The 254,315-nt window shown below is 36.5% G+C and overlaps 26 protein-coding genes, 2 long non-coding RNA genes and 5 pseudogenes across 39 annotated transcripts; 19 read left to right on the top strand and 14 right to left on the bottom strand.

The window, feature by feature from the left end:
- Positions 1-2,890: 2,890 nt before the first annotated feature.
- Positions 2,891-4,447, bottom strand: LOC148930963 (uncharacterized; annotated as a pseudogene).
- Positions 4,448-8,913: 4,466 nt separating this feature from the next.
- Positions 8,914-10,447, bottom strand: LOC148930962 (uncharacterized). The gene is made up of 3 exons (XR_016136172.1): positions 10,209-10,447; positions 9,370-10,106; positions 8,914-9,235 (listed from the first exon to the last, which is right to left on the bottom strand). It is a non-coding gene; the product is annotated as an uncharacterized LOC148930962 (long non-coding RNA).
- Positions 10,448-14,796: 4,349 nt separating this feature from the next.
- On the bottom strand, positions 14,797-18,010 carry LOC125212634 (uncharacterized). 4 transcript variants are annotated; one of them, XM_048112847.2, is made up of 9 exons: positions 17,296-18,010; positions 17,184-17,216; positions 17,074-17,103; positions 16,842-16,949; positions 16,710-16,763; positions 16,513-16,542; positions 16,357-16,446; positions 16,221-16,265; positions 14,797-16,138 (listed from the first exon to the last, which is right to left on the bottom strand). In XM_048112847.2, exons 1-9 carry the CDS (start codon positions 17,972-17,974, stop codon positions 14,988-14,990), a joined length of 2,220 nt encoding a protein of 739 aa, XP_047968804.2. In that variant the 5' UTR covers positions 17,975-18,010; the 3' UTR covers positions 14,797-14,987. The 4 variants fall into 4 exon arrangements, with proteins under 4 accessions (XP_047968804.2, XP_088922965.1, XP_047968805.2 ...); XM_089066839.1 differs by having other exon boundaries at positions 16,357-16,542; XM_048112848.2 differs by lacking the exon at positions 16,513-16,542.
- A 2,474-nt stretch (positions 18,011-20,484) lies between these two features.
- Positions 20,485-24,087, bottom strand: LOC148930961 (uncharacterized). The gene is made up of 8 exons (XM_089069461.1): positions 23,421-24,087; positions 23,302-23,337; positions 23,026-23,055; positions 22,828-22,932; positions 22,424-22,471; positions 22,207-22,236; positions 22,035-22,124; positions 20,485-21,686 (listed from the first exon to the last, which is right to left on the bottom strand). The coding sequence occupies exons 1-8, from the start codon at positions 24,085-24,087 to the stop codon at positions 20,485-20,487; spliced, it is 2,208 nt and encodes a 735-aa protein (XP_088925587.1).
- A 17,783-nt stretch (positions 24,088-41,870) lies between these two features.
- On the top strand, positions 41,871-43,890 carry LOC125199150 (protein IQ-DOMAIN 6-like). The gene is made up of 5 exons (XM_048097281.2): positions 41,871-42,117; positions 42,363-42,572; positions 42,681-42,908; positions 43,002-43,115; positions 43,184-43,890. Exons 1-5 carry the CDS (start codon positions 42,052-42,054, stop codon positions 43,757-43,759), a joined length of 1,194 nt encoding a protein of 397 aa, XP_047953238.2. The 5' UTR covers positions 41,871-42,051; the 3' UTR covers positions 43,760-43,890.
- A 6,085-nt stretch (positions 43,891-49,975) lies between these two features.
- LOC125214553 (protein indeterminate-domain 12-like) lies at positions 49,976-52,564 on the top strand. The gene is made up of 4 exons (XM_048115628.2): positions 49,976-50,146; positions 50,273-50,674; positions 50,754-51,153; positions 51,627-52,564. Exons 2-4 carry the CDS (start codon positions 50,497-50,499, stop codon positions 52,372-52,374), a joined length of 1,326 nt encoding a protein of 441 aa, XP_047971585.1. The 5' UTR covers positions 49,976-50,146; positions 50,273-50,496; the 3' UTR covers positions 52,375-52,564.
- A 6,691-nt stretch (positions 52,565-59,255) lies between these two features.
- Positions 59,256-60,171, top strand: LOC148930960 (uncharacterized). Its single transcript, XM_089066666.1, has 3 exons — positions 59,256-59,271; positions 59,700-59,740; positions 59,782-60,171. The coding sequence occupies exons 1-3, from the start codon at positions 59,256-59,258 to the stop codon at positions 60,169-60,171; spliced, it is 447 nt and encodes a 148-aa protein (XP_088922792.1).
- A 2,618-nt stretch (positions 60,172-62,789) lies between these two features.
- On the top strand, positions 62,790-66,462 carry LOC148930959 (uncharacterized). Its single transcript, XM_089066665.1, has 4 exons — positions 62,790-62,871; positions 63,976-64,209; positions 65,886-66,004; positions 66,097-66,462. The coding sequence occupies exons 1-4, from the start codon at positions 62,790-62,792 to the stop codon at positions 66,460-66,462; spliced, it is 801 nt and encodes a 266-aa protein (XP_088922791.1).
- A 268-nt stretch (positions 66,463-66,730) lies between these two features.
- LOC148930958 (uncharacterized) lies at positions 66,731-68,958 on the bottom strand. Of its 2 annotated transcripts, none has more exons than XR_016136598.1 (4): positions 68,784-68,958; positions 68,428-68,522; positions 67,983-68,335; positions 66,731-67,792 (listed from the first exon to the last, which is right to left on the bottom strand). It is a non-coding gene; the product is annotated as an uncharacterized LOC148930958 (long non-coding RNA). The 2 variants fall into 2 exon arrangements; XR_016136597.1 differs by having other exon boundaries at positions 68,428-68,486; positions 68,784-68,956.
- A 201-nt stretch (positions 68,959-69,159) lies between these two features.
- On the top strand, positions 69,160-71,248 carry LOC125213941 (putative uncharacterized protein YDL057W). 2 transcript variants are annotated; one of them, XM_048114741.2, is made up of 7 exons: positions 69,160-69,357; positions 69,773-69,891; positions 69,997-70,079; positions 70,166-70,287; positions 70,539-70,703; positions 70,791-70,884; positions 70,959-71,248. In XM_048114741.2, exons 1-7 carry the CDS (start codon positions 69,321-69,323, stop codon positions 71,149-71,151), a joined length of 813 nt encoding a protein of 270 aa, XP_047970698.1. In that variant the 5' UTR covers positions 69,160-69,320; the 3' UTR covers positions 71,152-71,248. The 2 variants fall into 2 exon arrangements, with proteins under 2 accessions (XP_047970698.1, XP_047970699.1); XM_048114742.2 differs by having other exon boundaries at positions 69,161-69,361.
- SQD1 (sulfoquinovosyldiacylglycerol 1) lies at positions 71,240-73,886 on the bottom strand. The gene is made up of 3 exons (XM_048114740.2): positions 73,737-73,886; positions 72,042-73,119; positions 71,240-71,756 (listed from the first exon to the last, which is right to left on the bottom strand). Exons 2-3 carry the CDS (start codon positions 73,083-73,085, stop codon positions 71,355-71,357), a joined length of 1,446 nt encoding a protein of 481 aa, XP_047970697.1. The 5' UTR covers positions 73,086-73,119; positions 73,737-73,886; the 3' UTR covers positions 71,240-71,354.
- Positions 73,887-74,948: 1,062 nt separating this feature from the next.
- On the bottom strand, positions 74,949-76,635 carry LOC125216312 (acyl-lipid (9-3)-desaturase pseudogene; annotated as a pseudogene).
- A 5,493-nt stretch (positions 76,636-82,128) lies between these two features.
- LOC125211415 (uncharacterized) lies at positions 82,129-83,313 on the bottom strand. Its single transcript, XM_048111188.2, has one exon. It carries the CDS (start codon positions 83,138-83,140, stop codon positions 82,370-82,372), a length of 771 nt encoding a protein of 256 aa, XP_047967145.1. The 5' UTR covers positions 83,141-83,313; the 3' UTR covers positions 82,129-82,369.
- Positions 83,314-96,371: 13,058 nt separating this feature from the next.
- LOC125213028 (uncharacterized) lies at positions 96,372-98,562 on the bottom strand. Of its 2 annotated transcripts, none has more exons than XM_089067698.1 (4): positions 98,533-98,562; positions 97,805-97,897; positions 97,528-97,731; positions 96,372-97,442 (listed from the first exon to the last, which is right to left on the bottom strand). In XM_089067698.1, the coding sequence occupies exons 2-4, from the start codon at positions 97,868-97,870 to the stop codon at positions 96,513-96,515; spliced, it is 1,200 nt and encodes a 399-aa protein (XP_088923824.1). In that variant the 5' UTR covers positions 97,871-97,897; positions 98,533-98,562; the 3' UTR covers positions 96,372-96,512. The 2 variants fall into 2 exon arrangements, with proteins under 2 accessions (XP_088923824.1, XP_047969334.1); XM_048113377.2 differs by lacking the exon at positions 98,533-98,562 and adding an exon at positions 97,960-98,525 and having other exon boundaries at positions 97,805-97,885.
- A 13,456-nt stretch (positions 98,563-112,018) lies between these two features.
- On the top strand, positions 112,019-114,669 carry LOC125212037 (zinc transporter 4, chloroplastic-like). The gene is made up of 4 exons (XM_048112051.2): positions 112,019-112,290; positions 112,362-112,419; positions 113,239-113,948; positions 114,096-114,669. The coding sequence occupies exons 1-4, from the start codon at positions 112,276-112,278 to the stop codon at positions 114,549-114,551; spliced, it is 1,239 nt and encodes a 412-aa protein (XP_047968008.1). The 5' UTR covers positions 112,019-112,275; the 3' UTR covers positions 114,552-114,669.
- A 3,414-nt stretch (positions 114,670-118,083) lies between these two features.
- On the top strand, positions 118,084-124,723 carry LOC125215786 (putative serine/threonine-protein kinase SIS8). 3 transcript variants are annotated; one of them, XR_007175303.2, is made up of 14 exons: positions 118,084-118,712; positions 120,109-120,549; positions 120,796-120,899; positions 121,304-121,687; positions 121,883-122,184; positions 122,419-122,459; positions 122,799-122,867; positions 122,974-123,074; positions 123,187-123,265; positions 123,349-123,447; positions 123,543-123,611; positions 123,719-123,768; positions 123,831-124,024; positions 124,137-124,723. XR_007175303.2 is itself a non-coding variant. In XM_048117331.2 (14 exons), exons 1-14 carry the CDS (start codon positions 118,347-118,349, stop codon positions 124,240-124,242), a joined length of 2,388 nt encoding a protein of 795 aa, XP_047973288.1. In that variant the 5' UTR covers positions 118,084-118,346; the 3' UTR covers positions 124,243-124,723. The 3 variants fall into 3 exon arrangements, 2 of the variants coding, with proteins under 2 accessions (XP_047973288.1, XP_047973289.1); XM_048117331.2 differs by having other exon boundaries at positions 123,848-124,024; XM_048117332.2 differs by having other exon boundaries at positions 118,586-118,712; positions 120,180-120,549; positions 123,848-124,024.
- A 1,392-nt stretch (positions 124,724-126,115) lies between these two features.
- Positions 126,116-132,817, top strand: LOC125215787 (K(+) efflux antiporter 6-like). Of its 3 annotated transcripts, none has more exons than XM_048117333.2 (20): positions 126,116-126,485; positions 126,936-126,979; positions 127,802-127,860; positions 127,950-128,028; positions 128,227-128,288; positions 128,373-128,448; positions 128,529-128,603; positions 128,776-128,847; positions 128,934-129,017; positions 129,703-129,771; positions 129,925-130,002; positions 130,188-130,276; positions 130,851-130,947; positions 131,063-131,116; positions 131,245-131,340; positions 131,458-131,646; positions 131,733-131,810; positions 131,919-131,963; positions 132,092-132,181; positions 132,289-132,817. In XM_048117333.2, exons 1-20 carry the CDS (start codon positions 126,260-126,262, stop codon positions 132,376-132,378), a joined length of 1,752 nt encoding a protein of 583 aa, XP_047973290.1. In that variant the 5' UTR covers positions 126,116-126,259; the 3' UTR covers positions 132,379-132,817. The 3 variants fall into 3 exon arrangements, with proteins under 3 accessions (XP_047973290.1, XP_047973291.1, XP_047973292.1); XM_048117334.2 differs by having other exon boundaries at positions 130,847-130,947; positions 131,294-131,340; XM_048117335.2 differs by having other exon boundaries at positions 126,390-126,485; positions 127,802-127,864.
- Positions 132,818-139,736: 6,919 nt separating this feature from the next.
- On the top strand, positions 139,737-140,643 carry LOC125211776 (abscisic acid receptor PYL2 pseudogene; annotated as a pseudogene).
- Positions 140,644-154,384: 13,741 nt separating this feature from the next.
- Positions 154,385-156,811, top strand: LOC125216610 (homeobox protein ATH1-like). The gene is made up of 5 exons (XM_048118361.2): positions 154,385-154,658; positions 155,074-155,822; positions 155,895-156,241; positions 156,312-156,372; positions 156,451-156,811. The coding sequence occupies exons 2-5, from the start codon at positions 155,085-155,087 to the stop codon at positions 156,616-156,618; spliced, it is 1,314 nt and encodes a 437-aa protein (XP_047974318.1). The 5' UTR covers positions 154,385-154,658; positions 155,074-155,084; the 3' UTR covers positions 156,619-156,811.
- Positions 156,812-157,105: 294 nt separating this feature from the next.
- Positions 157,106-160,901, bottom strand: LOC125215393 (protein NDL2-like). The gene is made up of 11 exons (XM_048116799.2): positions 160,705-160,901; positions 159,570-159,669; positions 159,077-159,174; positions 158,865-158,953; positions 158,692-158,752; positions 158,522-158,608; positions 158,328-158,405; positions 158,180-158,236; positions 158,037-158,092; positions 157,799-157,934; positions 157,106-157,716 (listed from the first exon to the last, which is right to left on the bottom strand). The coding sequence occupies exons 1-11, from the start codon at positions 160,762-160,764 to the stop codon at positions 157,492-157,494; spliced, it is 1,047 nt and encodes a 348-aa protein (XP_047972756.1). The 5' UTR covers positions 160,765-160,901; the 3' UTR covers positions 157,106-157,491.
- A 3,916-nt stretch (positions 160,902-164,817) lies between these two features.
- On the bottom strand, positions 164,818-168,250 carry LOC125212774 (uncharacterized). Its single transcript, XM_048113028.2, has 5 exons — positions 167,313-168,250; positions 166,439-166,491; positions 166,066-166,229; positions 165,798-165,949; positions 164,818-165,445 (listed from the first exon to the last, which is right to left on the bottom strand). The coding sequence occupies exons 1-5, from the start codon at positions 168,061-168,063 to the stop codon at positions 165,021-165,023; spliced, it is 1,545 nt and encodes a 514-aa protein (XP_047968985.1). The 5' UTR covers positions 168,064-168,250; the 3' UTR covers positions 164,818-165,020.
- Positions 168,251-181,410: 13,160 nt separating this feature from the next.
- LOC148930957 (uncharacterized) lies at positions 181,411-185,064 on the top strand. Its single transcript, XM_089066664.1, has 12 exons — positions 181,411-181,976; positions 182,404-182,448; positions 182,608-182,706; positions 182,808-182,918; positions 183,013-183,096; positions 183,213-183,371; positions 183,462-183,611; positions 183,729-183,901; positions 183,976-184,156; positions 184,264-184,386; positions 184,481-184,624; positions 184,693-185,064. Exons 1-12 carry the CDS (start codon positions 181,506-181,508, stop codon positions 185,062-185,064), a joined length of 2,112 nt encoding a protein of 703 aa, XP_088922790.1. The 5' UTR covers positions 181,411-181,505.
- A 581-nt stretch (positions 185,065-185,645) lies between these two features.
- Positions 185,646-186,527, bottom strand: LOC125196250 (uncharacterized). The gene has a single exon (XM_089066663.1). It carries the CDS (start codon positions 186,525-186,527, stop codon positions 185,646-185,648), a length of 882 nt encoding a protein of 293 aa, XP_088922789.1.
- A 61-nt stretch (positions 186,528-186,588) lies between these two features.
- On the bottom strand, positions 186,589-188,637 carry LOC148930956 (protein FAR1-RELATED SEQUENCE 5-like). The gene is made up of 3 exons (XM_089066662.1): positions 188,565-188,637; positions 187,213-187,924; positions 186,589-187,081 (listed from the first exon to the last, which is right to left on the bottom strand). Exons 1-3 carry the CDS (start codon positions 188,635-188,637, stop codon positions 186,589-186,591), a joined length of 1,278 nt encoding a protein of 425 aa, XP_088922788.1.
- Positions 188,638-194,526: 5,889 nt separating this feature from the next.
- Positions 194,527-195,734, top strand: LOC148930955 (uncharacterized; annotated as a pseudogene).
- Positions 195,735-196,940: 1,206 nt separating this feature from the next.
- Positions 196,941-209,021, top strand: LOC148930954 (uncharacterized; annotated as a pseudogene).
- An 849-nt stretch (positions 209,022-209,870) lies between these two features.
- On the top strand, positions 209,871-215,143 carry LOC125211329 (uncharacterized). Its single transcript, XM_048111061.2, has 6 exons — positions 209,871-210,239; positions 210,941-211,230; positions 211,449-211,541; positions 211,612-211,683; positions 211,800-211,916; positions 213,994-215,143. The coding sequence occupies exons 1-6, from the start codon at positions 209,954-209,956 to the stop codon at positions 214,984-214,986; spliced, it is 1,851 nt and encodes a 616-aa protein (XP_047967018.1). The 5' UTR covers positions 209,871-209,953; the 3' UTR covers positions 214,987-215,143.
- A 1,872-nt stretch (positions 215,144-217,015) lies between these two features.
- Positions 217,016-220,518, bottom strand: LOC125211330 (serine hydroxymethyltransferase 3, chloroplastic-like). Its single transcript, XM_048111062.2, has 12 exons — positions 220,383-220,518; positions 219,718-219,964; positions 219,351-219,546; positions 219,077-219,251; positions 218,877-218,994; positions 218,679-218,791; positions 218,454-218,576; positions 218,194-218,298; positions 218,019-218,105; positions 217,816-217,923; positions 217,561-217,633; positions 217,016-217,464 (listed from the first exon to the last, which is right to left on the bottom strand). Exons 2-12 carry the CDS (start codon positions 219,932-219,934, stop codon positions 217,190-217,192), a joined length of 1,590 nt encoding a protein of 529 aa, XP_047967019.1. The 5' UTR covers positions 219,935-219,964; positions 220,383-220,518; the 3' UTR covers positions 217,016-217,189.
- A 1,379-nt stretch (positions 220,519-221,897) lies between these two features.
- On the top strand, positions 221,898-224,396 carry LOC125211332 (uncharacterized). The gene is made up of 3 exons (XM_048111064.2): positions 221,898-222,224; positions 223,221-223,379; positions 223,877-224,396. The coding sequence occupies exons 1-3, from the start codon at positions 221,943-221,945 to the stop codon at positions 224,231-224,233; spliced, it is 798 nt and encodes a 265-aa protein (XP_047967021.1). The 5' UTR covers positions 221,898-221,942; the 3' UTR covers positions 224,234-224,396.
- Positions 224,397-228,200: 3,804 nt separating this feature from the next.
- On the top strand, positions 228,201-232,008 carry LOC125211331 (vacuolar-processing enzyme gamma-isozyme-like). The gene is made up of 9 exons (XM_089069003.1): positions 228,201-228,438; positions 229,406-229,570; positions 229,651-229,807; positions 230,162-230,247; positions 230,340-230,539; positions 230,804-230,852; positions 230,960-231,169; positions 231,313-231,519; positions 231,620-232,008. Exons 1-9 carry the CDS (start codon positions 228,238-228,240, stop codon positions 231,800-231,802), a joined length of 1,458 nt encoding a protein of 485 aa, XP_088925129.1. The 5' UTR covers positions 228,201-228,237; the 3' UTR covers positions 231,803-232,008.
- A 1,468-nt stretch (positions 232,009-233,476) lies between these two features.
- On the top strand, positions 233,477-238,107 carry LOC125214862 (uncharacterized). 2 transcript variants are annotated; one of them, XM_089068477.1, is made up of 7 exons: positions 233,477-233,764; positions 233,848-234,069; positions 234,159-234,236; positions 234,911-235,217; positions 236,258-236,639; positions 237,612-237,731; positions 237,833-238,107. In XM_089068477.1, exons 4-7 carry the CDS (start codon positions 234,928-234,930, stop codon positions 237,881-237,883), a joined length of 843 nt encoding a protein of 280 aa, XP_088924603.1. In that variant the 5' UTR covers positions 233,477-233,764; positions 233,848-234,069; positions 234,159-234,236; positions 234,911-234,927; the 3' UTR covers positions 237,884-238,107. The 2 variants fall into 2 exon arrangements, with proteins under 2 accessions (XP_088924603.1, XP_047972010.1); XM_048116053.2 differs by having other exon boundaries at positions 233,478-233,764; positions 237,612-237,689.
- A 117-nt stretch (positions 238,108-238,224) lies between these two features.
- Positions 238,225-239,873, top strand: LOC148930953 (uncharacterized). The gene has a single exon (XM_089068475.1). It carries the CDS (start codon positions 238,852-238,854, stop codon positions 239,776-239,778), a length of 927 nt encoding a protein of 308 aa, XP_088924601.1. The 5' UTR covers positions 238,225-238,851; the 3' UTR covers positions 239,779-239,873.
- A 6,669-nt stretch (positions 239,874-246,542) lies between these two features.
- On the top strand, positions 246,543-250,685 carry LOC125214750 (protein EARLY FLOWERING 3-like). Its single transcript, XM_048115887.2, has 5 exons — positions 246,543-246,806; positions 247,009-247,296; positions 247,655-248,394; positions 249,550-249,601; positions 249,692-250,685. Exons 2-5 carry the CDS (start codon positions 247,111-247,113, stop codon positions 250,490-250,492), a joined length of 1,779 nt encoding a protein of 592 aa, XP_047971844.1. The 5' UTR covers positions 246,543-246,806; positions 247,009-247,110; the 3' UTR covers positions 250,493-250,685.
- Positions 250,686-254,315: the final 3,630 nt, after the last annotated feature.

Genomic DNA, 254,315 nt, shown 5'->3' with positions numbered 1-254,315 from the left:
ATTACTTGTAATCTTGTATCACCGTTTGTACTTGGCTTGTAATTTCTGAGACTAGCCATCTCAGAGATCAATCAATAAAGAGGTCCCGGTAATTAGCGAATCCCGAGTGATCTGATCCCTACAGCTTCGATGGAGAGAATCAAGAGGGATGAAATGATGAGGAAGATGAAGTTCTGAGATGTGATCATGGCTGGATGTGAAGTTAGAACATTTGATTGAGTCTTCTCTATATCAATATGAATATGAAGGGTAGTAGCATGCTTGTATTCAGCAATAAGAACAACTTCTAATTATTATACTCAGGTTGGATTTGGAAGTTCAGAGTTATCCAAATAAAAAATATAATAGTTTGAACGATGCAGGCCAAACAAAGTGCAAAAAATAAATGAGACAAATATAAAGATGTGAATTATGGTAATGGCTTATAAGTCCAAGAGCAAGCAAAGCACTTCAATGTTTGATCATCCAATAGTTACTTCTCAAAAACAAAAACAATAGTGTCAAAGTGATGGAGAAATTGATAGATAACTGATAAACCTGTACATCATTGTTTATTTCATCACATCTTGGCATAGTTTTCCAGCACTTTCAAACACCAACAATAATATTTTTTCAAACTCATAACATTCTAAAAATTCCTAATTGGAACCTCCCAACGGTGTCCTTCTCCCAACTGACGCGCGCAACCTTTCAGTGTTCCATTCTCATTTCGACTCCAATAAAACGTTTTGTCAGCACTTCATAAGACCTTGGGTCCTGACCAAACTTGCTAGAAGCTTCCTCAACCTTGCATTGCTTCTGTTAATTGGTTCATGACCCCAAATTATATATATACTAAACTAAAATGGCAAACCCCTTCCCACTATCTGAAGCAATAGCAGTGAATCACTTACAAAAAAACAAATGATGGTTAATTGGCAAAAAACCGTGCTTAAAATGGAGCCTATACATAAATTTTTGGCATCCCAGCAGTGAACAACATACATATCATTTCACAAAAACTCCATGTCATTGTCTTTGAATTTATGCACATTCAAGGCCTGATTCATGGTTTCTTGAGAACTCACGGCTGATTTTTGCAGCTCCTTAAACTTCCTCAAGAGTTATGGTTTTTGCAGCTCCATCTTCTCCTTCGGTTTAACTTGCCTAATTGCATCAAACAACCCCTGTTGAATCAACCTGGCTTTCACAACCATGGTGCAAATACCTGATCCCTCGAGCCACTTTAACTTTAATCTTAAACTTCGTATCCCAATCCAACGAAGAGGATTTTTCTCAATTGAAGACGTACTTGTCAAGTGAACCTTTGGCGATGATGAGGGGATAGATAACATGGAAAAACAAGACAAAATAATACATTTGTGATGTGCTAAAACAGTTTTATTCAACTTGAATTACGAAGTATAAACGAATGGAATACTCATGCAAATTTTAATATAGAGCGCACCAGTGAACACGAGTTCATTAACTTCAGAGGCGAGAAAAAAGTAAATAAAGTAGGATAGAGAAAAAGAAAAACATATGAGAGGGAGTAGAAAAAGTAAGGGAAGAAGGAGCCAAAATGAGTTAAGTATTAAAGAAAAATTTTATTTTTGAAATAAAACTATTTTTTGTGAACGAATGGAATGGAGTATAATTTAGTTTGCACCTCTAATATCCACTCAACTCATTGGCGTGATACGAGCATTATTAGATAGATAAATTAGGATTTGCATATCTTTTTCATATCTTTGTTTTCTTGTTCATTAAGTTAGTTATTAGCATTATAAATATGAGCTATTGTAATCATTTGAGAAATCAATCAATATAATATCAATATCATCATTCGTTCTATTCTCCAAGTGAGAAAACCGTCGTGCTCGACGGGAACTTGCCCGCGACAGGAATTTATCGATCGCCGATCTACGGACGCCGATCAGCCCGATAGGAAGGTTTATCCTATCAAATTGGTGCTTTCATCACGATCTCACCCTCCAAAACACCGATCGAATCACAGCTATGTCGCTGTCCGACGGGAATCCACCGCGCACAGCAACTAGCCACACCGATCGAACAATAACTACGTCGTTGCCCGACGAGAATCCACCCGCGCACAACAACTAGTTATACCTTCACACCATCTCGAACCAAAGTTGTGCTGCTGCCCGACGGAAGATGTTCTGCGCAGCACCAGATTTGGTTGCCGAGTTCCCACCTTGAGGACAAGGTGGATTTCAACCGTAGGGGAATTGATACGAGCATTATTAGTTAGATAAATTAGGATTTGCATATCTTTTTCATATCTTTGTTTTCTTATTCATTAAGTTAGTTATTAGCATTATAAATATGAGCTATTGTAATCATTTGAGAAATCAATCAATATAATATCAATATCATCGTTCATTCTTTTCTCCAAGTGAGAAAACCATCGTGCTCGACTGCACTTGCCCGCGACAGGCATTTATCGATCGCCGATCTACGGACGCCAATCAGCCCGATAGGAGGTTTATCCTATCAAATTGAGTTGTTAAGGTCTTTTCCCTTAACGGCGATCGGCGGCTGTCGCTCGGCGATCGAAATTGCTCTGGCGCCCTGGCACAAGGTCGGTAGAAATAATAGTTTCGAGTTGTGCGTGGGTTCTTTCCATCGGGCAACGCGATAACTAGGCGGCTGATAGAATACTTCGGCGTCCAATTAGGACGAATGAGGGAATCAAAATTAGGATTGGAAAACACACGTTATCTTTGGGAGAAATAATAATTCATTAATTGATTGAATGAATGAATGGATACAAGATCTCCTATTCATAATACTAGAATACTACTACCCTAACTTATTGAGCAAGAAACAAATATCTAAACAAATATGGAAAAGATATGTTAAATCAAATATAACTAAATAATATGATATCCTATGATATAGAGGATCGTATCAACTCCCCCACGGTTAAAATCCACCTTGTCCTCAAGGTGGAAACTACGGAACAACAAAGAGTCGAACGCAGAAGCTTTGGCGAGGTATCTCCTCCTGGATCAAACGTCCACAGAATAGTTGTGCGTCTCCCTTCATCATTTCCACCCAAAATCACCAATAGAAAACCGTATTGGATATAAGATATGACGGACACTTCCACCACATTGTTGTCGTGACAATTCAAAGCCAAAATGAAAAGCTCTTCCACACATCCATGAATGCTCAAACACGGTGTGTCATTTCTCAGAGGAATCAACCTTGCATCGGCATCAAGCGACGATAATCGAGGATTCATACTTGTAACATCACTGACATTCAAATCCACATAGACACAAGCAAATGCTTGCGAACCGGAGTGAGTATCCCCCGTCTTACCCAATTTTCCCACTTTTAATTTAAGTTTAACCTCAAACAACCTTCACTTCTCTTCCATTTCCTCTTGATTGTCCTATTTTTTCATATCAAATCCAGCCTTGATGTCATCAACAAGGCTCTGATTCTCTATGCTCTCTCTCTTGCTCAGCTTCTCAGTCAACACACTAAAATCTTTCTCTTTCGGCTCTAAACTTGATCGAAGGGCTTCAACCTTATTTTCTTTCTCAAGCAAAGTCTCTATATCTTCTCTCATCTCCAATTCCTTATGTGTTGGATCACTAAGATCATCAATCTTCTCCTCATATGCCCCAACGAGCAATTGCAGCAGCATATTGTCGGTCTTGACGATCTCTTACAGGGACTCGTCATTTGGTACAACAAGATTAGCACCCCCATTGTGAGCAACGCTGTCGGGAACGTCCTCAGCTAGATTATTGTCAACAATATTCTCCTCAAATACGCAATTCAACCGGGCGAGGAGGGCAACTTGCTTCAATCTATAAATACACAATTTCTCGTTGTAATCACTTACGGCAGCTAGATGGGCCAGGCAAGGCGAACGAACCTTGAGAATGGGAATATTGGGAAGATCATGTTGCTTCCCCGAATCAATAAACTTGATGGACTGTTGTGGCTGGTGCATGAAGTCAGACCGAGGCGGACAGGCAATGGAGCTGTGCCGTGACTCAACAATCGGTCGGATGCAGTGACCTGTACGTAGGCTGCTCGGCGCAGCCATTATGAAGATGTTTGTGTCGCCTCGGATACTCCTTAAAACCAGTCGCTGACGGTGGTCTCTGCGATCGTCCCACCCCCCTTGATCCCAATCGTTACCAATGGTTCGTAGATGGGGTTGGTCGTGAAAACGCCTCCGATACCCGGCGTTAGGATGTCGTGGAGTAGTTGGTCTATCTTCGAGCAGGAGCGGCAATGGGTCAGGCCATGGTTTTCTTTCACTTCGACACTCTCCACCGTTGTGAGCAAGCTCAGGTCGCGGTGGAGCATGTAATATTCCGACATGACGATCTGTGGTGTCCCACTTGTTCTCCCACGTATCAAACGCCGCAAGGAGATAATCTAGCTTGGCATGGATCTCTGTACCGCGTGGGGTCTCTGCCATTCTAGGAATCTTCCAGCGGTTGTACCTGTCCGGCTAATGCTGTGGGCGAACGTATTGCAAGGGCTCACCTCCCTTGGCATGCCAAGTTGCTAGAACACGTTTGGGTGGCTGCTGAATTTTGTGTGGCGGCGTTGTTCAGAAGTAGAACTCAGGATCGGGAAGTGGTTGTGTATGGTTATGATCGAATTGGTGATGCTGATACTTGGATGACATGATGGTAGTCTGACTAGGACGCGGCGCGCGGGAATCCTTCGCGTCGGGCGTTGCAGAAGAAAAGTTGTCCAGTTGCTGTGCGCGGAATGCTTTCCGTCGGGCAGCGGTGTAACTTCGGTTCGAGATGGTGGGAGGGTGAGATCACAGTGAAAGCACCAGTTGTTATGGTTTTTTCCCTTAACGGCGATCGGCGGCTGTCGCTCGGCGATCGAAATTGCTCCGGCGCCCATTCACAGGTTTGGCGGAAATAATAGTTTCGAGTTGTGCGTGGGTTCTTCCCGTCAGGCAATGCGATAACTAAGCGACTGATAGAATACTCCGGCGTCCAATTAGGATCGGAGGAGGGAATCCAAATTAGGATTAGAAAACACACGTTATCTTTGGGAGAAATAATAATTCATTAATTGATTGAATGAATGAATACAAGATCTCCTATTTATAATACTAGAATACTACTACACTAACTTATTGAGCAAGAAACAAATATCTAAACAAATATGGAAAAGGAAAAGATATGTTAAATCAAATATAACTAAATAATATGATATCCTATGATATAGAGGATCGTATCATAGCGCTACAGTACATACACAAGTTATCTTCACACTTGTGAGTTTGTGTCCTTGCAACACAATGGACTTGGCCGAGAGATAGAGTCGTTGGAGCTCGAGGGAGAGATCAAGAAAAGGAGCTCGGTTTGTTGAGCTGGAACTAGCCATTGTGATCGACAGATATAACTGAATTTTTGGAATAGATTTTAGTTAGTTTTCTTCTTCTCCATTTCTTGTATATAGCTCGGTAATTTCAGTTGTAAAAGCAGAGTGAAACAATACACACAATTACACACACGATTAGGAGATTTCTACTTGAGCTTGTGATTAGTCTTGAGTGGATGTATTGTTAGTGTGATTCTTGTTCTTGAGAGTGCATCATCAATAAAATTTCACTTATCTTCTCCTTGGACGTAGGCATCCTTGCCGAACCACGTTATTTCTTGTTGCATGCTTTATTTTTCTTGTCGATTATTTCTTGTGACATCGGCAATGCAACCCAACAAGTGGCGCCGTCCGTGGGAAGCGATTTGAAGCTTTCTTGATCGGTTTCTGGGTGATTTGAAGTTTAGGGTTTAGGGTTTAGGGTTTAGGGTTTAGGGTTTAGCAGGAGCTTTCTCTGTTTCTAAGCCGATCTTGGCCATTGCTCATCATATGTTCGAGAAATGTCCACAACCAAGTTTTAAGTGGAGAAATTCACCGGTAAGAATGACTTTGGCCTGTGGATGCTGAAGATGAAGACCATCTTGATGCAACAAGGGCTATGGGATATTCTAAGTCAAAAGAGGGATGGTGATGGCAGTGATGAGAAGAAGCCTGAGGTTGATGAGAAGGAGAAAGGAAGCCTGCAAGAAATGCAGTATAAGGCCTACAAGATCTTGAATCGGACAGATAGGGTGCTGAGGGAGGTCTCGAAGGAGGAGACGGCAGCAGGAGTCTAGTCAAAGTTGGAGTCATTGTACATGACAAAGTCTCTTGCTAACCGGCTGCACCTCAAGCAGAAATTGTTAACCTTCAAAATTTCTTATGCAAAGAGTATATTGGAGCAACTTCAAGAGTTTGGGAAGTTCATTGGTGATCTTGAAATGATTGATGAGGAGATCAAGGATGAAGACAAGACATTGATGTTGTTGAACTCTCTGCCTAATAGCTATGAGCATTTCAAGGATGCAAGGCTTCTTGGAAGAGAATCCAAGATTAGTTATGAGGAGGTCCATTCTGCTCTGAAATTGAAGGATACCCAGAAGTCTAATGCCAAACAAGCAGCTGAGAGCTTATATTTGAAGCATAATCAAAACAAAGGCTTCAAGAAGAAGTCCCAGAAGAAGCAAGATAAAGAGAAGGTCGAGGGGGGAAAGAAACCAGAAGCTGTCATTATTGCAAGAAACCAGGCCATTTGAAGAAACCATGTTTTGCTTGGAAGAGAAAACATGTTTTGCTTGGAAGAGAAAGCAAGAGAAAGAGAAGGCTGGCAATGCAGAGACTGCTGATTTAGCTCAGGAAGTGGAGGCCAATGAGGCTTTGAATATACACTCAGAAGCTACTATTGAAGAATCCTGGATTATGGATTCTGGCCGCACTTTCCATATTCGTTCTCACAGATCTTGGTTTCCGAAATTCTCAGATTGCCAAGGGTCAGCATCAGTGATGCTGGGAAATAATCAGACTTGTGATGTCAGGGGTAGGGGTACTGGAGATATAAAGATGAAAATGAAAGATGGGAGTACAAAGACAGATTATACCAAAAATCAAGAGAAATTTGATTTCTCTTGGAATGTTGGAGTCAAAGGGATTCAAGTTTGATTCCAGTGATGGGGTTCTCAGAGTTACTAAGGGCTCTAGAATTATTATGGAGGCCAAGAGAAGGAATAGCCTATACTCCTTGATGGCCAAGAGAAGGAATAGCTTTATGAACATAATTATAAGTTGTTAATATTCAAAATGTGAATCCTTATGTGTACGTGCTCCTATTAACTTATATAAGAGTTTCCCTGCATATATTTTCCATAATCATAACCCATTAGCATTAGCAAATTAAGATTAGAAAGTAATGAAACTCAACTAACATTCTTGCTTGGTTTCTTACTCCATATTATGACTTGTTCAATGCACGCAGAACAGAAGGAGAGTTCAAATCCATACAAGATAGATTGCTGAATTTCCTCAAATGAAACATTCTTCTTCGAGTACCCGAATCCCGGCCACGATGTCATCACTATAAGATCCAATTCACATGTTTGTGGCACCTCTGAGGCCTTGAGGCTTGTTGTATTCAGCAATAAGAATGAACACTCCAAACACTACAGCCTCTAATTATTATACTCAGGTTGGAAGTTCAGGGTGTTGAGAAAGGAAAAGATACCAAGGAATAATCCTAATTATCCTCCACAATTATACTCCAAGAATAGAATAGAATAGATTGATTGATATCTGATTGATACTGGCAGCGGAAGCGTGCTTTAATTTCAATTCAAATAAATCAGATAATCAAGATCTATTTAGTCAATTATTTAGACAAATTATATTCGCAAAATTATCACATGTATCATGCTCATAACTCAAATAAATCATGCTTTAAATTAATTAAAACCTAAAACATGCTTTTCTACAGTTTAGCTATTTTACCTTGATGATTCTCCAAAAAATCGAAGATAGTTAGCGTCTTCTCCACGTGAAGATCTTTAGTACTAAACCATAGATCTTCTGTCTAGTTCCTAGACTGTAAACTGATATCAGGGTGGGCTAATCTCACCAGTATACTAGGACTTAAATAAAGAAGACAGAAAACATTTCTCATAGAGGAGAGAAAAATCGTCCCTCTTGTATATGGAGAGGGGGATGAAAATTTGATAGAAAAGAAGTGTTTTTTCTATCTTCTTTATTCTCCAATTAGCTTTTCACTATTTAAATTGAACCCCATTTTAATATAAGCTTTTAATTGGAATATTACGAGCAGCCACTGTAGAAGTAATATTGCACCCCCCATCCAAATCCGAAATTATAAGTAATCTGAGTTTCCATTGCTTGGTATTTATTTTCCGCGCTTAAGATAGAAACATCCATTAATTAATTAATGTCTGCTATGGACTCAATTAATTAATACCTTATTAATTTCAAGAGTGGACCAACTAGTTAGGTTCTGAATAATAAAACCTTATTTCAAGCTCCTCTTGAGGATGTTATCAAACGAGAATCACCTCGCGCACGATTTAACATAATAGCAATCCTAGTACCGCTAGTTATTAATCACCACCACCCAATATGCCAGGCTTATTGGGTTGCGAAAAACTCGCACCATTTGGTAAGTCAAAGTAGTGAATAATCAATACCGTATGCTCAATGCTAACGTACATTGATTAAGAAACAATAATTTACAAGACCTCGTCTTTCAGTAGATAGCATAAAGACATGCCTCGCTGTTAGATCCAATTCAGTGCTAAACCACACCAACGTCATCTTATTTCAGTAAGGCTTAGAAATAATCTGACTGACATTGCAACATTTGGCGATAGGTAGTCTAAGCCTATCTAGCTTGTGAAATTCTTCTTTTTCTTTGTTCAGAACTGACCGTGTTACCTTAAAGTGAACGTCGCTCACAACCGATCTACTAAAACAAAGACTTAGACTTTGTTAAGTTACTTATACATTTAAACATGCAATAAACATCCATTAAATGTAAAACATAACAATGACAAAAATAATATGTTTTATTCCTTGAAAAATAATTTAAGAGTTTTAACAGTATTCAATCACTCGAAAGGTGATTTCTAGTATACAAACTCTAACAGTATTAACCATATATAAAGGGTCATCCTCTGCAGTAATAAAACATCAAACAATTATTGATCATACTACATCTACTATTACTTCTTCTTCTTTATCTTCTATTTCTTCTTCTTCTTTATCTTCTTAAGCAATGCCTGATACACCATTCAAGATGGTATCAGAGCAGGGGTGAGACTTGGAGTAGTTTGATCACTGTCTCGGACCAATCTCGAACCCTCTAACCAAAACCCGGCATATTCTGCCAAGAAAAACCAGAAAAATGTCAGACAACGAACAACCACCAAAACCCACATAAACAGAGCAATTCGCTCAAATGTTTGCCGAATTTATGCACAAGTAGTGATCGGAGAGAAACTAAACGGTGAGAACTACCCGTTGTGGGCTGTCCTCATGAAGGCATCAATTGGGAGAGGATTGATATCTCACACAAATGGAGTCTCATCCCCTCCGGCAAAGACCGACCAATCCTTCGAACGATGGCAGCAGAAAGATCACTGCGTGTTTACGTGGTTGGTTCACAACATGGAACATAAATTAGTCAACCGAATGTCCCAATACCCGATGGCCAGCCTGGAGTATGGACCAGCTTGGAGGTCACCTACGCCAGTGGAGGTGACAAAATCCAAGTGTACGACCTATACATGAAAGCAATCACGTTAAATCAGAAGGAGGAATCACTGGAGGACCTATGGAATGCCCTGAATGATATCTGGATTTCAATTGATCGGAGACATCCGAACCCAATGAAGTATGCAGAGGATGTTGATATATACAACACTGAGAAACAAGAGAAGAGATTGTTCCAACTACTAGTAGCCCTAAACAGCAAATACGAAGGCATTAAAAGAGAAATACTCTGAACTGAACCACTCCCCTCGGTGGATGTCGCATACGCCATCCTCCGGCTAGAAGATGCCAGATCTAGTGTCCTACAGTCAGGGGACTCCAATACTCAAGGAATCGGTGCTGGACTAGCTGTAACCCCCACATGGCCAAACTTGGCGGCACACCGGAACCTCACTCAACGAAGAAGCGGCAGAAATGGTGGAAATTGGAGTCAGCGACCAGCGACCACCGGAGGAGGACAAATCGAAGCTAATGTGCTCTCACTGTGGAAAGAAAAAACACACGGGTGAGACATGCTTTGAGCTCCACGGATACCTGAAATGGTGGCAAGAGAGGAAAGCTAAGAACAATCCACCATCGGATACCTCCAGCTGCAGCTGTGGCCGGAGGAGATAGAGCATCGGCTGCCACCATCGGGAACAACCAAGTGGCCGCTGTCAACCGAAGCGGAAACTCGAGAGCAGAGGGAACGGTGGTCGGAGTGGCATTAGTCGCCAGATGAGGCGGTGCTGCTTCTCCGGTTAGGGAGTCAATTAAGATAGAGGCGCCTAATTTAAGAGGAGGTAATTTAGGGTTTGAGAATTTATTCTCAAACCTAAATTCTCAAACCCCCAGCACTTTACACTGCAACATAATGAACCTCATATTTTTGGTAATACCAAATGCCACCCACTGGAAAATTGCAAAGCCCCAAAGTTTGATAAATCCCAGAAAATGCACCACACAACCGAGAATTATCAATACAGAACCTAAAATTGGTGGATATTATAAGGAAACCCCATTAATTTGTGAAAACATATTTCAAACACTCGAAAACTTGTCTACTTTGTATGCTTTGTCTATTTCCTCTGAGAGTAAAATTGATTGGTGGATTTTCGACTATGGAGCCACTAATACTATTACCTATGACCTTTCTGATATATCTGATATGCATAGGGCACCGAAAAGTCACATTCAAACGGTCAGTGGAGAATTTACCTCCGTGGAGGGAGCCGGGACTTTCAGAATTTCATCTGCTCTGACTTTATCCAACTGCTTATATGTTCTCTTTATGTCGCATAAACTTTTGTCAATTAGTCATGTGACAAAGGAATAAAATTGTACTCTTCTGATGCAACCAAGTTTTTGTCTACTGCGGGATATTAGGACAAGGGAAATTATTGGACGTGGCACTGAGCGAGATTGACTGTATTATGTGGACGAAATAGCAGAACAAGGAATCGCTTTGCTAACTCAAGGGAATGTTGATAGAGAAGCCTATGCTGATAGAGAAGCATGTCTCTGGCATCGTTGTTTAGGACATCCGTCTACGGGTTATTTGAAAATTCTTTTTCCTAAATTTAGCCAAGATTTATATTGGAAAACTTGTGTGTGTGCTAATAGCCATAGACATTCTTACAAATCCAATAATACCTTGTTGATTCCTTGTTTTCTCTTGTTCATTCTGATGTGTGGGGTCCCTCTCCAGTGATAGGGGGACAAGGGTTCAAATATTTCCTTCTCTTTATAGATTATTGTACTCGTATGACACACAAGAATGAGGTTTTTGATCATTTTACCCACTTTCATACCCTTGTTCAAACCCAATTCTAGAAAAATATAAAAATCCTTCGATCTGACAATGGGGGAGAGTTCATCAACTCAAAAATGAAAACCTTCTGCCATTCTAAGGGACTAATTCACCAAACCACTTGCCCATATACCCAGAGCAAAATGGTGTGTCTAAAAGGAAAAATCGTACTCTCTTAGAAATGGCTCGAGACATGCTCATTGAATCCAACACACCTAGACACTTCTGGCCTGAAGCTATTGCCCCATCCGTCCATCTAGCGAATCGGTTACCCTCTAGCACATTAGACCTCCAAACACCACTTGAGGTCCTTTCAACTTTAGCCCAAATTCCACAACCCTTAACCCTTAAGCCTCGAGTATTCGGATGCTCAGTTTTTGTCCATATACCAAAACACGAGCGAACCAAACTCTCACCTTGTGCCAAAAAATGTGTCTTCGTGGGGTATGGACATTCTCAAAAGGGGTCTCGGTGCTTTGACCCTAAGTCCAATCGCATGTTCACCACCATGAATTGTGATTTCCTCAAAACAGATTATTTTTTCCACCACCTTAACGGTCAGGGGGAGAGTGAAAGTGACCCACTAAGCTGGTTTCCAATGTTAAGCCCTCCAGCAGCACTGACATCACCAGAACAAGGACCAGAAATACAGCCATCACCAATCAGTGAGCCCATCCAAGAAATTCCCCTACTGGTATCCGCTATAAGTACCTCTGATACCTCTCCTGAGCATATCAATACTAGCAGTGGTGATGATGTTCCTATATTTGGTGAGACTGACCCTGAAACAGATATTAAGCCCGGAACTGAGTCGCAAGATGAAGCTGAAATTTGTGATTTATTGGAGGAACAGATAGGTGAGGGAATTGGAGGCTATAAATTGCCACCAAGGCCCAACAGAGGAGTCCTACCAAAGAGATATAGCCCAGAGATCATTGGCAGGATATCCAAGTACTCCGTGGTGAACATGGCCAAAAGGCCACCTTTCAGAAATGGCTCACGCAGTTGAGGCTGCGCTATACGAGGAAGAGGGGATTCCTTATACTGTCGAAGAAGCTTAGAGACACAAACACTGGCATGAGGCAATGTTGAAGGAGATGGGAGCTATAGAGAGAAACGGCTCTTGGGAAAAGTGCAAAATACCACATGGGAAGAAGGCAGTTGGGTGCAAGAGGGTGTTCACTATCAAACGAAGACCAGAACGGGTCGATAGAAAGATACAAGGCACGATTGGTTCCAAAAGGATACACACAAACCTACGGAGTCGACTACGATGAGACGTTCTCCCCGGTAGCAAAGATGAATACCATTCGAGCCTTGCTCTCAATTGCTACGAACCGGGACCGGCCTCTGCACCAATTTGATGTGACGAACGCATTCCTATATGGAGAACTGAAAATGGAAGTACCCCCAGGGTTCTCTTAGGGATTTAAGAAAGGGGAAGGATGTCGGTTGAAGAAGACTCTTTATGGACTCAAGCAGTCACCAAGAGTCTTGTTTGGGAGATTCAAAGAAGCCATGACCAAATATGGTTTCAAGTAGAGCAACTCGGATCATACTATATTCTTAAAAAGAAGGGACAACAAAATTACATGCCTGGTCATCTATGTAGATGGCATGATCATCACAGGAGACGATACAGAGGTAATTGAGAGGCTTAAAGGGAGCTTGTTTCAGGAGTTCGAGATGAAAGACTTGGGAAACCTCAAATATTTCTTGGGGATAGAAGTGCTGTGCTCTGATAGAGGAATTTTTTTGAGGCAAAATAAATATACCTTGGATATTTTGGCTGAAACGGGTCTGATAGACTGCAAACGTGCAAATACACCAATCCTAGTAAATCATGGTTTGCAGATCTCTGAAGAGGCATAATTAGCAAACCAAGGCCAATACTAGCGACTAGTGGGGAAGCTCATCTACCTCTCCCACACTAGACCAAATATAGCTTATGATGTGGGAATAGTGAGTCAGTTTACACTATGAAGCCGCATTGAGGATTGTGAGCTATCTGAAGGGGACGGCTGGACATGGAATAATGTTCAAAAAGAACGAGCATCGATGAGTATATGGGTTCACCGATGCTGATTGGGCAAGTAATCCAGTTGATCGAAAATCAACGGCCGGATATTTCACATTTGTTGAAGGTAATCTAGTGACTTGGAGGAGTAAGAAACAAAAGGTGGTGGCACTATCAAGCGCAGACGCTGAGTTCAAAGGGATATGAAGTGGATTTATGGAATCTTATGGCTAAGGAGGCTAATGAATGAAATAGGGCTCACTCAAGACAAGAGTCAACTATACTATGACAATAAGGCGGCAATCTGCATCTCTGAGAAAACCCAGTACAACATGGTAGAACAAAACATGTTGAAGTGGACAGACACTTCATCAAAGAAAAGCTAGAAAGTAGAGTTGTGGAACTACCGTTTGTCAGCTAGCCAATATCCTCACCAAAGCAGTCAACTCAAGAAGTCTCACAAACGTACTTGGAAAGTTGAGTTTTGGAGATCCCACCACTCAACTTGAGGGGGAGTGTTAAGAAAGGAAAAGATACCAAGGAATAATCCTAATTATCCTCCACAATTATACTCCAAGAATTGAATAGATTGATTGATATTTGATTGATATTGTTACTTATCTACACATGTATCAACCATATATAAAGGGTCAGCCTCTGCAGTAATAGAACATCAAACAATTATCGATCATACTACATCTACTATTATTTCTTCTTTATCTTCTTAAGCAATGCCTGATACACCATTCAAGACAGAGTCATCTAAATTAAAAATATAATATTTTGAATGATGCAGGCCAAACAGAGTTCACAAAATAAATGAGACAAATATAAAGATGTGAATTATGGTAATGATATATAAGTCCAAGAGCAAGCAAAGCACTTGAATGTTTGATCAACTAATAGTTTCTTCACAAATTAAACAAAACGATAGTCAAAGTGATGGAGAAATTCCCTACATTAAATTGTTTATTTCATGACAGCTTGGCATAGATTACCAGCACTTTCCAACACCAACAATAGTACTTTTTCAAATAACATTCTAAAACTTCCAAAACCTTGGACATCCTAGAATTGGAACCTCCCACAGGCGTCGTTCTCTCAACTGACGCGCGCAACCTTTCAGTGTTCCATTCTCGTTTTGTCTCCAATAAAACATTTTGTCAGCACTTCATAAGACCTTGGGTCCTGACCAATTGCTAGCAGCTTCCTCAACCTTGCATTGCTTCTGTTAATTGGTTAATACCATGACCCCAAACTATATATATATACTTAACTAAAATGGCAAACTCCTTCCCACTGTCTAAAGCAATAGCAGTGAATCACTTATAAAAAATAAAAGATGATTAATTGGCATAATTAAAACTTGCTTAAATGGAGCCTATACATAAACATAAATAGTATAAGCAGTTACATTGTTTTTAGGCCTATTTTAATCATGGCAAACTCATTAATAATTTGGTACTTCACTCATGATACATATGATTATGAACATCTCACAAATACACAATCAGTGGAACTTGTTTCTAAGTGAACATAGATGATAATACAAATATTTCAAGCATTACTAATAATCTCAATAATGTTGCTCTCATTGTTATCATGCAACAATGATATGGAAGCATTTGAATCTGTAGCCCAGCTTTTTTCCTCATTTCCTGCCACGAATGATAGATAATTGGGAATCTGTAGATGTTCAACATCACCTTCTAACATCTCCAACACCTTATTCATTGATGGACGATGGTCTGGGCTCATTTGTATACACCATAATGCAACAATAGTCATCTTCCGACCTATGTTTCTATCATCATTTTCATTAACATATCCAATGTCAATGTCCTTTCCTTGGTTCAAGTGGTCGTATATCCAGTTTGGGAAATACTTACTAGATTCATCATCGTTCCTTGTCAAATCTTTGTTTAAGTTTACCATTTCCATCAATAACATCCCAAAACTATACACATCAGCCTTGTAAGACACTGCGCCAATGCTTCTATTGATAAGTTCAGGAGCTACATACCCGATGGTTCCTCTGGCAGCCGTCAATGTCACTGCCTCCTTGTTTGCAGCACATAATTTTGCCAACCCGAAATCAGATATTTTTGGGACGAACTTATCATCAAGAAGAATATTGTGAGGTTTGATGTCAAAATGCAAGATCTGAATGTCACAACCATGGTGCAAATACCTGATCCCTCGAGCCACTTCAAGTGCAATCATAAATTTTGTATCCCAATCCAATGAAATGCCTTTTTCTCGGTTGAAAATATACTTGTCAAGGGAACCATTTGGCATGAAATCAAAAATGAGGGCTCGCTTTGATCTTTCAACACAATATCCAACAAGTTGGACAATGTTTACATGATGGATCCTTCCAATAGTTGCTATTTCATTGATGAAGTCTTGCCCATTAGCTCCGGACTTCTTAAGCAATTTGACTGCCACAAGATGGCCACTTCGAAGCTTTCCCTTGTAAACAGAACCAAATCCCCCTTGGCCTAGTTTGTCTTCAAAATTCTTAGTCATCTTCTTTACCTCTGAGTAAGAATACCTTATTGGCACGAGTTTGTTATCACTTTGTAGGAATGACTCTACTCCCTCGAAAGAAGACAAATGCCTTCTCCGATATTTGTAGATCAAAAACCAGAATACTAAAGGACAAATGATTATCCTTGGTGCCCAGATGATGACCCCAGTGATGATGGCTGGAAAATGAACACGAATGAATTTAGAAAAGCCAAAAAAAACTGATGCAAATTATAATATTAAAATGGTGATTCAACTTACATGGTAACACGAGGTCCAAAAGGTCATCCACTATATAAGTGTCCCCTATATATATGCAAAAATAAAAAAAAATAAAATAAGGATAGATAATAGATTTAGTCCTCTAATAAAAGAGAAATAAATTATAGATTCTTACATTTGTAGATGGCAATAAAGATGAGTGTGAATACAATTCCAACTCCGAAGGTTATTTTGAGAATTGGGTTTAGTGCTGCAATTAAACAAACTACAGGAGACAAAATTAACAATCTTATCTTATCCATAGTTCGACATTTATAAATTAAGAGCTCACCTATAATTGCCAAACAACCCGCGAGAATTGCTGCATATATACATAGACAGACACAATATATAATTTTAAAAAAACAGGATTAACAAAGTTGAAATTGAAAGTCATCTCAATATATGTTGAATTGGGTAGATCAGTAGATGGACTTATATAAATTGGAATTTAATATAGTAACTACAACTTAAATTTAAAGAGCGTACCAATGAATACAATGTGATTAATTGCTTCTAGCATAGTCTGATTACTATAGTAGCCTGCAAATTAAAAAAAAATTGAACATTTGAGAGATTATAAGAGAGACGAAAAAGAGAAATGAAATTGAAGATTCTTACTGAATTGTATATTTTCCAAAAGGGAAGTAGGAGTAAATGATAGTACTAATACACCTGCAATTCCGATGATGATTGTCACAAGAAGGCTTACCCCTGCAATTATGAAAACTGGAATTTCTTTGACAAGATTAGATTTATATCTCTTGTAATCTTATAGCCACTATTAATGATTCTTGATTGAAGTGATGGACTTGATAAAGAAAGAAGTAAAAAAAAGTAGTTATGTAGGCACCTAGAATGGCAAGAGGAATAAGGAAATAGCCTGCATACAAATTATAGTAAACATTAATTATGCAGTTAGAGAATAAGTATGTTGTTAGAATTCAAAGTAGAAATTCTTACGCTTAGGTCCTGATAAGTGATGTATGAGTCTCCCTGCATTTTACAGAATCAGATAGCAAAGATGAGCAGTGATGAAATTATATATTTTAATTAACAAGACTAGTTTTCTTACCCCAAATTGTGGATTTTCCATTGCAATCATCACAGAAGTTGAGTTCAAAACCATACAAGAGTGATTTTTGGATTTCTATGAGTGAAGCATTAAAAAAATCCCCGAAAACCAGCCACGATGTCAAGACTATTAGATCTATTTTACACATATGTGGTACCTCTGAGGCGTTGATGTGCCCAACATATGCATATCTAAATCTGGTATGTGATAAAGTACAGGCAGTAATATCTGTAAAGTGGGAAGAATTCGGCAGCGGGTTGGGGCAGGTAATCAAGTTAATTGGCAGTAACTTATCAGAGGGATCGAGAATATAGTATGGAGAAGAAGAACGATCGGTGAATTTGTAGAATTTGGAGGAAGTGAGAGGGAAAGAGCAATTTATTGAATCCGTGTTTATGGAAGCATCAACCAACCTAATGGTGGAGGAATCATAGTTGATGTGTTTGACATAGTATTTGATAGAGTTTAGATAGACGGAGGTGATATTGTGTTCGCATGTTAGTTCATAGTATTTGGAACGGCCGCAGTGGCTGGGATTGCCCTTGAGGCGGAAAGGGTAGCTGATATTGCGAATATCACCACACTCAGAAGGACTGCAGTTTGAATCAGAAGCAGCATGAAGTGATAGAATCAAGAGAGATGAAGTGATGAGGAAGATGAAGTTATGTGTTGTGGCCATGACTGCATATGTGTTTCACCATTTAGGCCCTTTTCCCATTTTTTTTCATACTCACTGTGGCTTGGTAGAATTATTCATTGTGGAAAGACTAAGTCAACGTTTATAGTCTTCCTTGTTTTTTAGTTGAAGTCAATGAGTCAATGTAGATAGTTGATTGCTAAGAAATGACCATATTAAAATAGATGATTGAGAGAAATGACAATATTAAAATAACCTTCTACCATACTTTGTTTTTTTCTATTAGAATCAATACACATATTTTCACAATCATGACCAAAATAGTTATAACTCGTAAACTTGTCTAAACAAATAACATTCCAATGTGTGTTAGAGTTATAATGAAGCCCAAATAACTGCGGACCATTAGTTATTTGATTGTTGGGCTTGAATAAGTTTTTTATTTTTGGATATAATGAAGCCCAAATAACTAATCTCTGCTACTTCTCCTGATTTGCCGACTTGCCGGAGAGTTGCTGTCGCAGGGGAACGGAAATCGTAGATAAATCGGTTTTCTTTCTATAAAACTAATATATGGCCCCATTTACTGAAATATTATATCCCATCTTCTATCCAAAATGAATTACAAAATAAATTCTCAAAAGCATCGATAACCGATACATGACCTTCACTAAAATAGTCAAGACCTCTACATGTAAATATAATATGCAGTATGTAAATATTCAATGACGATACATTTTTCGAAGTAAGTAAATGATAATAGTTAAGTGCAGAGAAGTCTACATACCCATACATCAAAATTTATAACTCCATGTTGAAATTTTCATCGCATTAAATTTCTTTTTGTCAATATGCCATAAAATATCAACGCAGGATCTCATATTCTAACACTCCGACTCCAATTCTACTCCAACACTCACAATATAATAAAATAATGATATAAAATTCCACCGTCACTTACATATTTATAACATTATTTTATTGTATTGTGACTTGTGCTTGTTGAGTAGGAATGGAGTGGGAGTGTTGAAATGGGAGTTCATTTCCGATAAAAATACATCTTTCATATTCTTCTATCAAAATTAATAAATGTTTTTTTTTTTCAGTTATTCACCACCAAAAATATTTACAGTTGTAAATTAATAATTTCTAACTATAATTCACCACCAAAGAGGTAATTAGCACATACTCTTAACTCTGTATATTTTGAACTTAATTGCCAAATTAAGATAATACTCCCACCTTGCTAAATTAAGAGTCACTTTTTGCCATAAAAGTCCATCCCAGTATAAGAGTTACTTTTAGAATTTTTCATATTTGGTCATACAATTTTACCCCATTCTTCATCAAAATTACATCAAAATGTCATTATCTACATTAAAATAAACCAAAACAAAAATCAAAAGTCAAAAGGACACCCTACCATCTCACAACATTTATTACACACTCCACCATCTCACTTCATTTATTACACACTTCAACTCTTTCTTAAAACCCGAGTCATAACAATAAGTGACTCCAAATGTGGGACGGATGGAGTATCACTGTAATTTGTTACAACTTAATTATATTTGTATATTTTATAAATTTAAAGTGGATAAGGTAATTGCCATGTATGGGGGTAACCTTTCACAACAGTTCTAATCTTAGTTATATATGGGATGAATAAAGAATTCTTTAATATGGAAATATATAACTAAATAATACTTCCTCCGTCTCGTTATAAGTGAGACGTATTCTTTTTTGGGCTGACACTAGAAGTGAGACATTTTTTATGGCACAAAACAATACTTTATCTCGTTATTTCAAATAACTCAGAACCCTTTCTCTAGCTCAAAAACATGCCAAAACTATTCTTGTAGCTTGGTTATGTTGGATATTTTAGTGTAATTGGATTAACTTGATTGATCAGTGTTGTTATAATGATACATCATTTAAGTATGGAGGTGCGGAGTGCACGCTTATTTGAATACATTATAATGTTAGGGGCGAAGCCCCTAAACAGATGAACGGGGTCCGGGGGCAGCGCCCCCGGGTAGCGGGGTCCAAGGGGCAGAGCCCCTGGCTGGGGTCGAGCTGGACGAAGTTGTTGTTTCAGAAATTCATCCGAAAATGTAATTTCTGAAAATCGAAGGACTAATTTGCAATTTCGAAAACCTTTTGAAAATCGGTTATTTTCAGTTGATTTCCCAACAGATGCACTGTTTCGGCAACAGCTGCATCGGTTCATCTTTTTCTTATTCTGATCAACTCTTCTGGTTCATAATCTCGAATACACATCTGAATATTCAAAACTCTCTGAATTTTATCCGATCAAATAACTTTGGTAGAACCACCGAAATTGATTTGATCTGAAAGTGTATTTGCACGCTTTCAGAAATCCGTTTTCTGTTCTCTTTGTTGTATCTCCCTAACAGGTTATAAACAAGTTATATGAGGAATTAAATAAATTGATGAATATAATTCACAAGACCATAAAAGTACATAACTAATTAATAGCATGGCAATTCACTCTGATTACGAAGCAATATACTTGTACACGAGAGGCTGATTTAAGCATTGTTAATTATCTCAATAACGCAGCTACCATTGTTATCATGCAACAATGATGTGGAATCATATGAATCTGTAGTCCACCACTCTTCCACATTTTTATCCATATACACTATTTGCGACGGATAATCGGGAATCTGCAGTTGTTCAACATCACCTTCTAACATATTCAATACCTTATTCATTGATGGACGATCATGTGGACTCATTTGTATGCACCATAATGCAACAATAGTCATCCTCCGAACAATGTTTCTATCGTCATTTGCATCAATATTTCCAACGTCAATATCCCTACCTTGGCTCAAGTGATCGTATATCCAGTTTGGAAAATACTTACTAGATTCATCATTGTTTCGTGGCAAGTGTTTGTTTAAGCTCACCATTTCCATCAGCAACATTCCAAAACTATACACATCGGCCTTATAAGACACTTTACCAATACTTCTATTGATAAGTTCAGGAGCAACATACCCTATGGTTCCTCTAGCGGCCGTCAATGTCACTGCCTCCTTATTTGTGGCGCATAATTTTGCTAGTCCAAAATCTGATATTTTTGGAACAAAATTTTCATCAAGAAGTATATTGTGAGGTTTGATGTCAAAATGCAAGATCTGGATGTCACATCCATGGTGCAAATACTTAATCCCTCGAGCCACTCCAACTGCAATCTTAAGTTTCATTTTCCAATCTATTGGAGAAGTTTTTTCTCGATTGAAGATGTGCTTGTCAAGGGAACCATTTGGCATGAAATCAAAAATGAGGGCACGCTTGGATCTTTCAGCGCAATATCCAACAAGTTCGACAACATTTACATGATGGATCCTCCCAATAGTTGCTATTTCATTGATGAAGTCTTGCCCATTTGCTGCGGATTTTCCGAGCAATTTGACTGCTACAAGATGGCCACTTCGAAGCTTTCCTTTGTAAACAGAACCGAAGCCCCCTTGGCCTAGTTTATCTTCAAAATTCTTAGTCATCTTCTTTATGTCCGAATAAGAATACCTAATTGGAGCGAGTTTATTGTCACTTTGTAGGAATGACTCTACTCCCTCATATAAGGACAAATGCCTTCTTCGGAATTTGTAAATCAAAAACCAGATTATGAAAGGACAAATAATTATTCTTGGTGCCCAGATGATGATACTAGAGATGATGGCTGGAAAAGGAAGAAGAATGCATTTAGTAACATGACAAGAAACTTATGCTAAACAGCACAATGTATAAACAAATTCCTTGATTCACTGTAAGTATTAATATTTCGAAATGAGTGGAAAAATAATGCAAATTATGAAAAAAGTTAGTAAGAATATGAATAAAAACGAATTAGTAAAATATGAAATTATCTTACCATTTAAGTTAAAATGAGAAATGCAATTTGTATCAGTAGAATGATCGAAATGACAAAATGAAACTCCTATTACCATACCTGAGAATAGAAATTGAGTTGCCATATATTTGTTCCCAACAACTGCATCAGATACACAACATCATCATTATCGTCATCGTCATTGTCATCATTAAGAGAAATGAAATTAAAGATTCTTACAGTTGTGGATGATATTATAGAGGATTAGCAATACAACTCCAGATCCGATGATGATAATCACAAGGGGATTTAGAGCTCCAGTAAAACAAACTGGAGTTATTTTTAAGTACACAAAGTTAATTAGCAACTTTATCCATTGTGTTTGTAGTGAGACATTAACAAAATTGCGCACCTATTATAGCCAGACATGTCACGACAAGCACTGCAGATATACATAACACAATATATAAGGAGCTAGGATTATAAGACACCCAATATGTTAAAATTCACTAAACTCGGTTGCATTTTATTCAGGTGATATACTAATATCTTTACTTATTTTCAATTCTTCTTTCAAGAGCTGACTTATGCAAATTAAGAGTATTACAACATAAATTTATAAAACTTACCAATGAATACAATGTAACTGGCTGATAACAGACCTTGATAGTAGAAGTCTGCCAATTAAAAATGAACATTTGAGACATCAAGATTAGAAAGAGAGATAAAAAAAAAATGTGTAATAGTTGTTAAACCAGAAGTTTGGTCAAAATCCAAGTTATCATAAGATCTGAAATCTTATAAATTAAATGACATCCATATAAAATAAAATAAAAGAAATATTTGTTTTAGTAAAACATGTTTTAAACATTATCAAAAGACACATTTTGTACAAACTAGGACAATTCAGAAAGACTGGAACTTTGTAACTTATATTTACGATTTCAAACTTTAAGAGATTGACGAATTTGAGCAAATTATATAATTTAAATAATGACAATTAACTCAGAAAAATGAATTTAAGGATTCTTACAGCTTTGTATGGCTCTCCAAAAGGAAGTGTATAAGAATAATACTAACAGACCAATAATTCCTATTACGATCGTCACAGGAAGGCTTACCCCTGCAATTATGAAGACTGAAATTTCTTTCACGAAATTAGTTCTATTGTAATCTTATGGCCATTATTAATAAATCTTGAGAAAATTGATGAATGACAAAGAAAAATAACCTAGAATGGCCAGAGGAATTAGGAGAAATCCTGCATTAATAGATAATAATCATTAAATAAGGTGTGTTATATTGCTAACTAGTATTTAAGTTTCTAACTCTGCTAATTTATCAATCGATGAGTCAACACATAATGTCAACACAATATATTAAAATGCGAATAAAATTATTTATTGACATTTTTAATACACTACGAGTTAGCAGAGATAGCAACTTAAATAATTTAGCAATTAATCATGCTCTTATCAACATAATCATTAAAAATGTGAATCCTTACGTGTATGTGGTCCTAATAACTTATATAAGAGTTTCCCTGTCCATATCAAAAGCATTAGCATTAGCAAATTAAGATAAGCAGTGATGAAACTCAACTAACATTCTTGCTTGGTTTCTTACTCCATATTATGAAATTGAAATGTTCACCGCACCATGAACAGAAGGAGCGTTCGAATCCATACAAGAGAGATTGCTGGATTTCTTCAAATGAAACATTCTTCTTCAAAAACTCAAATCCCGGCCACGATGTCATCACTATCAGATCCAATCCACATGTTTGTGGCACCTCTGAGGCCTTGAGGCGCCCGACCCTTACGTATCTAAATCCGGGATGGGACGAATACGCCGCACAGTGTGGAGTGATGTCTGTGAAGAGGGAAGAAGAATTATGCAAAGGACCAGGACAGCTAATTAAGTTAACCGACCGTTGTACAAAGGAATTGTAATTGGAGTAAGGATCCATGGAGTTGGGCGGAGGAGGAGATGAGGAATGGATGCAGAGTGTGTCATTGTTTATGGAAGCATCAATCAGCCTGATGGTGGAGTTTTGGTAGTTGATGGATTTGACATAGTATTTGTGAGAGTTTAGGTGGAGGGAGATGGTGTTGTTTTCGCAGGTGAGTTCGAATTCAGAACTCCCGCAGTCGTTGGGATCGCTCCTGAGGCGGAAAGGGTAGCTGATGTTGCGAATAGCACCGCAGGAAGAAGGAACGCAGTTTGCATCGAGGGAGAGAATCAAGAGAGATGAAGTGAAGAGAAAGATGAAGATGAAGTCATGAGATGTCATGGCTGGATGTGAAGTTTGCACATTTGATTGAGTCTTCTCCAAATCAATATGAATATGAAGGGTAATAGCAGGCTTGTATTCAGCAAAATAAGAACAACTGCTCCAAACACTACAACCTCTAATTATCATAGGTCGGAAGTTCGAGTCATCCAATCCGAATAAATGAGTAACTAATATATGTATATTGAATGATGCAGGCCGGCAAAAACTTGAGCTACTGGGATAAGGCCAACCAGAATGCAAACAATAAATCAGATAAAAAGTTTGGCATACTTTGCCAGCACTTTCAACACAAAAAATAATACTTCACACTCATCCACCAGAGTGTCTTCTACTTCTAATAGGCCATGAACTAGATCCGAATCATTCTCACCGGAGTCCATAAGAAGTGATCCCATTTTATCTTCAAAAAGGAATCAAGTATCGCAGGTTATAATTATGCAAAAAGTCATGTTTGTTATCGAATAAAAAAATAGATGGAAATAAATTACGTCCAATAAGATTTGAACCTATACCAAAGATTTGTTAGACTATGGATGCCGTTCATTCCGATATTTTTTCATATTTTTCTTGAGTTGAAAACAAAAAATCAGATAATATGTTAGAGAATTTTTGGTATTGTATATTCAACAATTCACAATATAACATTCTAAAAATTCCACCTACTTCCCTCCAAAACCTCTATCCGTCGTTCCACGGGAATTATTATCGGCAGTCAGTCACCAGCAGCAAACACACCCTCAACATTCAGCTTTAATTTGAAGTTTGATCGGTTGTCTTTGTCCACTCCAAGTTTGTCTGAGAAATGTTGTTAAAACAGAATTATTATCGATAGTGGCGGCATTATAAGACAATGCTAACCTCTTAAGGACACAGGAATCCCATTTATCAGCTTCAATAATTTCTTCAGAGCCTTCAATTTCCTTGAATTGGAACCTCCTACTGGCATCCTTCTCCCAACTGACAAGCACTGTTCCATTCTCTGTCTCCAATAAAACATTTTGTTAGTGTTTGTGAAGTATAATGGACTCTAACTGAGATTGGGCTTGATTACTTCAGCTGGGCTGATTTAATTCAGAGGCCCAAGTGTTTATCGGTGACCCATGTTGGTTTTGGCCCGATAACTTAGAAGGATACTCCGATGGCTGCCACGTGGCTATCTCACAAGGATCGTGGATGTTGGCCGTTGGATCTAGATTAGTGTTTGTTATGAGTCTTGAGACTCATCACATTCTGGATTATTCGTTCCAGACTTTTCTCTCTCTCTCCGGTGTGCTGCTCCAGCTTCTCTCTACTCTCTCTCTAGATTCCGGCGCCGTTAACCGGTTATCTTCTCCGATCTTCTGTTTCCACCTTGGATTCTCGGTTCTAGAGAGACTCCTCGGTTTGATTCTGTGTGAAGTGAGTGCTTGAGCGTTCCTTCTCAGATCTAGGGTTTGTCCAACTTCTCTGTTGGATTCGTGTGAGATTGGAGGTTCCTTGAGAGTTCTTGTGTTGCATAGCAGTGTTTGGAGGTTGTTGTGAGACCCTTGCGACTGAGATAGTCTCTGTGTTGTAGCAATTGGAGTATCCTTAGGATTAGGGTTTGGTTACTCCACGGTGCTCCCTTGAGACTTGTTGGTGAAGATTGAGGAGATCCTTGGCCCTGTGAAGTCGTGTGTGTACGACCTGAGCCATATCCTAAATCTTCTTGACCTTAGTTGTTCTTTCAGATTAGATCCGAAAGGATCACTTTCTTGTATTATTGACTTGTGTATGTGCAGATCGGTTGAAGCTTGGATTCCAGATCCGGTCGGATCTGAGTATAGCTAGGGTATCTTATTAGGGACCATACACTGTAATAGATACTTAGTCTGTCTACTTGTAATCTTGTGATAGATTATGTTGTAATTGGCTTGTAACTTCTGAGATTAGCCATCTCAGAGATCAATCAATAAAAAGAGGTCCCGGTAATTAGCGAATCCCGAGTGATCTGATCCCTACAGTGTTGAATATTGGTATTGGGATTGAAGTGTGGAATAGCATTTAAGAGGAGTCAACCTTTTATCTTGACGATGGTTTTTGGTTAAGCTAGGCTTCCTATCTTATAGTATCTTACTAAATGCTTATCAAAATGGTTGCCACACACTTAACCATGCTTAGAGAAACACAAGATCAACAAGTTAACTATTTAATTATGCCTTGAAAACACCAAATGAGAGGCTGAACTTAAAACGCTTAAACAAGAAGAAATAAAGCTCAAGAACAAGAACACTTAACCATTTGTCGGGGTCCATTATGGATCCCCGCGTGTAGCTTGTCCACAGTGTACCTTGACGCATGGCGTGTTCCAAATGAACCCCGACATGTCCACAATGGATCTCATCGTGTAATGTGTCCAGATGCATCAGGCTCTTCAGCTCCCGCAACGGCTAGTAACCCGGCGGTTTCAGTCAATGGCATAATAGCACAACCCCAATCCCCTCCCCCCGGTCCAGAACCTTTGTCCTAGCGGCAAAGAGCTTAGACATCAATGTATGATGTGCCGAGTTTGAGCCCTCTTGACGTCAATTGTAATTTCCTCTTGACTTAGGAGTTTATTTGTAATTCCTCCTTCATCATAGCACACGTTCTCTCTCTCTCTCTCTCTCTCTCTCTCTCTCTCTCTCTCTCTCTCTCTCTCAACTCTATCCTTGCCTTCATTCAGTTCATCGGAGCTCTATTGTTAGCAGTGCTGCTACTTCACAAACGAAGATGTTTTATCTTTGTGAATGACACGTAAATCCGAAAGCACCACCGGGTTATATCATTTTGTGAAAAGAGGACTCCTCAACAGTGGCGAAGCCACATGAGGAGCATGGGGGCCCATGACCCCCCCGCCAATTTCGGTGTTTACTATATTATGCATACATGTATCCTTTGATCAATAATTGATACTCCAGTACATAGCACGGGTGGTTGATTACTCCCCTTTTTACCATCAAGTCCATAGTTCGAATCCAATAAGCGTCCTAATCTTGTAGATTGCATTTTTTTAGCTTCACAAAGTTCTTTTTATTTAGTTTTATCCTTAGTTTATTTCAATAAGATTCTAATTATTTACTTTTATCCTTAGTTTATTTCAATAAGATTCTAAGAGTTCAATAAATGTATCTTATAAATATTATTAGTAAACTAAGTTTTAAAGTTATTTCACACATTTCACAAAGTTTCTTTTATTTAGTTTTATCCTTAGTTTATTTCAATAAGATTCTACTTATTTAGTTTTATCCTAGTTTATTTCAATAAGATTCTAAGAGTTCAATCAATGTATATTATAAATATTATTAGTAAAGAAATTTCGCTGATTAGTGACAGATAATTTCATCACTAAATAGCGAGTTTTTTTGTAGTGTAAAAAATGTAATAGAAAATAGGTGGACAATGTTTTGGAAGATAGGACCTACCTACATATATTAATATTATAGTGAAATATGAGTGAAATAAAGTTTGTGGAAAATGGGTTACATTATCAAAAGAACTACATTAGTAAAAAATAAATGGGACATTGATTGATGGATGAACAAAATTAGTAAAATGAGGCTATCATTAGTGGATGGATGGAGTAATAATCAAAGAGTACAATCTATATCGGCATATTTCCGCTTGTTTATGTGACCTTTCTAACGTACGCATCCGTAGTCGTAAGCTACCGTCTGGGCAAGGGCGGATCTAAATGGGAACTTTAAGGGGCAATTGCCCCTCCTCGGTATATTTTATTTAGGGATATTGGCACCTAATATCGTGGAACTTTCAAAAAAGTGGGTCTTTCCCACGAACTTTGTAATTCACACATAATATCACCAACTTTACCATTAGTTTGTTATTTCCCACCAATGAAAAAATTCCAACAAATAATTTTATTTTGCGAATTTTTTTTCGTAATTTCTCGACAACAACTTCGAGAGATTCAAGTTTTTCTATCTTTGAAGATAGCTTTTCTTGAAGCACACCGTCTAAAATTGTTCTTCAATCTATTAATATAGCCGGAATTTTTTCATTAGTGGGAAATAACAAACTCGACATAAGTTCGTGATATTATTTGTCAATTTGAAAGTTCGTGAGAAAATCTAAATTTTTGAAAGTTCCATGATATTAGGTGCCAATATCCCTTTTATTTATATTGTTATTAATTTTATAAGTTTTTAATTTCTTTTGTAAATATCCCGGCTCTAACTCTTGAAAGTTCTTTATACATATATTTTTACCCGTATTGAATTAAATTTCTAGCTTTACCCCTACATCGGTGTACTTGAAGGTCGCAAGTCCTTTTGTTGGTAGATGCTTTCTCATATTTGAGTAAATCGGCCTCATTTCACCGTCTATTTCATTGAAACTCGTTGTACATTGGCGGATCCAATTAAATACAAGGGAACACAGCCGATCTCTCAAAAGTATAAGAGCATCTCCAATGGCGGCAAGCGGGCCGGCTAGCCGATTTCCGGCGCTGGCCGGTCCGCTCGCCGAACCATTGTGGGCGGCGAGCGCCAATTCGGCGAAAAAATAGGCGATGGCCGATTATTGGTCGTTGGCCGATGCGCTAGGATGCGCATGCAGCTGTTTATGCGTATTGTTGACGCTTTGGAGCGTCAATATCTGTGTTTCCGCTTCAGGCACGATGCGGTTGGCAGACCGGCCACTCAGCTATTCAAAAGTGTACTGCGGCAATCAGGCAGTTGGCCTACGGAGGCGCGACAGACATCTGGGACGAGTACCTCCACATCGGTGTCTGGAGTATTTTTGTTAGGGCGTCGTTGAAATATTCGGTGATCAGTATCTTCGAAATCCTACCCCCGAAGACTGCCAGGATCTGATGCATCATCAGATGCACGGGGAGAAGCATGGGTTCCCGGGGATGTTAGGTAGCATAGATTGTATGCATTGGGAGTGGAAGAACTGCCCCACTGCCTGGAAGGGGTTCTACACCACCGGCTACAAGGGAAAGAATCCCACGATGATCCTCGAGGCTGTAGCTGATTACCGGCTGTGGATTTGGCATGCGTATTTTGGGGTAGCCGAGTCGAACAACGACCACAACGTCCTTAACTCGTCGCTCCTTTTCAACGAGCAATGCCAGGGTGTCAGTCCGGCCATCAGTTTTTTCGCCAACGGCAACCGGCATGATAGGGGCTACTACTTGGCGGATGGGATATACCCTAGGTGGCCCGTCTTTGTGAAGACGATCAGATGCGCAAATGAGGACAGAAAGGCCTACTTTACGGAACGGCAGGAGTCGGCGCGCAAGGACGTGGAGCGCGCATTTGGTGTGCTCTAGGCTCGATGGGCGGCAATTAAGGGTCCAACGCGTTTGTGGCATGTCGACTGCATTGCTGATATAATGTACGCCTGTATTATCATGCACAACATGATTGTCGAAGATGAAGGTGTACAACTTACTAGTTGGGCCAATGACGATAATGAAGCCGGTCCAAGCCACGGCGTGCCCGCCGCCAACGTACGATGGGGGGTACCTCACGATGAAACCGGCCGCCTCCAGGCACATGTCGACATGCGCCAAGTGGATGCTCATATTCAACTCCAAAAGGATTTAATTGAAGAGTCGTGGGCGCGGAGGACTGCACGGCGATAGTTATTTTTGTTTTATGTGTTTTTTTTAATTATGTAATTTATTTTAGGACGTATTTTTTTTAATTTAAATGAAATTATTGCATTTTCCCGTATATGTGTCGTAAATTTAATTCTGTATTTTGTGTTTAATTCCGTAAATTTGTTCTTTAATTTTGATTGTTGTGGCTAGCCTATGGCTAGCCTATTGCTTGTCCAGTTGCTTGTCCTGATGATGTGACAGAAGGAATTTTAGTGCTGATGATGTGGCAGGAGGAGTTTGTGGTTGGCCTATGGCTAGCCTATTGCTATTGCGGATGCTCCTAGTGGTTGAATACTCATTTGTTACGGTCCCTTGTCTCTTAATATAATGCCAAGTGAATTATATTTTAAATTTAAATAATTATTAAATAAAATTAAAGGGTATTAATGTAAATTTTCTCTTGTTTAAATTATTCCAAAACTTTAAAGTTATGTCACTCTCTCAATCTAAATTATTTTTTTTGCAAAAAATATACCAAATTAAAGGTAATTATATAAGGATTCTAATGATATCTGCATTGCATATGATCCAACAATGTTCGAATGATGAAATTTGATAATTTTTATTTCAGTTTTCGTATAGATTGATAAACAGATATTTTTTATCAACAAATACATCAAACAATTTCAATATAATGCATGTAAAATCTCAATAAAATTGTGTTGATATTTTGTGTACTTGTGTTGAAATTCTCAATCATTTTGTTGATATTTGTAATACACTATGTTGATATAAAAAAAAACACGAAAATTATGATATAATAACTAAATTACGATCTTACTCCTTTGTTGATATTTTATCTACTATTTATTGAAATTCGTAAAGTTTAATTTCATCAACATATTTTAAAATCTAAGTGTAGATTAAGTCTTAATTTTGGATTATGATATTAAAAACAAAATAGGAGGACCCTAATTGGGTATACTGTTTATTATTTATAGTTTCTAAGTAGGCTCGTATTGAGATTTCCTGTAAGATTTTATTTTAAATATTAAAAACTCTTTCTGAATTAAATTAAATGTTACATATATCTAAGAATGATCATTTTAAATAGTAAAAAAGTTTAAGTAATTATTTATCGCACCTCCAATTTTAAATTCACGGATCCGCCACTATTGCCATAGTTATAGACGATGTGAATTTTTTAAAAATTCATTGCTCAAATTAGTTGTTGTAATTTTAGTACCACAACTCGGGTAAAAATTACTACAATCTTCATTTTGTCTATATATTGGTATTAAAGTTATGGAAATTCCTTAAACGAAAGGCAAGAAAATTACCTTCCCAAATTCAAAGCCCACAGATGTATTACTCCATAAAGTAATTATTCCTTAGTACTACTCCATGTTTGGCAACAATTCACCGTTGGGATGATTAACAACTCAATAAAATTGAACTTCAGGTGAAATATCATCAAATAATAATTAATAAAAATTGAGTTTTTTTCTGATTTTGAGTAATCAATAATTAGTGTTATGTTTTTTAAATTTTTTGTCGATAACAATTTATGTAATGATGAAATCTAAAAAAAAAAGTGTTACCATAGATTATAGTTGAGAACTACACAATCCAACTATAATAATACAATTCAATCATTTAATATCAAAATCTAAACATAGAGATTTGTCAAATAAATAAAAATAAAAATAAAAATCATTAGCATATAAGATAACATATCATCCAACTAGATTAGCCTACACCTTCTTTGTTAAAAGTTTCGTAACCAAATCAAATAGAACACATATTCATCTTCCCTTTCCAGAGGTTCAGTCAACATCGAATAGTGGTGGCGCCAATTGTGCATCCCCCTCTTGCAATCATCTCTTTCAAGACAAGAATCGGGCTCACGTATGCGGCTGAAATCAAATCTGGGATAACCAAAAAAGCATCGAATTTGGTAGCTGGCATTGAGAAGTGAATGATAATGTAGGGGTTTATACCAACAATTTGATAGAAATCTTATGAAGATCATCGTTGGTTACAAAGACATAATTTAGAATTTCATAATGTGGATCCGTAATTATTGAGTTAATTTGGGTAGGGGTAGCTTCCATGGATTTCAATTTTCTGTTTTGGGAATGGTTTTAAATATACGTAATTTGGGGGTAATTTGGGGATTACAGTACTATTTTTTATAATTTTTTAAATATTATATTTTTCCATAAAGTTTTGTTGCATTAATGTGACATTAATCTTTAAATATGTTTTTTAATATCTAATCATCTCAAAAAAAATATTTATCTAACCACTTCAAAAAATTTAAAAAAAAGTATAATGCTTAATCAAACGGGATATCTTTGGCAATGGCGGCGTAATACACTTAGCCGTGGAAAAATCTAAGGAATTCTGAGATCAACATGATTAGTGAAATAAAGACACGAATAAAGAGAATGGAAGAGAAATAACGTTCGTGGTCGTCCATATAAAACAACGTCAATTGCGATCTATAGAGGAACTTGGAATTCAAGGGAATTCAGGTTTGGCTCATTTGACCTAGGTCATGTTGGGGACGGAACAATGAGCTCGGAATTTGAAAACTAAATAAAACTAAACTTGCGAAACTTAACATCCACGAAATATTTACAATAGGCATATATATAGACTACATATGTATTTGTTCTAAAGTTTTCATCCTATTTTTTTCTCTTCTAGAATTCTCTACTTTTTTCTTATATATTCTGTTTATTCCTAAATATTTCTATAAATAGAGTAAAGGCCAAAATTGGTCCTGAACATATGGTAATTTTACGTTTTTTGTCCTAAACATTATCTTTTAGATTTTTTGGTCCTGCACATATGGAAATTTGATCATTTTGGTTCTCCGTCAACTTTTCCGTTAAAAACTAACGGTCAACGAGTTTAATCTTAATTTTGACCAAATTATGATTTTTTACTGCCTAATTAATTTTCTAATTATTTTTATAAAAATAATTATAAGGGTTTAATTTGGGTTTACCCAATTATAAAAATAATTGGATCCGAGCAACCACCCAATTACAACAATAATTTGGGTTTACTACTATCAACAACCACCCAAATTCGCCTCTCTCTGCCGCCCCTTCCACCAGATCCGAGCGGAGATCCATTAAAAACTCAGCAACCTCCACATCCACGTTGAAAGGCCTAACGGAAAACAACTCTCCGACGCTTCTGTCGTCGGGAAATCCCTTGTTTGGATTTCTTCTTCCACGTTGTCCCTGACACGCTGCCAAAATCCGTCACCAATCGCTTGAAGCTTGTGTGGATCATAATCCGCTCAAGGCTCTCAAACTCGTTTGCAATCTCCGCGAAGTGAAAGGCACCGGAAAATCTGATTGAGAGGGTTTCTACACCACCGCGTTGTGGCTGCACCGCCACTACCCCCAAACCCTAGCCGGAAAGGCGTGTGCCATCGCCGATTACGGCTATTTCTAGGATTTGCTCGAGATCCTCTTCTGTATCCTCGAAGGAGCCAAAGCGCGAAAATCGGCCAAACGGATTGGAGAGCTCTGGAAATTTCAGATACTTAGCGAGAAGGGGGAGAGGAGAAGAGGCACCTAATTAGCAGAAGCTCTCAAAGTTTAATTGGGTAAACCCTTAGGAATATTTATAAAAATAATTAGGGAATTAATTAGGGAGTAAAAAATCATAATTAAAAGTTTAATTTGGTCAAAATTGAGATTAAACCCGTTGACCGTTAGTTTTTAACGGAAAAATTGACGGAGGACCAAAATGATCAAATTTTCATATGTGCAGGACCAAAAAATTCAAAAGATAATGTTTAGTACCAAAAGCGTAAAATGGTCATATGTTCAGGACCAATTTTGGCCTTTACTCTATGAATTATCTTCAAATTTTAATTACAAAAATCAGACTTATTATTTATTTGAACACGTTTCGTACAATAAAAATACTAAAATAAGAAGACGATGAAACATTACTCAGTTGATAAAGCATTTTTTCTCAATTCAATAGATTAGGAATTCAGATCATCACGAGAATAAATAGGAAATCTTTATTGATAATTTTTTTCGGAAAATAAATCAAAGTTGTGGATTAAGTAGGTTTAAGATGGTTTTCTCAATTTCATATTCAATTATACTTCCACAAGTTACAATTTGTATATTTAATACTCCTATCAATTTCTTTTATTAAATAGACGTATGAATAGCAATAATTAATTACAAAAATAAAATTATAATATAATAAAATTAATCACAACTAATAACTATAATTTCAATCTAGAATAATATAAGTAAAATGTTAAAACCAATTATGCAATTAGTATAATATTTAAAATTATATTAAAACAGCAAAAGCACATATATTGATTAAAACGTTTTTGGATATAAAAAGAACAATCTTATTGAAACAATACATAGTAAAATTTAATGTCTAACACCATCAATATGAAATTATTAATATATAATTTATAATGTTCAAAATATGGAAGTCATTATCATATAAAAATATAATAAATATAATCTACCTTCATATTTTATCAATTTCAAAGATCTAATTTATTGAATTATTAAACAATAAATTCATCACATTAATTCAAATTATCAAATAAATCCATAAGAATTTATTATATCATATATGTCTCATAAAAAAATAATCATATAAACTATTCATCTATATAATTGGGTCAACTAATTAAAAAATGTATTGCTTATAAACAATTTGTTAGGTATAGTAACTCATTCATATTAAAACATTACTCTCCGACTTCTCTTTGTACTCCAATACCTCTCTACCTTATCATTTTCCCAACATTTTTTATCCGCCTCCATCTAGCTCGGGTGCCCTTCTTCATCACCAGTTATCATCTCCTGAACTTTTCTTGTCCTGCACCGGCGCAATCTATTCCATAAGCCAGTTTTCACCGTCTACATGTAATAATTTAAAACAAAATCAACTACATACCCTATATTACAACTTTTACCATATCATTGACTTAGGTGCTCTTTTTGCATGAAATGTGTGGAAGTGACGAAGTTTGAGATGAATATGCAATGCATTAACTACAAAATGTTATAGATGACCAGTTTCTATGGTATATTATATTTGTAAAAAATTATTATAGCTAAGACAAAAAAAAATTAAAACAAAACTAACCAAAAATAAAACAAACCAACATTAAGAAAAAAGCTTAAATATGGACTAATATCACTTAAACATAACATGATCCTCAACCTTATTTTCCTCCCCACTCTCCAAATTGATGATTATACATGTACGCGAAAACAATGTGATATTTTATACTCTACGTCTCTTCTTTGCTTCCATTTGCCATTTCGTTGACTTTGAGTGTTTTATTTGCATGACATATGTGAAAGTAACGAAGTTCGAGATGAATATGCAATGCATTAACTTCAAAATATTATAGATAGTCAGTTTCTATGATTTATTATATTTAAAAAAAATTACAATAATAATATAAATTTTATGCTTGAAAGTTGAGACATTTACAATTATGTAAAAACGTTCATAATGATTAAATAAAATTAAATATTATTAATGAATATGCAGTGTCATCAATCAATCATAATATTAAATGTACATAAATATCATTATGAATGAATAGAATAAAACCTTTCATTTTCTATAATAATTATGACATATTTTATAAATATTAAAATTTATACTCATAACTTACATATAATTCAATATAAGGCTAAAATTAACCTTTTATATACTCCCCCCGTCACAAAAAATAGAGTAATTGGTGTATGGCATGAGTTTCAATGTAGAATTGGTAAAGTACTCTCTCCCGTTTCACTATAGTTGAGTCATTTTACCATTTCGGGAAGTTTCTTCATAGTTGAGTCATTTCCTTATATGGCGACTTTTATCTTTTTCTTACTTTACTCTCTCTTACTTTATTCTCTACTTTATTCACTTTTAACTTTATTCTCTCTACTTTTCATCTCTCTTACTTTATTATCTATTTATTTAACACACCCAACATTCATTTCTAAAACTCCGTGCCGAAAAGTTTCGCATCAACTATGGCGAAACGAAAGGAGTAAAAGAGAAGGAGAAAAAGTAAGTGAGAAGTAATGTTAGTCTTAAATGATGTAGAGTTATTATTTGTTGAAAACTTTCCATAAATGAATGTGCTCTATTTCTTGTACTGGATGAGCAAAAATGGTAAATGTGTCCTATTTTTTATAGACAACGGGAGTATATTTCTATATTAATTATGGCATATTTTATAAATATTAAAATTTATATTCATAGCTTACAAATATTTTAGTCAAAACTCGTCCTCTATATAGATATAAACATTATTAGTACTTCAGTTGGACCATTTTAAAGATCACTTCGACGAAGATGGACATCAATAATTTTATAAAATAATTACTCCACGGAATCTATTGGGATGCAGGCATTAACATTGTTTATTATTGTGACAGGAACCATTGACTGTTGCTAGTTGCTACATTCAATAACAGTAAATGTCTGTCCATTTTTGATTGAATGTCATTTAGAGCACTCCCAATGGCGGTCGGCGAAAACTCGGCGATTTTTCGCCGAAAATCGCCGAGTTTTCGCCGACCAATGTGGCGAATTCGGCGTTTTTTCGGCGTTTTTTCTCCCGATTTAACGCCAACCGGCGAAAAATCGCCGAAAAATCGCCGAATCATCGCCGCCCACTTTGGGCGCGATTCGGCGATTTTTCGGCGTATTTTTTTTTTTTTTTTTAAACGGCTAAAACCCCTAAAACCCACCACTATAAATACTTCCTCTTCCTCCTCAATTCATCACACACAATTCTCTCAATTTTTCAATCTCTTTCTCAATCTCCAATCTTCAATCTTCAAAATTATGAGCTCTAGTAGGAAAAATTCTCGAAAAAGTAAGGGTAAGGGCAAAGAGTCGAGTTCGCAACTTCCCAACACTGATGAAGCAAATGAGCAGTGGATGAGCTCGTTGTTGTCGATGGGGCCTCCTCCCGGCCAATATCCATATGCGGGTCCGTCCCCATTGCAGACTCCTACGCCACGCAGACTTTCTCCGTACTTCCAGTCTGCCATCAGCATGCCCTCTCCAGCCGACGATGTGTATCGCCCCCAGATAGTCGCATCGTTGTTCGACACCCCTGGATCAACCCCAGGCAACGAAGAATCTCAGGCCGCGACGTACACAACGGATCCGACACTCAGCACGGACGACTACGAGGTGGAAGAAACGCCCGCCGAGCCGCCTTCCAGGAGCGGGCGGGGGAAGGCGCCGGCGTCGACGGCTGCGACTGATACGGGTTCCGATGAGAGGCCGAAGCGGACAAGGACTACTTACACTCTCGACGAGTCCGAGCTGATAGCCAACTGCTGGGCGGACACGACGCAGGACGCGGTGCGCAGCAACTACCGGACGGAGATCATGTTCTGGGCGGAGGTTACGGAGAAGTACACGACCAACAAGACTGCCTCGATGAAGGACCATGGCAGGGAGGCGATCCGCCGGCATTGGGAGCGCCTCATGAGGGACTGCGCCCATTTCAACGGTATATATTCTAACTTGATGACTCACATGACGAGTGGCCAGAACGAGCACATGGTCCGAGATGAGGCCATCCGGATGTATAGTGGCCAGTTCTTGTCGAAGGGCTTCAAGTATTGGAATATCTATGATAGGTTGAAGGATCTCCCCAAATTCCGGACGGAGATGCACAGCGCGCTGCACGGGAAATCGGTGCGCACGCGACTTAGCGGTGGGGAGAGTGAGGGAAGCGCGATCCCCATCGACTTGTCTGAGGATGGTCCGCACGAGCGCCCTGTGGGAGCGAAGAAGGCGAAGGGGAGGCGGAAGGGGAAGGACGCATCGTCGGAGACCCAATCGGAATCCCCGTCCTTACAACAAGCCACGTTCTCTTCCAATGCCGCCACTCTGGCGCAGATGTACACGTTGTACTTCACCGGCGGCGGAACCCCAGAAGAGAAGCAGTCCCTCTGGTCGACCATCCAAAATATGAAGATCATGATGGGCCTCCCGCCGGACGCTCCTCCCTCTTAGTTTTTTAAATCCTTGTTTTTTATGGTTTTTTATTTGTAGTTTTTTTTTTTTTTTATCGTTGTATTATATTTTCCAATGATTAATACAACGATGAATTGTTCATTATAAATCTATTTATTAAACACATTTGTAGGGAAAATTAAATATTATTAAAAATGATGATGTAAAAATGAAATGTTGAGTTAGGGAGAAATAAGGGAGAAACCATTGGAGCAGTTGGCTAAAAGTTGGCTAAAAACTGGGGATAAATTTTGGTGCTGATGTGGCGCTGATGTGGCAGAAATAAGGGAGAAATAAGGGAGTTTATCCCCAAACCATTGGGAGTGCTCTTATACCAGTAAAAAGAAATAAATTTAGTTTATTAATCAATTAATTACACTTATCTATCTTACTAAATTTTATAGTTTATTTTTAAGATTATTTGCCTGTAAATACAGGAATTTTTAATATAATTTTTTTCCTTTAATTTTTATTTTTGAACCTAAATACTCCTACATGAATTTTCTGATTTTTCTCCGAAATAATAAATTTTCTTTAAATTGAAGCTGACGTTTATGTCAGTTATGCCAACGTGGCAAAAAGCAATGAGTATTGAAGCTGAAAAGTACACAAACTTTAGCTGTTTTCAAGAATTTTCCCCGAACTTTGATTTTTCTAAAATTTCTCCTAAACTTTAAAATTTTCTGATTTTTTTCCTAGAGGTCTATTTTCTAAATGATTCAAGTCCAGCACTTTATAACTTTATGTCTGAATATTAATTCAAAATTTATGAAGAGTGAATTTTTAAAATAATACTCCATTTCAATAACATTTTTAAAATTCATCATTTTAAAAGATTATATAATCAAAATAAATATAAATATATGCAAATTTTACATAATCATTTAAATCATAAAAATAAAGTATTAGTGTTTAAAAATAAAATCATCATCATTCTAATCCTATACAATTTGAAATGCAAAAACCAACCCTAAACCCAAAGTTGTGAATTAAGATATTCAGACAAATATCTTAATTCACAACATATCTTAAAATTTGTTAATTTTTTCATGACATTAGACAATTAAATAATTAAAATATATATTGTCTGAAATTGTTTTGATGGAAATTGATTATTGAAAAAATAAATTAGAAAATCCTATTGTTCATATATTTAAATAAAAAAAAGGAAAATTTTTGGAGAAAAATGAAAAAATATATCGAAAGTTAGTATTTACATGCTAATATCATGTTATCTTGATTTGCCGCCTTTTGCCTTATAAGTGTACTCCACATAAACTATCATTTGGCTATAATTTTTTGTTGGAGGAAAAAAATCTAAGTTTATGTATTTGCATTCAAAAATAAAAATTTTGAGGAAAAAGGAAAAAAAATATTGAAATTTCGTATATTTACAGTCAAATAACTTTTTTTTTTCCATGATGTTGATTTTCTTCGAACATTATTTTATTTTATTTTTTTGGCTACACATAAGGAGTAGTAAATTATACTCCAGGTATATTTTTATGTAATCAATGAAGCATTTTTAATCTCACTACAACAAATTAAGTTTTCAAGGATATAAAATTGAGACGTAATTACTTGCGTTAACAATAGCATGCAAAGGATAAATCAACTTAACCTTTTGTTTTTTTAGGACGTTTCCATTTGCATCCTCTAATTTTAGTCGGGATACTAATAATAAAGAAATTTTTAATGCACAGGTAGTGTATTTAAAAAACACAAATTAGCGTCCTTATTGTATTAAAATCTTTAATAATTTATTTTGTTGTAGTGTCCGAATTGTCTTATTCATGTATGTACACAAAACTTAATTATGTTTTGTAGATATTCTTGGTTTAGATACTTCACGTTTCACAATCGTAGTACTCACTCCGTTCCATAAATATATGCACTCTTTTTTTTTAGATTGTCCCATAATAATACAAATTTTCTAAATTTAGAAACTTTTTTCTCTAACGTGGACTCATTCTGCATTAACAATACGTTAATTACTTTTCTTTCTATTTATCTCTTACTTTATCAATTGTGCATTAAAACACATTATTCACTAAAAGTATATATTCTTATCGGATGCGAAGAGTATATTATATTTCACACGAGAAGAAGACATGCATTATGTTGACCAAATTAGAAGTCTGATACCCAATTAGAAGTCTGATACGCCAATCAAATTATGTTATACTAGTAGTATTAAAAAAGAAAGAAAACAGTATAGAAAAAAGAAGAGTGTCTAAAATCTAAATAATTAAATGGCAAAAGACAAAGCGACTTCAAGTTCTATGCGTCTAAATATATGTGCTTCGTGCCTTGCAATTTAATTCTCTGTTTTTCTATTGTTAAATGAGCGTAAATTTAAGGTTGTATATATATAAGGTTGTATATATATCACATAGGATTCGAATTCGCAATATTTGATTTCAAAGATTAATCACTTTATTATTAGACCAATACATGTTCATTAATTAATTCTATGTTTTGTTAGTACAACTTAATCTAAGAATGTATTATCAGAAAATGTGTTAGTATATTTTTATTAATAGGATCCTTTTTGAACGGTGAAATTAGAAAAGTGAAAATATGGATGCCCAACGTCCATTCTTATTTCTTATTTTTAATTAATTAATGAAATTAATTTTAGCCAAAGTATATGAATATCGAATTTGATTACTAGATGATCAAATTGAACTCGAAACTAATCTATCTATAATACTACTCCTACTATTTAAATTAAACTTTACCAGCATAATTTACACATAAGTGTGCAAATGCATAACTAATTAATAATTCATCGATTTCTTGAAAAATAATAAATTATTTACTATTGCCGGCGACGACATAACTATTAACGAGATCAATTATTGCCTACACATTATGTCGCTTAGATGTACTTAATTCATAGAGTTACGCAATTAGTTAAACTGAACTCAATTAAGCTGGACCCTTATTTATATTTAATATACTAATATCTCCTAGAAAGGGTACTAAATTAAATGTTAAAACTTAAAACAATGCTCTTATTAATTTTGAAAATTGAAGGCATCTTGTAAAGTTAACATCAGAGTTCAGTTTTCTGATAGTGAAATACCACAGATTTTAAATACTACACCTTTCCATTGACTGCAAAATATCGAAGTCAAAACTTTATACAAATACTCATATTTTATGTGTAGTCAGTTATAGTTATACACTTATACATCATCACTCTTTAATTTTCCCCACATAATCTATTAAAATCCAAGGCGTAAAAGAAATTTATCCTTCATACAATAATAACTTAAATAAGTGGAGTACTTACTCAATAAGTACACCATTAAAACATGAAAATTTAATTTATATAATCCCATTTCCTTTTTGTACCTTTTCATGTCCGAATCTGGGAATTCTCGTAGTAATTAATTTAAATGATTAATTATGAACAACACACTACTATAATAAGTACACCATTAAAACATGAAAATTTCAATTATATATTCCTAATGAGTAATTAATTTGGAGGACATTTTCGTCCAACACATTGGAGCGGGAAGGGGGTGGCCCCCACCTTTTGAATTTTGAAATGCCAAAAACCAACGGCTCTCTCTCACTCATTGGACACTACAACAACAAAAAAACACACTACACATAGTCGTGCCCCACCCCACTATTCAACTAACTATTTTTACTATTTTAGTTTGTGTAACTAACTAGTTTGTGAAAATTATTGAAATTCAATACTTTTCCTTTTTCTTTTTTTTTTATAATTTTGGTTCACGATGTTTCACAATTCTTTATACTCCTTTTAAAGACAATTTAGGAGGTGCCCCACTTTTCCCCTACACACTTTTCTCTCAACATTTTAGTTTATTTAAAACCCAAAATAAAAAGAATTATTTTTAGCATTAAAGAAGCAGGCAAAAACACCTCATAAATTCCGAGTTAATGGGGTCTATGCAAGTACTAGGAGTTTGAGTTTTATTTGTACTTTCACTGTAGTGAATGAAAAATAATGATGCCTCAGACGCAGCTGTCATTCTATTTTTCCACAACAGAGGAAAATATTAAAAAAAAAAAAAAAACAAATGCATTTATTTATAGATTTGGTAATTAATTTCTCCATTGGAAACAATTATAATGATTTATCTATAATGGGTTTTGTGTTCTGAAATTGCCAGTTGGAACCCCCACCACTCTCATTGTCCCTTATTTATGTTTGTATCCTTTTCAAGCAAAAAAAATTTGAAAAGTTAATAGCTCTGTTTCACTTCACCTCTGCTGCCTATCAATTGCTTCTTCACTCAGTCACCACTCTCTCACTTCTGTTTCAAAGATTATTCTTGAAGGTTTGGAGTCAGCAAGAAATGGGGGCTTCTGGAAAATGGGTCAAAGCTTTGATAGGGATTAAGAAACAAGATAAAGATGACAATGTAAGCTCCAAATTTCAGTTTATAATATTAAAAATTCGATCTTTTCACGTTTCTATATGCGTTCCCTGCTCAATTTCTGGTCCCATTTTCTCTGCTGCATTTCCAACTTTTAATAGAAAAAGATGAAACCTTTTTTTTTCACTTTGTTTAGATTTGTAACTTGTTTATTTATCTAATTGTGTGAGTGTTGCAGTTCTTTAATTTATCTAAAAAGATGAAACCTTTTGAAATCTTGAAAAAAACAGGAAAAGATTAGTGGAAAAAGCAAAAAATGGAAGATCTGGAAAGGTGTGAAAAGGCCCGATGGAATGAATGCCGGCCCGGATTTCTCCTCCGAGTCCTCATCATTCACCGCCGCCGTCGCCGCCGTGGTCAGAGCGCCGCCGAAGGACTTCCGCGCCGTGCGCCAAGAATGGGCCGCCATCAGAATCCAAACCGCTTTCAGAGGATTCCTGGTCAGCATTTTCATCAGCTTAAATTAATAATCTTCAAAAATTAATAGTGTGGATTTGCAGCAAAGAATGATTTTTGAAATGAAAAAATGGTAATGATTTGTGGTTTAGGCAAGAAGGGCTTTGAGGGCATTGAAGGGATTAGTGAGACTTCAAGCAATTGTTAGAGGGAGGCAGGTTAGGAAGCAGGCAGCAGTGACTCTGAGGTGTATGCAGGCTCTTGTTAGGGTTCAGGCCCGAGTCCGGGCCCGCCGTGTCCGGATGTCTGTGGAGGGCCAGGCCGTGCAGCGCCTCCTCGACGAGTGCCACCGCGAGAATGAGGTCTTGAAAGAGGCTGAGGTATATTGGTTTAGTTGTAGACTTGTAGTCCCTTTATTTGCATTGTTTTGAGAAGTTTTGGTTTAATCTTATGAGTGTTTGAATTGATTTTAGGATGGATGGTGTGATAGTAGAGGGACTCTTGAAGAGGTTAAGGCCAAGATTCAAATGAGGCAAGAGGGAGCTGTCAAGAGAGAGAGAGCCCTTGCTTACTCTCTTGCTCAAAAGGTATATATAATATACTTAAATGTTACTCATTTGATTGAACATTTGCTAACTCTCTCTCATCAAGCCAGAGTTGTGATTCATGCATCACTGTGCCAAAATGTCAAGGCTTGGACAAGAACACCTCTGGGTGGAGCTGGCTGGAGAGGTGGATGGTGGCGAAGCCGTGGGAGAATCGGCTCATGGAGAAGTCGAGCACAGAGGAACGTTGCTCTGATTCGACCCCGTTGATCAAAGAATGCAACAAGGGCAATGTCTCTAAGCTGTCTGAGCCAAGTATGGTGAAAGTGAGGAGGAACAACATGACCAAGAGGATATCAGCAAAGCCTCCACTCTTTGCTCATTCATCGTCAAGCCCTAGCTACGAGGAGAACTCAACCTCATCCTCGATGTTCACAGCAACTCCCATCTCGGGAAATACTATTCCGGACAGGACTGATGAGGGAGGCAGCAGCATCAGCAGGCCGAACTACATGAGCTTGACTGAGGCAACGAAGGCGAAGCAGAGGAGGCACGGGGCTCAGAGGCAGCAGTCCATGGATGAGTTTCAGTTTCTCAACAAGTCCATGGCTTTCACCCATGCTGATTCTAGTGCCTTGCCTCGACCCCTTTGCGTCCCGACACGGATGGAGAAGGGGTTTTTCTAGGGTTAGGGGAAAGAATGTGGATTGTAACTTACAACAGCTTGATTGTTTGTTATTCATTTCTGCATTGTGTATTATAGTAGTAGTAATTGTTAATGAGTTTTGCCATGAAATGAAAGACTGTTTTTTTATCATTTTAGTAAAGTTTTATTACTTCCTCCTTCCCGCCATAAGCGTTGCGCTTCTTTGGAATTAAGGAAGTTTTGCGCGTGTGAAGCAAGACATAACATACCTTTAACTTGGGATGATGTTTCTAGCAAGTAAGGGATAAAATGTTTAGAATCTTATTGCTTATCTGATGACATAATTTTTAATTAATGATCAAGAAAATACAATGTGATTAGATTGATCATCTGTGTATTATTAGTAAGAGGAGGCCGAGTCATCGTTAGCCTCCTCCATCCTGCTCTGCACGAACTCACCATGAAGAACCGGGACGAGCAAGCCAAAAAATGATTGAGAGCGAGCCGGATAGGTTCATATTGAGGTGGCTCATTGAGTAGAGGGTGGTGGTTGATGAATTCGTGGACGCGGCCATCTTCCTGGCCTAGTGACATTGGCTTGGAGAGGCCGAAATCCACACCAAATACAGTTTTCTGATCAGTGGTAAGTTTGAGGGATCGGAGAATGTCAATTAAACCATTTATTTTAGGTTACGTATAATTATATTGTGCACTTGCAGTTGATTATTAGCGCTAATAAAAATGTGTATCAAGTTTATTCCGGCTGTTGGATCTAATTTGTAATTTACTCAGATATTGTGAGACGGCCAAAGTCGACGTACATCAGTAATCCATACATATGAATGTATTCTGAAAATTGATTGTATAACATTATAGTACTCCTATTAAAGGAATGTAAATCCTAATGTATTGGTATGCATGTAAAATCTAACATTGATGGCCCTACTTGAAAATTAGGGTGACTAGAATGCCCTTCTACGAAAAATTTAATAATTAAATCTATAAAATTTATCCATAAATCTAGCTAGCCTTTTGATTAAAATATTATACGATCTAGATTTGGTATCTAGTTCTATATACTAATATTTATATATTTCAATTAAGTTGAGCTGTATTTAATTTTCTTCAAATTAAATTGAGTCGATTCTGTTTTTATCCTGTTTTTGATAAATAAAATAAAATAAAATATTTAATCACTATTGCTTTATTCTTTTAGTTTACTACTCTCTTTTATTTTTTACAAGTAATATTATAGCACTATGGAGTATTTTATACGGATTGTACTCATTAGCAACTCTCTCGTAATTTAAGTTAAAATTATTTATTTTATATTATATACTAGTATTTATTAAATTTTCAAAGTTACTGTTGATTTGGATAATTGTACAAATAACTTTAAAAAATATACATAAATAAATAAAATAATAAATTTATTTGTTGCTTTCTCAAAGAGTATCTCTGTGACTCTATGTATGTTTCGGGAAACCAAGATTTTCTACAATGGGTAAACTTTATATATCCTATATAATCCGGAAAATCTCAAAAGCATTTAATTTAGAAAGAAATAATAATCTCTTTTTCTCTGAAAAAAGTTTGTGGTACTAATTGACACAAAACTAGTCGACACCGACACGTACAGCTAATATATTGATTTCGTCAATTCATTTCCAAAATTTTATTTAAATTCGGTCTAATAAATTTTCGGATATTTTGATTAATTAATGGATTAATTCATCTACTGAATAATATTAACTGATTGATTAATTAATTCTTGTTATTATCAGTTAAATTGGTGATTCACATTGGTTGTGGTCCATGACGTTAGTGGTTCAAGCCCAAAACTGATAAGATGGATTGAGAAATATTTGGCATCTTCTATTTGAGTCATCTCAATTTCCCATCGTTTAAATCAAGACTTGTTTTCTTATAAGGTTAGGAAATTTTTGCTCCTAACAATAATGTGATAAATATATTTCCAATTTTCATCGACAATGTCGTTCAATGACTTCAAATTTATTTATTTTTCAGCTCCGACATTAGTAACTGATAGGTTCATGAAATTTCCCAGAAAGTTATGGAGTACATTTTGTAGTTGGTACTATTTCATTTTTAGACAAAACTAATTAACTTAAAAATATGATAAAATATATATTACGAAATTAAAATAGTGACGAATATTTTTAAATGGTTAAAATTGCGAGATTGACCATAACTTTATCAAATTTCAAAAAATATTTGAAAAATTAATATTAGGATATGAATGATATATCAAAACCTTTCAAAATATATGAATATATATACCCCAATTGTATTTTCAATTATTGTTGTGGAGTACAACCAAAACATTTCTGTCACCTTGTCGCTTGCTTTCACATAAATAAACAAATTAAAACGCAAAACTCACACACAAACTCATTCTTTTATTATTCTCTCAGTTCTAAAAAAAAATATGCATTCTTTCCATTTTAAACCATACTAGAAGAACATGTATTTTTTAAATTTTGAAATTTTTTTCTTTCTAATGAGATGGGATTCATTCTCTACTAACAATACTTTAATTACTTTTTTTCTACTTCTCTCTTACTTAATTACTTGTGCATTAAAACACATGTCTAACCAAAAGTGTATATTCTCGTGGAATGGAGAGAGTATAAGACAGCAAAAAATATTGAAAAACAAAAATAGACCATACTATATTCTCATAAAATATCCACTAGAGAATATCTGCAGTGATAATATATATGCAAACAGATAAACTATATATCTAATTTTAACTATTGAAATTAGCTAGACATTAGAATTTACAAATTCGGGATAAAATTAATTGTGGACCCACATACTCAAGAAATAATTAGAAAATGCGACGTATATCAAATAAAAAATTAATATGGCGTGGATTGCTGTAAGTAAAATGACAAATGAAAACTTGTAAACTATAATTTATTTAATCCTAAGAGAATATATTCATATTTTGAAGTCATTGAGAACATGATTCAACACAGACAGTATCGCTCCATAGCAAGTCACGTTCTTTTGTTTGATACTTAAATTGGCATTTTCATCAAACCCACTCCCTTAATTTTTTACTATTACATTTAATCTAATCTAATATGCCTACCTAAATAGCATACGTCAAAAGTCATTGTTTATTACACTATATGAATGTTGATTTGTTCATTTCCCCTTTTTTTCAAATTAAAAAAAAAAAATGAATACAATTATTGAACTATATTTTTATTCTATGCAATTTATAAATTCGATAAAAATAAATAAAAATAAGTATAGTTATTCGATTGTACATGTACGTGTACTCGTGTATAGAGATTGAGATCCACAAATCTATCCAAGTGCCTCTATACTCCAAATAAAAAATTACTACCAAAGAGGAATTGTTTAATAAGTATATACTACTACTATTAATTTGCTTCCAAAATTACACCACCTTATGTAATTTTATGCATGATGAAAAGAAGAAGATAAATTAAACTTCCACTATATATAATAAAATTGGGAATATAATGAACAATTTAGTTAATAAATAACGACAGGGCACTAACTCCCAATCATTAGGTCCAAAAACACAAAATTGTAAGAAAATAATCCTAAAAAAAGGGAATCATAAATTTAGGAGAATTTTTTTACCGAAACAAGAATTTGACAACATCCTGAAATGAAAGTTACCTGACGGGCTCACTTAAATAGGAATTTGCAGTACATATCTTGGTGTGTGCGTTAAGAATGATGACAGCTACACATGTAATAATATCTATCTATATATATATAGATAGATAGATGCTTATTCGAGTGTATTCGATTTTAAGTGAGCTCTCATAAAAAGTTACGTTTGGATATGTTCAAATGTCACTTAAATTAATCGAGTTTGATAACTACTCCTTTCATCTCAAGTTAATCGAGTTTGATAACTACTCCTTTCATCTCAAGTTACGTGAGTCGTATTCTATTTTGGATTGTCTCAAGTTACTTGAGTCATTTCTTTTCTTCTTTGTTTTTAAAAACAAAACATTTAATCTTACCTACTTTTATAATTATTACTTATTTCTTTTACTTTACTCTCTCTTTGTCACTACTTTATTTTTTACTCTACTTTATTTAACTCCCTAAACACAAATCTCGTGCCGAAAATAAACGCCTCAAATAACGTCGGACTGAGGGAGTACATGATTAACATACCGATGTCACGCTTATTACTCGTCACACTTGTGTGACGACGCGCGATTTTATATCTTGTTTTGTGTGTTAAGTGGAGAGAGAAAAATTAAATTTTATACTTCATTTGTCTCACTTTAAATGACACATTTTTTCTTTTCGGATATCTTATTTTAAATGACACATTTCTTAAAATAGAAACATAACTCTCTATTTAATTCACTAAACAGTACTGCATAAATCTTGTACCGAACAAGAAATGCACCATTTAAAGTGGAACGAAGGGAGTATATTAATGTGAAAAATGACTTTTAAAAAAATAAAAAGAGAATATGATATCTTTTATGGAACGAACTAAACAGATGTGACATTTACCTTTAAACAAATAAAGTACTATTACTATATTTTTACATTGTGCATGGTTCTTTAAAAAGAACAATTACGTACTAGTACAAAAATTCATCCAAACAAGCGGTTCATATTATTGACAAAGAAGCAGATAACAGAAAATCATAGAATTATCATTATTTAATAGCATGAATAATAAAGTAGAGAAGGGATATAAAGTGAAAGAAATTTGACAAAATAGCCAGCAGAAAGGCATTAGGTCCAAAAGTTCTAAAAAGTGCATGTGTAACCGTATTTTTAAATAATAGAGACAGCAAATAATACTCTCTCTGTCCTTATCTAGTAGAGACATTTTTTTTTTGGCACCAAATTTAAGAAAAATTATTTTAAATGAATTAAGTAAAAGGAGAATAAAGTAGAAAATAAATAGATAGATGAAGAGAGAGTAAAGTCCTTTTACCAAAAAAGGAAATTACTCAGCTACAGAAATACAACCCAAAAAGAAATACAACTCAACTACGGAGGAAAGGAGAGAGTATTATGCAGTAGCAAAGTTCAGAGACTAAAAATACATTTCCTCCGTTTTTCTCATATTTTACTCTTTTGTTTTAACTTAGCACCTCAATTTTCTAATTTTTGTCTCAAAAAGAGTGTGGTTCTCTATTTTTATTTTTTATTTAGCACCTTTTTCCGCTAATTACGTTTTATTTCATCTATTCCAAACTATTTTTCTGCTTGGTTAGATCCACTTGATATCTAAACAGTATGGTTTTTTGTTTTAATTTTTAAAGATATTTTAACTACTCTATTTATTCCATAAAAATATTTACGTTAAGGATTAAATGAGTTTTAATGGACAATTATTAAAATATGAGAGAGATAGAAAAAAATTATAAATTGTTAGTGAATAATGGACCTTACCTCTCCAATTTTTTTCTTTTTCGTCCGCTCGCTAATAAATATCATATTTCACTTTTACTATATTTGACAAGTGGACCCTACATTCCGCTAACTCATTTCACTCACATTTTATCATAAAACTAATAGATAGAATTAGGTCTCAGAGTCCACTAACTTTTTCTCTTCACTTTACTTTACAAAGTCAAATGATTTATTAAAATTCGGTCAGATCTGGGACATTTAATCATTGAGTACTAATGGTTTAGTGAATGGAAAAATGTATGTTTTTAAGCGAGAGAAGAAATATTTAAGATATATCTTAGAGGATCTTTTTGCACCTATATTTATTACAAATGGTTTTAAAATATTCATTTAATATGTATCACAGTATTATTCATTAGCTAATGTATAGTGTGTGTGTGTGTGTATACACATGCAGGAATTAATTTGATTTTCAGTGGTTTCATCGATAATTGAGTAGGAAAGAATATTTCTTACACCTTTCCGTGAATATATGTCCCCAGCTAGATCCTATTTGGATTAATTAATTATTTATTTAATCCTACATATAAATTCCTAATTAGTTATACCAAATCATGTGAACCAATTCCTCAATTATTACTGGAAAAAGGTACAGTCAAAAGCCTCTGAATATTCATTTTCACTGTAAAAACCAGCAACTTTTACTCAGCTCAGTAATTAATTCAACTCATATTTAGTTAATTTCATAGAAACTGCAATTATTGAATGTGGGAAAAGAAAACAAAGGAAAAGACAAAGTGAAACGTAAGAAATGCCTGTTGTCTTAATTGGCCTAGCTTTTTTTTATGAGAGATGAAGAGAGAAAAGATATATACCTTCTCATCCACATCTCTCTCTCTCTTTCTCTCTCTACTGTTTTCATATGTATGGCTTCTATCGATTCTTGTTGGTTTTCTCAGCCACAGACGATGTTTTTATTGTAAAAGCTATAGGATTTTTGGAGCTCTACCAGTGGAAACTCAATTTCATAGTACTATTTTTTATTTTTATTTTTGCCTTTTTCTATCATTTGATATTTGTATAACACACACATACATACACACACACAAACATATATATAATGTTTATTAATCAATTTTTTGTGATCTAATTTTAGGGTTTGTGAATTGAAGAAGAGGAAGAGGAGGAGACATGGATTTGCAGCGATGAAGCTTTTTGGTTGACCTTTATGTAATAGGTTCCATCATATCTTCACCTTTTTTTGTGAACCTTTTTTCCCCAATTTAGGGTTTTCTTTATTATTTTTCAAAAGAAAAGCTGAATTTTCTTGACCTTATCAAAAGATTTTAGTTATATAAAAAATACAAGAAATAGAAAATTATGTTACAAGGCATGGGAGGAGGAATTGATGATTCCTTATCGAATTTAACGTCGGCGATTTCAAATGAGGCAAGCATCAATTCTAGCTCAAATGGAGGTACAATCCCGCAGCAGCATATGTACAACCCTTCACAGCCTCCTCCTCCCAAGAAGAGAAGAAACCTACCTGGCAATCCAGGTGGAGTACAATTGATTCCCTCCTTAATTCATTTTTTTTTTCTATTTATAGAAATTAAATAAAGTGAATTGAATTACAGATCCGGAGGCGGAGGTGGTGGCGCTGTCGCCCGCGGCGCTGATGGCGACGAACCGGTTCGTGTGCGAGATCTGCAACAAGGGTTTCCAACGGGACCAGAACCTGCAGCTGCACCGGCGGGGCCACAACCTGCCGTGGAAGCTTAAGCAGAGGAGCAACAAGGAGGTGGTGAAGAAGAAGGTGTACATTTGCCCCGAGCCGAGCTGTGTCCACCACGACCCGGCTCGGGCGCTAGGGGATCTCACGGGCATCAAGAAGCACTTCTTCCGTAAGCACGGTGAGAAGAAGTGGAAGTGTGAGAAATGCTCCAAGCGCTACGCTGTCCAATCCGACTGGAAGGCCCATTCCAAGATATGCGGCACTCGTGAGTACCGATGCGATTGCGGTACCCTCTTTTCTAGGTAATCTCTTACTCTAATTTGCTTATTAATCTCAGACATTAACCACTCTACCGCTGTGATATTATATTACACGGAAATCAATTTTTTTGGGTGGGTTGGGTGGGGTAAAGGAAAACTAATCCGCAGCGACTTTTCTGATGCAAAAGCAATGTTTGTTACATCGAGAATAGTACTTTGTTTTATCTCGAGTACACTTGATTTTGAGCTAAAAAATGATGGCGGAGACACAAAGTGGTTAACTAATTTGTTACATCAGTGCGTGTTGTGTGTGGGAGAAAGCTAGAGAGAGAAAACTTGGAGCAAGAGAGCAAGTAGAGTTGTTTTATTTATGTTTTGGAGAGAAATTATAATGACTGCACAGTAACACTACTATTTAGAGAGACTGAAATTGCTACTATTCTCTCTCTTGCTCTCGTTTTGTTGCCTTTGTTGTTTAGCGCCTTGTTTGTTTGCTTTGTTTGTATTCTTCACAGGCGCGATAGTTTCATCACGCACCGAGCCTTTTGCGACGCCTTAGCCGAAGAGAGCTCCAGAGCCATCCCCCAAACGGGCCCTAACCCTAACCACCCCCAAATCCACCCCTTCCAAAACCCTAATTTCCTCAATCTTAAGCAAGAAACCCTAAATTTCACCCTCCCGCCGTGGCTCTCCCCGCCCGACCCCTTCTCTCAAAACCCTACCCCCGCCGCCTTCTCTGCTGCAGGGCCGTCGCTGATGTCAGCGACAGCCCTGCTTCAGAAGGCGGCGCAGATGGGAGTCACTATGAGCGGTCCCCAGGGCGGGAAAATGCCCTACCACGGGTCGGACCACGAGGACCAGACTATCCTCGCGGGCCAACCCAATGGACAGGGATTTTTAGCCACCTCGTCCGCGGCTTCAACAGCTGTCTTGCCCTCACGGGATGAGTTTGTGCACGGGTTGGGTGCGTACGAGAATATGGTCATGCCGTCAACGAGTGGGTTTCAAGGGTTTGAGGATAGTTTCAATGGGATGTTCAATGCCAAGAGGAATGTGGAGAGCTTTCAACAAGATGGGAATCTTATGGGGTTGAGGAAGGAGGGCGGCGGCGGCGGACGAGGCGGCGAGGATGGGAAGACAAGGGATTTTTTAGGGTTGAGGGCGTTTCCGCATAGGGATTTTAGCAATATGGCTGGGCTTGATCAAATGGGGAGTTCGTCTTCTTCGTTTGATCATCAAAACCAAGCACCATGGCAAAGTTGATCTATGATTTGGATTTCTATCTTTTTTTTGTGTCCCTAATTTTGGAGGGATTTTTGGTTGGTCTATGTTGTTGTTGTGTTAGTTTGATCGAATTTGAAGTTAATTAACTCTCAAGAAGAGCTAATTAAACATCTTTTTTATTGCACATTTTATATGTTCTTGTTTTGTTTATATGAATATTTCTTGTTTCGATCGGCTATATATATTATATTTATAGTCCTTCAAATTTATTTTTAATATAGCTAGAGTATTCGCATGTACTAGTATTCACAATAAAAAAAAAAAAAAAAAACAAGATTAATCATCATTTGATTTTTATATGATGCATAGATGATGATGATGATGATGATGATGATGATGATGATGATGATGATGATGATGATGATGATGATAATAATAATAATAATAATAATAATAATAATAATAATAATAATAATAATAATAATAATAATAATAATAATAATAATAATAATAATAATAATAATAATAATAATAATAATAATAATAATAATAATAATAATTTACTCAAGTTCATATATTATTTGAAGAGATTCATGAAAGGTTTATTTATAAACTACTATTGGCAAAATTTGAACCTTATAATAGTCGGCAAAACGCGATAGGCAGACTCATTTATTATAATGATAAGCACATTAATTTACATCATATGCATGTAAACAAAAATTATAAAATTAATTTTTTGTTTATGTAATTTTATTTTTTATAGCACGGCACAGAAGCCACATATTATCCAAAAACCATAATGATTTTATTAGGCGTGGAATAGTACATAAACCGTACGTGTATTAAAATCATGGTCACATGTGTTCTTTCGTATGATTCAATTTCACTATTCACTACACTATTCAATTAATATCCATATACTATAAAATAATATCTTGAAAATACCTATAGCCTTTCGTGTTAATGTATTGGTTAACTAATTATGTGTTATCAAATTGAACGCATCTTAATAATATACTCCATAGTATATTAATATAAATATAGCTAGTATTTCTATAAAAAAAACTCTAGAAAATGAAGTAAACTAATCGAAATGCAACACGACCTTATATGGCTTCATATATATAGGTGTGTGGGTCACCATGTGATTGTTGTACATGTTTTTAACATAGAAGGTGAAAAAGAAAAAAGAAAAAAAAATTGGGCCACCATTTCTTGATAGAAGAAACAAGATGGAGTCACGGCTATTGAGTACTTCACTTTCTGGATTTTCCTCATCTGTTATTGAGTAAGATTCTTGTAGCATTTGTACCATTTTTATAGCCTAAGGTACACATGTGTTAGTTCGACGTCACTATGAATCAAAATGCGTGAGGCGTAACTATATAATTCAATAATAACTAAAGATTTCAATAATATCAATATCTTATAAATTATTATTTTACAGAGGGAACATCTTTTTAAGTCCACGAATTTTGTCAAAGTATCATTTTAGGTCCGTAAACTTTGAAAATATCATTTTAGGTCCATCAACTATGGGTTAATATCATTTGAGGTATTTTGAATTTTTTTTGGACGAAAATGCCCTTAAGACCTTCAAAGATCAATTTGGACAATTCTTTCACCAATCATCTTGCGTCAGAGATAAATAAACTAAATAAATAAAATAAATAAACTAAATAGAATTCACTCATCACCTGGAGCAAGTTATTAAAATTCAGTTTAGATTGAAAAAATAAAAATAAAGTATTAAGTCTCAATCCACTATCATTAAATAATTAGTCATCTAATAATTGGAAAACTAACACATATTTTTTACGGCAAATTTTAATTATATTTAAATTCAAGTTGGATGGTAACCGAATTAAATAGTAGTAAAAAAATTGTTAGACTCTAGGTCTTTGACGCAAGATGAGTAGCGAAAGAATTGTCCAAATTGCTCATTGAAGGCCTTAAGGGCATTTTCGTCCAAAAAAAGTTCAAAATACCTCAAATGATATTAACTTGTAGTTCACGGACCTAAAATGATATTTTCAAAGTTTACGGACCTAAAATGATACTTTAGCAAAGTTCGTGGACCTAAAAAGATGTTCCCTCTATTTTATATCGGATTCAGTAATTTTGTACATATGGCTCATTAACTCACAATAAGAAGAAAGCTAATTAGACTCATTTCATCGCTCTCATATGGCTATATTTATATGTGTGTATAACGAACCCTTCTTATCTTGAGAATCATTGCCAATATTTCTAGTTGATGCATCTCCTCAGTGAATGAGTGGATTACAAAACAAGAAAAACTGTCATACTTTTTTAATATAATAAAATAATTAATGGTAAATACAGTAATTTTATATGTTGGGTGCAGTTTTGTAGAAGGTGTTTTATTTTAACCCATCGTAGGGGTGTGAATGTGTGATCAATTGTTAATTTAACACTTTCTTAAGTTGAGAACTCTGTTAACTCATCAACGCAGTGTATTAAAAATGTTAACACGATAATATTAAAATGTCTACACATAATTTGTTGACATTTCAATATATTATGTTGATATTATATGTTGACATTTTAGTGTTATTGTGTTGACATTTTTAATCCACTGCGTGGATGAGTTAGCAGAATTAGCAATTTAAAAAGTTAGTATTATAACACACCTCTCGTCTTATATAACTGAAAGGGATGAAATCACGTATAGATATTAGATTCTCGTCACCTATGTAGAGTAGTAGTAGAATTATATTTATACAAATGTAGACCACATATTATTACATGCGTAACACATGAAAACACAACATTAATTTTACTTGAATGCAATGACTTACACGTTTAAAGGAATATTTTGAATTTTTACGATAAAAATGAATTTTTATTTTAATTTATACTCCCTTTCTATATATAAATAGCAGAAGGGACGGATCTAATGTGTAAGCACGTCCTTCAAAATTTTCATATTTATGTATAAAACCTATTATAGAAAAAAAATTAATATTAATTTTTTCATCAAATGCCTCTCCTCTCTTCAAATACTTCAAATATCCCAACATATTTTTGCCTATTTCCTGCTTCGTCCCTGAATAGTACTACATGGGAGGATGAAATTTATTTTTTTTAAATCATCATTTTCATCAAGCATAATTGAATACATAAAATGACATATTCCTGTATTGGTATCACTAAGCAAAATATTTCCTCTTTTATGTTAACCGTTCGTAGTAAGCAAGTAGACAAATTATATCCTAATATCGACTTTCAAAGTAAAATAACGTATAATTTAGAAATATATTTTCAATTTGAAATTTAATAATTGTCAATATTTGTCAATAATGTCAAAACCCAGCAAATGTCGATACAATTGTCTCGCTTTGAAATATGAGCTCATGATTTAACAATTGGACCATAAAATCAATATCATTATGGCCCAGGCTTATTGGATTAAATCTTCAAGTGGACCATTTATTTGTCCATCAAAACAGTGTATAAATCTTTTCCGAAAAATAGCTATTTAATCTCTCACCTCCGTTTCTTAAAAATAGTTTTTTTTTTCCACTCCATTTTAGAAACACTCCATTGTGGAAGTAGTTTGTTTCTAAAAATAGAAACACTCAATTGTAGAAAATAGATCTCATAACCTACTAACATGAATTCTATTAGTTTTCCTCTTATCATTCTTATTTTATCTATTTCTCACTTTATGTCTCTAGTTTTATCAATTTTGTATTAAACTCGTGTCATTTCCAAAGTTTTTATTTTTAAGAAATGAGAGAATATTACTGAAAGGTCTCAGGTTTTCTCCCTAGGTAATTCGTATATGTATCCAACTGATCAGGAAGAGATTCTCAACCCAGCTGAGTCGTTGGTACGACAACCGGGACCTGGCTTCAAACAAGTTTCCTCAACCCACTTCTACTGATTATTATAGTGGAGGTAAGGGTCGAATCCCACAAGGATGGACACGTTTGGATAACTGCGGTGACTTTCCTGGGTGTTTTTGGTTAGCTACCACGCTTGGGTTGAGATTTTACCTAGGCAAGAAGTAAAGGTGGTACTCTACTGACTAGTAGGCGTAAAAATAACAGACATGTGGGAGTGTTCATGAAAATAGGGGACAAGGTGTCTCAGAGGCATATGAAAAGTAGACAGTTACTAAAAGAGGAAATTTAGATTACAAGGCATATCTGGTGGCTGGGCGGCTCTCTGACAGGTCTGGATAGTACGTCTGAAAAGTAGAGAACAAAAGCAAAAAGTAACTTAAAAGTAAAGTGGTCCAAACTAAAGTTGATTTGGACGTTTTCTTCTTCACCAAGCATTAACAAAAATCAAATGAACACAAACACCATAACTAAACTCAGATTCACAACCTCAAAATCAAGATCCATTGATTTAAAATGCTCAAACTTAAAATAGACGGTGAAACTGCAATTTTACTTCTACTGACTAACATGCAAGGCAGTGATCACAGCGCAAAACATAAACTTATGCACGAAATTAGACTGAAACATAACTACAACTTCAGATCGACAACTCCAGGTAAAAAAACTTAGAAATTAAAAGCAACAACTAGATCTAATTTTCCTATGCAGAATGAAGCAAACTCGAACCAAAGCGACATACGAAATAGAAACTTCATAATTTAAACGTCGGAACTTCACAAAGTACTTAAAGGCAACAACGATGAGTGTTTGCAATAAAACCAACGACGAAACAAGTAAATATTAAACTAGAAAGCGAGTAACGATTGTTTTTGCCACTCCGGGCGATTATACTGCTATATTACTACGGCAACTGGTTGGAACGATGGATCGATGACTTCTCCGGCAGACTCTTGGACGTCAAGTGACCATAGCTGTGGCGAGGAACGAGAGATTGGACAATGCTGAAGGATTGATCTTCTAGAGAGAATTCTAACTAAGTGTGTTTTTAGGACCGAGAGCTAGAACTCCTAACCGAACTCTTTCGAACCAACTCTTCTCTCTCTCTCCAAGTGGCTTCTTTTATAGGGAGGCTTGCCCTTGCTTTTAGGGTAGACTTCCTTCACGTTTTGACCTTTTTGCCCTTGTTAATGATCATCCCAGCTATCCTTCTTTTCCATCTCGAGCCTTTTCTCTGGCATGCATCCTGGTCAGTATTGCACCCTTCTAGCGCCCTTTTCACTTGCGTCACAAGAATCGTCTCCCATTGACTTGGATCCTTTAATCTTGCACACTTGAGCAACTGTTTTGCAGATAATACATGTATTTCACGACATACTGACCAATAACCAAGGCTTAGAATACGAATTATCAATTACTAATACCACTTTCATCCTATAAAGATAAACGAATAAGACATTTTCCTTTTCATTCTTCCTAAAAATAGTTCATTTCCATATAAAGTTATTCCCAACTTATTATTTATAATTAATTCGTTACAACTTATTATTATGATCAATCATTAAATATTAATAATAATATAGATCTCGTTATCTACGAAATTATTTTAACTAAATCCACTTAGGGTTCGTTTGATTGCCATGATAGGGTCCGATAAGGCCACTTATCTGAGCGTATCTCGTCTTTGATTGCCCTGACAGTCTTATACAACGACCCGGTATACAACCACCAACCCGGTTGTAATTAAGATACCACAAACGATTTTGGGTATAAGCTTAACTAGGTTTTCCCCTCCGATACGGTTGTATGCCATAGATCCCGATTGAGAAACTTTCATGATAGTTGTGTGATTGTCTAAAAAAACCCCTTATTCTCGGTAATTCAAATTGGTGGTATTTCTGCTTCGACGCAAATGAGCAACTCGTAAAGCCGAAAATTTTTATTGAAGGCGATTTGTTGCTTAATTCGACGATTGGTCAGATGTAAGCCATTTATGTCGATTGATTTTTTGATGAATTGCATAATTCCCAAATCATTTTTTTGTTTGTTTGATGGTTTTTGCTACTAAAATTTTGCAGCGACTGAGTCTTTGCGTATTACAAATTTGGGCATCTTCCATCGGCGTCGGTTATCAATGGGTAACGAAGAGGATTGCCGAAAGGTATGGCGTCCTTACAAGGGACTTAGAGTCCATCACTGTGATTTTTTCAGATTTACATAAGCAATGCACAATCGTCGTTTGTTGACTTCAATTGACAAAAAATGGGTTCGTTTGTCGCTGATATATTTGGTACTGGATGACTATGTTGTGTTCAATCTTCATGTATGTTGGGCTGCATCTATGTCGTGGCTTTGTGTGAATTCGGTGTAGGTGTTTTATCTATATTAATTTTGTAAACTGCACCATTGTTGTTGGTTTCTAGTGCAATTCGTGATGTGTTTTTTCACCACTTGGACAAGATTTTGTTTCCATCCTAGTTTTGAGTGTTGTATGAATGTTGGGGCAATTTTGCATTACTGTTTTTGAAATCATTCGGTTGAAGAATTGTTTGCTTGTACACAGAATGACTTGACCACCGTGCTACTTCTAATAGAAGAGATTATACGGAACTACCAAATTAACTAGCTACTTGTATCTTTTATGATCACATTGCTCTGCCCGCAAAAACGCAAACGTAAACGTTGGGATCGACTAGGTCAGTCTGTGGTTCTAGATTCTATCTCGGATCATGTACGTCATCTGGATAGACTAGTGCGTGTGACAGATAGGGCTTGTGTGGACAACTTAACACCTTTGGGCGTCTATGTCGTATTCTCCGTGATCGGGTAGGACTAATTGATCAAAAACGAGTTATTGTAAAAGAACAAGTAGCTATTTTCCTATGTGTGCTAGCACATCACAAGAAATCCCGCATAGTAGGATAATTTCATGCGATCATCTCAAACCGTTTCCAAATACATACACACTGTACTCCGTGGAATTCTCACGTTGCATAGCCTTTTCTTGGTGAAGCCCAACCCAATTGATGAAGCTTGCACTGACCGTAGATGGAAATGGTTCAAGGTACATTGACATTGAAAAGATTACATACATTTTGTATATCCAGTTGTTCTTTGTAATGTGGTGCCGGGGTTGCCTAGGTGATCTAGATGGTACTTACATCAATGTTCGTGTCCCAATTGGTGACTTTCCCGATACCGAAATCGAAAAGGTCACATCACCACAAATACATTGGTTGTTTGTGACCCACAACTCAGATTCATTTACCTTCTTCCTGGGTGGGAAGGCTCAGCAGCCGATTCGAGGATTTTAAGGGATGCTATCAGCATTCCCTTAGGTCTAAAAGTGCCTAAAGGTGTTGTTTACACAGTTCATTGAATTCATCATAGTTACAAATGTTGCATCGTAGTTCATTGAATTCATCACAGTTCATTGAATTCATCATTGAAGTCCCTTTACTTACTGCATCAACATGTATTGTTTTTTCTCAGGTTGCTATATCTCCGTGACAGTGCATACCCAAATGCTGAAGGTTTCTTAATACCGTACAAAGGTGTCTGATACAATCTACAGGAATGGGGCGTCGGAAGGAAAGCATCCCAAACACCGGAAGAACTGTTCAACCTTAAACACTCCAAAGCGAGGAATGTCATCGAAAGATCATTCGCGGTGCTTAAGATGCGATGGGGTATCCTCCGTTCAGCAAGCTTTTATATGATAGCTGTTCAAACCGTGTTGATAATCGCATGCTTTCTTCTACATAATTACATACGAGGTGAAATGGTAGTTGATCCCGTCGAGGCTGAGCTGGATAATGAGGCTGATATCGACGACGACACTGACAACGAACCTTTGTTGGGTGGTGATAATATCAGCAGTGTTGAGCCATCTGCATTGTGGACGAAAAAAAGGGATGATCTTGCAACTGCAATGTGGGGTTACATAAATAATAGGCAAGTTTGAGTGCCTTTGTATACCTTTGTGTCATGTATTGCTACCATAGTTTGATATTGTTTAACTTGGATGCATTTTCCTTTTGATTCAAAGTTCTGTTATGTTAATTCAAGCTACTTATGTTGGTATTTATTATTATTTAGGACAAATTTTCACTTAGGCAATCTTTATTAAGAAGTCTGGTTATTTTATCTGTAAAACTTTGTTCTACATAATGCAGTGACTTCATTTTTTTTATATAATGACTTTGTGGAGTTTATTTTAGAGGCTTTGCATAGACTTCATTATGTATCATAAAGGAGATCATTTTGTTATGCATTAAAATTGAACATGATTTCAGATGTTTTGTAATGTTGAATGTCAGAGGAAAAAAAGAGGAATGCATTTCTATTTAGTGAAGTCATGTTTGGGATTGACCCTTTCTTTGCATTTATGAATAGAACACAGTTTGCATAATGTAAAAGAAATGCAGCTAACTTCAATTGTGTATTAGGAAACATGATATACTAAATTAGTCCAGCAAGTCCATAACAACTAGCATAATCACCAGTAATCCGAATGTGATTTTCGAAGCAAAATAATCACAAAAGAGAAGCACATACACAGCCACCTAACAAGCTAATTTACTAACAAGCCGATCGATCCTGAAAATTTGTTAAAGTATAATCACTCGAACAACACCCTGCATCATACATAACACCACCTATAATTAAATTAGATAGGTACTACTACGAGGCAACCCAACGATGCCTTATGGCCGATCAAACCACGCATAGAACTGAACATCATTGCGATCAATGAGTTTGTAGGGTGCAATTTAAGTACGCAAAACAAGTTATAAATCCCTAAAAATACTACTTCTGCAAGTATACAGACGCGCAATGTAGTGTAAAAGGTGTCGAACCCACAAGGAGGAGATTAATTGCTAAAACTATTAAATCTAACTAAAAAGCAATAAATTTGTAATTTTATAGGTTTGGACAAACGACTCAAACAGAAAGATCGAGAAAGTTAACTTGAGATTAACACAATAAAGGGGAAGAACTACTCCTAATTTGGTTCGGGTTGTTTTTTTCACATGACTTCTATTTCCTAATTATTTTAACAATGCTTTTAGGGATCGTGTTGATTTTTCACTCGCTCGCAGCTGATCACTGATAGAGGAATTGTACACCTAGGATAGGCTGATCACGTCTCCTAGGCTCTACTCACTCCTACAGTCGCATAGTAAGCTCGGGATTAGCTTCTAACACAATTCAACACAAAGGATCCACACCCGGTTTATCACCTAATCGGTTCTAACTCGAATGTTCCTTGTCTTTGTTTGCTCCTTATTCTAAGTTAAAGAGACATTAGAATTTAAGGCAATTTTCAAATTAAGTTTACATGCTTAACTCAACAAGGATAAGAATAATCACCAAAGATAAGAACTAAAAAGCAAAGGAAATCATAAAAATTCAAATAAAGAAGTTCATGTTCAACAACCCTACTACGTATTAGGAGTAATCCCAAGCTGTAGCCACCCATGGTGGTCACAATAACTAGGAAACAAGCTAAAGATACCATGGGGGACAAGGCTTGGTTGGATGAAGCTTCAATCTTGCTCTTCTTCTTCAAGTGTTGCTTCCAAGCTCCAATTCTCTCTCAAAAATCGTTCCAGCCGTCAAAAGTTGCATAGGAAGTCGTGCCCTAGCTTTTTATATAGTTTGGGCAGAAAAAATAGGTCCAGTCAACTTTGCCCGGACGGGTGTTTTTTAGGGCAGACATCGCCCGGCCGGGCGTTTTTTCACTTCACTGCGCAGTTTTCGTAAAACAGTCATATCTTCTTCATCCGGACTCCGATTGAGGCGTGCTAGGTATCCACGCGAAGCTCTTTCGAAGGTGAATTCAATGGTGGAGTTATAGAAGAATTTGAAATTGATCTTCAAGGGATGATTACTGTTCAGATTCGAACCATGTTTTCTTTCTCCTTTATCTCTTATAGTTTGGTCTTTTGTCCTACAATATATCAAAATGAGTCCATTTTTCATCTTAAAAAGTGCGTAAACATAATACAATTTGATTCACATCAAATATGCCCGCTTCGACCATCGTGAATGTAAGCACATCATCGTGAACAATTTCGTTGAAGATCCTAAAGTCGGACCAGCCGATGTGGAAATGGCAACCACTCGCAATCTTCAACACACGAACTGACCACCTCCTCCTTCCTAGCGGCGTGATTAGACGGCAGTCGAAAGGGAGATCATCTCCATGAAGAGCCACAAATTCTGGTGGAATGCGCTACAAATACAACGAACAAGCAGTTTAGTCAGTGGCAAACCAGTCGACAAAACATTACCAATTCAGTCAAACTAGTATCTTTGGAAAACTTCTTCATGAATGAAGGCAGCCTGAGGTACTCCATTGCTCCGTTGTTGTCCATTGTTGAAGGAAGACAGTCTGAAGATATGGTGATATTTCGATGAGGTTGTATTATTTTGAACCGTCTATTTAACACCTCTCAACCACAGTCTTTAATGTGTATCCGAAAAGATTTGATTTTCTCAAACACTGCAATAAGGCTTCCATCTTCTTAAACGCGACAAAGGGGGGTAGATATTGGTCATGTTAATGCAGTGGCTGAGATGGCGAACACCATACGCCATACTCTGCTATTCAGCTGTTTCAGAAGGTCATTCAATCAGATTGAAGCGGTTGGTTTTGGAAGTATATGCATTCCTTTTTTATTTTGTTACGGAGATTCTCACCATTCCAGTTGTATAAATGAGTTATTATTATATATTTGACCGAATCATACTGCAACAATAACATGTATTTAAAATTAGTTATTATTATTTTTCCTTATAAATTGGTTGAGCGTTTAAGAGTTCCCTTAAAAATCGGTATTCTAATCAAACTTTAAAAAAAATATATGTATGGTATAAATCAAATTATGGATTCTCATACAAACCATGTATTTAAAATGGAAGTATTTATTTTGAAAATGGATTGATATGTTACCATAATTAAACATAGGTGAGTATTACTTTGCAAAAACTCAATATGCAAATGAAATTTAATAAGTAACAACACAACCAAATTTTGTGCATTTGTTAGTATTATGATTCGAATAAATTAAACTTGTGGCATGGATACTGATGTTAAATACATTAATATAAGCTGAAAATGCCCAATTTTAGAAATCCCCCACAACACCAAGCCACGACATACATAGATGGGTATAAGTCGTTCATTTGCTTTAATTTTTGTAAGCTATTTTATGGCCGAGTTTAATAAAGTGAATATGTTCATGTTATATCATAATTAATTAAAATTAGCATTATGCAATAGCAGTTCCGATTATAAAGTGTAATCGTGAAACATGTGCGTCAAAAAAAATTTATTACCTCTTCAATCGTCGTGTCATCTATAATTTAATTCATGGACTAATACTAAACATGATTATTCTTTCCCAAATAAATGAGGTCTGAGTATAGTTGTACGACGCGTATATTTCCACTATCAAAATGAATGCATTAGAGATACGTTCAGTTTAAATTTATTTAAAAATTAATTGTGTATGTGCCATTAAATTTTATGCAACTGACTCCATCAACTCTTATAAACCGTAATGCTTTTACGCATTGTGCAAGGCAGTCGTTCAACAAGAAAATAAGATAGACAACCTAGGATTTATTTATTGCTCAACCATAAACTTAAATGATTTCGGATGTGAAGTATGCTACACAGATTTGTGTATAAAATGAAACAACCACACCCAACCAAGTTTCCATCATCCATCGTAAATCATAAAAACCTATACATAATGAGCTTCAAAATCCATCCACAATTTGTTCTTCTACAAAGGGAAATTGACTCAAGAGATGGATGCAATGCTCCTTGCGACACTCATCACCTTGCGGAGCGGCCGTCAATGGGAGGATGCCAATTTTCCCGAAGAGGTGCTCCGCAATGTCCTTGTAGTGCTTAATCATCCCTTTGGGGTTGATCTAACAACAACTGACATAGCAGTTCGAGTGAAATTTTTGAAGTCTAGGTACAGACGTGAGGGGTAGGGATTTTGCACGCGTGTCGTTTGCACGTGTCCCTTCCTATTCAACAAGCTTTATAAGCTCCCACTTTCCAAAATACTATTACTTAGCATATGGTAAGTTAGGGTGTCGAACCCACGAGGAACGGTAGCATCCGTTATGTATTTCCACACTTAGAAAGGTTTTGGCGATGCCGCCACGCTTTAAATTGGGGGTGGGAACTGAACTACGAAATATGAATAACACTTAAGCTAAGATTGGGAACTAAACATGCAAATAAAATACAATTAGAAGAAAACATATAAACTGGAACGCAGACTGGGCAAGTTGGTAAACTGGGCAACTTAGCAGTGGCGAAAATAAGAACATTTCGGAAATGAAAAGAGAGCAGCAACTTGCATGAGCATCCTAAGTTCAGAAAGAAAAATGAACTAAGTTAAAAGACTAAGGAAAATAAACTAAGTGTTGGCTCCTAAAAAAATCTAGGAAACTAGCATAGTGACCCTTAAAAGTGGCTAGATTAATTAACTCCTAAAAGGCAAACTAAATCACATGTAAATAAAGGTTGAGTGCAGGGATTAACTAAACTAAAAGAGCTGGCAAAAGTGAAAAGGAATCATGTACTTGTTGTCTCCCAACTTCTATTACCTAAGGTGTAAAACCATTGGATAAAAGCCTACAACTAATGGTCCTTTCACTTAACTTCTAAAAGCTGATATCTCTCCTAATTCTACATCATAAGGCACGAAAATATGGAGAAGAAAGAGAGTAGATGGCTGCTTCATAATTAAAAATGCAAGAGAAACATAAAATCATCAATTAAACTACCTAAACATGCATTGGAAACACCAAATGAAAAGCTGAAAATTAAAGCACTTAAACATGATAGAAAGAAGCTTCAAGAACTCTTAAACATGGTGAAGAGAAACTGATTTTAAAAGCTTGAAAAAGGTTTTAACTAAACAAGAACTTAACCAACACTAGAACTAAACAACAAGCTAAACCGGAAATCAAACAAGAACTAAATTTTATAACACATTCAATACATAAACACTCAGAGCAATTACTACTTGAAATGAGCCTTTAAAACAAGTCCACAACAACAACAACTAAGATTTAGAAAGGAGCAAAAGTACTACAAAGTTAAAAACAAGCTAACAAGAGAAAGCAAACACTACTACTAAATTACTACTACTTCAACCGATGGTGAATTAAAGATCTTGGCAGACTTGAAGTTGAAATCTCTCTTCTTAAGGAAGAGAGAAAGTTTCCTAGAGAGAGAATAAACTAAAACTAAACTAAAGAGTGATAAAGTGTCTCTTGGTAGTTGGTCCCAAGCTAAGTTAAGTATTTTTTTACATATCTCTCATTTAACAAAAGATATTTCCATTTTCTCATGCCTTAGACGGAGGTGGACACGTGTTGCAAAAGGAAGCAGTCTTGCAATTGTGCTCAAGTGGCTTCATGCATTTTTCCATCGGGTCCAGCTTGGCCAAGCTGACAGCTTGGGCAGTTTGCCATTTTTCTGATATTCTTCAAATTCTTGCACTTTTTGCCTCCTTTTTGCATCACTCCACTACAAATGTCTTTCTACAAATGCCTCCGATTCATAAGCTCAATTCCCTGCCAAAATAGCATCTTATCATGCAAATATCCAACTAATAAGTACGAAAAGTGACCTAATCCGAGTGACGAAAACTAGCCTATCAAGACGTTTCAAAAAATTGGTCAAGACTAACGGAGTTCAGTGGAATCCTCAAGACCGGATTGTGTCTGCCGCGGACTCAACGTGGAAGGTGATTTTCCAGGTTTGTCTACGTCCAATGATGTAGTCAATAGCCACAACTTGAACTATTGTATTAGTTATAATAACACCATTTGTACTTTGGTTTCTCATCAGAGGGATGCTTCGATTGTTGCGTGCTACTACCGCGACGAGCCAGATTTCAACCTTCTTGCGAGCTTCTTTGGCTTGTACAACGTGAAGGACGAAATCCATCAAGAGGTCATTACAATATCGGATAATTCTGTGGAGGTTATATTGCTTTCGGACTCCGACGTCCCGAACGCAGCCAAACGAGTGCAGCCAAATTCTTCGCCACCCAACTCCGATGAAGTCACCTCACCGATGCCGGTGGCAACCAAAGGTGTAGGGCGCATGCTTTTTGCGGCGGAAGTTCCAAGCTTCACTGGACTTCATTCTTCATCGTCTCCTCCACGTTTTAACGCCGAGAGGAGTACTATGTTCTCTTCACCTAAAGGCTAGTCGAGTGCATCATGGAGTCCTTTGAAGTAATGTACTACGAAGTTTACAGTATGTCATTGAAGTAATGTAGTACGAACTATGTCGTTGAATTATGTCTAATGTTTGTGGTTTTGTTAGTTAAATTATTAATTTCATGTTGTTAGAGTCGATTGATATGGCGGTTTGTAGTGTTGAAATATATCCAAACATGAATACTACTATAGAATGGAATAAGAAAGGCCAAGTAGCATAGCAAAATTCATACAGAATATGCAACCACAGAATGAAATATGCAACCAAAATATGAATACAGAATATAGGATACTATGAGGGCTTTAAACAAATAAATTAAGAGCCACAATTCATACATGGGAGGGCAGAATGATAGTTACCCAAGGACTACAAATCCCTCGTACACACGGAGTTCATAAGGAGTATATAAAATTTAGTGACTACAAAAGACCATAGTTGGGTCGATGCATATACTACCTGCTTGTGTAAATGCACCGCCAACTAATTACAAAATAATATCACTGCATAGTTATCCCATTTCACACTGAATGAGGTAGTAATAAGCAAAAGGAAACACCTAATTCAATCTCCACAGTACACAAAAGACCAGCAACCATATCGTAATGCCGATTATCATGTCAGCAGTGCGTCGATTTCCAAGAGATCAAACACAAACGATGCACGAGCAGTTTCGGGCAAGCCCCGAAACAGATCAAGAAGTTCGGGTTCTTTAACAAGCTTCTTAGAAACATAGAACTGATGTTTTGTTTCAGAGATAAACCAGGAATACCTTTTAGTTGATCAAAAACCGCAGCCCTCTTGTTGCTCAGATCGAACTCATAACCAATCCTACTAGAGATCTCTTTCAAACGCTCATTTGTGTCGGTGTGTATCTGACCCATGAGAGTTAGAACTCCGTCCATCTTGTCTTCTACTTTTCGCTTCTTGGTCACTTTGTTGGTAGCTTTTTTCCCAGCCATAGAACCGGAGCCAGATGCAGCCCCTACCGCTATTCCTGTCCCCCCACTGCCCCTATACTGACACCAAAACCAGCAACTGATCCAAGCACTCCTCCCTCGGTGGCAGATTGGCTCTCATCGATCATCTCCGGCAGGACCCCTTCCGGGAAGACCACGTCTGGAAACAGATCTTCAAGAGTCATGTGGTAGGATGTCTCATCATCGGCTGGAACCTCATCGGTATTCCCATAAATTGTCCCCACAACAGCACCAACATCTACACGCCGCTCGTCATCAGCATGGTCGTTACCAAAGACTTCCTTCTAGTCTTCGTATTGAGGCCATGATTTATTACGAATATACATGGCATGTTTGTCTTTCTGGACGCAAACATTGACAACACACATAACCACAATTAGATAAGCATATGTATGTCCAGCTAACTCAGTGATGGTAATAAGAAAATTCATGCTATGACTCATTTCAGTACAAACATGTCATTATCAACTTGTATTCGGCATTTGGATAAACATCATTTTGCAACATGGTTTCTGATATCAGAATACATACCTTACAAAATAGCGCCAATTGCTCGTCATCAGCCTCAATTTGGTACGTTCCATCATAATTGAATCCTATGCCGTTGTGGCTAAGCATCATCTTAATAGATCCGTAATTCCTCTTTCAAGTGGTTATTTTGGAGTAGATATGCGGGTGTGGCATTATATCTGTCGTTGGAAATTCACTCTTTATAGCCTCCCTCGCCCGAACAAGGTAACCATTGCGAAACCCATTGTCGAACTTCCATCCCTTAGCTATCAACTCCTTCAGGGTTTCCATTAGGATCTCTTCCTCACGAACCGACCATATGCGTCTCGACCTCTCAGCTTGCGCGTTCCTGTTGGGAGCCAAATCCTTACTACCTAACACCGAAAAAGACAACATTAAACTGACTACCATATATGTTTTTTATTTCGAACTGAGTAACAACTACATAAAACAAATAGGCATTTACCCTCTGGACTTCCATCGTCATCGCTACCGTCAATGTGTTGTGAGGCCATATCAATGAAGCTATAGACGAATGCGATACTCAATGCATTAGAAATCCTATCAACCCAGGCAACAAAATTACAGTACCATAATTATTATAGATATGATAATTCCCAGCCGAACTAATTTTGTCATCCACAACTCAACTGAATTTTTGGGTATCATATTATTCCGTTTAATTAATGGAGCTACGGCTACGTCATATATGAAATTTATGTTCAAACTATTATCAAATCAGTCCATAAACACAAAAGAAAGATCGACAACAAACATCGAATAACATTCTTTGAAAGAATGGCGTTGTAAATAAGTACATACCCGACGACGGCACAGTCAGGTTTGGCGGAAGGTTTTTGCTGATTTGCCCTTGTTTTACAGCACCTTACCTTTGGTCCAGAGGTATATGGAAGTGAATGACGCAGGAATAAAATTTTGGGCGGCTCTTCTGGATATGGTAGGGACGAATTAGGTCTTCGAGGAAAATTTTGGAAATATTAAAATATGTTGAGGGCAAAGATGACAATGAGGCTTCTTATCATTAGTTCTCATATGACAAAACAAAAACAGTATAAGCTATCTTATGAAATATATCAGGGCAATCAAATGGCTGACTGAGATAAGCTATCTTATATTGTATCGACCATATCATGAAAAACCATATATAACTACTACCCGATCTCATCTCTTCCTAACATGGCAATCAAACGCGCCCTTATCATGCCTCGAACTTTATCATTTGTATATTAATTTAGGTGCTATACGAAATGTCATGTTGAAAGTTGTAAACGATCAAATGAGCATAAACATAACTATTCAACTCCTTTAAAATTAGTCGGAAAAGTAAAGCAGATTCCGATGTCGGAGAACCAGAGTCAACATCACAAATCTCCAGGTAGGTCAGTATTTTGCTTCCATACATCAGAAAACTAAACAAAATTTTATTTGAAATTACTGAATTCAGCTCAGCAATTTTATAAAATTGACTGTCATAGCGAAATTAGCATCGAGATAGTGAACAAAATCTGATGAACTCGAAGAGTGAATTTTTTATTTTAATTTCTGATTGTGATATCACTTTTTCTCTTTGCTATCGGTTGTGATTATTTAGTTTCTGTGTTAGTTTTAGTTCTAAAATCTGTATTTTTGAATTTCTAATTTACCCTAAAACTTGATGAGCAATTGGGGGAAACTGGTGATTTATACTGTAGTTTTTGTTGAAATAACACATTCTCAATTTCTAATTTAAAAAAGGGTTTCGATTTCCACTACTTATGATTGCCGTATCTCTCTCATATTGTGTGTACTAGTGGTGGAGAGAAGGAAAGTGTTTATAGAGAACAGCCATGGTGAGAAGCTAGTCGGAATGCTGCACGAGACGGGGTCGAGTGAGCTCGTAGTTATATGCCATGGATTCCGGTCCACGAAGGTGTATGATCATTTAACTATTTAGTGGATCAAATTAGAGCATAAGCATTTTCAAGTTGCCTTATTTCTATTTTTGTTTCGTGTTGTTTCTCTCTACCAACTGCAGGATCGGATTCCTATGGTGAATCTTGCTTTTGCTTTCGAGAGAGAGGGGATCAGCGCCTTCCGCTTTGATTTTGCTGGCAATGGGTAAAGGCTCGGAAACTAGGGCTTCTGTATCACCTCTTTTAGTCGTCCTGTGTCCACGTTTATCTCTGTTGTGATTTGTCGTTTAGGGAAAGTGAGGGTTCGTTCCAATATGGAAATTACCGTAGAGAGGCTGAGGATCTATATGCAGTAGTCAAGCATTTCAAGGCTGAGCAGCGTTGCATAGTGGCCGTTGTTGGGCATAGTAAAGGTATGTGATTTCTTGTGTTTTTTGGTGTGTTGTCGGCTCTAAAGCTGCAGTGCTTCGTTGATGATCTTAGATATTAGGAGTACGTTTTAGCGACTAATAATCTTACTCTAGAATCTCACAAAATATGATCTTGAGGTAATGTGAAACAGAGACTAAATCACAGAATGTTTTGAAGTATAATCTTTATCATCACACTTTTGTTTCGTTGATTGTCATAATCTAGCGATCAACGGGGTTTTGGATACTTATAGGAGGGAATGCTGTTCTGTTGTATGCCTCAAAGTACCATGACGTTCAAACAGTCGTCAACATAGCCGGACGCTTTGATCTGAGACAAGGGATTGAAGGTCGCTTGGGGAGAGACTTCCAAGAAAAGATCAAGCAATGTGGATTCATCGACGTGAAGAACAGGAAAGGTAATATGGGTTTGAATGGTTCTCTGTCGCCTGTTATTTTGTGTGTTGGGGTGATAACATAGTGGCTCTTGTACTCACGCACTGTAGGGAAAACTGAATATCGGGTGATGGAGGCGAGCTTGAAGGACCGTCTGGAGACGGACAATCGTGCTGTGTGTCAATCTATCCCTCCAGACTGCAGGTTTGGAAGCCATCAATTTGCTGTCGGGAATATAACACAATGTTTAAGAATTCTTAAATTTGATGATTTTACAGCGTGCTAACGATACACGGCACATTAGACGAAAAGGTTCCGGTGGAAGATGCATCGGAGTTTGCCAAAAACATTCAAAATCATAATCTTTGTATAGTTGAAGGAGCCGATCATGAATTCACCAAGCATCAATCTCGGCTCAACGACATCGTGTTGCGTTTCGTGCTGACACGTCTCCGATCCTCCCGGCTCTAATCTCTGCTTATATGTAACGTTACATCGTTTGATGTTTCAAACAATCTATCCATACATTGTCTTGAAATGAAAAAAGTTGATAGGTAGGTTTCCTCAATTGGGTAACATTGAATATTAAATAGCCTTTTGATATGATATTGTCTATAGTTATTGATACAACACACATTCTACGTCTAAAGGTGATACAAACAAAGAAAGCTCGATTACGCGGGGACCGTCTTCGGCTTGGCTCCGATTTTCCTCCACGAGACACTCGGCATTATCTGTTTGGAGTCGACCCGGTCCTTGTATTGGATTGCAAAATTGAGCAACGAGTCAAGGAGCGAGTCCGATAGGAGATGGGGCTCGAGTCCCAATTCTGCAAGCTTAGTGTGCTTGGCGTTGTAGTAGTGCTCCTCCGCCTCCACCCTAGGGTTAGGCACAGACACCGTCCGAACGTCGAGGCCGAGCTTCTTGCCTGCTTTTGTGACTAGGGCTGCGAGCTCGTTCACTGAGAATTGTTCTGTGAATTGGTTGAAGACCCGGAACTCGCCCCTTTGGGCAGGGTTTGCTATAGCAAGCTCGATGCATTGGACCGTGTCTCGTATATCGAGGTATCCTCGGGTCTGTTCGTTTCAAGATGGAACACGTTAGTCATTGAATCGAGACACAAAAAGATGCCACAAGCAACGAGAAAGGGTGCTGGAAGCAACACAACACATTGTTATCAAGAAACATCAAAAACCAAAGAAACGGTTTGCAACAAACATAAACTAGACCTATGCAAACGATTGTGCTAGTGAGACGAGCATTCGTGTTCACATATCCGAGTAATATGAGACGAGAACCTCAACAACTAAACAAACACAAACCAAACCAAACTCAAGAGCTATAAATGAGTTCAATTTTACCTGCCCTCCTTTGCCATAGACGGTAAGCGGGTGACCCACTGCAGCCTGAACGCAGAACCGGTTCAACGCAGTTCCAAACACCGCATCATAATCCAACCTATTGTACAGCTCCTCGTGCATGGCTGTCTCCTCAGTTTTCACTCCATAGACAACCCCCTGGTTCAGGTCCGTGGCTCTGATCCCCCATGCCTTACAAGTAAACGCAATGTTGTGAGAGTCGTGCACTTTGCTGAGATGGTAGAACGAGCTAGCCTGCTTCGGGTAAGGCAGGGTGTCGGTCCTCCCATTGTGTGTGATCGTGATGAACCCCTCCTCAATGTCTATGTTCGGGGTCCCATACTCTCCCATGGTCCCGAGCTTCACGAGATGGCAATCCTCCCCGAATTCCTTTATGGCAAAGAGAACATTTAGGGTACCTATCACGTTGTTGTGCTGTGTGTACACGGCCCTCGACCGATCAATCATGGAGTACGGAGCGGATCTCTGCTCCCCAAAGTGGACAACAGCATCGGGCTCAAACGACTTGAAGGCCTCTGACAAGAACTCAAAGTCGCATATGTCTCCAACGTAGAGCCCGATGTCTTTGCCCGTCAGGGACTTCCAACGCCTGATCCGGTTGTGGATGGACGCAATGGGAGTGAGGGAATCAAGACCTAGCTGGTGATCAAAACTCCTACGGACGAGATTGTCCACAACAGCAACCTCGTAGTTCTTGTTCGAGAGATGCAACGAAGTAGCCCAGCCACAATAGCCATCACCCCCGATCACCATGACCTTCTTTGGCTTAGAAGCCTCGTTGGAGCTGTGATCGGACCCTGATCCAGGCTGAGTCCTCGTTTCCTGCCCCATGGAGACAGCCATTGCATAGACAGTATGATATTTTCGCAACCTTTTATCGCCATTGAGATGAATCTTTCGGAATGGTGATTGAGAAACCTGCAAACTAACAAAGGCAGAGGGTTTAAGAAGGCTCGAGGGCTTGCTGCACGACCTGCTGCCCGACAAGAGGTTCAAAGAGCAAGAAACCAAAGCGGCATTCGCCATAAGATGCTACCTTCGACCAATACCGTATCTATACCTGGATATCGTATGCAACGAATTAGCATCAAACGAAGCGTGCTTAGATGTATATAGAACACAGCATAAGTGACAGCATGAATTATACTTACTCAAACAACAATTATTTACATCTAAAGATCAAGAAACTGGCCTTTCGCCTCCTACTAAGAACCACATTTTGGCATTCAAGACTCGGAGACTGCGAATTATACGAAAACTGCTACATATCTATACGGGATGAGGCAATTTGAAGCAGAATAACAACAATAACAGCCTTATATATGCAGGAGCTTAATTAGACAGGAAAAGGGGAAAAATCAATAAAAGTTGTTATTAATCAAAAATTGTGAGCCTACCTGAACTAATTATAAACCCTAAACCGTAAATTCAATTGAAATTGTTCATCACTTACTACTATGAACTGTTTCAGAAAAATTAGCCAAATAGTTAACTTTCAGCAGCTCAATCAACGCAAAAATAAGCCAAATTCAAGTAAATATCCATCTCAGAATACAAGTATATGCAGCTGATAGATTTAATCAAGACTCAATCTTGAGCTAATGAACTAAAACCCATTCAAAAAACAATGAGAAAAACATACACAAACACAAGTATAAATTGAAGGAGAGGGTCTACCTCTATATGAAGATGTTGATGGTCAAAATATTTCTCAGTATGTTGATAAATTGGATGATTGATAGCTAACTAGCTATCATATAAGTTTAGTTTCAGGAGCATAAAGAAGAAATCGATAGGGATATTCTTCATTTCTCATGATCTTTGCAGAAAAGCCCCTGTGTTATTAAACATTTCTAATATGACCCCAAATGGCATATAAATTTGGGTTCGAATTTTGTAAACCATTTATTAGTAGTGATTGGGCCACAATATTTGGGCTTAATGTTGGCCCATTAAGCTGTTTAATGTATGTGGGTCGGATTGTAGACCAATTTCATTCCATAATTATTTTTATAGGCATTCATTTTCTTGGACATAAATCTGTACTGAATTTGAGATCATTAATAATGATAAATTTTATGCTGATTCGGTTTCTCACAAATTGTAACAATAATGATGATCAATATACAATAATATCATGTGGTACACGATTTTTCTTTACAATTGATTAATGTGAGTAATTTCATGTATCTATTCGCACTCAAAAATGCCTTATAAGTGGAGTATAATTTTAATGCAATTAATTTTTTTTTTCCAAATGTAAGTGGTGTAGTACTGATACATTGTCAATGGAAATTCTATATAATTAAGCTACCAAAATTATAATAACATTCCGATTCTGTCGAATTGAATTCATTTGACGTCTTGATCAAAGTTGGTAGTAATATTAATTAATTAAGTACATTAGATATTGCATCAGAACTATGAAAGTGTTTTTTTTTTTTTTTTTGCTAAATTTGATGATTTTTTTGGTTTAAGTTTTGTTAGCACACAAGATGAGCGTGGTTGAATGATGGGAAGAGGGACAGGCTGTATGAGACGACAGATTCCCATTTCTTTGTACCAACTCATGATGCTCTGTTTTCTTGTAATCTAGTCATCTAGTGTGTGAGTGTGTAACTTTTTTGATACTACCTCTTTTTAAGTGTATAAAATGTTGTAGGAGTATCTTAAAATCACTTCATAGTTATTTCAAAATATCCAAAAATTATATGTCTTCCGTCCGCGATTACGAGTCTCGATTTGTCATTTCAGTCTGTCCACGATTGGAGTCCTGGTTTGCAATTTCAAAATGATCCAAAAATGTGTTCATTTTAATGATATGGTGCTACTTGATCAACACAACACAAGTAGCTAAAGGTTTAAATGAATCCATCACGACCACAACCATCACCAAGAACAAGATTTAGTTGATAACCAAAACATGTTAAAGCAAAAACAAAAAACAAAGATATGATTTCTCCTTGCATCCAAAGAGACACCAAACACCACAATCAAAATGATGCCTTTTAGCCTCTCAACAAGATGAATACTTCAAAACACAACCAAAGCAAAAAAATAATAACAATAAACCTAACCCTAACCAATAGAGTTCACAGCCTCCCACACCAAATTCCTCGGGGCCGGCTTGCTATAGTCCCTGGCCTGCATCGCGGCCGCCCTCAGCGTCCTCAGCGTCATCACATTCGCGCCCCAGAACGTGGCGCAGTTGTAGGGCAAGCCGTGCTTCTTGCACAGCTCCTTCACAAAGGGCGCCACCCCACGGAGCTGGCTCCGTGGCAGGCGCGGGAACAAGTGGTGCTCGATTTGGAACTGCAGGCCGCCGTGGAACCAATCCATCCACGGCGGGCAGCTGATGTTCAGCGTGCCATACGTCTGCTTCTCGAACCAATCATTCCCCTTCGGCAGTCCAACATACACATTTGCAGAGAAATGATTCAATGTGAATTGAACATGCTGAATGCTTGTAACTACAAAACTGCAAGCAACAAACATCAATTTCTCCTTCCAATTGGGGAGAAATGAGACTAGCAAAGGATACCAAATCCAGAATGTTAGTAACCCTAGAATTTCCTGCACCCGATTTGGGACATCCTTGTTGGAGGAGAGCAAGAAGAAGGATTGAGCGAAGAGATTCAATCGAGCTAAGCTCATCACCGGATAATAGGTGAAATGCTGCTTACTGATTAAGAATCTGGCGAATTTGTCGAATTCGAGTTTCCGATTGTAGTATAGAGAGGTAATTGAATTGAAGAATTTGGGGGAAACGGCGAAGAAGGGCATGTGTTGAAGATCCGGATCGTGGTCGAGGCTGTTGCAGGCAATGTGGTGCGCGTTGTGGTTGCGCTTCCACCACGCGATGCTGATTCCGGCGAGGCAGTTGCCGGAGAGGACCTGGATGAATCGATTGGAGCTTCTGTTGAGCATGATTTGGTAATGGCCGGAGTCGTGGCCGAGCCAGCCGCTCTGGATCCAGAGAAACCCCATGGCGCCGCCGCAGAGGGCGTGGAGGAGGGCGCCGTGGCAGAAGACGACGCCGTAGAGGCAGAGGGAGAAGAGCATTGCGATGGCGGTGAGGGAGAAGAGCACGTTGTGGCCCTTCTTGTCGAAGAGGCCTAATTTGGTGAATTCGTGGACGAGTTTGCGGTAGTCCTTGGAGACTTCGGAAACGACGTAGTTTTGGAGGTGGAGGTGGTTGTGGAAGGGGGCGAGGTGGGACCAGGCGTGGGCGGGGTGGTAGGCGACGAATGCGTCGGTGGCGTCGCGGCCGGCGAGGTTGAGGAGGGGGAGGTCGCCGCCGGGGTGGGATTTGATCCAATCGGAGACGTCGTAGATTTTGCCCTGGATTGAGATCCAGAGGTCGCCGGGCTTGTTGTGGCTGGCGAGCTCCTCGGCGCTGATGTATTTCTTGGTTTCCGCCATTGTTGAAAAGATTTGATTTTGGGAGGTGGGGTTTTGAAGAAGAGGAGAGTGGTGAGCTCTGCTCTTCTCTGCTATGGTTTGCTATGGAGGTTTTTATCTCTCTACTGTGTTGAGCTCCATTGGTTGAGAGAGACAGAGAGAAAGTGAGAGTGCAGTTTTGGAGGTATATATAATGGGAGGGAGATGAGTTGCTAACTGGAATCTTGCTGTAATAAATTTATTTATTTAATTAGGTGGTGGTATGGAAATATTTTTATTTTATTTTATTCAAATGTTTTGGGATCAAATATGGAGATTTGTGTTTAGGGGTGGAGCTACTCCATATCTTGTTTCCTTTATTATTGGGAGAGGATATCCAATTATTCATGACCAGTTTCTATACGTTTTCAATACAGGCTAGTAGAATATTTAAAATCTGAAAATTTGATTCAATATTAAATTGAAAACTTAAAATTCAGCTTAGATTTTTTATTTGGATTTTTCAATGTTTGGATCGGATCTGATCTGATCAGATAGATAGTTTAAAATCTAAAGTAATCCAAAATTCAAAATATATTACACGCGTATAACTTTTGTGTTGAACAATTCTAACGGTGCCATGTGGTACTTCCTCACTCCACGATTAGAAGTCGTGGTTTATCATTCCGGTCTGTCATACTATGTGTCAAATTCACTTTTATTTTAAACGGTGAGCAACCCCACATACCACTAAGTTATTTTTTACTCATGGTATTTTATTATAAAACTAGTAATATAAAAATGTGACTCATATTCCACCATTTTTTTCTGTCCACTTTTCTTTTTACTTTCTTAAAACTAGCATCTCGCTCGAAGGGTCTTCTAATTGCCGAAGGTTGTGAATTTTCAGATTTTGGCATTGAATTTTCAAACTTTTGAATTTTTTTGGTATATGAGTATATTTTTATACAATTTCAGATTTTTCGGATTGAATTCGGAGTTTCAAATTCATATTTTTGAGCAATTAGGATCATATTGAATTCTTTCGTAAAATTTCAAATCTTTTAATCAGATTGAGCAAAATTTTGATCCAAAATCCAAATACACACCCTAAGCTTTCTTTAATTTGCAATTTCCTTTTTTATAGTTCAAAAGGGAAGACTATGTGTGATAAAAAATGTTAATAGATCATTCAATAATAGTTTTTTACCTTCACAAGACGTATACAATATGTCTATATCATTGTAACAAAAAAAAATTGTGAAATAAGTCACTTAGAGCATCTCCAAATGGAGAGATAAATGGAGAGGTAAACTAATATAACTATCATATTTATTTTTTCTTCATGAAAAAACATTCTCCAAGGGAAGAGTTATTTGAGAAGGTATTATACTTTTTCCCATTTTGAAGAGGTATCTTTATCTCTCCATAAAATCATATAACCACCTTATTTACCTTCTTTTCATAAAAAATCATTCTCCAAGGGGGAAGGTATTTGAGAAGGTATTACAGTTTATGTTTTTTTAATATTTTTGTACTAATACTTTATATTTTTTAAATGATATAGCTTTCTATATACCTTTTATCATTGGAGTTAATTGATTTTTAGAAAGGTATATTGCACTTTTTAAGAATGTATAAAGATGATATACCTTTTTCATTTACTTTCTCTCCTTGGAGTTGCTTTTAGAGATACTTAATATCCACCAATGTAGCACTTAGTTTTCATTCAGAGTAATGATAAACAACCAAATTTTGTACAACCAAAATAAAGTTATATTAATAATTTGATGTATTAATTATATATTAAAATTATAAATATAGTAAGTGGATAAGTTAAAAAGACTTATTAGCCTTTAACCTCATTTTTATATTTATATTTGAATTTTCTTTCTATTATTTTTAAAATTTGAATTAAAGTAGGCACTAGTTACATATATAATTCTAAAAAAATAAAAAAAATTATAAAAAATCATAAATATATAACCACAATATTATGCACTTTGCATGTACTATATATGTATCTACTATTTTAATTAAATTCATAAATAAACCTATTTTTTTGTCAAATAAATAAGAATTTGGTTGTACAAAATTTGGTCACATAGATTTATTGTTTTATTAATTGCCAATTTTAGAATAATAGTAGAAGAACATTATTCATGTGTCCGTAGTGCTCCGTGACTTAATGATTGAGTTTTGTGAGACCAAATGTCATATCTCTAAATTTGACTGAAGTCTAGGTTTGACTTTTCATTGAATTTTCCATTATTTTAATTTGTTAGATAAATTAATAGTTAGATGCAAAATAACATAAGTTAAAATATAATTTATCATAAGATATAATAATAATTGCCATAGACTGAACTCTAAAAAAACAACTAAACATAACATAAAATTAAACATTTTATTTAATCATCAATAAACATGACAATTGAACAACCATTTAATTGATAGTGGGACTTATACGTTCAATTTAATTTTCCTAATTCTGGTTTCTAAATACGTATACTAATATTTGTGGGGAAAATGCGCTTAATTTCGCTTTTCATAACTTGATGCTAATAAAATACTCCTAGCAAACGTCAATATTTATATTCTGAAAAACTACAAAGTGAATATTTTGTTAAACTCTAAAATCAAGTATATGAATTATCTGACATAATGATTTACATAATCTTCATAACAAATATAGCCAAAACAAGGAAGTGGCAAGTGGTGTATTTGTACAGCAATTGTAATATTCCCAAAATTTAAAAAACATTTATATTAGTCCCAATAAATATAATTAATAATTTATGAAATATCAATTTTGGAAAAAGGGCCACGTGCTTAAGCATATAACCCCAAATCGCATTGGTAGGTGAGAAATAAACGAAGATAAGGGGGCAGATTTGGGATATTAATATTATACTACTATATCATATAGAATGCAAATATTCATCATTGGAAAATCTAAAATAATGTTTGATATTATATTAATAAACATATGTAAATCTGGACAATGGTCCACTTGCCCAAATCTTGTCTGGTTACAAGAATATGCACATGCATATGCTTTTTTCAGATACCACAAAATATCTATATTTTCTCTTACTGTTTTTTCTTTTCTTTTTTTCTAAACCTTTTATTTTTCCTTGTGGTCATGTAACTATTCTTTTGTAAGTATTTCTAATCCAGAAATATGTCTTTTATATGTTTTTATATACCAGACACTCTCATTATACATGATTTGTTAGAATAAAGATCTAAGTAACATAGGAGTGTAAATAAGAGTATTCAATTCTACAGAGGCATTTTAGGAGATAAAATATTTATATTTATGTATGAAACATTTATTTTCAATTAGAGATGTCAATCCGAAACCATATAATAGGATCAGGATTGAAAATTTATAACTTGAAAAAATCTAAATTGAATAATTTGGAATCTAATAGGACTGGCTCGAATCGGTAGTTCTCATTATTTAATTTCAAATTTTTTACAGTCAGTAAAATAAACTATTTTTTTATGTATGTGAAATTATATTTTAGATAGTGATTAATTAATACTATGCCCGTCCTATATTGGGCCAATAATCTTTCCGATAAATGACCAGTAATGGGCCAGGAAGCCTAATTATTTTGATCAACATGGCACATATAAATGTCATTCTGTTTTGCTAAAAGAAGTTGTAGCTAAAGCTCACAGATGATCAACATATTTTAGATTGTAATGAGGTAAATGTATGAATAAATGGACTCCGTTAGGATATACTATTAAACATTATAAAATCAATCGAAACTGATAATATTAAAATAGTTATTAAAACTTTATGTCACTAAATATAGAAAAAAAAAAACAAAATGAAGGACATGATGAAGCAAAATTGTGGTACAAATAAGGCCCAGTCCACAGCTGCTACGGCCTCATCGCAGGCACCCACCGCAGGTAATATATGAAGACAAATGGTTTTGGCCCGTTGGCGTTTCTAGAACTTAGTAGAGGTTGTATTCTAGGCATCAAGTAATTTTTAAATACTATATTACTCCTCAGTATTCACATACTATGTCACCCATAGCTCAATTTATATGTAAAAACACTTCATTTTTCTTCAATTATACTTTTCATATTTACATTTTTTTTATAGCTATATATATTACAGTTAAAATTTGTGAAGAAAACAAAATTCATAATTTCATTACTTCAACTACAAATTATATAATTTAAAAGTTATAGTATAACTTAAATTTCGAAAAAATACATAACTAATTAAATTTTAAAACAATTTAAAATTCAACTAAAATTGCATAATTAAATCATAAAAAAGTTTTACATAATTTAAAGTCTAAAAAAACAACAATCAATTCGAAAACAAAATGAAAAGGAATGCATGATTTAAAAATGAATAGTTAATCCTACCCATCCTATGCATAATTCAATTTCATTTATAGATTAGAATTTAAATTAATTAATTATAAAACAACGCTGTCACGTATTAATCGTCATTAGCCACAGTAAAAGTGTGATTCGATACATATTTGCATGAGTTGTTGCATGCCTAAGGCTGCAGCATCGAGCTCAACCCCTTAATTAAACATGCACGCACGAACACATACACACACACTTATAGTTGTCCCTAAACTCACGAATGCGCTAATTAAGTCCCTCATTGTATTTTTGACCCACCTACCACAAAAATAAAAATAAAACATTAAAAAATAATTCATTTACCCATTAAAAAAATATTTAAAATAATTAAAAAAATCGACATGTTCAATTTCCATCCTCCTTTTCAAAGCGAGATCTAGGAATCCACACATCCACGTGAACACTTATTCCATGTTTTCCCTTCTACTCCTCTCTATTATACTCCACTTTACACCAATTTGTTTGATTTTTTAATTTTCGTATTTGTGGTATCTTTTACTACTATTTTATAATGTTTATAAATACATTTTAGTTTAATACGTATGTTGTTCGAACGGTCACTTGAATCTGGACTAAAAAATGGAGTATAGACGTTGTAAATTTGCGATGAGAAATGGTCAAAGTGCCTTTTTTTTATTTAAACACAAAAATTAACGGAAGTTAGGCAAATGATTGAAGTTTACCGTTGCGCAGCCATAATTAACAGAAAGACAGAAATTTCTATGGTGATATTTAGTTAAATATAGTCCCTCACTTTCAAGATAGTTGAGTAGGAATATACATTAAGTCATTAACATTAAGATGGTTTCTTTTCTAACAAAAAACTTTATTTTCTCATTTCTTTCATAATCTATTCTTTTTTCAACTTAACTCTTACCCATCAATTTACCTTAGGAAATTTGAAGGGTTTGGTTCTAAAAAATTAAAATTAAAATACTTTATATATGATTATAATTTATATCGTAGTGTGCCATTTAATATGATACATAACTCCTCTATCTTATCTAAAATAGTTTAAAAAATAATCTAAAATGTGTATTTTTATTATATTTTGGTTTATCTATCTTATCTACCGAAATTATGAACTATTTTGATAGTAGAGTAATACAGAGTATTTTTTTGTCATAGATGGCGTGGGTACAAAGTTGCAAACTCATAGTTTATGGACCACTTATAGTCCACTCTACTGTTTGTAAAGCTCACACCATTGACAATGGTCATAAATTTGTGAAAACAAACACAATTCTAGCTGTATCTATACCCTACTAAAGCAACTAAATAATCAAATTATTAACGCAATTCACGCTAATATTAACAACAATGCCAATTATTGGAATCGTATAAATCCAGTCTCATCTATTAGTAGTAAAATAAAATGCAATAAAAAGAATTACATACAAATAGATCCCTTTACTCCCCCCTAGTAACAAAAGTAAGCCGCATTGTATTCCCAAAAAAATAGCATGTATAAAAAAACACATATAAAAATAAATAAAATGCGATTAGTTAAAATAAAAAAATCAAAATGTCCATTTCAAGATCTTGATTCTGAGATCAACCTCACATTGAGCGTCGGTGGTCTTAGCCGGAATGACGGTTTTACCCTTGGGGACGATTCCGTGAATCCCATCACACGTCACTCTAATGCCGAAGCGCTTCGTCTTGATGTTATCCATTCTGACGATTAGGGTTGTGTCGAGCAGGATCCGGATGGGCAGGCCGCCCCGCCTGAGATGGGATTTGATGGAATTGAGGGAATCGGCGTCGAGGAGCTGCGTGCGGGGCGGGGTGGAGGTGTGGATGAGGGAGATGGCGGAGGGGGAGGAGTTGAAGGCGGGGTAGGTGTTGTTGGCGAGGGTGATGGAGTCGGATTGGAGGGAGATGGAGATTGGGGCGTAGGAGAAGAGGAACTTCTTGTTGGGGTTTTTGGCGGAGAGGGTGAGGTTGAGTTTGGCGGTGAGGCGGGTGGAGTCGTCGGCGGGGGTGGTGGACAGGTTGAAGGCGGAGATTTTGAGGGAGGTGACGGAGAATGCGGGGCGGTGGGGGTGGTACAGGGCGTAGAAGGCGGCGGCGGCGATGGCGGCGGCGAGGAGGGTCAGGGTCAGGAGGAGGATGGACCAGAAGCAGACGAGGCAGCAGCAGCGGCGGCAGCTCAATTGGGGCTTGGTTTTTTTGACGGGTTGGCGGGGGGTGGGGCGGTAGGGCTGGCGGAATTTGGAAGGGGGGTTGGGGAGGGGCGGCGCGCCGGCGGTGGGCTTGGGCTTGGTTGAGGGGTACACTCTGTCACTCATGTTTGTTGGGGACACTGAAAACTAGGATTGATGTGAGAGATTTGGGGGAGAAAGGAAAGTGTGTTACTACTACTTTCTAGAGAGAGAGAATTGAAGAAGGAATGGTGGTGAGTTCTTGGAAGAACTGTGGTTGTAAATGTGGAGTGTAATTTATTTTTGTTTTGGTATGGTTTATGTGTGTGGTGAGAGAGAGAGAGAGAAGGGGGGTGACGCGTGGGAGGTGGATTCAGACAAGGGATAGTGGAGCCGAGGCTAATCCAGCCTTGAAATCCAATTTTGAAGCACACAAATATGTATTTTATGATTTGTAAATTTATTTTCTCATAGTATTGCTCAATTCATTTCGGAGGCGTGTTATTCCCTTTGTTCTATAAATAATTTCTATATGCACATGCAACTTCGGTGTGTATAATACTAATATTCTACTACTCTCCTTTAAGTTATTAAGATGTGAATCAAAATAAAATAAAATTTTAAATTAAAAATGATCAAATTAGAGCTTTAGATTAGACTGATCCTACTTGGATAGTGGATTTTTGTTGTAATTTTTTTGGTAGTTATCGGATAAGACGTACATATATTTGAATAATGTCGTTGAGTGGCGTAGATAATGAACACGTTGCATTGTTATGATGTTTTCGATTCTTTGAATATTGAGTTTTGAGTTTTACGTACTCACTCCGTCCCATAAAAATAAGCCATATCTTTTTTCATTTGTCCTATACAAGTAGTCTATATCTATTTATGAAAAAAAAATTTCTCTTTCTCTTTTACTTTATCATTTATAGGCTCCACCATCCACTACATAATATTGAAGATTTCTATTGGACGGAGGGAGTATTACTTTCAATGATAGTTGACAATCGTTTTATTTTAGGGAAATAGTCTTAAAAATTATGAACTTTTTTCAAAATTTAATATTTATCACGATCTTTAAAATGTTGAGAAATACCATAAAGCATAAACTTTGATAGATTTATGATTTAAACGTGCTTTCAAATTTGGTAATTTTTTGAATCGTTAGTCCACATGTCATCAGTTCAGTGTAATTTTTAAATGTGCCTTCAAATTTACAAAAAATTGTGATTTAATGAAGAATGTTATGTGGTTTAATGCTTAAATGTAATGTATATAATGAATTAAGTGCAATGTACATAATATACAATTGACAGTCGAATCATATCATCCCCAATATCTTATTCATGTATATATAATGAATACGGAAAAATTTATAGCTACATTATCCATTCTTGATCTATCTAATTGACTATATTTGGCCTTAGTTTTAATTTAAAATTTGGATTCACTTTAACAATAGTTAAGTTATTATATTGAAAATTTTATATTTTTGTGTGATAATATTTATATCAAATATATAAAGTTATTGTATTGACAGTAAAAATTAATGTACTAAAAAATAATGAAATTCGAAAGTTAGGAATTAGGATTGCATGCGTTTAACGTATCTTTTCACAATAAATTGATTAAAAATAAAACTAATGATGCATCGTTGTTCTAGAAGTAATTAGATATATACCCCTTGTATTCAACACTCACATGTAAATTTATCAATAGAAATTTAAATTTGAGTTTAATTTAATAAGATTTCAACATTATAATATATCCGAGAAATTTCATGATTATATTTAACAATTTTGGATTGGAACTTAAAAGAGTTTCGATATTTTCATAAATGGTAGAAGCAATAAAAGTGGAATAATAGACCAAACTTCCAGTTGGCAATGAATTATGCATTACAGCTTTAACCAAACAAGTAAAGAAATTATTCTTAACTTGGACGTCCATTTAGGCTTTACTGTTTCATCCTTTTTCATAAATATTACTCGTATTTTATATCCATAAAGAATATGTTTCCCTTGCCGAAAGGGTAAAAATCATTAAATTTATTATTATTAATTTAATTGGAGTGTGATGTTCAAATTTTAAATTTTTACTAATTAAGTGTTTGTAAGAATCTAACTGTTTGTTCGTCTTATATATATGAAGTGAGATTGCACTCAAATTATTCATTAGTAGATTTTTGAAAAATGATTGAAGCAAACAATGAAACATTATTTGCATAAAGATTTTGCACAATCCTAAGCTTTGAATTTCATCTTACTAGTAAACCGTCTTCCAAATAGAATAGAGACATAACAAAATAAAATAAAATGAAATAAAATAAAATAAAATAGAAAGAAAGAGAATAAGAATCTTCAAACACCCAAATTGGAGCCATAATTTTATTTAGTCCAAAAATGAGAATAAAAATGTGTATATATATCCTTCTTAAAATGCATGAATATGAAATTGCCTAACCAAATCCAAGTTAAGGCAAGTTTGGGCATGTGTCGAAAATTTGTCTATATTAATTATGTGTATTACCTTAGCCTAAAGTAGAAGCATTTCCATAAACCAGATATTAAAAGCATAATCATAGTCAACTTGCCAACAACTAAAGTAGTCTCCTTTTAGTAAATTAGTTATTACAAATAGTAGTAATCGTTTTGTGTAAAACAAAAGGTCATTTGGATTGTTAATCAAGCCACTAATCCACTTTGAATTTAGATTATTACTACCGTAATTATCATATTGGGCACAACCTTTCATCAAATTCGCAATTACAGTTACAATCTAAATTGACTGTGTGCATCAAAGTATAGCATTGTGGACTTCATGCTAGACACATTGAGAAGCCTATATCGTAATTCCAACATTTACAAAACTGTAATTACAATTTTAAAACTGGTGAAGTGGCTGGACTAAACGTGAAACTACCCGAAATAATATTCTCATATATACTTGCTATGGATGTCAACCAATCTGACGTGAATAACCTACTAAATTTAGAGGATTATAGTTGAAAATCCGATGAAATCATAATCCGATTAAACTATACCCTTGTAGCCTACTGATTCGAAATTCAAATGGGTTGAACCTAAGTGCCCTATTGTTGACACTTCGAACATTTATAATATAAATGCAAGATTTATCAAACTTCATTATTATCTTATTATAGATATTTGAGATTAAACATAAATCCAAAAATTATCATTATATAAGACTAATTTATTATCATTATGTATTAAATTAATCAAATGTTAATTTGTATTGCTAGTAGCTTAATTAATTAAGTCCATTAAGCTAGCCCAAACCCTAAACATTTAGAATTAAGATTGAATATTTCTAATCCTATAAAATTATAACCATATTAGCTTACACTCAATTAATCCATAACCCGAATAACATCAATCTAAATTATTGGACTGACGCGATTAATATTACTAATATTTACTAACCAGAAAAACTATCCAATAACCAGAAAACTATCCAATCGAACAATCTTCAATAACAGTCGTATAGATTAACATAAGTTTTAAATCATACACAAAATAACTAATTATTACTAGTACAGTTATATGTGGATCGATAGTCATGTGTGGTTCTGAAACACTCGATTTGATGACATTATAAAAAGAGGGTGCAACTAACATGTTATTTTCCAAGTGTAAGCGACTAATTGATCCAAAAAAAGTTAGTAATTATTACCTTAATAGAAAAGTACAAAAAGTGTAATTAGTTCATTAATCGTCTGAGCACTCATTGCTGTCTTCTGGCATTAACTTAACTCAAAAGTCAATAAACAACGTTTAAATAAATAATTTGATTTTGATAATTGAGTTTGAGATGCGTGCAGCTTAATCTATTTAATAATTTAAAACTTAGTAAGATTATTTAGTCAGGTGTTACTTAATTCTGCACTCGTGCCAGGTTCCACCGACACATGCAAGATTATATTTTACTAATTATTAATTTATTTTGTTTTCAAAATAGGGAGGTTGGGATTGAGGAAGGTATTAATTGCTCCTATCTGTCTAATTACGTTGTTTAAAGGATGTCCTCACTACAGTAGGACGATATAAAATTAATGCATAATTGATAAAATAGGAAAGATAAAGAAAAAGATAATTTAAATAGTCTTGTAATTATATCCCTTCAGAGTTCAGAATCAACTAGGGGTGTCGAAACGGGTAGCGGGTATTGGGTACCCGCACACCCGACCCAATACCCGTCGGGTATCGGATACCCGCTATCCGACGGAAACGGGTAACGGGTCGGGATCGGGTAGTCATATTTTTGGTTTTGCGGGTATCGGGTAGCTCGGGATACCCGACAATCCCGAAAATTACCCGATTATAATTTAATATTTTTTAATTTTTAATATTAATATAAATTTTAATTTATCCCAGCGAATGACTTTGATTTAAACCTATGTTTTTTTTTTTTTTTTGTCAATTTTCCTTTATTATGAGTATAGCCTGTTTTTCCGCCTACAAAGACCAATATTATGTATTCAATAACATATGTATTTTATTAATATATACTACAAGCTACACACATGCATTATACATACAGTATCATATATATACACATACTTACTAAATTGTGGATGATCAATGTCTAATGATTCGTGGGCTTGTTTATGTTTTAGGATGCATCAAAATACTAATATTATTACGGATGACGATCAACAAGTTTGAAGATAATGCAAATAATAATAATAATAAAATAGATTTTCAAAACAAAAAAAATCGGGTCGGGTCGGGTACCCGCCGTGTCGGGTGCGGGATACCCGACTCGGGTATCGGGTAATACCCGACAAAGTGCGGGTCGGGTATCGGGACAACAATTTCGGCCGAAATCGGGATCGGGTACCCGACTCGTCGGGTGCGGGTACCCGCGGGTACCCGTTTCGACACCCCTAGAACCAACTGCTCCTGCAGACAAATGAGTTATTGAAGAAGTTGTAAGAGCATCCGCAATGGTGCTTAGGCCAGCCATAGGCCAGCAATAGGCCAGCCATTCTCTCCCCTGCCATATCAGTAATACTAAAAAATCCACCTGCCATATCAGATTTAGGCCAGCCATAGGCCAGCCGCAATAAAAATAATTCAAAATATACTACATTTACGGAATTAAAATTACGATTAAAATACGAAATTAAATTTACGACACATATACGGGAAAAATAATCCATTCCATTAAAAAAAAGTACAAAGATTTTTAAAAAAAAGTACATGATTTTTTTTTTTTAAAAAAAGGGCTTCAACACACGAGCCCCGCCACTCTCTACTCCTCATCGTTGTCGTCGTCGTCCTCGCCGCCGCCGCCGCCCGTGGTATCTGAGCCCACGTCGGAACCCGCTAGCTGTGACCTCGCGATCTCCAAATCAACAAGCATGCTCTCGAGCATCTCGTGAAGAAACATCTTCTCCGTGGGGTCAGTGGCGTTCTTCCACTCTTGGAAGACCTTGTACATCTGAGTCTGCGTTTGGTTACGCGAATGGAGAGTGTACTCGAGTGGGGCGGGTGGGAGGGCGGAGGACTGGACCTCGCGGGGCGATAGGGGGGATCCGTCCCTCGCAGCCCGCTGCGCCCGCTTCTGTCCAACCGGGCGGGGGCGACCAGTAAATGAAGGAGGGGATGGAAACTCCTCAGCATCCGGGGGGAGGTCGTGGGATCCGCCGCTGCTGCCGCTGTAGTCGCCGCTATAGTTCAGTCGCTGCTTCTTCGGCCACCCAGCGTCGCACCCCGCCCGGAACTTCTCGGAGTCCTTCAACAACAAGAAGCACTCCCAGAAGGTGAACTCCTTATACTTCCCCTCCAAGGGGAACTGACTCGTGGCTATCCTCCGGGCGTCGTCCTCATTCTGCCCACTTCTGAGCTGACGGAGGGCATTGGCGTACAAATTCGCAAAACGGCCCACCGCGGCCCTGGTGCGCTCCCACCCCTTCCGGACCTCCTCATTGCTGAAGTCCTTCCCGTGCGGGCAGTGCCTCCTATAGGCATCTCTGATCTTCGACCACATGTTGACAACCCGCTGGTTGTTCGCAACCAGCGGATTGTCGCACACCACCAACCACCCCTTGGCCACCCCGGCGTACTCATCCTCCGTCCACTTCCTCCGGCCAGGGGCAGCGGGCTGCGATGACTCGCTGACCGCCTTGCCCTTCCCCTTCCCCCTCGTCTTCTTCTTCGGCGCGGCCCGCCTCGCTGGAACGGGAGTATCATCTTCCCCGAGATCGATCCCCATATCATGCAATGACAGAAGGTCATCGCCAGTGAACTGCGTCTCCACTGGGGTCGACGTGTGAGACGAAGCCGTCAAAAAATCAAGCGACGGCCGATATACCGTGTCCCCTCCCGGTGACCCCTGAACCCCCCCTGCATCCCGGGATGCATACCGTGCTGCATCCCCCCCGGCATCCCGCCCTGCCACATCATCCCCATCATCTGCTGCAGCATCATCTGCTGCTGCATCTGGGGCATACCCCCCCACCCGGGCGCTGACTGCCCGCCGCTCCCCTGCCCGCCGCCCGGCATCCCCCACGGCATACCCCCCTGGTTCCCCCCATCGCCCCCCCCCCCCCCGGCGCACCGGCCATCATCCCCATCATCTGATTCCAAGGGATGTTAAACCCCGGGCCCATCTGCCCCCATCCAGATCCCACAGGTACCGTGGGAGTCTGAGATCCACTCGTCGTTGGACTGGACTCGTTGTTGTGATCCATCGCTCGATGATGCTCTTGTACAGAAAGTTAGAGAGAGAGAGAAAACTCGTTAAAACAAGTGGTACAAATGAAAATGAAACGAAAATCGCGTTTATATAGGTTTTTTTTAAAAAAAAAAAATCAAAAATCGGCGCTGGCCGATCGGGCCGCCACAATGGCGGCTAGCCGATCGGCCAGCGCTTCGGCCAGCGACGAGTGATCGGCCAGCCCACGCCGAAGCGCTAGCCGATTTCGCGGTCGCCGACTGCAATGGTTCGGCTAGCCGATCGGCTAGCGCGACGAATCGGCTAGCCGGCCGCTAGCCGACCATTGCGGATGCTCTAACCAAGATTAAACAAAATATAGGAGTACAATACAGAGGATTCAAACTTGGCATCTAAAGGTTGAGAGTCAGGATTCCCAACCAATTGGTAGTTTAAATAGTATTAGTGGATAGTGACACTCATATTATTACTATTAGTGTTCAATGGTGGATCATAGTAGCATAAGTTGTAAATAAATTTGTTATATATGGTTAATAAGTTCAGAAGAACTTTCCATAAATATAAATAAGATATTTTTATGGGGCGTACTAAAATAAAAGTATCCTTATTTTTATGGGACGGGAGAAGTATATGATTTTTTGTTTTCATTAATTATTTTATTTTCTTATGACGGTCATGCTCAGCCGAAGATGAGTCGTTTGGCACTTTCCCTTATCCGCTTTACCTTTGTAGTTGGTTCATGGCAACAACATTAAAACTTGATATATTTTTATCAGTATTATAATTAACTATAAGTGCACTTCGTCCCATTAAATATGAAATATTTGGTTTCGGACATGAGATTTTTTGTAGTGATGTTTTTTGAGTTATTGAAAAATGAGTAAAGTAAGAGAGGAGAAAAAATAGAGATGATGTTGTTTTAATTTTAATAAATATTTCATTTTTAATGAGACATATTAAAAGGAAAAATGTGTAAAGATGATGTTTTCATTTTAATAAACGTTTCTTTTTTAACGAGACATATTAAAAGAGAAAATGTTTCATTTTTCATAAGGCAGAGAGTATAATAAAACAATAGTGAGCAAGAATTGTGATCTAAATCTACGTATTGCAACATCAAACAATTTGCACTAAAGTCCAGATAGAGGAAGAATTCCAAGACTTTGATTTCATTTACTACTTTTCATCCAACTCTAAGTTTTACTTACACGACCATTAAATTAGACTGGACTCCATCTCAAGACTCAAAAGTCTTTAGACAGTGATTCACTCAATATTAGAACTACGTACTATCAATAGTTAATCCCTATATGTAACTCTCTAACAATTTATGACCTACCTCACGCTTAGTCTCAAACATCGTGATTCTATTGTCTTTATGTGTTAATTATTTTTATCACATATTATTACTCATTTCTCGAATCTCCCAAAAACACAACAATCAACCAATGTAAATTTGTAGACCAGCTAGCGAAAGCATTGAGCTCGAACATAATTAAAGTAAATTGAGTTTTGAATATAAAATATACTCCCTCCGTCCACAAACAATAGATTTATTGTTGCTCGGCACGGGTTTTAATATAAAATTGGTAAAGTAAGAGAGATGACGAGAAAAAGTAGGTAAAGTAAGAAAGATGGAGAGAAAAAGTAGGTAAAGTAAGAGAGATGGAGAGAAAAAGTGAGTAAAGTATGAGAGAGTGAAGAAAAAGTGGAAAAAGTATGAGAGATAAACTTTCCATTTTTAGAAAGTGATCTATTTTTTATGGACGTCCCAAAATGGCAAAATTGATCTATTTTTTTTGGACGGATGGAGTATATATTATATATCCAATCATTAATTTAGTCTATCCAGAGATAAACTAACATAATTTTAAAAAATGTGATCAACCTAAATAAAACCCATTAAGTAAAATCGTTGTTTGATTGGATCCTTTGCTTGAAGACTCCTTCCTCAGTCCTCACCATATCTGATATCTCCCAATGAAGGACTAGCTAGATGAGAAAATAGATCTTAATTGATAATAACAAATAACTACGTTACCAAAATGATGAATGTATGATGCCCAAAACTCAAGTTTTTATAATTCGCGTAACCAAAAATTGCCCTACATAATCCATTCTAAATCAAGACACTAAAGTATTTGGTTAAGTTGACTTATATAGTTATGTTATCTGAATCTTACCGTTAAAATATAATAAATCAATCAAAATTGTATGAAAAATCAAGGGTCAAAATTTTTCAGAAAGTTGGACAACGGTCGCAATGTGAATTATAAACAACCCAAATACAAAGAGATTAAAATAAGAAAAAAATACAATAATAATGGAGCAGCACATGCATGTGGTCATGTGAATTCGACGGCGCATTATCAATAAAAATGCAATATTGATTTTATAAATATCGGACATAAAGTTTGCCCCGTTTAAATAATGTCGACTTCTTTTAGGGGAAAATTATGTTGAAACAAATAGAAAATCCATTTTCCTGGCTTTAAGCCTTTATTTTTATGGTGAATCATATTAATGGTACTTCATCTTTCACTTTCGCACATAAATGGTACTTAATCTCTACTTTATATCATTTTTAAAACTTATAAATCACATTTTTGGTACTTAATGCAATTTTCATTCCAAAATACCCTCTAAACAAGTTCATTTTTCCATTTGTGTCATAAAAGATATTTTGGGCATGGACAAAATTAGTACCAAAAGTGATATTATTTCTCCTCACTCTTTATACTATTATTATTAATCAATATTAATATTATTATTTTGATATTATAAATTAATAATTATTTATTTCTAATATCATTTAAATATACTTAATCATAATTATAGTTATAATTATATTTAATTATTATAATAATATTAATGTTATTATAGTAAAAACGCGTAGTAATTAATAAATAATTATTATTTTATATTAAATTAATAACTAATCAATATAGACTTACTCAAATTTAAAATTGTGAATTGTATTCATAAGGATAAAGAGTTGAATATTTTAGTTAGGTGTTTCAACCCTAAAATGAGTATAAATAATTTAATTAAAAATATTCAATTGATTTAATTATTTTAAATAATTAACTTAATTAGGTGTTTTGTTATTGATTTATATTATGAATACAATTAGATGTATGTATAAAACACTTAAAGGAAAGAAGAAAAAGAAGAGAAAAGAAAAAAGAGGAAACATAAACTAAGGAGAAAAAAGAAAGAAGAAACGAAGAGAAAATACTAAAAAGAAAGAAGAATAAACTAAAGAAGAAAAAAAGAAATAAGAAAGGAAGAAAACAAAATCACATATTTAGTTCTATTTAATTGAAATTTTCAAAAATATCCCCCATTACAAAAAAAATCACATGTTTAGTACCTAGGATTATTTTTGTCATGGGGTACCAAAAACGATATAAAATAAAAATCAGATACCATTTATGTGCGAAAGAAAATTCATGTCCATTTACGTAGTTCACTCTTATTTTTAAAGGAAATTTTAAATTATTACTAGCATTGAATGTATTTAATCTATGTTAATAATATTTTAATATTAATTATTACTAAAAAATCTCATAAATAATTTCGCGATCGTCAATCATTTGTCACATATTAAAATAATATATAGATAATTAATGGTTAAAAAAGTGAAATCTGGATAGAAAAAAGTTCATGACATGTAGAATGACCAAGAATGATAATTTTCGTTTGGAGTGAACTATATAAATGGTATCTGATCTTTTACTTTCGCACATAAATGGTATCTGATCTTTATTCTATATCGTTTTTGGTATCTATAAATTACATTTTTGGTACCTGATGCAACTTTTATCCCAAAATGCCCTCTAAACAAGTACATATTTCCATTTTTGTCATTGAGGTTATTTTAGGCATACAAAACTAAGTACCAAAAGTGATATTATAATTTCTTCTCTCATTCTTCTCACTCTATATACTATTATTATTAATTAGTATTAATATTATTTTTTTGATGTTATAAATAAATAATTAATTTATCTTTTATTATCATTCAAATATACTTAATAATAATGTAATTATTTAAATTATGAATTACACAATATTATATAATAATAATAATAATAAATTATTATAATTATTATTTTATTATTATTATTATTATTATTATTTTATATTAAATTAATAACTAATCAATCTAGTCTTAATAAAAATTTAAAATTGTGAATTGTATTCATAATGATATTAAGAGTTGAATATATAGTTAGGTGTTTCAACCCTAAAATGAGTATAAAATAATTCAATACAAAATATGTAATTGATTTAAATATTTTAAATAATTGATTTAATTAGTTGTTTTGTTCTTGATTTATATTATAAATGCAATTAGATGTATGTATAAAACACTAAAAAGAAAGAAAAAAATGAAAAAAAGGAGAAACCAAAAAAGAAAAAAAGAAATAAGAAATGAAGAAAAAAATAATCACATGTTTGGTATACAATTTAATGGAAATTTCCAAAAATATCCTCCAAAAACGATATAAATAAAGATCAGGTACCATTTGTTTGCAAAAGTGAAAGATTAAGTACTCCCTCCGTCTGCGAATAAGAGTCTCGTTTTTCCATTTTAGTCCGTCCGCGAATAAGAGTCTCGGTTCACTTTTACCATAAATGGTAATAGGGTCCCACCTTCCACTAATTCATTTCACTCACATTTCATTTAAAACTAATATATACAAGTGGGACCCCTATTCCACTCACTTTTTTCCACCCACTTTTCTTAACATTTCTTAAAACCCGTGTCATTCATGAATGGGACTCCTAATGGTGGATGGAGGGAGTACCATTTATGTAGTTTAGAGCATCTCCAATGGTCGGCTAGCGACCGGCTAGCCGAACCATTGGAGGCGGCAAGCGGCTAACCGGCGAGCCACTCGGCGTGGGCTGGCCGATTGGTGGGCGCTGGCTGATGCGCTAGCCGATCGGCTAGCCGCCATTGTGGTGGCCCGATCGGCCAGCGCCGATTTTTGTTTTTTTTTTTTTTTTTTTTACAAACCTATATAAACGCGATTTTCGTTTCATTTTCATTTGCACCACTTGTTTTAACAAGTTTTCTCTCTCTCTAACTTTCTGTACAAGAGCATCATCGCGCGATGAGTAACGCGGGTGGTAGCGGTGGTGGTAGTGGTGGTAGTGGTGGGGATGCTGAGGAGTACGAACGGAGGATGAATGAGGCTATGAATGCCTACATGAACCGCGAGATGGAGCGGTACATGCGTAAGGTGGAACAGCAGGCGATATCTCGCCCTCCACGAGTTGTCCACCACCGAGCAGTGATTGATCGGGATCACGTAGCTGCACATCAGCGGCTGTACGACGACTACTTTTCAGAGAACCCGCGGTTTCCCGCCAACATGTTCCGGCGGCGTTTTAGAATGCGCAGGGAGTAGTTTATGCGCATCGTTGGGGCATTAGAGCGTCAATATCTGTGTTTCCGCTTCAGGCACGATGCGGCTGGCAGACCCGGCCAAACCCCTATTCAAAAGTGCACGGCGGCAATCAGGCAGTTGGCCTACGGAGGCGCGGCAGACATGTGGGATGAGTACCTCCACATCGGTGAGTCGACAGCCCTGAAATGTCTGAAGGATTTCTGTGGGGGCGTGATAAGCGTTTTCGGTGAGCAGTACCTTCGAAGCCCTACTCCCGAAGATTGTCAGAATTTGATGCAGATGCACGGGGAGAAGCATGGGTTCCCCGGGATGTTAGGCAGCATAGATTGTATGCATTGGGAGTGGAAGAACTGTCCGACTGGCTGGAAGGGGGCCTACACGACCGGCTACAAGTCAAAGAATCCCACGATAATCCTCGAGGCCGTAGCTGATTACCGGCTGTGGATCTGGCATGCGTATTTTGGGGTAGCCGGGTCGAACAACGACCTCAACGTCCTGAACTCGTCTCCCCTCTTCAACGAGAAGTGCCAGGGCGTCGGTCCAGCCGTCTCATTTGTGGCCAACGGCAACCGACATGATATGGGCTACTACTTGGCGGATGGGATATACCCTCGGTGGCCGGTCTTTGTGAAGACGATCAGACAAACAAGTGATGAAAAGAAGGCCTACTTTGCGGAACGACAGGAGTCGGCGCGCAAGGACGTGGAGCGCGCATTTGGTGTGCTCCAGTCTCGATGGGCGGCAATTAAGGGTCCAACGCGTTTGTGGGATGTCGGATGCGTTTCCCAGATAATGTACGCCTGCATTATCCTGCACAACATGATCGTCGAAGACGAAGGCGTACAACTGACTAGTTGGGTCAATGACGATGAAGCCGGTCCAAGCCACGGAACGGCCACCCCTAGTGTACGACAGGGGGTACCTCTCAATGAAGCTGGCCGCCTCAAGGAATTTGCCAACATGCGCCAAGTGGATGCTCATATTCAACTCCAAAAGGATATAATTGAAGAGTTGTGGGCATGGAGGATTGCACGGCGATAGTTTTTTTTCTTTATTATGTACCTTTTTTAATGTAATTTTTTTTATCTATGTACCTTTTTTAAATGCAATTAATGAATTTTCCCGTATATGTCTCGTAAATTTAATTCCGTAATTTAATCGTAATTTTAATTCCGTAAATGTAGTATATTTTGAATTATTTTTATTGCGGCTGGCCTATGGCTGACCTAAATCTGATGTGGCAGGTGGATTTTTCCTAACTATCTTATCTTACATACTTATTTAAATTATGATATTTTTCCTAAAATAACATAATTTAAATAACAAAACATTAGTAATTCAAATGCAGGAAATAACATAATTTAAACTCCTAAAATTCCTTCATTCAAAATAAAAATTTACACCAATCCAAGTTTGCACGCAAGTAACTTGACTGCAGCTTCATGCTGTTGCCTTTTGGTATCGCTCATCCTCGACGTGTCTTTTTCAAGTGCTTTTAAATACGACTTGATCATAATTGCTTCTCCGACCAAACCCATTTTTTCGGACAAGACGAGAAACTTCTCCTCAATCACGGCCCCACTGCTCGCCTTTTCCTTCGTCTTCCTCTTAGCCGCCCTGTGACTCATGGGACGACTCCCACACGGTGCCAATTCTACGTGCAAACTCTCCCCTGTCCTCCTCGAATCCAAATCGATGGGATCAGCACAAGTCTTACCGCTTGTTGAGTATTTGCCAGAGGTAGAGAGCTTCTTTCTTTTTGGATCAGATGAAGCATCTCCGAATAACTTGAGGTCTCTCTGAACAATTTTCCACACGTCCTCGTACTTGAAATGCTTTTTCGTATCTTTATAAAAAGCCCTTAAAGCCCTCTTTCGAACATCATCCCAGCTTGTGCCACTCGGCCGTGCCTTCTGCAGATTGGTGACGTGGTCCGTGAACTTAGAGAGGTCTTTCTGCACCCGGCCCCAGTGACGGCAGAGACCTTTGCCATCTCGCTCGAGTGCCCATTCTGGTTTCATAGCGTTGTACTTTTCCGCGATCTTCCCCCAAGAAACCCCCCTCCTTGACATGCTTCCAACCGACGGGTCTCCAGAGATGTTGGCGTGGATGCGTGCCAATAACTCCGTCTCCACCAGCGAATAGTTCTTCTTGCCTTCACACGGAGAGTCAGAAACACCCCCGCCTTCAGGCGAAGGGGGTGGATCTTCCTCCACTCGAACATGGTAGAATTCTTTTATCGTGTCATCCCTGAGCTTCGAAAGTCTTTCCAAAGCCGGACCTATAGCTTCGAGCTGTTCTTTGATCGTTCCCGAAGTGATCTCAGGCTGTGAAAGAACAACTTAGTAAGAAACAGTTAAAAGCACACCCAAACTCATTTACTATAACATGATGATCAAAAGAACTGCTTACGATCCCAACGCAGGTCTCCTCTCCAAGGAGCGATAGGAGATTGGTGAGTTTTTCCTTAGCATCTACCAAATTGTGAAGAAGGTGAGCCCTAGATTTCACAGCCTGGTCAAATTCTCTCTTGTATACATCCAAGCAATCTCGGTCCAATCGAATGCGTACTTTGTCCCGTTCCTCGTTGGTCTCACCTACTTCATCCCAGATTTTCTGCATTGAAGCAAGGATTAGTTCTGTTCTGTTCTGTTCGTCAAAGAGCAGGACAAGACAGGGGAAACTAAACCTGCAAGCTCTCCAATAAGGATGCACATGTAACTTCTTCACCAACAACAGTCTCTACGTCTGCCATTTTTTGGGACTTAATCTGAGCCAAAATCTACAGCAATTAAAGACAATGAATGTAATCTAAATCCAGGAGATTGTCAGAACAATTACCACCTTTTCCACAACTCCATAAAGCAGTACACAGGAGACGCGAGACGACATAAAAGCAGACGACGTACGAAATGTAACAAGGAAGAAGTAAGAGTTAGAAAGTTAGCTCAATTGAATAGGTATAAGTATTCTTCTATTTATAGCATTGTAAAATCATCTTCACATCTAAGTAATGAAATAGTAATGAATGCTCTATCTTGTTCTACATCCTTTAAGTTCTCTTCTCTCTTAAACAGCAAGTTTAGCTGTGAACCTCTCAATTCCAAGGTTTTTGATCAAATCACTATAGAATTAGTGTTTCAACAAGCATAGATAATTGCAGGAATAAAACACAGTTTACATGAACTTCCAAAGCTAGAAAAGGGAAGATAATAAATAAATAGGGGGAAAGGGAGAAAGATGCACATACACACTAAAACCCTAACTCAAGCAACACACAAATGTACAACTCCAGACGGCATCACATTACATGAAATTCCGAAGCCAGAAAAAAAAGAGAAAATTTTCAAACAATACTCTCGTTGAATTGCAGAAACAAGTTACGATTATGTCGAGAAGAAGAAGAAGAATGGTTACCGGATGGCGGTGTGCAGATCAAAAGAATCGTACTCACTACACTACTTGTCTGGACTGAAGTGTGCGCATAGAAAATGTTTTAAAATGTGTGTGGGTCCCTGGCATAGCAACCATACGGCGTCGTTTTGTCACAAATGTTTGAAATTATTTATTTCTTGGTCCTAAGAAAATATTTAGTGGTCCATCCATGCCAGAGTGGATTAATACGTGGTGTGTCCAACCACTAAATATTTGACAAATGGAGAACCACGTCCAACTAAACTTGAATTTTAATGCAGTTATTTTTAGAAGATATTCATTAGACTAATTATATGGAAAATTGCATGATAATTAAATAGATATTACCATTATATTTTTTGCCTCTTAAATAATGGAGTAATATATGTCCATACTTAAATTAAATATAGGCATAATACAATGTATATTTTCATGTTAAGTTACTAAGTATGTATATAATCGTTTACATGCTTGTGAAAAAGAAGATAGAAAAATGCAATAATGGCTATACTTTTTTATTTTTTTAGAATTTTCAATTATATAATTTATATACATAGGTACATAAGAAAGAAAAAATTATAGCCATAAAATATTAGTTGCCTCCAGTATATAATATATTGCATACTTAAATTACTAATAATAATTTCCCATAAAAGATGTCACACTTATGGGACGGCACGAGATTTTAGGAGGTTTTGTTTTGTGTGTTAAATGGAAAGAGAATATATAATTTTTATATTCATGTGAGAAAGAACTTTTTCCAAAAAGAGAAATATGACATCTTTTGTGGGACAAACTAAAAAGGAAAGTGTGATATCTTTTGTATGGTTATAATAATTATAACTATACACTTTGTTAGTATTGTTTAAAATTTTATGGTGATGATTTCATAATTGAAAACTCTACACAAATAATTATATAAAAAATAATTGATACTATTATTTTTAAATTTTACGGGGATAAGTACATATATAATTAAAAAAATCAGCACAAATAAAAAAGCATGACAATAATTTTATTTTTCCATCTTTTTTATTTTTGACGCATATAAACAATTATACATGTAGTCAGTAGGGTTTAGGGTTTAGGGTTTAGCTACGAAAATAAAATTTATTTAAAAGTATAAGGCCATCCGCAACGCTATCTCTTATCCGTCTCTTAACCGTCTCATCTCTTCACTATTCATGGGCCCCACTGTACTTTTCAGCTCATCTCTTAACTAAGAGACAACACCTGCAACCCTCCATCTCTTAACCATCTCTTATCCATCTCTTAACTATTCATTCAATTTCATTTTTTATTTTTAATTCCAACAAATTCCATTAATAAAAAACACACTTCATTATAAATAAAATAAAATTACAATTTAAAATACATAAAAAAATAAAAAAGACATAATTAAAAAACTAGAAATTACAAATTGCACACTTAAACTCAAATAAAAAAAAAATGGAGGCAAAGAAGCAGAAGAAGAAGTTCTCTAGTGACGATCATCTAATGGTTGCCAAATTTTGCCCAAATGTGCTCCATTAGATCCTCCTGGAGTTGGGCGTGGGCGGTAGAATCACGTGTCCTTACCCGAATAGACAACCGCTCTTGCAAAGACGGATGCACTCCCGTTCGAGACGAACTACTTGCGGTTGAGCTTCCCGGGGTTTCAGGGTCAAACCAATTTCCCGCCTCAGGTTCTTCGTCGGCGACAATCATGTTGTGCAAGAGAATGGAGAAGAGTATATATAGAATATAAAAAAAATAAAAATAAAAATAAAAATTAAAAATATTACCGTTCAACGGTAATATTACCGTTTTTTATTTTTATTTTTATTTTTATTTTTTCTGAAAAATCTGATTTTTTTTAAAAAAAAAATTGAATTATGACGTCATAAATCCGACGCCCACTCGCGGGTCGGCGAGTGGGCGTCACGCCACCAGCCCGCGCGCGCCACGTGGCGCCGGGCACGTGTCTCGCGACCTCGAGACTTGCCTCGCCGGGACGCGTCGGGCGTCGAGACATCTCATCTCGTTGAGACGAGACGGGAGCCGCAACGCTGTCTCGATGCCGTCTCGTCTCGTCGAGACGAGATCGAGTCCGCAACGAGGCAGCGTTGCGGATGCTCTAATGGGCTACCAAATAATATAAATTGCCCATGCTGGATTGGATCAAGCATCGAGCCGTTGAATTGTGTAAATGTAAACTTAAATGCCCTCCTCTTCCTAATTATACCAAAAGATGACATGACTTTTTTATGAAACATGATGAAATAATTATTAATCTCAAGAAAATCAACAAAATAATTCGACTGAAGTTCTAAGCATCATCTCGTTTAAAATTTTACAGTACATCGTTGAATTTTTTTTTAAAAAAGAGATCATAATTTCATGCAGTGCTTATAAGACCAGATATTAATGTTTACAATAATAATTGAAAAGGAAACTATTCTTTTCGAACTATGTGTCACATGAAAGACTATATTTAGTCAGAAGATTGAAGGAGCATCTCAGATATTTGAAACTATATGTTTAATCAAAACTCCAATAGCTAATTCTGTATCAAACGGATCCCTGATAAGTTAAATAATATTCTAGTCAAATTACGTAGTACTCCCTCCGTTCCTTCATAGTTGAGTCATTTTTCTATTTCGGGAAGTTCCCTTATAGTTGAGTCATTTCCATTTATAGTAACTTTTTCCTCTCTCTTACTTTGTTCATTTTTTACTTTATTGTCTCTACTTTTTTTCTCTTTCTTACTTTTTTATCTATTTATTTAACACATTCAACATTCATTTCTTAAACTCCGTGCCAAAAAGTTCCGCCTCAACTATGAGGGAATGGAGGGAGTACCTAAATTGATGAATGAAGGCAAGTTACAATATTGAAATGTAATTATTTACATGATTGAGCACCATCACAACTCATCATTTGTAGATTTTGACGAAATAACAAGGTCGTTGCATTGTGTGGACGAGATCAAGCTCTCCAACCATATCTCATCCGCGGTGACAGAGTTGGTCTCGTTGTTGCGGTGCCACGACCAGTGTGCGTGGGTGTTGTTCAACACCCTCAGCTGGCCATGTCCGAAGCTCGGCTCCCGAAACATTGAGATTGAAGGACTAGGGCTCTCAAACCTTTAACCATCAAAACAACAAATCACATTAGTACTGTATTAATTAGGCGATCACATTTGTAAAGCAAAGGCAACAAAATTGAAGGGCATTTACATCATTGCGAGTCCTTCTCTGTTTAAACAAAATTAAATTTGAAACAAATCACATATATAAATTTTAAACATTAAATCATGGAGTAGGAAGATAAAAATCTATTACAATAAAGAATTGAACACAATGAATAATTACTCATTATTTTTAAAACTTCTTTATACACTACATTAACTTTAAAATTAAAATCAATCTCATCATTATAAACTAAAACCTAAACCTCCCACTCACTCCACATACTTAGGGTCCAATTCTTCCATAATCAATCTTGCATATTCATCCGCTTGCTTCTGAATATTCGACAGCTTGTTCGCGGAGGCACTTATTGTAATAATCTGCAATTAATTATATTATGAATTATGATGATCGAGAATCGGTGTATAAACATTAATAAATCTAGACAATAATAAAAATAGTATAGTGGATTATTATTACTGCTTACCTCTTTGACTTCCTCCTCTGTGAATTTATACAATTAAAATAAAATGTGATGTACAATTAATGATTTTCCGATCGTGACACAAAATCAATTCTTTTCTTTTTCACAACTTACATGTACAATAATTAATGCTATAAAGAACAATACAATAATTAATACTCCTTCCGTCCCCCATTAAGAGTCACACTTTTCCATTTCGATCCGTTCCCAATTAAGAGTCACACTTCATTTTTACCATAAATAGTAAGTAAGTCCCACATTCCACTAACTCAATTCATTCACATTTTATTACAAAACCAATATAAAAATGGGTCTCACATTCCACTAACTTTTTCAACCAACTTTTCTTTACATTTCTTAAAAAAGTGACTCCTAATAGAGGACGGAGGGAGTACTATTCTGCACCCTGCCACTTACGATCTCTATCACTCAAGCTTACTCTTTTTTACTTCAAGTTCCCATTTTGCTTTGTTAATTCCTCTTCGTGGAGCAAAGGTGGGAAAAGAAGTTTTGATGACTAGAGTATTAGAGCACTCCCAATGGAGTTCCCTTATTTCTCCCTTATTTCTCCCTAACTCCTGCCACATCAGCGCCACATCAGCATCACATTTTATCCCCAGTTTTTAGCCAACCCCTACAATGGTTTCTCCCTTATTTCTCCCTTATTTCTCCCTAACTCAACATTTCATTTTTACATCATCACTAATTTAATTGTTTTATTTTTATATATAATAAAGCTAGCTTATTTAATTTATAAAGATAAATCAAATAAATAGTAATAAAGTTCGTTGTATTAAACACGGGTACACATTACAACGAAGAAAATTAAAAAAAAAAAAAGTACACGAATGGAAATAAAAAATCAAAAAAAAAATTCAAAGAAAAAAAAATTCAAGGGCGGTGGGCGCGGTTTCTATTTGCCCACAATTCTTCGATGATATCGTGTTGTAGTGCTTGATGGGCCTCCTTCTGGTGTATGTCCATGAACGCCTGGAACCGTTCATGTTCGTTGTGCGGTACACCCTGGCGGGCGGACTCGGTTGAGACACCGTGACTCGATGATGCAACACTTGGGTCGTTGGTGACGTCGAGGACGCCTTCGTGTTCATCTTCGATGATCATGTTATGCATGATGATGCACGCATACATGATATCGGCAATATCCCCCTGGTAGAAAAAGCGCGTCGGACCCTTTACCAGTGCAAATCGCGATTGGAGCACCCCAAATGCCCTCTCCACATCCTTGCGCGCAGACTCTTGCGCTCGGGCAAAATACCTTCTTCTATCTCCGAGTGGGCATCTGATCGTCTTCAGAAACACGGGCCATTGCGGATAGATGCCGTCAGCCAGGTAGTACCCCATGTTATGCACATTGCCATTGGCCGTGAATTCGATGGAGGGGCCTAATCCGTTGATCCGCTCGTTGAAAAGGGGCGAGGAATTGAGAACATTTAGGTCGTTGTTCGACCCGGCTATACCAAAATAAGCATGCCAAATCCAAAGCCGTTGGTCGGCAACGGCTTCAAGAATGATGGTGGGATGCGTACCTTTGTAGCCGGTAGTAAACTGGCCTCGCCACGCGGTTGGGCAGTTCTTCCACTGCCAGTGCATACAGTCGATGCTGCCGAGCATCCCCGGAAAGCCGTGGGTCCTCCAGTGCCAATCCAGTAGGAACTGGCAGTCAGCTGCGTCCGGCGAGCGAAGGTAGTGCTCCCCAAATATCTCTCGCACGCCCTGACAGAAATTCTTCAGGCACTCGTTGCCAGTCGTCTCGCCGCATTGCAGATACTCATCGAACATGTCGGCGGACCCTCCATATGCCAACTGCCGGATGGCAACAGTGCATTTCTGTAGGGGCGATAGTCCGGGCTTCCCTGCTGCGTCTCGCTGGAGCCGGAACTCGGGGTAACGCGCGGACAACGCATTAACAATGCGCAGGAAGAGGGAGCGGCGCATTCTGAACCGGCGACGAAATACATCTGCCGGATAACGTGGTTCCTCCGCGAAATAATCGGCGAACAGCCGATCGTGCGCACCAGTGTGGTTGCGAGGGATGTATCGGCGCCGCCGGCGGATTGGCCGTTGGGGGGGTGGCTGCTGCATTCGAGCGATCTCGCTTTGTATGCAGCGGGAGATATAGTTGTTGATTGGGTTGTTGGCGAAACCCGCTACATCCCATCCGGTGGGAGCGGGAGGTACCTCTTCTTCGGAAGAAGAATGTGATATTTCCTCGTCGGACTGAGCACGAGACGATGAATCAGAACTCATTTAATAAAGATGGAGAGAAAAAAGATTGAAAATTTGTGTGAATGAAGTTTGTGGGTGATGAATGGAGGAAGAGGATGAAATATTTATAGGGGTGGGATAAAATAGCCGTTCGGCCAAAAAAAAAAAAAAAAATTTTAAAAATCGCCGATTATCGCCGAGCGTCGCCCACAGTGGCCGGCGATCGCTCGGCGATAATCCGGCGATAAATCGCCACTCGGCGAAGCAACGGTAACATTATCGCCGAATTATCGCCGACTTCGCCACAATGGCCGGCGATAATTCGGCGATAATCGGCGATTTATCGCCGAGAATTCGCCACCTCCATTGGGAGTGCTCTTATACTAACAAACCGATTGGTTCTCACTTCTCACACTAAAATTGCACTATAAGAAATGCATACACCGATTATGCAGTAAGGAGAAATCCAATTACACCTATTTTAATTCTCCAAGGAGATCTGTTCAGTCACATATGTAAAAGTAGTAGATTAATAGGGCACTAAATCCAACTCATTTCAAATCTGGATTTATAAAATATAGGAATAAACAAAACAAACTAAATCCAACTCATTCCGAATCTGGATTTATAAAACTAAGAACTTAAAACTACACACACACATAGCTCTTAAAGTCAACCGATTCTCCAGCAACTTTGACTCATCCAACGTAAGAAACCTGAAATATAATGAAGTCAGTCGCATAAGGTGGCATACCATCAAAGTAAGTTCAGATCATATCTCACAAACCTTATGAATTGTTAAGTGCAATCATTAATGCCAAAGGATTACAAATATTTATAGAGAAGAATATGCAATAACTAATTGATGAGAAACGTGCAACATTATGCCACTAACTATACCACTAATCCACTAACTATGGAAACTAAATAACCAACTCTTATCCACTAATTATGAAAACGAAAATTCCCCTCAAATGACAATGACATAAGTCAATTTCAAGAATAGATTTTTGCGAGCTGCGAGTTGTGGCGGTTAGCTGTTCATCGTGATGATCTCCCAGTTCTTCGTTCTTTCGCAGAGAGGCGATAACATCGTCTTCTGAGACTGTATGCCCTTCTCTTTCTATTTGAAAATCGCAGTACATTCTCAATATATCCTTTCTCTTCGTAGCGACTCTAACAACACCTGACATACGATATGGTTATCATGCTCGATGCTCAATCGGTACATGCGGAAGATCACATTCAGGGGAAGCATTTCTACTAATTGGAGATAAGTTAGAAATGAACTTACACAATATGTTGAAGTCGTACAGATCTTTGGCTCCTTTTTCAAAAATTGTGGGCAACAGATGAATTCAATAAATAAAAGCAATAGCTTTTGTTTAACATTGCATGATTTTTATACGTAAATAAGTATTTGTCTCAACTCTAGCTCTTAGTAATTATGCCACTAACTATACCACTAATCCACTAACTATGGAAACTAAATAACCAACTCTTATCCATTAATTATGAAACTAAATAATTGACTCTAAACCAAAATACGTTGTCTTCAACATTCATGTTTATATTTAAATAATAGTAATATCTATTTTAAAAGGACAGTTCCCTAAATACCCTCAAATCTCCCCTTATCTCCCTAAATACCAACTCTTACTTTGTTCTCATTCAATTAACTCACAAAATAACACTACATAAAATCACATGCCCAAAAGCAAACATTTCATATTTAATATTAGGAGGGTGAGAGTATTGATTTTTCATCAAAATAAGACTAATTGTTTTTTGAACGAATATAATTAATTCATTCAAATTGTTCAAGTATTGATTGGGGAAGAGTCACTTCCTCCATGTAGCGCAAAAGTGAACTAGGATACGTGGTACTCCCTTCGTTCCCTCATAGTTGAGTCATTTTTCAATTTCTCTCATAGTTGAGTCATTTCCATATATAGTAGTAGTAGCTTTTTTCTCTTTCTTACTTTACTCTCTCTTACTTTATTCTATCTACTTTATTCTCTCTACATTTTTCTCTATCTTACTTTTTTATCCATTTATTTAACACACTCAACGTTGTTTTCTTAGGGCCTGTTCATTTTATTTGATATGGGTATGTGAGAATTAAATCTAATCCAGATTTGTCACTGTTGAAGGATGACATATGCAAAAGGTTTAGGATGTTCATCTTTTCAAAAATAAATTAAGATATGGACTGGGAATTTTTTTTGAATCGAAATACATGTATGTTGTCTGTTGTCTGGCCATAATAGCCCCATAATGAATAACTTAATTGCTTATTTCTTGACACATTCTTCCAATCAGATTTAAAAACCATCAAAAGGCTATGAATTGAATTAAGCCTATTACACAACCCAACAATGCGGCCTTCGGAAATTAATATTGAAACCTGAACATCATATAATGACAAGAATTAACTCCATTTCTTAACATTTCTGGGAACTTGAACATGCCCTTAAACTCTATGCCGAAATTTTTTGCCTTAACTATGAGGGAACAGATGGAGTACAATTCATCCAATCACCAACCAACTGTTAGGTTTGGTATACTGAAAAGCATATTTCGAGCAGTTTCACGCAAATAAAATCTTGCTTGTATACGTAAAACTCTGCAATCCACTTTTAACCTGATTCAGTATTATTCGAGCAGTTCCACACGAATAGAATCACTATTATTATTACATTGTGTTTACTTGTGCATTTATAAGATGTTTTATAAACATTTAAATGTATAAGAAGCAAACAAAGTCTAAGTCTTTTGCTTAGTAGGCCGGTTGTGGGCGGCGTCCACTTTAAGGTAACACGGTCAGATCTATGCAATGCTTTGCAAAAGAAAAAGAAGAATTTCACAACCTAGATAGGCTTAGACTACCTATCGTGAAAGGTTGCAATGTCAGTCCGCATATTTCTAAGCCTTACTGAAATAAGATGATATTGGTGTGGTATAGCACTGAACGGATCTAACAGCAAGACGTGTCTTTATGCTATCTACTGAAAGACTATGTCTTTATAAAATACTATTTCTTAATCTACATATGTTAGCATTGAGCATACGGTATTGATTATGCACTACTTTGACTTATCAAATGATGCGGGTTTTTCGCAACCCAATAATCCTGATATATTGGGTAGTGGTGATTAATATCAAGCGGTGCTAGGATTGCTATTATGTTGAATCGTGCGCGAGGTGAGTCTCGTTTGATAATGTCCTTTAGAGGAGCTCGAACAAGGTTTTATTATTCAGAAAACTGGTCACTTGGAGTTTTATCGCTCTATGAATAATAAATAAATGTTTCTTGCTAAGTCCACTCTTGGAATTAATAAGATATTAATTAATTAGGTCCATAGCAGACATTAATTAATTAATGGAAATTTATATCTTAAGCGCGAGAAATAAATAATATAAATAACGAAAACCTGGATTACTTGTAATTTCGGATTTGGATGGGGAGAGTTCAATATTTCTTCTGTAGTGGCTGCTCGTAATATTCCAATATAAGCTTGTATTAAATTGTGGGTTCAATTTAATTAGTAAAAAGCTAATTGGGGGAGCCCATATCCAAAACCTTTCATAGATCCCTGTCTGGGTCCAAAAGGAACTTAATATAAATAGGAGAATAAAGGGGACAGAATTATTCATTAATTTCTCTACAAAATTTCGTTCCTTTCTCTCTACAGAAGGAAGCGATTTTTTTTAATTTTCTCCTCCGCGAGGAATTTCTATCTTCTTTATTCGAATCCTAGTATTTTGATAAGATCAGCCCACCCTGATATCGAGATACAGTTCGGGAACCACAGAGAAGATCCGTGGTCTAGTATTGAAGATCATCACGTGGAGAAGGCACGAGCAATCGGCGATTCTTTGGAGAATCAAATCGGTAACCTTAAACCGTAGAAATCATGTTTAGGATTTATATTTTTCTAAGCATGAATTATTTGCGTTCTAGCATGGAATTATCTGTTTAACATGTGAATTGATTAATAGCATAATCGGTCAAATAGATCTGTATCTGATTTATTTGTTTTGTACAAGTCTTCCACTGTGCAAGGGGCATCAAACCCCAGCACCAACCTGCACCACTCTCTAAAGAAAATTTATTAACCACATTTCTTTATCAAGATCAATTTTTTTGCATGCGTTTTTAACATTTATCTTCTTTTGATAGACAACATGATGATGACGATGACGATGGAAACCAGAAATCTTGAGGAAGCCTTGATTTTCGTGCATATTGGTAGACGGATTCCAAATAAAATGATAATGTTGCCACGCAGAAATGATCAAGCGTCGGTACTGAAGATACTCTAGCGAGGAACACATCTAATCTCAAATCGGATGCTAGCCAATATAACTAGGATCCGTCAAGAAACAAATAAGAATTCGTGGTTAGATTGCAATCAAGTTGCAATGGTAGCAAAAAAAATCATTAAAAGTTGCTCGATCGTGACACCGCCGAATCTCAAAAGGGAGCTACAAGGTTAGTTCCAGTTCCGAATTCCTCTAGGAGGAAATTGCATATTGGAATATGGGTGATCTATACGGTGTTAGCTTTATGGCTCAGTTCTAACTCCATGCGACCTACATGCAGATTGCTCATATTAGAATATAAATAAATAAACTTGATTTTTGTAATGAAAATATCTAGATATTAGAAATTAGATTATCTAGATATTTGTAGGATAATTATCTAGATATGGAATTCTCTATATTGCACTCCATCCGTCCCACAAAATATGCACTATCTATTTTAGTCTATCACAAGAGAATATGCACCTTCTAATTTTGAAAGTTGTTTATCTCCAATGAGATGAGATCCATTCTCCACTAACAATATTTTAATTACTTTTTATTTCTATCTCTCTCTTACTTTACAAATTGTACATTAAAATTTGTGGCAAATTAAAAGTGCATATTCTTATGAAATTGATAGAGTAGATATTATTTAAGAAAATATCTAGATTTTTATAGAGAAAAAATTAGATATTTAGAATATAAAAGAGTGAAGTAGAGAATTCTAGAATAAATTAGGAATGACTATAAATATGAAAGATTTGTACCATTTGCCTAAATTGTGTAGTTTGAATCAAAGTGTTCTCTTAGTTTCCTCACATTTACATTTGATCTCCAGCCGGATGCTGGCACATGTGATTGGGAATCGTCACGACACGTATAAGGAGATGTGGCAAGGTTGCAACCAGGTCGCAATACTTGCAAAAAAACTCATTAAAAGTGGCTCGTGATACATTAAGCAGAGGTTGGTTCGTGACTTTGGTATATCCTAAACTAGTTGAAGCTGAAATGAGAGCAATAGAGTTAGTCCAATGTCTGACTTCCTCTAGGAGAAATCTTCAAATTGAAAGGTGGATCAACTATGTGGTGCTCTGTAAACTGTGGAGGGCAGAATCAGAAGACATTTTTCGGACAACATAGATTGTGCAACGTGTTGTCGTGTTCACAACCGAGGTCATGGGAAGGAAAAATTGTTTTGGGCTTTTTGCGGGCTGTGTTTAGTTTGTTGGGCTTTGAGAAAATTCGAAAGTATATCAAACATTGGAATTATCAAGAAAAATGAGGCTCTTTTCTGGGTTATTGGATGGTTTCAAACCAGCCCCTATGGTTTTGAAACAGTTTTCAATCGTTGTCTCGTTTCATTGCCAAACAGTTTGGTTTCTTCCCAACACACATGGAGTAACATACACCCAAAATTATTTTATTCCAAATCCAATTTAAAACATAACATTCATCCAAAATCATTTTATTCCAATTCCAATTTTCAAACAACATCCATATCTCCCACGTTAATTATTCATACCCGTACGTATAAAACGACATTATCATCAAAACATATCAAGTTATAATTTCCATACACAAATTTAAGAGTATAATACATACTCAACTGCAAATTTTACAAATGATAAGTCAACTTTAATTTAAGCAAAAGTGCAAGATACTAAATTTCTTTGAATTGAGTTAGGAATCTTGATTTTTTTTATACGAGAGAAAAGGCTCAAACTGCTTAGAGATCGATGAGCAAAGGAACCAAAGTTCAGTATCAACAAACTAGCCTAAGAAAACAAGCAACAAAAAAACCTCAAACCAGAAAAAGCAAGCTAAGCAAAGGAAATGCACCTCCGAAGCAGATGAAAGAAAACAAAAACTAAACAAACATCAACCAACTAACTAGGAGGCAGGGCGAGCTATAATGCACCTTTATGTTTATCAGAGTTGCTTCTGTGATTATGCTCCGTCCATCTTCTAGCTTTAAGTAAGTCTTCACACATTTGGCTCGATGAGAAAGGAAAGATAGATAAACTGCTGCAATATAGAATCAATATTTAACTCAACCACGTAACTCAAATGAGAAACCAATGTAGAAATAATATGTAGATTATAGTACAAAGATTCTCTTTCTCCTTGTAGTTTTGAATTTGGAAGAAAACTAATTCTACTATCATTATTCAGGATGTATTGAATAAATTCCTCTCTTGTGCAACAGCCAGCAGAGCATATAAAGAGACACGTGGTTTATTATTATTATTATTATTATTATTATTATTATTATTATTATTATATCAAATAGCCTTTAAAATAATAAATGTTGGCTGACATTAATATTATTATTATTATTATTATTATTATTATTATTATTATATCAAATAGCCTTTAAAATCATAAATGTTGGCTGACATTAATATTACTATTATTATTATTATTATTATTATTATTATTATTATTATTATTATTATTATTATTATTATTATTATTATTATTATGAAATAGCCTTTAAAATCATAATGTTGGCTGACATTAATATTCTTTTGGACTATTCCACACCCACCCCACCCATTTTCGTCATTGTGAACACATTTGTTTTTTCTTTCAAATTATGACAACATTTTTATTGAAGATGAAATACACGAAACATGTTCTCGTACGTTATAATGACTTGTGTACAAGTAAATTTGACCACGTATAATTTATAACATATGTGTACATATGAATTTCCATGTGTATATCAAAATCTCCCATCATTCTTCAAAATAATAGTACTACTCCATGAACATAGGGGATTAATGGAACAGTTATCTAAGTAGTAGTAGCACTTATAATTGTCGAACCGTATGAAACTATCATGTTAATTATTTTGATCTGATTAAAACTAAAACAAGAAGAGATTTAATTTAAATAAGAAGGCCAGCTGGAAAAACTAGGGAAACTAGAATTATTCCCAACATGTACGTATCAAGTAGGTCTAACTCATGTAATCATACTAAATTCTAAATTAATTACATACATTTAAGAATCATGGGATTATACTACTACTAGAATAAACTGAATATCTCTCCTAGTCTCTGCTCAAACTTCATACAATCAACATTACAAAATTTACAATTAAGATGATCTCATGACATCATACAATCAAAATGGTTTAACTTAATTTGTTAACACATAATTGTGGTATTCAAGCAAACATATGACCACTTGAGTTCAAAGGTTATAAAATGTGAGAATATTAATAGAAGAGATAAAGCCAAAACCAAAATTGGGACTTCAAATCTATTTATATAAAAACAAAAAAAACAGATCCAAAACTACTGCATATTGATGTCGACATAATTGCACTGAATCTATCTCAACATCCCCTGTTTCATCCCTCTCCCCGCTAAAAATGTCCACATTCTCTCTCCCGCTCTATATCTCTACATCCTCGCATCTCGGCGTCATCTCTATAAATACCTTTATTCCTCCGCTTTTCAGGGAATTCGTTTGGGACTCGCTAGAGCTACAATTATCCCTGCATTATTGAATTACAAAGTTCCAAATTTAGGGGAATTTCAGCTGCTGCTCATGTTGTTTCTCCAGGTATATTCATTCGCCGTTACAATCGAGGCAATTGGTTTGGATGTTTGCTTGATTTTTGTATCGTGGTGCAGGATTTGTTGCCGGTTGTGTGGGGAGGTGGATTTGGAGAGATAATTCGGGTTTATTCTGGTAAATTTCAGCTGCCCTTTTCCTGTTTCGGATTGAAAATATGGAAAAATTGAATTTTTAATCTATGCAGCATTGATTATGGAATGGTGTTTAAATGTTAGATTTTGATGTGAAAAAAAGTGTCAAGTTATATGCTCTGTAACTGTGAGACTGTAGTTTTAGTTGAGTGATTTGTTGTTCAAGATTAATATTATAGCTTGAATTTTTGGTTTTTTTTTTTATCTCTGCTTTGTGCATTTTATTGTGATGTTACTTTGATCTATCCTTAAAAGGATCTTGACTTAATTATTGATTTTGCTATTTTGTTACCTGCATTCTCTGTTTTTATAGGATGCCTTCACCACCAACTAGTGAATCATTCTATATACATTCTTGAGCATCTTCTTAAAATTTCGCGTTTCCTTTGTTTCACTAGTGCGAATTACAACTTGATTCCGCATCTGGTCGTGTGGTTTTATGTGGGTCGGATCTCGTAGACGAGAACTCCCTTTACTACTCCGGTTATTTTCCCTTTTGGGTTTTCACCAGATGAGGCTTGGCCTTAGGCCACCACTGGCTTTTGATTCTCTGAGATTTAGGTTTTTCGCCTTTTTGCCTCACGTTTTCGTATGCCTTATTCGTTCTGTATCAGCCTCGTTGTTTTGTTCTTGAGTTCCACTGATCTTAGTGTCTACTGTTTTCTGTTTGTGTAAGCATGATCATTGAACTTATCTCGATCTTCCATTGTCACAAATGTGATTCTTGCGTTTACTCTGAATCATTGTACTGCTTGAAAGACTAACACTGATCCCAATCGCTTTGGACCTTTTGGTGGTGAAGGATCATTCGTGCAGAACATATCCCATTCCATGTCGAACGTTGCGTGTGACGCCCAAAGTGAAGCAGACGACGGATGCCGAGACGACAAGTTCGCTCTCACCCTTAAGCTCATTGCGATTGCTGCAATCCTCGTTATGGGAGTCTGTGGTGTGGCCATTCCGTTAGTCGGGAAGAAGCGCCGGTTTTTGCGCACTGATTCCAACTTGTTTGTTGCTGCCAAAGCGTTTGCCGCTGGCGTCATCCTCGCCACGGGATTCGTCCACATGTTGCCGGACGCCACCGAGGCGTTGACCGATGCTTGCCTGCCCGAATTTCCATGGTCGAAGTTCCCCTTCTCGGGATTCATCGCGATGATGGGCGCATTGGGGACATTGCTAGCTGATTTTGTCGGGACGCAGTATTACGAGAGAAAGCAAAGGAAACAGGAAGAAGAAAGCCAAATCGTCAAGGCTGATTCATCGGAGGCCGGATCTGAATCGGGGATAGCACCGACCGAGACGAGGGGGAGTGGCCGGCTGGTTTTTGGAGAAGAGGAAGGGGGCGCCATGCACATCGTCGGTATGCACGCCCACGCGGCGCATCACAGGCACAGTCACTCGCGAGAGCAAGGGTCGTGTGACGGGCATCGGGGTGCGGATCAACATGGTCACTCGCACTCGCATTCTTTCGGCTTCGAAGATAATACTGCTCGCCACATTGTTGTTTCACAGGCATGTTCATCTCTTCCACACTATTTATCATGATAATGGATTATATTACATAATTATTCTTAAAATCTTAAGAGAAAATATCATATTACTATCATTTAACATAAGTGGCAAACCATTTTTTGTAAAACAAGGTGTTTGTGTTTGCAGGTTCTTGAACTTGGTATAGTATCACACTCGGTGATCATCGGCCTATCGCTGGGGGTTTCACACAGTCCATGTACGATTAGGCCTCTAATCGGAGCGCTATCGTTCCACCAGTTCTTCGAAGGATTCGCTCTGGGAGGATGCATCTCCCAGGCGAAGCTGAGGAGCCTCCAGTCAACCCTCATGGCGTGCTTTTTCGCAATAACCACCCCAATCGGGATAGGTATTGGGATCGGGATATCTTCGTTCTACAATGCTAGCAGCCCGAGAGCTCTAGTAATCGAGGGCGTCCTGGACTCGATCTCCGCTGGGATCCTCGTGTATATGGCTCTGGTCGATCTGATAGCAGCCGATTTCTTGAGCAAGCGAATGAGTTGCAACGCGAGGCTGCAGTTCGTATCGTATTTTCTCTTGTTCTTGGGTGCTGCCTTGATGTCTTTGCTAGCACTGTGGGCTTAGTTAGTTGATTGATTAGAAGCTTTGTGACATGAAAATAGTTGTAATTATGTTTTTAGTTGTTAGGTCACAAAAAACAATTTTGTCTCTTTGCATTTCTTGGTAGCAAGTGATTTTCACATGCAACTCATATGATTTGGTTTTGGGGTTGAATCTGTTATTTAGTTTAAATTTGGCTTAAAAATTAATCAAAGAGAAAAGATAAACGTACTTCACCAGTTTTTTTTAGTACGGAGTAGTATTAAATAAAAGTAATAATAGTAGTAGTTATTTATCATAAGCCATCAGGCTTCATTCCAATCAAATATATAGACCAGTAATTATTAGTCTAGGCTAAACAATCTCCATTTTTTTCGAAAAACAAACAACTATATATGAAAATCAATACTCCTACTTGATAGTACTACCTATACTAAAAATTCTTTAAATAGATAGACAACTCAATAAGTGAGAACGAAGTATTAATAAGAGCCTCCAGAGTAGGACGGATATCTCTACGGACAAGCACTAGGACATTCGAAAAACATCTTCTTCCATATTTCTACGACATCCCACTGCATTGCTATATTACTAGGATATCTCACTGCAAAACAGTGGACAAACACTATGACATCCCAACAAACAAATTCACAAATGCGGAATTAAAATTTCGACAAGAATACAGAGAAAATGCAACCATTTTATTTTAAAAAAAACATATATATTTAAATTAAAAAGAATACATAGTTCACCAAAAAAACCATCTCAAACCAAAAAACAATTCAAACAAAGTACATGTTATGCCTTGAATATATATAATTCCGACGATCATGTTGTGCATGATAATACATGCGTTAGCTGGTCGCTCATCCGTGGTGCAAATGAAACGAAGTTTAACGAGCCGCATATATAGAGTTTTGAAAAAAAAATCGTGAAATGCTCTCGTCCGTCCGCTCGTCCGTCGAACTCCCACAATAACGGACGAGCGGACTGACGAGAGACGGACGACCGCATTATCCAACGGACGACCTCTCGTCCATTTGGCTTGTTCATCGCGCGCTCGCCGGGCGCAATAGTGTGTATGCTCTAATTTACATTTACATCTATACATATATAAAAGGGGAGTTTTGAGGGAAATTTAAGTAAATGAGAAATGTTTTTTAGGGTAATTTAGGTAGCTGAGAATTGTTAATGCCATTAATACACGACTCTATCAATATTGTGACAATAATGTTACAAAGACTGAACCTCAAATGACTCTCCACTAATACATGACTCCATCAATAATTAAGAAATTAAGATAGTAATAGTAACGATTAAAAATTAATTAGGATAATTAAACACTATTAATGCATTTAATATCCAGAATTTATGCAAAGTTTATTATGAGATGCGTGGGTTACTTGGAATACAATGTGCCGAATTGCTATCATTTAATTTTCCTATTTAAGAAATTTTTGTCTATGATCTTTCATTGTGAAATTAAACATTAGATAAATTTCATTAGGTTTGATGATATTTACAAAAATATCATTTTTATATATTAATTTTAAATGAAATGTGAGTGGAATTAGTTAGTGGAAGGTGAGACTATATTACCATTTATGGTAAAAGTGAACCGAGACTCTTATTCGCGGACGAACTAAAATGGAAAAACGAGACTCTTATTCGCGGACGAAGGGAGTAATTTATAAAAATGACATTGTATTCAAAGAGTCATATTCCGACCGAGAAGAATGCCAAAGAACACTAAATTTCTATAAATTGGACCATTTGGAGCAATGAAATTCACTCACTCACCATGTTTCACATAGGTTTACAAGGATAGAAACTCTCCATTTCGTAGGAACTATAAATATTGGTATTTGGTATCTAAAAATTCACTCACTCACTACTTTATTTTTCATGGATAGGCGTCTGATGTTCCAGTTGCTCGAGTTCTTGCAAGAGGAAGGGTCAAAGGCGAAGAGTGAGCTTCTCAACCACACGAATTCTCTACCGAAATGAAGATATTCTTGAGGGTGTGTATTATTTTTTTGTGTGTTTGTAGAATATATCCGGCAGACAAAATACAAAGAGAGCAACGGTTTTCATCAACAAAGAATAATAAAGAGAAGAGAATGGCTGCTTATGTAATGTTGAAGGTGGTTCCGAGAGCTAAATTATAGGGATATTTTCCTTTTTGAAATTAAAATTTTATATATGTAATGTATAGGACGGTTTTAGAGCTAGATTATAGATTTATAGGGATATTTTCTTTTAAAATAACAAATTGTATACACATATAATATTGGAAACGGTTTTTTATGACAAGATATTTTTATTTTTTATTTTTATATATTTCTTATTCCACATACATTTCTTATTGGAAGTAATACTATGCAGTATTTTAGAGAATAGAAGCATTTTTGGCCAAACCTAGCAATTAATGCATTTATAGTGTCGCCATGATTGTTGGAACAAATTTATTTATTATATATACATTTTTCAATCAAGGCATAACATATGAAGCCGTGTAATCTTATTGAAATTAATTGACTATATTTTTCGTAAGATCATAGAGTTCAATTGACTCTATTATTATTTTATTTTTGAATTACGGGTAATTTACATAAGAAAGTTGTTTAAATCCGGAAAATATCCATGGCCTTGAATTTATCATGTCACACTAATAATATTGTCATTTTGTAATTTATTCTTAAAACATATTATTATATACCCAAACTTTGGATGACTCAATCTCAGTAATTAATAACTACTCCGAAATTTTAAAATTTTAAATATGATAATTAAGTTGTTAGAAATTATAATCAGACTTAAATGTTAAATGTCTTGTGTTATACTTTAATATAGATAAATCATTTGCTATCTATCCAACTATGGAATTCAAATATGTATTCTTTAAAATTTAATCACAAATTATAAAATCGTATTAATGAATTTATTTAATAATTATAAATTATAGTACTAATTTAAAAGGATAAAATACAAAATAAGCATGTGTCTAATAATAAATTAACTCATAATATTAAATTAATCTAGATTTTGAAAAGAATGCGGAGTTAGAAGTTTTAAATGGTGATAATATTTTTAAACATATAATATTATATTATTCTCTCCGTTCCCTAATAGTGGAATTATTTTGTCATTTTGATACGTTCTATAGTAATGGATTCGTTTCCTTTTTTAGTAAAAAGTCAACCCATTTCTAAAATTAACAATTTTCATGTAACGATATTGTTTATAATTTTAGTTAATTAAATTACATTCTAAAATTAATATTTTTTAATTATTTTAGCCCATGCATAGCACGAGTGTAATACTAGCAGTAATTGACGATGTTATGGGTGTTGTCATAGTAAAAGTTTGGATCGAAAAACCATACACGCGCACAATAGGATACACTTATAATTAATTAATCAACGTTTGGAGAATATTTATACCATATTTAAGCGAATTAAATTTGTAAATGCGCAAACCGACAAATCTTATAATTATCCATAAACACATCAATATACACACATATATATATACATACAAACAGAGAAGAGGAGAAGAGAGAAGAGAGACTGGTTTGGAAATGGAGACCTTTGGAGGGAAGCAGTGATTAAATATATTTATTCCCCCACAGCTACAGTGTAGCTTGACGATGAAGATTCATTGCTCTCTCACTCCTCTCCACTTCACCCACCGCTCCCCACTTCCACCCCTAAATCACACCTCCATAAACCCTAACCCCAATCCAATTCACCGCCTATAGATTATTCCGCCACTCATATTTCATTTCTCTAAATTAATTCATACATTTACGCCGCGGCCATGCCGAAGATGAAGCGCTTTCTTCGGAAGCTGCACATCGGCGATCACCAGCCGCCTCCCGTCCCCGATCAGCCAGCTCAAACGGCGTCGTCGCAGCTGTCGGAGTCGTCGTCTCCGTCTCCTTCGCCGTCGCCGCTGCCTGATTTGCCGCAGACGGCGTCCTCGTCGGAGAACGAGGCCGCGGGTACCAATTTCAATTACCTCGAAGAGGAGTTCCAAATGCAATTGGCGCTGGCAATCAGCGTTTCGGATCCAGGTCAAACCGGCGTTGACTCGGAAATGGCTCAAATCAACGCGGTTAAGCAGATTAGTCTTGGCCGCTCTCCTTCTCAAAGCCTAGCTGAATTTCTAGCCCTCCGATATTGGGTAAAAAATTGATCTTTTTATCTTGTGCTTTTTTTAGGTGTTTCAATTGTTACATGCATCGTTGTTTAGAAGTGTAGTTAACATTTCTATTGACGTGCAAAGTTGATCCTTAACTGCTGTTTATTTTTGTCTAGAGATTTTTTAAATTAAAACGAAATTCAGGCTAGTGACTTTGATGTTTAGGTTAGGGGTGGATTCTTTTGAGTAGATTATATTTGTCTCACTGTTTGACGGTTATTGGTTCTACACTTCTACTTAATATCCGGAAACTGAGCAATGTATTCTACTTTAGTACATTACATTTTGCTGGAATTTTGTTAGGATTAGTTGTTCTACTGTGTCATGTATTTGTGGAACAGAATCGTGCTCGAAAGGAATTTGCTTTGCAACTCTTAATGTTGTTATTTGGTAATTTGCTTAGTGGTATTAAGTCCAGGTAAATTAGTTATGATGCAAATATCATGCCACTAGAGAGATTGTCTTCTACCTTTGCCACCAGGGACGGAGCCAGGAATTTATATAAAGAGGGGCAAACTTATACATAGATAAAATTTAAGAGTTTCAAGAGGGGCAAATAGTTAGAAATTACAACAAATTAATTTTTTAATGTATATTTTATAGATATGTGATGAAATTTGAGGTGGGGCATTTGCCCATGCTAGCTATGAGCTGCATCCGTCCCTGTTTGCCACCGTCATCTATGGTACACCGTTTAATAAACGCTATATACGTATGTTGGCTAGTAGCTTGTGATAAAATGTAATGATTTTAAACTTGCGTGCTAGTTTTTCTTTCTCATGTAGTCATGTATGGGCCTATGGGGTAGACACATTTGTTCTGGAATGGAGAAGACATTTATACAATTTTCCCTAGTTAGTTTGGTCACATTACCTGCTAAACTTACACCTGATTTAATTAAATTGTAATAATATGAACGAAAAATCAAGTTACACATTTATTTCTGTCTAGTGTGTTTACAAACTATATAAAACACATCCTCATGGGAATATTATGATTCTTGTGAACATTTTAGCTGATAAACTTACTAAAATAGCCATATAAATTCGACATTCACTTAGACTTGTGCAGACGTGCAGCTAAGGGTAAAATGGCAAAGACCTTTATGCTTTTTCGGTTGTCTATCTTCTTTCTTTTCTTTTTCTTTTCCTTTTCCTTATCTGGTTTCATTTAATATTTTCTTGTTGAGTTACTGTGTGGATGGGGTCATATATTTATATAGTTAATAACGTTGATTATAATCATCTCCACTTCATATACTAATCAAAGAACATCCCTTCCTAAATCCTAACAAAGGAAGGAAAACCTATAAAAATGTATTATAGCCTTGAATTCTTTATCAGACTATTGATTAAATACCCATCTTTCTTTAATGCAGAGCTGTAATGTTGTAAATTATGATGAGAAAGTAATAGATGGATTCTATGATGTTTGTGGAATTGATTCCAGCTCGATGGTCCAAACCAACATGCCATCCCTAGTAGATCTTGAAGCAATATCTGTGTTGAACACTGTTGGCCTTGAGGTGGTTTCAGTCAACCGTGGTGCTGATATGGAGCTTCGGAGACTTGAGGAAATAGTGCATTTTATGTCCATGGATTATCTTGCTCCAAATACAAGCCAGAGTACAAGCTCGCTAGTTCAAAAAATTGCTGATCTTATTGTTGAAAGAATGGGAGGTCCTGTTAGTGATGTTGAAGAAATGTTTTGGAGATGGAGGGCACGGAGTCAGGAGTTAAGAGTCAACTTCAACACAGTTGTCCTTCCTCTTGGTTCTCTTGACATTGGCCATTCACGCCAAAGGGCCTTACTCTTTAAGGTCGTGAAAGATTTTCTCTCCATTTAATGAAAAAGGTGCATCATGATATCATCAACATAAGGAGCTAAATTCTATTAGCTTCCTTGGGTGAAGTAGTAGTTTTGGCTATCTACTTCATATTAGTATAGTGACTACCATGTTTGCAATGCAATATATGTGAACCACTGATTCTTGATTCTTATTTGTCAACAAATTGGAATCTTACAGTACTTGAACTACAATTCTGATAACAGGTTATGCTTTTAGGTACTTGCTGATAGGGTTAACATTCCATGTAAGCTAGTCAAAGGGAGTTATCATACTGGCACTGATGAAGGAGCTGTAAACTTGATAAAATTGGACAATGGAAGGTAACAGCTGGACTGATGCTCGTTTGCAAATTTTGTTTCTATGTAGTTGCTCTATTTCATCATAGAGGCCTTGCCATTATGGTAAGAATCCAGAAGCGTGAAATATTTTTCGAGCCTATTGAAAGTAATAACGTCCTTGTTGCTAGGTTTGCATATTCTCTTTGCGCTCTATTTCATCATTAATGTCCTGCCATTATGCATAAACCCGTTAATGAAGAAAATTTTGTCTTCAAGTTCGAATTCCTTTGAATGTTATGACTAATTATTGCAAAGGAATTCTCAGCTCATAGATTGACTTTTTGAATGAGTTAATCTTCGTTTTTATCCTGGTCAAAAATGGTTTTAGTTGAGTATGCTGTTGTGTAAGTGTAATAGCACATAATGCATTTCTGGAATGGGTGCAGTGAATATATTATAGATCTGATGGGTGCTCCTGGGGCTCTCATTCCTGCTGAAGCACCTAGTAGGCGTCTTCAAAATTTTGGGTTTGATATTACAACTGTTGCAGCAGTTGGCAAAGGTTCATTTTCAGCACCTGACCAAGGAACCAGAGCAGAAGCGTCCTACGTAGATGAAACTGCCAAAACTGGAAGTTCAAGTTTTGACTCATCTCAGGTTGCTACTGTATCAAATAGAAACGGTGGTAGATTCGCTGGAAAAATCCTGTCAGACCTGTTGGAGCATGCTACTGGAGATATTTATCTACCCTCAAGTGAAATATGTGAAATGCCATTGGGTGCTGGCAAGAAAATAAATTTGGTAGAGTTGCGAGTTGAAGATGTTCCCAGGTACATATTATTGCTGCTAGCAAACTGATTTATTTTTAGAACTTTGTACTTTGTTGTTATTACTCACATCAGGATAAAACTACCAATGGTCTTAGAGAGGGAAACTTGCTGCAAAGAAAGAATACTGTGGAGAGTGAGTTTGATTGGGTGTAAAATGATATTCTTGTTGCACTGACAAGTTTTACGTAACTGCAGGAAAGATGCAACTGAACAATTGCATGTGCCTCTGGATTCAGCTGGATACAGACCATCTTCTGATACCCAACACGAACGAAGAGTAACTTTCAAAGACAGAAAGGAGGAAGACATCCCAAATGACGGTGCTGCAATTGCTAATGAACATATTGATTCTTCTGGAAATGGAGAGGCTATACACATAGCCTACACTGACCAGTCTAATGCTAACAAGATTCAAGATATGCAAATTGATTCAGCAATAAATGGAGTGGCCGAAATGTTATGGGAGGATCTTCAGATTGGTGAACGCATTGGTATAGGTAAGAGTTGTGTTATTACGGATTTTATCCTTCTTTGAGGGTAGTGGATTTTCTGTAAATATATGTGGGTGAATCCATGTACTTCTGTAATATTATATGGAAAATCTGGATCCACACTTTCTATGCCACCCCATACCAGGTCATTTTTTTGGAATTCCTCAATCCCCTATCTACCGATTCTCAAGTTTTGCTAAATTTTGTATATTTGTATCTGAATGCATGCTTATCCTGCAGGATCTTATGGTGAGGTCTACCGAGCAGAATGGAATGGCACAGTGAGTTTTTACTTCCCTTTATTTTTATGAGAATGAGTTTAACTTTCCTTGAATATGCATTCTATGGAAAATGGGTATTCTGAAGTTAAAAAGTATGCACATAACTCTGGTGCAACTCTGGTACATTTAGATTTGTTCTCATCACTCAGAATGTATATTTGGCATGGTGTTAGGCCACATAATACTCGTTGATTTCCTTCTGGATTTAGACCAGTTTACTGGTATGAGCATGTAGAGATACGTATCTTTGTTGTGTTTGTCGTTTAATATGGATGGCTACTGGCTATGAAATTTTTTATTTATACTCATTGTAACACATCGATTGTTATTAACTTACAGGAAGTTGCATTGAAGAGGTTTATGAAACAAGATATATCAGGTGATGCACTAGCACAGTTTAGATGTGAGGTAAGCGAGATTTTTCAAGCATGCATCTCATGCATGACATTTTACATGCTTGAAAGAAACTTTTCAATTATTTATTGATCTTGTATTTGCTTGTTGTTTGATTTAGATCGAGATTATGTTGAGGTTGCGACATCCAAATATTGTTCTTTTCATGGGAGCTGTATTACGGCCCCCAAATATGTCTATATTGATGGAATTTCTCCCAAGGTTAATATCTCTTTAGCTAATGGAAATACCTTTTGTGATATCTTCCGTCTTATTCTAACCTTCTGAAAATGATGCTCATCTAATAACTTGTTCTCTTCCTGGCTATTTGCAGAGGTAGCTTGTATAAGCTGCTGCACCGTCCAAATATCCAAATTGATGAAAAAAGGCGAATAAGGATGGCCATGGATGTGGTATTGTGTTCAGGTGTTCCATTCCAGTTTGTTTCTCCTGTAAATTTTCTTCTGTCCTCTGTTAATATTTTGTTATTCTGCAGGCCAAGGGAATGAATTATTTACACACTAGCCATCCGATTATCGTGCATCGAGATCTCAAGACTCCAAACCTTCTTGTTGATAAAAATTGGGTCGTTAAGGTGAGGTCGTTGTGTATTACTACAACCCCATCAATTATAAACAATAGAGTTACTTTTCGTATCTATGCTAATATCTAATAATCCAATACGTTTAGGTTTGTGACTTTGGGATGTCGCGCCTGCAGCACAACACTTTTCTATCTTCTAAATCGACTGCTGGAACGGTAATGCCCACTGACCCAATGTTTTGTTGTAAGGGTGAAAACAAAGAACATAGAGAAGCTAGAAAGATATGATAAAATATTCACTCGCAATTTAATCCTATGTGTAGGCTGAGTGGATGGCACCAGAAGTTCTAAGGAATGAACCATCTAACGAGAAGTGAGTTCATGATCTATCCCTAGTCTTGAAAAGTATGATTTTCACCTCGCTGAAAGGTTCAGCTTTTCCTTATTTGCAGATCTGATGTATATAGTTTTGGGGTCATTTTATGGGAGCTGGCTACTCTGCGGGTGCCATGGACAGAAATGAACTCGATGCAAGTAGTTGGAGCCGTTGGATTTCAAGACAGACACCTTGACATCCCGCCCATGGTTGATCCACTGGTTGCAGATATAATACGCGATTGCTGGATTAGGTAAAGTTTCTCACACGATTCTCAACTCTTTTCATGTTTGTCTGAATCTGGGATAAAATTCTAACCAAACACTAAGAAGTGAGTTCTAAACTTGACAACATTGTTTCTGTAGAAACCCACAGGGACGCCCTTCGTTTGCACAGATTATTGCTCGACTCAAACGCGTGCGTCGCCTTAGGGTGCAGAAAACAACTGAGAGTCGTGAAACCCATCTCTGATGTAACAATAGCTCAGTACTCGTTCAAAGAACCAGCAGAGCAGGAGTGGGTTTTTAGAAATCTTCAAAGGTACAGCTGCTAAGGAACATAATTGGATTGGGTAGGCAGTGGTTCATTGGCGAAGCTTGATGCAGCCGGAAACAAAACTCGCCTGGACTTAAAACAAGTCTCATAAGTGCAGCTGGGGGCAAACATTAAATTCTTGAGAAAATGGAAAAAAGTTTAGAAGGTATTAGGGTTCACCAATGTAGGTGAGTAAATTTGTAATAAATCTTATTTAGACCGAGAGAGAGGGGTGGTTTAGGGGGTATCTGTTGAGACCACAAAAAAGTAACTGTAAAAAAGGGTCTCTGCTGATTTTGTATAAAAAAAATTATTTGTTGTATTTAAACCGTCACCTGGCATAAGTTGTGAGGGCAAAATTATCAAAAAAAAATGAAAAGAAAAGAAAAGAAAAGAAAAGGAAGAAGGTTATGATTCATGAATTGATTCTCAGAATTATAAATTATTTGTTCCAAGACTTGCATTTCAGATTCAACAACTAATTCAACTCTAGCCTGTGTTAAAATATCATGATTCTAAAAAATATAATCTCATTTCATGACGTGCATCTCATGCAATTCTTACAATCTATTTTCTCTTCCACACATGAACATGAAGCAATCTATATTATCTTCCACTCATTAAGCGTGGAAGACCCCTCATAAATTCTAAGGTTTTTACACTTTCATTTGCTCTAACATGATTGCCATTGCAGTATATCTATGGACGTATGGAGTAGTAACTAAAGTTTTTTGCCTTTACAATTAAAGTTTTTGACTTTATAATTAAAGTATTAGGGCATTCATAGTATAGTCGGAACCATGGCTCCATTGCACGACGTTTTCAAGGACGTTTTAAAGGTCGGCGGCCGCAAATTCAACTGACGACCTGGCAGATTTCCGGCACCACTGCAGAGGCCGCATCCAATTTAACATTTCTTTTTTTAAAAATTATTTAATTTTAATGGTTTGATTTATCTAATTTTTATTTTTATTTTTTGTTAAATTTCTCTTCAATTCTCTATTATTCATCCATACTCTCAATTCTCTATATTGTCCATAGTCATTAATAATACTAATAATACTAGTACTTACATGACTATGTACTCTTTGATTGCTTCCTCTGTGTCATTTATCTTGAGTAGCATATTGGCATGGTACAAAAGAATACGTTTATCTTAAATTGTTTGGCCTAGATAAATTTCTCTATTGTATAAATATGAAGAGTGTATCGTGCACTTACTAAAATCGATATATATTAAAGACCATAATTCGCCCCGCGTGAGTTGAACTAGTTCTCTTATAAAAAAATGGCGTTGTTCATTACCAAACGGTCAATCCCATCATTTAATTAACTTCATATTTGTGGCCATGATAAACATAATAGGATTACTATTAACTTGTTTGATTTGTTTTCCATAGTTTTTAAATATTGATTTGTTTCCTAGATAGGGCGAGCATTGGGGTTTCGGTTCGGTTTTTTGTCCAAACCGAACCAAAACAAAAAAAAATCGAATTTAGTTCAAAATTCAAATCGAACCGAACCTGAAAAACCGAAATTAAACAAAACCGAAACCCAAAATTTTTGTATTTTTAAAATCGAACCGAATCAAACCCGATAAATCAAAAAAATCGAATCGAATTTTAAAATTTCGGTTTGGTTCGGTTCGGATATTCCCATGTATTCAATATTTGATCAAAATAAAAAAAATAAACAGCGAAATAAATAAATAAAACAAAAAACATAGCGCATCCAAAAAACATCCCTTGTTTATCGCGTTAATTACTGGACTACTAAGAAATTACATTACACAAATAAAAAAAAACAATTTCCCCCAATTCTCTCTCTCTCTCACACACAACTGCGCCTGAGCTGCACAGTTGCGGATAACGACAAGCAAACTAACCGACACTTCTCTGACGAGCGCCGGGGCCTGCTTCGCCTGCGCCACCGGCGGTGCTTCTGCTGCCTCAAGATGAGTAGATCGCTACCCGCCGCTGTCTTACTGGCAGTGGTACTCGTCGCCGCCGCCGCGGTGTCTGAGGATTCCAAGCTGGCCGAGGAGGGAGACGTCGCCGCTGCCATCTTCTCCAATGCGACCATTACTGGGAACAAGACCAGTCCGAAGGAGGACACGTTTGCTGATATGATCGACCGTGCGCTCCAGAAGGAATTCACGGAGAATGAGGATCATAATGAAGGTTTTATTGGATCACATTTACTTAGCTTTGTTTCAATTCGCTCCGATTTTGTTTTTGCTGATACCTGTTTCGTTAGGGTTAACATTCGGCACATAGCATACGCACTCTTTATAGTTTGCTAAGTAAATTTGGGAATCGAGAGGTTTTTATGAGCTTTATTGATTCCTTATGTGATGTTTAAACTGTTTTTTTGTTTTCATTATTTTGGGGAAAAGGTTGAAGTTCGTCTATTGGCTGCAGCCATTACTGATTTATGGATCCAGCAAGAGTTGTGTTGAGCTAAAGTTATTGTTTATGTTTACCATCTTAATCAATTTTTTAAAACTAGCGTCTATTTTGCTTGTTATTTTGATGTACATTCAAATAGCTCAGCTGCTTTTTGTAAGTTTCTTGTGATTAATGTGGTGGTGGATTCTTAGTTGATACTGTCTGAAATTGAACTCGTGGCAGAAAACGATGCCGGTAGCTTCAACAACACTGTGGCTGAGCAACAGGTTTGTACCTTGCAACTCCACCTCTTTGAATAGTACTTTTATCTAATTTTGGGAGGTATGAATTTAATTGCATATGAATAATGTCCCTTGACTTGGAGGGTTCAAGTGGATTTTGCAACATGTTTTGGAAATCGGAAATTATTGAAATGGTTGACTGGAAATTCAGTAACAAGCGCAACAACAGTAGAATTTCACAATAAGCGGGAAAAAGTTGGCTAATTTGTCTCAATATGGTGTGGAAGCTTAAGATATTTCTCTTCGGACAATAGCTTCAAGTATTCCTGGATGTCTTCTTTGTGAACTGGACAACTTCGCCTTTCGGTTTCCAGAAACAGAAATGACTTAATGGTGTCTGAATTTGGCACTGATCATGATATATACATTATATTTCGGGGGATTAAATCGTTGAACTAGTCAGATGGGAGGTATACGCATCATGATCTATGATGTGTGATAAGTTTAGGGATTATGTAGCTGGGAGGCCCTTTGCTTAACCTTGTGCTAGTGTCATTGTATTCCAAAGTTAAATATTTTCTTGCCCTTTGCTTAACCTTGTGCTGGTGTCATTGTATTCCAAAGTTAAATATTTTCTTGATCACAGTTCCTTTGTATGCTTGTCAGTTTAACATACATATGATAGACCAGAGGAAATAGAAGGCTAAAAAAATACTCACTAGCTTTGGTTGATCATATCTGTAACCAAACTCTGGTTTCATTAGTTTTTTAAATAGACAATCACAATGAGTGAACAGTGACATGGTTTCAATTGCAAAACATGTTGCCTTATTTGCTTATTTCTGGCTTACTTTATCACATTATCAGGCTGTGTTGGAAACAGTAGCTAGAGTGAAGCCAAAGAAAAATGAAACAAAAGAAGAAAAGTAGGTATCTGTACTATTCTTGCACTAACTTTTTCCACATACAAAACATGTTTGTTTTACTTATATGCATTATCCTCTTGTAATTATAGATCCTTTAAATTTAATAAAGTTTTCAACCTGGATAATGACAATGGAGCTGAAGAGACCCCAACATTAATCGATAGAAAGGTAAAACAATGTTGTTACACTTTTTAGTTCCATAGTGACATTAATTTCTGAATTTTTCTCTAGTAGCATTGTTATCTCTAAGAGTCTGAAAGAAAAGGTACTGTTAAACTATTAAAGAGACAAATCAGAAGTTAAGTAAATCAGTAACAATCTTACCATTGTCAGTGGTAAATATACAGTTTTTTTGTCTATATTCAGGATAATGTATTTATCATATCAAATTTCAAATCCAAATACCCTGTGCTGCAGTTAGACTTGAGGTACAGTAACAAGACTGATAAGTTTTTACAATCTCGCGTCTCGTCCTTTTGGGATCTAGACCATCTGATGTGATGATCTTGCAGGCTCATATCAGACCTAGTTGTCGTCATTGTCTCTGCAACTTGTGGTGGAATTGCTTTTGCCTGTGCTGGACAACCGGTCTGATCTCGGAACTTGGCTTGTCTTGCTATGCTCACTCTGTTCAACCATATTTCCTAATTCTGTGAAACACTTTGCAGGTGCTTACTGGATACTTATTAGCAGGATCACTTGTTGGACCTGGAGGTCTGAATATTATCAGTGAAATGGTGCAAGTATGTGACTATACTAAATCAACTCTTGACGTTTAAATGTGCTACTTTGCATCTTAGATGCCTTTGCAGGCTAAATTTTCCTTCTGAAGTAGTAGTGGTATTTATGGTTCACCCATAAATGAGTTTCGTCATGCACTGCTCTGATTCTGTCATTCATAATGAGTTTATCCAGGTTGAGACAGTGGCTCAGTTTGGTGTAATTTTCCTTCTGTTTGCCCTGGGCCTGGAGTTCTCCACAACAAAGGTTAGCTGCTTTTATAGGTTGCTTTAAAACGACACAGTACTGGTTTTTCTGTTTGTATTTAGACTGAAGCAATTAGCTGTTTACAGCTACGAGTTGTTCGTGCAGTTGCTATTCTTGGAGGGTTACTTCAAATTCTCTTTTTCATGTGCCTATGTGGAATTATAGCCTCGGTATGTTCATCAGATGGGTTTTAGTTGTTGATATATTATTGCTTGCCAAAAGTTTATAAAGTTTATTGATTAAATCGATTATTGACCATCAAATGCATGCTCTGTAATAAGGCTCCTCTAACAATTGTGTCATGTCAATTATATGCTATTTTCTCATTGTCCAGTGGTGGCAAGAGAAATTGCAGATCTTATCTCCTTAAACACTGCTTTATACTCTGAAACTGCTAGATAAGCCTATCTTGTTGAAAAGTGAAAGTAGTGTCTTTATATTGTTGTCTATTTTCAGTTTGGGAAGTGACAGCAAGTCAGCAATAGATTTAAAGTTAACATAAGCTGCAAGTTCAGAAACCTGCCGATGAGTGTCTTACTTTAATTTTTTCCACCTAAGGTTATTCTGGTCTAACTTGAAAGTAAACCTTCAGTAGGCATTCAATGGAAATTGAAGGGGGAGAATTAGAGGTTTGAAGGAGGTTGTATATCAAAATCTTAGCTGTTTGTATGCTACTTTAGCTAAATAATGCCACAGTTGCTCCCTTTGGAATCTTATGTTACTTGAAAACAAATGCTCTATTCCCTTGGCTTAGATATATGGCTATGTTATCTTTGGAACCTTTTCTGTTTTCACTTAAAGCCATTTTTCATCTTCTGCAATCTGGTAAAAGCAATTTCATGTCATTGTTTCTAGGCTTGTGGTGGCAGAGCTTCTGAGGGTGTATTTGTTGGAGCTTTTCTGTCGATGTCATCTACAGCAGTGGTAAGTCCAGTGCATCAGTCACTTGGTTGAGCATTGCTGCTAGTATACTTTCTTTAAATGTAACACATGTACCAATGATACCTTGCTCTGGGTGAGGATAGCATCTTCTCCTCTCCATGGTGTTTTTTCCTTATTCAATGACTATTTTATTAGGTTTACAAGTTCCTGATGGAGAAAAATAGTACAAACGCTCTTCATGGTCAAGTGACTATTGGCACACTGATCTTACAGGTATCATAAGTATTGTTCCCTTTTACTGCATGGCTCTTTTACTAATGTCCCATAAATATGCTTTTCAACTCTGATCATCTGATTACAGTCTCACATGCTCTCATGTTCTTTCTTATACCAATACATACCTTTTGTGCAAGGGTTAATGTTTGTTAAATAAAATCTACTATTCATTTCATTGTCAGGACTGTGCTGTAGGATTGCTATTTGCTATGCTTCCGGTTCTTGGTGGAACTTCTGGTGTTATGCAGGGGGTCATTTCCATGACTAAATCGTAAGCTCAATCCTCTTCTTTCTGCGCATTGGATAGCATGTCTAGTTAAAAGGATTTTTTAATCAGCAATTAGAAAAGTTGAATTAGGAAAATTTGACCATTTCCGTTTGGTTTTTTAAAGAAAGAACTAACGTATATATGGAAAATGTTTTCTGACTTTCAGGATAATTTATATGAACAGTGAGATTAGCAGAAAGTGATGTCTACATATTTTAAGGGGTGTTTACTTTGAGTGATAGGATATTGGGATGGATTGATAAAAGTAATCTAAGTTGATAGATATATTAATTTTGAGCTTGTTTGATGATCTTATCCTACAAATATTTAATCATATGCTTTATCAGTCTATCCTATCACTCATAGTAAACATCCCTTTAGAGGATAGTTCTTATTTTAATGATTGTTCGTAGGAGAATGTTTAATTCTTTATCTTATCTTGCTAGATCTTTTTTTTTTCGGGAAAACTGGTCCTGATATCTTTATTTGATTGACCCATGTTGTCCTGATACTTCATATATTCGAGCTGAATACATTATTCTTTTGGTTGGCTAAAAACTGCAATTTCATTAGCCAGGTTGGTGGTGTTGATTGCGTTCTTGGCAGCTCTAACAGTATTGTCGTGGACATGTGTGCCTTGGTTCTTGAAACTCATGATAAGTTTGTCATCACAGGTAAACTTACATGTTCCAATGTTTTTCACCCACCAAGACATGTTGTGTTGAACAAATATGTGCAAGCTTCATCAATTGGTCAAAGTTACCATATCATACTTGTCTCCTTTCGCAGACCAACGAACTTTATCAATTGGCATCTGTTGCATTTTGCCTTCTTGTTGCTTGGGTTAGTTTCTTTGACACTTATCAAAACTGTAGCTCTGTTCCCTTATCTTGTCCTTGGTCATTGATCGTCATGTAACCTCTAAATTGATGGATCCTATTCGGATATACTCCACTTTTTATGTGTTCCAGACTAGCGACAAGCTTGGTCTCAGTTTAGAATTGGGTTCATTTGCTGCAGGAGTAATGATAGCCACAACCGATCTTGGTCAGCATACCCTTGAACAAGTAAGATTATTTTTCACACTTCTTGAACTAGTGGACAAAATTGCTGCATGCTCATTATAGTTATTGTCGTCATTTACATATGGCTACATTTGATTCACCACATACTTTTTTGTGCAGGTTGAGCCTATTCGCAATATGTTTGCTGCTCTTTTCTTGTCTAGCATTGGCATGCTGATCCATGTTCATTTTCTATGGAATCATGTTGATATCTTGCTGGCATCAGTTATACTGGTTGTCATTGTGAAAACAATAGTAATTTCTGTAGTTGTCAAGGGATTTGGCTACAACAACAAAACTTCGCTTCTTGTAAGTTGCCCTTCTTATTTGTAAAATTTGAATTTGTTCTACACATCCGACTCATCAGCAGTAACCTTGGTCCTTGATCTATGTAGGTCGGTATGTCTTTGGCACAAATAGGGGAATTTGCTTTTGTGCTTCTTAGTCGTGCCTCAAATCTGCATCTGGTTGAGGTAAGTACTTAACTACGTGATCTCCCTATTGCATCATTGATATTTACGAGATGTTCTGGTCTTTCTTAGAATTATTAACCTTTTTTTTTTCTTTTTTTCGTCATCCAGGGGAAAGTGTATCTGCTGCTTCTTGGAACTACAGCCCTCAGTCTGGTAATCAAAATCCTCCTGCTTGAGATATTTGTTGAGCTTTACTGGCTCTTACTTGAGATTGCAAGACGGCTACTAATATGGCTCCCACCCGATTTATAGATGAGTTAATGACAAATATATTTCTGTAGGTAACTACTCCATTGCTTTTTAAGCTTATACCAGCAGTTGTGCACCTAGGCATCTTGTTACGCTGGTTTTCACCTGAAAGCCAAGTCGAGGTAAAAGAACCCGGCCCTGTTCTCCTTTTCTCTTTCTTGCTTGTGATGGCATACTTGGGCTTTTAAATATTCTTCTGATCTTTCTCGGAACATTAAATTGGCCCCAGATCGGACTCAAAGGAGACGTTCTCCGGTCTGACAGTTCTAAGCAGAGAATCGCCTTGATATCTAAGGATCGCTTGATACATGAAGTATGATAAATTCATCCCAACTGTGACAAGTTCCCACATTTTTACCTCTGAAAATTCTCCAGTTATAGCATCCAATGCCCCCAAATTGGAGAATTCTTCTCCTGTGTTCTAACAGCATGCCCGTGCGAATCTCTCATATACATACATCTCTAACCAGAGTCGCAGAAGACAAAACTGCACCCACCTCAGACAGCAAACACAGGAAGTAATCTAACTACTAGAGCCACTAACTATCTACCATGTAAAATAGTTTCAGCCTTTTTCTGTGCTATGCAAATTTAATTGTTCCTTTTTGGCCTTTCTGTCCGAAGCACTTAATTGAATCTCGCTTCCGTCTTCCTGTCTTCACCTGTAGAGCATTGATATATATTATCTGCGTTGATTTGAACGGACATGATGTACACAAATCTAACAATGAAGTTGATAGATGAACTTTCTTCTCTGATATTAGTATCATTATTATTATTATTCGTATGTCTTTTTCGATATACTATTTTGGGGTCTTGTGTGAGACGATACCATTGTGAGATGGGTTAAGATCCAAATTCATTGAAATGTATGTTGGGTCCGAATCTTGACTTGTCTCACGATGGTCGGACTAATAGAAATCAGTGGGAATGGGTCTCTCCCCTACATTTTGGGGTTCTATGATTTTATTAATTATTATTCGAGTGGAATTAAACCAATTCTGTAATAAATCAGTCTAATCACCACTTTGCTTACTAAGATTTGGAACTATAGAATGTGTGATATATCTATTTGTGTATTGATTGAGTTGAGAATCTGTATAAATGATTTGGTTCAAGCATTTGAATCATTGTATGTACTATACGAAGCACAGGTTGTACACAGCATCTTCTCGTTAAATAACAAAATCATTGATGAACTTTGTGGTCCAATCAAATCCCAACTCTATGTTGGTGGCATTAGATATAGGATCATAATTCGCCAAGTGAAAATTATTATGAACAAAAATAATAATTATTATGATTAAAAGTTGCCATTGTTTCAAAGAAAAGTTTCAATTCTTATGCTCAAAAGCAACATTGCTTATAAATACATGTACATAGTATAAATAGAAGTAAATAGGTTGGATCCGAGTTACAAAGGATCCAAGAGACCAACACACTATCTAATTGATTGGCCCCTTCAAATTTGTCAAAATGGATGGACTTTTTTATTTTTATCATTGATCACATCATCTGACTTTCTATTATAGAGTAAAACGTTTCCAAATTAAATAAAGTGATTCAATAAATTCTCAAGTGATATGACCTTTGGAGCAACTATTCAATTATGCTCTAATAACTTATAAGCATACCTAAGAGAAAAAAATTGACACTAGCCAATTAAATTAGTTGGACCTACCAATCATCTCCATATTGGCAACCACATCTTTGAATCTTGATGATGTCCACTCCCCATCTTTAAATTATTACTTCCAACTTGTAGTATATTTTGCAATATAATTAGGGTTGATGCTAATAATAAGGAATATAATGGTTACACCCTTGTTTAATTATTATACTACTACATTGACATTCTTTTGCTTTTTTTACTAGCATCCATCCAACTATGGTCATGACTCAAATTCAAACTAAAAGATATTGGAGGAATTTAAAAGGATGTTATTTATCAGTTTATACGTCGATTGTGTGATTAGTTGAATTGCCAAAAAAAAAGAAGCTATAGCAATATATTTTAATTGAATTGAGGAAAAAATGGTGCACGCATGCAATAATACTGCGGCGATTGTGATGGATAACTGAGATGACAAACAAAAACGAGCAATTATTGGATTAAAGAATCCAATACTAAATGTCAAAAATGGTTACGATGTTTTAGTTTTTGCGATAAAAGTGAATATTTCAAATTTGAAAGCAAACAAAATTCCAACATTTATTTAAAAGATACACGTCCAAATATTTGCAGTGACAGTTTGATAGTTGCACATGACGATATGAGCATGAGTCGTGTGAGTAATTATGCTTTTAGTTTAGGGCCACTGATTCAATTTTGCATAGAAATAGGGTTTATAGTATATTGTAAACATATCTAACATACAGTATAAATATAATACTACTAGTGGAATTTTTTCCCATAACAAATGTTTCTAGAAACTTTTGTACCTCAATTTTGTTACTATATAACTATATACGTCCAAGACTTTGTATAGTTTTGCATCAACATCATATATAGTGACTACAAAAATACATCTCCTCATATCGCAATCAATTTTATTTGTTTTGTCTAAAAAAATTAGTCTCATTTCTACCTGATAAATTTCTCTTATGTACCATTTTTGCTTTATATGTCTACTTAATTTATCAATTCTGCGTTAGAATGTAGGGATATTGGCACATGATATCATGTACTCCTTCCGTTTCGCCATAGTTGAGGCGAAACTTTTTGGCACGGAGTTTTAGAAAGGAATATCGGGTATGTTAAATAAATAGATAAAAAAGTAAGAGAGAGGAAAAGGTAGAGAGAATAAAGTATAAAGTGAATAAAGTAGAGATAATAAAGTAAGGGAGAGTAAAGTAAGAAAGAGAAAAAGGTTACCGTATATAGAAATGACTCAACTATGAAGAAACTTCCCGAAATGGAAAAATGACTCAACTATGAAGGAACGGAGGGAGTAACTTTCAAAAAGTTGAGTTTTTCCCACGAACTTTGAAATTGGCAAATAATATCCTGAACTTTATCCCAAGTTTATTATTTCCCACCAATGAATTTTTTTTGGCTATATTAATAGATTGAAGAACAAACTTGGAGGGTGTGCTTCAAGAAAAACTATTCTCAAAAATTGAAAATCTTGAAACTCTCGAAGTTGTTGTCAAGAAATTACAAAAATAATGATATTATTTGCCGGAATTTTTTTATTGGTGGAAAATAACAAACTCAGGGTAAAATTCGTGATTTGTTTACTAATTTCAAAGTTCGTGGAAAAAATCTAACTTTTTAAAAGTTACATAATATTAGGCATCAATAATATTAGGCGTCAATATCCCTATAACGTACTATCTTATTTACTGACTAAAGTTATTGACAGTGGAACGAGGGTATATAGCATTAAGCCAAACTAATATCTATCTAAAAAAACGATATTATGCATGTAAGTATACATCTGTATTTGTGACAAATTCATTACAAAAGTTTTTCATTTTCCAACAAAGTAATATGCACACGTCACATATATAAATACTGAAGAGTATCATTACACATTGCGCAGAAAGATTCAAAAGTAGATAATTACTAAAATCCAAATTAAAAAGAAATTTTCGATCGTGACAAATTGAATAAATTGGACACCTAGTCATGAGAATTAACCTCTTTTAACCACATGAAGACATGTATTTTGTAAGTGCAAGAATCCCTTAAAAACAAATAATTCATTCATTACTTCGGGAGTAAGTCGACCTTAATTTGTTGAATAATTTATTTACCAGTCTGTATTTTATTCACTTACTTATACTCATCCACACTATACATTTAATAATAGGTGCTACATATTGACAAGAAGATTCTGGAAGTAGTTTTATTATTTAATTAAATCACAAGTAGTAATAGTTTTACTGTCTCCTTTTGCAATAACAAATCTTTAGGTGTAAATGTGTAGACACTAGCTGTATGGTCAAACTAGATGATAGAATTATACTTATTAATAATTAATGATTCCATCAACCCTAATTCCAAAGTTTGTCCTTTAAATTTTTAATTCCTCCATGATAATTGTCTTCAATACTTAAAATATTAGTAATATTCTTGTCTAGCACAACAACCCTTAGCTTGGCTCAAGAGGAATTAATAAAATATAACAAGCCAAATTAATGTTCCACAATTTGTAGGTCAAATTTCAATCTCCCTACTGTCATGAAATTAGTTCAATGGCATCTCACATGGGTAATTGACTACTTATAATAACGATTGTATATATTCTGCTAAATTCAAGGACACATGATCACTATTCAAACATAGCTTACAAATTCATCGCAAATAATTAAGGTGCTAACTAGATTAATTGTACCAAAATACGTGAACCATGAAATCTGTATTTGTTGAATTATGATTATCATCAATATATAGCTTAATATCGGTCTTTACATGTGAGTTTTGGATGATCTTAATTTTGATACATGGTAGGTAACTAGAGAGATTGCATTAACATTGCAACCGATTTAATTTACTAGATAGTCCATTTTTAATTTAGGTTGTCAAAGTATTAGGAATCTCATTCCTTAGCGGCACGAGTTTAAATTCCTTAGTGGCACGAGTTTAAAGATTAAAAAAAAGTGAGTGAGAAAAAGTTAGTGGAATATGAGTCTCACTTGTATATATTAGTTTTAAATAAAATTTGAGTGGAATAAGTTGGTGGAATATGAGACCCTATTACCATTTATGGTAAAAGTGAATCGGGACTCCTATTTGCGGACGGACTAAAATGGAAAAACGAAACTCCTATTTGCGGATAGAGGGAGTATTTATTTATTTCTGCGAGAAGGTTGAATAAGAGAATATCGACTGTAAGTCCATAAGTTTTCTTATATACTTCCCATCACAGCTAAATATCTTGTTCTACACATAATTTGATGTAATGTTATTCACTTATTCAGTGTTAATTAAAAAAATAAAGAAATAAAATCACATTTTCTTTTTTATGAATATTTTAATTTAATTGGAACATCACAAAATCGAACATATGTCAATTTAAGTGTACGATATATAGTAGAAAGTAGAAACAGTTATGCATCCTAGTACATATCAATATTTTCAATAGTTGAGACTATACTTGAGCCACGAAAAAAATACATCTTTAATTATTTTTTGAATACATATTATATAGAAAGAGAGAAGGGTTAATTAAAGTGGGGCCATGCTCATATATGTGTGTGTGGGGAATACTGCAAAGTGGAGTGATAGATCACGCGATCAGTTTGTTAACTTTCATCACATGATTTACGAATCTATTGCCAACACTTTTCAACGACGGCGACTACACCCTTTCCTCTTTCGTCTTTCTTTCATTTTTATTTTTATTTTCAATTCTCTTTGCATCATCTTCACCATTTTCTTATTTTCCTTAATTGGAAAACGCCCCATCTCTACGAAATATTTGATGACATTAAATATTTTATTACATTGTAAATTGTCGAACTAACTTTGATGAGGCTGTTGATGGCAACAACATGAATTGCTTACATTAATTTTTAACTCGAATGGAGAATATTTGTGTTAGGGTTCAGCGGTGCACATCCGAACTCCATATTAGTATGATATAGTCTCGCTTTGGGCAAAGCTCTTACGGTTTTGCTCACCCGAAAACGCCTCATACTAATAGAGCTGGAGTAGCTCATATATATATACTCCCTCCGTCCCATTTTAGGAGTCCCGGTTTACTATTTTTTGGTGTCCCACTTTAGGAGTCCCGATTATAATATTCCATAACTGGTATTAGGCCCCACATTCCACTATTTTTTTCCACTAAAACTAATATAAAAAAGTAGGACCCACATTCCACTATTTATTTCCACTAACATTTTATTATAAAACTAATATAACTATCTTTTTTCACCAATTTTCCTTTACATTTCTTAAAACTTGTGCCGAACTCAACTGAGACTCCTAAAATAGAACGAAGGGAGTATATGTTTGCAACTCTTGTTCACTCTACACTGTTAAATATGGTTTGCTCCTCTTCGATTTGAATCTTAAAAATAATTTTGAGCCCAACATATCTCGTACTCACAGATACAATATCGAATTGGTAACTAAGAAATTGGTATATGTTTAAAAAAAGAGAGACAACCACGAGAGATTCTCTAATTGCCACTTATTTGAGACATTGACATATGCTTAATTATTAATAATAATGGATACATGACCCTCTATAGAATTCTCCCTTTTTCCCTTCTTCCCTTAAGCCATAGAAAAGAGACAATATTGGGAGATAACAAAATCGATTAATTAAAAATAGTGGGCATAGATATACGAATGTCGCCCAATTTCTTTTCATTTAATTTCATTTCTTCTATTCATAGTGCTAAAACCAATCATGAATCGTCCATTGCTTTAATCGATTATTCGTCTACAATGATCGAAACTCTACTTTTTTCTTAATTGGTCCATTGTTTTGCGCAAATGAGAGAAATTGCTTTCATTGAAAGAATGAAACAACAATAATTCTAGAAAAAAGTGTCTAAATAATATTTAAAAATATATAGTCATTAGTCCCTGGACCCTAATATAAATAAAATAATGAATCCCACAGCTGTTTCTCAATATATATATAGCTTTCCCTAATATATTTATCTAATCTAACCTATTTTGTTCAGTTTCTATTTTTGCTAAAAATGGAAAGACATTGCCCTAAAGTTAAGTTTAGCTTGTCTTTTTTGCAAAAACTAAGATGACCGCCATAAAATAAAATCTCATGCATTTTTCTTGAGTTCTACCACTACACATAAAACATTACTTAATTATATGAATGGACATACATAATGTATGCAGGTATGTGCAAATATATATTATTAATTGATTTCCAGTTATAGTCATTTCAAACCAGATGCACCCATTGTATTTTCTCAATTTAATATATAAATATTCCCTTTCTTGGAAAAATGACAACTGATAAATTATTTTTATTATGTCACAAACACCAGGGGCAAATATGTCCATCCAATTCTGTTTAACCTAAACAATCAAAACCCTAAATAATCCCAATAAATTCCACCCCATCTCTCTACTAGTACTTTATGTTCATTCAATGTCAAAACCCAGGGGTTAATTACCTATAAAATTGAAAATTGATCGAATTTTGATTTATATATTGCATTTTTCAAAATTTAAATAAAAAATCATAAATTTTCTAAATTCTCCGTTGTCCCATTAGATCAAATTTGTGCTATATATAACTCCATTTTCAATTTCTTAAGCTTGAAATTACGTTGTTCTCAGCCATCTATATATTGTCACATTAATATTAATTTACGTCCTTATACATTGATAACACCAAAATATCAGGCATGCGGTGGTATTTAAATTTTAAAAAAAGATGGAACAAATTAGAATTTATAGACTTTTAACTCAAAACATAATATTTGCAAATATGATTTTATAAACAAATCACTCAAAACATAATATTTGCAAAATACTTGATTTTATAGACGATTAACTCAAAATATAATATTTGCAAACTTTTTGATTTTATACACAATTAATTCAAACCATTTGCATTAAGAATTGATTTTTTTTAAAAATCCCAAATTGGAGGATAAATCCCTAATTTGAACAAATTAAAAATAATTTCCAGCTCATCACACCTCAAAACCTCCTCATAGTCATATATATACCACACTAACACACAAATTAAAACCCCCTTTCTCTGAAATCAGTGAAACCCTTTAATTCCCTCATTTTCTCTCTCTAATTTCTTCAATGGACGACAAGGGCGGGATTCCGCAGGGCCTAACCGCGGAGGAATTCGCCCAGCTGGAGCACGTGATCCGCACCTACCACACGTTCGACGCATTGCCCAACACATGCACCTCTCTCATCACGCAGCGGATCGACGCGCCGGCCGACGCGGTCTGGCCCCTGGTGCGCCGATTCGACAATCCCCAGCGCTACAAGCACTTCATCAAGAGCTGCCGCCTCACCGGCGACGGCGGCGTCGGCAGCATCCGCGAGGTCACCGTCGTCTCCGGCCTCCCCGCCTCCACCTCCACCGAGCGCCTCGAGATCCTCGACGACTCCCGCCACATCATCAGCTTCCGCGTCGTCGGCGGCGAGCACCGCCTCAACAACTACCGATCCGTCACCTCCGTCAACGAATTCACCATCGCCGCCGGCAAAACCTACACGATCGTCATCGAATCGTACATCGTCGACATTCCCGAGGGGAACACCGGCGAGGACACGAAGATGTTCACCGACACCGTCGTCAAACTCAATCTCCAGAAGCTCGGAGTGGTGGCGATCGCATCGATGCATGGCGGCGGCGCCGATTGAATTGATTTTGAGGTAGGGAATAATGGCGGAGGCGGCGGCGGTGGTGGTGGTTAGATATGTATTTGTTTTTAAATAATTAAGATATAATTAATTAATCATATGTAATGTTTGATTATTTTGGGGATATTTGATTAATTAGTGGCTAGAATTGAAACACGAAACGGTTTTTTTTTGTTCATGCAAGTTGGGAGGAATTTCATTTTCTATATTTGTGCATAATTATTTGAATAGTTTTAGCAGTCGAATTGTTTGGTGCGTTATTTATGCTGTGTCCACATTATCTCTTCATTGGACTTATTCTTATATATTCACTTTGATTTTACGGAATTAAATTTGATGTAGTTAAGCTGCAATTGGATAGTGTTAATTGGTTTCTTGAATTATTAGATGGGAAATTGTGAAAAAAAGTAATGTAGTCTACACACATTCTACTTATAGAGTGCGTGTGTGCGTGTGTGGTGTGTTCACACTTTTAAACATTTCTTTGATTTTGTGGGGTTGGAAGTTTCATTTAATTTTCAATGAATAAAGGTTTGATCTCTCATCTCATCGATTGTATTACAAATCTTGACCATTACTGTTTATTTTTCGTTTGGGTATTTTTATTTTTAATTTATTCTTTGATGACATATAGTAGTACTTTGAACAGGATAAGATGTACCCTAATTTCTATTTTTCTTTTTAATTTATAAGTTTTTCTTTGATGACCTGTACCTTTCCTATTCAAAGTATATGTCATTTTGGTATTTTCATTTTTTTCCCAATATATATGTCAATCTAGACTTTTCATCTTCAAGATTCTATCCTGTATTATCCCCCACAGAGATAAATATTCAATAAAAATATGTCCAGGCGACTAAATTTTATTTACTTGAGGAGTAAAAATTCAATGGTCTAAACATAATATATTGTTACATGGTGTGTCTAACCAATTATAATTATAGAAATCACTTCTCTTTTATTATTTTTTTCTAACTGCAATTGTAATTGGTTGGACACACAACATGGCATAGGAATATCCGTCTCAAAATGCACATTATAAAAAGCTGTCATTAATATCTAATTCATAATTTATTAGGGGGGTTTTGTGCAAAAATAAATTTTCTTAAATCATGAGTAGGCGGGAGTGTGAATCTTGAATTGATGGCTCATTTTTGGGCACTATTTAATTGCTACCTCAAAACAATATCCATTGACAATTGTACTTGTCATAAGCATTAATTAGATTGACATATATCTAACAAAATAATGCAGCCTGCATTGGCTTTATTTTCTTATCTAGCTATCGATACGAGAAACCCATGAATTTAAAGAAAAAGATACACATCCTTATCTTTACATTTATGACATATATAAATGTAGCATAGATATATGTACAATATATTAAATCTCCTATATGTATGAGTAAGTGTGTGTGTGTGTTTTAATTTCCTTAATCAGCATTACATCCATGAATTCATTACCTTTCAAAGATAAAGTGTGACCATGAATTACATTGAGTGTGTGTAATGAGAGATGAGAGAGAAAGGAAGAGAGAAGATGGAGTTTGTAAGTATGGATATAAAGTAGGTGAGCAACTTGCATTAAAGTTATTATGGTTGCGGCTGCAAAAATATGTCAACCCCATAATTCAATGGGATGGACAGCTTTTGTATCTTGAGAAACTTGTGAATTTTTTTTCTGCCATTGGAGACATGTGATTATCTCTCTCTCAAAACTAAATATATCTATGTTTTTTGGTCCATATTATGGTGTTCATTACATGTGCCCTTATGTGGGCTGGTATTCCTGTCCCATGAAAACATATATTTTGAGATGATTTGAATTTTTATTTACAAGTATGAGTTAAATAAAAAGAAAAAAATGATTGAAGTATTGTTAGTTAAGAATATTTTTTTATTTCTATTGGAAATATTTTTTTATACTAAAAGTAGAAATAGACTATTTTTATAGGACCTACTAAAATGGTACAACTGTCTATTTTTATGGGACGGACGAAGTATATTAATACCAACAACAGTATTGAATTATTTTTTTTATTTTAGTCATATTTTAGTGAAGAAAGAATAATTAAAATGGAAATTGGGAGTAGATAAATCTGTATGTGAGAAAGCCCATTGCAATTTAAAATTACAAGGCATTTAACTATCTCTAACAACGCTTAAATAGGCCCAATATACCGTAAGGCCCATTTTAATTTTATTGGGACAACTAATTTGGGCCGTTACAGGCACTGAATGTTTGGCTCATCCTTTTAGCGACCCACATTAATATACACACGAATCGAAAACACTCCTTTCATTACTCCTAATAAATTAATAATTTCTCGATATTTAACATTTCTTTAACTCTAAAAAATCAATTCCCGAAATCATTGATTACTTATTAAATTATACAATCTCGTACCTGAGGACTTTATAATTTACATATCTCACTTTAAAAAAGAAATAATTTTCTTACCCTTAAAATTTATTTATTTAGATTAACGATGTTTGGCGAAATTGGGCATTATATAATTGGAACAGGACATGTACATTTTCTTCTGTATGTGATCTTTAACGAATTTCATGTAGGACCGATATTGAGAGCATTGCAATCGGCCAGCGCAAAATCGGCGAGCGGATCGGCGTGGGCTCGCCGATCGCTCGTCGCTGGCCGAAACGCTAGCCGATCGGCTAGCCGCCATTGTGGAGGCCCGATCGGCCAGCGCCGATTTTTGATTTTTTTTTTTAAAATCATATATAAACGCGATTTTCGTTTCATTTTCATTTGCACCACTTGTTTTAACGAGTTTTCTCTCTCTCTAACTTTCTGTTCAAGAGCATCATCGAGTGACAACAACGAGTCCAGTCCGGCGACGAGCGGCTCTCAGACTCCCACAGTACCCGTGGGATCTGGATGGGGGCAGATGGGCCCGGGATTTAACATCCCTTGGAATCAGATGATGGGGATGATGGCTGGTGCGCCGGAGGGGGGGGGGGGGGCGATGGGGGGGAACCAGGGGGGTATGCCGGGGGGTATGCCGTGGGGGATGCCGTGGGGGATGCCGGGCGGCGGGCAGGGGAGCAGCGGGCAGTCAGCGGCCGGGTGGGGGGGTATGCCCCAGATGCAGCAGCAGATGATGCTGCAGCAGATGATGGGGATGATGTGGCAGGGGGGGATGCCGCACGGTATGCATCCCGGGATGCCGGGGGGGGTGCAGGGGTCACCGGGAGGGGACGCGGTATATCGGCCCTCGCTTGATTTTTTGACGGCTTCGTCTCACACGTCGACCCCGGTGGAGACGCAGTTCTCTGGCGATGACCTTCTGTCATTGCATGATATGGGGATCGATCTCGGGGACGATGATACTCCCGTTCAAGCGACGCCGGCCGCGCCGAGGAAGAAGACGAGGGGGAAGGGGAAGGGGAAGGCGGTCGGCGAGTCATCGCAGCCCACTGCCACCGGCCGGAGGAAGTGGACGGAGGATGAGTACGCCGCGGTGGCCAAGGGGTGGTTGGAGGTGTGCGACGATCCACTGGTTGCAAACAACCAGCGGGTCGTCAACATGTGGGCGAAGATCAGTGCTGCCTATAAGAGGCACTGCCCGCACGGGAAGGACTTCAGCAACAAGGAGGTCCGGAAGGGGTGGGAGCACACCAGGGCCGCGGTGGGCCGTTTTGCGAATTTGTACGCCAACGCCCTCCATCAGCTCAGAAGTGGGCAGACTAAGGACGACGCCCGGAGGATAGCCGCGAGCCAGTTCCCCTTGGAGGGGAAGTATAAGGAGTTCACCTTCTGGGAGTGCTTCTTGTTGCTGAAGGACTCGGAGAAGTTCCGGGCGGGGTGCGACGCTGGGTGGCCGAAGAAGCAGCGACTTAACTATAGCGGCGACAGCGGCAGCAGCGGCGGATCCCACGACCTCCCCCTGGATGCTGAGGAGTTTCCATCCCCTCCTTCATTTACTGGTCGCCCCCGCCCGGTTGGACAGAAGCGGGCGCAGCGGGCTGCGAGGGGCGGATCCCCCCTATCGCCCCGCGAGGTCCAGTCCTCCGCCCTCCTAGCCGCCCCACTCGAGTACACTATCCATTCGCGTAACCAAACGCGGGCTCAGATGTTACAGGTCTTCCGAGAGTGGAAGAACGCCACTGATCCCACGGAGAAGAGGTTTCTTTACGAGATGCTCGAGAGCATGCGTGCTGATTTAGAGATCGCGAGGTAACGGCTGGGGGGTTCCGACGTGGGCTCAGATACCACGGGTGGCGGCAGCGGCGGCGGCGACGAGGAGGGCGACGGCGACGGCGATGAGGAGTAGAGAGTGGCGGGGCTCGGGTGTTGAAGCCCTTTTTTTAAAAAAAAAATCATGTACTTTTTTTTTAATGGAATGGATTATTTTTCCCGTATATGTGCCGTAAATTTAATTCCGTATATCGCAATTTTAATTCCGTAAATGTAGTATATTTTGAATTGTTTTTATTGCGGCTGGCCTACGGCTGGCCTAAATCTGACGTGGCAGGTGGTTTTTTTAGTGTTGCTGACATGGCAGAGGAGAGAATGGCTGGCCTATTAACCATTGTGGATGCTCTGAAGAAGACAAATAAAATTTCGGATGTAGATATATACTATTTCGTGGAGTAGTAATTAATTTGTCAATTTGAAATTTTGTCCATACACTTACGAAATTGTAATCTAATCCACTCAAATTTACATACTACTACTAGTATTTTTCTTGTGGGGGATTTGAGGTATTGTAAATAGTTAACAAAATATTGAAGAGGGTTTGATATTTTGAATTTAGTGAATGAACTTTTGAGAAGGTGCAGTTTTTCAATTTGATTTAGAGAAGGGGACTCTTTATTTGGTTTTGTTTATTGAATATAGAGTTCAATTTGAATTACTTTTATTTTTAATAAAATTATTTTATCGTTGATATACCTTTTATAATACCCCCTCCGACTCCGTTCATCGATAAGTGTCTCATTTTGTCATTTTCGTCGATCCACCAATACAAGTCTCATTTACTTTTTATACCATTTTTGGTAATGGACCCCACATTCCACTAATTTTATCATATTCACATTTCATTATAAAAGTAATATATAAAAGTAGAATCTATCTTCCACTAACTTTTTCCTCACTAATTTTCTATTACATTTTTTAAAATTCATGTCCGGTCAAATGTGACCTTATAATGATGAACGGAGAGAGCAGTATGTAATTATAATATGTGCTCATAAATTAATCTTCTACATTATGAACGTGTAATGGATTCAATACCACATCAGTTTGTAGTACAATAAGAAAATTTACAAATCAAATAAATCTAGACAATTTATTGTCAAAGGCGACAATATCAGGCGTGTATGGTGCAGTTGTTGCAAAGAAATGGATAAGTTCTCTTCTGATAGTGAGGAATGCGCCCTAGCTCGAAGATTGTTACTCTAAGGGCGTGTTCGTTCTGTTACTCAAAAATGTGTTATTTCGTTACTTTATACTCCCTTTGATTCATAAAAATAAGGATATTTTTCATTTTTGGATGTCCCGTAAAAATGTCTTCTTCAATTTTTGATAACTTCTTTCTCTCTTATAAAGTGGACCTCTAAGGGCATCCACAATGGGGCGGAGGATGCGACGCCATAAGCCCCGCTCTATGCGCTGCCACATCAGCATTTTATCCTCCGCCCCTTCCACCTGCAATGGGGCGGACCTAAGCCCCGCCCTAAGCCCCGCCCTAAGTATTTTATTTATTATTTGAATATTTAAACACTATAATATTTACTTTTAATGTTTGCAAACATATCAATTAGCAAGAATAAATATAAAAACACTATAAATTAAAGACAAATCCTATTGTCAATATTTATTTTTTGTGCTTGCGAAAATGAAAAATTGTCGGAATTCATTATTGAATTTAGAGAGAAATTGAGATGAGGAAGAGAGTGGAGTGAAAGGTGTGAAATGAAGTAAAAAAATTGGTGATATATATAGAAGAAAATACAAAAGAAATTAAAAATTAAAATTAAAATGTATGCATCCTCCGCCCTATAGTCCGCACCCCTGCAATGGCGGACTAAGGGGCGGAGGATAGGCCGAAGGATGCATCCTCTGTGTCATAGTCCGTGGACGATGCATAGGGCGCAAAGGATAAAATGTGCATAGTCCGTGGTGCTGCAGTGGTGGACTAAGGGGTGGAGGATGCATCGTCCGTCGCATCCTCCGCCCCATTGTGGATGCTCTAATAAGAGTTTTGTTGGAATCAAATTAATAATTCACACAAATCTTTACATAAATCATACATGTCGAATACGATTAAACATAAAGCGGAAGTGTACATGGATTAAGATTCATAGTGCTTGATGTTCTTGACGATTCTGAAGTACAGAATTTAGTCTTCCAAGTGTCAACCCTTTTGACAGAGATTCGGTATTATGTATTTACGTCTGATCAATAGGAATGAGATTATATTGACTTATTTATAGGTTGCACTTACGGACCATAACCATATATTTAAAGAACAAGTCCTTAATTTTATTATAACTTTAGTTTCATCTATAACAAAAGTAAAGTTATACAAAGTAGTATCTGCATAATAGTCTTCATACTTTTATAGATAATCGTTTGACCCTATAAGTTATACTTCCTCTGTTCCTTATTAATAGAGACATTTCTTTTCGGCACGGAGATTAAGAATATTGTGTTAAATGATTGATTAATAAAGTAAGAGAGAATAAAGTAAAAGAGAGAATTATTTTGTGCCAAAAATAAAAATGACTCAATTAACTTGTAACTTCCCAAAATAGAAAAAATGACTCTGTTAGCATGGAATGGATGAAGTATAACCTTAATAGATCACGTAATCGGGTCAATCAATAAATAGTCATAAATATTATACAATATTTAGACGATTATGTTGGACCATATTAAAATGTTCCAACAGGTTTAACCACTTATCAAGTCAAGAGATAGAAAAAAGTCACAAGGATACCGAGCCTCGTCGAGACTAGGTTTGCGGAAAGAAAATAAACGATAGAAAGTAAAGAAAAATATGTTATTTCATTAATTAATTAATATGATAGAAAGTGAGGAGTATATAATAGTGGGGATACAATGAAATCATAGGAAAGTAAATCAATATCCTAACAATATATTGTTAGGAAAGTATATCCTAACAATATATTGAAAAGATATAGTAAATCAAGTGACAACTAAACTAACGGATATATACTTTTTATTTATATCTCTCTTATTCTTCTTTTACAAATTGTGTATTAATTTCTATGCAATCTCAAATGTTCATATTTTTATGGGATGGATACGTTGTGTGATGATAATTAGCTTACGGGAAATAGTAGAGGTGATCCCCAGTTGATGATCATATCCTCTTGAGAAACTTGAAAAATCATTATCTAATACTCCTTCCATCTTAATTAAGTTGAGTCAACTTTTAGGTACAAAGATTAAAAAATTGTATTGAAAAATAGGAAAGAAGAATAAAGTAGGATAGTTAAAGAGAGAGTAAAGTAGGTGATAAAATAAAGTAAGAGTGATAGGATGATTTTTTTTTTCTCAAAAAAAGAAATATGACTCAACTTAATTGGGACATCCCAAAAGGTATTTACAACTCAACTTAGTTGAGATGAATATATTATGCAGTAGTAATATTCAATATTTAATTAAAACGTCATATTTATAACATGGATCGCGGGCAATTAATAATAGAGTAAAGGCCAAAACTGGTCCTGAATATATGGTCATTTTACGATTTTGGTCCTAAACTTTACCATTTGAATTTTTTGTTCCTGCACATTTCAAATCGGATCACAATTGGTCCTCCGTTAACAATTTCGTTAGTATTTAACGGTCAACGATTTTAGTCACAGTTTTGACCAACTTAAGCAATTTTTTATTATTTAATAAGCAAAATTATTTTTTATAAATAAAATCATAAATTATTTAATATGAAAAAATCAAATGAAATAGAAATAATTATAAAAATCCGCCCTCTCAATCCACAAACGCACCGCCCTCTCAATTCTGCCACCGCCGCCGCGATAACTCAATTGGATTTCAGAAATTCGGCTCCTCCTCCTGCTCCTCCGGTGGCACCGTCGTCAAAGTATAACTCTTCGTCGGCGCACGACACGAATTGCAACAGCACCACGACGGAGGAGTCTCAAGCGCTGCCACAGCAGCGGGAAGAAAGCGGCGGCGATGTGGATTTGGAGCTGTCGATTGGGCTGCCTTCGCAGGCTAAGTATATGAAGAGTGCTTCTTTCAACTCGTCTTCGTCGGCCGAGTCGGAATCGATTCACAATTTCTTGTGGCCTGCGGCGGAGGTGGTGGTGGCGCCGCCCTCCTCCATGTGCGCATGTCGGAGTCTGGGTTTTCAGAAGGGGCAGTTTGGTAATTGCCAATCTTGTAACGGATTATATTGATACTTATCATTTTTTATAATGATTTTTTCATATTATTTATTGCACATTTTAAATGAATATGTATTAAAATAATTAAGAAAATAATTAGGTAGTAAAAAATCATAATTAACAGTCTAATTTGGTCAAAATCGGGATGAACCCGTTGACCGTTAAAAACTAACGGAATAGTTAGTCCAGGACCAATTGTGATCCGATTTGAAATATGGAGGACCAAAAAATTCAAAAGATAAAGTTTAGGACCAAAATCGTAAAATGGTCATATGTTGAAGACACATTTTTAGTTGAACTCTTAATAATACTACTACACCTACAATATTAACTCTTCGTGGATCGAATTTATATTAAGGGCCTTAATTAAGTTCGGCTTATTAGGAGACCCGGTCTTAAATAGAGAAACATGTTAAGGTTATTTACATGTAATTACACGAATTTGCAATATTTTCTATTTTTTCATTGAACTCAATTTTTTAAATATAAATAAATGAACTTTGGGTTATTTTGATTTTTCAACGACAAAAAATCAAAACCAACGTGGCAAATTAAAATCCAGGTGGCAATCAATAACATTTTAGTTTAATTAATTAAAATACCACATCATTAACCCTCCACCTCACTTATTGCAATACCCTTTTCTCTTCGGCTAATCCCTTCCCCTTTCTTTCTGTAAAATTATGTATCCATTCCCGCTTACTAGGCTCTTTTTTTTTTTTTTTGCTATGACTGTCCACCCAATATTCGAGCTATAAGAGTGAATAAACGCATAAATTTTGAGGTTGAATTATTGATAGAGTGACAAGAGTTGAAATCTGTCTTGCATAAATTATCAATACAAAGATTTTGTACAAAATATAAATTAATCCTACTTTAGGAGTACGGTTTGCCTTGTATGTTTGCTTTATGCATTCTAGGGAGATACTAGTAGATTGAATAAATAAAGAGATGTTAATCGGGTCAGTCCAGCAGGTTTTAGAGTCCATTCTATTTAGGTATAGATTAATTGGGTTGTGATTTTTATTGGATTATAAGTATTCAATCCTAACCATAAATATTGAGTTTCGGGGTAGGTCTAACCTACCAGGCCAACCCATCGGATTGCGGGTTAATCATATAGTAATTTTATTGAGTTAGAAATTTGCAACGCTAACCTTCAAAAGTGAGTGTGATATTCATGTTAGCCTACGAATTCCGGGCTACACTGACATCTCCAGAATGAGTAATTAGAATAGTAGTAGTACTTCATTCGTCCCAACTAAAATGACATATTTCTTAGTCGGCACATTTTAGGTGGTTAATTAGAAAGAGAACAAGTATTAATGGAAGAGAGAGTTGCATATTTAATTGGAGAGAGAAAAATGTGTTTGAATGATAGAGAGAAAAAAATTACTAAAAATAGAAATATGTGTATTGTTTGGGATAGAGGGACTATTATTTATTACTCCTTAGAGCATCATTAACGTAGACGGGCCAGACCGCACCTGGGTCCCAACCCGCGGCCTGCGCGTTGGAGGAGAGAGGGGATGGAGCTGGGCCGTGCCTGGTTGCCGTCCGGCCTGACGTTGGAGACTCCCGGGACGGACCTGGTCGGGGGTCCGGCCTAGGTTATGGGGTGTTCGGGCCAGACCCGAACCCCCAATTCGTTTTTTTTCTTCGAAATTTTGCCTATTTATATACTATTTGTTCAACATTTTAACCAATTTCTCACTGTATTTTCTAGGAATTGTAACTTTTATATTCTAAGGTTTGTAATTTTTAATTTATAGGGTTTGTAATTTTTTATTTTCGATTGAACAATGAATTTTCCGTGTTTTAATTGTTAACGTGTTCTATTTTACGAGTAAAATAGGTTGTAGTTGTGAATAGTGCAATTTAATAGTTGGATCTGGATGAAGCCTGCAGGGTTATAGGAATTATAGTGCAATGCAAAAATTAGAGAAATAATAATATGGAAGGGACTTGAGGTCTCAATCTAGCCAGGGTGATGTGCAAGACTCTGGTAGATGAAATTCATATAGGATTCCATCGCTTTTGAAGGAATTTCGTGGATTAATCGAATAATAAACATCTCTACAATTGAAGGCAGTCTATTTCATCCAAAAACAAGTATTGGTATTTTTCCATCCAATTTTAGCTTATGTCATGCTCCAACAATGATAGCCTAACTTTAGACTTGAGTTTAACACTTAATTATTGGAAATGATTTGTAAAATGGACTAGTGTACTACTTATTTCGATATATCAAAACTATTTTCGATTTTCCTCATCAAATTAACGATGTTTTTAGTTTTCGTTAGAACTATATTTTGATTCGGAAGCTCGACGAATCTCAAAATCGACGAAGTAATTATCACAACAATTCACGAAATAAAATGAAAATTTAAAATATACTCTTTTTTTTTTTATCTTTTAAGTTTTAACAATAAACCCCATTTTCATTTTATCATAGTTGCAAGTGAAGCTACGGGCGGGAAAAAATAATTAAATACTGTCTTTATCGTATTTGGAATATATTGAAAATATCGAAATCCAGGTACAATAGGAGACTAATTTCATGCATTGGTTATAGGGATAAATTTTGTGATTTTCTGGGTCTAACAGGGTTTTATAAGCCAGGTGTGTAGAGAAATCGCTAGCTCCAGGAAGAAGACGAAGATTGCCTGGAGGAAGAAGCTGGCGGGAAAAATGAGCGGAAGAAGGAGAAGTTACTAGACTGAGGAGCATCTGATTGGAAGGCAAAATGAGAATCACAGGAACAGTTTAGAAGCTCTATCCACTATAAATAAGAGCACGCGATAAACATGAAGGATATATCTCTCTCTTTTCATTTTCGGCTCTTAGCTTAGTTTTCTACTTTTCTACACACACTTGAGGGGATTCATTCTGGGGAGTTCTCTTTCGGATCTAGTTGTGGTGTAACACTGTCTCTACGGAGGCGAAGATACAATCCTTACTGCTTTTCGCTTTACATTCCCTATTTCCCCGAGTCTTCGATGTTCGAAGCTCGGTTATGCTTTGTTATTGTTTCGCTAGACACTTCGCATTTTGCTATGGATATTTCTATTTTGGTTTCGGTTATGATATTGTCCTTTTATTTATTTGCTTTGGTGGATATTGTTGGTTGATTTGAGTTTGGAGTTTGAATTGCTTGGAGATTGTGGTTGATCGGTTGAATCTAGTTGAATCTGTGAAGATCGGAGATAGAAATGGTGTTTGATTGTTGTGGATGGCTTGGATCCGGAGTGGATGAAGCATCCGGCGTATAGATTTGTTCGCATTTGCATGGTTATGATGTTTTGAATTCTATTTACTTACATGGCTCGTCAAGTAGTCATGCATCTGTGTTAGTTTTAGTCGTTCTTTGTGTCCATCGGTTTAATTTCGTCAGCCCTGCTTCGATCTTTGTTTGCTCTGTTTTTTCACCGGTTGTTTCGTGAAAAAAATTAGAGAAGATGATGTCGCTGTTAGTTAGTCCTTAGGTTAGTTAATTTGCAGCTTTTTTCAGTCGTACTATGCCGTTTTAGGAAATGGTCCCTACGTTTCTCTTTTCCCGTGTCTAGGTTAACTTAGGAAGTTGTTTACCCAGTCAAGTAGTCATTTCAGATACTTTTAGTCATTATGCATGTCCCTGCCTAGATTTAGTTGTTAGAGTGAATTATTTCATTTACCCAGTCTAGGAATTAAAGCTCAATCTCAAAAATTGCGTGGCAGCAGCCAAAAATAGCTTCCAGGTCTTTGAACATGTTTTCTTACACATCCGTCTCTGTGGATTCGATCTCTGCTTCCCTGTACTAATCTTTTTAGCTATAGCGAGTTGAGGGTTTTGAAGGATGAAGGAAGTGATTGTATGCCCAACGACATGTTACCCAAGAATTCTCTAAGTTCCTAGACCCGATGTCTAATGGATTCTCTGGATCAGGGAATTTTATTTCAAACACATCTCGCTTACTCTTCGACCACTATTCAGATATCTTACCAAAAGATTACGGTAAGAATAACGGGATGAATTTTCAAATTTGCAATATACCACGAGATGCCGAAATTCTATATATATATATATATATATATTTGTAAATTAAAATTTTCTCATTACCATCCATAGAAATCCGTCAAAGATTTTCCCAATATTGCTTGCGTCATCATTGCACACTGCCTTTCTCTCTCTCATCTTTCTTCATCTTCACAACTGCTGCTGTTAAGTGCAGCAGTGGCATCAGACTTTCCCCTCTGTTCACTTTCCTTAACCCTTTACTTGTTCGTTTCATCCCCCAAAAGTGTGTTTTTTTCTTTCCCATCACATTTCACAATTCATCTCGAACTAGTTACTTAATTCCACACCTTTTCTTCTCCCTTCAACAAAATGCCCATTTCATTCAACACTCACCACTCACCACTCACATTTCTTGTTTCTTACCATCATTGCCATTTGCATTTATTCAAAACAGTGGGGCCCTCAAAAAGCTGCAGTAGAAATGAGTGAAACTGCAGCATCAAACAAAGTAGTAAAACGCAGAATGCATAGCACCACAACTCTTTTATGTGCTTATTTATTCCTATCCTTTGAGGACATGTTTCAATTGAATTTTATATTTCATTTAGACAAGAGTACAGTCATTTTGCAGCAATATTTTTCTTGCTTTTCTAATTCTATTTATAGCGTTTGAACTGATGTTATATTATCTATAGTGCTTGATAACATTTGTTTGATATGTTATATACTATTCTCTCTGCTTCGGATAATTCAGGTCACTTTGACCGGACACGAATTTTAAGAATTGTAATGAAAAGTGGGTTAAAAAAGTTAATGAAATGTGGATCCTACCTTTATATATTAGTTTTATAATAAAATGTGAGTAGGAATGAGTTAGTGGAATACGAGGTCCACTACCAAAAATAATAAAAGTGAAATGCGACAAATTATATGGGACGGACCGAAATGGAAAACTGAGACGAATTATCTGGGACGGAGGGAGTATCACTTTATAGTGTGAAATTCCAAAATTATCCTCTGACTTTTTATAGTATATTGAATCTGAAGGCTATATTAGTAATTTTAGTTAATTTAAGATTGATATTTTATTGCTATCATTGAATTTTTGTTGATAGTAATACATCATTTTCTTGCCCTGATACAACGGGCCCTTGCCCTATGAAAAAGCCATACAGAATAATTAAATGGCAATGTAAACACTAGATTGAGCAAGTAAATATATCATTTTAATATTCCTATCCACCAATTCATAGATATTGCATTAAAAATTTGAATACTTGAATAAATAAATATAGCATTAAAGAGAGTAATTCAAATGCTGCTAATTGGTTAATAACTCGCTTTGTATCTCACTATATATCTATTTATCTAACTTTTTCTTTTAAGAAAGAGAGGAGATTTGTTGTAAACGATTCTTGATTTCTTTCTGAGCCTCTCTGAAATCCATCAGTTTCTTGGGCTTTGAAACTTTTCTTGGATGAAATGAAATCCCACTTTTCTTTTTCTTTTTTATGATAGCAAGAAAAGAAAAACAGCTCATTGGTTTTGGCCTTTTATTCATTGTTGTCTTGTTTGCACATAATGGTGGTGGGGTTTTTTAGTACACGAGAGCTTGTTTTAAAGAGAGAAAGGAATAGTCTTTTGTTGGTTTAAACCTATTATTATTACACTGTTTAGGAAGAAAGGGTAACCAATGATTTCCTACATATGGCTCTGATCACTAAAGATCAAACCTCACTTTTATTTGGCTCTTTATCATTTGGTTCCCTCTAAAACTATTTTTTTATATTTTATTTTATACTTTGCTTTGCAATCAATTGCTTGAAGGGGAAACTGCATTTCACCTGAGATATCATTTCTTCATTGCATAGGATACCAAGGTTTGCTCCTTTTTTTTTTCTTTTTCTTTCGTTATGATCTCATCTCTTTCACAAGTTTTTTTCCTTGTGTTTAGAATATAATGTTTGAAAAATACTTCCTTTTTTTATATGATTGAGCTAAATAAATGAAGAGGTATCGCTTTTAGTTTAGTGTTCGCACATATGTATAAATAAATTTGTAGTTTTAAGCACTCTTTCACGTGGGAATGAAATGTTATACTATGAGATTATCATTATGCATTTGTCTCCCAAAAAAAGCTAATTGAAATGAAATACTACAAGATTGAAGCTGTCCCTTTGAGAAATGAATAGATTGCTATTTTAGTTTTGGTTGAGAAAAATGAGAAACAAAAACTATTAATACTAAATCAACCATTAATTGAACTATTGATGTATGGTGTGTTTGCATCTTCAGGGTTACTCGATATGCAAACAGATGCTGCAACGGGACCACATGCCCCTGTTGCAGCAGATGGGAGCTTGATGCACTCGGCATTGAGCTCCCCCAGTTACTCGGATTTAGTGAACTGGCATATTCAGACCCGTATCATGGCGGGAATTCCCCTGCCCCCAGCCTTCGGGGAGGACAAGGTCCCCTTAGGCTGTGTCGGGGACGGGCTTTGGACCACCGGGAAGTACATTGAGGGGATTAGTAGCAATCCTAGTGCCTCTTACACCTTTCAATCCCCCAATGCTTGCGTGAGTTCGACGTTTGAGCCCGGGTTCGGAGGCCTTCCCTACGATGCCAGCAGAAGATGGGACTTCAACGGAGGCATGCCTAGCCCGATCATGATGAATGAGTGGATGTTGATGGAGCACGAGAGGCTCAACCCTAATCCCGTGCCTTCTCGTTTCAAAAAGGAGCTGTCGTTGAGCCTTGCAACGTCTCATCCCCGCGTAGGAGGGGGTTCTGAGCTGAGCAGCTACTCATCGTTGCACGTTGGATCAGACAACACGTCGTGCAGCAGCAGCAATGCAACGCAGCTGTCTGGATCCTGTTTCTTCCAGCCAATGCAGGAGATACTTGCTGAGTTTGCCTGCTACGCGCTTGAAAACTGCAACGGAACGAGCCTTGGCTGCTCGGACTGGCTTGAACATAACTCCGTCTCTCACAACAACAACAATGAATTCAAGAAAAGGCATCTAATGTCTTTACTTCAACTGGTAAAAAAACTAAATTCCATTCATCCAACTGTTTCTTGATTCTTACCATTTTACGCTTTCAATGTAACATAGGTCGATGATCAATACAACCAATGCATAGACGAAATCCACACGGTCGTCTCTGCATTCCACGCTGTGACCGAGCTGGACCCTAACCTACACGCCCGGTTCACCCTCCCCACGGTCTCTGCCATGTACAGAGGCCTTCGGGAGAGGATCAGCAGCCACATCTTGGCAATGGGAGCAGCACGACGCGATGAAGGAGAAAACAGTTCGTTCGAGACAACCTTCATACAGAAGCAGTGGGCACTCCAGCACCTCAAGAAGAGGGATCACCAGCTCTGGAGGCCTCAGAGAGGCCTCCCCGAGAGATCCGTCTCCGTGCTCAGGGCATGGATGTTCCAGAACTTTCTACACCCGTAAGCCCGCCCCCTCTGTCTCCCATACTACATAATCAGATAACCTCTTAAAATGCTCCGAAAATTTCAGGTATCCAAACGATGCGGAGAAGCACTTGCTAGCATTGAAAAGTGGCCTAACAAGGAGCCAGGTGCAATGAGATGAGAAATTCTTTTGCAATGTTTTCTTGATTATGGTTTGATGATATGTATATATATATGTTTAACAGGTATCGAATTGGTTTATAAATGCCCGCGTTCGCCTCTGGAAGCCGATGATAGAGGAAATGTATGCAGAGATGAATAGAAGGAAGGCCCCAAGAAACCAAGAAGATGCCAGTGGCATCGTCCACAGGAAGCTTCTGCGATTTGATAGCAGAAGATTCGATGTGGATTAACGCATACGACGAAGATGAAGACGAATGAAGAAGGTATTTAACGTAAATACTGCTAAATGCCATTTTTACATCCAAATTGTACATGTTCTAGCTTTGGGATCCAGTGTTTTGCTATGAAAGAACAAACTAAGTTGTGGAATCTCGAATAATATTTCAGTTTCTAGAAGAGATGGTAGTTCGATATGATATCAAATCAGGACCAAGCTGTGAAATCTCGAATGGTATTCAGTTTCTAGACGAGATATAGTAATTCAATATGGTATCAGAGTCAGATCCTCGATGAGTTATCTACTCTACTAAACATGCTTTAAGAATATGAATGCATGATTTGCCATTGATGACTATTCCAACTTGGCAAAGAATCTAATCTTTTTCTATGGGGAGTGATCCAACTATATATCACATCTAAATAGTGTCAACACTCACAAATCACAATGATAAAAGAATATGCCAAGAATAAATACAAAGATAAACTAAATGGTAGATATTGAAACACAACGCCCTCCATTTATTAATATTCCCTGCGTCGATAATTTATTATTGAAATGATGTACAAGGATAGCTTACTGAATTATTTTTCTAGAGTTACAAGTGGGAGAAAAATACAAAAAATTAAAGAAAAAATAGCTCACTAAATTCTTTTTCTAGAGTACAAGTGGGAGAAAAATCCAAAAAATTAAAGAAAATTTGTTTAACCTTAACCTATTCATCTGCTAACATGATGCTAATTATTTGTATATATAGCCTTTTTATCTACAAGCCTCCTATGACTTCCTCCCCTGCTATAGTTCTTCTTTCGAGCACGTGGTAGCTCCTTCCTTACCTTCGTTACATAGTTTACAAAAATCTGGCCAGTCTACGCTTTCCTCCTCTTCAGACTTGGCCCGGGATTCTCGTCTTTATTGGCTTCAACTTCAACCCCATGCTTTCGGGTGAGAAAAGCTCAGGTGAAATAATGCTAGTCGGGCTTAACGGACTTCTTGGGCTTACACTCAAGTGGGATGGTCTAAAGAGGCCATAGCCCATGAGGAAGTATTCCAGTGGGATCAGCATGGCGTCAGGCTGCTCTTCTGTGACCATCGAGCCACATGCTTGAACCTGCAAGAAATCGACGTGTGAGAGGTGAACATGACGATTTCACACGAGAGCGGCTAAGATGATGGTTTAGGTTGTAGCTTACCTCAACCAAGGCTGTGAATCTTCTGTCCAGCTTTGACGTCATGTGAAGAGCTTCAGAGTGGAAAGGAGAGTTTTCGCCAACAAAAATTAAGGATCGACATTGCAATTTCCTCAAGCTATTGCTGATGTCTAGCCTCCTGCAAGACAGCAGATGATAAGGTTTAACACTCTTTTGGGTTTTTAAGTCTTGACTGCCACTAGCGTTTATTTTGTGATAGGATAATGGTTGGGGAAATTACCCGTTGATAGCTTCAAGAAAACGCAGCACGTTAGGACTCTGCCTCTCGCACAACAACTGCAAACATTCAAAATTTAATTACTTATATGAAACTTAGAAATGTGAAATCATGATGTGTTGAGAAAAAAAAAGCAAGGAACTAACTCTTCTGCAAGACTGGACAATATCCGATTCGGGTACATCAACACCACCACGAACTTCCTGTTGCACGCCATTGAAAAGGTTCATATATAGCATATTTTTTAAAACAAAATGAATCCTTTATTTTTTAACAAAATGAATCCAGACAGACCTTGCTGAAGTAACGCATGAGCAACAGCTCCTTTACTATGCCACACATGCCACAAATGTAAAGCAAATTGGACATCACCTACAGTTCGCATTCTTGTGAAACTAGTAATCTCTTTTATGTTTTCGAAATCATGTACCAGATGTTCTGCACAGTTAGAACATGAGCGAACAAGGAGAAACAAAAAAGTAGCGAACCTTGTTACATAACCACTCTGTCCAAGATGGTGATTTGCACAGAGGGGAAACAAGAATAAGACCCATGACACGTCGTGAGTGTTTTAGCTGCAATAATGCGGCACGTGATTTTGTTGGCCAATACGAATGAACAGATATACGGATGCAACAGATGAAGGAGAACGACTTACAGCAAAAAGGGTAAGAATATAAGCTCCAGCTGTTACACCCAGGCACATAACTGAACCAAGCCTGGAGATAGATTGAGTGTGAGTTAGCTTGAAATCCTTATAGAAGAACATATTATTAATAATTTGACTCAGTAGGACAGGCAGGTACAATATTACTAAATCACTTGAATTACCCAAAATAGTCTAGGATTTCAGCAATCTGATCAGCTAATTCATCAACAGTCAGCGAGGGCTCATCAGGGCCAGCTACATCAGCTCCTAACTGCAATAACTCTTGACAGAAGTGCCAGGTAAGACACAGCAAAACTGAATGAAGGCAGTGTCAATGAAGCTGCATTATTTCATAAGTAACTAAAATAAATGATCAAGGAATTACAAGACCGACCTCATGGCCTGGGGGGCTGATGTGGTAGATACAGAAGTTATGGAGAAGGAGAGAAAATGCTTCTGGACAAAAGAAAAGCCCTTGGAAACAGGACATATCTGTTAAGTTGCATGCAGACAAAGAAGTCACATGTCAACTGCAAGTTTTTAGAGGTACTATAAGCTGTAGGCTTTAGTAAATCACACTTTGCGCATATTAGAGAAATTGCTTCTAGATTGGATAATTCACAGTTGTAATTAAAAAACAAGATAGAAAAGGCTAATAATGAACCAAAAGCATATTGTAATATGTCAATCTAACTAAATAACATTGTGAAAAAGAAATATCATGTCAAAATTTAAAGCAAAAGTGGAAGCATAAAAGCAGGTTGTCAAGTGAATAGAAAAATACATTAGCAAGATTCCAGTCATCATCAAGAGTATTCACCAGACAGCAAAAAATTGGTTCAAAATCAACAAATACAGTTTGTGAGAATTCAGTTCAGTTTCCTTACAGTTTAAAGCCAAATCGGGATAAGTAATAAGAGCTGGCTTGTCCTGGTCTCCAAATACAGCAACGGAAACAGAACCATGACCTGTCTTGATAATATGCTCCTGTAAACCAACATGAGAAGAGCAAGTTTGTCAAGATCGGCACCTAATCTCAAAAATATGTCAAGTAGAGAAAATATTCCACCAGCTAATCCAATCTACGAAATTCTGATTCCACATGCTGTACAAGAATCTTTTTCTAGCTTATTTAGAGAGTGTAACTTGCTTGAAACAAGAATTCTCTCTGATATTGGTCCTTCAAGAAGAATTCCAGCTAGCTCTAGCTAACGACTTTCCTTAGTGGATTTAGAAAATGTCAAGGATATTCAGTAAGAATCTATTCATGCACCGATAAGCAAAGAAATACATCAAAAATAATGGTTTCTCTCTAAATTTATTGAGCTCTGAGATGAAGGATCCATAATTCAAACATATTTTGCGGATTATGTATAAAAATTGAGTAGTATATACGAAATTATGGCATAATATTTACATTTGAACTTGTTAAGTAAGGATTGAGAATCTGAACTACAAATTGTAGCATGTACGCATACTTGAAATCAAAGGAACTGATATTCCTCTTTGCTTTTTCGTAATTCTTTTCATCATATTTATGCCACTCACACATACATATGATCATAAGCGATTCATCTACAAATGGACATGATGATCCAGAAAGAAATTGATCGGTGGAAATACATAAAATGTGAAATTCACTTGTCAAAACAAGTAAAATCTGTTTCATAAGAGTATTCTATAGAAAATGAACTTCTGTTTCCCAAAATGTGATCCTTACTCAATCTAAACATCAATGCTACGGTAAAATTGCCGAAAAAAGCTCCTTCTCCACATACACAAACTCATCGGGAAATGATAAACCGAAGCATTTTAAAATACACTTCCGTTTCAAAATTCTGGAGATCGCGCATTGCTGCTAAAAATGCAGCTACCTCAGCTAATATTTCCGCACACACACACGCATAACTTGTTGTACCTTTTCACAAAATCAAATATGCACAAAAACAACTTCAGCAGCATATGCATACAAATACAACATGTATATATAAGCATAATGCGAGCGGCAGTTTTGAGTTTGACCTTGCCGGCAAACGGAATAGACTCCATATCGATGGAGACGGAATCGCTGGAGTCCGCCATTGTACTTCCTTTCCTCCTAATTCTCTCTCTCTCTCTCTCTCTAATTATTTAATCTTCCTCTCTCCAGCTACAGAGGCGTTCAATTTGGTATCAACAGCTTAAATACCAATCCACGTTTCTCTCTCTATCTAGTTATAATGTGAAGCAAATGTATATGTGTACGTATAGGTGTATATATAGGTGAGTTGAGTCTAACGTTAACTGAGTCACCGACGCATTTGCGTTTGGGCTTTGAATCGGAAACAGGGTGGGCCCGGGCTCGATGACACAATTGGATTTTAACTAGAGTTAGAGGCCGACACATTTCCCTTGTCAAATGACACAATTGTCCTTGTCACGCCTCACTGGAATTTCTCTTTATCCTTTTTATTTGCATTTTCTCTATTTTCTTCTTTTTTGTGGTGACTAATTCTTGAAGAATATTAATAATTTTTTTTTGGATGAAATACGAATTTCTTTTAACAAAATATACTTAATATAGCTATCATATACGTGTGTGATGTTATGTTGAAGGATAAAATATTATTTATTTTTAAACTTTGTAGGATTCTACTTGATTAATATATTCTGATATAACTTTAAACATTGAACCTACTCACTTTATCAAGTTTATTTTCAACTTTACCAATTTTTTTAATGCAAATCGATCAACTCTTTTCTAAGAAATGCCATGTGCTTTTAAAATATACTCTTACTATTATTTTAAAGCTATATTTTTAGTAAACAAAATTGCCGGCTAACTTATAATTTTTCAGTTCCTTTTTACTTCCTTTCCTCTATCCATAGAAAATAATTTAATTTGTGGACGATACAAATTTTAATAATAAATTAATAAAATAAGAGAGAATGAGAGTAAAAGAAAAATAGTAAAAAGGTAAGTAAAATATAGGAGAGGGAAAAAACTACTTTCTCCGTTTCTTCATAGTTGAGTCATTTTTTTATTTAGGGAAGTTTCTTCATAATTGAATCATTTGCATATATGATAATTTTTTTCTCTTTCTTACTTTACTCTCTCTTACTTTTTTCTTTCTACTTTATTCATGTTATACTTTATTCTCTCTACACTTTTCTCTTTCTTACTTTTTTATCAATTTGTTAAACACATCCAACATTTCTTTCTAAAACTCCGTGCCGAAAAGTTTCGCCTCAACTATGAAGAAACGAAGGGAGTAATAAAATATGAAAGAGAAATTTTCTACTTTTAGAATGAGACTATTTTTCGTGGACATCTCAAGATGACAAAATTAGACTATTTTTTTTTGGACAGAGAGAACATTTTTTACACACGAGGAAGAGAATAGTACTGGTATTAATTATAAGTAAGAGAGTATTAATTATTGGTACTCCTGACTTAATCTAATTGTTGTAAGAAATCCAATACTTATATTATTGCATATTTGCATCCGAATGACTTCTGCTGACTTACAAATGGAGTACTACATTTTACTACTAGTTGATCAAATATACTAATTTGATTAAAATCTCAGAGCACATTAAATATTGGACCTCCTAAGTAATAAATGCATATCCAGTTTACATGGGAGATTGTCATTTTTGGATCCAGCTGTAGTATTTTAAAATTTTTAAAAAACATTTATTTATGTGTGCACAAACGTTTTTGTAATTAGGCTCCTATATTTGGGCAACATTTTTAGCTGCTTTACCTTGAAATCAAAGCAAAATATTGTCATCGTACAAACAAATTCTCATGTGATTTTATGGCGTTAAATTTATTTTATTTATTCAACCTTATAATAACTGGAGTTCATATTTTTTTTTTATTCTCCAATCTCAAGTTTCGACTAACCTTAAGAAATTAATTAAATAAAGAAATAATTAATGTCCAAAATTTTAGTTACATTAAAAATAGATACGGTGTTTGTAGTCTTTAATCTTTGTAAACCATACATGACACACCTCGTGTATAAAACCGCATAAATATCTTGGAAATTTAGAGAAATAATATTAATGATTTTCTGTCGGTAAGGATACAGACCATTTAATTAAAATAAAAGTATATTTTTCCTCCAATAAAAAGGAATTTATTGTCTTGCCCCCACTAAAATACAAGAGCAATAAATATTTGTTATAAAATGTGTGCAGGGGAAGAGCATAAATCGTTTTCAATAAACTTTTTGGCAATTTTATTTCTGAAAACATCACCTTACCAACCAAAGACTTTTTGGTTGGGCACTAATATTATGTTTATAGATCTAATTAGTTCAAAATAATTTTGTATTATAAAAGACTTACCAGATAATAGTTTCCATTTTAAATTTATTAGACCAATCATCATATTCTATAATTAGCAGTACTCCATATAATACTCGAAATCATTTCTCAGTCGCGACCTAAAAAATTGGGCTGTCAATGCATATTTTCTGTGATTTGATTATGAGATCATAAATAATCAACTTATTTAACTGATGATGTGATAAATTCGGAACTGAAAATGGTATAAATTCCACGAATATGAAACACTAATATACTCCCTCCGTCCCAATAAATATGAAATGTTTGCTTTTCGGCACAAGATTTTATATAATGTTGTTTTGTGAGTTAAAGAAGAGAGAGTAAAGTAAGAGAGAGGGGAAAGTAGAGATTAAGATATTTCTATTTTAAGAAACATTTCATTTTTAATGGGACAACCCAAAAAGGAAAACGTTTCATTTCTAGTGGGACAGAGGGAGTACAACAAATTACCCAAAAAAAGACTCCGTATTTTTTTAATTTTCTAGTATATTTTTCTATTTTTTTTACCTATTTCGATATTTAATTCCATCAAAAGAATGAAATATTTTCTGTTTTTTTTGTTCTATCACTTTTTCCCTGTGATGGGACAAATAATGTTTAACTATATCTGACTCATTATAAATGTGATGATAATCAATATAAAGGTATAGTTTGGGTGGACTGTCGGTGGATCTCTTTTATGTATATAATCTTAATATCAATTAAATTATTGTATTATCAAAATCTGGAATTAATAACGTAATCAAACTTAGTTCTTGGTCAGAAATCCCAATCACGTTAAAAGGCCACACCTTTTAACTTATCAAATATTTTAAATACCTTCGTCGTAAACTCTTTGAAGTGTTTTAGTACTTTCATACTATTATAATTAAATATCTATAAATATTGTAATTTTAAATAAGAACTGATAAAATAACTCGTCATATATATCGACAGTATGACTTTTCTATATGATATAATAGGCTGGTCCAATAATATATACTACTACTATATATTATAAATTTCGTATACATAGAATTTCTTATGCTTGAACACACGTATGTAATTCTCAGTTCTATTTACCATCCTCAATAAAGCATTCCCACATATATATGAATTCAATTAATAACAAGAATTTAGCATTTTTCACAACTACTAATTCATTAATTTGGTTTATAAGGTTAAAATGAATAGTATAACCTTTTGCATGTTTTCTAGCAATATTTACTTAGTAAAACTGGACATAGTGCAATAGAATACAAAAAAAATGAAAAAAAAAAAAACCACATACAACTAACGATAGTGATAATTTCTAATTATAATAAATTTTCATTATATAGTCATAACTCTAGGACTTGAACTTCAAAACTAGTACATCCTTAAATTTCTCACTAATTGAGTTACACTACATTTTCAAGTCCGTGGGAGTAAAGGCCTAGTATGATGTAGTAGTAATATAAAAATAAGTTAGAGTGGAAAGCAATCAATACATAGTTAAGATTGAATGAGTGCACACACATAGAGTTGGGTGACATCTCACGATCCAATTCCATAATTTATTGCACTTTTTCACCCATAGAAACACACATACACACATGAAGTTGTGTCTCGTGGCACCAACTCCCTTTTGCTTTTTAAAAACACACACCCATACACAAATGTGTGTGTATTGAATTCACATATACACATCATTCATTCACCAAAGTAAGAGTGGAGTTTACCAAATGCAAATTCAAGCAGTCGATAATAAATTAATAATCAAGCAATAAAATCAGAAGACATAAACTCAACAGATATAAAGCAGAACATGAAAACCACAAATGCAGGGGGATATTAAGCAGGTTTCATATGGCATAGCAGCATCATGACAAGTTTCATGGTTTTTTTATACATATAAAGTCATACTAGTATGGTCCTTGTCATTGCTATGACTGTTTTCAAATCACCTGTTGAAAAAGAGGCCGTAGGAGGCCGACACTTGGATTGCAATGAACAAGGCAAAATTCACCATCCTGCACGGGAACTCACCCAACGAGCTCCATGTCATCGTCGAAGGCAATGTTCTGAACCAAGGGGCCACCGCTATCTGGTCCACATCTGGATAAAGATAAGAGCTTGTCCCCAAGATGGTCGAGCTTGACCTGCTTCACCTGTGGTTCGTGTAAACTACTCAGAGCCTCTTTACGTTTTCTGCCAGTACCATTTTCCACGCTTGTCAAGGAGAAACCCCCTAGAGCACTGGTGTTAGGCTGATCACCCATTTCTCTGTCCTCACTTTCATCACTCTCATTGAGATCAATGATATTCATATGGCAATAACCCGTACGGAGGGTAAGTTCTGGTGTCTCACTCTCCAGTTTTGATATGCACGCTGCTGCTTTTGCATGGAGCAGTGACATGCTTTGATCGAATACATTAATCCCCTGATCATTAAGGACCAATAGCCACTCTGCGCATAGTAACACTCAGTTACACATCAAATACCATAGTTGAAAATAATACTCCAAGAACAGCATAAACTAAGAAGATTATGGTGCTAGCTTCAATTTCAGTTACACATCAAATACCAAAGTTGAAAATATAGCAAGATTGGCCTAGAACTAAGATGATTATGCTGGCAGCTTCAATTCTATTCAATTTAACCACCAAAGAGATTCCCACCATTAATTATTCAAAGTGAGACTGATATGTTCATTTTGTATTAACTAGTGAGCTCCAAATGTTAAAATTACCAAGGATAAATCTCGGAAAGCTTAAGCTGAACTATTACAACAAGGAGAATAAGAGTTGAGACAACTCACGGATTAAAGCTCTGGGATTGGTGATGTCAGGTATGGTATTTAGGTCCACAATTCCAGCTTGATTACAGACCCATTTAATTAACTCAGCCACCAAATGACATTCTTTGAAAGCATTAAGGTAAGAAATGGCCCAAGATTTTTCCGTTGCAGCGCTGTCCTCAGCAAAATTCCCATATTCATTTGCAGATATCGTTTATCAGCAATGATATACTAAAATTGTATGTGGTTATACTATGAATAAGTATTGGACAAAAGTACTAGTCGGTACCTAGCAAACTGAATGGCTTGGTCAGCAGCCAACACCCATGCCAGAGCCAGCTTTTTCAATTGACTGGCAGATGACTGGATCCATCTCCCAGAATAAAATGAATAGTCAACCAAAATAACAGCATCATACAATACTTTATGTAGAAGAACTGCATCTCCATAGCTCTGCAGCAATTAAGAATAAGTTTCACCAAGTAGAGCATTTTATGTTAGTTCTTTACTGCTTAGCTACTTATGCAGTAACAAAATCAAAGACAAATAGTATATCCTTGTACGAACTCATCTGTTGAAAAGTAAAAGAGATATTGCTATTGAATGATTTTACATGTACAGTCAATACCAGCTCTAATAGTTGAAATAATACATAGAAGTACCATTGAGGCTGCAATAGGCAAGCTAGGTCCTGACAGCATTTTGAGCAGCATATCTGGTGAGGAGCAATGCACCGTCAGGTAGCAAATTAGGGTTAAAAAGCACAAGCATGTGAAATGAGGACTGATGTTACAGATATATTGACAGAAATATCTGAATATGTAACTCAAGTACTCAACATCTTGCCAGTATGCTTAAAAACCTGTATCTTCAAATTAATCAAGAAAAAAAATTGGAAGTGTTTAGGTTGCCTGTTGATGTGGAAGGGTAACAGAACTGGAGGCTACCACACTGAAGCACTCATCTTTCGTTTTGACCAGAGGCATAAAGTAATGTACAAACTTCAAAGAATATGCTAGTAAATGAATCATGTATATATATGAGTTGAACATTACCTTAAAGCACCTATAAGATTGGTGATCTAAATTAGGCTATCCCTTTTATGATGAGCCAATATCTACAACTCATTGCAAAAAACTGGAAATACTTCTAAGCATTTCTAAACACTCCAGTTCAGAAACTCAATTATTCCCGGATGCTTTAAATCATGATACGCAGTACCTAACCATAATATGAAAGACAAGCTCACAGTTTCTTCACAGTTTTCACATTCCTTACCATGTTGCTTACTACTATTCTTGCTTGGCCAAAAACTCTAGGGCTTACTTATTTGAGACACCATCAGAATGCTAAAGTAGAGTTCTGTTAAAGTTGTCCAAAACTAACAGTGCAGCTTAGAGTGAAATACACTATATACTACAAGAAGCGTGACATCCATGTTACAATCTAACACTAAAGCTTGAGAAGTTTATCTGCTGCTCGTATAGTGGCTTATGTTAGAGAGCGAAAGTAGATCATGTTAAGAAGAATTATCACCTAAAAAGTAGATGTTCCGGAACCCCTTAATGGTTTGAACTGCCTGGTCTCGTGCATCTTTCAGGATATCCTCTGTACACATCCCAGAACTAAAACTCATGTACAGCCTGAGAAAGAACACTTCCAACTGAACAATCCCCACTAGCTCCCTTATCCCACAACCAGCATTCATCGTCGTCCAAGTTCCATCACTCAAAAGAGGGAAGAACATCCTCAAAGTTTCAACAAAGCTGCAACTCCCCCCACCTCGGTCAGTAGTCCAAACCCGGACCAAATCCTCAAAACACACCACAGCAGTATCACACTCAACATCCTCGTTTCCGTAATCATAAACCCCAGCAGATACCATCATATAACAAACCATATTCTCCACCAATTTTCCAACCTCAATCCGCTCATGCAGCTCAGTCACCCTAGAATCACACACAATACTGTACAGGTCATACACCACAGGGGCCAGCAGTGCGATCTTCTTCGACGCGCTACTCAAATTAGAGCACTGAGTGAATAAATTCAACAAATCCTTAGCTATCAGCACCCTAGAGGCAGGGCTGTTTCGCTTCGCTGTGTGAAATGTGACCGCGGCGTAGAACCAAGTGATTTCAAGCGGCGGATCGAGCATTGTCTGGATCAAACGGAAGAAAATCGACTCGAAAGATGAGTAATCGGAGCTGCCGTTGTGGTATGAAGTTAAAAAGTGCTTGATCGATTCTCTCAGCATGAACTCCTGATTTTGTTTCAGAGAGTTCATAATGGCGGAAATTCGCTGACAATGTACGCATTAAACGTAAAATTCCGGGAATTGCAAAGAGAATTTCAGAGCAGGAACTGGAAATTGGGGGTTTTAGGCATGCGAGAGTGTTAAAACCCTAGAAAAAAAGGAGGGAGGGAAGTTTGGGTTTCAATTTTTGAATATGGTGGTTTGACACTTTGAGCAGTGTATAATTTTGGATTTTTCCTTTCAGTTTCATAAATGATTGCAATTTCTCCTTTTTTCATTAATTTTTTAACAAAGCTTATTATTTCAACGGTCGAAAATTGAAGACATGTACGTTAGCTTCAATTTCTTTTTTTCTCATTATTCTTTTAACAAAGCTTGATTTTCCAATAATTCTGATTAATTAACCCTCATTCTTTAAATAAAGCTTATTATTTCAATTAGTATTCCAATTATTTTGTGATTTTTGGGTTATTCTTTTAAACAATAGTACGTATTACTATTCAAATTCAAGGAATTTATGATAAAAAATACTTCATTCGTCCATAAAAAATAGACAACTATTAAAACGACGCAGGTTTTAATGAAAAATTGGTAAAGTAAGAGATAGAAAAAGACAAAGTGATTTGAGTATTGTAAATCGATAATGAGACTTATCTCATTAGAGAGCCAAATTTTCTTTAAAAAAGAATTGGTCTATTTTGAAAGGACATTCCTAAGAGCATCCCCATCCGTACTCTTAGCTAAGAGCGCGGAAGTGGGTCCGGACCCACTTTTACTCCTTGTCCTTAGCTAAGAGCACAACACCCACATCCGTACTCTTAGCTAAGGACAAGCTCAAGGGTCCCACCATTCTATTATTCAATTTAAATAAAAACATTTCCACAATATTAAAATGCATTAAAAATATCCGAAATACTATTACAAATTACAAAATAATTAAAAATTACATAATTAAAATCCTAAAAATTAAAAATTACACAATTAAAATCCTAAAAATTAAAAATTACACAATTAAAATCAATAAAATTAAAAAGACGCACTACTCGTTGCCGAATTTCGCCCAAATGTGATTTATTAGATCTTTTTGTAGCTCAGTGTGGGCTCTTGTATCACGCATTGTGTGTCTTCTTTTGATCCTCTCGTTCACCGTCGTATGCACACCTCGGCGTGGGGGAGACCTCGCGGTTGAGCTTCCGGCTTCATCCTCGTCGTAAAAGTTAGCCGCCATCGGTCCTTCGTCAGCTAAATCATGTTGTGCAAGATAATACACGTGTACATGATATCGGCGATATTCTTAACGTACCAAAGCCGAGAAGGGGACTTCACAATGTTGAATCGGCCTTGAAGGACACCAAAAGCTCTTTCGACGTCTTTCCGAGCAGACTCTTGACGCTGCGCAAAAAGAAGCCGTCTTTGCTCTTGTGGATTGCTGAACGACTTCACGAAAGTCGACTACCTTGGGTAGATACCATCGGCGAGATAGTAACCCATGTGGTATGCATTTCCGTTGACGGTGAAGTCGATCATCGGTGCTACACCATTCAAAACATCATCGAAGAGTGGTGAAGAATATAATGTTAGAGTTTGTATACTAGAAATCACATTTCGAGTGATTGAATACTGTTAAAACTCTTATTTTATTTTCCAAATGAATAAACAGATTATTTTTGTCATAATGTTGTTATGTTTTACATTTAATGGATGTTTGTTGCATATTTAAATGTATAAGTAACTTAACAAAGTCTAAGTCTTTGTTTTAGTAGACCGGTTGTGGGCGTCGTTCACTTTAAGGTAACACGGTCAGTTCTAAACAAAGAAAAAGAATAATTTCACAACCTAGATAGGCTTAGACTACCTATTGTGAAATGTTGCAATGTCAGTCCGATTATTTCTAAGCCTTACTGAAATAAGATGACATTGGTGTGGTATAGCACTGAATGGATCTAACAACGAGACAATCTTTATGCTATCTACTGAAAGACGAGGTCTGGTAAATTATTTCTCAATCAATGTACGTTAGCATTGAGCATACGGTATTGATTATGCACTACTTTGACTTACCAAATGGTGCGGGTTTTTCGCAACCCAATAAGCCTGGTATATTGGGTAGTGGTGATTAATATCTAGCGGTGCTAGGATTGCTATTATGTTGAATCGTGCGCGAGGTGAGTCTCGTTTGATAACATCCTCAAGAGAAGCTTGAAATAAGGTTTTATTATTCGGAACCTAGCTAGTTGGACTTTAATTACTCTATGAATAATAAATAAGATTTTCTTGCTGAGTCCTCTCTTGGAATAAATAAGATATTAATTAATTAAGTCCATAGCAGACAATGATTAATTAATGGATGTTTCTATCTTAAGCGCGGGAAATAAATATAAAGTATTGGAAACCCGAAGTACTTGTAATTTCGGATTTGGATGGGGAGTGCAGTATTACTTCTGTAGTGGCTGCTCGTAATATTCCAATTTTTAGCTTATATTAAATTGGGTTTAATTTAATTAGTAAAAAGCTAATTGGAGGAGCCCATATCCAAAGCCTTCCATAGATCCCTGTCTGGGCCCAATATGTGACTTATTATAAATAGGAGAATAAAGGAGACAGAAAAGACACTTGTTTTTACTCTAAAATTTTTGGCCCCCCTACTCCTAGTAGAGGTCGAATTTTTCTCCTCCGTGGGAAAGGATTTCTGTCTTCTCTATTTAAGTCCTAGTGCACTGGTGAGATCAGCCCACCCTGATATCAGTTCACAGTCCGGGAACCAGTCAGAAGATCCGTGGTTTTGTACTAAAGATCTTCACGTGGAGAAGAAGCTAGCCATCTTCGATTCTTTGGAGAATCATCAAGGTATAATGGCTGAACCTTAGAAAAGCATGTTTTAGGTTTCAATTGATTTAAAGCATGTTATTATTTGAGTTATGAGCATGATACATGTGATAATTACGCGAATAGAATTTGTCTAAATAATCCGCTAAATAGATCTGAATTATCTGTAATTGATTTATGTGTGCGCTTCCGCTGCCAGTCCCTTCATATAACAAGTTCAAGTCGTTGTTGGATCCGGCAACACCGAAATATGCATGCCAAATCCATAGGCGGTAGTCGGCGACCGCTTCAACGATAAGCGTTGGGCCGCCACCTTTGTGGCCACTTAAGTGTTGCCCCCTCCAAGCAATCGTCGGACAATTCTTCCACTTCCAATGCATGCAGTCAATGCTGCCTAGCATACCGGGAAAACCGTGGACTGTTTCGTGAAGACGAAGCAACCGTTGACAATCGTATGTGGTGGGTGCCCGAAGGAATTCCTCGTCGGAAGCAGAACGAACGCCGACGCAAAAATTCTTGAGGCATAGGATTCCAGTTGACTCACCGACATGCAAATACTCGTCGAAGAGGCAGTCGTTTGCCCAGTAGCAAGTTGTCGGATGGCACAAGTACACTTTTGCAACGCCGTGAGACTTTGCCGACCGGTTGCGTCTGCACCTTCTTGAAAGTATTCAACGCGGGTGGATAATGTGTTGACAATACGCATAAACAACCATTTTTGACATGCGAAAACGGCGCCGCAAGTAATCTTCTAGATACCGCGGCTGGTCGGAAAAATAGTCGGCAACGAGCCTTTCAAGGGCTCCCTCTCGATCACGAGGGATGTAGCGACGTTTTGCTCTAGTTGGTTGAGGAGGAGGGGCGGGGGTATTGGCGGTGACATAGGCTTCATAGGCGGCACGATATTGTTCATAATATTCTTGTTCTTAGCGCTCCGCTTGAGAGATTTTGGGTGAGAGAGGAAGATGTAGATGATTTAGTATGGAAAAGTGTGAATGAGAGATAATTTGATGTGAAAAGTGGATGATGAATGTGTGTATTTATAGATGATTTTGGGATTAAAAAAAATAAAAAAATCACAAAAATCCAAAAAAAAACGTCCATAAACAGCTCTATTTTTTTTGGGAATCCAAAAATATATATTTGTATTTTTTGGTATTATTTTGAATTATTTGTGAATTTTTTTCAAAAAAAAAAGCAAATTGGAATTTGCGTAGGGCTGCTCAGCGGCACGGACGTGCTCTTAGCTAAGAGTGCACGGACGGACAGCTCGCAGCGCCGGACGAGGTCGTCCTTGCCGCTGGCACGAACGGACGAATGACAAAAAATGCACCACTGCGGATGCTCAAAGTGGCAAATGTGGTCTTTTTTTAAGGGACAGATGAAGTAGTAGTTATTAGAAATTAGACAAAATTATGTTATGTTTATATACTCTAATTTTATTATCATACTGAATTCCTTCTAATAAACCTTTATAGAGTAGTGATATATGGCAAGTTCCCCTTAAGTGTATAACTAGAGAACAAATTTCAACTACAAGATTAAGAAATCAAGGGCTGAAATTCATCATAGGATTTCAAAATTGGTCCAAAAAATTACTTCACTATAAGCAAGAATTGGTTCACTATATAAAGGCGGGGGTAAAATAGTCATTTAACAAACAAAGTTGTGGTTAGAACTTGAATTCCTCTCATTTAGATTAATTTTCTTCTTCCCGCTATCTCTTCTGCTCAAATTCTCCATCGATTCTCCACCGATCCTCCTCTTTTGCTCAAATTCTCCATCAATTCTTCACTTCCGCCCGAATTCTCCATCGACTCTGCACCGATTTCTCTCTTCTGCTCGAATTCTCTACCAATTCTCACTCATAAACGACAACTTTATGTCGTCGCCGCATTTGATTCACTTTGTTGTCGCCTCCTTTTGGTTGCTCATTCCGTCGTTGCCTTCGATTCAACATACCTAATGCCTTCAATTCGTAAACGTATGTTCGTCAACCTATTTATTATAGGAACGATTCATTTTACCGATTTTATTTGCATTTCAGGTTAACGATGGAGTCATATTATGCTTATTCATTTCAGTTTACAATGAACTAAAACGTAGAAACGTAAGTATACTATTTTGACATATGAATGAAGTATATTAACTCTACATGGAGTCATATTATGCTTAACAGTGAATCTAATTATGGTTATAGTAAAGTATATGATGCATCATTAATTTATATTGCTCTGTTTTTCATTTTAGTGAAGTATTCCATGGTTATAGTGAAATGTTTGTGATCCATGCTTATATTGCTCTGTTTTTTTCTTTTCAGTGAAGTAAAACGTGTTTAGAGTGAAGTATTTAATGGTTAGAGTGAAGTGTTTATGATCCATGATTATAATGCACTATTTTATCATTTCAGTGAAGTAAAACGTGCTTACAGTGAAGTATTTCATGCTTAGAGTGAAGTGTTTGTGATACATGCTAATAGTGCACTATTTTTTCTTTTTAGTGAAGTAAAACGTGTTTAGAGTGAAGTGTTTTCGATTCATGCTTATATTGCTCAGTTTTTTTTATATCAGTGAAGTAAAACACGTTAAGAGTGAAGTATTTAATGGTTAGAGTGAAGTGTTTGTGATCCATGAATATAATGCACTATTTTATCATTTCAGTGAAGTAAAACGTACTTAAAGTGAAGTATTTCATGCTTAGAGTGAAGTGTTTGTGATATATGCTAATAGTGCACTATTTTTTCATTTCAGTTAAGTAAAACGTGCTTAGAGTGAAGTATTTCATGCTTAGAGTGAAGTATTTCATGCTTAGAGTGAAGTATTTCATACTTAGAGTGAAGTGTTTTCGATCCATGCTTATATTGCTCAGTTTTTTTTTTATTTCAGTGACGTAAAACGTGGTTAGAGTGAAGTATTCAATGGTTAGAGTGAAGTGTTTGTGATACATGGTTATAATGTACTATTTTTTCATTCCAGTGAAATGAAACGTGCTTACAGTGAAGTATTCCATGCTTAGAGTGAAGTGTTTGTGATCCATGCTTATAGAGTACTATTTTATCATTTCAGTGAAGTAAACTGTGCTTAAAGTGAAGTGTTTCATGGTTAGAGTGAAGTGTTTGTCATCCATGCTTAAAGTGCTTTGTTTTTCCATTTCAGTGAATTAAAACATGCTTAGAGTGAAGTATTCTAGTGTTAGAATGAAGTATATTGTGTTTATAGTGAAGTATATAGTGAGTTTACCATTTTGGCATTTGAATCAAGTATATTGTGTTTATAGTGAAGTGTTTTATGCTAATAGTGATGTATATATTGTTTACAATGAATTGTTTTGCCTTTATAACGAATGATGTTATTAACATTTTCGAAAATTGCAGGTATACTTAATGAAAGACGGAGAGAAAGACATAGAACAGCAGAAGCAGATCATGAATGAAACTTTGGCTTCTATGATTGAAGATTGTAGTAGACATATGGACATAGATGTGGAAAAAATGATTGCGAACTTCAACAAATTTCATGAACAATTTTACAAAGTGATATAATTCATAACATCTGTCTCTTTTGTTCACTGCAAAATTTATTTAGTTCATTTACATTAAATAGTTTGTTCATATTTTACATTAATATTTGGTTCATAGTATAAGGAATGCAGAACATACTTCACTAAAATGGAAAAAAGTACATTATAAAGCATGCAGAACATACTTCACTATATGCTCAGTATGCTTCACTGAAATGAAAAAACAGTACACTAAAACACATGCAGAATATACATCACTATATGCTCAATATACTTCACTAAAATGGAAAAACAGTACACTTTAAGGCATGCAGAACATACTTCACTATATGCACAATATTCATCACTATATGCTCAATATACTTCACTGAAATGAAAAAACAGTACACTACAACGCATGCAGAATATACTTCACTATATGCACAATATACATCACTATATGCTCAAATATACTTCACTAAATTGGAAAAACAGTACACTATGCACAATATACATCACTATATGCTCAATGTACTACATTGAAATGAAAAAACAGTACACTACAACGCATGCAGAATATACTTCACTATGTGCACAATATACATCACTATATACTCAATATACTTCACTAAAATGGAAAATCAGTACACTCTAAGGCATTCAAAACACACTTCACTATATACACATTATATATCACTATATGTTTGATATACTTCACTAAAATGGCTAGAGTGAAGTATTCAATGCCTAGAGTGAAGTGTTTGTGATCCATGCATATAGTGCATTATTTTATCATTTCAGTGAAGTAAAATGTGCTTAGAGTGAAGTGTTTGTGATGCATGTTTATAGTGAAGTAGTATATCGTATTTTAGTGTGTATTGACTTTATAGTGAAGTATATTGTGTGTACGATTTTGTATGGGTTTTATAGTGAAGTATACTGTCTTTAGAGTGAAGTGTATTGTCTTTATAGTGTAGTATATTATCATTACATGTTTAAGCACTCAAAACATATTTCATTATATACTAACATCAACAAATGCTTCATATGTATTTATACGAGTGAATTGTAATGAAGGTAAAGTGAACCAATTTTGCCTTACAGTGCACCATCTTTGATCATCTCACAAATTCATGAGATAGAAAAATCAACTCTTGCGATGAAATACTAAATTAGCATATCATGAAATCGACTATTAGAGATGGAGAAATCAGCTCTGCTATGAAAATTGATATAGCAGATCGTGAAATTAACAACTGACGATGGAGAAATCAGCTCTTGCTATGAAAAGTGATATAGCAGTTTGTGAAATCGACAATTAAGATGAGGAAATCAGCTCTTGAGATGAAAATTTTGCAAGATGTGATTGTTGAACAATGAAAAAGAGCGTGAGCGATGGAGATTATAGCAAATCTGCATAAGTTTTGTTGCGCCATATTGAAGCGATGGACTCCGTCGAGGAAGAAGAGGATTCTCTTGTTGTTGCGCAAGACCCTGGTGATGCGTAGATGGAGATGAAGTTGTAGGAGATGGAAGAGGAGCACGAGAAGGTGAGGCGCGAGCATGGAGGTTTATCGGTGGCGGAGCGGAGGAGAGCGTCGCCGAAATCTGGATGATTTTGTGTGAATCTGGATGAAGCGTGAATCTCCCATAGATTATGGTTTCCAAAAATGCCCTTGTTAATTACTTTTTAATTAAAATATGTAAAAATAGTTAAGCCATAAGATTAATTTAGAGTATTAAAATGTGTGGCTGAGATTTGTTCTCTATTTATACACTTAAAATTAGTTAAACATGGATTACTCCTCATATACTTATAAGATTAAAGTTAACATTTGTAAAAAAAAATGGTCAAACTTTTTTATAGAGCCCATGAAAATTTAGGACAGACGTATGGTAAAGAGAGACAACCGTGAGGCAACACGAGTTAGATTCTTTCGAGGAGGATGCTACATATGAGTGTTGTTTGACTTATGCCAACAATTACATAAATTCCAACCTTGGTGTCAATGTTTTGTATGTGAGGGAGATTTGGCACGCGATGGTACAAGAAGGGGGTAATGTAACAACACCAAATAGAATAAATTTGGCTCACAAGATATAAACGATGAAAAGAAGACACCATAAGTTGTTTGATCGAGCGATTAGGTAATTATTTTGTTAACTTGCTTGGCAAAATCCAGCTGATAGAAATCGTAAAAAACATGTAACAAGTCATTATGTTTCTCTAAGCGATAACAATATTTGATCTATCTATTAAGAGAATTTTTATATATTAGTTCAACTAACACATCTACTAATCATAGTGTTGTACACTTTGGTACCAAAAACACAGCCAATCAGATGGAGTAATCATGTCTACGTAAGGGTGGAGAATTATACCGAAATACCAGAATACCGGACTTATCGTACCGAAAAAATACCGAACCGATTTTTTGGTATACCGTAGTCACACCGTACAGAAAGATTCAGTACGGTAACGGTATTAGATTTCATATGCCGTGATATACAATGGTATATTGAATCTTCGGCATGCTGGTATATACCGACATACCAAACCGTTGATATATACCGATGTTTCGGTATATAGTGGTATAATGGTATACCGATTGATTAATATATATGTATAAACATATATATATATAGGGATGTATTCAAATCCTTTTCCTATCTTTTGTCCTTTTTCCTTCTTAATCTTAGCCCCACGATTTTGTCATCTGACGGTTAGATTAATGCCACGTGTCATTTAATAATGCACATTTTCATTCTAATAATGCACAACGGCTAATAATGCAACATTATAGACTAATAATGCACATTTTCATTCTAATAATGCACAACGACTAATAATGCAACATTATAGACTAATAATGCATTGATCACAACCATCCAATTCAAGGATCCAAGGGCTGAGATTAAAAAGGAAATAGGACACTTAGGGTGCAAAGGAGCCTAACGCACCCCTATATATAGGGATGTATTCAAATCCTTTTCCTATCTTTTGTCCTTTTTCCTTCTTAATCCTAGCCCCACGATTATATATATATATATATATATATATATATATATATATATATATATATATAGGAGTGTGATCATATCATAACTCATATTTATGTGATAACCTAATAACCCTATCATTTTATGGGTCAAAAGTATCATCTTTACTAAAAATAATATTTATACACGATAAAATGATATTTTTCTGCATGCATAAAATGATATTTAGTTCCATAAAATGATATTTTTTGTCCATAAAATGAGGGTTATTAGGTTATCACCATAAATATGGGTTATGATATGATCACATCCCTATATATATATATATATATATAGGGAGATGATCAAAATAAGAATGCATTTAAATCCAGAAATGCAGCCCAAATTCTGGCCCTAGGATTAGATGATCTAATGGTCAATAATCAACCCAAAACACGGAAGGTCATAATTAAGTAGTTTTAGGTCATATTATAAGATTTGGGTTTATGTCATGTTAAGATCATTTTAGGTCATGCTTTGTTAGCATGACCTAAAAATAAACTAACTATGACCTAAAAATGCCCTACGTATGACCGTGTTCTGCGTTTCTGTATATAAATCTGGTCTTTATAGATCAAAACCCTATATATATATATATATATATATATATATAGGGTTTTAATCTACCAAAGTAAGCCCCTAAGTAAAGAAATAAAGACCATATATGGTCCGTTAGATTCTGGAGATGAAAGGCCACGATGTGGATTGGTTTTTAATTTCCGCGGGTCATAATAGCATCGTTCTGTGTCATGCAAGGGTAAAACAGGAACTGAAAAAAAAATGAAACGCCCGTCCGTTTTCTTAGAGCGGATTTATTGGGATAATAATTACTCCCCAAAAGATTAAGTTGATTCTTTGGTTCCCGCGCCATTCAATTCCCTCTCTCTCTCGCCCAAAATCAAGACGAAAACCCACAAACCCTAACAATTCCCCCCACGATTTATCACCTAAATCGACTCAGAAGCGAAATCACCTAACCCTACAAAACACTAGGCACATTATCGGCGAAGAGGGTCACGGCTGGGCAACGAAATCGACTTCAAATCTCAACTTGTGAAGCGCGATTTTTGTACCGTCTTCTCCAACCATGGTGGAAACGAGATCTTCAGGAAACTCGCCTCCAGACGGAAAAGGTTGGAATGTTTTTTTTTTACAATATGAGCGAAACTCGACTCAAATCTGACCAAAAATCAAATTCATTATTTTGATGTAACGTAGTCTATGGACGAAATAGTGGGAAGAAGAAGGCACCCCCAAAACCTAAGGAACGGAAAGGTATGACGAATTCCTTTTACTAGATTATTATTTGAAGGAACGAAGTTTTAATTATTTTTGTGAGATCTGATTTGGTATACAGGTTTAACATATATGTGTTTACATTATGTACCTCTGTTTTGAGTAGAGTGAATTCTGCAAAAGGTTATACATTTACATTTGTTTGTTACACACTTTGAAAATTACTTACATGTGATACAAATAAGTGTGAACATGTCATAGTATCTTGAGGCTGTAATCATTCTAACAAGGTTAAAGTTAGTTCTACTTACCTTATTGACCTGCCCTTTTTGAGAAACTATTTTGTTGATTTTTCAAATGCAGTACCACCTCCAAATGGCATTGATGAAGTAGAAAAGATTACAGGGACGGGTGTAACTGTTACCATTCCTGGAAAAGGTTATAACTTTTAACCCAAATCATAACTTGATATGACTGCGATGATATGTCTTTTACTCAAATGTTGTTTTATGACGGTTACGTATTAATATTAGCATCATTGAATTGCACAGATGCGTTGATAGGGGATTCAAACACAACTACAAAAGGGAAAGAAGTGGAAGCAAACGAACTGAATGCGGCAAAAGGTTATACATTTACATTTGTTTGTTACACACTTTGAAAATTAACTTACATGTGATACAAATAAGTGTGAACATGTCATAGTATCTTGAGGCTGTAATCATTCTAACAAGGTTAAAGTTAGATCTACTTACCTTATTGACCTGCCCTTTTTGAGAAACTATTTTGTTGATTTTTCAAATGCAGTACCACCTCCAAATGTCATTGCTGAAGTAGGAAAGATTACAGGGACGGGTGTAACTGCTACCATTCCTGGAAAAGGTTATAACTTTTAACCCAAATCATAACTTGATATGACTGCGATGATATGTCTTTTACTCAAATGTTGTTTTATGAAGGTTACGTATTAATATTATCATCATTGAATTGCACAGATGCGTTGATAGGGGATTCAAACACAACTACAAAAGGGAAAGAAGTGGAAGCAAACGTAATGAATGCTGCAAAAGGTTATACATTTACATTTGTTTGTTACACACTTTGAAAATTAACTTACATGAGATGCAAATAAGTTGGAACATGTCATAGTATGTTACCTCTGATATCATATTTAGGCACTAAGCACCATTATGTTGAGTTAGTTTGCTCCTTATACTAAGGGAATATGTGTAAAAAATTAAGCAACATGAGGAAAAACAAGTTGCAATGGAAATATATTCAGGTGGAACATGTCATAGATTGTCCACTTGGTCTTTGTGATGTGGTAATATAAATGGCATGTGTGTGTAATGTATGTGTATACAACATATTTTAATCATGTAATAACTTTTAAAAATGACTTACTTCTATCTAAGAATGAAGTCATACAGTGACACTGAATAAGAAACTGAAATGTTCAGCCCTTTTGTTTCCTATTTGTCTGCGTTACTGTATTTTTAGGTTTGAGTTCATCATAGCAGAAGTGGCAAATGTAATGAAACCTATGTGAAATTATTATATCATTGGAAAAATAATTGATTTTGCCTATATCTGTGTAGGTGTAGGCATGACTGGTCTGTCCTTAAACAAGGCCAATGAACTTATCTTAAGAAAAAGAGCGAGGGCTAAGGAGAGCCTTAAAATTATGCAAATGGAAACAACCAAAAGAGATAAGGCAGATACATCGAAGGCACAAGCGATTAGCGATGTAACTGAATCGCCTACCATGCATAAAGGTAATACTCTATTATATAACAACTAATACTATGAGTTATAAATATTATTTGATTTGATTTTATTTTTGCAGGCTCAAAGCGCCTTCGCGAATCTGTTATGGAAACAAGTGATCCAGGGGTGGACACGGTTGACGTCATACAACAAGAAGAATTACCAAAAAAGGGTCCAGGGAAGAAGGAGAGTAAAGGTAAGGAAAAGGTCGAGGAGGTTGTTGGAACAGAGACAGGTGAAGAGATAATAAGGCACGAAACGCTTAAGCTCAAAGCCAGCCCGCGGAAAATCATAGAGCTTTTATAAGCTCTAAACGAAGAGCAGATGAATTAAGTGGTAGAGATGGGATTTGGAGAGTTGAGGCATTTTTGCATCGCTGAGGTCCCTGGAAAAATGGCTTATGACCTGGTCAGAGGTTTCCGCGAAATAGACTGCACAATAGGGTTGGACACCGGACGACTGCCTATTTACCCTGAAGATGTCTACATGACTTTGGGGCTTCCTATGGGGGGGACGTTGATCAACCGCGTCGAAAGGCAGAAAAAAAAAACCATTCTTTGAGGAGGTTGCTCGAAGAATAGGAAAAAGCTCTGGCCGTATTCTTCCAGAAGACCTTATTAAACAGGTTTTGAAGTATAAGTCTGGAGGTGAATGGTTTCGAAAGATCTTCGTCCTTATCTTAGACACAGTGCTGATAAATCCATGTGGGGATGGCAAGTGCAGAACTCATATAGACTATTTATTCAGAGACATGTCAGTTGTGAAAGAATACAACTGGTGTGCTTATGTCCTTGAGACACTAGCAGTTGCAACAAAGAACTGGAGGATAACCAACAACGCCCCCTTCACAGGACCAATTGCATTCTTGGTGGTATGATCTTTATTACACTGTGTTTATATACAGTTTCCAAATAACATTCCATTTACTAAATCTGCATTCTGTATATAATTTAAATTCTTGAAGCATGAGTTGTAACTTGTTAAATATTACACTTCAACTGCAGTCCTTTTATGTGGATCGCGTTTTCCACAAAAAACTGCTAGTGTCACGCGTTTTCCCGACCGTTTATGGTTGGACAAGCGAAAAGCTCAGGCAGAGGGAGAAGATGGAGCTTGAGTCCAGTGATACTATCGGGAGCGGAAGTGTGGTAGAAAGAGGTGACCCTGAAAAACTGCCTTGGCCATCAATGCTAGTTGTCTTTGAAGCAGAAGAGGAGGAGCCAAAGGAGCAGTTGGAAACCGCGATGGAGGCGTTCGCAGATGCAAGTGACGATGTAGTGCGGGGACTGGAGAATTTGGTGAGAAGTATGGATGATTTAACTGATATAATCAAGAACTTTGAAGCGATGAAGATTGCTGCTTCAACTGCCTGCAGTATGGTGGGGATAATTCCTGAAGTGGAGGTGGGTGAGGAGGAAACGGTTGCGTCCATGAAGACAGCTTTGGCAAAGGACAAGCTGAATGCACCAGAGCTTATAGAGGCTGTGCAACGCATGATCAAAATTACAGCACAGCTGAACAAGCTTGCAAAACAAGGGCCATCTTTTGAACTCCATCCATCTTTTGTAGCAGATAATGTAAGTTGAAGACTATCCCGAACACAAATGTAATTTTTGATGAAAACTCAAGCTGCCTGTACTAACTATTTGAATACTGGTGTATCAGTAGTATGTAATTTGTAATGGTGCAATGACTGTGTTTGACCCAAGAACCGCTTTCTATGACACAATCATCACTTATTTTGTCCATGCCCCGGACATGCGTTTAGTATGACCCAAACTTTGATGCGCGTTTAATATGACTCAGATGCTCGTTTAGTATGACCAAAACTCGGATTTGCGTTTAGTATGACCCAAACTCGGTTCTTCGTTTAGTATGACTCAGATATGCGCTTAGTATGATATTTGTGGATATTGTTAGAGTATTCTTCGTTTAGTATGACCCAAACTCGGTTCTTCGTTTAGTATGCGCTTAGTATGATATGCGTTGTTGGTTATCCTTCAGTTCTTTGTTGCAACTGCTAGTGTCTCAAGGACAGATATGCGCTTAGTATGATATTTGTGGATATTGTTAGAGTATTCTTCGTGCGTATAAATTTTTTAAATCCATGACAAGCTTATCTGAGATATGTGATATACCTGCTCTTTTAGTCTGAAGCATGATACTCTTTTCCAAATAATTCTGTTACACAAACATAGTGAATCGCAGGGTGGTATCGCCAGAAGAATCGCCATGAAAGAAAGAAATAGAACTAACATAAATGAATTTCAGAGTTTTTTTGGTACACCATATGTTGGAGTCAACAAGGTATATCTTGTACAATGGCTTCATTGTACGATATCTAGACTACATTTGATTGCATATGAATGTCATACTTAAACCTTCATTCATATTAGTGTTTTATTTAGTCTGTTTCACAGATCAGTAGTTTCACAGCTATAGGAAGAAATCAATGCTCGGACACAGAGAAATCTGTTATGAGTGTTGGTTCAGGAGCAGCACGTTTATGTGCATCGAAGGTAAATGATTATGTTATAATGTAATTCCAAAACTATATGTATTGAAATGTTTGGTGAGTTAGTGTATAGTACTTATTATCTATGTCTGTTGCAGAGTGAGTACCAGGAGCGAAACCCAAATACTGGTACATCATTACACAGTGGTGGAAGTGGATCACATATGACGGGTTCAGAAAAGGTACATTACGCGTTGATAAATATCGTTGTTTGCTTCTATTATGACCCAAAGGATCATACATATTGACATTAGTCAAAGATAATTTCACAGCTTATTCTGAACTGTCTTATAAATAGGGAGGAGCTATTAATGTGGATGAGATTATAAAATCCGCCATGGCTGACTACATGGAAGGCGGTGGTAATGATGCTGCAGACGATTTTTTCTTGGAAGCGTCAGGAACAAAAGTAATAACAAATTTGGATCATAAGCTTGGTAGCATTGATGAAACTAAGGTATTTGTGTATCCTTAGTTCCATTATTAAATAACAACTCCAATGTTGTATATCTGTTGTCTTGTAAAGTATGTTAAATTTAACATGTAGGTTATGGAACACGATGTTGAAGGAATTATAAAGTCGGCAGTGGAAGCGTACATGGAATGTGATGAAGATGATGAGGATTTTGTCACGCCTTTCTCTAAAAAGTCAAAAACAAAAATGGGCAAAGATGTGGTCATCTATGAAAACCAAAAAGTAAGTTTTGTTGTACTGATCTATTTGGTTCCAGGTAGAAGGGGCATATACTGCCTAAACTGAAGTTAGAGAGTATTTATACATCATATCCACATGACCTGTAATATCTACTTGTAGTTAAGTGACAACCATCAAAACTTGAAGATGAACGTTCGCTCTAAGGCAGAAATGAGATTTTCTAATGCATTGCGTTCGCCATATCTTGAGAGAGCAGTAACCGTGTCATGCAAGCTTACTCCGGAGGAACGGGTTATGTATTACTGGATGATGACTACTTACCACGGAAATGAGTAAGTATTATGAAATAAACCGACGTAATAAATTTTTGGACTAATAACTAATAAATAATTTGTTGAAATGTCAGAGAAAAAATTATTTACATTGATCGAGTTGTTGAAGTCACACTTTTGGAATTCTGTTCGCTATTGCCACATCAAGAGGTTTCTACTGGGATAATTAGTGCCTACTGCTCGGTACTTAACCAAATGGAAGATTTGAAATCGGTCACTTCACCCAAAAGGCTGTTTTTCACAACCTACCCTGCGGTGAGTATACCTAACCAGCCTATCATGACACCAATATCTAGTTATCATGACATGTTTTTTTTATGATTAAAAGTTATGACCTAACTCTGCTGCTATAACTTGTGCAGCTGTACACGGTTGTAGAGTCAAATGGAAAAACTGATGATGCAGACAAACTAAATGAATTTGCAACAAACATTGACAAAGAGGTCAGCGAAATACCACACTTCAGATGGGGAGATATAGATATGGTATGTTGATGCTGCAACCATGATACTAATTCAAAATTTTAAGAGCAAAGTCCAATCATTTTTGACAAAAAGAATAACATGTTACAAAATATAGGTTTTCTTTGCATTCTGCCTTTCAAAAAGGTACTACACTGTGTGCTTCTGTTTCCATCGCAAAGCAGTGGTAATAATAGACTCTTCTAAAGATAGAGAAGAGCATGACTTCCGGTATACCTACGGTTTTGTTCCAGAGATGTTGGTATGTGTGACACATTAGTCCTCGCAGAAATACTTAAATGTTATTTATACTGACGCGTTGCATTGCAGAGGACGTTCTTCTGTAAGTATTTAAGCATGATTGGTTGCCACAATCAATGCAAGACAGTGATCGACGCACCTATTCAGAGGTTGAAGATGAGTTGGAGAATGACGGATAATATTGCGGACAGTGGTGTTTATTTGCTAAGACACCTTGAAGTCTACATGGGTGAAAGAGAGGGTCAATGGAGTTGTGGACTATCAACTAAAAACAGAGGTGTGCTTCAGTATCTAAGAGCTAAATACAATCGTGTGTTGTTGTTAGCAAGAAATAACCATTGCACATTACTGAATAAAGAGGAGGCATCCAAACACTATGCGAAGGAGAGCAAGAAAACAAAGATCAACGTAGAAAAGATGATAGCAAACTACGGATCCTGATCACTACTTTTGTCATAACTAAAACTAGTGAAAATTATTGTCCATTTCTTTATAGAGTACCACTATTTGAATTAAATGATGTTTAGACATTGTAATTCTTGTTTTGAGGACCAGGGTTTATATAAGACAGCTTGCAGTTTTTGTGACTATATATTATTTCATAATAAGTGAATATATGAAAAACTGTGTGACAGTACGTTCCAAACCGATATGTCATAATAAGTGAATATATGAGTCATACCATCTTATGGTCAACTAGTGTCATAATAAACCAACATTTGATGCATGACATCACATTACTGAGCACCCTTAGGTCTTGTACCATTCCGATCGAAATGTTCATATCATACAAACTTAACCAAAAGTACACAATTCTTATCATTGGGTCATAATAAACGAATATTTGAGTCATGAAAACGCTTCGGTTAATTGGATAATAATAATCCACTATTCGAGTCATGACATAAAACTATTGAATATCAGAATGCCGCATACAAAGCAGACCGAACTGATAAATTTTTCAAAAAACCTGAAGCTTGGACTGATGTTACTTCAAGAAAATAAAATAAAATTACATGGTATCAAACTTCAGAATTTCTTCTTGAACACCGTTTTTCTTTCTCTTTGAATTTGACGCAATTTCTTGAATCGTGGTGACCCCACTCCTGACATTTCTTGCATTGACGCAAAGGCTTGCTCTTAATCTTCAAAGCCTTCTCCACTCTTGACGGAAGTCTACTACCAGATCCCTTCGTGCTGACGACATCAGGTGGTTGGACATCTACTTCCTGGGGTGCCTCTGCCCCATAAAATTCTTCAATTAGCTTCTTCTTCTGTGATGTAGATGTTACTACTCCGCCGGCGAAAATCTGTTGTCTTGCTTCACGAACTATGGATGTCAGCTCATGAATTTGATCAATATTGAAAGATACAGCCTGGTACAAACCCAATATCTCTCCCAATAAAATTGCTTGCGCATTTTTCTTCTCATCAACAAAAACATGCGTTGCTACATCTTCAAATCGGACAACATGCACAGCCTTAACTAGAGGTGATTTCAACCACCGACCTCCAATCAGATTCTCCGGAATCAAGCGCATCTTTTTGTTCTTCAACACATGAAATATGTGGCAGCATACAAGACCAATCCTAGAAAACATCTTACATCCACATTGGAACAAAGAATCCTCCACGGATAATGATACATCCCATGTGTTTGAATAATGATCTAATACCTTGTAAAGCTCAGGACTTGATTTATTTGATATAGATATAAGGCTGCAGTGGTTATACGCCTCCAGAATCTGTTCCTGAATTTCCTTGAATGCATAGTCTGTGAATATTGTTGATGCATGCTTCTCAACAGACCACTCTGTCTTTATCTTTGCAGTAGTATTCACGTCCATATAATCCAGCTTTGCGGACTGGTTGCGTTGGGCATCAACAGCATTGTTGAAGTTCATTAAAAACATAACAAGGTTAGCCCTACACTGAGTATACCTTTTAAAAAAACTGTTCTGAGATTCAGAAACAGATGTCGTCTTTATCAGAACTGTTAGGGAAGTCCCTAAAGTATGCCGGAACCCAGAACTCTCTAGATTCGAACATAGAAACAAACCATTCAGCGTCTTCAAGTTCATATGTCTCCATCACAGTCTTCCACTTTTCTTCAAACTCGGTGGGTTCAATCAACTCCGACCAAACACATGAATTCAAATCCTTTTTAAAATCAGAATTACCAAGAAGTGATTTAGGTACCTTTTCAGCGACTTTAGCCATGATGTGCCACATGCACCATCTATGACGTGTATTCACAAGAACATTTTCAACAGCTACTTTCATACCCAAGTCTTGATCAGTAATTATCAACTTAGGAGCTAGTCCCATGCACTTGATAAACTGTTTGACAAGCCATGAAAAAGAGTCTGCACTCTCACTACAAAGCAAACCAGCTCCAAAGTACACCACACGCCCATGGTTGTCCTTCCCAGTGAACGGAGCAAATATCATAGAGTACCTGCACAGCAAAACAATAAAGGATTAAATCATGAACAAGTAGATCTCGATGTAGTATGATAATATGTCATAAAAAACTGAAATCATAGCACAACAGAAAAAAGGTAGCAATTTTAATTGGTCAACATTTACCTATTCGTTGAGTACGTAGTGTCAAACGAGACAATATCACCAAATTGCATGAAATTCTTCTTAGCAATAGGATCGCACCAGAATAAATGCGTCAGTCGACTACGAGAATCAACCTCATACTCGTACGTGAAGGCGTCACAACTTTCCTTCTTCTTCTTCATCTCGTCTATTATCATTTGGGCATCATATCCTTCAGCGTATCTTCTGATATCCCGTGTGTAGTTACGGATGTCCAACACTGTACACCCAATGGAATCATATCCGCCCATCAATTCAGTCAACAGCTTGAAAGTGAGTGAAGGACCAATATTAGCACCAGCACAATCTGTAATAAATTTTTGGTGTACTGGATCAAGTTGACGATTTAATCTCATGAACTTCTGGTGTTGTACCAAAACCATTGGGTGGTTGTGTTCTTCGTTCAACTGTTGAATGACATAACCACGGTCAGAATCGAATTTGAATGCAACCCGAGCATTACATCCACATTTTTTCGATTTACGCCGTCGTTTGGGTTGTTCATCGATAAATTTCTGTTCACCTTCTGTGTTACACACCATGTAAAACCATATGGTGAGATTATCAACCTTCTTTGAACCGTTCTTCCTTGTGTCAAAACCGACACGGCGCCCATAGTTCTCGTAGAACTCAATGGCGTTGTCCAATGTGGGGAAGCTACGGCCAACAAAAGGTTTAAGCTCTATAGGGCATTCTGGTGTATATAAATTTGTAAAAATTCATAATCAGAACACACCTACAAACTGACGATGAAGTAAAGACAAGTTTCGGTCAACTGGATGTAGAATGATAATAGGTCATAATAGGATGGAATCGTGGCATACAACAAGTTGAATTGTCTTATACGGAAATGGGTCATACTAAACACAAAACGAAGCATAGCGGAAAAATCGATCAAATAATAGAGGTGAATAGATTCATTTTGACAGAAGACACTGGAAGACACAGACACAAATATAAGAAATGGAGCAAAACAAATAAATGAAAAATACAACAAAAGGTTTAAGCTCTATAGGGCATTCTGGTGTATTTAAATCTGTGAAAATTCATAATCAGAACGCACCTACAAACTAACGATTAAGTAAAGACAAGTTTCGATCAACTGGATTTAGAATGATAATATGTCATAATAGGATGAAATCGCGGCATACAAAAAGGTCAATAGTCTTACACAGAAATGGGTCATACTAAACACAAAACGAAGCATAGCGGAAAAATCGGTCAAATAATATAGGTGAAAAGATTCATTTTGACAGAAGACACTGAAAGACACAGATACAAATATATGAAATGGAGCATAACAAATAAATGAAAAATAGAACAATAGCCATAACCTGTATTCTCAACAACGTCATCGAAGTATGATTGATTATCTACGTGCGGAGTAGCATTTGTGTCGGATTCCATTCTTGGTGTTAGGATCTGCCAACGACTATGATCTAGAATTGAAAATAGAACAGCTTAATATGGAACACGATTGGAGTTGGGATCTCCAACGACGATGATATAGAATTGAAAATGGAACAAATATATCTGGAACATGTATAATGGATGTTTGACGGTACTGTGGCTGAAGGCGATGAAGATACGAAGGAGATGAAAATGAGGAATGTTAAATCATAATTCACGCATATGATTTGTTAGTGGAAAGAGACATTGCAAAATTATAGGATTTGCCAAAACAACCGATGATTAGCTAATTACTTTAGTAACCTTTTTGCATTTTTAATGAATAAAATAATAAGATTTAGTTAATAAAGTGAGCCATCAGATGTTTTCATCGCAAGATGATCTCGCAAGATCCTAAGGCTGGAAGTTGGCCTTGATTTCTTTATTTAAACCAATTCTTGTTTTGATCAAAATCATATATATATATATATATATATATATATAGGGATGTATTCAAATCCTTTTCATATCTTTTGTCCTTTTTCCTTTTTAATCCTAGCCCCACGATTTTGTCATCTGACGGTTAGATTAATGCCACGTGTCATTTAATAATGCACATTTTCATTCTAATAATGCACAGCGGCTAATAATGCAACATTATAGACTAATAATGCACATTTTCATTCTAATAATGCACAACGGCTAATAATGCAACATTATAGACTAATAATGCATTGATCACAACCATCCAATTCAAGGATCCAAGGGCTGAGATTAAGAAGGAAATAAGACACTTAGGGTGCAAAGGAGCCTAACGCACCCCTATATATATATATATATATATATATATATATATATATAGGGGTGCACTATGGTGCCACCATAGATAGGATAACACCATACCACCAGTATAGTCCGTTAGATCCCATTTATGGACGCCTAGGATTAAGTTTCGTGAAAAAACACGGGTTTGCAGTCTACTGTATTAGATATTGCAGTCGTGGTAAACTGCAATATTGTTGTGGTAAGACTGCAATATTCAATGAACAGCACTGCAATCTGGTAACATAAAACTAGAAATTTCCTATTTTACCCCTCCGTGTTTTTACACATGGCAGCATGACAAGCACACGATTTTTCAGATCCAATGGCCTAAAATGGTGGCATGATGTTACAATAAAGAGGGTTGTCATTGATAAGGCTCGTTTCATGCATTGGTTTTGGGTTAAAATTCTGTGCATTTGGGGCGCTAATCTGTGTTTATGATTTCAGGTGCGTAGTAAATCTGCCGGACCTAGGAGTTGCTGTTACCGGACCTGACAGATGCAAAAGAGATGGAATTGAAGTAAAAATCACAAGTCGTCATTCGGACCTGGGAGAATTAAAAGTTGGCGATGCAGCAGAAGGGAGCAAGAGCAGATTATTTTAGAGAGTCTTATTCAAGGGGCAAAAACGTCTAATTACCAGAGGGTTACCCTAGGGATCAGACCTCACATATATAAAGAGCTCAACCTTGAAGAACAAGACAACACTTCTACACGCACTCTTAGCTTAAGCTCTCGTTCCATTCCTTAGTTCCACACTTCAAATTTCTCATTTCACTTGCTGCGCACTTGGAGATGGAGTGATCCTGGGTACCGTGGTTCTCATCGTCGTTTTGCTGCTGTGTAACACCGCCTTGTGAAGGCGAAGAAACAATCTTTATTTTGCTTTGTTTAGTTTGTTTTCGTTTCAAGTACTCGTTGGTTTTAAGTTTCGTAACTCTAGTTCTTGCTTTGATCTACTGGATTCGAACCTATTTCTCTTTATTATGAAAGTTTATGTTAGCTTTTGTTGGATCTCGCCGAGTTGATGTTCATTTCTTGCTTTTAGCTTTCGTACTTGTTGATTGTTGGATGTTTGGAGCTGAGATCTGTTGGTTTGTTGTTGGAGGTTGTGGATTTACGTATGGAGATGTCTGGATTTGTTGAATCGTGGTGGATTTGAGTTGGAGTTTCATGTATCTGATGTTTGCTGTTTACGTTGTGCATGATTATGGCTATTTACTTTTTGTTTCTGCATCCTTTAGGTCCAGTAGCGTAGATCTGTTAGTTTAGGCTTAATTTTCTCATTTTAAGTTTAGATCTGAAGTTTGCTCTGTTTTCATGGTGTTTAATACTCTGTTTTATCTGCTATTCTCATTTGATTCCCGAAGAAGATGAAGTTGTTGGTAGTTAGAACCAGATCTGCTTTTGTCAGTACTTTCTGCACATGTACTTTGCTTTTTCTGCATGTTCTGCAGACCCTGTCAGTACTATCTGCATTGTCTTTTTACTTTTTTGCATGCTTTTCCAGACCCTGGTAGTTTAAGGAAACTTGTCCCCACTTTTCGCTTTATACTTGTTTGTCCAAATTAGGAAAGTCCGTCTAGTTAAGTTAACTACAGTTGTCTTAGAACTTTAAAATATCTCGTTTTTCTAAGTCATGCATGTTCCGTACGTTCTCATTTCTTAGACCCAGTAGGTAGAGTAAAGTTTTTCCTATCTATCAGACCCAGTAGTTTTAAGTTCTCGACCCACAAAATTGCGTGGCAGCAGCCAACCCCTTTTTCCCAAAACATCCTCAAATGCAGTTTCGTAACACATTCTTCCTCGTGGGATCGATCTTTTACTTTCCTGTTCTAGTTGTAGTATAGTGGGTTGAGGTTTTGAAGAAATAGAGTGCATCCAACGAACTCTGTCTGATAGTTTCATGATCTTCTAGCCTCTGAAGTCTAGTCGAATCCTCTGGACCTTTTAGATCGAGAGATATCAAACCGCACTGCACGTTTCTAGCTCTTCAGTTATCTTAATACATCCATATATATATATATATATATAGGGAGATGATCAAAACAAGTATGCATTTAAATCCAGAAATGCAGCCCAAATCTTGGCCCTTAAACTAAGTGATCTAATGGTCAATAATTAACCAAAAACACAGAGGGTCATAACTAAGCAATTTTAGGCCATATTATAAAATTCGATTTTATGTCATGTTAAGATCATTTTAGGTCATGCTTTGTTAGCATGACCTAAAAATAAACTAATTATGACCTAAAGATGCCCTACGTATGACCGTGTTCTGCGTTTCATATATATATATATATATATATATATATATATATATATATATATATATATATATATAGGTTTGTGTTAAAATGACAACACCTCTTAAAGTGACACCGTGACACCACATATACAGCAATATTATAAACGCTACACATCAATATTATAAACTCTACACATCAATCTATAGATTGTTGTATAGCGTGTTGGATATTGATGGCCAAGAAAAATTGATATATAGTGTATAACATATTGTTGGCCGTCTTTTTTAGGTTTTTTTTTTGCCACGTGGCAGTTTAATATTCGTCCACGTGTACAAATGATTGGCTAGGAATGGTGGTATGGTGTTATTTTAAGAGGTGGTGGCACCCTAACACACCCCTATATATATATAGAGAGAGAGAGTTGTGATCAATGTCGAACCAATTTTAAAGACCAAGCTAGAGACCAAATTAGGGCCATTACATCTACTTTTTTGATGAGATGCGTTGCTGTGTAAATTATTTCGGTCTTCATTACAAGTTCATTTTACCTCATTGTATTAGGTTTATTACTTCATTCGGTACGTAATACCTTGAAACTGCAACATTGTTTTTACTTGCTTTCAGTAGGTTTTGAAATGATTCAACACATGCTTCATTCGAATTCATTGACCTAGATTTTTACTCTATTCACTTTAAAAAATGCAATTTATTCCAGTGGGTTTATCACTTCATTCAGAAACATTATTACTTCATTGGATAAGGTTTGTACTTCATTCCTGTAGGACTTCAAATGCTTCTACACATACTTCATTCAAATAGTTTATTGCATCATTCTATGTGTTTATTACACCATTAAATTAGGCTACCATTTCATTTTATTGTCAGCGCTGTGGCGGCGGTGATAGACATTATAGAGAGAAAGAATGGTACGCGACGGTGAAACCGCCTCTACGTACTGGAATGAAGTAATAATCCTATTGGAATGAAGTAATATATTCTGCAATGAAGTTTTTTTTAAGTAGGAAAAGTTCACACTCATAAGCAAAAGCAGTAAATTAACTACGAGGGAAACATTAGAGTTAGCTAAGCTAGAGAGAATTCTGAGCAAAAGTTCACAGTCATAAGCAAAAGCAGTAAATTAACTACGAGGGAGACATTAGAGTTAGCTAAGCTAGAGAGAATTCTGAGCAAAATTAAGCTAAGGAGAGAGACTAAGTAAAACTAAAATCAAGATTGTTCTAATAGTTAAGTGATACGCTCAGATTTTGCACTGTTTTAAGGCTATAATTTGGTCCGTTTTTAATGTCAAAGTTGCATTGCATGTCCATTATTTGCATATTTTATCTATTTTGATATTTTGATATGTTTTGTGAGAAATGTGCATATTTGAGCCTAAAAAGGGAGTTAAAACGCGAAGTAGAAAATCTGGAGAGCTTCAGGTGGCGTCCGGCGACCGACGCAACACTTCCAGCAATCGTCGACGCTTAGCGGAGACAAAGACACGCCCGGAGACCGCCGAGAAGTGCGTGGCGACCGCCAAAAGGAGTCAAAAGCTTCTGGACAACACGCGGCGACCGCCGGCCAAGGTGCGGCAGCCCCCCACAGAAACGTAGCGCACGACAGTTGTATTCAAACTCAATTTTCTAGCGATCCTGAAGTCCGATCAGGTTTTTCTACACACCATTCTCTTTATCTTGAAAAGATCACCTCAATCGGAGTTCAATGAAGAAAGTTATGGCCGTTCTACCAAAGTCGCGCAAAACTGTCAAATGCAGTCTAGGCGGAAATTTGAAGAAGAAAAGAAGATATTACCTTGTGAAGACAAATCTTTTCCTTCTACTATGGGGAACGAAATTTACATCTTTCCTATTTCTTGGAGGAGACTATTTACCAAATTTAAATCCTTCTCAAGCCTATATATACCCCATAACCTAATTCATAGAACTCACCCTTCCATAGTCCCCAAAAAGGGGAGCTTCCATAGCTCCTCCTCCAACCCTAATTCTTCATCATCTTTTTGCCAATTACTTCCATAGCATAAATATTGAGAGTTCTTCATTGTGCAAGGGGTTGGAGCAAGAAGCAAGAGATCATTAAAGAGGTACAAGGATTCAACCTTTGGGTTTTATTTGCTTTAGCACTTATGTTTATTTTGTCTTCTCTTCAATCTATGTTTTTAGTTTATTCATTTATGTTTAACTAAATTCATAGGATTCTTTGGACGTGTTAGTAACTTTTATTGGTTTATACATTTCATTTTTCTATTTAATATTCGTTTTGTTTTTACTTTGTTTCTTCCCTAAGTAATCTTGATGCTACATGATTGAGTGACACAATTATGTATGATTTAATATAACTTGCTTCATAACTGTGAGAGAGTTCTAGAGAGTTAGGTCCACTTAGTAGACGCTACAGTTAACTTCCCTTAAAACGGCACTGTTAATTGAGAGTGAGGACTTTTCGAGGGTCTTTGGATCTTTATAGAATTACGTGCTAGGTGACTCGTCCTATCAAAATAATAACTTTGTTAGGGTATTGTAGTTGGAATTTGTATAACCATAATTGTGAACACACATCCCTAGAATTCTCTTATCTCTCATATTTTATCTTTGTGATTTAATTGCATTTAGTTGTTTGATTGCTTTTAATTGTTTTATTTTCAAAACTCCAAAATTCTCTTGTTTCTGTAGATAGTATTTGACGCTTAGTACATAATAGCCGGTTGCAACTATATTCTCCGTGTTCAATATCCCGGTAATGACCTTTAGCTATACTATTCATACTCTGTATACTTGCAGGTATTTATATTGCTAAAAAATAGTGCATCATTAAGCATGTTTGTTTGGTACATAATTTCCCTTTATATACTCCAATATTCAGCTGAACTGTTCACACATGTGCAACACACATGAGTCAGTAGCGTATGGAGTAGGGAACAAGGGGGTACAGACAGTTGTACCCCCATTTTTTTTAATACTATTGTACATATCCTTTATTTTTGTTAATTATATACAGATATTGTACCCCTAAATATTTGGAAAAAATATTGAAGGAAATAAGCAAGATACAAAGGTAAAAAATAGATCAAATTCAAAAGATATTCGGATTCAAATTAAATTTGGAGAAGGATATAAATACATAAGGTAAAAAAATTGAAATTAAAAAATCAAGCCCTATAAATTTCGCCCAAATTAAAAGAGTATAGGCCAAAATTGGTCCTGAACATATGGTCATTTTACATTTTTGGTCTTAAACTTTATCTTTTGGATTTTTTGGTCCTGCAGATATGAAAATTTGATCATTTTGGTCCTCCGTCAATAATTCCGTTAAAAACTAACGGTCAACCCGATTTTGACCAAATTAAACTCTTAATTCTGATTTTTAATTCACTAATTTATCTCCTAATTATTTTTAACTCTAGGTTTTTATTAAAGCTCGTGCTTCTACACTGACGTCAAGCTCAACTCCAAGAGGGTCGATCCGCCGCCCTCCGTCACCGATCCGCTCATGTCGTGGGTGCAGGAGGCCCACTGGTCCATGGGCGGCCTCAACGTCAAGCGCCACCGCCTCCAAGGGCGGGTCGAGGGCAGCGTCGTGAAGCTCCGAGCGCAGAAGGGGCAGATCTTCAAGCGCACTCCGATTCCGAAGAAATTCCACCGCAAAATCGGCCGTAGAAGACCAGATCCATGTCGAGATCGATACAACCCCCTCCCTGCCGCGCGCTCCTGTGGCGATTAAGCGGCGGCGAGTCGTCGGATTGATGGATGAGGATGAGGAGGACGAGGAGGAAGAGGTTGTGGCGGTGAAGAAAGGTCCGGTGAGGAAATTGGGGGATGATTTCGAGAGGATGGCGAGCAGCTCCGCCGGAAAAATTGGGGGCGACGCTGCGGCGAGGACGAGGAGTAAGGCGAATTTGAGTGGTGGTGAAGGGAAAAGGGGGGAGAAGAGGAAATTTGTTAAGGGAAGTAGGAAGATTGGGGTTGCGGTGGTGGCTGCCGCCGCCGGAATCAGAAGCTCGCTGCGGTTGTCGAAGATGCGTTGATTGAGTTTAGGGTGAAGGTGTTTGATGATTTGTCTTAGTGGAATTAGGATTAGATTTTCTTTTTTATTTCTTATTTAATGAATTTCGAGTGTTTAGATCTGTAATTAGTGTCTGTAATCTAACTTGGATATTTGTTAAAATAATTAGGAGATTAATTAGTGAATTAAAAATCAAAATTAAGAGTTTAATTTGGTCAAAATTGGGTTGACCGTTAGTTTTTAACGGAACTATTGACGGAGGATCAAAATGATCAAATTTTCATATGTGCTGGACCAAAAAATCCAAAAGATAAAGTTTAGGACCAAAAAGGTAAAATGGCTATATGTTCAGGACCAATTTTGACCTATACTCAAATTAAAACCTCCAAATTCAAATCGAGTTCCTTGACAAGAGCTTTCTCCTCCGAGTCGCCACTTTGACTGCGTGCAGTGCAGCGTTCGTCGTCTCCGGTCTGCTTCAATCGTCGAGTCGCCAGTTGAGAATTCGCTCTCTCGCCTCCTCGGTTCTCCAAAGACGGAGAGATACCACAAACTTATCTACTTTGAAAATTGAAAAGGTCAGTAAATTAATTGGTTTAAAGAGGGTGAATTACTGAATTTATCAAGTTTGTTTGATTGTTTCGATATTAATTTTAGTTTCCAAGAAAAATTGACGCAAATACAATTATATAGAGTAGTTCAATAATTTCAAATTATTTGAGAATTGAGATTAATGCTTTATATTTATTGTATAGGGATTGTACAAACGTGATTCACTATTTAAGAATGTAAATTCTCAATTTCTTTATTATATTAGAGTAGAATATTAGAATTTACTAGAATACAGTTTCAATTTAAATCTCAATTGTATTGTTTTGTGATGTTAATATTTGTGATTCAATTATTTATAATTTTAGTTTATAATGATTTTGAATATATTTGCAGAAAATAAAAAAAATGAGAAAACAATCCGATCTTCGACAATTTATCTCCAAAAAGAGAAAATCTCATGATAGTGTAAGCTCTCCTGCTTCTAGCTCTCAGGCAGCAAACCCTCATGCTTCAAACTCTCCAGCAAATCCTTTTGCTTCAAACACACCAGCTTCAAGCCCTCCGGCTTTAAATGATAATGTGTCTCCTTCAGATGCTAGTATGTCATCACGCGAGAAAGAATTGATTTATGATGTTGAATACGTTCCTCTAGAACCTGGGAAAAAGAAGAGACATAATGGAGTATCCTCCACATGAGCGAGATGCACTTAGAAGAGCCTATATTCTTAGAAAACCTTGTCAACCAAAAAATCATAAATTTCCTCGAAAAGAAATTGGAGGTTCACGTCGATTTATGATTTCATGGTATGATAAATGGGATTGGCTTGAATATAGCATGACAGAAGATGCTACATTTTGTTTTGTTTGCTACTTGTTCAAGAATGAAGTTGGGCTTAATGCGGGGGAGATGCGTTTGTGAATAAAGGATTTAAGTCATGGAATAAGCCATATAGATTTACTGAACATATTGGTGGGGTTAGAAGTGCTCATAATCATGGTTATGAGAAATATGTGAACCTAAGGATGGCAAAAAAAAATTCGATTCTTGTTTCTTTAGATAATGTCAGTAATGTGATTAACAGAGAGTATGATATTATTCGCTTGAGGGCTTCAATTTCTTGTTTGCGTTATCTATTGCGACAAGGCTTGGCATTTCGTGGACATAGAGAAAGTGAAGAATCCCTTAATAGGGGAAATTTTCTTGAACTCTTGAAATGGTTGAGGACACATAATGAAATTATTTCAAAAGTGACTATGGAAAATGCACTTGAAATTGTCAATTGATATCTCCAATTATTCAAAATGATATTATCAATTATTGTGCTAAAGAAACAACTAAGCGAATTGTGGATGATCGTTGGAGTTCTCACTACAAGAATCTTTTGAATGTCATGGACTTGTTTTCTGCAATTGTTAACGTTCTATTGATAATTGGGAAGCATGGTTCTTCAGATGATAAGACAAAATCTCAAGGCGTTTTGTACTCTATAGAGTCATTTCATTTTATTTTTATGGACCAGCTAATGACTACTATATTCGGGTACACTAATGATTTGTGTCTTGCTTTAAAAAGAAGGGATCAAAATATTATTAATGTTATGAGGCTCGTTGCTTTAACCAAGGACCAGTTATAGAAAATGAGGGATGCCCGATGGGAGATTCAACTGAATAAGGTAATCTCAATTTGCAACAATCTTGGCATTGTTGTTCCAGATATGGAAGCTCAATATATCCCTCAAGGAAAATCAAAGCGTTTTGTTCAAGATGTTTCCTATCTTCATCATTTTGTGTTTATAAAGGTAATTGAACCAATTTGATGAGGTCATTATGGAGTTGATTAGGTGCATGGCTTGCTTCAATCCTAAAGATAACTTCTCTTCTTTTGACAAGGAAAAAGTACTTAAACTTGCCACTTTTTATCCTTCCGACTTTTCAAACTGCGAATTGGTGGCTATTGAGTACCAACTTGATATATTCATCGAAGATGTGAAAAATGATAATGAATTTCAAAATTTACAAGATATTGGTTCTCTTCTGATTAGGAGTGAGCAAAAAAATCGAAACCCGAATATCCGAACCGTTCCAAACCAAATTTATAAAATTCGGTTCGGTTCGGTTTCAATTTCTAAAAACTTTCGGTTTTTCGGTTCGGTTCGGTTCGGATGAAAAAAATAACCGAAAAACCGAATTTATTTAAATATTATGTATATATATAGTATTTAACTAAAAAACCCTAAAACATTCAGAATCAGCGCCGCTTCCAAGTCTAAATCTAAAATCTCCACTTCTCTTCTTCTCCACACCTCCACGCTCCCATCCCATGATTCCCGTCGCCTCCACACTTCCCGGCGACGTCTCTTCTTCTCCACACCTCCACACTGCCATCCCATGATTCCCGTTGCCTCCACACTTCCCGGCGACGTCTCTTCTTCTCCACACCTCCACGCTCCCATCCCATGATTCCCGTCGCCACCACACTTCCCGACGACACTTCCACGACGTCGCCTTTGTCGTTCCCAACCTTCCATGCCGTCTCTTCCACGATTCTAGCCTTCAATGCCTTTGTTTAAAATTGGATTTTTAGTTTGACTGATTAATGTTTTGTGGATTAATTTTATCATCTTGTTTATTTTCAAATGTGTATGCTAATATGATACCAATTTCAGCACAATCCCTGATTCTTATGCATTAGATACTCCCTCATAGCATCTTGATAGAGTTTATATTTGGAATTTGGATCTAAATGCATAAATATTGAATGCTAAAGTTCACCGATTTAGTTCTTAATTCAAGCATAATTCTCTCTTTTCTTATTCACTAGAACTAGTTGATTCAAGTTTTGGATATTTTTGTGCTGTTTTTTTCTCTCCAGATTTTCGGTTTTATTATTCGGTTTTTCGGTTTTAGGATTTTTGGTTTTTAGGTTATTTATATAATTTCGGTTTTTAGGTTTAATTCGGTTTTTGGTTTTTCGGTTTTCGATTTCGGTTGGGTTTTAGTTTTTGCCTAAATTCGGTTTTTCAGGTTCGGTTCGGTTTGGGCGAAAAACCGAACCGAAACCCGAATGCACACCCCTACTTCTGATGAAACTTGTTGAAACAAAGAGAGATGTCGCTTATCCTCTTGTGTTTTTGCTTATCAAGTTGATTTTGATTCTTCCGGTAGCTACTGCAAGTGTGGAGAGAGTGTTTTTCGGAATGACGTTTGTGAAGAATAAGTTGTGAAATAGGAGGGATGATCAATCTTTGAATGATTGTTTGGTCACTTTCATTGAGAAGGATATATTTCTACAAGTTTCTGATGTTGTAGTCAAACGCTTTGAAGAAATGAAGACACGTCAAAAAATAAACTAGATGTTATGTATTTTTCTTTTATATTTTGAATGGTATAGACTTAAAACTAAACATTGTTTCAAAATACTACTCCCTCCGTCCCAAGATAAGTGAGCACAAAATTTTTGGCACGAGATTTAAGAAAATGGGGTTTTTTTAGTAACGTGGAAAGTGAATAAAGTAAGAGAGTTATTAAAGTAGAGAGAAAAAGTAAGAGAGAGAATACCAAAAAAGGAAATTGCTCACATATCTTGGGACGTCCCAAAAAGGAATGTGAGTCGCTTATCTTGGGACGGAGGGAGTATATTATTTCTAGCATTAGTTTTTCTTGTGATGTTATATAATTATTTATTGTTAAATTCATACCCCCCATATCAAAAATCCTGTATACGCCACTGACATGAGTAGGTAGTGTTTTCTTCGAGAAGTCTACCCTTTCTATCCAGAGTTGGAATCTCTTGACTTAGTTCACCTATTTTCGCAGATTGGCCAACTTCGGATGCTCTCACTTGTGTTCTTTGCGAAATCTCCAATAAAAACACTATTAATCGCATCATTATATATTTTACTCCTAAGCGTTTACCGGACTCAGAGTGTCAATGGGAACATATTTCAATACAATTAAATCCCTTAAAACCTTGACGTAACCTCTGTACCCCCAATTGATGTCATAAGAGTTTTGACAGATATATATCTGTCATTACCCTCGCAGCCATAGCCAACAATAGTTACACCATGATATTGATCATCATCACCATCACCATCACTGACAAACTCATAGTTTAGGATGTTTAGGTGGGTGATTAACACAAGTTGTTGAGTAATTTGAGATATAAAGTTTAAGTTTCATCCACTTATTTGTTATTTTTAGAGCTAACGAGAGTGTCAAAGTCTTGATGCAAAAATAGGTCTAAAACGAGCTTAAACGGAGTTGGACGGACGTTTTGGCTGGAAATGCACATAGAGAGGCAGAGAATTCGCCCGGTCAGACATTTTCCATCCGAAGAAACGCCCGCTCGGGCGTTTTGAAGCGAGTTGTGAGTTCCAGACAAAACACCCGGTCGGGTGTTTTGACAGTCACGGACCACCCGGTCCGGTGTTTTTTACAGCTTCCTTATTTTGCACATTTTTCACTCCAAATATAAAAGAGACTTCACACATTCAAGTCCTAACTCCCACACTACCAAATCAAGAGCTAAAACAAGAGAATGAAGATGATTTGAAGGCCAAGGAGCTTCTCCTCTCAAGAGATTGAAGGGGAAGACTCCTCACCATCAATCCCACCTATAGCGGATTTGAAGTCTACCCTCTCTATCCACAGTTGGAATCTCTTGACTTATTTCACCTATGTTCGCAGATTGGCCAACTTCGGACGCTCTCACTTGTGTTCTTTGTGAAATCTCCAATAAAAATACTATTAATCGCATCTTTATGTATTTTACTCGTAAGCGTTTACTGGACTCAGAGTGTCAATGGGAACATACTTCTATACAATCCCTTAAAACTTTGACGTAACCTCTGTACCCCCAATTGATGCCATAAGAGTTTTGATAAATATAATATCTGTCATTACCCTCGCGGCCATAGCCAACAATAGTTACATCATGATATTGATCATTATCACCGTCACCATCAAATCACCATCACCAACGCCATCACTGACAAACTCATAGTTTAGGATATTTAGGTGGGTGATTAACACAAGTTGTTGAGTAATTTGAGGTATAAAGTTTAATTTTCATCCACTTATTTGTTATTTTTAGAGCTAACAAGAGTGTCAAAGTCTTGATGCAAAAAAGGTCTAAAACGAGCTTAAACGGAGTTGAACGACGTTCTGGCTGAAAATGCACATAGAGAGACAGAGAATTCACCCTGTCAGACGTTTTCCATCCAAAGAAACGCCTGCTCGGGCGTTTTGAAGTGAGTTCCAAACAAAACACCACAGTCACAGACCACCCGGTCCGGTGTTTTTTGACAGCTTCCTTATTTTGCCCATTTTTCACTCCAAATATAAAAGAGACTTCACACATTCGAGCCCTAACTCTCATACTACCAAATCAAGAGCTAAAACAAGAGAATGAAGAAGATTTGAAGGCCAAGGAGCTTCTCCTCTCAAGAGATTGAAGGAGAAGAGTCCCCACCATCAATCCCACCTATAGAAGTTCTAGTTTATCTTTCTATTATGTTTTTTTTTTTCATTTCCTTTTGTATTTCTTTTTGTTTTGTCTTTGAGCACGAGTAGCTAGATTTCCATTAGGGATTTGGTGAAGTTTAAATGGTTTGTATGGATTGATCTATGGTTGAATGCTTATCTATCTCATTTTGTTGGTTTTGTTGATTCTTGAGCTTTTAGTATCTAACTGCTTAGCTACCAATTAGATACATCCTTTTTGCCTAATTATTGTCATTGAGAAATGCATGATTAGGATAGATGTGTAATCAACAACTCCGTGCATTACATGTGATCGAGAGATGCATGAGTTAGAGAGAGGGTTTGGGTCCGTTGTTTTAACGAGTCAATCTCAAATTCTATGGAGGAGACTCATACTCTAGAGATTGATCCACGTGTTTTAACGAGTCAATCTCAAATTCTATGGAGGAGACTCATACTCTAGAGATTGATCCACGTGTTAGATGCACCCGAGAGGGGGTCTAACCAACCTTCCCGACTTTCCTAACCACACTTGAGGTTAGATGACATCCTTGATCCACTCGGGGAGTCTAACCAACCTTCCCGACTTTCCTAACCACACTTGAGGTTAGATGACATCCTTGATCCATTCTAACGGATCTATTTCCTTATCCTTTCCCAATTTGTGTGAAAAACTATCTTTTACTTGCTTTACTTAGTTAATTGTCTTTATTGTTTGTTTGATCTTTGTTCTTAGTTAAGAAAACCAAAACCCCTCCTTCATTAGTCTAAATAGTGTTTGACATTGCATCATAGTAGTCAAATTGGCTTTTAGTCTTCGTGGACCGATAATTTAGCTTGTCATATACTCCCTTCGTCCTGCTTTAGGAGTCCCGGTTGATCAATTTTGGGCGTCCCGCTTTAGGACTCCCGGTTGAGATAAATTAATAAAAAATGCCTACAAAGTGTTAAAAGTGAGTCCCAACATCCACCACAACTATTAAAAAAGTGTTAAAAGTGGGTCCCAACATCCACTATAATATTTATTTATTGGACACTCAATTAAAAGTGGGTCCCAACATCCACTACAATATTTATTTATTACACACTCAAACACTTTTTTCTTAAAGTATGTGCCCGACTCAACCGGGACTCCTAAAGCGGGACGGAGGGAGTACTATTTATTCCGTACACTTGTGGGTGACACTTTTGATTGCAAAATTAGCATGAGTAAAGTTTTTGGCGCCGTTGGCAGGGACTAAATTTGCTTTTGTGTTTGATATTGTGATAAGATGGAGAATACTAGTTTAGCCATTTTACTTGTTTTATTTAGTTTAATTTTCTTGCTTAGTTATAACTTGTGGTTTGTATCTTTTGTAGGGTGCCTACTTCTTGAGCAGAGAAAGAGAGTTGGACAAGGGAGGAGAACAAGAGCTCAAAATACTCTTCAATCACAAATTTAGGTTCTTCCCGGGTATAAAAAATAGTGCTTAGAGCCGATAATTGTGGGGTGGAATTGCATACCATTGGGGAGAAAAGAGATGGAAGGTCCTCTCAAAATCCACTCTTTCTTTCAAACTTATCATAGCTTTGTTTGGAATAAGTTTGGGGGGTATCTAGTGCAGTGGCGGATGCAGGATTTTGGTACATCTTTCGTCCACACTAAATAGTTTCATGTTTCCATTTCCGTCCATCACCAAAATTAGTATTATACTAAAAATGGAAAGTCATTCCAAACTTATACTCCCTCCGTCCCAAGTTACTTGAGTCGTATTCCATTTTGGTATGTCCCAAGTTACTTGAGTCATTTCTCTTTTTGGCTAAAAACAAAACATCTAATCACACATACTTTATTCTTTCTTTTACTTTACCATCTCTACTCTCTCTTACTTTATTTTCTCCTCTACCTTATTTTATCTTTATTTAACTCACTAAACACAAATTTCTTAAATCCCGAGCCAAAAAGAAATGCCTCAAGTAACGTGGGACGGAGGGATTACATAGTTTATTTTATTATTACGCATTAAAACTTATGTCATCCACTAATGAAATATTTTTCACAAATGGGGGAGCATTAACAATTGTCGTACAACGACGTCATAAACAGTCCGACAAAAACATTATAGAAGTATGTGATAGAGATGATTGATGATGATTGAAATAATTTAAGAATGAGCAATATAAATTAAAAATGCATTACATTATAATCTTACTATAACAATATTTACATAAATAAAGAATAAATAAAAGTTACAAAAAAATATTAGTGAGAAAATTAAAAATGTATAAATAAATTATTTAGTAGCTAATGAATTAATTATGAAAATTAAAAAATAAATTTATTAATTAATAGAGAATGAAGAAGTATGGAAAATGAAATCATAAAAATAATTTGATTAATAAAGAAAGGATAGAATATGGAAAATTTTATAAAAAGCGCCACAATCACGGATTGCTGTTATCAAATTTTGAACTCATGCTTTACAAATTCCAAGTCTGCTCCACACACCAGCCGAGCTAAACAATGAACTTATGTTCTACAGCATGCATATATAATTATATATAATATACTAAAACCTTAAATTCTTGGGGGTTCCAAGGATCCCCCATCACTAATCGTAGGTCTGCCTCTGATCTAGTGGATTCCTCTTACCTCTCTCTTTGGCTTTGGATTGTTGAATTTTGGGAATGTTTTCCTTGTTCCACTTGTGTTTGTTATTGTTTTTATGATTATGTTTTTAGGAATGCTTTTCTTGTTGTTTCGTGTGTCGAATAATCTCTGTTGAAGTTGAACGAGTGCGAGACATGTTGGAGGAGTTGCCAATGATGATCTTGTGCAAAAAATTTCGAAAATCTTGTTGATATGGCTAAGTAAAGTGTAATTTTTCATTTCAAATTGCCTAAAGTGAATTGCATGGTGCCTTGTCTTTTGCCAAAAACACCTTGTGAGAATTGAGCCTACTTTATTTTTAAATGTGTGTTTTATCTCATATATTTCTATAACTTGCTCGCGATCTCCTTGAGTCTACATAGTGGTTATAGAGATAAGGGAGGATGTTAGGCCATCTTTATTAGCCAAATCTTATTCCTACCCGTTATGTTAATAGTCCTTGTTAGCCCACTTTGAGCCTATAAACTTTTTCTTTGACAAACAAAGGGATTGGATTTTTTATGTGTTACTTTTGAAAAATCAAAGGGAAATGAAAGTTTGGAAGTGGTGTTAGCAAATGAAAAACAAGGTTGTTGAGGTAGAAAAGAAAAAGAAAGAAAGGATAGTGATGATACCATGCAAAGCATGGAGAAAAAGAAAAGAGAGAGAGAGAGAGAGAGAGAGAGGAAAAGAAAAGAAAAATGAAAGTGAAAAATAATGAATAATTGGCTTTTGGTGAAAAGAGTGTCTTGAAGGTTGAAAAAGAGGTGAAGAACAAAAGTGGAATGTCGATAGATGAGAAGAGTCTAGGCAAAGCCTAGAACTAGCTTAAGATTGGGGAAGAAAGTTGGTGAAATTGAATAAATTATATTTTGGGAATTAAAGTCACTTTAGCCAAATATTATCCCACCTATCCAAAGAGCCTACATTACAACATATAGAAAAGACCTTTTGGACTCCGTTATAACGAAAAATTCGGTTCGGTATCGGTATGGTGTTTTGTCATACCGTAACTTTCGGTACGGTATACAGGTATGACACTCACGGTACCGTATACTGTACCGAACCACCCCTAAATCTAAGTCCAATTCTATAAAAAAAATGAAATGGGGAAGGGTGAAGATGAAAAATCTATGATCGAGAAAGTTGTCAACATCAATATTATTGTTGCAAAAATATTACTAGTAGCATGATAATATGATTTTATTTTGAAAAATTAGTACCAAACGATTTAAGTTTAATAAGTTAAGTTTGTACCAATCGATTTAAGTTTAATAAGTTAAGTTTGTACCAATTTAAAATTAAGAGTAAACTACATAAATGGTACTTGAATTTTCAATTAAATAAAATAGTTTATGAAATTTGAAAAATCATGGGTAGTCACTAAAGTTAGGGGACAATCTCACTCATGGTTTTCCACCGGAAATGTCACCAATGCATGGAGGACATTTTTTGGACTTTTATAAAATTAAGTATCTGGGTACTCGGTATGATAATTTCTCTATCTCTCTATCTAGTATATTCGATATAATATTTTTCTATACCTTAAATGATATTTTTACTTTATTTTTCATTCACTTTATGTCAAATAATCTCTCTCTCTCTCTCTCTCCTTCTCATTAAATTATGTAGAAAGTATAAAAATAAATAAATAATAATATGAAATTAATTAAATATATTAATTAAATAAAATTATAAATCTAATTATTAAAAGGGAAATTGGTCTCTAAAACCATGAACTTTGCCTAAAATTTGGTATTTCCCATGAACTTTAAAATTGGTATATAATATCACGAACTTTGTATTTTGTTTGGTATTTCCCGAACTCACTCAAATAAGATATTTTCATCAAAATCTTATTTAACATAGGCAACCGTGATATGTTTTATAATATTTGAAACCACTTTTTAAGTTCATAACAGCATAAAAAGTCACGTTGAAAACCACGTTGATTTAATTGTGTCAAGTATGATAAAAGCCTCGTAAGTTAGTCAAATATAGTAATAAACATGCCGTGGGAGATACCAAACAAAATGCAAAGTTCGTGATATTATATACCAATTTCAAAGTTCATGGGAAATACCAAATTTTAGGCAAAGTTCATAGTTTTAGAGACCAATTTCCCTTATTAAAATGACTTGTAGCTAAATTTAGTTTTGATTGTGGTTTGGTTACATTTTTAATATTACAAAGTATAAATTTGATTATTTAAATTACTACTTCTAACTAAACAAGGTAGTTAAAAATAAAATATTGGACCTTAGTTATAAAAAAAATAATCATATAAAAATAATTAAGAACGTAACAAAAGTAGTTAAAAATAAAATATTGGACCTTAGTTATAAAAAAATAATCATTTAAAAATAATTAAGAACGTAACAACAGTGAAAGAGAATGGATAAAAGTAGAAACTTTTCAATTAAATTTATAATTTTATTTGTTATAGTTAATAAAAATTTGATGCAATAGGACTTTTATTGTGTGACGGACCAAAATAATAAAATATGGTTCTTATTGTGGACAGAGAGAGTAATTTTTTATTTACTATTAAGAGAAGAGATAGAAATATAATTTGATATAAAATTATTGAAGAAGTGAAGTGAAAGGTATCAATTAAAGTACTTAAACTATGAAAAAATATCATACTCAATATTATAAAGAGAGAAGAAAAAAAATCATATTCAGACTCCTTGGGGGTGGGGGTGTTGGGGGAATTGGTAGAAAAATAGGTCAAATAGTGAAAAAGTACCATATCTGATAAATGAGATTACGTCGTAACTTCATAGACTACTTTTATCTAAACTTGAAAATTCAAGTACTACCATAAAAGCATCTTCAAGGGAAATGGTAAATAGAAGTGTAAAGAAAAATAATTACCATATTTACCTCTTTTTCACAAAATTGTATGCTCCAATTGTAAATGATAATTGAGGAGGTATTATATCTTCTTTCATTTTGAGGCAGGGATTGATCTCCTAAGAGCATCTCCAAGAAGAAAAGGTAAATTAAAGAGGTATATCATCTATTTACCTTCTTAAAAAGTGAAATATATCGTTCCAAAAGTAACAAATTTTAAAGGGAAAAGTTATATAAAAAGGTAAATTATTTTTAAGAAAATAAAATAATAGTACAAAATGCATGAAAAAATAGAGTGTATACCTTCTCAAATACCTTCCCCTATGGAGAATGTTTTTTCATAAAAAGAAGGCAAATATAGTAGTTATAAGATTTTACCTCTTCGTAAAGATATCTCTTCAAAATGAGAAAACGTATAATACATTCTCAAATTCTCTTGGAAAATGATTTTTCATAAAAGAAGATAAATATGATAGTTATATTACTTTACCTCTCCTCTTGGAGATACTCTAACCATTTGGTTATGGATGAACGAGTCTAATACCATTCAACCACGCCCATTAAGTTTTTGCTTGTCTTTTTAATTTACTTTCTTTCCTTGAGTCCATTACTTTTTAAGAGGATATAATTATTTTTAAAAAAGATAAATGAAAATATATTTTTTTCAATCAATTTCTCGCAATTAGAGATGCTTTGAGTGAAATTACTATACTAAATTCAAGTTCTAGCCATATATCTTTGAACCTCATTTCATTCGCACTACTTGTTTTAACGAGTTTCTCTCTCTCTACTTTCATTTCTTTTGAAGATAAATAGAGCACCACGATAGTGATTCCCCGCCACGAGCGAGTGTTTGTCGACTTTTCCCGTTAGAGTTGGGGGAAACGCCGGCGGAAGTGCACCGATATCCGGGATGATGCCCGGAATGGCGCTGATGATGCCCCAACTCCAAATGGCGGGGATGATGTCCGGGTACTACAATATGTAACCCCCTTGGTGTGCAGGCATGGGTGGGATGATGCCCCAAATGCTCGGGATGATGATGCCCGGGATGATGCAGGGCATGCCTGCCGCTGTGGGGTGGAGCAAGCAGGGGGTCTCCCAATCACCTGGGACAATGTCTATCACCCCTACATGGATTATTGTCTAGTGATTTCCCCTAGAGAACTCCTCTGGAGACTCAGTTCACCGGCATTGAGACTTTCTCTTTTGAGGAGTTGGGGCTATCTCCGATCAGGGAGTCTCTCACTGAGATGCCACCGGCAGCAGGGAAGACGCGGAAGCAGGGGAAAGGGAAGGGCAAGGGCACTACCTCGTCCTCGCGTGCGGGGAACGAAGGTGGGGCGGGGGCCGAGAGGGGAGGAAGTTGGCGGGAGAAAGAGGACCATCTGGAGCATAGGTGAGTGCGTCGCGCTGGCGAAGGCCTGGATCAGTGTAGTCGATGATCCCTACATCGGGGCTAATCAGCATATCGACTGAATGTGGTGGCGCATTAGCCAAAGCTACATCGAATTCAAACCGCCAGGTGGGAAGCCTCACGATGGAGAGCAATGCCGGAAACATTGGGAGCGGCTGAGGAGGCAGCTCAACCAATTTGTCGGCATCTACCAAAACAACCTCCGCACGACAACCAGCGGCATGTCCGCCGATGATGTGAAGCTTCTGTCTCACCAGCAGTACCCCGACAGTGAATTGGGTTTCGGGGAATTCAAGTATTGGGAGGTGTATCTTATGGTGCAGACTTCCGCCAAGTTTAGTGCAGGTAATGAAGCTGGCTGGCCGAAGTAGACGAAGATAAACGCCTCCGGCGAGTACAGCAGCAGTGCCGGTTCCCACAAACTCCCCGACGCCGAGACAAAGTTCCCGACCCTCAATCGTCTTCCCGCCGCTGTCGCCCGGTTGGGCAAAAGACCGCGGATGGCTAGGGGAAGCGCCAGCGGGTCCCACGAGGTCCAATTGGAAGCTCCTTCCCTGGTCACTCCCGAGCTCAACCATCTCGCTCGTGTGCAGCTAACACAGAGCATGCTCGACACCATGGACAAGTGGCATGCAGTGACTGATCCCTTATACAAGATCATGTTGAAGGATGCCATCGACTATGAGGCGCGATTTGGGGATGGCATCCCTGCCCGGGACTGGCGACAGGGACGACGAGGAGTGAGACGGGGGCCGCATTTGTCGAAGCTTGAGGTTGTTTTTTTTTTAACTATGTATTTTTTTTAAAAATAATTATGTATGTTTTCTTTGAAATAAAGTGGTTGCATTTTTTCCATATTCGTGTCGAAATTTTAATTCCGTAAATTGTTTAATTTGGTGAATTTGTGAATTTTTATTATTGTGGATGTCCGTCGAGATGTCTTTGGGGATGTCTGCCATTGTGCAGTGGGAGGTCCTTATGATGTGGCAGAAGTTGTTTTTGGGAAGTACTTCGGGATGTCCGCCGGAATATCCGTCCCACTGTTTGGATGCTCTTAAAATTTAGAGATTATTTTTATTCAAATTTGAAAATTCAGTTATCAATTATTCACTTACTCTGAATTAAATATCGAAATAAGTGTTAAAGTGAGCCATAAAATCTTGCCACAACCTTTTTGTCTATTTTCCACCGTACACATATAAATGCACAATTATACGGTTATACCACCTCATCCCTAATTCTCTCTCTTCTGCCCAATCTAGGGTTTTTACGTCTCTCCTTCCCCCTCTAATTTCCGGCAGAAATGGCAGATGAGGCCGCTTACGCTACCGGAGGCGAATCGAACAAGCGCAAGTATGATGATTCCCCACCACCTGTGGGCCGCAGGTCGACGGGGTTCTCGTCGGCTCCCGATTCCGCCGCACCTCCGCCTTCGTACAGCAACGTTCCGCCGCCAATGAACGAGATCGAGCTCGCTAAACAGAAGGCGCAGGAGATAGCTGCGAGGCTTTTGAACAACGTCGACCCTTCGAAGAGAGCCAGAGTTGATAACGGAGCTGGCGCCGGTGGATATGATGCTGTTGATACAGGTTGGGGCTTTTTTTAGAATAAGCTTATATAGCATGATGTGTTTCTCTATCCCTCACATTCTCTTCTGCTCAGCTCTTATTGCTCTGGTGGAGTGTTTGTGCATTTGGTGCATATAGTGTACGAATTTTTTATGATCACTCAGTTCGATCGAGCTTGCACTTATAGTTTATGTATGGTGATTATTGAATTCCAAAATATTTGTTGGCATTGTTGCACAATTTTTTTATTAGTTTCTAACAATGATAATAGGCATCCTTTTTTTTTTTTTTACTTCTGTGTTTTTGGTAATATATGTTACTCGAGATTTTCATATTATTAATTGTGCAGTACTTGGCATCAGTGTGTAAACATGCAAAATATTGGAAATAGATGTACTCCCTCCGTCCGCCATTAGGAGTCCCATTCATGGGCGGCACAGGTTTTACGAAATGTTAAGAAAAGTGGGTGGAAAAAAGTTAGTGGAATAGGGGTCCCACTTGTATATATTAGTTTTAAATAAAATGTGAGTGAAATGAGCTCGTGGAAGGTGGGACCCTATTACCATTTATGGTAAAAGTGAACCGGGACTCTTATTCGCGAGCGGACTAAAATGGAAAAACGGGACTCCTATTCGCGGACGGAGGGAGTAGCTGTTATTGTGATTTTCTAAATGGCTGAGGATAATTGAGGGACGAAAATGTGTTATGTACTTTGGTTGTAGGTGTTAGCCACAAACATCCAGGTTTAGGTCTTGGTGGTCCAGCACAAAGTGCTTCATATGGTTACCCAGGTCCGAGCAAGAAAATTGATATTCCAAATGGAAGGGTTGGTGTGATAATTGGCAAAGGTGGCGAGACTATCAAGTACCTCCAACTACAGTCAGGAGCTAAGATTCAGGTCACCAGAGACATGGATGCAGATCCTAACTCTACTTCAAGAGCAGTTGAGCTCACAGGAACTCCTGATCAGATAGCCAAAGCAGAGCAATTGATCAATGATGTTCTTTCTGAGGTATATTCATGTTAGCAAGCTGTTTAATACTACCTGTTTGTGTGTTTGTCCGCCTTCTCTGCTTAAGGATGTTTTATTTTGACACCCTCATGTTAACTTTAATTCGGCTTCATATATCTGCTCTGTGGTCGTGGAAGTTTGAGAAAGCAATGTGCCAGGTCACCCATATTTTATTTGATGAATTATCTGTAGCAACAGTTTGCTTTTCAATGGGACAGGCTGATGCAGGTGGTTCTGGAATAGTCTCCCGGCGGTTGACTGGGCAGCAATCTGGGGCCGATCAATTTGTTATGATGATCCCTAATAATAAAGTATGGATGATGTTGTTGATTGGTTCTTATAATTATTTTGCCTGTAGTATTACAATGGATAAATTTTCAGGTGGGACTTGTTATTGGTAAAGGAGGTGAAACTATAAAAAGTATGCAAGCAACAACTGGAGCTCGTATCCAGGTAGGGTTGCCTGAACTATTTTACAAAATGCATTATGCTGATATTCGGTTTTCATAAAACTGCAACTTTCTGTATGAACTCATCATAATACCAAGGTACTTTCTCACATGCTACAGGTCATACCTCTTCATCTCCCCCCGGGTGATATGTCAAAGGAGAGGACAGTGCAAATTGAAGGAACTAGCGAACAAATTGAAGCTGCAAAACAGTTGGTTGAAGAAGTTACCAGTGAGGTTTGTTCAATGGTTGTCATTTATATGTTGTTTGTTATGTTTATGTATGGAAAAGAACTGTTTATACTTCCATAATGATATTCCTGAGTCTTTGGGTTTTGTCTGTGTACATTAACATGTCACCCAATATGTTATTGTTTAATATGATACCATGTTGGTTTTCTATATGATTGCATTCTTCTTGTGTTCGTTGAGATTTAAATTTCTTGGGTTTATCGTTGAGTCAAAGTCTGTTGTCAATTCACAATTAATTGAAGTCTTACATTTATTTCTTCGTCACTGTGTTGTTAATCAATGTTTTATTACCCTACTATACATCCATTATCAATTTAAAATGTATCTGACTTGTAAGGAGAAGATTACTCCTATTATTCTCTCCAGCCTTATATTATATTTCTGGCCATATCTCCAGCTGAATATATTTGAGATAAATTGCAATATATCCCGCCTGCCTTCCCTATTTTGCCAATTTTGGATATAGAGACTTACAGATCCTTTTGCCCCTGTCAAAAGGAATCTTGGATTGGCGAATTCAGCTTTTACTGCTCTTCATTCCATAAGGGAGAACTCTGTGGTACATGTTCTTATTTTTTTGGTTATGGCGCGGGTTGTAGTTCCTGGTTACTTTCCACTATAGTGTATGTAGTATCTCTGTAGTATTTTGGGTTTTATGAGCTCTTTAGGTATTATTTCCTCGATTTTGGTTACTTCCTGTTGTCTTTGTCAATAGCTAGATCAGTTTTTGAAATTTTTAAGGATGTTACCTATATCCTTCTTTTGATTCATTGCATATCGGATATCTGGTTTGTATGAGGCAGGTTTTGCACGGTTCGTCTCCATTAAGGTAACTAAGCAGCATATTAAGCTTCTCGTAAAATTGAGGATATTTAAACCTTTTGTAGTTAACCATATTTGGATGGTTAAACTTTTAACTAATATTCAGACTGCCACCTCTTTCATGTGCTGGATCATAGTACATCTTTTAGTTGATTCTCTTATTGGGGACTATAATAAAGGTTAGAAATTATTGGTGTTGCCTCAGCATGTGCTTTTATGATATTAAATCCATCCAGCATTAAATTGCTTTTTTATATTTGGGAGGATCTTCTCTCTATAAAAGCTTGGTGTTTGGTTATCACGGTGGAGGCATCAGATAAATATTGTACTAACTTGCGATAAGTCATTGTACTAACTTGTTTTCTGGTATATGATACCTGTGAGATTTGACTATGTCAGTATTTATGGACTTAATATTCTGTTGCTCCATTGTCATACAATCATATCTGTTTGTTTTTATATGTTCATGGGATTTCGCTTGAAGAAACTGTTCAAATAATTTGTTGTTGTGAGAATCTAACCTCTATCATATCGAACATGATTACAATTCTGTTGAAGGAACAGTATAATGTTATATTGCCCGCTGTGAGTTAGCTACTAGCTGTTTATTATATTGTTCTTATCCCCTACCCCAAGATGATTTGCTTATTGTACTTGATGAGGTAAAGTTGAAAATAATGATATAACATATCTTGCCATTTCTCCTATCCTGGTTCTATGTTAGTTTTTGATCAAAGCCTTTGAGTTGAGTTGCCAATATTGAGTAAATAATAGTAGAACATATTTCTCAGCTTCTCGTTTTACGGATGTCTCTATTGATTCTTCACCTAGTAACTGAATGGATAATCCTATGTTATTTAGATAAAGTTTTCCTTGTATATACTGGATTTTGCTGTGCACCTGTAGTTCTGCTATAGATGTATAGCATCTGCTATTTTGTTGTACCCATTCACTTCGAATAGGGAGAGGATGGGCTTCAGCAGGAGTTATCCAATAATACGACTCAACAAGTACGGTATGTAGGTGTCTAATCTTTGTCTTCATGCAACTCTCTACGAGTGTAGTGCTCAGTATATGAGGTTAATATGTTACTTGTTTGATCTTGTATATATATATGTTGATACATTACTTTGTGCCTCGCTTATCATTTTGAGTTATATGTTAATTTTTATCCATATATTGTTGCTAGTCTTGTTGAAAAATCAGTTCTAGGTTCATTTGTCATAACAATTTTGTGCAGAACCGCATGAGAGGTCAATCGATGTCTGGAGGGTATTCCCAGCAAGGTTATCAAGCTAGGCCACCTACTAACTGGGGACACTCAGGCCCAGCTGGGCAACAACCTGGTTATGGCTATGTCCAGCCTGGTGCATACCCTGGTCCACCACAATATGGCATGACTCAACCACCGTACTCCGGTTATCCTCCTCAAGCCGCATCCGGTGGGTATGGAGCTGGCTGGGATCAATCATCAACTGCTCCTCAAAATCAGCAAGCTGCTCAGGGAGGTGGCTATGATTATTACAACCAACACGCACCATCCCAGCAACAGCAAGCTCATGGGGGGCCTGCTGCCCCGACCGATGCTTCGGGATATGGCTACAGTCAGGCCGCCTACAGTCAAGGACAAGGCGGCTACGGCCAAGATGGTTATGGTGGTTATCATGCAGCTCAATCTGGCTACGGCCAGCAACAGCAGAATCCCAGTGCTGGATATGATCAACAGCAGCAAAGCTACAACTCTGCGTATCCAACACCCGATGGTCAAACTCAAGGCGACCCCAATCAAGCACCTGCGTCTGCGCAGTCATACAACGCCGGTGGTCAACCCAGCCCAAACCCAAATTATCCACATCAAGCTTCCAGCCAGCCCGGTTATGGAGCACAGAGTGGCTATGGGACCCAACCACCTTATGGAAACTATGCGACACCTCAGTCTCAAAAACAAGGCAGTCAGCCCACTGCATATGCACAGCCTCAGCAATCACCTAGTGCACAAGGTGGTGCATATGCTCAGCCTGGCTATCCTCGTTCTCAGCCCCCTCCTACCCAGGCTAGCTATGCTCATGCAGATTCAGGTGCCCAGCGACCTCCATCGTCCGGTTACCCAGCAGCAGCAGCTCAACCTGGCTACGGTCAACAGCAGCCCGCACAATATGGTAGTGCTTATGACGCCACCCCGCCTCAAGCGGCCCAATCCACTGGGGCTGCCAAAGCATCACCTCCCAGTTGATTGAGTAGAGTAGAGTCAAGACGTGTTTTTCATGCTCTTATATTGTTGTATTTGTTATGGCTCGTATGATATTGTGTTCTAATTAGGTTTCTAGTGTACAATGGATCCTTGTTTTTGTTTTACTGAGTTGCAACAACTGGAAATTGTGTTGAGCGCAGATTTCTCATCTTAGCTTTGTTTTTCAAATATTATTTGGATTTTCTAAGAAATTTGAGTGTATACACATTCACAGAAGTTTCTACATCAAGTTAGTAGTAGTAAATGAGATAAGGTATTTTGCAAATTTGTCTTAAAACAAGAATAAATCAACATAGTTTCTGCATATATTATGGCTTGTTTCTTAGTTGGACACATGTAGCAAATAGAATACTACAATGATATAATTATTGCTTCTAATGTTGTCTACTGCAGAAACACAAAAAACAAGCGCAAATGCAATAGAGTGCTTCGGGGGATACTCAAGTCTACAAAGACAAGCACAAGAAACATAGCAACAAAATTGCAGTGAACTTATCTGAATCGAATTGATGTTCTCTTCATCCTTGAATAAACGAAAATGGTCGATTCCTCACATCAATTCCACGAGGAGCAAAATAAGAAACTCTCCGAGGAGTTATAATTACCTGTTCTAGTTAAAAAAAATCCATAGGATCGTAAAAGAATCCATTAGTCCCTCATTTATAAGTAGTTCATCTGAGTGGTTACATACGCGATTCTTGAATGCAGATGTGACAAGGAGGGCGAAGATTGTATCAAAGATGAGTTCGATCACAAAATTCTTTTGTGCCTTGTCTAAGCTGAGGGGGTGGCATTGGAGTTGGATATAGCCAATGCAGAAGGCAGGCCTTCGAACAGGGACGCAAATGAAATGACTGATTCAAGAGCCACTTCTCTATACTCCATGAGTTCTATTGTGCTTGCTCACAAAACTGAAACTTGACGGCATAGCCACTAGATTTTAGATGAAGCAGTGATGGAGAGAGACATTTTTCAGGGGAAGCAACTAATAATGATCTTAGATAGTGTTAGGTATCATTCCAAGGCTATTATTACAATCTACTGTATTAACCTAGTTTTTCTTTTGTATTTTAAGTCAGTTTCTGATTTTTTTTTGTTAAATGATTCTCATTGTGTCATGCCATACAATGTATGATCATTTCCAGTTGCTCATGCATTACTAGGAAGAAAAAACATGATGCAAATCACCTTGATGCACTTTTATGTGATTATTAGGACAGTGGAGAATCTATGAAGTTGGAAGCGAGAAATGAGCTGAGCAAAGGAGACACTCGTGCACAGACCGTGTCTAGCTCCCCAGCCAACCACATGCCCGTGCAAGGACTTGAGTCTCTGCCACCAATTCAGCTAGTAAGACACGGCCCGTGTGCAACAAACCAGAGAGGCAGGACACATGGCCCGTGTGTGGTCTCGTCACTAGTACACGGGCCTTTAGGAAATTGGCTGATCAGCAGCTTCAATCTTATTTGCTATTGATGGTATAATTATATTTGAAGGTGGAAGCAAGCAGGGAAGCCAAGTACAGCAGAGAGGAAACAAGCAAAGAAGAAAGGCAGAGAAACGTTTTCCATTAACGAGCGCATTTCAAATTAGTTGGTTATTCCATCAGCTTCAGTTGGGGCTGTTCCTGAGCAACCTCCTGATTATGCACAACTACACGAAGGGAGAGGGCATCCGCAACACGACAGAGTACATGGTGGAAGTGGCGATGGCGGGCCTTGAGGTGGACCCTAACATCTTCCTCGAGATCCACTTCCCAAATGCCAAGGTGCCTAAACAATGCCAGGAGACAGAACACGACCCGCCGGATGCTAGCACTGTCCACGCTCAGCAAGCAACATGAGCCTAGTGGAAGGCTCGATCGATCTTGGCCACGTTGGCTTTAGGCATGTCAGTCACAACGTGAACTCACTCCTCTAAGAGGAATTCTCAATCATTTCGAGGAATTCTCAATAAGAGGAATTTTGTGTTCGTGCGTGCGTGTGTGTGTGAGAGAGAGAGAGAGAGTGCATGACTATCACAAATTTTGGATAAAGATGAAGAACACAATGTAGCTTCGAGAATTACAACATTCAAAGCAACAAAACCGTGGAGTTGTTTCACTGTCTGATCAAATGAAAATCAAGAAAAAGACCTAATTTAGAAAAGGGCAAAGTGAGGAGTACAATATATGCCTCATTTATGTTCACAGGCCAGGAATGGGGAATTGAGTTGTCAGTGCCTCGACTCTTCTTTGCAGATCCGACACCCGGCTGGCCAATGGGAAGCTCGGAGAAGTCACAAATTTCATGAAATCTTGGAGCTTGGTGCCTGAAGCGGACTTCTTTGCTTCCAGAGTGATCTGCACGCCTTCGTGGATGAAGTCTGCTACTGAAACAAACTCATTTTCACTGAATCCCCGGGTAGTCATGGCAGGTGAACCTATACGTATGCCACCCGGCACTAGTGCACTTTTGTCACCTGTATAGGGAGACAAGGGAGTAAGTAACAGACTTTAAAAAAAGTAAAGGAACAGATACAGTAGCTTGATACAAGAAGTCGAAACTGTACACTTACCGGGTACGGAGTTTTTGTTGAGGGTAATAGATGCCATGTCAAGAATTTTCTCCACTCTAGCACCATCAATGCCCTATTCGAACAACGATGTATTAATATAACAGCCTACTGCTTAAAGCCTTAAACTAAAGTGGAAATTTAGAAAAACTTGGTCAACTACTAGAACATGTGATCGAGGTGATTAATTGGAGATGACTCAAGTTGCGTGTCAAAGGGCATAATACTAAAGGAGAAAGATGGAAGTTTCATGCTTACTAAGGGACGGAGATCCACAAGAACCAGATGGTTATCACTCCCTCCAGAAACCAATTTGTATCCCAACTCTGTTAATCGAGATGCTAGAGCTCTGCAGTTCGAGACCACCTGTGGGGGAATATCAGTATCAAAATGTGCAAGCCTTTTGCTGACTACGATTATTAACTTTTACTACTATTATTAATATAACTCCAAGTGCATACCTTGCTTTGATAAGCCTTGAATTCTGGAGATTTTGCATGCTTCAGACAAACAGCAAGGCCCCCAATTGTATGATTATGTGGACCTCCCTGCCCAAATTTACAAGTGGATCGTTAGACCAAGAAAAGATTGATATCCAGTAACACAATGACCAACAAAGCCAGACTATTCACAGACCTGCAATCCTGGAAAAACGGCATTGTTAATTGCAGTTTCTAGATCAACTCCCAGAACAGGTTCCTTCTTGAAAAAGATCATGCCACCTCGAGGACCCCTGAGAGACTAGAGAAATGGAAAATAAACAATTAAATGAAAGCCTACTCAAGTTAATGCGGCACTGTGGCAGCGTATAAGCTCAGTAGATGTGATTAAGACAATGTGTCCAATTTTCTGGGTCAAAGCTTGTACAACAAGACGAGATAAGAATCGACATTAACCTTGTGCGTTGTTGTTGTTACAATGTCACAGAACTCAAAAGGATTAGCTACAACAGACGCAGAAACAAGCCCACTGATATGAGCCATATCCATCATAAGGAAAGCACCTGCAGCATCTGCAATCTTCAAGTTGAATCAAGAAAAATAGTAGATGTTAATACCATCAAGCAGACAAGAAGAGGTAATATAATAGAATATCTGAATCATTTACATGGGAATTTGTACCTTTCTCATGCGAGGATAGTCAAAATCTCGAGGATAAGCACTAGCACCTGCAATAATAAGCTTTGGACGGAAGAGGGCAGCTGTTTTCTCAAGCATATCATAGTCAACAAGGCCTATGTAAACAAAATTTCAAAGCTGTAGTTAATATGTGAAAAGTGATCAGCCCTAGACCATACTAACGAAAGAAAATAAGAAGACCTGTAGTCTCATCCAATCGATAGGGCATTGATTCAAAATATATCGAGGTTCCAGAAACCCGTCTCTTGGCAGTCATGAAACCATGTGACAAGTGTCCACCATGCGGTAAATCCAATCCCTGATGTCAATTCAAAACCATCAGAGTAATTGTTAGCTCTAAATGCATGAAAAGCAGAGCAAAGTGCCTGAATCTCATTTACCATAATACGGTCATGTGGGTTAAGAACCGCTGTGTAGACCTCAAAATTAGCAGGTGAACCAGACAACGGCTGGACATTCACACCCCATTTATTTCCATCCAAGTTAAAAGCTTCCAGAGCCCTCTCTTGACAAAGAGTCTCTAGTTCATCAATGAACTCATTGCCACCATAATATCTGAAGCAAAATATGATCTCATAAGTCGAATACAAGCAGAATGCTAAACAATGCGAAAGTGTAAGTTGAACTCCCCTTATAATTAAATTCTAATCATACCTTTTTCCAGGTAACCCCTCAGAGTACTTGTTAGTGAGGCAAGAACCAACTGCTTCCATCACAGCTCGAGAAGTAAAATTCTCTGAAGCAATAAGTTCCAAGCTTCTAAATTGACGATTCTTCTCCTTGTTAATAATGCTGCGAATCTCTGGATCAACTTCTTCCAAGCCATTGTCCACAAAGCTGCTCCCAGCTCCTAATCATTTCAATTTCCAAACCACAAGAGGAAACAATTAGTTTGTTCAATCACTTTACAAAGCATAACAATTGAGATGCAATCCATCACAACAACACGTGCAGATACAAGAGAACGGAAGGAAAATGATGATTCCAATTTCCACAGTATCTTGTTCTACAAAAGCAATACCTCCAATTTCAGGTACAGGAACAGATGCAGAAGAGGGCGGCCTCCCAGTGACTAAGCTCCCTTCAAGTTGTGATGATCTACAAGGCTTGAACGAACTCATTCTAACATGACTCGGGCTTCCAATGGTACCCGTCCAGTTAGAAGGGAATGCTGATATCTTGGTTCCAACGGGCTGCTGAATGGAATTCATGATTGCAGAGCCACCACAAACCTGCATACTCTCTCTCCCACAGCAGTGAAATTTTTCCTAATTCAAATGAAATATTCCATCAAGAAGACAATTGTTTCAAAGGCCTCAGTATAACCTCAGCTACCTAACATCAACGTTTACGTGTACAATTATTTCATATTAACACAATAGTTTGTCTTCAATTCTCTGAATTAAAGTCTCAATCCAATCCAATCAATCACAATAACAATAAGCATATTCATTTCAAAGAAGATAAAATACTAGTACTCCTTTTTAAAAAAAGTTAAGATGCCGACCAGCTCAAAATCAGCAGAGTATAAACGTTCAACTCTCGAAGCTAACAGAATCAATAACCCGAGGAAAATAAATGAAAATGTAAACAAAGCCAAAACCTTCAATCGTCTTGCTTCAGATAAACGAAAACAGCTAAAGAAATAATATAAACAACGAAAATTTAGAAAAACGAAAATAATACTTATTGAGCTAGGCAGCAATATCTCCTTGTTGTATCGAGACAGAAATGATTCAGTCTCTGATTATGCAAGTGTGAGTGACGAAATAAAACCTAGGCGCTGCGTAGTTAAAAGCGCGCGCCGCTCAAAAGTTATTTGGTGTATTAATTATTTACACTTCATTAGTACTCCTATTACATTTTGTAAGGATCAAATAATTTATTCCATCAGTCCGTCTTAAGAGAATATGCACTTTAGATTCGACATTTTTAATATAAATTTGATAATTTAAGAGAAAGGTAGAGAGAAAAAGTACTTAAAGTATTACTCCATCTGTCCTAAAACGCTTTACTTTTTGGGTTGTCCTATTAAAAATAAAATGTTTCTTAAAATAGAAATAAATTTATCTCTACTTTTCTCTCTCTCTTACTTTACTGTTTCTTCTTTAACTAACAAAACAACACTACATAAAATCATATGTCGAAAAGCAAACGTTTCATATTTATTGGACGGAGGGAGTATTTTTTAAGGATCAAATAATTTATTTCGTCTGTTCGTCCTAAGAGAATATGCACTTTAGATTCGACACTTTTAATATAAAATTGATAATTTAAGAGAGAGGTAAAGAGAAAAAGTACTTAAAGCATTATTAGTGCAGAATGAGTCTCATCTTGTTATAAAGAATTTATTTTTAGAATTAGAAAGTAAATATTCTTAGAGCATCCCCATCCGTGCTCTTAAATAAGAGCACGGAGGTGGGCCCGGACCCACTTTTACTCCTTGTCCTTAGGCAAGAGCACGACACCCACATCCGTGCTCTTCCGCAAGGACAAGCTCAAGGGTCCTACTATTCTATTATTTAATTTAAATACTTTAATTACTAAAAACATTTCTACAATTAAAAAATATATTAAAATATAAAAATTACATAATTAAATCCTAAAAAATAAAAAGTACATAATTAAAATTCTAAAAAATAAAAGTACATAATTAAAAAGTGAATTTTGGGGTGAAAATTTGAAAAATAAATTAAAAGTGTGTAGAAAACGGATATAATTTATTGAGAAGTGGGAAAATATTTTTTTATAATTAAAAAATGATTTTTTAAATTAAATTCAAATTTTTTAAAAAAATTACAAAAAGAAACGAAATTGCCGTTGGCCAATCGTGTGCCGCCATGTAAGGCTGCTCAGCGGCACGGACGTGCTCTTAGCTAAGAGCAGCGCCGTGCCGCTGGCACGGACGGACAACTCGCAGCGGCAGACGGACGAGCTCGTGCTCAGCGGCACGGACGGACGCCACCGCTGTGGATGCTCTTATGAGACGGACTAAAAAAAAAAGATTACTGTTCTAAAATTTGTCATGTTTTAATTTGAAAAATCTTAGAAAATATAATTGAAAAAATTAGTTGTAGGAGTATGAGATTTATTATAAAATTGATAAAAAAAAAAATGAAATGTGATAAATTACGTAGAAGAAATGAAATTGAAAATAAGTGACGAAACTTTGACAATGCTAAATTAAAACAAGCCCCTAAATTCAGCATAAAAAACCCAGAAATTAACCAGAAACTCCAGCGAGAAATGGAGGTCGCAGAGGTCAGGAGCTCAAATCCACAGCCTGCTGTTCACGGCGGTGGCGGATACACTCTCCCCGCAGTCCGATTCTCAAACGAGGACATACTATTTTGCATTGATGTCGGTCGCGAAACGTTGGCGGAGATGAAGGTGAACGGGCCCAACGGTCGCCCCTACACCCGATTGGAGTCCATAAAGCAGGCAATTATGCTATTCGTCCACTCCAAGCTCACCATCAATCCCGATCACCGCTTCGCATTCTCCGCCCTCGGCAAATCCACCTATTGGGTACCATTTCTGTGCCCTTTTCAGTTATAATTAGTTGATTAATTACTGCGCTGTAGTCGATTTTAGGGTTAAATTGATTCTGTTGGTAGGAAATTGGAAGCTGCACTGCAACTTTCACCTGTTAGCTTAGTTGGTGAGAGTTCACATTGAAGCATAACCTACGTATCACTTGAATTAGTGCCTGATTACCTTTGTTATGGTGAAAAATTACGTATTATTCTGAATTGCAGAAGAGCAACGGTTATGATTCTTTTTTGAGCTAACAGGTTTTAGGATTGGGATTTTTTTTGTGTGTGTTTGCTATCTGGTGCTAAGGCTGTATGTATACTGAGTCTATGATGTGTATCACGAATTTATAAGATAACAATGCTGCGCATTTGGTGTGAATGTGTGCTGCACAGCTTTAGATGCTGGGGATGTTCACAATGCTTTTACTTAACCCACCAATAAGATATTTTCAGATGCATTCTAACTTCTAAGTCTCTGCGTATAGGCTGTGCAAAATTTTGTGGTGGTGTGTATGCATTTTTCTCTGTTTGAGTGGAATGGTTGTCACATTGATGAGAATCGCACAACTGTGGTAGTGGTTGTGATCCATGTATGCTAGAAATCTGTGTGTTATCAGTTTTGAAAATGTTAAATGTACTGGGGCATAATTTACTCTGCCGGTATTTTTTTTCTTTTGATGGAAGATGAAATTTGCTGCACGATGCATGTGGATATAAGAGTGGCAGTTTGGGTTTAATGTTGGAATCAGGAGGGCAGGGTCATGATATAGATTGAAGTAACTTGAATATGAATCTTTGTTATCTGGTATATACGATCAAGATGTGATCATTCGAATAGGCATCCTTGATATTAGGTAGCTGAAATATCCAGCATGAATGCTATGGTCTTTGCTCTTTGACACGATTTGTCACTTGTTACAATTTTGTTATCTATGCTACTCTCTTGATCATATTTGCCTGATTTTGTCCTTTTTGCTTCATTGTGAAGCTTCGGAAAGAGTTCAGTAGTGAAGTTGATGCAGCACTTTCCGCTCTCCGAGGTCTCTCAGTGGATTCATCCACCAGCCATGCAGACCTCACTCAGCTTTTCAAAGTAGCAACACACGAAGCAAAAAAATCTCGTGCACAAAATCGGATATTCCGTGTGGTAAGTGACCATCATGAACTCACATTATCCTCATATCTTTATGACACTGAGCAATCCAACCATCTCCACCCTCCCCTCTTTCTTACTCTATGTCTGCCTGAAAATTTTCTGAAAGAGCATTTAGATTGCTGGAGTTGTGGGATCAGTTTTCCATAAACACTTATTATGCAGAAATGGTAGGATGATACTTCACAGGATACTACTAGCTGTCTTTGGAAAAGAAGTTTTGTAAGTGGTCCTCATTCTCAGTCATTTCTGACAAGTTTCAAGCATTATCAAATCTTTTCCATAAAAATATAAAATTTGGTCTCATTTCTGTTTCCTTCATGTTATTTTCTAAGGCGATATCTGTGTTCTCTGGTCTTTTTCTTCAATATTCACTTAAACCTAAATTGAACCTATTCTGGTCCGTGAATCATCTCCAAATTCTCATATTTCTTGCTTCTGTGTCTATTGCCACAATGCTTATGCATAATCTTTTGGCTTTCTTGTTTCAGATCTTGATCTACTGTAGGTCATCCATGCCGCCACAATCCCAGTTGCCTTCGTCTCTGAAGCTCTTCACCTTGGATGTGATGTACCTCCACGACAAACCTGGACCTGATAACTGTCCACAAGTGGTGTACGATACACTAGTTGACGCACTTGAGCGAATCAGTGAGTTCGAGGGCTACATCTTCGAGAGTGGTCAAGGACTGACGCGTGCCCTTTTCCGTAACATGAGTCAGCTGTTATGCCATCCTCAGCAGCGTTGTATTCAGGACGAGCTGGACCTACCCAAGTCTCTGGTGAAGAAGTCTCCTGCAGCTGATGCATCGCAAGGGGATGAAAACGCAGTTGTCTCCATCCAGTGATGCAGAAATGTAATTAATCAAGAATTCTAAGGTAACACTATATTTTGCCGTCAACTTGTCCTGTATGTTTCTGCACCAAAATGCTGTGATTTATCTTTCTGGATTTTGTTGTCAACTATGATGATGCAGCTCTAAATGAAGTAAATTTATGTAGTGTTTGTTAGATTCAGATTCTCAATCTCGTAAGATGCTCGAATCTAGCACAATGCCTTTTAGCTCCGGCTTCTCTATTGCATAATCGTGCTGATTGTGATATTACATAACCTCGATGCTCGAATCTAGCACAATGCCTTTTAGCTCCGGTTTCTCTATTACATAATCGTGCTGATTGTGAATTTGTGATATTACATAACCTCGATTGTGGACGTGAATATTCAGATAAGCATGAGCTGAATGCAACTCTTTTATGTCGAGGTTATGTAATAATAGCACAACACATATAATGAGACATTTAATGGTGAACATTCAAAAATGGCAATATGGAATATTTATTGGCAGACGGACGAACGAACGAATGGAGTAATGGCAAAGGCGGAAACAAAATACATTTATATATACTTTTATTTGCAGGCTACGATTAATTGATTTGGGCCTGTGTATATTTAATGGGTCTTATTTGTTATTGGGCCTGATTGTTACAAATGGGTTTTACACTATAAGCCTCTAATACCAAAAAAAATAAAATTAATCTTAGTATTTGCTTTAGAAAAATGAATGACCAACTCTCTCTACGACGTAAATTATAATAATCCTAACTCAAATAATAGTATTTCTCCATTTCTTTATAGTTGACTTATTTTTTATTTTATAACTTTTTTATAGTTGAGTTACTTTCAGGTATGGTATTAATTCAGTATTTCTTTTCACTTCATTCTCTTTATTTTATTCACTTTTTTTCTTTTTTTTTCTCTCTTTCACTTTATCTAATTAACTAACATACGAAACATTCATTTCTTAAATTCCGTACAAAAAAAAATTGCATCAACTATGAAGGAACGGAAAGGGTACTTATTAAAAGAGTCTCACTATTATATACTCCCTCCGTCCCGGCTAAGATGACACATATCTTAGCCGGCACGAGATTTTATGAGTTGTTGGTTGAAGTGTTTAATTGGATAGAGAAAATGGGGTTGTAAGTATTAATATAGAAAGAGAAAGAAAGATGAATATTTTAATAGGAGCGAGAAAAAGTGGTTGGGTGTATTAATTGGAGAGAGAAAGTTTCCAAAAAATAAAACGTGTCATCTTAGTTGGGAAAACTAAAAAGGAAAACGTGTCATCTTAAGTGGAACAGAGGGAGTAGTACTCCCTCCGTCCCAAGATAAGTGACTTGTATTCCTTTTTGGGGTGTCCCACTATAAGTGACCTATTTCCAATTTTAGCAAAAAGTCATCTCTCTTACTTTATTTTCCACCTACTTTATTCTCTCTTCGCTCCTCTATTTTTCCCTCTCTCATACTTTACTCTCTCCATCTTAACTTATTTAAATACCATTCTTTAAATCTCGTGCCCAAAAGAAGTAGGTCACTTATCTTGGGACGGAGGGAGTATGAAATATGATTTAAAATGAAAAAAAAAAAACAAAGCAAATGAGCTTTTTAAACCAAAATAGCGAAATGAAACATTATATTGCAGTTGGATGGAAACATGGAGTAGATTATGTAAATAACTAAAAATGACGGAAATGAACATAAATATAATTAAATATTGATATTTGTTACGTAACTCAATCAAAACCAGTTCATTCAAGCTAAAAAGTTATGATGTAGAATCTCTATTATTTACCTTTTCCTTCATGAATGCAAATGAATATACTTTTTTTTTTCCCTAGTCAGTTAGTTATTCCTTTTATAAACTAAAAGATGTGTGAAAATCTTAAATTGCGTCTTATAGGATTGTGATGGTGGAATTTTATGTCAAAATAAAATAGCCCCCATTGCAAATTGCAATAATCTCTGAGATAGTATACTTATTTATCAAAGTTTGGTTGGTAAAGTATTATAAAGGTTTTTATGCGTGTTAGCTCAAAGATTATGATAGGATGCTACTATTAGAAAATAAGGCGAAAACTGCTATGTGGTTGGTGGTGCTAAAATTGGTTTTGCATTTTTATTATATACAGTAGTATATTTTAAATTATTTGTGTTAGTGGCCTAACTAATTATTGCCAATAAAACCCAATTTTTTTTTTTAACATATTGACTGCATATAGAAAGCAAAAAAGATAGAATGGTTGTTGTATAATTGTCATGACCCCATTAATTAACATGTACTCCAACAAGCAATGGAAAACACCACTACTGATTTATGCCTCGTCTAATGTGTTTGTCTTTTATACTATATGATATATTAACAGTAATTATTAATTATGGAGGAGTGAGATTTAAACTTAATCATAACTTACCCATAAAATATTTTTTGGTAAAAAGAAAATATAACTTAATAATTGTATCAATATGAGTTTATTGAATTTACATTAATTATATGATTATATATCGAGTTTGTGTATTGTTGATACAGTAGATTGAATTATTGGGAAAACGGTTCGTAACAAATGAAAATTGATTATGTTCGTTGAAACAAAAACTTAACTATCAAATACATATATGTGGTGTAGAGTGTCAATTTATTAATCTACAACCGCTTCATAAATATCAAATACAAATTAAATCGCCACAAATTGCACATGATATCACATCTATAGCAATTAGCATGGTGTCATAGTAGCGATTGAGATAACATCTTCCATACATACCAATATACCATATTCATATCATCATGTTAATACACAGGAACCACGAAAATGACCAGTTTTTAACATATTAATGATCATACCCTTTTGTTAATATTTTGTGCACTATTAATTAAAATTCAAAATCTTTATCTTGTCAACTCATTTAGATTATATTTCTTGATTAATGCATTAAAATATTATTTGCATTTTGACGTGACCTTATATATATAATAAAATTGGTATTAGTACTAAACAATTCCATAAACTATACGAAAATAGTTTCAATCATCTGCAAATTATATAAAAATATATTTCGATCAAGAAAAAGTAGGATTAACAATATTCTAATATTCTCTTATTAAACGATTCCATAAACTATTCGAAAATAGTTTCAAATCATCTGCACATGATATAAACTAAATTTAAATCAAGAAAAAGTGGGATTAGCAATATTCTGATATTCTCTTAGTGCCATAAAATATTAAATATAATTGCTAGAATATTAGCAAACAACTAAAACACTATTTTTGATAGAATTGGATAAAGCTACGTTATGCATGAGACAAGAATTACGAGTCACTAGTAATACCAAAAAAATTGTAAATGGACGTTTCTAACTGTGAGATATTTACATGCAAGTTTAACTCAAAGTATAAGACAAAGGTCCGTTTTATTCTTGCTAAAATTTGTCTTTATTCATATTTATATAACCCATCAATTTATCAAATTAAGCCATTGTTATCTAATTACACAAATCAATATAATTTCATTTCTACTAAACAATAACGAAAAATCTTATTAACGCATACTTTAACACGAAGCCCGCGTTTCTTATCTTATTTTATAGTATCTTTTTATATCCATCTTTCTTATCAAACGGGTAGTATACTTTACTTCTAATCATATACTATTACAATTTCGAATTTGCAATTTTAATCACACATACTCTCACCAGTTCATCAAAATATTTACACACGCATGCATTAAAATGTAAACGAAATTCTCTAATACGGAGTAAGATTTAATTAATCAATTATAGTCTACAAGTTTATCGTCACAATAATAAACTACAAAATCATACAAGTAAACAAATTCAAACTTGTAAATTCTATATTTGTTAAATTGCAAACTCAAATCATAAACAAAATTTTATAATTAAATAAAATTCGTATTTTAATCACACGCAACTCCAATTTCAATCTTTATATAATCGCGCATTCAGATTCTCCAAATCACACAACATAATTATATCCCTTCAACACCGGGGATAATGATACGCTACGCCGCCGGTGCACCCTTCGTCCTTGCACTCTCGATCCTGGCCGTTGCCGCTCACGCCCGCCACGATCTCCTCAAGCTGCCGGCCGAAACTCGCCGCTTCTTCAGCGTCGGCGCCGACGACGGCTCCGAGGGGACTCGATGGGCCGTCCTGTTCGCTGGATCCAACGGCTACTGGAATTATCGGCATCAGGTGATCGCGATCGAAATTCTGTTACCAATTTTTACTTATTTCTATGTTGATTTGTTGATGCTTACTGGAAATCTGCTCCTGCAACTAGTTAGGCGACTGAAATAGTTCTACTTTTTTGTTATTGGAAGCTAATTTTGAAGTTATTAAGCTAGTGTTTTGTTACTCTGCTTAATTTCACGGTTTTTAAACTGTTTTCGATTTATATCTTAATTTTACTGAACTCATGTTTACTGAATCATTTTCATTCATAGTAGTAGTAGTATTTTTAGTTTTTACAGTTTGACTTGTGTTTGCTTAAACTATTGGTTTTCTATACAGTTTATTTTAAACTTTTTCCATGATTTTATTTCTAAATTGAGCTTATTCTTACTTCGAAAATCAAAATTATCAGTGACAAACTTTACTTGGTTTAAGACGAATTATTGAATTGAATGAATATAGTTATGAAAGATATATTTATATTTCAAGTTGCAGTTATCTTTTGCGTGCTTCAGTAATGCACAAGGCTGTCAAGGCATATTCCTAGCGGGCCCACAAAGATTATTAATCATAAACATAATTTCTTTTTGTCGTGACTCGTGAGAGTGGGTCACCAGAACCCCAATTAATTTTAGTTGCCTGAAAATTCACATTTTCCTTTTTCTTGATATGCATCTTTATTTACCTTGAATTGAATTGGATTGAAGTTGAGATGAATTAGTAATTGCAGGAAACTTTAAGTATATTGATGCCGATTTGATTAGTAAACTTGGCATGAAAATGAGGACAATCAATTATAAAGGAAAATATCCAAATATGATAGAACAAAGAAAGTGATATTGCAAAAAGCACATGAAAGCAACCTATATGTTATTTGCTTATATTGGTCCAGCTTGCTATTCATGACTTGTTTTATGTGTGAACGACCTCGATTTTCATCTGTAACGGATCAGTGAAGCTGATGCATGCTCCTTTTGTTTTGTACTAGGCTGATGTGTGCCACGCGTATCAAATCTTAAAGAAGGGTGGTCTGAAGGATGAAAACATTGTTGTTTTCATGTACGATGACATTGCCAATAACAGTGAAAACCCTCGGCCTGGTGTCATCATAAACAACCCGCATGGTAGTGACGTTTACGAGGGAGTTCCAAAGGTCAGTGTCGTTTTAAGTGTTCTAGTTGTTTGTCAATTATAGAAAAAGCCATGTTTTCCTCATATAGTTAATTGGGACAGGATTATGTTGGAGACGCTGTAACTGCTGAAAACTTTTATGCTGCAATTCTTGGCAACAAAACCGCGGTAAAAGGAGGCAGTGGCAAGGTTGTGGATAGCGGTCCAAATGATCACATATTCATATACTACACAGATCATGGTGGTCCTGGAATTCTTGGTTAGTAAATTCTTTTGATATAATGCAAAAAAAATCTATCCTGCATTCCCTTTTCTAATCAAATATGTTCTTGATAGAGGAAGTCACCTCCCTTCGTGGAGGGCTACTCCTCCACAGAGGCCTTCACACCAAATCACTGGACTTCAACTGTTTTCTGGACACCTTAAATATACTCAAACTTGGAAAATATAAACTATGGAGTAACAAACTAAAAGATAACCATAACATGAAAGAAATCTGCAGAATACATGGAGAGAATGTCCTCTATCAGTTCTCTGCATTCGACCGAGTATTAATCGTTAATAGAGTTTGTGTGTTGGACTGATTATTCTTGATGTTGTTATGTATACTCAGGGACGCCTGCCGGACCATATATATATGCAAATGACCTAAATGATGTCTTGAAACAGAAGCACGCTGCTGGGACATATAAGAGCCTGGTAATTTGATTACAGGCATTCGTTTTTGTGGAATTGTTCATCTCTGAAGCAAAAAGTAAAGGAAACCTAAATATCTCCATATTATGCCATAGGTATTTTATTTGGAAGCATGTGAATCTGGAAGCATATTTGAAGGTCTTCTTCCCGAAGGCTTGAACATATATGCAACAACTGCAGCAAATGCGGTTGAGAATAGTTGGGGAACCTACTGCCCAGGAGAGAGCCCGAGTCCTCCCCCTGAATATGACACCTGTTTGGGAGACCTCTACAGTATTGCCTGGATGGAAGATAGGTAATGCCTCGTATACTTCAAACTTTCAGACTTCATTAGATCATTATTAATATATGGTTACGTGTACGCGATTAAGAAAATTTCCTCGAATGTGTATGATTTCTCTTGTAAGGGAACTTTATCTTGATGTCACTCAAAAGACTGGCATAGTTTTGAAAGTATGATAATGAGAGTGGTGGGGTGGTTGTCTAGCCAGTTCTGAAACTATGTTTTCTGGTGTATTGTTTTCCTGATCAATATCGACTTTGTGGTGTTTATCAACAGTGACGTGCACAATCTCCGGACTGAAACTTTGAAGCAGCAGTACGAGCTGGTAAGATCTGCCAAAACTAAATTTGTTCTTTGCTTAAATGAGGATTCCTACACATACCAAGTGATATTCAATTCGTGAACATATATGACCTTTTACTGCATGTTTAGGTCAAGAAGCGAACAGCAAATGACAATGGTGAATATGGCTCCCACGTCATGCAATACGGTGATGTGACCCTAAACACAGAGGCTCTTTATCTGTATATTGGCACAGATCCTGCCAATGATAATTTCACTTTTGCGGTGGACAATTCTCTGTTGCCATCTTCACAAGCTGTCAACCAGCGCGACGCTGATCTCCTGCATTTCTGGCATAAGGTAAGTGTGCCGAAATCGAGTTTGATCTCTCTGTTTCCTCTGCACTTGTGTGTTTCAACTTATTAGATCAATCGGATTATAGAAAAGATCAAACGATGATACAATAAATGTAACATAGCTCACATTTCGGTTCCTACTTGCAGTTTCGCAAGGCTGCTGAAGGTTCTGATCGCAAGGTTGAAGCTCAGATCCAGCTCGCTGAGGCTATGGCACACCGCGCACACGTTGACAACAGCATTAAACTGATCGGCAAATTCCTCTTCGGGATTGAGAAGAGCCACGAAGTCATGAACTACATCCAACCTACCGGGAAACCTCTTGTCGAAGACTGGAGCTGCATCAAAACAATGGTAACAACACTTAACACATCCCAGAAACATTCATCGCTTCTTCGTTCCATTCCCTGCTCGTCTCATTCAAGAACATGTTTGTTCCTATCTGCAATTACAGGTTAGGACATTTGAGGCGCGCTGTGGGGCGCTATCCCAGTACGGGATGAAGCACATGCGAGCTTTTGCCAACATTTGCAACAAGGGAGTGGAGATTGAGGCGATGACCGAGGCTTCAGCGCAAGCTTGCACCACTTTCCCTTCCAACCCTTGGAGCTCTCTCCATAGGGGATTCAGCGCTTGATTCGCTGTCGCCTTGCAGCCGGGGTATGTGGAAGCATTGGTGCTGGATTTGAGCTTGTAGATATGAAGATGAGCTTGATGCTATATTTATATATATATATATATATATATATATATATATATATTGAAAATGTTATTGGTGGTCAGAAATATAAAGGCCCTCTTATTATTCTTCTTCATAAGATCAAATCGGTTACACTATCTGAATTGTGGGCATTTCTTGAGTTGTTTCTTGAGTTGCAAACAACTTCAACAAAGTAGTAGTAAATCAGAGAAAATTAAAACGGAGTAGTAAAAAATAGTTTTTGAGAAATAAAGCCGATTTTTTAGAGGAAACTTAATTATCAAATAATTTATGCCTCTAGTTTAAAACAATGAAATTCAACATTTGGGTAACTCTTTGTTCAACATTCCCCACATTCATTCTACAGTATTTATATTTTAATTGATGGCTCTCTGTTTTTCTTTTCACATTTAGTTGATGTTTGGTGAAATTGTAGTTTTTGTCATTATGAGTACGTGGTTTAGAACTTTAATGTCATGATAATATAAATCCGCTCAATTCATATGTTGTTACAAAAACTTTCTTGGAATAAAAATTCTTGCTTTAGAATATATTTTTGTAACTTTTGTAAAAAGCATGATATATTTGAATGAATATGTATCAATATTATTACATCATTGTTTGCCGACATATTAAGATTGATATGAATTGACCGAGTTCAGACATGAATTATCAAGTCCAGTAAGTCTAATACTCAATTAGATGAATATATTCGGAGATTACAAGAGTCTACATGTCTAATAAATTTGATATTTTAATTCAAATTCTAAAATAAGCTTTAGTTTTTTAATTGCAAACTCTTAGTTTTAACTATTTTTATGCGCAAATGTAGAAATCACTTGACAAACCCTTGGGTATCATTGGTTTCTCAAAATCTTCGAGTTTGAGGTTTTCGAGTGTACACAATAGTGGAACAACTATGCTTTAGCCAAAAATATAAAATAAAATAAAATTGTCCGCTTAGTCATTATAGTCATGCCTCAACTATATAAAACTTGTTCAGCCACGTCATAGTCACGTCTCACATTTTTTTTAATTGTTGGTATATTTTAATTGGAGTAGAACAAAATTAATATAAAAAAATAAATAGAATGAAATGGAATGAAAAATAAGTTATATTTATTCTATTTTATAGATTAAAAAAAAAAAAGACAATACCGCCGCGGCATCGGGCGTGTCGCCCACCGCACGCCACACGGCTCCACCGAGTACTCGGCTTGCAATAGACTGCCACTGGCAGCAGCCGCGGCTGGTAGTAATATTTAAAAAATCAAAGCAAGATTAGATACATGCAGACGAAGCTAACTATAATACATTTAATTAACCACGGTTAACTTAATCGCATGCCAGAGCGCCGGTTAGCGAGAAAGCTCCACCATTATTTCATTGTTAATAAAAAAACTCATTACATAAAATAGCCTGCAAACGGCGTAAGGTATTCCGTTAGATCATTCGCCTCATTCCAGCTTGCGATGGGGCAGAGTAACGCCGTCATCTAACAGACCAAACGACGAGCGATCAACACCGTTTATGATAATTTAACGGTCCAGATTGAAGATGGAGAACTCGACTGTATAAAACTGGAGGCTCCAAAGAGAAGAAGAGTATTTCGTATTTTTGTGTTCTTTCTTCACTTATTCCTCTCTCCATCTCTAGGTTCTCTCATAAATTTGGAGGGCTGTGTTATCTTCTGAGTGGTGATGCACTGAATTTGTAATGATCAAACGATTTAACAGTGAGAAATTCGCAATTTCTGCGAGTTTAACTGAAGAAGGTTTCGCATATAATTAAATTCTGGAGTTTCAATGATTGTATATGTGTTTTAGAACATATTCAAGCTCGATTGTGCTGATTTGATGCCTTCCGATTGGGTATTTGGAAGAAGATTTGTGTTGCAAGGTTTGTAATTATCATTATTTTGTAATTCTACTTTGATTCCTTCGGTTGTTTTGTAATGATACTGTTTGAATTTTGCTCAACAGGTGAATTTTCGAGAGATTTGAGATCGGTTTCGTGGATGAGAGGATCGCAATCGATCGACGAAACCTCAGAATTCTTCCTGTTTCTCTGCTGAAAGCGCTATTTTCAGCGCTTCAATTGCTGTGGATTCTGCTTGGTTTTTGAGGCGTATGTGACATCAATTCATTTCTTCTCAAGTTTTTTCGAGAGGTTCAACTCTGTTAACATCCAAGTTGGAGACCAAGGTAATTTGTTTGGGATAATATTAGAAAATTGGCGTATGATTTACATTTTTTGTGCGTGACGAAATTTTTTTGGTTGCCTGTTGTTGCAGATTTGGAGGATTCCGGCTTTACTGATATTTATCAGATTTTATCGGCAGAGTTTGTAGGGTTTCAGTGGAGGAGAACAGGTAATGGTGATTTTTCTTTCCTCCGGCTCCCTCCTTCCCTCTCTCGAGGAACGTGATATTTCAAATCGTTTCAGCTTGATGTTTGATTCAAGTGCTCTATCTCAAAGTTTGCTCAAATCTCTTCGCCTTCACAATTCGAATTTTGTGAATCTCCAACAATGTTTTTTTTTTCCTGAAAAATTTCCTCTATCTGAAAGTTTTGACCTAAAAAACCAGGAGCTAATTTTTAAGAAAAGTAGCCGTTTCTTCCTTTGCTATACATCAACAATTTTCGTCGCCACATCGAGCAAATCAGCCCAAAAATGTCAAAAACCACAACAGAGTGCTCTGCTCCTGACATTATCTTTTTCCAGAAAAATAAAATAAAATATCTTCATTCAGTCAATGGTTAAACCACGCATTCAATTCTTCTCCACTTGTATACCATAATTCTTGGGCAGAATTCCAGTGTTGAACCATTTCTCCCCAGATTCTCTAGCCCTAGCAGTATTCTATTTGATCTCTTTACCTGCATTTGGCCGAAAAGTCTGCCCATTTGAAACTCGGTGATCTTCTTTTTATTATAAATCTTATCTTCCTTTTTCGTCACACCATTATTGGCACAGTAGTTTAACTTAACAGAGCCTTTAACTTCCGTTAATAACGAGAAGCAAATGTTACTTGACGGCGTACAGGCGTACAAAAGGGGGCGATGGAGAGGAACATTCCCCACTCCACCAATAAAGACGGCTTATTGCTGAGATCTGAATCCAAGTCAGCCGCTACGACGTCGTCCGACTTCGTGTTGCAGTGGGGCAACAGGAAAAGGCTCCGCTGCATGAAGTTCCAGGCCAAGGACCACAACTCGGGTCCGGTTCAGCGGGCCACCACCCGGATCGATCGCCGGGTTGTCAGGTCGGATCTCAATCCCAACTCGAATCAGCTCGATACCAATAAGAGCAACGGCTATTTGAACCTCCGTCAGCGGCCGGCTATTTTGAGGTAATTTTCCCCAAAAATAATGAGCAATTTTACTTTTTTCTTTGTATGTTGACTTATTTGCTCTGGTTTTGAATTTTGATGCTGTTTTTAATCAAAGTTGTTTTATTTGGGTCTATACTCTATAGTATACAAAGGTAAAGTAATCCTCATTCTTCACCGAATTCATTTCCTTTTTTGGATTCAATAATTCATGTGGATAAATGGTTTTTAATGTGCGTTGATAATTGTATTTTTGGTTTCGGCAAAGTAAAAATGAAAAAGTATTTTTCGTCAATAGCAATTAAAGATTGAATAACGTGGAGTGATGCCATTTTCCCTTCATTTCTTGGAAACTGCTAATTGGTTGGCTTCGGAAAGTGGACCACTATTTTATCCTCTCATTTCCACTCCTTTGGCAATGAATTGTTATTTTCCTAGATCTACGCCACATTTTTGTAATATTTTCAAGATTAGTACGCTTAAATTATTAAACAGTGGGTAACGAATTCAATCCAACGGCTCAGATTCTTCCAGCCCTTTTCTGTTTTTCGTTATCTATCCGTATTTGGTATGTATCTCTCTGTATCTGTATTTGCACACACTGCCCCCAAATACCACGTCTCTTTGGAGTATTAAATAAAAGGCGCTGACCCATATCAGAAACCATACACTCTCTTAAAACAACTCCCCCAATTCTCTGATCCAGAAGTCTCCTACAAGGCTATTTCTGTAATTCCCTTTTCAAAATCTTTAATTTTTTGTTGTTTTTATATATATATTCAGTATTATTTTCACTGGTATAAAATTTTTGAAGTATGATGTGAAATTCATCATAGTTGAAATCTCTGTTCCAGAACTCCCCACAAGGCTATTTCTGTAAATTCCCCTCCTACCCTTTAAAAAATCTTTAATTGTTTATTGTTTTTATATGTATTCAGTATTATTTCTCACTTGTATATGTATGTTGTGAAATTTATCATAGAAGTGGTTGAAGTTTGTATTTTTATTTACATATTTTATGAATAGTGATGTGATTTGCTATTGTTGTGTTCAATCTTTAGGAATTCAGAGAGTTCTCTTGGTATGAGAGGACACAGCAACGGAGTAAGGGGTTTGACATCCCCTGAAAGAGGAGAGAAGAGGGGTGGTACCACCGGCAACAGTAATAGAACCAAGAACAACAATAATTCAAGTCACCGCAACGACAACCACTATCAACATGGCAGTGGAGGTGGTGGCTCCGGGTCATCCGGGACAGGCCATGATGAGAAAAAGGGCGGCTCGTCTTCTGGCGGTGACACCACCATCTTGGCGATGTGGCCACCGAAATTTGTGATCGCCCTGACAAACAAGGAGAAGGAAGAAGATTTCATGGCAATCAAAGGGTCCAAGCTCCCGCAAAGACCAAAGAAGCGAGCCAAGTTTATCCAACGCACACTCAACGTAAGTCTTACCATTCCTCCATTCCTCCATTCATCTCGTGTTAGATAAGGAAATATTTCCTTCCTTTAGTGTAATTATATAGTACTCTGTAATAAAGTTAAATATGGGTATTGGAGTGTGGAAAGAAAGATAGATCTAGATTCCGTATCATGAAAAACCAAGCATAAGAAAACACACAACTTTATTTTGGCTATCCTTTTTTGGTACATGTTAGGTAATACTTGCACAAATTAAATGAAGCGCGTGAAATATATAGCTTGAGAAAAAAAAGAACCCCCCATTTAGACATGGTAGCAGCATAGGTAGGTGCAATCTATGTGCAATGTTCATGTCTTGCTCATCCATTTTGGTCGTAAACGAACGGCGACTTTGGGTTCCATCGTTTACGACAAAATTCATACTAAAAGTATGCGACTTTTCAACATATTCAACTTGGATTATCAGTTGTTCAATTACTTGGAAATGAAAGTAGTTGTTTGCAACTTGCATTTATTCTTTTTACTGTGAGAGAAATTCGATATGGAAATGATTTTTTAGTCCGTACTTTTTTGGTAGACTTTAAGTTGCTCATAATAGTAGCCTCGCACCACCATCACAATTTGATTATTTCCATAGAGTATTTTACTGCAAGTTTTTAATTAAATGTTATGGAACTACTGATGCAAATTGGTTTTGGTGGGGGCTCTGTTTTCTTGTTCATTCTTTTATATGATGACAGCGCACTCTTTTTTTGGTTGTTTTTTTGCAAGTTCAGCTATATAAAGTAGTAGAGCGAATAAAGTACTAGGTGTTAGTTTTTTTTATCAAAAATAGAAATGACTCACTTATCTTTGGACAGTCCTAAAAGGAATACGAATCTCAGTTAGGAGAGTATGATTTATATGTGTATATCCCAATAACGGATCAGTAAACTGTTTAAACATACAATAAAAAATTATGGAGTCTGAGTTCTATTATGTTGTGCATTTGCAGTTGGTTAGTCCAGGTGCATGGTTGTGCGATCTGACATTGGAAAGGTACGAGGTCCGAGAGAAGAAGGTTTCTAAGAAGGTACCACTTCTTCCTCCCTTTCACTCTCTCTCTAGGCCAAAGGTCTGAGGTTTGAATCCAGGATGCTGTCTTTAATTTTGTTGTCATTTATTGATAATAAAAATCTTTCTCTGGTTTATTAAATTGTTGTTTGATTTATTCAGAGACCGAGAGGGTTGAAGGCAATGGGAAGCGTGGAGTCGGATTCAGAGTAGAGGGGAAGATTTGGACTTAGTAGAAGTTGAGGTATGAGAGAGTTGAGATTTGTGAAAATGTTTACAAAAAGTGTGGGCTTCGATTCGAGATGGAATTCCTGTGGTTCAGTAATTCTTTCTCCTCCTTTTGTCATCTAATACAATTGGTCTTGAAAGTATTATGTGAACAGCGTAATATTTCGCATGATATTTCACCAAGTTAATGCTCTATGATTATTGTTAAACTCCAATTTCAGTTACTTTAAATATCAACTTGGGTTTAAAAGGTACAAATGTTGGGGGGCCATGGCTGTCCCTGAAAGAAATATCTTGATGTGTGGCATTTTTACATTTATATAAAAAGTAAAATCAATAATTCCAATTTAACAAATATTTCAATTTTAAAATGACACCTTTTGGTGAAAAACATCAATTTAAAAAAAATTCAACGAGGAAACGCTAATATATTTGTTAGACAATCGTTATTTGATTTCCAGAATTTAGTCGTGGGTTAATTAAATAGCTCCATATGTCACCATATATAATCACAGCCATATAAAATAAGATTTAACCAACAACCGAAATATCTCTCGAATTAGAAAATCTCTGAAACAAGAAAAATGAGTGACTAAAAATCTTGATTCAAAACGTGATAACCTGAAAATTAGTATAAATTAGATTGCATAAAAGGGGCTCTGTTTACAATATCAAAACATAGAAAATAAGGCGAAAAGTATAGTAAGATTGAAAATCATATCTTTTCATTCCCTCGTTGAGTGAAAATGCTTGAAATAATTGAAGGCTGAGAGATTTTATCTTTTTCACTCATATAGGGAATATCGAGATATTTATAACGGTAAATACAGCTATTTCTTGTGGAAATCATATTATTTTCATGGTAATTTATAGAAGTGTTTTCCTTTTTTTTTTGAATTAGTTGATTAGTGAGGATTTGTGTGTGTGTGATTGATGAAACAGAAGTAGGGTTGATGATGAAGCAAGACGAAGGATTTGCGAAGATATGGGAGGTTAGGAGCAGCAAAGCCGTCGTAGACTCCTCAAGCGATGATGAAGAAGGATCATCAAACAAGCTAGTCTTGTTTGCGAAGGATGATGCCGATGGTGATGATTATGATCCACGAAGCCATGGCGCCGTGAGAGTTGAAGAAAAGAAGGTAAAACCAATCAAGCGGAAGAAGGAAGTGACAACGAAGAAGAATAAGAGGACGACGAAGAAGAATAAGAAGACGACTAAGAAGAAACAAAGCTTGAAAGATGAGGGAATGCTGAAAGATCTAAAGGTGTTCGCGGATTCTCTAGTTCGCGAGCTTGCATCCGCCAAGGAGACCATGTTTGCGCGTATGCGCGATGAGATGAGAGTCATGGTTGCTTCTGAATCAGCTAAGAAGACGAAGACGAAGAAGAAGAAAGTGTGTGCAAATGAAAAGATTGGATCATCAAAGCTTGAGATGAATAATAATGTGAATTTGATGAATAATCACATTCCCTATATGGATAGCCACTCATCAACATCATCTAGGGTTGAATTTTGCAAGTTGATGGCTGCATCTCAAAAATTGGCTGAATTGAAGCAACAACAACTTTTTGGGGGATTTTCTTCGGACTATCACAAATCCTGGGGTTTAAATGGTGAAAGACGTCCCTTCGTTGCCGGATTCGGGCTCCCAGCCCCGCTAAGTCAAGAGATGGCCAATGGTTCTAGTAGGTCAAGTTTGTCATTCCTGACTGAAAAGGGTGCCGGAGTCGGGCTCCCAGCCCCACTAAGCGGAGGGATGGTCAATGGTTCTAGTAGGTCGAGTCTACCCTTCCTGACTGAGAAGGGTGCGATGATTCGGGCATCGTCGCAACCAATGGTTGCCAATAGTGTTAATGGTAGCACGTGGCTTGCTCAGTGAGGCAGAATTCCAACTAGGCAACAAACTGAAGTTTTGACCGTTATTCACTAGAACGTTTCTTTTTCAATCAATAGATCAAAAGTTCAAGTCTCCAATTGATGGTTTTATTTGATATAATATAGAATTAATTGCCTAGAGTAAAGATAAATTGACAAAAATTGTATTCTCCCGTCCCGAAATATGTGTCTCACTTTGATTTGGCGCGAGTTTTAAGAAATACCCCCTCCGTCCCAGATAATTCGACCCAGTATTCCATTTCGGGCCGTCCCACATAATTTGTCTCACTTCACTTTTACCATTTTTGGTAGTGGACCTCATATTCCACTAACTCATTCTTACTCACATTTTATTATAAAACTAATACTTTAAAAGTAGGACCCACATCCCACCAACTTTTTCAACTCACTTTCCATTAGATTTCTTAAAACTCGTGCCGGGTCAAAGTGTCCCAAATTATCTGGGACGGAGGGAGTAGTAATATAAGAGAAAGAGACTTGAAATAAAATAATTGTATGCGAATGACATATTATTCTGTCGATGATAACATTAAGAAATTAAGTATATACACATATAGTCGACGTTTTTATAATTTAGATCTTTAAAGATTATCTAATAATTAAATAATTGGATGTGAATGACTACGATTATTTAGTTGGATGATAACATTAAGAAATTAAGTAAGGGGGTGTATTAGGGGCCTCACAGCTCTTTAGTATCAAACACAACACAAATCGTAGCCTTTGGATCATTGGATTTGATGGTTGTGATAAACTACATTATTAGATAAGCTACATTATTAGACTTAGAGATGCCCAAGGTTTTCGGTTCCGGCGGTTAACTGCGGAACCGTGACATTTTTTATGAACCGGAACCGCCATATTTGGAACCACGGATCGGTTCTCGTGGTTCCGGTTCAAGATTTTACGAACCGAAATCATCACCGAACTGCCGGTTAACCGGCGGTTTCACGGTTCCGGCGAGGTATTCGAGGCGTCAGCCGTTGGCAGCCAAGGAGCAGCTTTTTCAGACGGTTTTTTGACCAGAACCAGCGGTTAACCGCGAAAACTAGCGGTTCTACCGGTTTTACCCCAAAACCGCCGATTTTGTCCGAAATTCAAAATTTTTTATTTATTTTTTAATTCTGATTTTGAATTCAAATCGATCCATTTCCCCCCTCCCACATTTTTATCTATAAATACCCTCTTCTATTCTCACTTACATTCACCCCATTTCATGTTTTTTTTAAAAATAACATGAGTACTTCTAGCATTTGACTTGTTATACGTAGATGTCAATTTTGTAGTTCGCTCTTAATAATAATATTACTATTATAAAATTTTACTTTTCGAAGAGTGACAGTTAACTTTTGGAAAGATGTAAATTATATAAACGATTTTAGCTAATATTTAAATAAATAAATCGGTAAGTAGAAAACAAAAACTAAAAGATGTAAATTTTGACCAAAGCCACATTAATGTCCACAATAAAATTAAAGTGGCAAATAATTGGGCTCGTAGAAATTTTTTTATTTTCTGTTATTTAACACTTTCTATTTTTTTCCACGAAATCTACTTAAGTTTACAAATCAATCTACGTAGCAGCTTTAATGCTTATATTCATTTTTTTTTTCTATTCAATAATGTAAATACTTCTTTCATATATTTATGTATTTATTTTTTTATAAGAAATTGGAATGAAAAATATAAAAAAAAAAACACTCCATGCCATGTATAGTTTAAATGGTGGTGGCGAAAATGGGGGTGGCGAAAATCCGGCGATAAATCGCCGATCATCGCCGGATTATCGCCGGCCGTTGTGGTGAAAACGGCGATAATTCGGCGATAATGTTACCGTTTTTACGCCAACCGGCGTTTTATCGCCGGATTATCGCCGAGCGATCGCCGGCCATTGTGGGCGACGCTCGGCGATAATCCGGCGATATTTAAATTTTTTTTTTTTTTTTTTCGGCCCAACGGCTATTTTTAAATCCCACCCCTATAAATATTTCCTCCACTTCCTCCATTCATCACCCACAATCTTCATTCTCTCCATTTTCAATCTCTTCTCCCAATCTTCAATCTTCATCAAATTATGAGCTTTTGGAAGAAAAATTCCCGCTCGGGTAAGGGTAAGGGTAAGGGGAAAGAGTCGAGTTCACAAATTCCCAACATGGATGAAGCAAACGAGTAGTGGATGCACTCGTTGTTGGCGATGGGTTCTCCTCCCGGCCAACTTCCATACGCGGGTCCGTCTCCTTTGCAGACTCCTCCGGCGCGGAGACTTTCTCCGTACTTCAACTATGCCGGCAGAATGCCCTCTCCAGCCGACGATGTGTATCGGCCCCAGTTCGACACCCCCGGATCAACCCCAGGCGACCAAGAATCTCAGGCCGCGACACTGAGCGCGGAGGACTTCGAGGTGGAAGAAACGCCCACCGAGCCGCCTGCGACTGATACGGGTTCCGATGAGAGGCCGAAGCGGGTAAGGACTACTTACACACTTCAAGAGTCCGAGCTGATAGCCACCTGCTGGGCGGACACGTCACAGAACGCGGAGCGCAGCAACTACCAGACTGAGATCATATTCTGGGAGCGGGTTGCCGCGAAGTACAGGAGCCACAAGACTGCCTCAATGAAGGACCATGGCAGCGAGGCGATCCGTCGGCATTGGGAGCGCCTCATGAGGGACTGCGGCCACTTCAACGGTATTTATTCTAACTTGTTGGCGGACATGCCCAGTGGCCAGAACGAGCATATGGTCCGAGATGAGGCCATGCAGAGGTATTGTGGCAAGTACTTGTCGAAGGGGTTCAAGTATTGGAACATCTACGATAAGCTGAAGGATCTCCCAAAATTCCGGACGGGAATGCACGCCGCGCTGCACGGGAAATCGGTGCGCTCGCGCCTTAGCGTTTCGGAGAGCGAGGGGAGCGCGGCCCACATCGACTTGAGTGGGGATGGTCCGCACGAGCGCCCGGAGGGAGCGAAGAAGGCGAAGGGGAGGCGGAAGGGGAAGGGCACAACGTCGGAAGTCGGTTCGGAACCCCACATCGACTTAGAAAAAGCCACTTATTCGAGCAATGTCGCCAATCTGACGCAGATGTACACGCTGTACTTCACCGGCGGCGGGACCCCTGAAGAAAAGGCAGCCCTCTGGAAATGCATCCAAGGCCTGCAGATTAGGATGGGCCTCGAGCCCGACGCCCCTCCAGCCCCTCCGTCTCAGTTTTTTTTTTTTTTAAATCTTTGTTTATTTGCGGTTTTTATTTGTAGTTTTTTTTTTCTCGTTGTATTATATTTTCCAATGATTAATACAACGATGAATTGTTCATTATTAGTCTATTTATTAAATACATTTGTAGGGAAAATTAAATAATATAAAAAATAATGATGTAAAAATGAAATGTTGAGTTAGGGAGAAATAAGGGAGAAATAAGGGAGAAACCAATGTAGCAGTTGGCTAAAAACTGGGGATAAAATATGATGCTGATGTAGCGCTGATGTGGCAGGAGTTAGGGAGAAATAAGAGAGTGCCATTGGGAGTGCTCTAAACGATTTTAGCTAATATTTAAATAAATAAATCGGTAAGTAGAAAACAAAAACTAAAAGATGTAAATTTTGACCAAAGCCACATTAATGTCCACAATAAAATTAAAGTGGCAAATAATTGGGCTCCGAGAAATTTTTTTATTTTCTGTTATTTAACACTTTCTATTTTTTTCCACGAAATCTACTTAAGTTTACAAATCAATCTACGTAGCAGCTTTAATGCTTATATTCATTTTTTTTTTCTATTCAATAATGTAAATACTTCTTTCATATATTTATGTATTTATTTTTTTATAAGAAATTGGAATGAAAAATATAAAAAAAAAAACACTCCATGCCATGTATAGTTTAAATGGTTGCAATAACTATTAGATGAGTAAATTCAGTCGAAAAGTAAACTTATAGATTAGTGTTTGAATAAAAATAAATAAAATTCTCCATTTGAAGATAAGTCGATTCAAATCCTTTTATATTATGCAAATTTGTAGAAAATTATTATGACTTAATTACAATTCTCCAAAGGTATTGAAAGAAATTAAGATAGTTAATTCGATTTGATCATTTGACTTTCCGTACATATATACTACATAAATATTTAATTAATTTCCTTTTATTTAAAATAAGGGCATATTAGTTCATATATAAAATATTCTTATAGCAAAAAAATATAGGGACATTATAGCATGGAGACATTTTGTCTCTAAATCACTGCCGTAAAGATTTGAATTGACTTACCTTAAAATGGGGGATTTTATTTCATATTCAAACACCGGTGGTATAAAAGTTTGCTTTTCGTTTGGATCTGCTTAAAGATTTTGATAAAATACTAACTTTGAATTCATGCATCTAATACTCATTAGCTACCAATTATTTTGTTACTAAAGTAATTTTTAAAATTTTAAGTTTTAAAAATAACTATATGCATATATATTTAATTTCTTAGTGTTATCATTCAACGAAATAATTATAATCATTTCCAATTTTTTACTAATGTTAAGTAATTTTAAATTTGTAATTTAAAAAAACAACTACATGCATACATACTTCACTTTTTAGTGCTATCATCCAACAATTTAACTATTACCATTCACAACCAATTATTTTATATTATATCATCTTTACCATTCTAAGTTTAAAAAAAATGATATAGTTATAGGGGAGTGCTAATATGCTAACCTATGCAATTGTTTTACTGTTAAATCATCTTTACTATTCTTAAGTTATAAAAATGATTCCACACACATATAATTAAGTTTTTAGTGTTTTCATCGAAAGAAATAGGAGTGCAAAATAACAATAGTAATTCATGTCCAATTATTTCATTATTAAATCATCTTTAAAATTCTAAGTAATAAAAATAATTGTATATGTATATAATTAATTTATAGGGTTATCAAACAACTAAATAACCATAGTCATTTCAATCCATTTATTAATAAATATGGTTTAAAATTTTAAATTATAAAAATGACTACATGTGTATATACTTCAATTTTTAATATTAGTATTATTATCCACTGAAATAATTATAATCAGTTGTATACAATTATTTTTTTATTAAATCATCTATCAATTCTAAATTATAAAAATGACTACGTACCATAAATAAAGTAACTAATATGAATATGAATTTAAAGAATTTGCACATACACATAGTGCGTTAGAACGTGCGTGTGCGTGTGCGGATGCGTGTGCAATGGATATATGCAGTGAAGGTATTTAATTTATAACAATTTGAAATCCCAGTTATCTGCTTTAAATATATAATACAAACTATGAAATTTAGAAATCTAGAATTAAAAGCTCTAATTCCAATTCCACCCCCTCAATCCACGTCCTCAAAAAGAGCTTTGGGAATCATTACTAATAACTTGTAAAAATAACAATCAAATTAGTGGAAATCAAATATCCCAGCTTAAATATACATGTGAAACTACTACGACTATGGTTTAAAAAAATTGTCACAGAATTGTTGTATGTTGTGATTGAAAATTAAGGAGCATTAATATATCATAAATTTTTGGATGAAAAGTTGGAACCTATGTGTGGTTCTTAATCGAGGACCCATGACTGGCCTAATTTCAGGCAGACCTTAATTTATGTGCTTGGTCATGACGCAACAAACATGCATAGTACTTCATACGTTCTTAAAAAATATGCATTTTAAGTTTGACACGGATTTTAATACAAAAATTGGTAAAATGAGAGAGATAGAAAGAAAAAGTAATTAAAGTATTGTTAGTGGAGAATAAATCACACCTTATTAGAGAGAAAAGACTTTACAAAATTAGAAAGAGCATATTTTTGTAGGACGGACTAAAAAAAAAGAATGCATATTCTTGTGGGATGGGGGTATTTATTATACATTTTCCTTTTTAACGCATGTTTGGTAGGGTAAATAATTCATCTAATAATAGAATTGAATAAACAAAATACTCCCTCCGTCCCAATAAATATGAAACGTTTGCTTTTCGGCACATGATTTTATGTAGTGTTGTTTTGTGAGTTAAAGAAGATAGAGTAAAGTAAGAGAGGGAAAAGTAGAAATAAAGTTATTTCTATTTTAAGAAACGTTTTATTTTTTATGGGACAACCCAAAAAGGAAAACGTTTCATTTCTAGTGGGACAGATGGAGTAATATTTTTGTTCATAGAGTTTCATCCCTAATTGACATATTTCTAAATATAGAAACATCATTTTCTCTGCTTTTTCCTTCTTTCTTATTTTTATTAATAAAATAATACTATATAAAATTTTGTGTTAAATTTGAAATGTAGCACTTAGAACGAGACAGAAAGAAATATTTTTTTTATGAATAAACATGTATGTGTATGGTTTATGTACATAGTGCAATGCATGATGCATCATCGCCTTATCTTTCCAAGATTTGGCCACTTTATTAGATTTACCAACATCACTCACCACCAATTAAAACCTTGATGTTTATCACAGTTCTACCTCACGCAAACTTTTATTGCCACATACATTTTCCAGCTAATCACGTCATTATCATTATTGGTGATCACTCTTTAATAATTAATCCATTTATCTATAGCCATAAGCCGCACTCTAATTAATTCAATTTAAAACAAAAATACTCGATCGCCATTTATTTTTCGCCACAAAATTTTATTTTGTAAATTAAGTAAAGACAATGATGTTTTTATTTTAGAAAAATGTAGTAGTAGTAGTAGTAGTCATAAAAATTAGGATACATTTGAACGTAAACAGAAAGTCTTCCCTCTTTGGACAGTAATCTGGCAATGCCTAATAATTAGGGATTTTTATTAATCATACCATGATTGGATGGATTGAATTTGATGTGTGATTTTCTGGTCTATCCAATTTTTGGTCCACAAAAACTGCACTTTTGCACTTTCTCTCTCTTCACAGACTTCTTCTATCTTTTTCCTTGTTTTTGGTTAAGTATCTTTTTTGTTTTCACCTTGTTGTAGTGCATTGAGTTCAGCTGCTGAAGAGGTAAACTCCTTTCTCTGGTTTAGCTTTGTGAACTTTGAATTGACTTTGCCTTGTGTCATGTGCTGTTCTGCTTGATTGTTGTACTATACACATGGATAATTTGGTTGAGGTGTTAATCATATCTGCATAGTTGTACCTTGTTTTCTGTCAAATATATTTGACAAGATTTTGATCTTTGTTGGCTGGGAATTGTGGATTTCAGTTCAGGTGATTCATGTGGAAATGTTTGAGATTTGAGAAGTTGGACAATTATGTGTATTATATGCTGTTTCAGAAATAGAAAGAGAAGAGGCTAAATATATATATGAAGAGAGGGAATGATGGGGAGAAAATTATGGGGCCTATGTTTCCTAGGCTTCATGTGAATGATACTGAGAAGGGAGGGCCAAGAGCACCACCGAGGAACAAGATGGCCTTGTATGAGCAGCTTAGCATCCCTTCTTCACACAGGTTCAGCCTGGCGCATAATCCGAGTGCCGGTTTGGTACAGGTAATCTTCGAGAACGGAGAACCTTATCACCTTATGTTGTACTTCAGTATCAACTGTGAATGTTGATGTTGGTTGATCCATCTTAGATCTATATATATGTTAACCACTGTGGTTTAAATATGTGCTACTTCATTAGCGTAGTCTATTCTGCTTAAAATGGGTAGGGGCGAGGGTAAGCTGTATGAAGCACGCACCCGTGTGTTGGTTAACTTTGGAAAAGGTATATGTAGCTCTTGAAGGGTTTTCAGATGTATGAGGACCAAATTTTTAATGTTTGCGCCTTGAAGGGTGTCAATGATTTGCTAGTTTTGCTGTCGAAAGTTTTTACTCTGATTGCTTCGATCACTTTTACAAGCAGGGTGGTGGAAATGGCAGGGGAATGTTTTTTGCTCGGCAACTACATCCTATGCACCCATCTGAGATGCAATACAGCCAGTATTCTGAATTAAGCACTCCACTGGCACAACTGGAGCAAAGAAAGAAAGTGGATGAAGACGACTATACGGTTCCTGTTTTCATCCAGCCTGTACCTGCAAAAATCGATAAATATAGCAACCGCATACGCCAGCAGAAGTTTTCACCCTCCGATCCTCCTCATCCTTCGTTGAAGTTCCAAAAGGCCAAAGGAACGGGCATGTTTCAGCATAGTGTAGGACAAGAAGAGGGAAGCAAGAAGGGAGAAAATTCGAATCAGTCTGTGTCTTGCCAGAAGCAAACCGTTTCGTCTGTTAGTCATGATCCAGGAACTAGATTAAGGACTGATGATAGTGGACAGCAAGAGCTCTGTGCTGAGTCGCGACTTTACAATGATGGTCAGGATAGGGCTAACATGGCAGCTGCAGCGAAAACAAATTCATCTGATTCAGAGGAAGCTTCACTGTTGGGAGAGGAGAATATGGTCCATGATCTTAGTGATGACACGGGATCTCATGTAGATGAGTCTAGTAGGCATCCGCAAATAGGGAGCTTGGAGAGGGGCAACAGTGTTTCTGAATCATCCATTTTGAATACTGAATCTGCCCTGGATATAACACCAGACGATATTGTAGGTATATTAGGCCAGAAGCATTTCTGGCAAGCGAGAAGAGCTATCATGAAGTAAGTTACCGTGCTCACTATGTTGTATATGCAATGTTCAAGAGATATTCGATAAGTTTGGCATGATGATATGTTGGTGTCCAGTGCATGCTAGATATTTGATGAGCTGTCTAGTTATGAAGTTTCTGGTATATCTCGTCTTTTTATTTCATTTCTGCTTCAACTAATGGCTTCAGAAGAATGGTAAGTACTAAAATTTTGGATATTTTAAGAGCATCCTTTGAGATTTGCTGCATCAATATACAAATTCTGAAAGGTTACTTATCGTCGATGGAGAATTCTACAATGTGAGACTCCCTCTGTGTCAAAAGTTTCCTGATTTTATTAATGCTGCTTTACGTTTTATTAATAGTTAGAGTCATGTGTAGCATCGAGGATTTTTTTCTTCAATTTTAGTAGTTTGTTTGGTCGCATGGTTAAACGGTGGGTGGCTTTGGTGCAGAATATTAATACCTCATAATGAGGAAATTTAATTCTTCAGCCACCTTTGATGTATTCAGAGAGCGCATGACATTTTGTATAGCATGGTGAGTTCATATGAGATTATATCATTTGGTTCGAGGTGAGTCCATCAGCCATGGTCCATTCCTTCTTGTCGGTTCTGGGATATTTTTGTCATTATAATATTGCTGGAGGAGCTTAGATGACTAACTGCAGATGCATTGCTGGTTTTGACATCAAGACGGCAACGCGCTGGATTAATCTTGGCCTTTGTCATCAGAATAACAAGTGTTCGAAATTTTTTCTATTGAACGAGTAACTTGAAAAATCGATAGTCTTCTTCTCTCAGTTCCTTCGAGAAATTCTGGGCCATGGCTCTATGACATTCACTCACCGAAAATTAGAGTATCTCATGCATAGTATGATAGTAGCTAATACACATAAGGTATGATCATGTCCTTATTATCACCATGTATAGTATTTCGCATCTCAATTGGCTCTATATTTATTTTCATTGGAAATCATCCTGGTGCTACTTTGTCGTTTTTTTCTCGCGCCTGTTTGACTTTCCCAATTTTAAGAGGTGAGCCATGCTGGGACTTGAATGATCTTAGTGCCGTGCAATGTGATAATGACTGCTACTTTTGCGCTAAGCTGCGTTACTTCATTACCTTTTCGCTGCATTTTTCTGACTAATCTCTATCCTGTTTTCAGTCAGCAAAGAGTTTTTGCAGTTCAATTATTTGAGTTGCATAGATTGATAAAGGTAAGGCCATATCTTTGTTTGGTCAAGTGGTTTGCGATGATTGATGTCTCATTCTATGAATGCTTATGTGTTTAAAAATGTCGAAATCAGGTTCAGAAAATGATTGCTGCATGGCCAAATCTTTTAGTCGAGGACTCGGGTTTTGTCAACAAACCTACGACACCAATACTCGGGAAGAAACGGCCTCTGGATTCGAAGGAAAAATGCAACTCAGATACTCCATGTCACAAGAAAGAACGCTCTGCTGAAAACAGTCTTGAGAAAGTGCCCTTTTCTGCAGCTCAAAACGAGGTTCCGCCTTCAAGCTGCAGGCCGTCTGCCATCACAAGCAACGACCCTAACAATGCTCGAACCCCTCTTGTCAATCATGCGGAAGGGCACCAGTGGTTGATTCCTGTGATGTCTCCTTCAGAAGGACTGGTATACAAGCCATATCCAGCGCCCGGATTTCCTGGCCAAGGTTGTGGCTCGGGGCCAAATCCGGCAACAGGTGGCTTCCTGGCTCCTGTATTTACTGCAATGCCCCAATACCCTTTTCCTTCGTTGCATCCGTATGCGCCTCATGGCTACTTCCCGTATGGCATGCCGATGATGAGTCCCCACTCTGTAGCTGCCATGCCTACTGAGAATAACTCGGATGGGCTGGACCGGCATCTGTCTGAGGAGATTGAAGTGCAATGGAGCAGTTCTAGCAGCCCAAGTGAGAGACAGCCTAGTAGCAGTGTGGAGGCAGCAAACATTCTTCCAGTCCTCCCTACACAGTCTCGAACTTGGGTTCGTACCCCTCGGGTGATCAAGGTTGTGCCGCGCAATGGTGTATCAGCGTCTGAATCTGCTGCAAGAATTTTCCAGTCCATTCAAGAAGAAAGAATGCAGCATGATTCAATGTAACTTTTTTGCAACTTCATTCATTTTGGTTATATCTGCAAATTCTTGGAAAAATGTAGTAGTATGTATGTGTTAATCTGTGATTTTCTTTTTCTAACATGTGACCAGAATTAGTGGTATTTCATTTTGATCAAATGTGGGGTGATTGGCGTTTGATGAATGCAAAGTGTAAACCCAATAATTAGTATTGTGAGTATTTTTTGCGGGTGTTATGTGGTTTTTGATGAGAATAACCTTTTTTTTAAATGGTTCCGATCAGATTAATTTGTTAATATATCTCATGCATACAAAATACAAAGATCTAACTATATGGTTGCGCTACTAAAATTTAAAAAAATTTAGTCCACTCCACTATATTCAACTACTTATAAGGGAGATTAAATTCTTTATCCACTCATAGTACATTCAAAATATTTATTAAAACTTGTGTTTGTTTACTTCTATTTATCTTTCTAATAATATGCGTCTCATTTTTTAACAAACATTACTTCAATAGCTTCTGTTGTCTATTACTTTACAATTTTTGTTGCATTAAAACTTTATTGCCAACGAAACTATTTTTGCAAACGCATGTGCTCCTTCAGTCTCGACGCACATTTCTTAGCCGATACAGGATGTTAAGAATTGTTGGTTAATATGATTAATTAGAGAGAGAAATAGTGAGTATAAGTAATAATGGAAGAGAGAAAGAGAGTTGAGTATTTATTTGGAAAGAGAAAAAAATAATCGAGTTGAGTGTATTAATTAGAAAAAGAAAGTTGTCAAAAATATAACCTTGTCATCTTGGTTGGGATAAACTAAAAAAAAAATGTGTCATCTTAGTTGAGACGGGAAGTAGTAAATGCGGTACTTCCCGCGTTCATGAAAATTTGTCACTTATTTCCAATTTTGTTCGTTCCTAAAAATTTATCACTTTTCATTTTTACCACTTTTGGTCGTAGACCTCACATTCCACTAATTCATTCACACTCACATTTTATTATAAAACGAATATATAAATGTAGAACCCACATTCTATTAACTTTTTCAATCTATTTTCTATTATACTCCCTCTGTCCAATTAGAAATGAAACATTTTACTTTTCGGTTTGTCCCATTAAAAATGAAACGTTTCAATAAATGGAAATAATATTCTCTTTATTTTTTATATCTCTCTTACTTTACTCATTCTTCATTAACTTACAAAACAACACTATATAAATTTCGTACTGAAAAGTAAATATTGCATATTTAGTGGGCTGAATAAAGTATTTTTTAAAATATATACCGAATCAAATTATAACAAATTATTAAGGATGGAGGAAATACTTTCACTATTATGTTAAAATGAAACTCGACTACAAGTTAAACCTAAAAATTACTCCTACTCTCATAGATATTCCATGCCATGCAGATAGGAACACCGAATAGTACCAAAGTGGAGGTAGTTGAGCGCCGTACATTTTGGATAAGATTTGAAGACGTGGAATAAAATTAGACGTGAAGCTTAATTCCATAGTCAAATTCACGAGCAATGACAAACTCAATCCATATCCAAACCAAACGCCACGTATTCACACTATGCTTTCAACGCCCAACTCACCAGCCGACACGTGCTCCTCACGCAGTGGCGGTGATACGCCTCACGTGACTCGCATGTGCCCTTTATTCCTACCCTACACATTTTCTCTCCCATTCGGGGACAGGATTATCATTTGGATAAACCCAGATATTTTGCCTGCTCCAGATTGCGCCCACATGCGTACTCCACATTTCCTTGCCACGTCATATGCTTACGTGTCAACCTTCATTTTACTATACTATATAATTTGCTAATAATTGAAAATAATACTCCATAGTTAATACTCTAGTTTTATTCATGTCTTATTTAAACAAACTAAGACAATTATTATTATTATTATTATTATTATTATTATTATTATTATTATTATTATTATTTGAGTACAATATACCGTCGGCAAGTAGGAATGGGGAGGTATAATTTTGTACACATAACTGCACTAGAAATCAATAAATAAGTAGGGTATGGATCATTAAATTTTATTGTGCTTGGTAGTTGGGGTGACAAAAGCCTCTATTTAAAGCATCAATGAATTCATCCTTTATTGCATTTTCAATTGCCTTTGGATGTTTGTGGATGAAAATGTCCTTGAACAATACTCCCTCCGTTCCGGATAATTCGGGTCACTTTGACCGGACACGGGTTTTAAGAATTGTAATGAAAAGTGGGTTGAAAAAGTTAGTGGAATGTGGGTCCTACCTTTACATATTAGTTTTATAATAAAATGTGAGTAGGAGTGAGTTAGTGGAATATGGGGTCCACTACCAAAAATGGTATAAGTGAAATGGGACAAATTATTTGGGACGGACTGAAATGGAAAATTGAGACGAATTATCTGGGACGGAGGGAGTAATACCTAACGTGACGGTGCCCCCGCAACTTAGACATGTGTAGTAAAACTATAATTCATATGTAGATATACTCATAAATATTAACTGAATGAAATCGAATCTCTATAGACTAAGTCTATAAATTTAGTACTTTATCGATTTGAAGGCTCGATTTTATTTTCTTTTAAATATAATTAAACTTTGACGAAATGAGACTTGGCTTGTTCGAGTAATCTCCAAATCAAGCATTATTGATATCCATAGGATTGAGCTTGAATTAGTTGTTGCAAGTCGGAAGTCGCAACAAAATTAATTCCACGTGGCAGCGCAAGGTGACACCTGCGTGTGATGAGATTCCCCATTTTCCTCTAAGAAAACGCCAAGTATAAGTCTTCAGCGATAAAAAGAAGCTAATGTCACGGACTGTGAGGACTAGACAAGTCAAAGTTCAATCTTATTGGTCACCATTCAACTAACGGCCTTCCAATGGGCCCAGCTGGCGGGTGCACCTTCGGTAACTTGAGAAAAATGTTGAAGGGTAGATTCGTGATTTTCGTGTAATATTTTATATTTTATTTTATTTTATTTTATATTTTTATTTTTATGAAATACCAACCCAGCCAATTGTTTTGCACTACCCTTATTTTTCTCCGATGTAGGCAAAACTAATTTTTACCATTGAATCGTCAAAACTATACATACGTAGTTCATCACACAGAAGGTTATTTCAAACAGTACTACATTATTTTATTTCAGTCTTTCTGGAATGAACTAAAATATATAAAAATGATGTTAGTCGATAAATTAAGATTTGCTTAATTTATTTTATCCAATAGATCAGAAAAATAAATGGGGGAGACTCTAGTTCAATCCCAAAAATTAGTTCGATATTATCACAACCAATTTTCCTAGCCTTATGCATAGTACTTTATATTATACTTACAAGATTGATATGAGTTTTAAGAAATACTTCCTTAATCTCAATTGAAATAAGACGTACGGAGCACTTTCTTCTCGTAATATCTCAATCTAAATAGATATTTTCTTTGTTTAACTCTCATTCTCCTTTTTAATTCTACTTTACTCTTTCTCTATTCTATTTTATTTTTTCTCCTATTTTAATAGTATTACAATTTAAATCATTGCACAACATTATCTAAATTTGTGTGAAAAAAAAAAATCTCACTTAAGTGATATAGAGAAAGTATAAATAAATGAAAATAGAAGTGAAATTTAGTTCTATTTTTATATAGTTTTATTTTTATAAATAAAGATAGTTAATGAAACATAACATCTAGTTATAAATATAATTAGATGACAAATATTTCTAAATGACCAAATGAAAAGAATGATAAATGCCCGATATAGTTTGCCATATGAATAACATTCATCTATTAAATTAACTTAAATGAAATCTAGGATTCTAGGTTAGTCT

Source organism: Salvia hispanica, chromosome 3 (assembly GCF_029641045.1).
Source record: "Salvia hispanica isolate PSC_SH4W2 chromosome 3, Shi_PSC_v1, whole genome shotgun sequence".
In the NCBI taxonomy this organism is placed as follows: Eukaryota; Viridiplantae; Streptophyta; class Magnoliopsida; order Lamiales; family Lamiaceae; genus Salvia; species Salvia hispanica.
The sequence above is the reverse complement of the archived record's forward strand: the minus strand, read 5'-3'. Positions and strand labels throughout refer to the sequence as shown.

What these genes read in the sequence shown, in the direction of transcription:
- LOC125212634 (XM_089066839.1), bottom strand. Translation starts at nt 17,974, where the DNA reads ATGGCCACAACACATAACTTCATCTTCCTCATCACTTCATCTCTCTTG. An exon ending in TAATCACATTGTATTCATTG is followed by an intron (nt 16,543 to 16,709) that starts GTACGCTCTTTA and finishes GTATATATGCAG; the next exon opens with CAATTCTCGCGGGTTGTTTG. An exon ending in TTTGGACCTCGTGTTACCAT is followed by an intron (nt 16,139 to 16,220) that starts GTAAGTTGAATC and finishes TTCATTTTCCAG; the next exon opens with CCATCATCACTGGGGTCATC.
- LOC148930961 (XM_089069461.1), bottom strand. Translation starts at nt 24,087, where the DNA reads ATGACATCTCATGACTTCATCTTCATCTTTCTCTTCACTTCATCTCTC. An exon ending in AATTCCTCTGGCCATTCTAG is followed by an intron (nt 22,933 to 23,025) that starts GTTATTTTTCTT and finishes AAGAAATTTCAG; the next exon opens with TCTTCATAATTGCAGGGGTA. An exon ending in GACATGTCTGGCTATAATAG is followed by an intron (nt 22,125 to 22,206) that starts GTGCGCAATTTT and finishes AAATAACTCCAG; the next exon opens with TTTGTTTTACTGGAGCTCTA.
- LOC125199150 (XM_048097281.2), top strand. Translation starts at nt 42,052, where the DNA reads ATGGGGGCTTCTGGAAAATGGGTCAAAGCTTTGATAGGGATTAAGAAA. An exon ending in AGGTCTTGAAAGAGGCTGAG is followed by an intron (nt 42,909 to 43,001) that starts GTATATTGGTTT and finishes AATTGATTTTAG; the next exon opens with GATGGATGGTGTGATAGTAG. An exon ending in CTTACTCTCTTGCTCAAAAG is followed by an intron (nt 43,116 to 43,183) that starts GTATATATAATA and finishes TCATCAAGCCAG; the next exon opens with AGTTGTGATTCATGCATCAC.
- LOC125214553 (XM_048115628.2), top strand. Translation starts at nt 50,497, where the DNA reads ATGTTACAAGGCATGGGAGGAGGAATTGATGATTCCTTATCGAATTTA. An exon ending in AAACCTACCTGGCAATCCAG is followed by an intron (nt 50,675 to 50,753) that starts GTGGAGTACAAT and finishes ATTGAATTACAG; the next exon opens with ATCCGGAGGCGGAGGTGGTG. An exon ending in TGCGGTACCCTCTTTTCTAG is followed by an intron (nt 51,154 to 51,626) that starts GTAATCTCTTAC and finishes TATTCTTCACAG; the next exon opens with GCGCGATAGTTTCATCACGC.
- LOC148930960 (XM_089066666.1), top strand. An exon ending in TGCATACCCAAATGCTGAAG is followed by an intron (nt 59,741 to 59,781) that starts GTTTCTTAATAC and finishes TACAATCTACAG; the next exon opens with GAATGGGGCGTCGGAAGGAA.
- LOC148930959 (XM_089066665.1), top strand. Translation starts at nt 62,790, where the DNA reads ATGGCGAACACCATACGCCATACTCTGCTATTCAGCTGTTTCAGAAGG. An exon ending in TGAAGCGGTTGGTTTTGGAA is followed by an intron (nt 62,872 to 63,975) that starts GTATATGCATTC and finishes ATACATAATGAG; the next exon opens with CTTCAAAATCCATCCACAAT. An exon ending in CGTGGAAGGTGATTTTCCAG is followed by an intron (nt 66,005 to 66,096) that starts GTTTGTCTACGT and finishes GTTTCTCATCAG; the next exon opens with AGGGATGCTTCGATTGTTGC.
- LOC125213941 (XM_048114741.2), top strand. Translation starts at nt 69,321, where the DNA reads ATGTCGGAGAACCAGAGTCAACATCACAAATCTCCAG. An exon ending in CGTTGTTGGGCATAGTAAAG is followed by an intron (nt 70,288 to 70,538) that starts GTATGTGATTTC and finishes GGATACTTATAG; the next exon opens with GAGGGAATGCTGTTCTGTTG. An exon ending in TCTATCCCTCCAGACTGCAG is followed by an intron (nt 70,885 to 70,958) that starts GTTTGGAAGCCA and finishes ATGATTTTACAG; the next exon opens with CGTGCTAACGATACACGGCA.
- SQD1 (XM_048114740.2), bottom strand. Translation starts at nt 73,085, where the DNA reads ATGGCGAATGCCGCTTTGGTTTCTTGCTCTTTGAACCTCTTGTCGGGC. An exon ending in TCTATGGCAAAGGAGGGCAG is followed by an intron (nt 71,757 to 72,041) that starts GTAAAATTGAAC and finishes TGAAACGAACAG; the next exon opens with ACCCGAGGATACCTCGATAT.
- LOC125211415 (XM_048111188.2), bottom strand. Translation starts at nt 83,140, where the DNA reads ATGAGTGACAGAGTGTACCCCTCAACCAAGCCCAAGCCCACCGCCGGC.
- LOC125213028 (XM_048113377.2), bottom strand. Translation starts at nt 98,007, where the DNA reads ATGTCGTCTCGCGTCTCCTGTGTACTGCTTTATGGAGTTGTGGAAAAG. An exon ending in CCTTATTGGAGAGCTTGCAG is followed by an intron (nt 97,732 to 97,804) that starts GTTTAGTTTCCC and finishes GCTTCAATGCAG; the next exon opens with AAAATCTGGGATGAAGTAGG. An exon ending in AGGAGACCTGCGTTGGGATC is followed by an intron (nt 97,443 to 97,527) that starts GTAAGCAGTTCT and finishes GTTCTTTCACAG; the next exon opens with CCTGAGATCACTTCGGGAAC.
- LOC125212037 (XM_048112051.2), top strand. An exon ending in GATAATTCGGGTTTATTCTG is followed by an intron (nt 112,420 to 113,238) that starts GTAAATTTCAGC and finishes TTGGTGGTGAAG; the next exon opens with GATCATTCGTGCAGAACATA. An exon ending in GCCACATTGTTGTTTCACAG is followed by an intron (nt 113,949 to 114,095) that starts GCATGTTCATCT and finishes TTGTGTTTGCAG; the next exon opens with GTTCTTGAACTTGGTATAGT.
- LOC125215786 (XM_048117331.2), top strand. Translation starts at nt 118,347, where the DNA reads ATGCCGAAGATGAAGCGCTTTCTTCGGAAGCTGCACATCGGCGATCAC. An exon ending in AAAGGGCCTTACTCTTTAAG is followed by an intron (nt 120,550 to 120,795) that starts GTCGTGAAAGAT and finishes TTATGCTTTTAG; the next exon opens with GTACTTGCTGATAGGGTTAA. An exon ending in TTGATGGAATTTCTCCCAAG is followed by an intron (nt 123,075 to 123,186) that starts GTTAATATCTCT and finishes GGCTATTTGCAG; the next exon opens with AGGTAGCTTGTATAAGCTGC.
- LOC125215787 (XM_048117333.2), top strand. Translation starts at nt 126,260, where the DNA reads ATGAGTAGATCGCTACCCGCCGCTGTCTTACTGGCAGTGGTACTCGTC. An exon ending in CAACATTAATCGATAGAAAG is followed by an intron (nt 128,029 to 128,226) that starts GTAAAACAATGT and finishes GTCTATATTCAG; the next exon opens with GATAATGTATTTATCATATC. An exon ending in CGATGTCATCTACAGCAGTG is followed by an intron (nt 129,772 to 129,924) that starts GTAAGTCCAGTG and finishes CTATTTTATTAG; the next exon opens with GTTTACAAGTTCCTGATGGA.
- LOC125216610 (XM_048118361.2), top strand. Translation starts at nt 155,085, where the DNA reads ATGCAAACAGATGCTGCAACGGGACCACATGCCCCTGTTGCAGCAGAT. An exon ending in TAATGTCTTTACTTCAACTG is followed by an intron (nt 155,823 to 155,894) that starts GTAAAAAAACTA and finishes AATGTAACATAG; the next exon opens with GTCGATGATCAATACAACCA. An exon ending in TTCCAGAACTTTCTACACCC is followed by an intron (nt 156,242 to 156,311) that starts GTAAGCCCGCCC and finishes CGAAAATTTCAG; the next exon opens with GTATCCAAACGATGCGGAGA.
- LOC125215393 (XM_048116799.2), bottom strand. Translation starts at nt 160,764, where the DNA reads ATGGCGGACTCCAGCGATTCCGTCTCCATCGATATGGAGTCTATTCCG. An exon ending in CTATTCCGTTTGCCGGCAAG is followed by an intron (nt 159,670 to 160,704) that starts GTCAAACTCAAA and finishes GTTGGTTTACAG; the next exon opens with GAGCATATTATCAAGACAGG. An exon ending in TCAGCCCCCCAGGCCATGAG is followed by an intron (nt 158,954 to 159,076) that starts GTCGGTCTTGTA and finishes GAGTTATTGCAG; the next exon opens with TTAGGAGCTGATGTAGCTGG.
- LOC125212774 (XM_048113028.2), bottom strand. Translation starts at nt 168,063, where the DNA reads ATGAACTCTCTGAAACAAAATCAGGAGTTCATGCTGAGAGAATCGATC. An exon ending in CCGGAACATCTACTTTTTAG is followed by an intron (nt 166,492 to 167,312) that starts GTGATAATTCTT and finishes GCTCCTCACCAG; the next exon opens with ATATGCTGCTCAAAATGCTG. An exon ending in CAATCCCAGAGCTTTAATCC is followed by an intron (nt 165,446 to 165,797) that starts GTGAGTTGTCTC and finishes TACTATGCGCAG; the next exon opens with AGTGGCTATTGGTCCTTAAT.
- LOC148930957 (XM_089066664.1), top strand. Translation starts at nt 181,506, where the DNA reads ATGGAGCTTGAGTCCAGTGATACTATCGGGAGCGGAAGTGTGGTAGAA. An exon ending in CATCTTTTGTAGCAGATAAT is followed by an intron (nt 181,977 to 182,403) that starts GTAAGTTGAAGA and finishes GTTATCCTTCAG; the next exon opens with TTCTTTGTTGCAACTGCTAG. An exon ending in GTTTTGTTCCAGAGATGTTG is followed by an intron (nt 184,625 to 184,692) that starts GTATGTGTGACA and finishes GTTGCATTGCAG; the next exon opens with AGGACGTTCTTCTGTAAGTA.
- LOC125196250 (XM_089066663.1), bottom strand. Translation starts at nt 186,527, where the DNA reads ATGAACTTCAACAATGCTGTTGATGCCCAACGCAACCAGTCCGCAAAG.
- LOC148930956 (XM_089066662.1), bottom strand. Translation starts at nt 188,637, where the DNA reads ATGGAATCCGACACAAATGCTACTCCGCACGTAGATAATCAATCATAC. An exon ending in TGACGTTGTTGAGAATACAG is followed by an intron (nt 187,925 to 188,564) that starts GTTATGGCTATT and finishes TATATACACCAG; the next exon opens with AATGCCCTATAGAGCTTAAA. An exon ending in ACTACGTACTCAACGAATAG is followed by an intron (nt 187,082 to 187,212) that starts GTAAATGTTGAC and finishes TTTGCTGTGCAG; the next exon opens with GTACTCTATGATATTTGCTC.
- LOC125211329 (XM_048111061.2), top strand. Translation starts at nt 209,954, where the DNA reads ATGGCAGATGAGGCCGCTTACGCTACCGGAGGCGAATCGAACAAGCGC. An exon ending in ATATGATGCTGTTGATACAG is followed by an intron (nt 210,240 to 210,940) that starts GTTGGGGCTTTT and finishes CTTTGGTTGTAG; the next exon opens with GTGTTAGCCACAAACATCCA. An exon ending in TGATGATCCCTAATAATAAA is followed by an intron (nt 211,542 to 211,611) that starts GTATGGATGATG and finishes ATAAATTTTCAG; the next exon opens with GTGGGACTTGTTATTGGTAA.
- LOC125211330 (XM_048111062.2), bottom strand. Translation starts at nt 219,934, where the DNA reads ATGCAGGTTTGTGGTGGCTCTGCAATCATGAATTCCATTCAGCAGCCC. An exon ending in ACTATCCTCGCATGAGAAAG is followed by an intron (nt 218,577 to 218,678) that starts GTACAAATTCCC and finishes TTCAACTTGAAG; the next exon opens with ATTGCAGATGCTGCAGGTGC. An exon ending in TCAAGGCTTATCAAAGCAAG is followed by an intron (nt 217,924 to 218,018) that starts GTATGCACTTGG and finishes ATTCCCCCACAG; the next exon opens with GTGGTCTCGAACTGCAGAGC.
- LOC125211332 (XM_048111064.2), top strand. Translation starts at nt 221,943, where the DNA reads ATGGAGGTCGCAGAGGTCAGGAGCTCAAATCCACAGCCTGCTGTTCAC. An exon ending in TCGGCAAATCCACCTATTGG is followed by an intron (nt 222,225 to 223,220) that starts GTACCATTTCTG and finishes TTCATTGTGAAG; the next exon opens with CTTCGGAAAGAGTTCAGTAG. An exon ending in AAAATCGGATATTCCGTGTG is followed by an intron (nt 223,380 to 223,876) that starts GTAAGTGACCAT and finishes TTCTTGTTTCAG; the next exon opens with ATCTTGATCTACTGTAGGTC.
- LOC125211331 (XM_089069003.1), top strand. Translation starts at nt 228,238, where the DNA reads ATGATACGCTACGCCGCCGGTGCACCCTTCGTCCTTGCACTCTCGATC. An exon ending in TCCTGCATTTCTGGCATAAG is followed by an intron (nt 231,170 to 231,312) that starts GTAAGTGTGCCG and finishes TCCTACTTGCAG; the next exon opens with TTTCGCAAGGCTGCTGAAGG. An exon ending in GGAGCTGCATCAAAACAATG is followed by an intron (nt 231,520 to 231,619) that starts GTAACAACACTT and finishes CTGCAATTACAG; the next exon opens with GTTAGGACATTTGAGGCGCG.
- LOC125214862 (XM_089068477.1), top strand. Translation starts at nt 234,928, where the DNA reads ATGGAGAGGAACATTCCCCACTCCACCAATAAAGACGGCTTATTGCTG. An exon ending in TTATCCAACGCACACTCAAC is followed by an intron (nt 236,640 to 237,611) that starts GTAAGTCTTACC and finishes GTGCATTTGCAG; the next exon opens with TTGGTTAGTCCAGGTGCATG. An exon ending in ACTCTCTCTCTAGGCCAAAG is followed by an intron (nt 237,732 to 237,832) that starts GTCTGAGGTTTG and finishes TGATTTATTCAG; the next exon opens with AGACCGAGAGGGTTGAAGGC.
- LOC148930953 (XM_089068475.1), top strand. Translation starts at nt 238,852, where the DNA reads ATGATGAAGCAAGACGAAGGATTTGCGAAGATATGGGAGGTTAGGAGC.
- LOC125214750 (XM_048115887.2), top strand. Translation starts at nt 247,111, where the DNA reads ATGAAGAGAGGGAATGATGGGGAGAAAATTATGGGGCCTATGTTTCCT. An exon ending in CGAGTGCCGGTTTGGTACAG is followed by an intron (nt 247,297 to 247,654) that starts GTAATCTTCGAG and finishes TTTTACAAGCAG; the next exon opens with GGTGGTGGAAATGGCAGGGG. An exon ending in AGTTGCATAGATTGATAAAG is followed by an intron (nt 249,602 to 249,691) that starts GTAAGGCCATAT and finishes TGTCGAAATCAG; the next exon opens with GTTCAGAAAATGATTGCTGC.